The sequence below is a fragment of the Schistocerca nitens genome, chromosome 6, assembly GCF_023898315.1.
Source record: "Schistocerca nitens isolate TAMUIC-IGC-003100 chromosome 6, iqSchNite1.1, whole genome shotgun sequence".
In the NCBI taxonomy this organism is placed as follows: domain Eukaryota; kingdom Metazoa; phylum Arthropoda; class Insecta; order Orthoptera; family Acrididae; genus Schistocerca; species Schistocerca nitens.
The window spans coordinates 149,163,722-149,408,903 of NC_064619.1; the positions used below are offsets into that span (position 1 = coordinate 149,163,722).

General features: G+C 40.7%; 1 protein-coding gene across 1 annotated transcript; it reads right to left on the bottom strand.

Annotated features, from left to right (window-relative positions):
* Window positions 1–81,949: 81,949 nt before the first annotated feature.
* On the bottom strand, window positions 81,950–228,332 carry LOC126262949 (cysteine desulfurase, mitochondrial-like). Its single transcript, XM_049959890.1, has 10 exons — window positions 228,058–228,332; window positions 227,618–227,673; window positions 227,422–227,538; window positions 186,797–186,934; window positions 186,513–186,705; window positions 117,484–117,618; window positions 95,915–96,072; window positions 93,779–93,917; window positions 93,218–93,440; window positions 81,950–82,838 (listed from the first exon to the last, which is right to left on the bottom strand). Exons 1-10 carry the CDS (start codon window positions 228,197–228,199, stop codon window positions 82,775–82,777), a joined length of 1,365 nt encoding a protein of 454 aa, XP_049815847.1. The 5' UTR covers window positions 228,200–228,332; the 3' UTR covers window positions 81,950–82,774.
* Between the last annotated feature and the right edge of the window lie 16,850 nt (window positions 228,333–245,182).

A 245,182-nucleotide genomic window follows, 5' to 3' on the forward strand; every position in this document is an offset into this window, starting at 1 on the left:
AGGGAAAATATAGCACATGTGATAATAATACTGTGAATAATGATACAATTAGTGAGGAAGGTCAGGATGTTGATGAAATCTAAATTTTCGTAGTGTATAATGATGAACAACAGATAGCCATACATGAGGAGCTAAATACTGAATGGATGGGGAAAGATGGGTGTGATTTTTATGCTGATGACTGGGTTAATTTTGCAAAGTTGCACCAGCAGTTGATACCAGAGACCTGGGAGGAAGAAAAATATAGAGTTGCTAGAAAGCTAGGGGGGTTGAGTGTAGGAAACTCTGGAATTAGAGAGGCCTTTGATTTAATATTTTCAGGGGATAAGGATATTAAACCTTTTAGTGAAGAGCAGGTGTGCACTAAAGAATGCATACATGAGACTTGTTGGCTGAAACAGAATTGAAGCATGATTTTATTGAAAAGGTACAGCCGATAATAATTGTTGGTGTGGCAGGGGTCTGTGAAAGTGGTTCGGTGGATACTGGATGTTCTGTGTCTCGGGTGGCTGAGAGCTTTCATGATCATATTAAGAACAGGGAAACAGTGGAATTTCCAGTCACAGGGGTGAGAATTAAAAATGCTGCAGGAACTTTCAGTAAACCAGTGAAAAAGGAAGTAATTCTAGATGTAGACATTGGAGGTGAAGTGTTTAGTCACTCATTTTTGGTAGTCCCAAATTTAAGTATGAATCTGGGGTTGGGGATAGATGTCTGGGGAAATATGAGGCATATGTAGAATATAAGCACCATATGATGGAACTGAATACTGTTGAGCTAAGAACGATGGTTAAATTCAAAAATGCACTCTATGCTGAAGAATTGGTGGCTAGTTTGCATGTAGCAGTGTCCTTAATGAGTCCACCCCCTGTAGCTGAGTGGTCAGCGCAATGGATTGTCAATCCTAAGGATCCAGGTTTGATTCCTGGCTGGGTCGGAGATTTTCTCTGCTCAGGGAGTGGGTGTTGTGTTGTCCTGACCATCATCATTTCATCCCCATCGACATGCAAGTCGCCAAAGTGGCGTCAAATCGAAAGACTTGCACCCGGTGAACAGTCTACCCAACAGGAGGCCCTAGTCACACGACATTTTTTAGTACTTAATGGATGAGATGGAGGTTGAGAACAAGATAAGGAGTAAAGTAGTGGAACAAGGGCGATTTTTGAGGATGAGAAGGCAGAATGGTATCAGTTATCGGGTAAAAACAAAGATGTGTTTCCTGAAAAACCAGGGAAGGTGACTAATGTCAAGTATTCACTCAAAGTGAATGCGCATGAACCCATTAAGGTTAGGCAATACCCTAATAGCATTCGCAGAGAGGGAGGCAGTTAGAGTATAATTTTGCACGTGTATGTTAGCTACTATTTTTTTCTTTTTGCAAGGGACTTCTTGATTTGTGCTATTTACATATGTGTTTAGTTTTAAGAATTTTCTGGATGGCCTGGTAGTTTTCATGTTTATCTTGGTAAAAGTATAGTGGTACTTGAAGTAGTAGGGCAGCTGGTTGACACATCTAATCCTCTCATAATGACTAGTGATACAGGCAACAACAGTTCTAGTCACTGTGCAGCACTTATGTGTACATCATGATAGCATGTGAATGTGAGAGGGGGACATTGAGTGGCATTTTTCTGTGTTTATAATGATACGAATATTGATTCAATTTTTCATTAGTGGTGATTGTGATTTGGTCACACACACACATTTTTTTTTTTTTTGGATGCGGGTGGAGATAGTTCAGTATGGGATTGATGCGATTGACGGTTCTGGTCCCATATTTTCTTAGTTTCACTTTCGTTAGAAAAACTTTGTGTCAGTGTTGTGCAGCTGCAAAAATTTTGGCCATTTCTGTTCTTGGATAGAACAAACGGCTGCGATCAAAGAAAAGTCTGTAACCAGCATGTATTTCTTGGTTACACTACCATCTGTGTGTCTGTGTCAGGTTTTGCCCTGAAATTTGGTTTTAACTGTGTCAAGTCTGGAGAACAGAGATGTTCTTGGTACCCAGACACCTATGCTGATAGGAAACTGATTGGGTGAATTTTGTTTGTTCCAGGTAGAATTGGGTTAGCTGACTGGCAGGAGAACTTGAGAAATGGTGCTTGAGGTCCAAGCTGTAGCACTGCTGCAGGTTATGGGCACACCACAGAAGACAACAAAAGGTGTAGTGCTTACTGTATGTGTTGCATAAGAAATATAGTGCACCAACATAAAAAAAAAGATTGAAGAAAAGAAAGACAGTGTTTAGAGGACTTTAAGAAACATTGTTGGTCCACTTTTGATTTGTTTATATTTTGTTACTCACAACCTTTGGCCAGTCATATCAGCATCATGGAAATGCTGATGAATAAATGTATTTAGCGTATGATTAGTTAAGTTAGGGTAGGAAGTGCTGCTGCATAAAATAATATAGAGACTTGTTAATTTCAATTTTTCTGCTATCATATGTAGAGTTTATTTTTGTGTATTATTTCATTTCTGAGGGCACAGATTGTGTTTGGTGCTACTTGTGACACTATGCACTGCGTTTATGGAACATCAAGTGGGGGTAATTGTGAGCATACAAGCTATGGGGTGAGATTAGAGCGGCAGTTTCCTGCCGCAGAGCACGTGGCTTGCAGTTGGTATGGGGCTGTGGTGAGCGGCTAGCATTTATGTGGCCTTGGAAAAACCCAAGCACTTGGCAGGGGTACATTTGGCCATGTTTTCGTGCTTGGAGGAATTTATATTCCAGAGAAAAATTGATAAAAATGTAACTAAGAGTGACACGGAGGTGTGAGTTGGCACTCATGGACAGAAAAATATGTAAAGCTAAATTATCTAGACGTGTCATAAAAATATATAATAGTTTAAATGTTATTGCTCTCTTAAAAATTGTAAATTTTTGAAAGTTCAAAAGCTAATACTTCGGCAATCTCATTCCTTGGGCACCTGATGAGAACTCCAGAAAACAGAATTAGTAAAAAAATAATACAAAAATTGTGGAATAGCAAGAGCGACATTAAATGGATCACAGAAATTAAGGAAGATATAAAAGAACTCCAAATTACAGTAGATGACCTAAAAAACAAGACAGATAAAATCAGAATACTGCAAGACCCGCAAACCAGACTACAAATGAAAATCAATTAAAGGAGTACAGTAAGAGTGGTCTCAGATGAAGAAAGAAAGAAAATATCTGAAAGAATGAAGAAATATTGGGCAGACAGAAGAGCAAAACACCTTTCATATTAGAATAGACTCTAATAATTATATTACCTAAATATCATATTAAGTTATTGTTGAACCAAATTGTATCCCTGTGTAACAACTTGTTTACAACTTTGTATTTTTGACTAGAGTGGTCCAATGAAGGCCATAAAATAAATAATAATAATAAATAAATAATAAACTTCGGATATGCTTTGGCCAATTAATGTAAACAAAGTATCTACGGATGGAGATAGTAGAGCTGCATGGAGCAATCATAGCCGATTTAGCAGAATCTGTACCATTTTTGAATGAGAGGTCAGAATATGGGATTCGACAGAGAGAAACTGTGTTTTTGGTAAGAAATAACTTTAAAGAGACTAAACTAGCGGCAGCATTGCAAAGTTTAATGAGGTAGATGAGTAAAGAAATATGTATTTTTATTTGTTTATTTATGTTTAGTGTCAAAAATATTGGACAAGCAAAATCACACCACAAGAACATTATTTGTGAAAAAACAGTGGAAGATACAAAGTTTGGACTTTAAATTGTTATTTCCCAGAAAATTTCCATATTTTTCAATATATCATATGTGTTTTTGTGTTTAGTTTTAGAATATTCGTAATTTTTGTCAAACATTCTTTTGAGTTAGGCAGTCCTTTCAGGTGTGGATAGGGTGGCCATCTTTGAGGACAGTAGAGTTTGAGCAATGCTAAGAGCCAGACTTGCCACCCATCTGGGGGTAGTAGTGAGTTGGTAGCTATGTTCGGGGACAAGTATGCATGTAGCGACATTCGAAAACAATCAGGTGCATTATAGTGGATTGGACAGCACACAGCAGTGTATTTATGAACTGTGAACAGACTGTCATATGTCGTGATCGCAACATATGAATATTATAGTGAACTGTTGTAGCATCAGTTATTAATGGCCACCCATAATACAAGCCTGTCAGACTGCATTTTAAGTGTTTACTCAATATATTGAAGACTATTCATGTAAAAATAGAAATAAACTACTTGTTCAAATTATAAATCGACATGAATGACTCAATATTTTCAAATTTCACTGCAATACCTGCCTGCATTGTTTTGTTATATTTTATTTCATCTTAAAAATTGAGTCTATGACAGGTGTGACCTGGCATCCTATGATGAAAAACAACCCAAACATTGAGACCAGAAACATCTCTGGGCCTCTCAATCAAGCTGAGTGTAACAAATATTCAAACTCAATGTGTAGTGTCCAGTAGCATCGAAAGTACACATCAAAAAGACAGACCCTAATAGCATTTGCACAGCCAAGTGCTAGACCACAAAGAACCATAGATACATTAACTCGCCTGTTCTAAGTTTGCAATAAACCTGTCTGAGAACCTCCACGGTTTGGTTCAGGACTGTTCCGCAACACCTTAACCAATTGAAGTTGTGACAAACTGGCAATACTTCTATTGACATCGTACTGCTCATGATGGACCTAGGATACGCTACTTCCTGAATCAAGAAATCAACACACTGGTTCTGAACCCTAGGTAGCACAGACTAACAGAAAGTGCATTATTTTAAAGCCACACACTTTGCAGCAGCCATATGGTGGCAAGAATGCACCCCTCCCCCACACCATCTTCTGGAGTCAGCTATTTGTGCCCTGTTGCCACAGTTCCTTACTGTCTCTAACAAAATGCTACTCACTCCTACATCAAAAATGCACCAGCCGCATTACCATGTGCTCTCTTGAATCAATAACATCTTGCTTAGAACTTTCTCAATCATTACTGAATAACAATCCACCCCTCCAACTCTCATCCCTGTGCTTAACATTCTCTACACTGATACTATACAATCTAAGCCATAAAGGGAATATGGGTTGTCAGTAAATGTTACCCATGACCAGTCTTCTGGCCACGTGCTCTCTAGAATGATAGCCATTCACTTTCCAGGATATCTTCACATGAGGTAAGCATGGCCATCTGTACACTGTCCACATAATCAGCCAGTGTGTCATCAGTGGCCTGCACTTTATAAAAATATTCATTGGTCAGATCCTACCACATATATGTCCCCAAATACTTGCCTAGAATCCTTTCAAGAAGGACAGTAAGAGATCCATCATCCTGCAATACTTTGGCTATTAACCTTGTCAGCCACCCCTCTACTAACAGAAAAATGATTTGATGTAATCCATCCAGAAACCAGAAAACTTTGGATTTGTCTTGCAATAGGATTGTCAACCAAAATACCTCTTTGATATGATTGATATTCTTAATGGACAGAACATGAACACCCTTAATCACCAGAAGCAGAGGGTTAGGAAATTTGCTTAATGGATTCCATCGATCGACGTTTCTATTCAAACCTGTGTGCAAATTTCATATTAAAAAAATATATAATATAATTAATTAAACAAATTGATTTTTTCTCCCTTTTATCAGTTTGATTCCTTATAGATTTTTAAGGGAATGCAATGTCCTTCACTTTTAACTTACATCGATTCCTGTATAATTAGTTCTCATTCTTGACCGTGTGTACAATATTGATTCTTAATCGGACTTCCTCTTCAGATGCAGGTAGCTAGTGACATGAAGTCACACTTCATATTTTCATAAAAAATTATTATTCAGATAATACAATGTCTACTACACCCTTCTCACGAGAATACGTCTTCTTGCCGCGAGATCTAATGACAGAGTGTTTCTAATAATTGTCAAAAAAAAAAAAAAAAAAAAAAAAAAAATGAAAAAGGTTTCCATCATTTGTCTTTCGCCTTCCAGCATAGCAAAATATCTCTTTGCCAATTGCTTTATCATAGCATGTTGGGGGTTTTCCTGTATGTACCAATACACCTGCATGCACCCCCAAATCTTGACTTTCTCCCACTTTACTCTCCTGATCCTTAAGAGAGGATGATGTCACTTTGTCAAAATAGTTTCATTTTGGAGGGCTTGTCTATCTGATAGCATTTAGGGTCCATATAAACAACATATATCACTAACCAGAGCGTGCAGACACAACATCTGATCTCAGTTGGGGGAGGTACCTTCTAACAAATCAACACCCTCTCTAACCACACCAAGTAAAGAAGTACAGGTGGCGCATGTTGTCTTCACTTCCCCAACTGTTTGTGTTGTGATGGTTGATAACTTGCCCAACATTGCATTCTTCTTGCAGGGTGTCTCTTCTAAGGTACTTCAAACCCAACACAGTTTTGGTTTCCATGGTAAGGAAGCGGCAAATGCACAGAAAGATGTTACAATTCACTGATAAACAAACTATCACCAACTACTAATTTATCCTAATTCTTCTGTACTAAGGAATGCACTCACCCAGCACAAGCATGCTCTGCAACCGTTTGAAACCGATGGTAGAAGATTAACTTTAGAGCAGATTTGCTTGGATACAAATTTTCTTAAGTGGAAAGCCACTAAGCTTTTATTAAAAACAACTTTTCACATTTATTAACACAAAAGTTACAACACATAAGTTTTTTCATTCATTGATACTTGAACAGATACATTGTTTGCAATATCTTTAGTCACCAAACAGTAAAAAGAAAAAAACACACTTCTTCGTCCTCTTTTTAAATGGATTTTAAAATCTCAATGGGCTCTATCCAACTAATAATTTAACCAATAAAATTTATTTATTTTAACAACAATAAACTTTCACAGGGCTCTTGCCCCAAGTAGATGGACACACCCAATGATCTTCTGCCCAGATGAAGAATTAATAACAACTCAAGTATAGCCCCACAAGATCAGTCAGTTAATATTCTATGGAAGACCAAAAATTCATAGCCGCCAAGAACATTTAAGTTAGAAGGCATTAAAACACCTTTAACAGGATCTCCCCTTAAATCGATGAAAGTTAGTCTTACATTGAATAAGAATGTTCAAAGTTTTATGAGGCCCTTGCTCAGACCGTTACTTATTCAATGGACTTATGCCCACAGAAGCAGTTAACATAAACATGGGCTATAACCCTCACTAGGTTTAAGGAACTGACATACTAAATTTCTTTTTCAAGATTGTAGTAGTAGGCAGTGACATTTATACACAGGCCTCATCTGTGAGGGCCAGCAGACAAATTGTATGCGCCCATTAAATACTTTAAGGCAGAAACTTTTATAAAATAACTATAATCAGAGTAACTTAAGAGAATCACTTGTAAATAAAAATACAATTTACAAAAAAATCACTGTGTCAATAAAACAGTGTCATAAAAGTATGAGGGAATATGGAATAGTTGTGGGTAAACAACTAGAATTCTCTCAGATACAGATTTATTCACAATTAGCTTCTACACAGATACAAGTCCGGAGGCTAACTGCCGTTAGCGTCCAACATCCTGCCCAAAGCCCTCTCCTCAAAGATAGCACACTTACGCACTGAACAAATATCGATATTTATGGCGCTCTACGCCACATAGCCCCCCCCCCCCACACACACACAGTATGGAGTACGTCCCTGTGAATGGGGGGGGGGGGGGGGGGTGAGAAGTTAGGAAGGTAATGTACAGTTCTTCTGCATCAGGCGGAAGCGGTCGACTGATAGGAGACCGGGGGGTGAAAGCCGGTACGTCAACGGCGAAGTCTGCAAGCGACGCAGGTGGCTGAAGACGACGTCCTGTCCTGGAGTGGAGGTGTAGCACTTCGTCAGCCGGCAGGCGGAGAATCACCTTGCCAGAAGGCCTAACAAAGGCACGCAAATTGCCACATGCAGCACTTCTGCTCAATTTAAAGCGGCACACCACACGAGATTCTGCACTTCCTCCCTCAACATTGTCACACGCGAGTACCACACACACCGTATCACCATCTACGACAACAGATAATTTATGTGTCATCAGGGTGCACATGTGTTGTGAATTCTTGGGTGGCACCTGTACGAGCAATGGTAGGGAGGCAGGGAGGTGTGGGAAAGCCATGGCAGGGGGAAGCATCTGCTAAGAGGGGGGTAGCAGGTGCACTGGACTGCGCAGGAGACAACCTCGGGCGATCAGCTCACAGACGAGGGAGCATGACTGAAGGCAACAAGGAGCCAGTGTGGATTGAACGGCATGACAAAGAGCTGTCACATGAAGATGGTAACACAATGGTAGAATCCGAGTGGTTGGCAGTTCGACTGCGAGGGCTGTGAGGAGTGAAGCCCCGAAAAGATTGGCCACTCGAATTAGATGAACGCGGAGAAGGAGCAGTGCTCGGCAGAGAAGCACGCTGTGGAGAATCAATACCTGAATGCATGGTATGGGAAGATGGATGGCCGCTCGAAGCAGGAGTGGGAGAAATAGGGGCAGAATCAGGGAGGTTCACCTGAGGCTCAATGAAAGCTGGTTTCACTTGGTTGAGTGAGACCGTGGTTACAGAGTCTTTTATGAGGAGATCCATGTTATTCTCAGAGCGTTTGATGACCTTGTAAGGACCTGTGTAGTGCGACTGAAGCGGGGCTTTGACTGAGTCGTCTCTGAGAAACACTTACTCACAAGAGTCTAGCGTGCGCGGTACATACATGCGCGGAGGTGTATGAGCAGCCGGAGGTGGCGGCTGAATTTTACTGCAGTGCAAGCGCACCCGCTCGAGAAGTGAAGGGAGTTCAGAGGGCCATGGAAGTGGGGTGGGAGTGACTAATACTCCAGGCAAAACCAGAGGTTGGCCATACACAAACTCGGCTACGGAACCCTTGAGGTCTTCCTTGAAAGTCGCACGAAGGCCAAGAAGCACGAAGGGCAGTGGCTCTGTCCATAGTGAGTCATGGCAACGCAGGGGAGACTTTAAGGTGCGATGCCATCGCTCGACAAGCCCATTGCTTTGCGGGTGGTATGCAGAAGTATGAATTTTGACAATACCACACATTTTACATAAGTCAGAGAAAATTGAAGACTCGAATTGTCGCCCCTGGTCAGTGGTGAGGTAAACAGGTGAGCCAAATCTAGAGATCCACGAATCTAAGAATGCTCGACTTACTGTCTCAGAGGTAATGTTCAGAATAGGCACAGCCTCAGCCCACCGAGTCATCCTGTCAATAACTTTAAACAAGTAACAGAAACACTTGGAGGGGGGCAAAGGGCGTACGAGGTCGACATAACATGGTGAAACCGGCCTGGTGGTTGGGCAAAACAGCCAAGGGGTGGGGAAGTGTGCCTGGTAACTTTGTTCTGTTGACACAACATTCATGCCCTTGCCCAAGACTGACAGTCGCGGCGCATGTCTCTCCAGACAAACCGTTTAGCTACCAGACGGGTGTAAGCTTTGACACCGGGGTGTGCTAATGTGTGTAGTTTGTCAAAGACCTGGCGTTGAAGGGGCTTAGGAATGAATGCCGCAATGTACCAGTCGATTCATCACACCACATTAAGTCAGGTATGCCAGGGAAAGTAGAGCGTACCGGTTGGAGAATGGAGCTGTGATCCGAAATTAACTGCATGGTATCGGGGTCTGCTGATTGCAACCGAGGTATGTCCGTTAAGTCAATTAAGGTTGTGACAGCACCAACAAGTGAGAGAAAATCAGCAACCACATTGTCCGCTCCTCGGATGTAGCGAATGTCATTTGTAAATTGCAAGATGTAATTGATGTGACGAAAGCGTCGTGGGGGCGGATCAGCCGCAGGGTTTTTTATGGCAGGAACCAACGGCTTGTGATCAGTGAGCACATAGAAATCTCGTCCCTCAACATCAGTTCTGAAGTGTCTTATGGCCTCGTAAACTGCAAGTAATTCTCTGTCGAATGCTGAGTATTTCTTCTGCGCGTTGTTTAGCTTTTTTGAGAAAAACTGCAGGAGGGTTGTAACATCGTTGTATGTCTGACTCAGTACTGCGCTGATAGCATTGTCACTAGTGTCAGTAGTGATAAACATTGTGGCGTCCGCATGTGGGTGAGCAATAGTGACAGCGGAGGCCAACAGCTGTTTGAGTTCGTTAAATGCCTTGTCCATGTCTGGTGTCCATGGTACCTGTCGGGTGCCAGAAGTTTGTGGGCCAGCGAGAGCATCTGTGAGAAGAGCCTGCACCGCAGAAGCGGCTGGCAAATGTTTTCGGTAATCATTAACTATTCCAATGAACCTGTGTAATTCCCTATAGGTATGAGGGCGTAGCATCTCGAGAACAGGCTTGATCGTGTCCTGCGGTGGTGTCAGACCATCCGATGACACAACATAACTTAGGAATGTGACAGATGACTGGTGCAATTGAGTCTTCTTATTGTTCAGTTCAGTACCAGCGGCTGTTAAAATATCTGTCACGACTTGAACACGCTCCTCACTCTGTTCCAAAGTAGGAGCAAAAACCAATATGTCGTCCATGTATACGAAACAAAAGTCTAGATGGGATAAAGTTTGATTGATGAAACGCTGCCATGTTTGGGGGGCGTTTTTCAACCCAAACGGCATAAATTTGTATTGGATCAGCCCAAAGGGAGTGGTTATGGCAGTCTTTTCAATATCCTCCAAAGCCATAGTAATCTGATGAAATGCGTGCTTACAGTCCAAAACAGAGAAGTAATTTGCACCTGCGATCGCATGATTGAAGTCTGCAATGTGTGGGACCGGATATTTATCAATGATGGTGCGGGCATTTAAATGCCTATAGTCTCCGACCATACGCCAAGTAACATCTTTCTTGTGGTCAAACAGGATAGGACTAGCCCAGCAACCGGAAGAAGGTCCAATTATTCCCTTTTGTAATAGATCATCCAATTGTTCTTTTGCAATTTTCATAAATTCCGGCTTGAGGCGGCGTGGGAGTTGCAATATGGGCGGCCCATCGGTTAGACATAACCGATGAACTGTGCCATTATTGACTACTGCAATACGTGGCGCGGCACGACAGTCAGATGTCCGTGAAGCGGAGCAGGCAGTGGCGGACGGGCAAAGCTGTGGCGCTGAGGGCACGGAAGTACGGGTGTGCCAACCACTCGTAGGCTGCGTAAAGGCCGCATGCGTGTTAACATGGGTGAGGTTGGTACACTGGTTCTTGGTAGCGGGCCGTGCCACTACGAGCTCTGTAGGTACGGGTGGGCGTGGCCGAACAGCAGATGGCCGTAGTTCATTGCCACGAGCTTGGCAGGTTAATTGTCCATTCGGAACGCAAGGAGCATGAGCACTCGGGCATACACTATCATTACAAAAGGGGGTGCTGACACAGTTTACAGAGATCACAACACTGTCGTTAACGTGCGTGGGCACGGGAACACCAGATTGGCATGGACTGACCTTGTCTGTAGCCAACAAGTCGTCTGCTTGTAGTGCCATGAGGCGTTGTTGTGTGGAGGCCAACTCGTGGTGTATGTTGCGGATATGCAGCAGCATTTCCGTACGTTCCATCTGCAACTTCGAAGACTTGGCGCACTCCAAAAGCCACTTGTTTGTCCAAGATTGCAGCTCCAAGGATAGGTTTACACACTTCTTAGCACAGCACACATGTTTGGTGTTAGCCGAACTGTCACTCGGCGGAGCGAAAGGAATATGTTTGTTAAGGGGGGAGGGGGGGGGGGGGGGGGGGGGGTAAAACACAGGCTTTTGCACAAAATCTAGTGACAACTGATAGTGCTTGAGGAAATCAATTCTGAGAACAGGTTCTTCAATTGTTGACACTAGAAACGTCCACTCCAGCTTGCACTCAGGCGAATGTTTCACTGTATACTAAGTGGAACCCGAACACTGTAGGGTAGATAAGTTCACTGCACAAAGTACTGTTTTGTGTGGTTGCACTTTATTGGTTGCTAGGCAAACCGGCAGCAAAGAGACGTCTGCGCCAGTGTCTACCAGAAAACATACACCTGATCGTAAATCACGAACATAGACTTGACCACACTTACTGTTCTTGTCTGAAACGGAGTGCGACGTGGGATGGTGCCCATTGTTTACATTGCAGGAGTTGGCTCCGTAGCCTACCTGCGGTTGGAGTTTGGGTAAGAACATGGTGACTGGCATTTGCGAGCTTGCTCCCTGAATCTTGTGTGGAAGAAACAGTAAGTTTGGGCAGGCCTATGCTCCTGTGGGTAGTTGCTAGGTGACGGAATATGTGCCCCAGAGTCTTCCACAGAGGCCGATGCACTTTTGTTGCAGGGAGTTGAAGGTGCAGGCAGGGTGGCTAGTTTAACAAACTTGTTATTAGCAGCACCAGACAAGGGCGTGGCGTCAGAAAGCGTCTTAGTGCAGTCACGTCCAGAATGCAGTGCACGGAGCTCACGTTGCCTGGCGGAGTATGCTCTGTCGGCGGTGCGTAAACGTTCATTTACTGGCCTATCTTCATACGCATAGATTGCAGTCTGGACTGGCAAAGGCAGCTTTTCAGTCCAGATTTCTGCGAGCGTGTCATCAGGCATAACTTGCTCATCGACGAGAAGATGGATGCACCGCCACAGCTGGGACAGAGACCTGTCGCCGAGACACTCTTCGTAGATGAGCTGTCACACATTTTCTCTCCTGGTTTTAGAGACGCGCTCCGGTATCGTCTGTTTCACCACAGCATACTTCCCTGCTAGGGGGGTGCTTTGACCAGACCGTAAATTAAATCGACGCGGTTGTGAAGATGGTTCATGAGGCAGGCGAAGCGTGCGTCGTCGTCCAAAGCACAGACATTGAATGTTTGCTCAACCAGGTTAAACCAGAACTCCGGGTGAGTGGGTTTGAAGTCTGGTAGATTCGGCACTGCAGTCACTGCGGAGGTGCGCCTATTACTTCGGACGGAAGTAGAGCATGCAGAAGATAGTGAGTCTGAATTATTGGTGTCCCATAATGTATGCGGGAATCGCGAAATTCACTTGACACCTGCAGTGGGGGGCGGGGGGGGGGGGGGGGGGGGGTTGGCTGAGAAGCGACGGATGCTCGAACGGTGTGAGGATCCTAGTCAAAATGTGTATTCTCATTGACATGGTAGCTCGGAGAGAAGCCAAAAGTACTTAAGTACGCCGGTGAATGTCCGTTATGCACACAGTATTCACCCGACCGTGAGTGGTGGGGCTGGTTGTAGATGTCAGAGTAATTACTGGCCAGCACAGAATTGTTGACTTGATTAGAAGCAACACAAGGATCCCACACACGTCCACTAGGATGCACACTCGGTGTGATATTTGTTGTTTGGCGAGCATTGAACACCTGTTGACTAGCTGGCGCGAAAGGATAGACACGTGGTGGGAACTGATTCGAGTTTGAATTTACTACTGGATTTTCCAAAGTAGCAAAACCTCGCTCGACGCCACGAACTGTATTGAATTGTGCGTTCGACACAGGAGTAGGAATGTTCCGACCAACACTCTGTGGAGAACACGTGGGAAGGTCTAGGCTAACAAAGCCAGAGTCCACGACCGTTGGCGGTTGGAAGAAACTGGCGGCACTCGATGGATTCCACTGCATGTTCTGGCTGAAGGATTCCGAAGATTCTTGCGGCATGTCCACTACGACGGCAGGAGTGCTGGAGAGATGTTGCTGAAATCCGGGCGGCGGTGAGTGCTGAAAGGCCATTGTCTGGAGCTGAACAAAGGCCCTCGGGATCGCGGAGAAACCCGACGCGGTAGGCACGTAAATAACCTTCGGGTGGTAACTTGGACGCGTATTACAATAAAAACGGGGTCACCAGTGAGGGATTATGAATAGTTGTGGGTAAACAACTAGAATTCTCTCAGATACAGATTTATTCACAATTAGCTTCTACACAGATACAAGTGCGGAGGCTAACTACCGTTAGCATCCAACATCCTGCCCAAAGTCCTCTCCTCAAAGATAGCACACTTATGCACTGAACAAATATCGATATTTATGGTGCTCTATGCCACAAGTACAATACATTTGCTACCAGAAATACAAATGGATTGTGCATGGCACCATTCCTTGTTCCAGCACTGTTTCAATTACACTGGGTTAGTGCTGATATTCCTATTTTTGGTTGCCAATGGGGCTGCCTACCAGTGCATCTATTCTCTGCACTAATAATAGTGAAGAACACGATAATAAACAGGCGTCTATAACAAAGACCCATGATTAGTTTATGCTTCATGCCAGACGCATCCAAATTAAATAACCTTTGTACCTCAAACTTGAATTAATAACAGTTTTCATTTACTGAACAGAGTTGTGAAAAAGACAGCTTGCTTTGATACCTTGTTATACTAGAAGTAGAGTTTGCAGATCAGTGCTGAGAGCAGCATGCAAGTGAGGCCCACCTTTCTAACAGACTTTATTCTATCTGCTGGGATTCAGACCCAGAGAATATAAGGTGAATGTCACTGACATTGTACAACACAGTTCATAGCTTTACAGAGAACAGCACTGCTAGACAGAGCACAAAAGATGCTCACCATTCATTCTACTGCAGACAGACAAGATTAGAGTACAGTCTTGTAAAATTGCTTGTCCCACAAGTAGTACGTGAAGGCAATGCCATCCGCTATCACTCTGCTGTTCCCCAGTATACACTCCAGTCAGCCACGGCTGCAAGAATGCCACTGCCCAGTCCAGCCAAAGTGGAAAATAGTCACTCACTTTAGGATCACAATGTCACCAATCAGCCCTCATGTCAACTGGACACAAAACCGAAGTTGTTACTGTCCTTCCTGCACACTGCTTAGAAGTCTTTTTTTTTCCCCTGTGCGACATACTCCATAGGCCAGAGTCACAATAAATATCTCTGTGCCAGATTTGCAGTCATGGAGAATAATCGATATTCTCATATCAGTTGCCACACACAGATTCATTCATTTGTGAACATAAATTTATGCAAAAAAGAATAAATGTGTGGATTTAATTAATTTATCTCAGTGATTATGGGTTGTCAGCTAATTCATAATAGCATTTGGACAGAGCTTCAGCTTCATTGTATTTGTTTAATACCCATGGAAAACTACCACTTTGTGTACTGAAGAATCAGCTTAAAAACAATGTCCATTACATTGCCTTTCCAGCATTGTCCATTGAAAATTTCAACATTGATGTGATTCAAATGGTTTAGAGTTTCATAAAATATGTTGCTCCATAAACAGCTGACATAGAGCATGACCTGTATTAAAAACTACGAAGGTGAAAAATGTCTCTCTTTTAGTAAAACCATAATCTCTAATAGACATGAGCAAAGAGAGTAGTAAGTTAGACAAATTCTGTTAGTTATCAATTCTTACTTAATTAACCATGCAGCATGCCAGATGAGAAGCCATAATACCTTAGCTAAGTTTCTTTATAGACTACAGAATTTGTTATGAATCAGATTGAGCTTCTTTGGGGATATGTGAAACACACAGCATTTTCTAATTATATTTCTTCAATTCCAGAATTCAGTCTCTACTGTTTTCCTCCCAGTGTGTTGTGAGTGACCACAACATTTGAAATACATATGTCACTGGACATTTTATATTCGGAGTTTCCACTGGAAGATAATGACACTTTTGCAGGAATGTACACAAAATATGTAAGTCTGTTAATGATGAATTCTTGTTGCAACTCAGAGACCTTATGATGCCGAAATAAGATTCATGTAGAGCCCGATTTAATTTTTCTGTCAAGACATAGCTGGAAACTCTTTTCCACACATATTCAAATATTAATAACATACTTTCAATAGTTACTCTGAGGGAGAGAAGGTTCTTCTGGAAGCAAAGGTAATTCTTTTATCACCTTGTAGCAAGCAGAATATGTCTGGGGTCTTTTACTGTTGGTAGCAGGTTGGGTAAGGTCGGTAAGCTATTGTGTACCCAATGAGCTGAATGTTTATTAAGTGATAATGTGGCATGTAGTTTTTGTAGACTAAGACAATGCAGGGCATTAGTAAGCTACTTCGAAAGTATGTACTCACTGAACAATCGTATAAACATCTATTGCCAAACTGTGATTTTAAAATATATGAAATTGCAAATAGTCTTGAGTGAAGTGTTTAAATGTCAGGAGTTTGTTCAGATGATTAATATGTTGCACAGAATAATGTGTTTGAATATAATATATGCCATGAAAGGCCATCATTCTTAATAATTTGTTTTTTGAGACAAATAATAAACTGAAAGTGAATCTTATTTCTGTGGGCAGGGTATGTTTATATCCTAGGGGACAATACCTTCAGTCTTTCTGTTTAATAATTCACAAATAGTTTGTTCAATATTTAGTCACTGATTGTCCATAAGGCTGGCCTATAATCTATTGAAATTTTTCTTAAGGTCACAGGACAATGGTTTACAACCAGACCTCTATATGAGGAACTGAGCCACTAAACTGAATTATGATTTTGAATTTGGCCTAGAGTTATCAGGAACAACGAACTATTTATCTGATGAATAATTTAACTCCATTTATTGGTTACCATAAACCGTATGGTGCAGTTTCAGTTGTTTGATATATTCATCATCATCATCATCATCATCATTTAAGACTGATTATGCCTTTCAGCGTTCAGTCTGGAGCATAGTCCCCCTTATAAAATTCCTCCATGATCCCGTATTCAGTGCTAACATTGATGCCTCTTCTTATGTTAAGCCTATTACTTCAAAATCATTCTTAACCGAATCCAGGTATCTTCTCCTTGGTCTACCCCGACTCCTCCTACCCTCTACTGCTGAACCCATGAGTCTCTTGGGTAACCTTGCTTCTCCCATGCGTGTAACATGACCCCACCATCTAAGCCTGTTCGCCCTGACTGCTACATCTATAGAGTTCATTCCCAGTTTTTCTTTGATTTCCTCATTGTGGACACCCTCCTGCCATTGTTCCCATCTACTAGTACCTGCAATCATCCTAGCTACTTTCATATCCGTAACCTCAACCTTATTGATAAGGTAATCTGAATCCACCCATCTTTCGCTCCCATACAACTAAGTTGGCCGAAAGATTGAACGGTGCACAGATAACTTAGTCTTGGTGCTGACTTCCTTCTTGCAGAAGAGAGTAGATCGTAGCTGAGCGCTCACAAATTTGGTATATTTAGTGATCAAAACATCTGTAGGACAGGAAAGTTACAATATGCTAGTTGATAGTCATAAAAGTGTCTGTAAGATATTCAAATTCACTAAAACCCAGAACTTAATCAGCATGGTGTTTCCCGATGTTTAGAATTAATTTTGCTACAGCAAACAACAGTATAATTTTTGGTATTGTAATCATGTGCCTTTTCATGGATGGTGGTTTCTGGAATAAATCTAGTGTCATTGAATGGCTTCCGTCCAGTAAATTTCTGTGACCTGTCTCTGACTTTTATCACATTTTTACACTGGAAAAGTTGTATTTATATTTTGTAATTGGAAGATTACAGATAAGTTAGAAGATGTAAAACCAAAGTTATTCATCTACAAGCTAAATATTAAATACCTCTGCAGCAAAGGGGGAAAGAGGCAGATGAATGGTAGAACATTAGAGACCTATAGTAACACTGTATATTTCCTGTTTGTAATGTATGGTCAGCAGAGGAGATCCCTGCAGATTGGAAAAAGGTAATCATATGCCCAATTGTTTAAAAAGGCAGTGTCACAAAAGTGCATAATTATCAAGGGAGCTCACTGCTGGAGGTAGGACATAAAGTGTAGATCACTCTATACTGTTGTTGTTGTTGTGGTCTTCAGTCCTGAGACTGGTTTGGTGCAGCTCTCCATGCTACTCTATCCTGTGCAAGCTTCTTCATCTCCCAGTACCTACTGCAACCTACATCCTTCTGAATCTGCTTAGTGTATTCATCTCTTGGTCTCCCCCTACGATTTTTACCCTCCACGCTGCCCTCCAATACTAAATTGGTGATCCCTTGATGCCTCAGAACATGTCCTACCAACCGATCCCTTCTTCTGGTCAAGTTGTGCCACAAACTCCTCTTCTCCCCAATCCTATTCAGTACCTCCTCATTAGTTATGTGATCTACCCATCTAATCTTCAGCATTCTTCTGTAGCACCACATTTCGAAAGCTTCTATTCTCTTCTTGCCCAAACTATTTACTGTCCATGTTTCACTTCCATACATGGCTACACTCCATACAAATACTTTCAGAAATGACTTCCTGACACTTAAATCTATACTCGATGTTAACAAATTTCTCTTCTTCAGAAACGCTTTCCTTGCCATTGCCAGTCTACATTTTATATCCTCTCTACTTCGACCATCATCAGTTATTTTGCTCCCCAAATAGCAAAACTCCTTTACTACTTTAAGTGTCTCATTTCCTAATCTAATACCCTCAACATCACCCGACTTAATTCGACTACATTCCATTATCCTTGTTTTGCTTTTGTTGATGTTCATCTTATATCCTCCCTTCAAGACACCATCCATTCCGTTCAACTGCTCTTCCAAGTCCTTTGCTGTCTCTGACAGAATTACAATGTCATCGGCGAACCTCAAAGTTTTTTATTTCTTCTCCATGGATTTTAATACCTACTCCGAATTTTTCTTTTGTTTCCTTTACTGCTTGCTCAATATACAGATTGAATAACATCGGGGAGAGGCTACAACCCTGTCTTACTCCCTTCCCAACCACTGCTTCCCTCTCATGTCCCTCGACTCTTATAACTGCCATCTATACTAAGTCAACTAAAACCATTGCTTGGAGGGATTGTAGGTACATACCAGTGTGGATTTACCTCTGGGCTTTCAACCAGCAACCACATCTTTATATTTAGACAAATGATGGAGAAGTTTAATGAATTCAATAAAGACCTACCTACACCTTATATTCATTGACTTCCAGCAGCCTATGACAGAATCAATCAGACCACACTCTGGAACATAATGCAGGAGTTCAGAATACCAGTGAAGTACATTAGGCTGATTGCAGCTTGTTACAAAAGATCGAGTTTCCAAGATGGTTGGCACCCTTCACAGTTAAGAATGGGTTGAGACAGGGTGATCCTCTCTCACCAGTTCTGTTCAACACAATGCTGGAAAAAGTGAGAGTGCAGTTGGCTGTAAAAGAATGATGGAGTTGGTTGGAAGTGATATGTTCCTTGCATTTGCAGATGATGTGATTGTGGGCGAAACTCTGAATGAGGTGACAGTTGATACCTCTTGATTTATGCTAGAAGTGAGCAAACTAGGGTTATTGGTTGATGATGAGAAAATAAGGTATATGATTATTTCTCATTGACAAAATGATATGAATGCCATCAGTATAGACATTTACAATTTTGAGAGTTTGAAAATTCAAGTACCAGGGGTCAATATTGTCGAATAAAAGTGAGATAGAGAAGGGAATTTACAAAGAATAGTAAGTGCAAACCAGGTGTATTGCAGCTTATACCACGTGTACATGTCAAGCATCGTATCCCAGGAAAGCAAGATACAGCTATACATGTCACCAGTGCGACCTGTATGGTTGTATGGTTGTGAGACATGGGCAAGTACACAGACAATGGAAGAGTTCATTCACACATTGGAGAAGAAGATTTTAAGGAAATATTATGACCCAGTATACAATGCAGAAACTGCAAGATGGGAAAGAAGGCACAATGAAGATCTGTATCAGCAGGTTTAGAAAGCTGATATTGGGAGAGTGATTGCAAGAAGAAGACTACAGTGAGCAGGACATGATATATGAGCAGAGGGCACTATCCCTAATAGAGTATTTGTGCACCAGCCAACTGGTAGACATACAAGAAGTTGTCCATGAACAAGGTGGAGATTCAGGACATTAGTGACCCTGGAAGAAGCAGATCCAACAGCCAGCACAGAAAATGTCTGACACAGAAGTAAGCGAGTAAATATGTGGAATAAATTTCTGTGATGTTACAACTATTTCTAATGATTCGTGGACATGATGTGTTAATCAATTCATTGTGTTCTCTGTATGGCTTATACTTGTATATTTTTGCCTTTTGCCATGGGCCTAAATGGCCTGTGTATGTCCAAGAAATGATGATGATGATTATGATAATGATGATAATTTGTAGTAAATAGATGGTTTATTTATTTGAATGTTAGGTATCCTCATTTTACAGCTGTCATCATGAGCTAACAGGTTATGTGTTGTGGGCATTTGTAGTGTGTCTCTAGCTCTTGTTACTGCTGTAATAAACAATTTCTTATGCAAATGTTAATAACCTAATTCATAACTATGGCACAAACATGGTGATAATTTTATAGGAATCATCTCTTAATTGCTATTACGAAGCTGTCTTTAGATTTTTTTGTAACTCTTATGGAAGCAATTTTAGTGTTTTTGGTGAATATATATATTTTATTTCTAGTCACAGACAGAACCTCACCTACTTAGCATCCATAGCCTCATTTTGGTTTAGTTTCACCCCTCTCCCCCATGTGGAAATCCACACAGCATCTGTTTAGTGGCTGTCAGTTATCCACCTACCCTGTCACCTCGCTTACTGCGGCCCCTATGACTGTTCAACAGTTCTTACTTACCGGTCTGGCCCAGACACTATGCTGCCAATTTGCCAGCCACATATTGAGCATCTAAACCTTCCATACTGTACAAGGGACCTCCAGGCACTGAACATGAGCAATTTTTATTATTTTAATTTTACAGAGTCCACTTATTTTGCCCTTTGCCTTTCAGCTGATGTTACAACAACTGACTGGTTCAAGCCGGAATAGGCCAAATTGCCATCAGCAAAGCCACCTTGCCAATCAAATCACATTGCCAGATCACTTAACTGGTGGGACTGAAGGCTCTCAGAGCCACAACCAAAAAATATCTCTCTTCTCTTCTGAGTGACTGCCTACAGCAGACGCTAAATGGCTTAGTTCCTTCATCTTTGAATATTCCTTTCTCCTTCAAGATAGGTCTGGGGCTACTGACGTTATCTTCTCTTTTCCTCCTGGCAATCCTTGCCATTTAATCTCGAAGTGCAAATAAATCAATAAATCAATACAGGTGCTTTTTTCTTTTTTTTTTTAAAAAAAAAAAAAAAGCCTGTGCACCATGTATTAATTACAAGCCCACTACACCTCAAATGACATGTACAAACAGGTATCAGAATTGGGATACCGAATTCACCCTGTTTTCAGTTTTGAGGTGCTGCAAGCAAATTACTAAGCCATGAGTGGCTGTGTGAAACTGTTATGTGGGGCTACCAGACTGCAAGCTGTGACACAATGGATGACTGCTTAATGCATTCAGTTTGGGCTACTTGCCCCAGCCTACCCAGCGCCACTGCTGCTACAACTGTATGAGGTCAACAGACCTTTCCCGTTGCTTCTGATCCATTTGCAAAAGGCCATGTCGCAGGTATGACAAGCCAGCACTACCCGGATGCCGGGTATCACTGCCAGATCACTACCCAACACTGCCATACTGTTTGTCAATCAACAAATGTAAGATGTAAGTCATGAGCTTCGCTTTTAGGGAGAAGACATCATCAGTGGCCAGTGCTGCCTGAGACAGATCTGAAAGCTACTGCTGAAGACTTTTTTTTCCATGTGTGTAGTTTAAATCAATGTGCACCATCAAGTCACAGGGCAGCTAGAGATGAGTTCTCACAAGCAAGCAAGACTTGAGCGACACCAGGTGGAGAATGATTATCTACAAAGGTGGCTTAATGAAGCATTAGTAAATCCGACACCACAAAGCAGTACTATACTGTGCCTGCAACTAGCCTCATATCCTCATTTTCAGGGTTCCCATAGATGGTTCCACCTTGGGCAGTAACTGATGTTGCAATGAGTTTGCTAGTTACCACCATCATGTGCAAATCAGGCGAAAATGTCCACACTTGCATACAAAATATAACAGATGTAGGGAAACTGTCCTTATGGAGTAACGGAGTGTTGGTATGAGTTGCCAACCTAGAATTTGCAAGGAAAGCCACGTGCTTATGTAAATTCTATGGAAGAACTCAGAAATACTAAGACATTTGACTTCCTTTCAAAAGGGCAAGTGTATAGATATGGAGATAAGTATAGTATTAGCTATTATAGGACCAACTTTTCAAAATGGTTCAAATGGCACTGAGCTCTATGGGACTTAGCAGCTGAGGTCATCAGCCCCCTAGAACTTAGAAGTACTTAAACCTAACTAACCTAAGGACATCACACACATCCATGCCCGAGGCAGGATTCGGACCTGTGACCGTAGCGGTCGCACGGTTCCAGACTGTGGCGCCTAGAACTGCTTGGCCACTCCAGCTGGCAACTTTTCATCCTTCACCGCTTAGTGATCCCTAGTCTGGAAGAAAGTATAATTCTCGCTATGGATTGGATAGTGAAATATGAAGTTGGTTTTGGATGGAGTGCTAAATAATTGTTTACTTTGGAACCTAAAAATAATACTTACGTGGAAACTAATTTCTGTCTTTTAAGCTGTGGGAAAAGTTGTAACTATTTGCAAAACATTGTGATCCAAGGTGAGTACGAGATGTCATATGAAGATTTAAATTTACATGAGACTGATGATCTGGTTTTTGAAAGTGTAGTAGATTGTAAAGTGACGGAAGCTAAAACTCTCAATGACCAACAAAAGGAACAACATAGGAATTTGTTATTGGAGTTCAGAAATGTGTTCAGTGAAAGACCAGGGAAAGTGAAAAGCTATCAGTGCATGCTTTACCTTAGAAATCATCAACCATTCTTTCTGAAGACATATAGTATATCATTTTCAAAAAGAAAAGATGTGGAGAAAGAAATTCAGAAAATGGAAATGTGGGGAGTAATTGAGAGAAGTAGGAGTGCTTACAATAATCCTTTGGTTGTGATAAGTAAGAGAAATGGTGGTGTGAGAATTGTTTTGTGCTCTAGACATCTTAATAGGATTCTTATCAGAGAGAATGACCATCCTGAGAACATGGACAAGCTGGTACACAAATTTGATTATGTAAAATTCATGAGTAGTTTGGACTTGATCTCTGGATTTCACCATAGTCACTTGAAATTAATTCTAGAAAGTATACTGCATTTTTGAATGGCGGTATCTTCAATACTGTGTGGTGCCATTTGGGCTAAATGTATCTGTAGCTGAATTCATAAGAGCACTAGAATCTGTCTTGGGAAGTGAAGTGAGTTCAAAACTAATTGTGTACTTCAATGACATTTTGGTCACTGAAAATACTTGGGAACAACATTTGGATCTGTTAAGAGATGTGTTTTCAAAATTGGAATAAGGAGGTATGACTTTGAAAATAAGTAAGTGTAAATTTGGCGTTAAAGAAATTCAATTTTTAGGACATGTTATATCTGAGAAAGGAATTTCATCTGATAAAGAGAAACTTGATGTTATTGCTAATTTTCTTCCTCCTCATAACAAGAAGCAGTTTAAATCATTTTTTGGGTTAACTGGATTCTATAGAAAATTTTGTAGCAGCCAAGCTTTGAATCCTTCACACGTGAGTGAACTTTTGAGGAAGAATACTGTTCGGGATTGGAATCAGGAATGTCAGGATGCTTTCAATGAGATTGTGGCATAGAGCGCCATAAATATTGATATTTGTTCAGTGTGTAAGTGTACAATCACTGAGGAGAGGGCTTTGGGCAGGATGATGGACGCTCATGGTAGTTAGCCTCCGGACTAGTATCTGTGTAGGAGCTAGGTGCGAATGAGTCTGTATCTGAGAGAATTCTAGTTGTTTACCTACAACTATTCCATATTCTCTCACAGGTGACCCCGTTTTTTGTGTAATACGCGTCCGAGTTACCGCCCAAAGGTTATTTACGCGCCTACCGCGTCGGGTTTCTCCGCGATCGCGAGGGCCTTTGTTCAGCTCCAGACAATGGCCTTTCAGCACTCACCGCCGCCCGGATTTCAGCAACATCTCTCCAGCACTCCTGCCATCATAGTGGACATGCTGCAAGAATCTTCAGAATCCTTCAGCCAGAACATGCAGTGGAATTCATCGAGTGCCGCCAGTTTCTTCCAACCGCCAACGGTTGTGGACTCTGGCTTTGTTAGCCTAGACCTTCCCACGTGTTCTCCACAGAGTGTTGGTTGGAACATTCCTACTCCTGTGTCGAACGCACAATTCAATACAGTTCATGGCATCGAGCGAGGTTTTGCTACTTTGGAAAATCCAGTAGTAAATTCAAACTCGAATCAGTTCCCGCCACGTGTGTATCCTTCCGCACCGGCTAGTCAACAGGTGTTCAATGCTCGCCAAACAGCAAGCATCACACCGAGTGTGCATCCTAGTGGACGTGTGTAGGATCCTTGTGTTGCTCCTAATCAAGTCAACAATTCTGTGCTGGCCAGTAATTACTCCAACATCTACAACCAGCCCCACCACTCACGGTCGAGTGAATACTGTGTGCATAACGGACATTCACCGGTGTACGTAAGTACTTGTGGCTTCCCTCTGAGCTACCACGTCAATGAGAATGCACATTTTGACTACAATACTCACATCGTTCGAGCGTCCGTCCCTTCTCAGCTGCCACCCCGGCGTCAAGTGAATTTCGCGATTCCCGCATTATGGGATGCCAATAATTCTGACTCGCTATCGTCTGCATGCTCTACTTCCGTCTGAAGTAATAGGCGCACCTCTGCAGTGACTGCAGTGCTGAGTCTGCGAAACTACCAGACTTCAAACCCACTCACCCGGAGTTCTGGTTTAACCTGGTTGAGCAAACATTCAATGTCTGTGCTTTGGACGACGACGCACGCTTCGCTTGCCTCATGAACCATCTTCACGACCACGTCGATTTAATTCATGATCTGGTCAAAGCACCCCCCCCCCCCCCCCCCCCAGCAGGGAAGTATGCTGTGGCGAAACAGACGATACTGGAGCGCATCTCTAAAACCAGGAGAGAAAATGTGCGACAGTTCATCTACGAAGAGCGTCTCGGCGACAGGTCTCCGTCCCAGCTGTGGTGGTGCATCCGTCTTCTCATTGATGAGCAAGCTATGCCTGATGACACGCTCGCAGAAATCTGGACTGAAAAGCTGCCTTTGCCAGTCCAGACTGCAATCTCTGCGTATGAAGATAGGCCAGTAAATGAACGTTTACGCACCGCCGACAGAGCATACTCCGCCAGGAAACGTTAGCTCTGTGCACTGCATTCTGGACGTGACCGCACTAAGACACTTTCTGACGCCACGCCCTTGTCTGGTGCTGCTAATAAAGTTTGTTAAACTAGCTGCCCCGCCTGCACCTTCAACTCCCCGCAACGAAAGTGTATCGGCCTCTGTGGAAGACTCTGGGGCACATATTCCGTCACCTAGCAACTACCCACAGGAGCACAGGCCTCCCAAACTTACTGTTTCTTCCACACGAGATTCAGGGAGCAAGCTCGCAAATGCCAGTCACCGTGTTCTTACCCAAACTCCAACCGCAGGTAGGCTATGGTGACAACTCCTGCGATGTAAACAATGGGCACCATCCCACGTTGCACTCCGTTTCGGACAACAACAGTAAGTGTGGTCGAGTCTATGTTCGCGATTTACGATCAGGTGTATGTTTTCTGGTAGACACTGGCACAGACATCTCTTTGCTGCCGGTTTGCCTAGCAACCAATAAAGTGCAACCACACAAAACAGTACTTCGTGCAGTGAACTTGTCTACCCTGCAGTGTTCGGGTTCCACTTTGTATACAGTGAAAATATTGCCCGAGGCAAGCTGGAGTGGACGTTTCTAGTGTCAACAATTGAAGAACCTATTCTCGGAATTGATTTCCTCAAGCACTATCAGTTGTCACTAGATTTTGTGCAAAATACTGTGTTTTACCCCCCCCCCCCCCCCCCCCCCCTTAACAAAGATATTCCTTTCGCTCCGCCGAGTGACAGTTCGGCTAACACCAAACATGTGTGCTGTGCTAAGAAGTGTGTAAACCTATCCTTGGAGCTGCGGTCTTGGACAAACAAGTGGCTAGTGGAGTGCGCCAAGTCTTCGAAGTTGCGGATGGAACGTACGGAAATGTTGCTGCATCTCCGCAACATACACCACGAGTTGGCCTCCACACAACAATGCCTCACGGCACTACAAGCAGACGACTTTTTGGCTACAGACAAGGTCAGTCCATGCCAATCTGGTGTTCCCGTGCCCGCGCACGTTAACGACAGTGTTGTGATCTCTGTAAACTGTGTCAGCACCCCCTTTTGTAATGATAGTGTATGCCCGAGTGCTCATGCTCCTTGCGTTCCGAATGGACAATTAACCTGCCAAGCTCGTGGCAATGAACTACGGCAATCTGCTGATCGGCCACGCCCACCCGTGCCTACAGCGCTCGTAGCGGCACGGCCCGCTACCAAGAACCAGTGACCCAACCTCGCCCGTGTTAACACGCGTGCGGCCATTACGCAGCCTACGAGCGGTTGGCACACCTGTACTTCCGTGCCCTCAGCGCCACAGCTTTGCCCGTCCGCCACTGCCTGCTCCACTTCACGGACATCTGACTGTCGTGCCGCGCCACGTATTGCAGTAGTCACTAATGGCACAGTTCATCGGTTATGTCTAACCGATGGGCCGCCCATATCGCAACGCTCACACCGCCTCAAGCCGGAATTTATGAAAATTGCAAACAGTTAATTATTACCAAAAACATTTGCCAGCCGCTTCTGCGGTGCAGGCTCCTCTCACAGATGCTCTCGCTGGCCCACAAACTTCTGGCACCCGACAGGTACCATGGACACCAGACATGGACAAGGCATTTAACGAACTCAAACAGCTGTTGGCCTCCGCTGTCACTATTGCTCACCCATGTGCGGACGCCTCAATGTTTATCACTACTGACGCTAGTGACAATGCTATTGGTGCAGTACTGAGTCAGACATACTACGATGTTACGACCCCCCTGCAGTTTTTCTCAAAAAAGCTAAACAACGCGCAGAAGAAATACTCAGCATTTGACAGAGAATTACTTGCAGTTTACGAGGCCATAAGACACTTCAGAACTGATGTTGAGGGACGAGATTTCTATGTGCTCACTGATCACAAGCCGTTGGTTCTTGCCATAAAAAATCCTGCGGCTGATCCGCCCCCACGATGCTTTCGTCACATCGATTACATCTTGCAATTTACAAATGACATTCGCTACATCCGAGGAGCAGACAATGTGGTTGCTGATTTTCTCTCATGTGTTGGTGCTGTCACAACCTTAATTGACTTAACAGACCTACCTCGGTTGCAATCAGCAGACCCCGATACCATGCAGTTAATTTCGGACCACAGCTCCTCTCTCCAACCGGTACGCTCTACTTTCCCTGGCATATCTGACTTAGTGTGGTGTGATGAATCGACTGGTACATTGCGGCATTCATTCCTAAGCCCCTTCAACGCCAGGTCTTTGACAAACTACACACATTAGCACACCCTGGTGTCAAAGCTTCCACCCGTCTGGTAGCTAAACGGTTTGTCTGGAGAGACATGCGCCGCGACTGTCAGTCTTAGGCAAGGGCATGCATGTTGTGTCAACAGAACAAAGTTTCCAGGCACACTTCCCCACCCCTTGGCTGTTTTGCCCAACCGCCAGGCCGGTTTCACCATGTTATGTCAACCTCGTAGGCCCTTTGCCCCCCTCCAAGGGTTTCCATTACTTGTTTACAGCTATTGACAGGATGACTCGGTGGGCTGAGGCTGTGCCTATTCCGAACATTTCCTCTGAGACAGTAAGTCGAGCATTCTTAGATTCATGGATCTCTAGATTTGGCTCACCTGTTTACCTCACCACTGACCAGGGGCGACAATTCGAGTCTTCAGTTTTCTCTGACTTATGTAAAATGTGTGGTATTGTCAAAATTCATACTTCTGCATACCACCCGCAAAGCAATGGGCTTGTCGAGCGATGGCATCGCACCTTAAAGTCTCCCCTGCGTTGCCATGACTCACTATGGACAGAGCCACTGCCCTTCGTGCTTCTTGGCCTTCGTGCGACTTTCAAGGAAGACCTCAAGGGTTCCGTAGCCGAGTTTGTGTATGGCCAACCTCTGGTTTTGCCTGGAGTATTAGTCACTCCCACCCCACTTCCACGGCCCTCTGAACTCCCTTCACTTCTCGAGCGGGTGCGCTTGCACTGCATCAAAATTCAGCCGCCACCTCCGGCTGCTCATACACCTAGCCCGTGTACGTACCGCGCACGCTAGACTCTTGTGAGTACATGTTTCTCAGAGACGACTCAGTCAAAGCCCCGCTTCAGTCGTCCTACACAGGTCCTTACAAGGCCATCAAACGCTCTGAGAATAACATGGATCTCCTCATAAAAGACTCTGTAACCACGGTCTCACTCAACCGAGTGAAACCAGCTTTCATTGAGCCTCAGGTGAACCTCCCTGATTCTGCACCTATTTCTCCCACTCCTGCTTCGAGCGGCCATCCATCTTCCCATACCATGCATTCGGGTATTGATTCTCCACAGCGTGCTTCTCTGCCGAGCACTGCTCCTTCTCCGCGTTCATCTAATTCGAGTGGCCAATCTTTTCGGGGCTTCACTCCTCACAGCCCTCGCAGTCGAACTGCCAACCACTCGGATTCTACCATTGTGTTACCATCTTCATGTGACAGCTCTTTGTCATGCCGCTCAATCCACACTGGCTCCTTGTTGCCTTCGGTCACGCTCCCTCGTCTGTGAGCTGATCGCCCGAGGTTGTCTCCTGCGCAGTCCAGTGCACCTGCCACCCCCCCTCTTAGCAGATGCTTCCCCCTGCCATGGCTTTCCCACACCTCCCTGCCTACCTACCATTGCTCGTACAGGTGCCACCCAAGAATTCACAACACATGTGCACCCTCCTGATGACATACATAAATTATCTGTTGTCGTAGATGGTGATACGGTGTGTGTGGTACTCGCGTGTGACAATGTTGAGGGAGGAAGTGCAGAATCTCATGTGGTGCGCCGCTTTAAATTGAACAGATGTGCTGCGTGTGGCAATTTGCGTGCCTTTGTTAGGCCTTCTGGCAAGGTGATTCTCCGCCTGCCGGCTGATGAAGTGCTACACTTCCACTCCAGGACGGGACGTCGTCTTCAGCCGCCAGCGTCGCTTGCAGACTTCGCCATTGACGTACCGGGTTTAACCCCCCGGTCTCCTACCAGTCGACCGCTTCCACCTGATGCAGAAGAACTGTACATTACCTTCCTAACTTCTCACCCCCCCACCCCCCCCCCCCCCACCCCCATTCACAGGGACGTACTCCGTACTGTGCGGTGGGGGGGGGGGGGGGGCTATGCGGCGTAGAGTGCCATAAATATCGATATTTGTTCAGTGCGTAAGTGTGCTATCTTTGAGGAGAGGGCTTTGGGCAGGATGTTGGACGCTAACGGCAGTTAGCCTCCGGACTAGTATCTGTGTAGGAGCTAAGTGTGAATAAATCTGTATCTGAGAGAATTCTAGTTGTTTACCTACAACTATTCCATATTCCCTCAAGATCGAAGGTCAGCTGTGTCAAAGTCAGATATTGTTCAGACTGGATTTGTCCCTTCCTTTTTGTATTATGACAGACAGTAGTGATGTTGGTTTGGGTGGTCATTTATTTCAGGAGGTTGAAATTGAAAGTGTTATTGAACATAGATCACTTCATTTGCTAGTAGACTATTGCTGAAGCATGAAAAGACACACACTGTAACTGAGAAAAAACTCTTGACTGTACATTTGGCATTCAACAAGTTCAAAAATTATTTACTAACTCACAAAGTCAATATCTGTACTGATGACAGAACATAATGTTATCTCCAGGAGTGTAAGCTGTACCATAACAGAATTTCTTGGGCCTTGGTTTCACAGCAGTTCAATTACGAAATCAGATACATTAAGAGCACAGACAATGTACTTGCTGATGCTTTATGTTGGCTACCTTTAGGGAGTGACTCATCTAACAACTTTGGAGAAGGAGAGAAAAAGTTCAAACTTTTGCTCTCGAGAGGTGTGAAAGAGGAAAAAGAGATGCTGAAAATTTGCAAAGACATCTGCAGGTGTCAAAATCATGATCAAAACTGGAAAATGGTTAAGAGCATGTTGGGTAAGAAACGGGGAGAAAAGATGGAACAATATTACAAGGTACATAAGGGTATTTCATTCAGGAGACATAAGACTGACTCAGATGATTGGAAATTATGGTGGCCAGAACAATGTATTGATACTTTAATTATTTATACACATGGGAGATTTGGTCATTGTGTTTCAACTAAATGTACACAAAAGATCCAGGAAAATATCTATTCTTATAACATAGTAAGGAGAGTCAAGAAGAAGAATGCCAGCTGTGGCAGATGTTAAACAGTGAAGGTAAGTAACCAAACAAGTAGAGGTCAAATGCAAAACATACTGCTTAATAGTAATCTAGACTTTGTGTCTGTGGACATCTATGGACCTTTGCATAAGCCTAAGAATGAATTTGTTATGTTTTTTTGGTGGTTGATATATTTTCAAAGTTCATAACCTGTTTCCTCTTAAGAAAGTTACCGGTAAGCAATCATCTCTAAGTTCGAAAACAAATTTTTTCATTAGATGGTATTCCTATTTGTTGATCATGCAAAAGTAAGGCTTATTCTAACCTCTGTGTACCATCTGTCGAGTAATCCTGCAGAAAGATAGATGAGAGAAATTTGGAAGACTGTTTAGAACATGCTGTAGTAAGAATCTTACCAGTTGAATAGGTTAAGTCAGTGATTTTGAGGATATTATGAGCAGCTTACGACATTCTTCAACAGGTTCTTCACCATTTGAAATCATGTTTAACCGAAGACCAGCTAACTTTATTTCTGAAAATGTTAAGTTTCCACCAAGTAAAATTCTTTTACCGCAAGAGAGAGATGAGTGTGTCAGGGAGACGATGAAAAAGCCGGGGGATAGGAGAAAGCAGAAACTTGATGGTAAAGGCAGATTTTCGAAGTTTGAAGTAGGAGATCTTGTGTTGGTGAAAGCCAAAAAGAAATCTAAAGTGTTGACACCTGAGTTCTTTGATATTCATACAGGACCGTTTGAAATTCTTGACAATCCACATCTTAATGCATACAGACTTGAGTATCCTAAATCTAAGACATTGTTTGGATTATGCAATGTCACTTAACTGAAAGCATATAGATATGATCCATAAGTATCTATTTTTTTCTTTCTTCTTTGTTAGGAATGTAGTATGTAAGATGTGATTTCTAAAGCTCTGTCTTGTCTATTGACTGAGTTTAGGTATATGCCACACTATATTTACAGGTTCATACAACTATATAATTCTGACATGTAATAGATGTATGCTTTATATTTTGATACACATATGCCATGTCACTAAATGGGTAGATCCTTTTACAATTTTGAAATGTGACATGCTATTAAATATCTTGTAATAATTTTCTGATTTTAGAATGATGTTAGTGTTACCTATTATTATTATTCTTATGTACTCTGCAGAAAGGGATTTGATTCAACTGTCAAGAACTCTTTTGGGTAAAGTCATGGGTGTTTTTGTAACTTGAGTGAAGACTCATTTTCTTCTTGTTCACTGTAAATATTAGGAATTGTATCTTGAAATTTCGTATGTGCAAACCAAACTCATGTATAAGTTAAATACAGAAGTCTTATCGGTACATCATGGACTATGGTCCATACCTCATTTTGTAGACATTTGTCAGATGCTGCATCAGCGCAGTCCAACTTGTCTTGCTTGTGTACATAATTTCTTTTTATCTGCTAATTGCCAAGTGAATGTTACTTTGAGATATTTTTAGGATTTATGTGTATCTTACCTTACTAGTTCAGTTTTTCATTGCATTTAGCTCTCTTTATTTACTATAAGGGTGAACACTTTTAATCCATTCTGATGTAATCCTAAATACTTAATTTTTTTTCAGTATAGATAGGCAAAACATGTGCCGTGTGATGTGAGGGAGGTGCTGAACAGCATACTTAGTAGATAAAACAATGTTTCAGGATTCAATGTGAAAGCTAGACAGGAAGTTACCTATCCGTTGGAGCATGTGGTGAGAAATCTAGGGAGGAAACTGAAATATGTGGGTGGATTCATTCCGACACTCCTGTATGGCTGCATCGTTGTTGGTCCTGTCGACTTTCAAGAAATCATAGGTGCTGGGTAATGTACTCAAGCATCTGTCAACTACACCAGTCTTGTGACTGAAATTTGTAAATTGTTAGCCAAGAAATTATCCAATATGCAAAGTTCTTGTATTTATATAAATTTCAAGGAACTATTTGTTTTGAAAAGAAGTCACTGCTGTGGGCAGCGTTATTCCACATAAATGTATGTTTTTCCAAGTAGGGGGCTTAACCTCCCAATACCATGTGTAACTTTCAATCATGTTTGACTTGGGTGTAATGCTGAGCAACGTTGATGTTCTATGACTGATGATTTGTTATGTTCAACACAGAAATGTGAAAACATAAAAATTTCAGAAGTATGTTCTATGAATATGTTCTATGAACCATGTTGTAAATAATTATCAGAATCTGGTAAAACTTAGGTACTGTTAGGTTAGTAATCATATTATTTCAATGAATTTTCTTGTCTCAGCACTCAATACGTTTTTTTTTTTTTTCCTCTCGATTGTAATCTTCTAGGTTTCTATATATGTAGGTTATCAAATAGTGTAGAAGACATTTACATTTGTGATTATTAATTGTGTATAGACTGTATAACAAGATGTATACATTTCTGATTTCACCCACTGATTTTGGTCCTCATGCTACTAGATTATGTCATCATTCCAAGCTATTAATGACTCTGAGTGTGCAACTATTGATTGAGGCTAGTTGCTTCCTCTAATTATCATTTACATGTGATTGAACTTATTGATATATGATTATGAACTTTATTCATTTTTTGTGTCAAAACATTTCTGCTAGTGTGTAACTGGTGTGGTTTGGATTCACGGGTCAGTTCCCACATCGTGAGCATAGGCCCCAACATTTTTTCATTATTTTCTCTTTTCATGAGGCAGCATATCCTTACATACTGTGGTTTATGTGGCTGATTGATTTTCTGCTATACTCCTACTTGCGATTGAGTATATTCTTCTGGTCAGTACCCGTTGTGGGTTTTTCGAGTCATCTCACTCGTCATACACTTAAGCTCTGAATTCTTTCTTCTCTTTTGATGAATTTGAAGGTGTGACTTTATAGATGGAAAGTTGCAATTTTTAATTCTAGTACTTTACATTACCTCTGCACTTGTTTCTATAGTTTAGTGTTGTAATGTTGTAGTTTTGACTTTGTATCATTTGTCTTGGGACAGAATGTTCCACAGATCTGAAAATTTGAATGCCATGTCTTCATATATGTATAGATTATCACTTGTAGAGTAGATATTTTTCTTATGTTTTCTGTAATATATATTGCACTAAATTGTACATGCTTCTTAAGTTATTGATTTGAAGCAGTGTTTCTGGCATAACTTCATTCTTAATTATCAGCATGTTAAAAGAGACCTGTAAAACTGGTGTAATCAATATTCTTGTAGTTAATATGTTATGTATCAGGTACTTCTATACATCTGAATTCCACTTTACAATCGTTAATATGCTTACACTAGTGGTATTTACTATGTTTGTAGGAACTATGTTTCACTTTTGTATTATGTTCACTTACATTAGATTGTTATGGTAACACTTTTCTATAATACTTTATTATTCATTTTTACATACCGTTAACATTAACAGACACTTAACCCTCATTCGTTGCAATGCTGAAAGAGACTTACAAATTAAACTAGATTAGAGCATTCTGTATGACACTAGATATGTTAGAACAACTTCATGTGAAGTTTGTCCATACTTTTGTGAACAGTCACCATATGTTAATTTTGCCATTTCACTACTCAGGTTTCACACTTATTTGGACTATATACAAATTGTAAGCAAGGAGAACTCTGTTTGTTGTAATCAGAAATTTGTCAGATGCTGTATATTTCCTTCTATAACTTTTGGAGATTTTTGTAAGCTAACCTATACTTATGTTCATAGGGAAGTGATGATCATAAATCCTAAAATTTCCTTGTGATTTGGAATTTAACTTTGACAATCTGTATTCTATCTTTTGTCATCATTTTGCACACCATTTAGCAATAGCTAACCTTATTATAGGTCACAAAATATTGTAAACACATTGTTTCCATATTATGTAAGGAGGATGTTGTAACAGGACACCTACCTCCAGCGTTACTTTTTCTCAACACTAGTTGTCAATACCTGTAATATTTTTCGAATTTTGAATAGGTCAGTATTATTTCAGTTGCTTTTCTGAAAATTTTCATATAATTTTATACACAGTATGTTATATTTCAAGCTAAACTTTATGAAAAGGAATTACTTAATATTGATGTTATAATCAACAAGTACTAGTTCTGTATGTACAGTTGAAATTACTTTTTTTTAGAAACATTTGAAATTATGAATTATTTACACACTTAAAATTTCTGTTATTAATTACACAATCCTGTACTGTTCACTATGTTTATTTCTGGATTCATTTATGAAATAATAATCAAAATTAATCATGTATTGAAACTAGTAGGAATTCATTTGTTAAGAAAAATTGTATACCCTTTGGATTATTGTTATTTCTGCAGAATGTGAGTGTCATACTCATAAGCTTGCCACTGATGTGATTGGACATATTTTTGTATAACAGGTGCGAACGTAATTTCAGCTTTGTTAATATGAAAAATCAAAATAGTGCATGATATACTAAAACGTGAGAAAATATATTTACAAAAAAAATTCTGCAACAACAATCTTCCAATTTACGTAGTTCAAACCAACCATGAGGACCTGAGGTTAGATTTTCAGCTTCAAGAATCAGACCCCTAGACAAGAACAATGGAGTCATCTCAACATGACAAGCTAGGTGAACTTGAAAGTTTATTGTAATCTTCGCTCCTCTCAAATCTTCATGAAAGACTTTGCTTATTAATTACTTGGACTGGGTATTGTTTAATGTGGGCAATAGATGGAAGAAGGAAGGAGGGTGGAGATTTCAGTAACCAGTAGAAGTGTTTAAACTCAGAAGAGTGTTCCTGGAGTCACTCGGTAGCAATTCTGGATGTGTGGGGTATCACTTTGGCATGCTGGAATTGCCCAAGTCCATCGGAATACACAATGGACATGAATGGATGCAGGTGATCAGACAGGATGCTTATGTATGTGTCACCTATCAGAGTCGTATCTTGACGTATCAAGAGGTCCCTTATCAGTCAAACTGCACATGTCCAACACCATTACAGAGCCTCCACCAGCTCAAACAGTCCCCTGCTGACATGCACAGTCCATAGATTCATGAGGTTTTCTCCATACCCATACACGTCCAACTGCTCAATACAATTTAAAATGAGACTGATCCAACTAGACAACATGTTTCCAGTCATCAACAGTCCAATGTCAGTGTTGATCGGCCCAGGCAAGGCTTAAAGCTTTGTGTCATGCAGTCATCTAGGGTACACGAGTGGGTCTTCTGGTCCAAAAGCCCATATCAATGTGTTTCGTTGAATGGTTCACACACTGACACTTATTGACAGTCCAGAAGTAAAATCTGCAGCAATTTGTGGAAGGGTTGCACTTCTGTCATGTTGAATGATTCTCTTCAGTTGTTGTTGGTCCCATTCTTGCAGGATCTTTTTCCAGCTGCAGCGATGTCACAGATTTGATGTTTTACCAGATTCCTGATATTCACGGTACACTTGTGTAATGATCATAGGGGGAAAATCCCCACTTCATCACTACCTCAGAGATACTGTGTCCAATCACTCATGCACTGACTATAACACCATGTTCAAACTCACTTAAATCTTGATAACCTACCATTGTAGCATCAGTAACCAATGTAACAATGCGCCAGACACTTGTTGTCTCTTGTAGGTGTTGCCAACCACCGTATTCTGCCTGTTTACATATCTCTATATTTGAATACACAAGCCTACACCAGTTTCTTTGGTACTTCAGAGTATATGTGATTAATGGGTTGTAGGGACGTAAGGTGGAAGGAATTCTTAATGTTAGTGTATATCTTGTATGGACTATAAACTATGGTACTGATGACTGTCTGCTATAGTATTCCACAAAGTCAATGTACAGTGTCATGACCAATAATTTCCACTACCTTTGGTAGTTCAGCAGAATTACTTTCTTGCTACCTAATTTAAAATTACTGCATCAGTGTTCTCTAAGAAGGGCGACATTTGTATATAAAGCTAGATCTTTCACTGTGTAGATTATTTATTCTACCGTTTTAATAGTATTAAGTATTTAGCTGTAAGAAGTTTTTATTTGTCTGTCTTTCCTCATACATTTGTACTATATGAAATCAGAGCTTGGAGCATGGGGGAAATGCCTTCATTACTGATCAGTTTGACATACGTAATATAACTTGACAATATTATGAAAAGAGAAGATTCTGAGTTATAGGTAGGCACAACAAAAAGATGGCAAACATGTAAGCTTTCAGCCAGAAAGGCCTTCATCTGCATTAGACAAAACACACACACACACACACACACTTACTTTCAACTGAATCAAATTCTCTACCAGGGTTTCAACTATTGTTGTGCGTTGTGCCCTGTAATGAGGAATGTCCTACCCACTATCCTTCCCACCCCTCCACCGTCCATCCCTACAAAACCCCTGCTCCCAACCCCTTGCCTCATGGTTCATATCTCTGGAATACACTAGATGCAAGACCTCTCCCATACATCCACCCACCACCAACTACTCCAGTCCCATCAAAGGCAGGGATATACATGAAACAAGTCATTTGATCTACAAACTATGCTGCAACCTCTGTGCTGCATTCTACGTAGGCATGACAACCAACAAGCCATCTGTCCACATTAATGGCCACCAACAAGCCATCTGTCCACATGAATTGCCACTGACATACTGTGGCCAAGAGCTGGACCACCCAGTAGGTGAGCACACTACACAAACAATGTTGTTCATTTTAGTGATTGCTTCACAGTCTGTGCCATCTGGATGATTCCTACCAACAGCAGCTTTTCTACAGTGTGCACATGGGATATCTCCCTGCAATATATGCTATATTCCCATAAACCTCTAGGCCTCAACCTTCATTATTCATTGCCCTACATCCACCTTTCCAGTTTCCTGTTCTCATTCCACCACTACACAGCCCCCTATTCCACCAACACACCTACTGTCTTTTTACTTCTCTTCTTTTTCACTGTAATTAAAGTCCACTAAAGGGACTAATAAAACAAGTGCATTGATGAAAGGAGTACCGGAACATTATTCAGAGTACTTTCTGAGTGGAGTTCCTGCACATCTACGTAGGGCAGGGGATATTTATCAGTTTCTGTGACTTTGTTGATGACACTCATGTCAGCATACAGGTGATAGGATTTCTCACCCTAACTGATATTTTGGGAACAACTGCATTGGTGAGATCCAGGGGCTGAAGATGGGTTGCTGTTGCTGAATATTCTCTTCCAGACTGAGTACAAGTGATACAGAATTTAACAGGGTTTCTGTGCTATCAGCCTGGCATTGCTGGTCAGAATTTTGTGTTGTGTTAAGTCAGCAGCCAACAAATATTGCCTCTCCTCAAACAACCACACAAATTCTTCTAATAATGGATACAAAGGCTTCATTCTAATTATGAAAAGTGTGACAACTTATCCAACAAGTAATTTTTAAGGGGTTAAATGATTGTATAAATGTCTTTTATGGGCAATGATTTCTGTTTCTTATGCTGCTGAAATTGCTTTCTTCTGTCAGAGGTAACTCATCATCAAATATCTCCTCTTTGTTGGTCAGTATAGTTCCATGTAGTATTGCAACATATTTTACTCCCAAGTTTTCTAAGCAAACTGGGCCATATATTTTCTGCCCTAAAAAGCCTTGTTTCAGAAGTACCTGAAATATATCAGGAATGTAATTCTGAGAGAAATGGTCAACAAGAAAGACAGTTCCTTTTGCTCTCAGATTTTGACTACAGCCAGAACATCTTTCCAGTACTGCCACATAAAATACCAAAGAACCCACAAGAATAACACCCACCATAAAACCAAAAGGATGAAAGAATGGTACACACCACAATTAAACAATTTTAGAACAGTTATGCTCATGTATAGTAACAGGTCTCACCATAGTGAAGCAGATAAAAATATCTAAAAACTAGCCAGAAAACACTATAGGCCTGAAATCAAGATGGCAAAATGCAAAGCCAATCACACATTCATACTCAATTCCAAGCAGCATGGAAAGTCATTAAAACAGAAATAAACTGCCAAAAGAAAGAAAACTGTATACAAATTCATCCACACATATTGAATGCACATTTTGCCAATCCTGTCTCTGACATTAAGATATAGGAAAATGTGAGAAAAGCATCAGCACTGCTGCCTACAATACACAGAAAACTGAGTAATAAATTTGAATGGACATTAGTAACTCCTAGGTAGGTCAGTGAATCAATAGCCAAGCTCAGTAACTCCAGAGCTGAAGACTGCTATGGTTTATCTAATTATGTTATAAAAATATAAGAGAAGAAATAATAATCCCTTAACAAGGGTAATAAATAAGATATTAAATGAAGGTGTTTACGCAGATTGTTTAAAAATTTCTGTTATCATACCTTTGTATAAGAAAGACGACAAAGATTTACCTGACAATTACCAACCCATCTCGCTAGTTCCCATAATTTCGAAAATAATAGAGTACTGTATCCACCAGCAAATGAGCCAGTATTTTGAATTGAATAAACTGCTATGTTCCACACAGTAGTGGTTCAGAACTGGTCTCTCAACTGTGAAGGCAGCAGGAAACATTGTCACTAAAGTATACAACTCCTTTGGGAATAAAAGCATAATTAGGGCAAGACTGTTGAACTTAAGAAAGCATTTGATACTGTATCCCACAATATTATTATAAGAAAGCTACAGTATTATGGAATAGGGGAGAGTGCTCTCCAGCTATTACAATCTTACTTATGCAATAGGAAACAAACAGTGGTTATAAATGAAAAAAGATCCAGTTTCTTGTGAGTTACCAAACGAGTACCACAGGGCTCCATACTTGGACCTTTTCTTTTTTTAGTCTACATAAATGATTTGCCTTTTTCATTACCTTGTGACACAGCACTGTATGCAGACGATACAATGCTAATTACTCAGGGAAACAACTTGGATGAATTACAGAATAATGTAACAGTAGCAATGGACAGATGCACCAGCTGGTTTCAGGCAAATTCATTACAGATAAACAATAATAAGGCAGAAGATATTGTATTTAATTTGAATGCCCTCAAACATGAAAACAAATCTGTAAAACTACTAGGGTTCCATATCGACCAAAAACTTAACTGGGAAACTCACACAGGCATGCTATCCAAAAAACTGTCACATGTAATCTTCTTGTTACATAAACTGAGAGGCTCTGTTAGTAGAACACTCCTACCATATGCATACTTTGTCTTCTTCCACTCTCATCTCACTTATTGGATTATACTATGGGGAAACCCCCCAATTTCAAAGACTGTGTTTAAATGGCAAAAAAAAGCAATCAGATGTCTTGTAGGACTACCACCCAGAGACTCATTTTAAAGAATTAAATCTAATGACAGTCCCTGGCTTGTATATTTATAGTTTCCTGATTTATCCCAAGGAAAATTTAAATAACTTTGCCCTTAGGATGGCAATGCATTCACATAATACAAGAAATGGACATACAATTGACATCCTGTTTGCCCCACTATCAAAGATTCACTGCAGTTATAAGTATCTAGCACCCACATTTTTCAACAAATTACCCAAAAGTGCACATTCTATGCCCATGGATAAATTTAAAGTAAAATTAGCAAAATGGATAAAAAGTAAAGTATTTATACAGTTCAAGAATTTCAAGAGAGTGCAATAAATGATATTGACTCTTGATGGTAGTTTTGTGAAAGGAGTATATATTGCAAAATTAGAAATATAATATTATGCAGGCAATTTGTCTTGTCAAATAAATGTATATATAGATGTATACAATGTATCTGTAACTTTTATTATATGACATCAATTACATGTAAAATGTTTAAAGGTGAATAAATATGAATGAATGCATGTTACAGGGGCATTGGCTTTTAACATATATGAATACTAATAGAGGAAAACAACTACAAAGTGATATTACCTTAAAAATAAATGGAAAATTAGTCTCCAGTGGGAAAGAAACAGCAGAGGAATTCAATAACTACTTTACAGAAACAGTAGAAATCCTGGCTAACCATCTTAAAAATAGCTGTCCCTTCCAACTAGAACCAAACTTATGCTCTGAGACTCTATTTTTAAGGCCTACATCTGAAATTGAAATAGAAAAGACACTTCATAGCAAAATTAAAAAAAAAAAAAAGTCATCTGCTGGACAAGATCAAATTCCATGCTTCCTCCTCCATAATTGCAGTAACTTTATCAGTAAACCCCTGGCCCACATAATAAACTTCTCATTCCTGAATGGTGCATTTCCTGGTATGCTCAAAATTGCAAAAATTATACCCGTCCACAAAAAAGGAAGCAAAGAGGATCCCACTAATTATCGACACATTGCACTGCTTTCAACTTTTAGTAAAGTATTTGAATATATAATGACCACCAGAATCATGTCCTTCCTAGACAAAGAAAATATCCTGTCACTTGCTCAGTTCGGCTTACAAAGTAAGAAAGCTACAACTGATGCAATACAAGAATTTCTAGATCATGCACTGGAGCTTGTGGACAAAAAACTCCCAGCCATAGGTATCTTCCTAGATCTAACAAAGGCCTTCGATATGGTTAATCATAGTATACTTTTGCTAAAGATGCATTCCTATGGAATAAGAGGAAATGCCTATGACTGGTTTAAAAGCTATCTGGAAGATTGACAGCAGTATGTCGAATTAAATGAAACTAAGCTCTCAGATACAGCTAGCACTGTACATTCCTCCATAGATACCATAAAGCAAGGCGTTCCCCAAGGCTCCATCCTGGGCCCCTTGCTGTTCTTACTTTACATAAATGACCTTCCTCACAACCTACCAGACACAAAAACCCTTTTGTTTGCTGATGACACCTCTGTACTCATTTCTGCGCCCGAACAAATTCTCCAATCTAATATAGATAGGACCACAGATCAAATAAGTCGATGGCTTCTTAATGCAAAAAAGACAATTGGAATAACCTTCCACATTGCCCAAAACAGAAATCCATTACTACCAACTATATCACTGGAAAAAAATAATGTTAAACTTGAAAATGAAATAAAATTTTTGGGGGTCACTATTACTGATATGCTCACATGGAAAAGACACATTGAGGTTACCAGCACAAAACTTAGTAAAGTAAGCTTCATGATTAGATCAATAAGGAATGTCACTAACACAAGTACCCTAACCACAATGTACCATGCACTCTTTCACTCTGTACTTAACTACGGAATCTTCTGGGGCCAAAATTCTGAATCAATTAAGATATTCAAACTGCAAAAGAAGGTAGTCAGAACAATTATGTTCAAAAAACAAAGAGACACTTGTAAACCATTATTTAAGAAACTAAATATTCTGCCCCTCCCATGCCAATACATACCAGAATTATTATTCTTTACCAAAAAAAGTATCAACAAAGTTAGCAAAATTATGGATTACCACGATTATGACACAAGATCAAAAACCTCTCTAAGAATACTTCCCCACTCAACAAAAGTGTACAGTGATGGTGTCAAGTATATGGGAATAAAATTATATAACCATCTTCCAACTTTTATACAAGAAATCCAAGAAAGAAAGAAATTCAAACAGACGGTGAAATCTCTTTTAATAAAAGCCTGCTTTTATACCATCCAGGAATATTTGGAATCAAAATTGTCTTAATGCATGATAATGTATCAAAGCTGAATGTTATTAAGTCAATTTTGTCACATCATGTAACAATTCTCTGTAAAGCTGTAACTTTAAGTAACATAATTTGTAGGTAATGTAAAATAATCATTCTTCTGTGTTCTTGTTTACTGTTTTAGACTCCTGTAAACTGTATATTTGTATTGACTTATCCCATATCAGTTGTACAAGCCATTGTACTGATTTGATCTACAGGACAAATAAATAATAAAAATAAATAAAATATATAAAATAAACATCAAAGCCCTCTGTGCAGTAGGTTGTGGAGAAATAGGCCTTTTTCTTGGGTTTCACATGTCTTTGTGGAGTTGCCACTGCCACAATGTGTGAGTTGACTTGCTGAACAGAACATTGTGTGACCTGTAGTCAGACACACCCTGATAATGGCTTAGAAATCAAAATCCTGCCATTGCTTCCTTAATGTTTTGAGTTTCCCACCAATTTGTAATTTGGCATATCATTTTCCCATGCACTTTATTGCTAGAGCGCCAATCCACAGTGAGATGGCTTTAACACCCACTTATCACCAGTGTTTAAGAACACTGAATTCACTTAAGCACATGTTGTTGTTGTGGTCTTCAGTCGTGAGACTGGTTTGATGCAGCTCTCCATGCTACTCTATCCTGTGCAAGCTTCTTCATCTCCCAGTGCCTACCGCTACCTACATCCTTCTGAATCTGCTTAGTGTATTGATCTCTTGGTCTCCCTCTACGATTTTTACCCTCCACGCTGCCCTCCAATGCTAAATTTGTAATCCCTTGATGCCTCAAAACATGTCCTACCAACCGATCCCTTCTTCTAGTCAAGTTGTGCCACAAACTTCTCTTCTCCCCAATCCTATTCAATACCTCCTCATTAGTTACGTGATCTACCCACCTTATCTTCAGCATTCTTCTGTAGCACCACATTTCAAAAGCTTCTATTCTCTTCTTGTCCAAACTGGTTATCGTCCATGTTTCACATCCATATATGGCTACACTCCATACAAATACTTTCAAAAACGACTTCCTGACACTTAAATCTATACTCGATGTTAACAAATTTCTCTTCTTCAGAAACGATTTCCTTGCCATTGCCAGTCTACATTTTATATCCTCTCTACTTCGACCATCATCAGTTATTTTTCTCCCCAAATAGCAAAACTCCTTTACTACTTTAAGTGTCTCATTTCCTAATCTAATCCCCTCAGCATCACCCGATTTAATTTGACTACATTCCATTATCCTCGTTTTGCTTTTGTTGATGTTCATCTTATATCCTCCTTTCAAGACACTGTCCATTCCATTCAACTGCTCTTCCAAGTCTTTTGCTGTCTCTGACAGAATTACAATGTCATTGGCGAACCTCAAAGTTTTTACTTCTTCTCCATGAATTTTAATACCTACTCCGAATTTTTCTTTTGTTTCCTTTACTGCTTGCTCAATATACAGATTGAATAACATCGGGGAGAGGCTACAACCCTTAAGCACATGAGTTGATCAAAATTCTACTTTTCTCCTTTGCATTTTTCCTAGTACAATCAGACTTGCCATCTCTTATAAAACATGGAATGTAACAGGGTTAACAGTTCTTACTGGGAGTGGAGTAGGATGGCTGCAGCTCCCCCCATCAATTTCCCTTATTAGATCTTATTTCCTCTCTGAGTCAGAAAACCACTTTGGCGATAATTTACTCTACTCCATGACCAAGACCATTTACTCCTAGAAGTCCAATTTCTTTGCAGTTTGGACAACAAGGGGCTCTAGGTCTATTGGGAGTGTGACATGTCAGTGATTTGCTTCATTGGTGAACACACAATGCAAATTATTACCTAGTGAAGGAATGAAGAGAAATTGCACTGCTTCCTCTCACAGTAGTGCTAAATGGACTGCTCCATGTAAGGAAGATGGAGATGCCCTCTTGACATCAATGCCAATTTGCCCATTGATGACACAAATAAATATATCCACTGTGCACACTTCAGCTTCCTCTACTAGTTCTTTATTAGTGTTACATCCCCCCCCCAAGGTGTATGTCTGACAGGAAATCATTCTAAATCATTTTGATTCTATTGGCAAATGCCTCAAAAACCTACCCTCCCCCCCTTCTTTGTATGAGCATGGATAATTTATCATGGTAATAATTGATCCTTCTCTCATCTTAGTCCCGTTCCACTAATGCTTTCACTAAGGTTTCAAACCTACCTGCACTATTCAGAGTATCGTCTGATTCCATATAAGTGTTTGTGCTTCCTGACAATTTCAGTCATGCCACATTTAACAGAAAACCATCTGGCCAAGAACTGATGCAGGCAGTGCCATGGGTACTTTGCAGTCACATTTTCATTAGAGCTCCCTGAGAATGAAGGAATAAAGATAACAGCCAGAAAGCTACTCACATAGCAGATGGTAAGAAAGCTGTACTGCCTTTACCTACCTTAGGGTTGTCTAGAGTGACCTGAACATTAGAGTCTGATCTCTGCACAGCCACCTGTACTCTTAGCTGATCAAACTGCTCTACTAACTCCCTATTTTTATTTTTGAGCTTATGTACTTTTTTTCTGCAAAGCCCCAATAGAGTTACCGCTACCACTCTTTCTGGGAGCACATAGAGGCATGGTTACAAACAAAGGGACCTAGAATTTAATAGTTAACAACAGTGCAATCAAAGCAAAAGTGAGAAACGGTACCTACAAGCAAAATATTTCTCTGATCTCAGTGCTGCTACAATTGCATATTCATTCACTGGAAGATCAGTGACAGGAGGCTAGCAACACTCACATTAGTTGTGGTGTGTGGAGACAATGGCACATTGCAGTGAAAGAGGATACAGGACCCATGATCCTCAGAGAGAAGATATCACAGCAAGTGTGAAAATGAGGCAAAGGTGCGGCTGCTGTAATGACAAGCCAATGATGACCCTCACACTGACATACAAAATCTCATGGAGACGACAGCAGGAAAAGGCAGTTGCAACAAAGGCTGCCTGGCAGCGGGTGGCAAGGCAGCAGTGACTAGAGTCAAGTTGGGGAGAGGAAAGGCTGGCATAGGCAGTGAGGGGGCCTGCTTCAAACAGGGACTCAACACAGCTGGAGGCAACAGTGGCCAGCATGAGTTCACTCACTCACAGTGCACATAGTTGTGTCAGGTGACCAACATCAGTGGAGTGTGCTGGGTGGCACAAACAAATACCAAACCCCACAGCACCATCTGACAAGAGCAAGATGTGAATACAGGGCCATGCAGAAATTTAATGGCTTCCATCCACTGACAACACTCTCATAGTACCTAGCTGTGAAAAGGCAACATAATTACTGGTTCAAATGGTGGGCCTTATCCCACTGCACTGACATCAGATGTCCTCGATAGGAGAGGTTAGGCTAATGAGTGAGTATCCATGGAGAATAAGTTTTAAAGAGTAGAGAAACCTGTTCAAAATATGGTGTCATATTTATTTTTCCTTTCAGGGATACAGAAGGTACACCTGGGGAAGATGTCAGATGTGTGGTGGGCCCACATGGGAGCAGGCTCTGATGGGTTTCCTGTCCTCATACCATTCTCAGCCATTGAGTGGCACTTCGCCTGTGGAACTGCTGTGTGGATACCAGCAAATAATACTGCTGCATTTGCTGTGGTTAGCCTGTCCCCCACACCTGAAGTGCAGAAGAAAAATAATGTCATATTTTAAAAAAATTGTAATCAATAACATTTTTTGTACGGTAACCCAAAATTCCATTTGTTCTTGTAGGTCATCAAAAACAGTAAACTCTAACCTAGCCATATTTTCAAAGCATTAAGAACTTTTCCGAATAACAGTTTGTCCTTACACTCATCTATAAGTAGTCAGACATGACCGAGAATAGTCAGCTCATATCTTCTGGTGAACCTTCCGGGATGTAAGGTCGTGGTCCATGAAACTCTTCAGCTCCTAACGTTTTGTCCAGAGCTGCGCTGGACATCTTCAGATGGTGCTGTGGGGTTTGGTATTTGTTTGTGCCACCCAGCACACTCCACTGATGTTGGTCACCTGACACAACCATGTACACTGTGAGAGAGTGAACCTTACATCCCAGAAGGTTCACCAGAAGATATGTCATCCGGTCGTGAAAGCCTTCATACTATGAGTCAGCTCATAATTTGAAAACAGACAGTTAATATCTATGTCAGACATCAAGAATCAAGATTTTTTATTCATCATTGATCATTTTACAATGCAATAGGCTTCTTCAAAGATATAATTGCCATTTGACTGTACAATAGGTTTTATTTCACAATCTAGATGTCAGCCTTAGGCCAGTATCAAGTGTTATAACTGCAACAGATTAAAGCACAATAAAAGTACAAGTATCAGAAAAATAGCAGGGCAAACAGTTAAATTAATGGATGGACTGCATGATTTGCTCTCTTAGTTACATATAAAAAATCATTAGGTTGAATAGAACACAAGTCATCAAAACACGTATCTTTGGTTATATAAACCAATTTTGTCAAAAGTAAATGTGAGAACACTTGTGTAATAGGCTAATTTACTGTCAATTAGCATGACTTCTGCATTTGACATGGTTGTAGGATAAAATAGATGACAAAATTACAGGTTTTAAATTTTGCTACACTGTGTCTAAGCAGCCAATGACGTAAACATAAGGGAAACGATCACCAAAGACCGTCATTAAGGCATCACAGTTTGCACCACGTGATCCGTGGTATGTCATGAAAACAGGTATTGGGACTCATTATCATACAAGATGGCTAAATTATCTCTGAAGTGGGCAGAAAATGCCAGAGTTTACGTAATATGGCATGAAGAGCCAACTTCCCAATATACATGTAAATATGCGACTCACACTATTGTAATTCAAGACACATGGAAGACAGTCTTCAATTTCAATTTACTGCTCATAATATGTAATTTTATATGCATGTGCATTTACAGCTAAGTATAAAGTTATTACAATTACAATTTTTTAAATTTACATTATTTCTTGTTACATTATAATCCATGTTAAATTCAAGTTATAAGGGCATTTTTAGATAAGCCGCTGCTTGACTTATGACGTTTGCCTGCTTCATTTCTTTGTTGATGGTCTTCGGTGTCGACGTACTGCATTGTGATACTGGATGAAAAAATAGGGGGTGGAAGTGCAATACTGATCACTGTAAATGATGTAGCCAACAGGTGCACAGTTGCATTTCACAGTTATTTACTTTCACTGTTCACAAACCCCCAATATTACACAATTATATGGCCAGTGCACTACTGTTTAATTTTTGATAAGCCCCATTAATAGGTTGCACGCGAAAATCTACATACTGCTACAATAGTTTCCTGTTGAACATCTACGAGCAGTAAAAGCCTGACCACACAGTTCACTGTTGTTGTAGAATAATAAGGTACTTATGGAACAGACACTGTCATTGTTTTAACACATGGCCTATTGCTGCAACACTTATTTCTCAGTTAAGTGGATGTGCATTTATGTTGATCTAACCAATACGGGTTCCATGTCTGAAACTGGGCCATGGACTGACTGTCTTGGGACCAAAAATTGGGCCCTTATATATCCTCACGATAATAAGCACTGAAACTACATTTTTTTCAATTTTCAATTTACAGAAATTACAATTAAAATGTAATTCCTTCAATTGACTGCATGCACTGAAAAATTCCGTCTTTTTAACAGTTTCTTCTACTACAATAGTTAGGTCAAATTATTTATTTAAATGATGAAATTAGCAGATATTGTTACACAAACAATACTTTTGAAAAAACTGTTAATTAATTTGGAAATATTAAGGGTTGACTTTGCTAACATGTTTTCGAATAGAGCTAAATAGATACTTTAAGATTACTAGCGTTTCGTCTTCCAAATATTTATAATTAGTACAGAATTTAAGTTATGAAACAGTTACTGATTTCACCCTATAACTAAAGATACTAACTAGGAATAGTAAAAATAATTTAGAAAAGCAAATACATACATAAAACTAAGCACAAAATTAGATTTGGTGTTATATTCTTTAAAACTGAGGGCCAACCTTTCTCTTTTATGATTATACTCATGTATGTAAATGGTAATTAGTTAAAAGTGAAAAAATGCATTTTAAGAAGACAGATGGCAAAACAAGATGGAAAGTAAAAAATATCCCAGCTTGCTTTGTTACAGACTCACTTTTTAAAAGTATCCCCTGTCAATATCTTACCTTCATTTGGTGACATGTTATTAAAAGCAGCTCCTTTGACATAGGGGCTTTTTGCTGTTAAAGTTAATCTTCTGTTAACCAAAAGATAGTCTTTTCTATGCCTTGTTTCAAAGTTGTGAATATCCATGTTTTATTTTGTGATCTTAGTGTCTTCTTTCACTATCATCATAGTTTCTAGTATACACATGGCATAATCTTTGAGAATATTGTGTCTAATGAATAGGAGTTTGCAAGAAGTTCCTGTTTTTACTTTTGCTGTGATCCTCAAGGTTTGCTTATGCACTATGGAAACCCTTTTCATATTAGTTTGGCATGTCCCACCCCACAGTATTATCCCATAAGACAAGAAAGGGTACACTAATCCACAACATACAGTCCTTAGGGTTTCAGAATTAAGAATAGTGGTAATCTTCCAAATACATATAGACTGGGTGTTATTTTTTTACAGGCATAATCAGCTTGCTGTTTCCATGACAGTCGATCATCTATGCATAAACCCAAGAATATACTACTTGTACAAGTTTTTGGCGTATCTGTACTGGTTTTTGGTAGAATTTCATCAGTCACAGTATTTTGCCTGTTTGGACCACTTGGTTCAAAATGAATAATATTAGTTTTTGTATGTTTACTTTAAGGTTATCAAAATATCCACTGGTGTACTGCTGGTCTACAGTGTCCAACGGGCACAATATTTCGGCGATCATACATGTCGCCATCATCAGGTGAACTGACGGACTGAGCTCCTGTGAATGTGCCAGCACAGAGATCCGTACGCTATGGCTGCTCAGAGGGAACTGGGTTCAGTCGCAGCAGCAGCCGATTTAAATACCCTCCGCCTGCGGCGCGCTCCTTCCGCTGACCACGCACCGCGCCACGGTCGCGCGGTGGAACAGATTGCGACGGCGTCTGAGATGACATCAGAGTGATGGCTCTGTCCGCCGTGGTTGTCACAACTACACGTTTGCTCGACTTACTCTTGATTAATCCTATCCCTGGTTCCCAAGCCTTGCTAAGATTATAGCCACAGTCACGGTTTATGAGGTCATCATTGGTGCGAATTTCGATGGCCTCTCTAACAACACTGTCCCAGTATCTCGACGGCTGTACCAGAATCCTCGAGCGTTCATACTCCATACCGTGATTTTCCAACAAACAATGTTCAGCGACCGCCGACTTGCTCGGATACATCAGTTGAGTGTGCCTCTGGTGTTCACCGCATTGATCCTCGACGGTACGCATCATCTGACCAATATACGACTTGCTACATTGACACAGAATCTGGTAGACGCCGGCCTTTCTCAAATCGAGGTCATCTTTGGTGCTCCCCACCAGTGCACGAGTTTTATTCAGAGGACAGTTCCGACCCAGTGTTTCTTCAAAATGCGAGCGATTTTCCCTGAAAGTGCGTCTGTATATGGAATAAACACAGTGCCTACCTCCTCCCTCGTGATTTTGTCCATCTCCACAGGTTGTGCTGTAGTGGTTGGGCGGAGAGCACGTTGAATCTGCCACTCTGAGTACCCATTTTTTCGAAATACAGTTCTCAGATGTTCCAAGTCCTGGGGTAGACTCTGTGCATCAGAGATAGTGCGCGCCCTATGTACTAGAGTTTTAAGTACCCCATTCCTCTGTGAAGGGTTGTGGCAGCTGTCTGCATGCAAATACAGATCAGTGTGCGTTGTCTTCCAATACACCCCATGACCTAGGGTGCCGTCAGCCCTTCTATTGACCAAGATGTCAAGGAAAGCTAATTTACCCTCCGTTTCAGTCTCCATAGTAAAATTGATGTTGGGGTGTATGGAGTTTAGATGTGTAAGGAAGTCAAGGAGTTTATCCATACCATGTGGCCTGATGACGGTGTCGTCCACGTAACGGAAAAAGCAAGTAGGTTTCCATTCGGATGACAACAGGGATTCCTCCTAGAAGTTCTCCATGTACAAATTCGCTACCACCGGTCGCAGAAATTGTTAGTGCTGTTGAACAGGTTGCAGCTCGACTTCAGCCGGAATCAGCTGAGGAAATACGTCATGAACCTTGTCGTGCGTTGACAAAATCCAAGCCGATGAAGTCAAATATTACCAGTAAAGAGAGGGCGACCATTCGTGATCTGAGGGAGCACTCTGAAATTGTTTCTTACTGGCTGACAAAGGCAATGCTACAGTTGTTGTCTCCCATAAGGACTACACTGATAAGATGCAGAGCCTGCTAAATGACGATTCCTACCGGAAGATCAGTGTTGACCCTACGAAGAAGGTGGAGAACAAGACGAGGTCGCTTCTCAAGGATGCAGATTTACTGGAGGGTTGTTTGTTGCGGTCTTCAGTCCTGAGACTGGTTTTGATGCAGCTCTCCATGCTACTCTATCCTGTGCAAGCTCCTTCATCTCCCAGTATGTACTGCAGCCTACATCCTTCTGAATCTGCTTTGCGTATTCATCTCTTGGTCTCCCTCTACGATTTTTACCCTCCACTCTGCCCTCCAATACTAAATTGGTGATCCATTGATGCCTCAGAACATGTCCTACCAACCGATCCTTTCTTCTAGTCAAGTTGTGCCACAAACTCCTCTTCTCCCCAATTCTATTCAATACTTCCTCATTAGTTATGCGATCTATCCATCTAATTTTCAGCATTCTTCTGTAGCACCACATTTCAAAAGCTTCTATTCTCTTCTTGTCCAAACTATTTATCGTCCATGTTTCACTTCCGTACATGGCTACACTCCATACAAATACTTTCAGAAACGACTTCCTGACACTTAAATCTATACTTGATGTTAACAAATTTCTCTTCTTCAGAAATGCTTTCCTTGCCATTGCCAGTCTACATTTTTTATCCTCTCTACTTCGACCATCATCAGTTATTTTGATCCCCAAATAGCAAAACTCCTTTACTACTTTAGGTATCTCATTTCCCAATCTAAATCCCTCAGCATCACCCGACTTAATTCGACTACATTCCATTATCCTCGTTTTGCTTTTGTTGATGTTCATCTTATATCCTCCTTTCAAGACACTGTCCATTCCATTCAACTGCTCTTCTAAGACCTTTACTGTCTCTGACAGAATTACAATGTCATCGGTGAACCTCAAAGTTTTTATTTCTTCTCCATGGATTTTAATACCTACTCTGAATTTTTCTTTTACTGCTTGCTCAATATACAGATTGAACAACATCGGGGAGAGGCTAAAACCCTGTCTCACTCCCTTCCCAACCACTGCTTCCCTTTCATGTCCCTCGACTCTAATAACTGCCATCTGGTTTCTGTACAAATTGTAAATAGCCTTTCGCTCCCTGTATTTCACCCCTGCCACATTTAGAATTTGAAAGAGAGTATTCCAGTCAACATTGTCAAAAGCTTTCTCTAAGTCTACAAATGCTAGAAACGTAGGTTTGCCTTTCCTTAATCTTTCTTCTAAGATAAGTCGTAAGGTCAGTATTGCCTCACGTGTTCCAGTGTTTCTACGGAATCCAAACTGATCTTCCCCGAGGTCGGCTTCTACCAGATTTTCCATTCGTCTGTAAAGAATTCGCGTTAGTATTTTGCAGCCGTGACTTATTAAACTGATAGTTCGGTAATTTTCACATCTGTCAACGCCTGCTTTCTTTGGAATTGGAATTATTATATTCCTCTTGAAGTCTGTGGGTATTTCGCCTGTCGCGTACATTTTGCTCACCAGATGGTAGAGTTTTGTCAGGACTGTCTCTCCTAAGGCTGTCAGTAGTTCTAATGGGATGTTGTCTACTCCCGGGGCCTTGTTTCAACTTACGTCTTTCAGTGCTCTATCAAACTCTTCACACAGTATGATATCTCCCATTTCATCTTCATCTACATCCTCTTCCATTTCTATAACATTGCCCTCAAGTACATCGCCCTTGTATAGACCCTCTATATACTCCTTCCACCTTTCTGCTTTCCTTTCATTGCCTAGAACTGGGTTTCCATCTGAGCTCTTGACATTCATACAAGTGGTTCTCCTTTCTCCAAAGGTCTCTTTAATTTTCCTGTAGGCAGTATCTATCTTCCCCTCGTGAGATAAGCCTCTACATCCTTACATTTGTCCTCTAGCCATGCCTGTTTGGCCATTTTGCACTTCCTGTCGATCTCATTTTTGAGACCTTTGTATTCCTTTTTGCCTGCTTCATTTACTGCATTTTTATATTTTCTCCTTTCGTCAATTAAATTCAATATTTCTTCTGTTACCCAAGGATTTCTACTAGCCCTCGTCTTTTTACCTACTCAACCCTCTGCTGCCTTCACTACTTCATCCCTCAAAGCTACCCATTCTTCTTCTACTGTATATCTTTCCCCCATTCTTGTCAATTGTTCCCTTATGCTCTCCCTGAAACTCTGTACAACCTCTGGTTCTTTCAGTTTATCCAGGTCCCATCTCCTTAAATTCCCACCTTTTTGCAGTTTCTTCAGTTTTAATCTGCAGTTCATAACCAATAGATTATGGTCAGAGTCCACATCTGCCCCTGGAAATGTCTTACAATTTAAAACCTGGTTCCTAAATCTCTGTCTTACCATTATATAATCGATCTGAAACCTTTTAGTATCTCCAGGGTGCTTCCATGTATACAACCTTCTTTCATGATTCTTGAACCAAGTGTTAGCTATGATTAAGATGTGCTCTGTGCAAAATTCTATCAGGCGGCTTCCTCTTTCATTTCTTAGCCCCAATCCATATTCACCTACTATGTTTCCTTCTCTTCCTTTTCCTACTGTCGAATTCCAGTCACCCATGACTATTAAATTTTCGTCTCCCTTCACTATCTGAATAATTTCTTTTATGTCATCATACATTTCTTCAATTTCTTCGTCATCTGCAGAGCTAGTAGGCATATAGACTTGTACTACTGTCGTAGGTGTGGGCTTCGTGTCTATCTTGGCCACAACAATGCGTTCACTGTGCTGTTTGTAGTAGCTTACCCGCATTCCTATTGCTTTATTCATTATTAAACCTACTCCTGCATTACCCCTATTTGATTTTGTATTTATAACCCTGAATTCACCTGACCAAAAGTCTTGTTCCTCCTGCCACCGAACTTCACTAATTCCCACTATATCCAACTTTAACCTATCCATTTCCCTTTTTAAATTTTCTAACCTACCTGCCCGATTAAGGGATCTGACATTCCACGCTCCGATCCATAGAATGCCAGTTTTCTTTCTCCTGATAACGACGTCCTCTTGAGTAGTCCCCGCCCGGAGATCCGAATGGGGGACTATTTTACCTCTGGAATATTTTATCCAAGACGCCATCATCATTTATCCATACAGTAAAGCTGCATGCCCTCGGGAAAAAATTACGGCCATAATTTCCCCTTGCTTTCAGCCGTTCACAGTACCAGCACAGCAAGGCCGTTTTGGTTAGTGTTACAAGGCCAGATCAGTCAATCATCCAGACTGTTGCCCCTGCAACTACTGAAAAGGCTGCTGCCCCTCTTCAGGAATCATACGTTTGTCGGGCCTCTCAACAGATACCCCTCCATTGTGGTTGCACCTACGGTACGGCTATCTGTGTCGCTGAGGCACGCAAGCCTCCCCACCAACGGCAAGGTCTTGGGTCATGGGGGGGGGGGGGAGGGGAAGGGGGGGGGGGTTTCGCTAAAAATTGTTACCCCAATGTCCGGTACCGCCTAGACTATATGGACTCCTGAAGGTTCACAAAGAGGGGGTACCATTATGCCCCATTGTCAGCAACATCAGGGTCACCTACATATTTGTTGGCCAAATACCTGACGGGAATATTAAGTCCTTATGTGGGTAAATGCCCTCACCACATCCGCAATTCTGTGGATTTTGTTAAACGCCTTGATATCTTCAGGTTTGATAAGTCAGATATCATGGTGAGTTTTGACGTCGTTTCCTTGTTTACGAGGGCACCCCTGCGAAAGTCACTACAATTGATTAGTCAGAAGTTTGACGAGAAGGCCACTGAACTTTTTAGGCATGTCTTGACTTCCACATATTTTCTTTTTAATGGAGAATGCTATGGACAAATGGAGGGAGTCGCCATGGGTAGCCCACTCTCATCGGTGGTAGCGAATTTGTACATGAAGAACTTCGAGGAGGAAGTCCTGTTGTCATCCGAATGGGAACCTACTTGCTTTTTCCCTTACGTGGATGACACGTTCGTCATCTGACCACATGGTATGGATAAACTCCTTGACTTCCTTACACATCTAAACTCCATACACCCCAACATCAAATTTACTATGGAGACTGAAACGGAGGGTAAATTAGCTTTCCTTGACATCTTGGTCAATAGAAGGGCTGACGGCATCCTAGGTCATGGGGTGTATTGGAAGACAATGCACACTGATCTGTATTTGCACGCAGACAGCTGCCACAACCCTTCACAGAGGAATGGGGTACTTAAAACTCTAGTACATAGGGCGCGCACTATCTCTGACGCAGAGAGTCTACCACAGGAATTGGAACATCTGAGAACTGTATTTTGAAAAAAATGGGTACTCAGGGTGGCAGATTCAACGTGCTCTCCGCCCAACCACTACAGCACAACCTGCAGAGATGGATGAAATCACGAGGGAGGAGGTAGGCACTGCGTTTATTCCATATACAGGCATACTCTCGGGGAAAATCGCCCGCATTTTGAAGAAACACCGGGTTGGAACTGTGTTTTTTCCTCTGAATGCAACTCGTGCACTGGTGGGGAGCGCCAAAGATACCTCAGTTTGAGAAAGGCCGGCATGTACCAGATTCCGTGTCAATGTAGCAAGTCGTATATTGGTCAGATGATGGGTACCGTTGAGGATCAATGCCGTGAACACCAGAGGCACACTCGACTGATGTATCCGAGCAAGTCGGCGGTCGCTGAACATTGTTTGTCGGAAAATCACGGTATGGAGTATGAACGCTCAAGGATTCTGGTACAGACGTCAAGATACTGGGACAGTGTTGTTAGAGAGGCCATCGAAATTCGCACCAATGATGACCTCATAAACCGTGACTGTGGCCATAATCTTAGCAAGGCTTCGGAACCAGCGATAGGATTAATCAAGAGTAAGTCGAGCAAACGTGTAGTTGCGACGACCACGGCGGACAGAGCCATCACTCTGACATCATCTCAGATGCCGTCGCAATCTGTTCCACCGCGTGACCGTGGTGCGGGGCGTGGTCAGCGGAAGGAGCGCGCCGCGGGCGGAGGATATTTAAATCGTGCACTGCCGCAACTGAACCCAGTTCCCTCTGAGCAGCCATAGCGTACAGATCTCCATGCCGGGACGTTCACAGGAGCTCAGTCCGTCAGTTTACCTGATGATGGTGACATGTATGATCGCCGAAATATTGTGCCCATTGGACACTGTAGACCGGCAGTACACCCATGGATATTTTGATTATCAAATACACCGGGAAAAAATCAAGAATTACTTTTAGGTTGTCTCTTTCAAAGTGGGCTCTTGACTTTTCAATAAAGTTATGTACCTCTTCAGCTAGGCTGGGCTTACTGTCTGCACAGCAGACACCATATGTATTGTCTGCATATGTAGTGACCAATTGCTTATTGCCAAGAGAACCTGGGAAATCATTTACATAGCATATGAATAGGACTGAATCTAAAATGGAGCCCTGAGGAATACCAAAATGCATATTTCTATATTTGACCTTCTCCTCTCCAGTATTTCTCCATTACTGTATATAATAACTGTGCACTGCTGTCTACCCTTTAAATATGTTTCTAGCAATTGTGTGAGTTTTTCAGTGACACCACTCTTTGCAATTTTTGATACGAGTATGTCATGATGTACACCCTATCAAAATCCCATGAGAGGTCCAGGAGTGCTCCTGCTGCTTGGGATTTTTCAAGTACATAATGGACAAATTGTACTGCTGCTGATGTGGTACTTTGGCCTCTTCTGAAACCATGCTGGAAATCACTTATTATGTCAGCATTGTTGTAATGTTAAAGGATTTTTAATTATTTTCTCTATCAGTTTGCTGAAAGCTGAGATTAGGACAATGGGTCTGTAGTTCTGTACAGGCTTTATTTCCCTGCTTTCTATGTATTGGTTTAACTACAGCCAGTTTCAGCTTCCCAGGGAACACACCATCTTTGAGTACACAGTTTATTAGATAAACTAGTGGTTTCATTAGTCCGTGTTTGCATTTCTTCAATAGACATGGAGAAATTTTATCTAATCATGCTGATTTTTTGCTTCTGGGGCTATTAATAAGCTGCAGAATGTCATATGTACAGGGTTATTACAAATGATTGAAGCGATTTCACAGCTCTACAATAACTTTATTATTTGAGATATTTTCACAATGCTTTGCACACACATACAAAAACTCAAAAAGTTTTTTTAGGCATTCACAAATGTTCGATATGTGCCCCTTTAGTGATTCGGCAGACATCAAGCCGATAATCTAGTTCCTCCACACTCAGCGCAGCATGTCCCCATTAATGAGTTCTGGCACGTTTCTTGGTAGAGGAGGTTTAAACACTGAATCTTTCACATAACCCCACAGAAAGAAATCGCATCAGGTTAAGTCCCTGCTTGCTTTATTCGTCGACTTCCGCGGGCTACGCGTGAAACTTGCCCGCACGCGTTCAACCATTTCTTCGCTCACTGCAGGCCGACCCATTGATTTCCCCTTACAGAGGCATCCAGAAGCTAAAACTGCGCATACCATCGCCGAATGGAGTTAGCAGTTGGTGGATCTTTGTTGAACTTCGTCCTGAAGTGTCGTTGCACTGTTATGACTGACTGATGTGAGTGCATTTCAAGCACGACATACGCTTTCTCGGCTCCTGTCGCCATTTTGTCTCACTGCGCTCTCGAGCGCTCTGGCGGCAGAAACCTGAAGTGCGGCTTCAGCCGAACAAAACTTTATGAGTTTTTCTACGTATCTGTAGTGTGTCATGACCATATGTCAATGAATGCAGCTACAGTGAATTTATGAAATCGCTTCAATCATTTGTAATAGCCCTGTACTTCCTGGGCTTAGTGTACTGCAATTCTGTTTGTTACTGGACTCAAATGTTTGCTGTATATCTTGTTTCATAGAGACATCATTTTCAACAGTATCTATGAAGTAATTATTAAAAATATTGCTGACTAGAAGGGGATCAGAGATATCACCATTATTCACATTTAATTGTATATTATTAATTTTAGCTTCTGTTTCATTGTTTCTGATTTTATTTACAACTGACCAGAACTTCAGCCCAAGCTTTGTGCTTCTCAACTGCTGAATATGCCTGCCCGGTATGGTGCAGATCCGCCCATGCAAAAAAGGTAGATATTAGCTTGAATGAAACATGCAGTATAGTGACAGGCTGTATGAAACCTACCCCCATAGAAAATCTTTACAGGGCTGCAGGTTTTACAAACCCTGACTCACATAAGAAGGCCCATGAACATACCGAGAAGCTAAAACAAACCTTTGATGCTTATCACTCAATATTTGGCCTAGAGTGTGGCCCCAGCAGACTCAAATCCAGACGCCGTTTCCTAAGTTGCGCCTTAGCTGAGCCCCCCATCTACTATCCACTAAGAGAGGACCCACCAAGTGGCGTTTCTTGTGATTGGAAAACCTGGAGAATGCTTAACCGCATCAGAACTGGGGTGGCACCTGTGAAATCTAATCTGATCAAATGGGGTCTGTTGGATGAAAATGATGACAAATACGACTGCGGCACTCGACAGGACATGGAACATCTCCTACAATGCCCAGCCTGCCCGCACAGATGCACCCTCGATGATCTATGGCTGGCTAAAGAAGAAGCATTGGACATTGCCCAATATTGGGCAAACAAATTGTAGTTTCCGGACACGAAAAAGTAAAAAGTAAAGTAAGTACAACTGACCAGCAAGTCTTTCAAACATTATCTGAACCTCATATCTGTTGGCTTATCTTTTCTGATTTTAATCTTCTGACTTCTTTGTGGTACTTATATATGTACTGCTTGAAGAGTTCTTTATGTAACTCTGAATTAGTCAATCTGTGTAAGCTATAAATGTTTTCCATTTTTTTCTTTATCATTTATTTTAAAGTCTAATGGCACAGGTTTTGATTTCGAAGGTTGATTCTTCTGGAAACTCATTTTTTTAATGCCATGGCTCTATTTAAGTCCTCAATCAGAATTTCTGTGAACATGTTCCATTTACTGTTGACCCCAATGGTAGCCATAACTGATTCCTATAATTCCCGGCTTAAACTATGTCTTAGTATAGCAATGTTGTTTACAAATAGTATTTGCCTGGGGACGTAAATTTTTCTTGTTGTTGTTGTTGTTGTTGTGGTCTTCAGTCCTGAGACTGGTTTGATGCAGCTCTCCATGCTACTCTATCCTGTGCAAGCTTCTTCATCTCCCAGTACCTACTGCAACCTACATCCTTCTGAATCTGCTTAGTGTATTGATCTCTTGGTCTCCCTCTACGATTTTTACCCTCCACGCTGCCCTCCAATGCTAAATTTGTGATCCCTTGATGCCTCAAAACATGTCCTACCAACCGATCCCTTCTTCTAGTCAAGTTGTGCCACAAACTTCTCTTCTCCCCAATCCTATTCAATACCTCCTCATTAGTTACGTGATCTACCCACCTTATCTTCAGCATTCTTCTGTAGCACCACATTTCGAAAGCTTCTATTCTCTTCTTGTCCAAACTGGTTATCGTCCATGTTTCACTTCCATACATGGCTACACTCCATACAAATACTTTCAGAAACGACTTCCTGACACTTAAATCTATACTCGATGTTAACAAATTTCTCTTCTTCAGAAACGATTTCCTTGCCATTGCCAGTCTACATTTTATATCCTCTCTACTTCGACCATCATCAGTTATTTTACTCCCTAAATAACAAAACTCCTTTACTACTTTAAGTGTCTCATTTCCTAATCTAATGCCCTGAGCATCACCCGATTTAATTTGACTACATTCCGTTATCCTCGTTTTGCTTTTGTTGATGTTCATCTTATATCCTCCTGTCAAGACACTGTCCATTCCGTTCAACTGCTCTTCCAAGTCCTTTGCTGTCTCTGACAGAATTACAATGTCATCGGCGAACCTCAAAGTTTTTACTTCTTCTCCATGAATTTTAATACCTATACCGAATTTTTCTTTTGTTTCCTTTACTGCTTGCTCAATATACAGATTGAATAACATCGGGGAGAGGCTACAACCCTGTCTCACTCCTTTCCCAACCATTGCTTCCCTTTCATGCCCCTCGACTCTAATAATAACTGCCATCTGGTTTCTGTACAAATTGTAAATAGCCTTTCGCTCCCTGTATTTTACCCCCGCCACCTTCAGAATTTGAAAGAGAGTATTCCAGTTAACGTTGTCAAAAGCTTTCTCTAAGTCTACAAATGCTAGAAACGTAGGTTTGCCTTTTCTTAATCTTTCTTCTAAGATAAGTCTTAAGGTTAGTATTGCCTCACGTGTTCCAACATTTCTACGGAATCCAAACTGATCTTCCCCGAGGTCCGCTTCTACCAGTTTTTCCATTCGTCTGTAAAGAATTCGCGTTAGTATTTTGCAGCTGTGACTTATTAAACTGATAGTTCGGTAATTTTCACATCTGTCAACACCTGCTTTCTTTGGTATTGGAATTATTATATTCTTCTTGAAGTCTGTGGGTATTTCGCCTGTCTCATACATCTTGCTCACCAGATGGTAGAGTTTTGTCATGACTGGCTCTCCCAAGGCCATCAGTAGTTCTAATGGAATGTTGTCTACTCCCGGGGCCTTGTTTCAACTCAGGTCTTTCAGTGCTCTGTCAAACTCTTCACGCAGTATCTTATCTCCCATTTCATCTTCATCTACATTCTCTTCCATTTCCATAATACTGTCCTCAAGTACATCGCCCTTGTATAAACCCTCTATATACTCCTTCCACCTTTCTGCCTTCCCTTCTTTGCTTAGAACTGGGTTGCCATCTGAGCTCTTGATATTCATACAAGTGGTTCTCTTCTCTCCAAAGGTCTCTTCAATTTTCCTGTAGGCAGTATCTATCTTACCCCTAGTGAGACAGGCCTCTACATCCTTACATTTGTCCTCTAGCCATCCCTGCTTAGCCATTTTGCACTTTCTGTCGATCTCATTTTTGAGACGTTTGTATTCTCTTTTGCCTACTTCATTTACTGCATTTTTATATTTTCTCCTTTCATCAATTAAATTCAATATTTCTTCTGTTACCCAAGGATTTCTATTAACCCTCGTCTTTTTACCTACTTGATCCTCTGCTGCCTTCACTACTTCATCCCTCATAGCTACCCATTCTTCTTCTACTGTATTTCTTTCCCCCATTCCTGTCAATTGTTCCCTTATGCTCTCCTTGAAACTCTCTACAACCTCTGGTTCTTTCAGTTTATCCAGGTCCCATCTCCTTAAATTCCCACCTTTTTGCAGTTTCTTCAGTTTCAATCTGCAGTTCATAACCAATAGATTGTGGTCAGAATCCACATCTGCCCCTGGAAATGTTTTACAATTTAAAACCTGGTTCCTAAATCTCTGTCTTACCATTATATAATCTATCTGATACCTATTTTCTTGGTAGTGAAATATTTAATACATGATAAATTATAAAATACATTGTTATTAATTACAACCGTGTTTAATAATTGGTCATTTACATAAAATAAATGGTCACAAACATAGTTGAAATTTAAAACCCTTTACATAAAAGCATCAGTGACTGTTATAAAAGACCAAGTGTACAATGCTACAAAATGGGGAAAAAATTGGGGTTGGGGGTGGGTGTATAGTGAATGGGGGGATGGTGTATGTTAGGATTAACAGAAATAGATCAGAGGTATTATAGACATAAGGGGGGCAAGTTATTCATGTGGGAGGGTAGGAAAGATGGGGTAGTCAGATTAAGTCGATGAAGTGATGAAGAGGGGGGGGGCGGGGGGAGGGGCGGCGGCAAGGGGAGAAAAGGAGGAGGAACTGCCAATGTACACAATGTTTACAGTGTTATCTATACATACACTTGTAGTGCAATTTTATTTACACAGGTGTTTAAAAGGAATGTTAGGCCTCTTACCATATGAAAGTTAATAGCTGTAGTAAGTGTATTAAATATTAAAAACCTAAAATATTCAGGACAGTTCTTCATTATAAATATAGAAATGTAGTACATAACACCAGTTGTTCCATTATTTTAAATTGTATGAAACTATAAAGAACAATCTTCACTTTTTAGATAAAGGTTCGTAGAGAAGTAATGTTCTATTATTAAAAAGACTGAACAACAGGCCAGATTGAATTGTGGAAGGGGAACAACATCTGAAAGAAACTTGTTGTCTGGTGTGGGAGGGGTAGACTGAGAGGGAAGGGGGTAGTGTGAAACAGGAGGAGGAAAAGTAATGTTTACAATGTACACATTGTTCACCATATTTACACTTATACTACAAAATAATTTGCACAACTGTTTAGAAGGAACAATAACTCACATTGTATGAAGGCTAACATCTGTAGTATCTATATTGAACATTGAAAAGATAAGATGTACAGGACAGTTTTCCATTATAAATATAGTAATGTACAACAAAACACCAGTTGCTCCATTATTTCAAAAAACAATACAGTCTAATGAAGAATCTTCATTTATAAATAAAGCAAGCAAGGGGTGGTGGGATATTGATGATACGGAAGAGAATGTAAGGTGGGGTAGTCTTATTAAGTAGGTAAAGTTAAGAGGGAGGGGGCATCAATGTTATAATCTTTACAGTGTTACCCATATATGCACTTATACTGCAGTATTATTTATACAAACATTTAGAAATAATGTTAAACCTCACATTGTATGAATGTTAACAACTGTAGTAAGTGCAATAAATGTTAAAACATAAAATGTACAAGTTAAAATCAAAATCAAACAATGGAAAATCCAGGATGGAATGTAATGATACCAGAGAAAGAGAGTTGCTCCTCGCCATATAGCGGAGATGCAGATTCGCAATAGACACAGCAAAAAGATTCACACAATTATAGCTTTCGGCCATTAAGGCCTTTGTCAGCAGTGGACACACACACACACACACACACACACACACATGTAAATGCAAGTTGCACACGTCTGTAGTCTCAGAGAGCTGAAACCACACCGCGAGCAGCAGCACCAGTGCGCATGATGGGAGTGGCGACCACCAAGAAGATGCTTAAAAGTGAGGAGGTTTGTTAGGGAGGGGCGCTGCTTAAATCGCTGCTGCGCCCATCGGCAGTCATGAACAGCGACTGCAGTGTCCTTGGTCCACCATGGTACCAGTCAATGACGAGGGGGCCTTGTGGATAGGGGGACAGAAGTGTCAGCAGCATGAAGAAGAGTGGCAGAGATGCCTTGCATGACTACATGATGGAATTCGAGAGGGAGGTATCAAAGGGTACACAGACATATATAATGGTCAATTGGCCCTGTGGAATGCCCAACGTGGGGGCCTGTCTGCCTGGCGACAGCAGGGGAACAATAGTGCCACTGGGAAGTGGTCACTGTCACAAAGGTCATCATGGGATGACCAATGTAGAGAATCCACGAGGGCAGGGGAGAAAATCACGAGATTGATAGCAGAGAAGGTGCCATGAGCAGCACTGAAGTGGGTAGGGGAACCATCGTTGAGGAGACACAAATCGAAGTCCGTGAGAAGTTGGTCGATTAGGATACCCTGAACCATTGATGTAACACTCCCCCACAGTGGATGGTGGGCACTGAAATCCTCAAGGAGGAGAAATGGGGGCAGGAGTTGCTGAAGTAAGGTAGGTTAGTGCAACATAAGCAAATGGCCTACCTGCAGGGAGGTAGACATTGCACATGTTGATTGCCAGAGTCGTTTGCACTCTAACCACTATCACTTCCAAGGTAGGGGGATCCAGTCACTAAGGACATCGGAGCGAACCAGAGTGCAGACCCCACCAGATGCTATCCCAGGGCCAGCATGGTTCTGACAGAATGCCCGATAACCACATAAAGTGGGAGAGTGGTCATCACAGATTGGAGAACAAGACAGAACGCTGAATAAGAGGAGACAATACGTTGTATTTCTGGTAGGTGAAAATAGTGGCCATTGCAGTTCTGCTGGACGATCATGTGGTGTGAGTCCAAGGTAGGCAGGAAGGAGCCGAGGAGGAGGTCAGGTCACTTGGTCAGTAGTTGTCACCGACAAGGATGGGGTGACATCCATAAATAATATGTCAGACTCAGATTGCGAGAGGGGAGTTGGCACCTCTTGGGGCACCAGAGACACTTTCACTTGGGATTTATGTTTCTTCTTCTTCTCTTTCTCAGGTGGAGGAGGACAGGACACAGGAGGAGTACAGGCATCTGCAAGATTGGGAACCAAAAGAGAGCGGGCGACCTTGGGGCCCACAGATGGTGCATCTCGTGGCCGAGTGGTGGTAACAGTCTTCTGGCCTGAGAGATGCCGAGGAGAGAGTTTCCAGGAGGGAGCCCAATCACCAGCAAATGCCGAAGAAGGGGGGACCTTCTTTGGCCGGGGTGGGGGAGGGAGGTTGACTCCCTGACAGGAGAGTGTGGAAACGGCAGGGGAGGTGGAGGGGAGAGTAGGGTGGGGCTGGGGTAAGGACAAGAGAGTAGGAGGAGGAGGAGGAAGAGGAGGAGGAGAAAAGGAAGTAACAGAGGCAAAAGTTGAAGATAGTGACACCGGATAGAGTCTCTCATACTTTTGGCGAGCCTCGGTGTAAGACAGGTGATCCAGGGACTTATATTCTTATATCTTCTTTTCTCTCTTGTAAGCAGGGCAATCCGGTGAGTGAAGGGAGTGGTGGTCAGCACAATTAACACACACAGGTGGCGGAACACAAGGGGTTCCTTCATGGACGGGTTGGCCACAGTCACCACACGAAGGGTACACCATACAGCAGGAAGACATATGCCCTTGTACAAAAACAGATCTGCTATGCTTTATCTTTCCTGTCACCCACCACCTCCCAAGTCCCACCATCAGCCCACAGAGGAGCATTCCCCTTGTGACTCAGTACCAGCCAGGACTAGAGCAACTGAATTACAATCTCTCATCATGCTCTGAAATGAGACTGTCCTACCCACTATCCTTCCCACCCCTACCATAGAGGTTTTTCAGCATCCATCGAACCTGCACAATATCCTTGTCAATTTCCAAACGACCCCTGCTCCCACCTCGTTGCCTCAAGGCTCATATCACTTTAATACAGCTAGATGCAAAATCTGTCCCATACATCCTCCCACCATCTCCTACTCCAATCTTGTCACAAACACCACCTATCACATCAAAGACAGGGCTACCTGTGACACTAGTCATGTGATCTATAAGCTAAGCTGCAACCACTATGCTGCATTCTACATGGGAATAACTACCAACAAGCTGTCTGTCTGCATGAGTGGCTACTGACAAACTGTAGCCAAGAAACAACAGAACCACCCTGTTGCTGAGCATGCCACCCAACACGATGTTCTTCATTTCATGACTGCTTCACAGCCTGTGCTGCTAGGATCCTTCCCACCAACACCAACTTTTCTGACTTGCCCAGGTGGGAGTTGTCCCTACAGTATATACTACATTCCCGTAACCCTCCTGGCCTCAAACTCTGGTGATAACTGTTCTTACCCATCTCACCCCTTCCCTGTTCCCATATCAATACTACACAGACCTGTACTCCGAAAATGCAGCCAGTCTTTATACTTCTCTCCTTTTCCGCTAATCCCCCCTCCCCCACCCTCCATCTAACCACCCAACTGTATCTAGCTGCCCTACCCTCTCTCTACCTCATCACTGCATGCTCCTACTAGCAACACTTTACATCTGCCACCCCTACCCTGCTATCCCTCCCCCTCCCCCTCCCCACTCCAGTCTTCACCTTGCCCCTCACCCGGTTGTGTCTCCCATCATATGCTGCTGCTCACAGTCTGGCTTCAGCTGCCTGAGATTATGATTGTGTGTGTGTGTGTGTGTGTGTTGTCTATTTTCAAAAAAGGCCTTGTTGGCCGAAAGCTCACTTTCCGACAGTCTTTTTATTGTGCCTACCTGCGACTTAGCATCTCCATTTCATAATATTGTAAACTTCAAGACAATGTTACGGAAAGGAAAGAGGAAGGGGATGAGGCCACAATAAGAAGTATGATACTGTGAGGAGAATTTGACAGAACACAGAAAGACCTGAGTTGATAGAAGGTACCTGGAATAAATGATATTCCTTCATAATTATTAAGATAGTTGGATGAAGTAACCACAACAAATTTGTCCCGTCTTGTGTTCACGATATGTGAGACAAGTTAAGTACTCTCAAAGTTCAACAAGAGCGTAATAAGTAATTCCAATATCAAAACAAGTATGTGTGAGTATAAAGAAACTGTAATTTAGTAACTCATGACTGTAAAATACTACCAAAAATTATGGACAGGTAGATGGAATGACTAATAGAAACCAATCTGTGGGAGATCAGTTTGGATTCCTAATGAATGTAGGGCCACACCATGTAATACTGACCCTATGACTTATCTTGGAAGATGTGTTGAAGAAAAGCAAACATATATTTATAGATTTAGAATAAGTTTCTGGCAATGTTGACAGGAATACAGTCTTTCAAATTTTAAAGTTTTCTGGCACAAAATACAATGAACCAAAGGTTATCTACAACTTTTATAGAAACAAGATTGCAATGACAGAGTCAAAGGAGATGAAAGGCAAGCAATAGTTACAAAGATTGTAGCCTACAGAGATCTGAAACAGAGTAGGTACGAGTCCAACATTGCAGACTGCATAAACTAGAAATTGAGGCACTGCTGTTACTTCAGTGTTATATCAGTTATATTCATTCCCACTGTGATCACTTCAAACTCGTCAACTCATTCATTCTTGCACGAGTCCAAGTCTAGCCGTAACATAATATGGAAGTTTAATGCACAATCTTGCTGTGTTGTGTAGCACTGACAGGGTGAAAATGACAGAACCTAATGAAGCTGTGGTTTCTGAAACTGTAGAGGATGTGGACCTAAAACTATGTGATGGACTGTGCTCCGGAAGAAAGAGCATCACTTCTGGAAAAAGTTTGACACTGATTTGTATGCTGCAGATGGAAAACATACAAGATTTGCACAGTGTAAACAAAATGATAGAATTCTTGTTGATTCTACTTCCATTATCAGGTGTTCCATCAAAAGAAAACTGGACACAGGTTATTATCACTCTTGTGTCACTGTAACCAAAAAGCATGCTACCTGTGATTCAGTGGAACTCATGTTGCAAAGATATTAGACCTTTCAGTATGGTTCAGGCCTCCAGTTTCAAAAAAAGTGGTCCAAGTACTCATATCTGTAGGAGCTGAATTCGGCTGTGGCTTTGATGTGGAGGTTATTATATCCAATTACAGTTATGAGTACATCAATTGCAATTGCAGACAATTTTAAAAAGACACTGTTTCCATAGGCTACTGCTGCTATTACCAGTAAAAGAACCTCTTTCCAAACTGATACGTGAATGGAGGATACACATAAAATAAGATACACCACAGTGACTGTATTCACTACTTGTGAAATGTGGCATGTGGAGAACAGAGCACTGTTTACTGCCCCACTTCCTGATGAAAAAACAGCAGTTAATATTTCATCGGAGCGTGTTGACTGTTTTGAGTACTTGACAATTTCTGAGGGTTTAACGAAGTCAGTACCTTTCACAACAGGTCAAGGTTCTAATGTAATGGTAGCCTGAAAGATGTCACAAGACTTCCTTGCTCTTGTCATGGTCTTAGCACTTTGTTCAAACACTTTTAAGTCAGAGTTTTCAACATTGCAGCTGGAACAACTCATGTAGGAGAGACAGTAAACTTGTGTAAAGCACTAGTGGCATACTGTAAGAAAGTTGGTTTTTCAAAGATATTCACAGAATCACTGAAATAAGAGATAGCAGTCCAATGGAATAATTTGTCAAAAACGCCACTTTCAGTATGTGATACTTTGATCATGGTTACGGAATTTCTTCCACAAAAAAGAGTTAAGTAGACTTCAGGATGTAGATGAACACTCCTCAAATGAGCTTGTCACATTCCGCAAGCCATTCAAAGAAGACAGCAATGATTTAAAATGAGACAACTATCCAACTCCCCATTTAGTAGTTCTCTGGGAATGGAAACTTCTGGATGAGCACTTGACCACTAATGTGTTATATAGTGATGCTGTGGTAATACTTAAATTAAGATGTGAAAGTTACATGGATGAGAGAAATGTTAAGATTAAACTCCACTTGTACCACAAGATCACAACATTTTTGTGTCCCCCATATTGTGATATTTTGATGCGGAGCACTGAAGACAGAGATAATGTTTTCAGAGAGTTGGTGCTCTGTAACCAAACATTTCAGGTGAGTGAACAACTATATACACTTAATATTCTTTGCTCATCAAATATGATTATGAGTGAGTGTTGCTACAAATTGCGACATCCATTCTATCTAGTTACTCATGGTTTATATCCAAGTACTTCAGGCACCTCTCTATTCAAGGGTGGCACTGCTCGGCTAAAAGCTACTGATGTGGCTATCACCTGTGACTCCAAGTACCTCATCTCATACACTACAGTTGGGAGATACACTCTTGATGAGAATCATCTCAGTGGATCCCTACCAGTGCTGATCACCACCAGTCATGAGAATCATCCCTCGGTGGATCTTGGCCAGTGTAGACCACCAGCAACCAAGTGGTCCTATCTCTCAGTACACCCCAAGTGCTGCCAATCTCCCCTGATCCTGAGTGCCAATCTCCCCTGCTCGTGAGGAATTGCCACTCGGCAGACCCCGAGCAACACTGACCTGCACTGCTGGTGGGGATTTACCTCTCAGCAGATCCTGTGACAAGATGGTCTGGTCACACTGCTAGATACCTGTTTGCAGTGAGGCTGTCACTACAACCTTGCCTTGTCCATCACTGCTGCCCTGGCCAGAGGCTGCCCTCCAATGGCCACACCCACTGCAGTTCTTGCTTTTGGATGGGAGCCTGCAGCTACGAGCAGCCTGCTTCCTGAGGGTAGCTCAATGTCCAGGCCTCCACCACACGTTGGCCTTCCGAGGGTAGCCACCTGCTGTGCCCTTGATACAGCTCCAAAAGTGTCTGCCATGGCCTTGCCGTTGCATCATGCTGGGCACCTGCCTCACCCTCCATGCTGCCTCCTGTCAAGTGCAAGTCATGCCTGTGCTGCAGCCTTCTACATATTATGGCTGCTGCATTTGAACCACGATAATGAGCTCACATCTCTCTACATTGAAACAGCTCTGCCCTTTACCCACTCTCCCACTCTGATGTCTGCCAGACTGTTTCCCAGTTTTGTGTGCCTCATGACTGTGCATCTTTCCTTTCTGTGCCTTACCCATGCACAGGTTTTCCATTTTCCTTTCAGTGCCATTTCTTTGATATTTTAAATCCAGTTCTTCCTTGTTCACCAACAGCACCAACACCTCAAACGGGTTGTTTTCTCCAGCACGTCTGTGCCACAGATTCACTGTCTGCCCTTCCTGCCCCTTGTATCCTCATGCCAAGGTGTCAATTGCCTTCAGGTTTCTCCTCTCCAGTTTCTCCTTTTTGGCACCTGTATCGCACCCACCACCCACGTCTCCCTCGCTGCCCTCCTGTGCATTCCCCTTCTTGCCATTTTTTGGGTGGTTCCTCCATTTTTAGCTGGCTCCAGCAACAGCTTTCCCAGATGTCTTCAATGAATTTTTAATAGGGGAATGGTATTGCAGCGATACCAGTCTCATGGCCACTGCCACTATTCATACCATATATACATAAAGCCATGGGCAGTGTGTTGCCAACCTAAAGGCACCATCCACCATAGCAAACCACATGTGGCTGAACATCTATCTGTAATAATGTTGGCAGATCAAAACAGCAACACATTGCTGTGTACACATGCCAGACTCCAGTGGGCTCCACGAGAGGCACCAGCACCAAGCGTGTTGCTGCAAGTATGCCACTACATTGCCTCCACATGACACATGACTCCTCATAGAAATCATTCCACCAAACTATTTAAGATGCTGCATGACCATTAGCTGACAGCATTCATTCATGCACCGCGATCATTTCCAGCTGTAGCCTACAGCCCCTCTGTTGTTAGCGCTCATAAGCAGCAGTTTCAGCAGAGCCCAGTATTCCAAAGGGATGTTTACCATGTGCAGCCTAGGACTCCAAACATCAGTGCTGAACTCCACCGATTGTGTAATACCACCTCAGCGGATCCTGACCTCTGCTGGTGATGAGGCCTCACATCTTGGTGGACCCTACAAGTGGCACCAACCTGGACACTGTCTAGGACACCGACTGGTCACCAACCATGGACACTGAGCTAGACATCAATTTGGAGACTTTAGCATTCTATCTGAATGGGCTTTTATTTCTATTCTCACATCAGAATTGTGAATTGTTCATTTGTTTGTTTACGAATAAATATCTTTCTATCATTAAACCTTGGAAGCCGACTTCATTATGCAATGTACTTGCCACCATGTTAGGACCAATTAAACTCAACCAAAGACCAATATTGAACCTTGCCTAACTCAATTCTCACCTCCATCCAACCGTGATCCACCTCCACTGTCCCAAAACCACCCCCTGTAAACTTTCCAGAATTTCTTAACCTCGAACTCTGCCTCAACATGCAAACTAATCTTACATCCGCAGAAAGAACCACAGTCCACCATCTAAAAACTGATCCTGATATTATAACCCTACCTGCAGACAAATGCTCCACCACTGTCATTGTGAACCACAAGGATTATCTGGCAGAAGGACTCCACCAGCTGTCAGATACTTCCACCTACAAACCTTGTCACAGTGACCCCATTCCAGTAATCCAGCAGGTTCTCCAGTCATTACTCAAATCCTTAGGCCCATCCCCGAGTCCATCTGTCTGCTCAACCCTACCACTCCCTGCACTCCTACCTTCTACATGCTTCCTAAAGTCCATAAACCTAATCACCCAGGGCACCCCATTGTGGCCAGTTACTGTGCCCCCATTGAGAGAAACTCTGCTCATGTAGACCAACACCATCAACGTATTACCCGGAACCTACCCTCCTATATAAAAGATACCAACCATTTCGTCCACCGACTCTCCACAGTTCCTGTCCCTTTACCACATGGTGCCCTGCTTGTCACTATTGATGCCACCTCCCTGTACACTAACATCCCTAATGTTCATGGCCTTACCACTATTGAACACTACCTTTCCCAACGCCGGATGGATTCCAGACTACCAACTTCCTTCCTAGTTGCCTTACCCACAATTAATTCTCCTTTGCAGCCATTACCTGCAAACAAATCTGGGCTATGGCTATGGGCACCCACATGGCACCACATCCTCCCACCACCACCTATTCCAGTCCGGTCATTAACATCACCTATACCGTCAAAGGCAGGGCTACCTGTGAAACCAGTCAGTGATCTACAAGCTAAGCTGCATCCACTGTGCTGCATTCTATGTAGGCATGACAACCAACAAGCTGTCTGTCCCCATGAATGGCCACCGAGAAATTGGGGCCAAGAAACAAGTGGATCCCTCTGTTGCTGAACATGTTGCCAAACATCATATCCTTCATTTCAATGGCTGGTTCACAGCATGTGCCATATGGATCCTTCCCACCAACACCAGCTTTTCTGAATTGCACAGGTGGGAACTCTCCCTGCAATACATGCTACATTCCCGTAACCCTCCTGGCCTCAATCTTTGTTAATCACTGTCCTCACCTATCCAGCCCCTTCCCTGTTCCCATTCCAGCACTAACACAGCCACCATTCCACCACCACACCCAGTCTTTTTATTTCCCTCCTTTTCTGCTACTCCCCCTCCCCTCTTCTCCCCACCACTCCTCTGCCCTCACACTAACCTGCAGCACTTCACTGTCCTCTCCCTCCCGCTCCAGCCTCCTCCTTAGCCCCACCGAGTCTCCATTCCCATCATGCAATGGTGCTGCTGCTCACAGTGTGGTTTCAGTTGCCTGAGATATAATATTGTTAAAAGACTAAGAAAGTTCTCAAATTTCCACATGTTGTTTTCTGCACGGTCCAGTCACATTAATGTGAGCACCACCCAAGTTTGATGTCAACATGCAATGACCACTCACATATGCATGTGGCAGCACTAACAATAGAAGGTACATAACGCATATAGGGAGTATGTGGGAAACAGTGCAGTTACTGTTGTAATGCGGAAATGGAACGATTTATCTGATGCACAAAACGGTATGATCATTGGCTTTCGGGCCAACAGTGGAAGCATTTCTGAAACATCTAAGTTTGTGAACTGTTCACATGCAACAGTGGTTAAAGTACACCATACATGAAAATGGTGCTATCCAAAACAGGCACCGAGGCAACTGTAATGCATCATGGGCTGTAGATTACGAGGGAGAATTACGGCTGTGGATATGTGTATCAGCAAATACACATATGGTTGTTGCAACTGACAACCCAGATGAAACAAGAGGGTATTAACAGTTTCTCGTCAAGGACCATCCAGTGAACATTGCTGCTTATGGGCCTCTGCAGCAAGCACCTGGTTCATGCACCCATGCTGACTGCTGGTCATTGGGAATGAAGGCTGGAATTTGTGCACCAACATTGCAACTGAATGCTCACCGAGTGGTGACATTTGGACTTTTCAGACAAAGCACATTTTATGCTCCATTGGACAAGTTAAACGTCTGAAAGCAAATACCTTGCAACAATTGTCAGAAGGGTCCAGGCCGGAGGTGGGAAAGTTATGGTCTGGTAATTGTTTATGTGGCATTCCCTGGGTGATCTCGTCATTCTGGAAGGGATAACAGACCACCATAAGTACACATCTATCCTTGGGGACCATGTCCACACCTACATGCAGTTTGTTATCCCTGGCACAATGGCATCTATCAGCAGGACAATGCAACATGCTGCACAGCTCACAGTGTATGTGTGTGGTTTGAAGAACACCAGTGTGAGTTTACTGTACTCCCATGGTGCCAGACTCCACAGATTTAAGCCCAGTTGAGAACCTCTGGGAAATAATGTGACCTAAAAATTTGATTTCTGATCGGGCAATTTGGGACTTTTGAAGATTTGCAATCACTCCAAATTCTCTGAAGTTCTGAAATATACGCTGTATAAGGTGAAGATGCTCTTCCCAAGTTTTTGTGGCAATGAGGAGATCATCAACGTAAATTGTAACTTGATCAACTAAGCCATCTCCTAACACATGATCCAAAGCGGATATGAATACACCTGAACTAACGTTCAATCCAAAGGGCATAACTCGGAATTGGTAAGAATGTCCTGCAAAGATGAATGCAGTATATTTTCTAGATTCTTTATGTAGTTTCACCTGCCAATACAACATTTTTAGGACAATGCTGGTCAGATATCTCACATCGTAAAATTTCTGTAAGTGTTCATCTATGGCTTCAGTACAAGTTCTGACTGGTACAATAATTTTGTTTATATTCCTACCGTCAAGAACTAATCGTACAATATTATCAGTCTTGGGTATAGTTAGCAAGGGACTACTATAAGGTGAATCGGATGGTTCAATCACCTTCCACGCTAACATTTTTCTAATTTCAGTTTTTACAGCCTCCCTTCTCGAAAATGGTATCGAATAGGTGGTGCGACAGAAAGTGAGATGGGGTATAACCTCCATCCTGTATTGAAAGTCTTGAATTATTCCAGGTCTCATCGAAGAAACAGATCTGAAGTCAAAAAGGATTTCAAATAATTCTCGTCTCTCTTCATGTGTCAAATTGGTGGATTCTGCCGCTTTAGCTGTAATTTCGTCTCTGTCTGGTAAGTAATCTGCTCCATCTGGCCCTTGTATGTCACAGTCAGAACTGTTCCAGCCGTTGTGTATTGGTGTGCATTTTCTGATAAGTTTATGTATTCTAAAAATGTTTCCCGAGGAATAATTATGTACTTTCTCATGTGTGAGTCTGATAGTGATTACTTGTTCATTTACATAGAGTGCATCTGTGTGTGTGAACTAATAGCTCCTGTAATGCAACATCCTTGTACAGGTAATGTGTATGGCTGTTATCTGTTTGAAAAAACATAGTGAGATTGCATTTACGTTTGCACCAGCATCCAGTATTGCTATAGTTACATATCCTGCTAGTGTGATTTCGGTTGTCACCTGAATTTGGTCATCTTCTTGTCGGCCTAAGTTTGTTATGTTATTCTCGTGTAATAACTCGTCACGAATGTCAGTACTGTCATTGTAACGTAGTACTAGCTAGCACTGTATTCAGGTCTTCGTCAAACCCAGATAACCCTGACGTCCTTCTGGAACGACGACGTCACTCATTGTTGAAATTATTTATCTTTCTAATAATGCATTGTTGCAACGGACTGTGACGCATTGTTATATGAAGTAGGCAGAGTCAGTTGCGAGCTGCGACAGTCAGTTTGACGCTGTCTTACATAGTGAGTGAGAAACTGTGTCTTGAAAATATGGCTGATTTTACCATGGACGAACTGACTGACCTTGTCATCGATGGGTATGTCTATTCTTTCATATTGCGTCAATAATCTGAAACTTGTCATATAATATCTTAAAGAATTAACCTATATTATTTATGGGTTCATATTACGTTTGAAAGTTTTCGTCAGTTGTAATTCAATAATGTTTTCAACCGTCCTTCCAGAAGGACGTCAGGGTAATATGTTGGCATTTTGTATTCACAGAAAACGATGTACACTGATGGAACTTTTGGACATGCTAGAATCAAAATATGAGGAAATACCTAATACTGGTGTGAATGTAACATTACACCCTCCTCTAAATTCAACTGATGACGTAACAGATGAAGATTCGGATGCTGAAGAAAATGCGAGTGTAGATAAATTACCAGCAAGTCAACTCAATGCTACTGCGCTTTGTGATTTGGCCATTTATACCAATGGTAATGCTGGAATGCAACAAGGAAACAATCCTTTACCTCTGCTGTTGTTCCAGGACCCTCCAGCAGTACAAAAACAGCAACAATAACAACAACAACCACAAACAAACCAGCAAGGCTATCGAAGAATAAAGTTCTAAACATCAAGGAAATATAACTGGAAAAGTGATGAAATAGTTAATCCAACAACTGTATGCCCTCTAATGTTCACAGTTGCAATGAAGAAAGGGTGAACACCGCTTGAATATTTCCAACAGTTTTTTGATAACGAAGTGCTTCAAATGATGGTCGCTTACACAAATTAGTACGCAGCCAAGAGAAATAGACTAGGTGATTGTTCAGAAGATGAGATATTGGTGTTTATTGCAATACTTCTGCTAAATGGATATGTAACAGTGTCACGCAGAAAAATGTACTGGCAATCAGATAAAGACAGTCACAACGACCTCTTAACAAGTGCCATGTACAGATATCGATTTGACTTTATCTTTTCCAATTTACACGTATGCAACAATGACAATTTAGATAAATCAGACCGTTTTGGGAAAATCTGCCCATTACTGTGTATGCTGAATGATAGATTCAAACAATTTGCACCTCACATGCGGCATCATTCTGTCGATGAATCGATGGTCCCATACTTCGGAAGTCACGGGTGCAAATTATTCATAAAAGGGAAACCAGTCCGATGCGGATTCAAATTTCGGTGTGGAGGCACAAGTGTTGGATATATTATTTGGCTCGAACCCTACCAAGGAGCTGGCACGTGTAGTAAGGATTATAAAACGAAAGATATGGGGTACAGTGTGGTAATGACTTATGTTGACCAGTTACTTCTACATGTTCCATATTGAATATACTTTGATAACCTCTTTACAAGCGTTGAACTACTACATGACCCTAAAGAGAGGAGCGTGGTAGCAACAGGAACAATAAGACAAAACAGTGTTAAGAATTGTACTCTGTCACCTGTAGATAAAAAGATACAAGAAAATAGAGGATCATATGAAGTTTGTTCTGACTCAGCATCCGGGATTTCCATTGTACGTTGGAATGACAACAATGTTGTTACTGTAGCCACCAACTTTGACAGAGTGCAACCTCTATGCTTTGTAGCAAGATTTTCCAGGGAACAAAAGAAAAGGATTAGCGTGCCTCAACCTAACTTATTACACTCCTACAATACTCATATGGGAGGCATAGATCGAGCTGACCAAAATGTATCCCTATATAGATGCTCTATAACAGGGGAAAAGTGGTATTTCCCGATCATTGCACATTTCATAGACATTGGAGAGCAAAATGCCTGGGATCTTTACAAGCACAACGAAGAACCCATAGATCACCTGACATTTCGTCGTCGAATTGTCACTGCACTTCTTGAAAGTAACAAAAGAGTCACTACCAGCAGAGGATGTCCTAGTACGAGGACAAAACTAGATTCTAGATGTGATGGAAGAGAATATTATGTTGCTGAATTACCAATGGACGAGATAACAAAAAAGAAGAATCAGCTGAAATGTCGAAGTTGCCACAAAAAAACTATTACTCTTTGAGTAAAATGTGATGAACCGCTTCATGTTTGTTGCTTTTTGTGTTATCATACTAGTGCATAAAATGTGTGTATAGGTTATTTTCTTTGTTTTTTTGTATTTATTAGCTGTTTTAGCCCATAATTCAAATTTATTCATGTTTATTTGAAAGTATAAAACCAAAACAAGATAATTGTGCAATGTCATATGCTTTATAAACATGTTCCCTTATTGTCCTGACGTCCTTCTGGAAGGACGCCCATTTTTGGAAATTCTAAATAAAAATAAATACTCAAAATTGTTTTTACTTTCTTCCTTACAACCTTGTGAATGAATGTAGAAAAGATATAAATCAATTTTGAAAAACAAATAATTCAGGACTATCTGGGTTAATGTAGTTACTCCCTTCCTGCCGTACAGCACCTTGGTAAGATGCTGTGATTAGTTTTCCGTTGTTGAATAGTTGGTAGTACAACCATTGTTATTCCTATCAGGTTGTACACTCATTTCAGTTAATTGCGGTGAATAAAACTAAGTGTTGTGAATTACTCGGGTATCAAACTATGGTGGTTCATTTACTGGATTGAAAGTTGGAAGATTGTGAGCTTGAGTGAAAAATACCGGTGAGATTCAAATTGCGTCTGACATTCTCTTTCAGTATTTGTTGTTTGTTTGAGCCGATGTTTCAAATTGCAGATTATTTGGCTTGAATTTTCGCTGAATATTATTTGGGTTTGTATGTTGGTAGTATACATTCGCGTTCCGCACGCCAGGATTCCATTCTTGCGCTTTCTGTGGGAATCCGCGCTGCCAACTTTTGTTGCCGTATTCATTGCCACACGCAGTGTGCTGTGGGTTGATGTCGTAGTTAAAATTATTTGCCTCATTTGTCGGGTGATATCTCGCTCGGTAGTAGTTCTTATTACCTTTAAATTGGCCATTTCCATTCTGCTTGCCATAATACTGATCATGTCCGTTAAAATGCCCTTTTTTATCTGAAATATGTGTACCATTGTGGTTACTCGTACTTGAGGAATTCCACCTGTTGTTACGCGATTTCTGCTTATTGGTTGATCTCTGTTCCTCATGTATAAGGTCAAATGAGTCTAATGTAGAAAGAACTGTCTCTTCGTCATCACCATTGACGTTCACAAATTTTTCTTGAATTGAATGAAAACTATGGAGAATGCATTTCTTTTCCTGTAGTTTAGTGAACTTCATACACTTACAATGGATAGATGGCAATGACAATGAAGTTCACCTCCTTTTCCAAAAACAAGATATTTCTATTCTTCACTTTCAGAAAATTTGTACATATAAATGTTTTGCAACTCTTACACATACTTCACTCGGTTTTATCAGTAAAATATCAATTTTCATTAAATGTAACAAGACGTTCTGAGCGACGGTCTAGCTACACGTCTCTTACCACAAGATACAGATTAAGTGGATATGTGTGTGTGTGTGTGTGTGTGTGTGTGTGTGTGTGTGCGCGCGTGCGCGAGTGTATACCCGTCCTTTTTTCCCCCCTAAGGTAAGTCTTTCCGCTCCCGGGATTGGAATGACTCCTTACACTCTCCCTTAAAACCCACATCCTTTCGTCTTTCCCTCTTCTTCCCTCTTTCCTGATGAGGTAACAGTTTGTTGCGAAAGCTTGAATTTTGTGTGTATGTTTGTACAGACACACAAACAAACACAAACATACACACAAAATTCAAGCTTTCGCAACAAACTGTTGCCTCATCAGGAAAGAGGGAAGGAGAGGGAAAGACGAAAGGATGTGGGTTTTAAGGGAGAGGGTAAGGAGTCATTCCAATCCCGGGAGCGGAAAGACTTACCTTAGGGGGAAAAAAGGACGGGTATACACTAGCGCGCACACACACACACACACACACACACACACATATCCATCCACACATATACAGACACAAGCAGACATATTTAAAGACAAAGAGTTTGGGCAGAGATGTCAGTCGAGGCAGAAGTGCAGAGGCAAAGATGTTGTTGAATGACAGGTGAGGTATGAGTGGCGGCAACTTGAAATTAGCGGAGATTGAGGCATGGTGGATAACGGGAAGAGAGGATATATTGAAGAGCAAGTTCCCATCTCCGGAGTTCGGTGGATAACGGGAAGAGAGGATATATTGAAGAGCAAGTTCCCATCTCCGGAGTTCGGATAGGTTGGTGTTAGTGGGAACTATCCAGATAACCCGGACGGTGTAACACTGTGCCAAGATGTGCTGGCCGTGCACCAAGGCATGTTTAGCCACAGGGTGATCCTCATTACCAACAAACACTGTCTGCCTGTGTCCATTCATGCGAATGGACAGTTTGTTGCTGGTCATTTCCACATAGAATGCATCACAGTGTAGGCAGGTCAGTTGGTAGATCAACAAGCAACAGTACCTCCATTACGACAGCTGCCACCCATTCCACATCAAACGGTCCCTTCCCTACAGTCTAGGTCTTCGTGGCAAACGAATCTGCTCCAGTCCGGAATCCCTGAAGCATTACACCAACAACCTGACAACAGCTTTCGCATCCCACAACTACCCTCCCGACCTGGTACAGAAGCAAATAACCAGAGCCACTTCCTCATCCTCTCAAACCCAGAACCTCCCACAGAAGAACCACAAAAGCGCCCCACTTGTGACAGGATACTTTCCGGGACTGGATCAGATTCTGAATGTGGCTCTCCAGCAGGGATACGACTTCCTCAAATCCTGCCCTGAAATGAGATCCATCCTACATGAAATCCTCCCCACTCCACCAAGAGTGTCTTTCCGCCGTCCACCTAACCTTCGTAACCTCTTAGTTCATCCGTATGAAATCCCCAAACCACCTTCCCTATCCTCTGGCTCCTACCCTTGTAACCGCCCCCGGTGTAAAACCTGTCCCATGCACCCTACCACCACCACCTGCTCCAGTCCTGTAACCCGGAAGGTGTACACGATCAAAGGCAGAGGCACGTGTGAAAGCACCCACGTGATCTACCAACTGACCTGCCTACACTGTGATGCATTCTATGTAGGAATGACCAGCAACAAACTGTCCATTCGCATGAATGGACACAGGCAGACAGTGTTTGTTGGTAATGAGGATCACCCTGTGGCTAAACATGCCTTGGTGCACGGCCAGCACATCTTGGCACAGTGTTACACCGTCCGGGTTATCTGGATACTTCCCACTAACACCAACCTATCCGAACTCCGGAGATGGGAACTTGCTCTTCAATATATCCTCTCTTCCCGTTATCCACCAGGCCTAAATCTCCGCTAATTTCAAGTTGCCGCCACTCATACCTCACCTGTCATTCAACAACATCTTTGCCTCTGCACTTCTGCCTCGACTGACATCTCTGCCCAAACTCTTTGTCTTTAAATATGTCTGCTTGTGTCTGTATATGTGTGGATGGATATGTGTGTGTGTGTGTGTGTGCTAGTGTATACCCGTCCTTTTTTCCCCCTAAGGTAAGTCTTTCCGCTCCCGGGATTGGAATGACTCCTTACCCTCTCCCTTAAAACCCACATCCTTTCGTCTTTCCCTCTCCTTCCCTCTTTCCTGATGAGGCAACAGTTTGTTGCAAAAGCTTGAATTTTGTGTGTATGTTTGTGTGTCTATCGACGTGCCAGCGCTTTCATTTGGTAAGTCACATCATCTTTGTTTTTAGATACATTTTTCCTACGTGGAATGTTTCCCTATATATATATAAGCAAGCACACCTCATGCACACATTACTGTTATCTCCGGAAGCTTGGATTAGAAAGAAATTGTCAAGCAGCATGAAAGCAGAAATCTGGAGAGGGCAGGGAAGGGGACAGGGCAACAGTGAGGGGGGAAAGAGGAGCATTGTCTGGTGGAGCTTACTGGGACTAGACTGCCGACAGACACAACGTCGCAGAAAAGGAGAGGAGCGGGGAAGGGGAAAGAGGGGCTGGAGCATTAGCAGAGATCAGTACACAATGAGGGTGGAGACGAGAATAAGGAGGAGGTGATAGGATACATGGGGTGGAAACTGTTGGATGGAGGGTGTGGGGACACTAGGTTACCATAGGCTGAGGGCGGGATAATTCTGGGAGCACAGAATGTGTTGTAAGGACAACTCCTATCTGCGCAGTTCAGAAAAGCTGATGTTGAAAGGGACAATCCATATGGCTCGGGCAGTGAAGCAGCCATTAAAATCCAGCATGTTATGTTCAGCTGCACGGGGTGGTCTACTTTGCTCTTGGTCAAAGTTTGACAATAGACTGTTGGTAGTCATACCAAAATAAAAAAGCTGTGCAATGATTGCAGCAGAGCTAGTATAAGGCATAGCTGCTTTCACAGGTGGCTCGGCTCTGATGGGGTAGGATAAGACTGAAAGGACTAGAACAGGAACTGCTAGTGCTGGGTGGGTGACCTGGCAGGTCTCTGTACCTGGGTCTTCCACATGGATATGATCCCTGCGCCAAGAGTTGGGATTGGGAGTGGCCCAGGAATGGACTAGGGTGTTATGGAGGTTGGATGGGTATCAGAACACTGCTTTAGGAGAGATGGGAAGGATCCTTGGTAGGATGTCCTTTATTTCAGGGCATAATGATAGGTAATCAAAGACCTGGCGTAGGACGTGGTTCAGATGTTCCACTCCAGGGTGGTACTGAGTGACAAAGCGAGCATTCCTCTGTAGCTGGTTCTTTATGTGGTGGGAGGATTTGGGTGTGGGGAAAATGGGACAGAAGATCTGCTTGCGGACTAGGTCTGGGGCATACTGCCTGTCTGAGAAGGCATCAATGATACCCTCAGCATACTAGGCATGGGAGTTCTTGTCACTGTAGGTAAGTTGCCCCCAGGCGGCCAGGCTATGTGGGGGGGACTTCTTGCTGTGGGAGGGATCACAACTGTTGAAATGCATTTACTGTTGGTGGTGGTTGGTGGCTTTAATGTGGAAAATTAGTATATTCTTACATTTCATCTTAACAGACCCATCTGATGTGTGATAATATGTCTACCCAGCACAACTGTTTTGTTTTCTTCATACTCTGAATGTTCTCATAAAATTTCTGGACAGTTCTGCTTAATTCAATGTATTCTCACTCGTATTTGTCAGTTTCCTCATTTCCTATGAAATTTTGTTTTGTTAATTTTTATTAGTTGCGGCAATATTTGTGGTTATTTCCATTATTTAAAAAAGTATAATTTCTCAAATTTACATTTTCTTCATTTTATAGAGGCTTAAACCTGTTTGTTAATTTCATCTGGTATTTTGTTAAACAACTATAGCAATTTTGTTTCCATCCAGATGAATTCTAATGAGTAGTCACTAAATGACTAAGAGTTTCATTTCACAGGACTTAAATTGTAGAGATTTTGGTGCCAACTTCAGTTTTTAATAGCAAACACAGTAAATTCATTATATCCATTGTGTAATACAGTAATTTCCACAGACCTGAATCAGACAAATTTTACATTGTATCACTTTCAAAACGACAATATGTAACTTCTGAGAAGCTACTTAGGACTTTTCTGTTTTGAATATCAAACAGATTTCAGTCTTTATGCAGAAGTTTGTTAGCTTGTATTCAAATATGGCAATCTATCCTGTTGGTTGTCGATAAAACAAAATGTTGCACCACTGCACATACAAGTATATAAGGAAACTAAAGAGCTCAACAAGGGAAAGAAGTAACAATGGCAAAAATATTCTCTATCTTTATTGTCTTTTCTTAAATTAAATTATATACTGAAACAAATATTTTGATGATAATCATTTACAAAATCAACAAAACTTTTGTTAACATGCACAAGATTACAGTTGTGGTCTGTTTTTTTACTATTATTATTTTTATTATTGTTATTTGAAATAACTATATAGGCACTAATTCTTAATATGCTTTGTTTGAAAAAGAAAATTACCCAGTAATTAGAACCTGATTTGTGCTCCATTTTATACTACACACCAACAGTATTCTGTATGAATTTCTGGGTTGTTTACTTAAAGCGGTACTGTCACTTCTGCCAATATTACCCCAGTAATAGCCAAGCAACATACCAGAGAAAAATAACGCTGTATGCCAAGATAAATTTCCAAATAAAACTTTATTCCACTAATATCAAACAGTTAAAAAATTATGGACATCTCTGTATACCAAAAGCATGAACTACTGAAGTCCTGTTCATATTCAGTAAATCTTAAGCACATGCCACCAAGAACTTTTGTGCAAGTGAACCATCCCTTATGCCCTAAATGACTACGTATAATATTAATGTTTGGCATGTCACACTATGAGTAAAAAGTAGTAAATCTTACATTATCCAAACAACATTCTATCATAGGGACTAAAGAACACCAAGGATGGAAATGTAAGGCAGAGGTAAATTAATTTATGGCTTTCAAAGAGACAACATATCATTTCTGACCCTGGATGTCTCGAATGTAGCCTGCAAACTAACTGCTTAACTTGTCTTTCACATACATGTGGTACTCCATGGTCCAAAAGCTTGTAAGAGCATATGGCGCCACACTGTTTTTATTTACTATTGTTCTGGCATTATAAAGTTTGTCATCACTCTCTCTCTCTCTCTCTCTCTCTCTCTCTCTCTCTCTCTGGGGCAGTTAAATGAAAGTGAGGCAAATGCCAAAACAGTAAGAAAATTGTTTAATTTGAAAAACAATTGCCACAACTGTTAATATCTTTATCTCACTGTGAGGCAAGATGGTCAATTATGCCTTCATGGAAAAATGTTTGCGACTGCCTATGGAACCACAATTGTACCCACGAATGCGTGTCGAAGAAGAAGAAGAAGAAGAACACAAATGTCTTTCTTCAGGGTTCCAAAACATGGAAATTGCAGTAGAGATTGGCACTGTATGGAGGATGCGAACTTCCCTGAAACATCCTCCATATAGTCCTGATCTCTCCCAATGTGATTTCCATATTAGTGGAGCCCTGACAACAGACATTCGTGTCCACTGATTTGCTTCAGACAAAGAGGTTCATTGTTTAGGTACAATCATGGTCCTGTAGGCAACTGCAAACATTTTTCCATGAATAAACTGGCTGTCTTGTCTCACAGTGGGACAAATGTATTTAAAATTATGGCAGTTACTTTTGAAACAATAACATTTTACTTACTTTTTTCCATCTGCCTCATTTTCATTTGCCTGCCCTACATCCATCAACATTAAGTGTACATGGAATGGCAAAATATGGGCAAATACGTGTTGCCTCTACAACAGAACAGTAGGAACAATTGAACGACTTGCAGTTTTAATACATTAAATAATGAATTACACAGATACATAATTTACAAAATTTCATAAATTTTTATTTTTCACACAGCACCTCCGTACAGCTGCACAGAAATGCTTGCGAAGTTCCTTAGCGCTTTTAATGTTGAGACCACTTTATCTGCTTTAGATCCACACCTTCCTGAACCATTTCCCACAGAGGGCTGAAAAGAAGACAGTTTGATACATTATATGCATTTGTAAAAGTGGCATCAATTAATTAGTCAGAATGTTCGCATGATTGAGCCATACATCTGGATCTAGTCATATACAGGGTGCACATAAAGTCCGGGAACACTTTCAATTATTTATTGCACAAGAACTAAACACTGTACAGATGTCATACATATTGCATTTTGAAGGGAAATTCTGAAAGTTTTTTTACAAACATTCCATATGCGAACCACGGGTGACCCGGCAGACATCAATATGGTAATCAAATGTATGTCATACATGATCCACATTCATTTCACTCACACTGGAACGTCTGCTTCTCTTTGCCGGGCACAAGCAACCCATCGTAACGAATTTGTTGTGAGAGTGGTAAATGGCCTTCCTTGTTAGTGGCTTCTTGCCATACTTTGCTCTAAACATCCGCTGAACAGCTGTAACACACTATTTTCATCCAACTCCAACACACAGAAAGCTCGATCCGCACCTGAACTCGCCATGTTTGCAACTAGTGCTGACTATCTACAAATTACGAAACTACGCTGTGGCAATATACACGAAAAAGAAACTTTCAGGGTTTCTCTTCAAAATGACATATGTATGATATCTGTACAATGTTTGGTTCTAGTGCAATAAATAATTGAAACAGTTCTCGGACTTCATGTACACCCTGTACTTGTCTGCACCCTGCACTCATGCACAGGGATTCCTCATTGTCCACACACACACACACACACACACACACACACACACACACTGTGTTTTTACTTTGCACTCTCATATGCACACCCGAGTGCCTTCCTCATTTACACTATCAAAAAACTTACAATATGCATATTAATATGACATACATGTGCCTGTGAAAAAGACACTTTATTTTTGCATGGCATTACTACATAATATTTATATTAAAAATTATGGTAAAGTAAGGATCCTTTCAGTGAGGAAACAATTTATTTACTGTCATCAAGCAATCTGGGTATCAGAAATGAGTGGTTACATTGCTCCCAACTATGAAAAACTTTCAATACAACAGCATGCTGTACGAACAGACCAACACCCAGGTTTTCAGTTGCAGAACTATCAGAAATATACCACAGATACTCCCACTTTTGAAACAAATCCAAATACCATGGTATTGTATTAGTAAAAACAACAAACATGAAGGAAGTATAAAAGCGAGCAAAACAAACGACAGCAATACATTACACTTTGTAACACTTTTGCATCTTTTCAATGCGAAATGGCTGTTGATTCTTGAATGTTCACAGTAATACAATGACAGGCTAAGATGTGATTTAATGGAACATTCCAATTAATTATTACAAGAGATAAATCAGCAATCTGATTTGGTAATGTGCGTATATATCTCATCCCAGTTCACTTGATGCATATTAAATCATTTAAGAAGCTTTCTTTACTGCAGTGTAATAAACAAAAGCTTAAGTTTACTGCTGAGGCGAGCTTTAATTTTGGACAAGTGTACAACAGACATTCTCTGCAAATTAGTTTCCAAAACTGGAAGTTTAATGGTTTCTCGGCTTTCTTGCACTTCACGATCAGCTTAACCTTATTTTCACTACTTCAATCCCTTTTTCTAGTGCAATGGAAACTTAAGTAAGTATAATGGAAGGTGTAATGAAGAGAGCTGAAAATGAACACACACGTGCACACAACAAGTCCGAAGTATATACAGGACCTTGGCATACATAATCCCATAATACAGGAATAATGCATAGTGAACTTATAGTATATCAAGTGACAGCTGTATCAGGGAATTTTGAAGGTGGAAGTGTAGACAATTCCCCCTCCCCCTCCATCTTCCAACCATTCTACCATTTTGCATATTTGTTTTAAGTAAGATAAAGATGGAGGAGGAGGAGGAGGAGGAGGGGGGGAGACAGAGAGAGAGAGAGAGAGAGAGGGGGGACAGAGAGAGAGAGAGAGAGAGAGAGGGGGGGGGGGAGAGAGGGGGGGGAGAGAGGGGGGGAGGGGGAGAGAGAGAGAGAGAGAGAGAGAGAGAGAGAGAGAGAGAGAAATTCCATACAAAGTGTGTGTAATTAACAATGCTCAAAGACGAACAACTGAAGCATGGCAGGCATTTAAAAAAAAAAAAGAAAAAGGTAATGTTTCCAGCTCTTGGAATTCCAAATTTCACGAGGACGAAGAGAAAGAAGTGAAGCACTGGGAAAAACGTGGAAGGTGCACATGTGCTGTAGAGACAAGAAAGTGAACACACAATCCCAGATATTCATGGTCCTCGTAAAGAATCAGAAATAGCAATCAACTAACACGACATTCATCATAATCAAGAATGTCTAACAACTCTACTCTGTTTATTTCAATTTCAGCAACACAAACTATGAAATAAGATGAATGTAAATCACTGAGTTGTTACACTTACTGCCACTAGAAAAGATGTTGGCATTCTCCTATCACACAACACATAAAAATTCTTTTACAATTTTATCTGAAATTGAAGCCTACATTAAAATGGTCATACAATACTGTAACAGTTATCGTATGGTTTGCTCACAAAGCAATTTTAATTCCATAAGATTAATCTGTGGCAGCATAATGTAAAGAGCAGACTGCCCAAGTATTATAGCACTAATGTAATGAACAGACAAGCACATTATGACAGACAAGCACATTATGACAGACAAGCACATTATGACAGACAAGCACATTATGACAGACAAGCACATCAAATTCACTAGCAATAAATTTATATACAGGGTGAGTCACTAACTATTGCCAGCAAGAATAATTCCAAAAGTATGATAGGAGCTGAAAAGTTTGTGGGACAAATGTAGCATGGGATAACGGGGGCCATAATATGACTATGACAGTTTTTTGTTGCTGGGTGGGGTCACATTAGAGATACGAAGGTCAACCTTTTTTTTTTTTTTTTTTTTTAATGGGATGCTATAGTTTGGTACTTATGTTCTGATAGCGGCTGTCAAGATGAATCCAATGATGCGTAACAGTAAGGTCTTTGAAGGTCAACAAAGGTCACAAATGTGACATGAATGTCCATTTACAGAAGGTGTTCGAAGTGATGACCATTGGTATCAATGCAGTGCTGCAATCTTATCACCATGGATTGAGTGGTATTTCTTATCACATCGGCACTTATCGAACCACATGCTCTGACAATTCTCTCTCAGCTATCTTCAGGTGTAGTTGGAACATCTTTATAAATAATGTCTTTTACGAATCCCCAGAAGGAAAAATCTAGAAGCATCAAGTCTGGCGAACGAGCCGGCCATGACTCATCTCCTCTGCATCCAATCCAACGATTTGGGAATTGGCACATTTTTCGCTGGTGGCTAGAAATGAGTTGCAGAGACAGACACCCATCGTGTTGATAACACATTCTGTTCCTTGTTCCTAAAGGTATTTCTTCCAATAACAGACCTAATGTTTCTTGCAAGAATGTGGTGTACTACCTACCATTAAGATTTCCTTCAATGAAACAGGGGCCTGTAATTCTGTCCTCCAGAATCCCACACCATACATTCACCGACCACAGTTTTTGGTGTGCAACTTGCCACAGCCAACGTCGATTTTCAGTTGCTCAATAATGCATGTTATGCAAATTAACATTTCCATGGTTCATGAATGTAGCCTCATCAGTAAATAAACAAATTAATAAACGCGCCACCCCTCTGAATCTGAAGTTGAGCCCATTGGCAGAATTGAATGTGACGCATACAATCTGTACCAGTTAACTCTTGGTGGAGACTGATATGGTAAGGATGATATTTATACCAATGCAAAACACAAACAACACTACTCTGGCTCATGCCAGATTCCCTTGCAATTTGATGGGAACTAACACAAGGATCTCGAACCACAGTGCCAAGAGTACCAATTTCCGTTTCCTCGTTACCAAATTTCCTTTGTCAGATATGTTTCCGATGCATTAAAGATCCAGCTGTTCTCAATTTATCATACACATATTTAAATGTACGATGTGTAGGGTGAGTACTTTGAGGATATCGTTCAGTGTATAGGTCTCTAGCTCTCACCGAATTTCGTTGCCATTCTCCGTAAATGAGAAGCACACTGACTTGTTCTTTGACGGAATACATCATTCACATTAACTTGATTCGACTATACTAGTCTTATCGTTCCTATTAGTGTTGTATTGCAAAACTGTCAAATTGTGTTTACATGCCAATGGCACATTAGATGGATCCACCGCATTCGATGAATATTTACTATGTGCACAATATAAGAGAAAGAATTGTCAGAGCATGTGCTTCGATAAATGCCGAAGTGATCAGGAATACCACTCTACCCATGATAAGAAGATTGCAGCACTGCATTGATACCAATGGTCATCACTTCGAACATCTTCTGTAAATGGATGTTCGTGCCACCTTTTTGACCTTCGCTGACCTTCAAAGACCTTACTGTTACGCATCATTGTATTCGCCTCGATAGCTGCTATAAGAAAGTAAGTACCAAACTATAGCATCCCATTTAAAAAAACAAAGTTGACCTTCATATCTCTGATGCGACCCTACCTAGCAACAAAAAAACAACGTCATATCATATCATGGCCCCCGTTGTCCCATGCAACATTTGTCTCACAAACTTTTCAGCTACTATCATACTTTCAGAGTTATTCTAGGTGGCATTAGTTAGTGTGAAAGTGTCACAGTACTCAGCAGAATATATAATTTCACACAGGTGATGGAGGGATAATAGGGTGGCCTGAATATTCTAGAGTAGCTCCTCTTCAGTGTGTATTCATTGGATGAAGTGAAGAACACTGCAAATAGTAGCAGACAAAATAGTTTATTATGTAGTCACACCTAACTTGTTTGAGAGCTGTGAACATCATGTATGTCTGTAGCAAAACCTACAAATTTTGATAGTGATAAATCTTAAAACTTTATCTTGGAAAACAGCAAAATGGCCATCTAATGCCCTTACTGGGAGCCCTCATTCTACTTAAGTGAAAACTCCTGGTGCTTAAATATTCTACCAGTTACAACACTGGAAAGGAACCTTGATGGTTACTGGTGTCCGCCATCAACAGTTTTTTTACCTCAGACCCCAATACTCACCTGGCTACCATGTGACTGATGAATATTCATTTGAAGGGCTTCACTAGCTTAGGTTCAGAGAATAAAAATAAGGATTGTCTTACAAGCCCCTGTGGTAAATTCTGATACTCAAGCTGGTCTACACATGACACAAAAACATCCAACTAGGACTAGACATACACTTTGAAAAACTGTAGCATTCATAATCTGTATGCATTTCTGATTTTTTCATTGAGACACTTTGGACATATTAAAGCGTTCACCTTTCTTATTTTGATGTTCATCTAATGAAGTTACTATTTAAGCCTTCCACCAAACATGAGGCCCAATAACATAGGTGACACGTTATTATGAAGGATGGTGGCATTAAACCATAGCTGTGGTAGATAAATGTTGCAATGGACACTGCTGAAATTGACAAACACGTTTTATCTAGTCAAAACATAAAATTTGTCTTTGTTTTCTGCTTGCCCACTCTCAGAAGCATCAACTATAATTCATGAGTTGAGACTAACAAGCTGGACGAGGACAGTAAATAAAAAAAAATCTTCAAGCAAGGAATGCTTTATTGGGGTCATCACCACACCTCTGAAGGACTCAAATTTGCATGTCTCTTATTCAGTAACAGAACACTCACGCTTCAATGAAGAAATACAATGAGATGACAACTATGCAGTGATACATACCACTCTAGAATAGTGAAGTGTATCACTGCATCTTCTTACTGACAAATGATACTTGCATTGCAAACGAAAAGTATCAAATCTTCAGGTACAGGTATTGTGTAGAGTTGAGATTTTTAATTGCATGTGGTGAGCCATATCAAGGGACAACATATGTCTTTAATTAGGGACAGCAATTGCAGCAACTTCACGAGAGGAAATACCTGCTCGGATGTGAACATTTTTCCATGGATCGTCGGCTGCCTTGAGGATGCACAAACTTGTAAAGGTTTATATTAGTGTGCGCGCATGCGTGAGAGAGAGAGAGAGAGAGAGAGAGAGAGAGAGAGAGAGAGGGGGGGGGGGGGGGGAGCTCAATATATGTGTTGTTAATTCAACTTGGACTTCATACGTTACTTTGTTGAAATTTAACATGTGGTGTAGCTTTCCTTATTTGCACGCAAGATTTGGCAAACAAGTAGTCTGATTAACCTTAGAAGATGTCATGGTCAGGAATAAAAGATAAAATTGTGCTAATTAAAGTGGAATGTCAACAAACTTCATTTGTGGTAGTTGTAACAAGACATGGGTCAAGTTTATTGTTGGAAGCGAAGAAGACACAAACTTTACAAGAGATTAATAAATACAAATAGTGATACAAGCAAGAAATATTAAACAAAATTTGATGAGGAAGATTACTGGAGAAAAAAAACATATTCTACTTGAAGAATGATTTATCACATTAGCTCAACTCAGGGGAGTCACTTTGTGTTACATTGCAACTGATAACTACCTTATTGCTAAATTTCAGTTACTATGGGGCACTTATCTAATTCTTGGAAGCTAAATCTTAAATGCTTGTTGTGAAGCAGTATTACCTGCTAATTTACCCTATAACCTTCTCCTTACCATAAGTAAACTCAAATTTCTCCTCATGAGCAGATATGGAAATAGAAGCTGACTAACAAAGGAATATATCAGGAGTTGATGACCCAACTGCAAATAAGTGATTAGAGATGGAGCACAAGCCCAGAAAGTATAAAAAGGAAATACGAAGTCTCCTAGTCAAAGGAACTGCCACTCACCTTAGGTCTGTTTGAAATCAGTGTAGAAAGATAACTGCTGCTGACAGTGACACCAAATTTGTTTTTGATGTGGGGGAATTGTCATGGGGGAGGGAGGGCAGGGGGAATTGAAAATTCTACCAATAGGTGGCACTGTAAACACCTTAACATAAATGGGGTCTGGTACAGACAAAAGAAATTGCAACACAATAGTTATGGTGTGAGTTGCGCATTATATCATTGGTTTTTAGGTGTCCTATGGTCAAAACTGCATAAAAAAGCAAAATGGCATTGTTTTTAATTGTCCTGGGGCCAAAACTGTATAAAAAGCAAAATACATTCAGTTTTCTAATTGTCATGATACTGGCATACGACATGTTCAAAAATGCTGTCCACCATTTTCTGCCACAAGATCAAATCAACATACAGCATATTCCTCAACAGATTGGAAGATCTCAGGGGATGTCACATACATAATGTGTTGCACAAAGTGTGTCTTCAATTCATCTACATTTGTAATTGGAGCACTGAACACATCATATTTCACATAACCCACAGCCAGGAGTCATAAGATTAATATCAGGTGAGTTGGATGGCCAGGCTGTAGGGAAATAACAGATGATAATCTTCGCATTTCTGAAGTGCCTCTGCAGCAGCTGCTTGACTAGCTGTGCAGTGTGTGGAGGATCGGCATCTTTCCTAAAAATGATCCTCTCCACACATACACACAGCTGATGGGTTGGAATGATGTTAGCGTGGAGTGGGGGGGGGGGGGGGGCACACAGTGAGTGCAGATTCCCCATTGCCCTTATTCTGCAATTCTGTGTATTCTTTGCCCTTTGAGATGGAACTGGGCTTTTTATGTCCAGAAAATGTTCCATGACCATTCACTGTCCATATCCATGTGAGCAAGAAATTCCAGAGCGAACATTTGTCTTGCAGACAGGTCAACAGGAAGCAACTCCTGAACATGGGTGATTTTTTATGGATAGGAATGATGGATGTTTCATCGGATTTTATGCCCTGCACTTGCAGGCAGGCCTTACATTCAGGCACTTCACCGCGAGCTGCATGTTTGCACACTACTGCTCGACCCCTGCTGTACTGTGGCCACACCTTTGACAGATGTTGATTCAATTGCTTTCCTCTCACTGCCACATTGTGCTTCAAAAGAATCTGTCTTTCTGAATTTTGTAATCATTTTCTCCAGACCCTTAGCAGACATCAGACCAATGCCTTTTCTCATACCCTTGGGTGTCCGAAACTTCTGCATGGCTCCTGGCGCACAGTCACCATTCCTGTAAAAGAGCTTCACCAACAGTGCACGACTCTCCTTGCAGACAGTCATGTTAGGCATCTCTGACACAAACTGAGAAACAGCCATGTCCCACACATCTATTGGTGTGTATATTTTGATGCTTACAGCCCCATCTAAGTATCAAATTTTCTTTATTTTTCCTCCCACGACATTCCCCCGTGCATCAGTAATATGTTGTTCAAATCTGACATTGTTCTGAGCAGTGATTCTCTTTCTAGAGAGTTTTGAAACTGGAACTTTATTATGGGTGCCCTTTATTATAAACATCCTAAAATAAAAATTGTAAAAATGGCAAAAAGTCACATAGCCAATTTGTGAGTTTTTGTACTTAAGGAACTCAAAGAAAGCAAACTTGATGGACAGTTAAAGAAAGCAAATCAGAGGTAAAATGCCCTGCAATGCTTTTGATGAACTAGCTAGAGTCTTCAAATCTCATCATGTGATGAATCTGAAATAGAAAGTCTACAATGAGTTCATACTACGTGTTTTGATGGTGAGAAAGGGACAGAAAAACCACTCAATTGAGCGTCCAACTGAAATGGATGTCAACAAGCCATTCACCCAAGCAAATGGCTGTTACCAATGAAATTATCTGGACCAATGATGTACCTGCTGGATTCCACAACCTAATGGAATGTGTGTTGGTGATAGGAAACATGCAAGAGTAACATAGAGACTTATGGTTAAAGACTGTATTGCAAGGAGAAATCTGGAGAAGCTCTTGACTGAACAGTGAAATTATTACTGTTGACAACAATTATGAAAATAATTGTTGATAATAATAATAATAATTAATAATAACAATGTTTGTAATATTTCATATTGACCATTTCTGTCAAATTGAAGGAGGCTGTCCAAGCCAACACATTCTATAGCAATGTATTTCTATGTCTTTTCAGTTTCTTGTACCACTGAAGGTTGAACCAAGAATGGAAGTACTTTCTGTTATTTATTTCATTTAGAACAATGACTGAGGCATTTCAATCATTTATCATAAGCTTGGTCTTCCTCTTATTAATGTTCAATCTGTGGAACTGCCTTTACTCCTTTAATTCTGTTGATGAACCATTATATTTCTCATGATGTTCAAGAAGGAAGTGTTTGCACAGATTTGTCTGCCAGTTAGTCCCTATGAAAACTCATTTCTAAAATATCTTTTCATTAAGACTGCTGTACAAAAATAAAAAGTTCAAAAAGGAATATTATTTCTACTGTCTCTTATACTTATTGTGTGTCAGTGTCATGGAAAATTAAATCTGCTAATCTGGCAAGATGCAGTTGTCCAAGTTTGACATCGTATCCACTAGTCCATAGTAGTACACAGTGGCAAATGGCAAGACAATGTTTCTGATGTGACATCACTGTCATCTACAGTTGTTGCTGATAAATACAAATTGCCACCTCTGGGCTAATTTGGTAAAGGAACTGACATGGGGAGAAAGTGGGTTAAGGGCAATGCCATTGGGATTAAAGGATCAACTGTATGTTGGACGAAGAGTTCTCAACTAGAATGCAATTAAGAAAAAATGGTGATAGGAAATAGAAATACTGTAAGGCTGGACCAGGATGTTTCATAGGAATGCTTGTTGTTAGAGTAACCCTGTGGATAATGTGAGATGATTTTAGGGGAGATATCCTTCATTTCTGGGTGTGACAAGAGGTAATTTAAGCCCTTGTAGATGGTGAAGTTCAGTTCACTGAAGATGTCCCATCCAAGGTAAGAAAGAATTTAAAAGACTGACATTTTAACGTAATAGGATGGTAGTTACTGAAGCGGAGGTATCATAGGTGACCGATGAGTAGGATGAGGACAGAGATTTTTATGGAACTGTCAGAGCTGATGTTGCTCTAAAGAGGAACAGTTAAACAGATTTTTAAAAGTGTTAACAGTATGGAGGACTAAGTACAGAATCTTTCTGCAATGTCTTCAGATCATGGAGTGAGTCTGAACTAAGAGGTTTGGGATCTTGGGTGGCTAGTAATGATTTGTATCACAATATAAATAATTTTTGTATTTAAAGGCACTATTAGAAAATGATGATAATGTGTGCACCTACAATGTGATATCAATTTGTTGTTTCCATACTGCTGTCCTACGATATTTGGCACTTTATGGTATGCATACGATAAAGTGCATAGCAACACACTTAACATTACAGTTATGTTTGATTTTTCACATCACAAGGTTTCCTTTATAAATGTATTGTGATGTTATAAATAACGAAATTAGAACAAGACAAACAAATTTTCTCAATGAAAATTGGATACCTCATCTCCCGTAATCTGGTAACATGTTTAATTGTTAGGTCTGCTGTATAATCAGTCTCTTCCATTGATGTAAAACGGCCAAAGCCAAATCGAATGGATGAGTGAGCCAGATCTTCATCTGCACCAATGGCACGCAAGACGTAGGATGGTTCAAGGGAGGCTGACGTACACGCACTACCACTAGACAGTGCAACATCTTTCAGAGCCATTAACAGCGACTCTCCTTGAACATAAATAAATAAACACACATTAAAAATCATGGAAAGCATTATCATTATAATTATTTTACTGATTCAAGCACACAATGTAGGCTGTCCTAACTCCCCAAAGGCACAATTAAGTGCTCATCAATCAATGTCAATCCAATAGTGAACAGCCAGCATATGCCTTCAAGGAAAACATAATTTAAAGAATGAATTCAAAGTTAATAAACTGTAAAATCAAACTTCACTCATAGAACATAGTAAAAGTAATTTCCCAAGGGTATGACAGATAATTTGGAAACCTTCTTTATGAACCAATAAATTTTATAAATAACATTAAATGGTTTATTTTGCATACCTTCAACATAAGCAAATGACAAGTTAACACATCCAGGATAAGAACTGACAGGATCCCCATTCCGAACAACATGGGTCAGATTATTAAAAATTTTGTCCAACAGACGTTGTGATAACATCGTGATCCATTTGTGGTCATACTGGAAACATAGCCAACCAACAACATAAATCATTCTAAGATCAACAAGTACACAAGGCACACACAGAACTAATAGTGACTAAGCACACACCACACCAGAAATGATGGCCAAACCAAAACACACTAAAAGAGAAAAATTAGACCAAAATAATGTGCACCAGGGGTGTGAAAGACAGGAGGCCCGGATTGGGGAGAGAGGTGGTTGGGGGTAGGGTGAGGGGCAGTGTTGGAGAGAGGCAGGGGGAAAGTGTGTTGGTGAGGGGCAGGGGGAAAGTGTGTTGGTGAGGGGCAGGGGGAAAGTGTGTTGGTGAGGGGCAGGGGGAAAGTGTGTTGGAGAGGGGCAGGGGGAAAGTGTGGGGAGGGGGGGGGGGGTGAGACAGAGCATTGTGTAGACACAAGTTGTGGGGAGTGAGAGAGGATGAGGCAGGGGGGACCGCCAATAGGTACCCATCACTGTCTGGTCTTAATTTGTACTAGATTATTTGTCTTACATTCCTCTCCACAAACTTCCTGTGCCATTTTCTATTTAAATTCTGCATTAAGTTTTCTCTGTGCGTACATCAGTGTGATCTTTTACCTTTAAAAACATGTATACACATATTTTTAAATTGTTTTCCTTTTTATTATTGCTACCACCACCAATCAATCACTTCAGCCTCTTCATTTCAGAAATATTAATTTCTGAATATTTCCTAAAAATTCCTTCTCTTCATGTATATTTACATTTTGTTACTTTATTACAAGAAATGTCACTGAACTTCAGCTTTCAATTTGGACTGTTAATTATAAATTGCTCAATACAATATTCCCCTTGAATTTAATTTCTGGTTGTTAATCTGTTCCTGTTTTCCACTCATTTTCTGTAACTGTATCTTTTGAGCAGAGTGTATAATTCCTTCAGCACATATGTATGTATCTTCTCTTTTGGTGTCTCAGTGCTCTTACACACAACATTCCACAAGCTGGAGGTGCAACATATGCCACTTGGCATTATTTCATTTAGTGTATACAGGACAAATGAGAATAATCTGAATGCTACTGTTAAAGATTGATTGCTCGGGTTGAATGGTTCCATCTCAGCCTACAAATCAGCAGTTTCAATCAGCCTTCTACATTGGTATAAATACCACCAAGTTATAAGTTAGGATGAATAGGCATAAACAGATGATATATACTGGCAACCCACAATAACCCATTGCAGTGCATGCACTACAGCATGACAGTTGTTACTTCGGTGCCTGTTTCGCCACATGTGAAATTTGGATTCTCCCTCCTGACACCGGTTTCTCAGAATTCCACATCTGGGAACTGGCTTTACATGTGCTTGGTTCTTACCTCCCACCTGGACTAAATTTATGTTAATTTCTGTGGTCTCAGAATTTGCTTTCAGTAACAAGTATTTTTATTCCCTCATTTTTATTTTCCTCTACTTTTCCCCATTCCCTCATCTACTTCCATGTACAATGCACTCAGCTTTACACACTTAATTATTACTTAATAAAGTTCCTTCAATAATCTCCAACTTGCTAACTACCCTATCTTACACCCATTAGTTTTCAGGTTTTCAAATCTCATCCAGTGCATGCACCATAATGTATCTTTTCCTCTTTTCCTGTACAATAAGTCTCCCCAGACCTGGAGTTCTGGGTAACTTTTAATGATTTCCATCTGCCAAATGTCATCAGTCCTCATCCTCCATCCCTCTTCCTTCCCCTCCAACACTACTTCTGCCAGGAGGAGGATCCAGTGGTCTGAAAGATCAGATGTTTCCACTTCTTTTATGTGTTTTCTCCTGCCACTACTTGATGAGTATCTCTTCATATTGTAGATTAATTGCTGTGTAGTAGAGTGACTTAAGTGATAAACTTACATGTTTATTTGCCTGTTACACTCTTATTGAGACAACAGAATTACATTGTACACTTTTACTTTAAATAAACTGCTGCAAAATTTATTGTGCATGTATTAGTCTGTAATGGCAGCATGTAATATAATTACATCCATTTCCCTCATGGCAACTTCACAAGCTGCACCAAGACCCACAGCTAATAGAGCAGGAACAGTGCCACTACGTATGCCCCGCTCTTGACCACCTCCACTCTGTAAAGGTTCTATTCGCACTCTTGGTCGGCGACGAATGTACAGAGCACCTACACCTGGAACCCAAAAGTAAAACAAAAACTGAATGATTATTTTGTAAGGAGTAGAACTAAGTCTAATTCATTTACAAACATAATATTTTAATAATTGCTATGATCCAGCATGTAGTTACAGAATCCAAAACAAAATATACACTATTGTGTACCTGTCTTGCATGTCCCTGAACTCTCATTGAAACTCTAAACCAGTTTGGTAGTAATGCAATACGAGTTAGTTTTTTAAATTGCAGCAGTACTGTTAGGAATAGATCAGAAGACTGGTTTATATTCAACCCTTCCAAATCAGTGAAAACAACAAGGAAACGTTGCAGGCCTGACTGTTTCATTCTAGCTGTCTCCAAAAGTTACAATGCTTTGGAGACCATGGATAAAAGCATTCAGATAATCCAAGAACTCTGGAAGCAGTTTGGTAGTACAGCACATAAGATGCAATTTAAGAACAGAAAGAAAACTTTTGGGAAGACCAAGGTCTTAATGCTGGGTAGTAGTCAAGGGAGGGAAATGTCAGAAATGGTAATTACTCTCCGAAAGTGATTACTAAGTACACAGGAGTTTAAGCTAAATGCAAATTTCAAAATTTCAACAATGTCATCCTGTGTGTGTGTGTGTGTGTGTGTGTGTGTGTGTGTGTGTAGGGGGGGGGGGGGGATGCTCATGTGTGCTGGCATGTTCATGAATAATTTCTGAGGTTGAACATGACGAAGCTGCTTTGTAGGCATCTTTCCCATAATTTCCCTTTTCCCTAAGTTTCAACAAGGAAGAAAGAAGATCAGGGTTTAATAAGCTGCCAGTGTCATGTTTCCTTACTTTTCCCCCCCTCAACAACACTCATCCCAACCGCAATTAATTCCAAGGTTGAGTTTTATTTTTAAGAAGTTTGTATAATGCTAAAGATTCAAGTGATGCAGTTTTGATCTCCATTCCCAAGAGAGAGAAAATTTTCCTGCCATGTCAGATGAATAATAAGTAATAGTATGTGTCAGGATGTGTTGTCGATTCAGCATTACTACTGAGAACTGTAAAATTGTAAGCAGCGCTCCGAAAAGGTTTGTCAAAAACTGTCACTGAACAAAGTGTCCATTGGGAACAAGTGGAGCTCCTCTTAATACTTTCTTGAATGTCTTCATTGTTGAGGTGTTGATTATGATCATGTGGAAACTGGTTCTGGTCATTAGCCCTGTACGAGACATTTTTTCCAAAATTTTAACTGTCAGAGAAGTCTCGCTGTCTCTATATGCCATCCAAGACTCGATTATTTTTTAACTCTGCTTTTAATTTCATTCTGTTAGTTTCAGAACAGTTTAAGAACTGAGTTGTACATCATATTAACCTAGCACTGAACTCACCTCTTCTCATTTAAGTCTGAGGGCATTAATAGGAAACAGCAGCTTTATATAAGTCCAAATACTTTCAACTGACACTGCTTCATTTACAGCTGTTCTTCAGTCTATTGTGTGACACATGTACTGGTACTTTACAATGGCCTGTAGAATTGTATTTGGCCACGAAATGTTTCTTTTTATGTGTAAATAAATTTAAGCCCCAAAACTAAAATAATTTATGTAAACCTAGATAAGAAACACTGTATTGTAGTATTAATTCCATGTATTGCCTTTAAATTGTCTTATAATGTAAAACTGTAATTAATTCTTAAATGTGAAAGAGCAACTGTATTTTTTAATTGGCAAATAATGCATCAGATACAGCGCAAAAGGCGTCAACCATCAAATTTTATGTGATCAGCCATGCCTCTAACATTTTTCCACTGAAGAGGCTACCAGAACAAAAAGAGACTGAGGAAAAATTACAGTAAAGTTGCCTTCAGATGTCTGCTTGTATATAAACATGAGTTCTCTCTCTCTCTCTCTCTCTCTCTCTCTCTCTCTCTCTCTCGAAACGATTGCTCTCTCGAATGATTTTGTACCAAACAGTTATACTTGAAAGATATTTTCAAGGAGTGCTGTTGTTGTAGTCTTCAGTCCAGAGACTGGTTTGATGCAGCTCTGCATTCTACTCTATCCTGTGCAAGCTTCTTCATTTCCAAGTAACTACTGCAACCTACATCCTTCTGAATCTGCTTAGTGTATTCATCTCTTGGTCTCCCTCTACAATTTTTACCCTTCACACTGCCCTCCAATACTGAAGTGGTGATCCCTTGATGCCTCAGGGCAGGTCCTACCAACCAATTCCTTCTTATAGTCAAGTTGCGCCACTAATTCCTCTTCTTCCCAATTCTATTCAGTACCTCCTCATTACTTACGTGATCTACCCACCTAATCTTCAGCATTCTCCTGTAGCACTACATTTCGAAAGCTTCTATTCTCTTCTTGTCTGAACTATTTATCGTCCACATCCATACATGGCTACACTCCATACAACTACTTTCAGAAAAGACTTTCTGACACTTAAATCTATACTTGATGTTAACAAATTTCTCTTCTTCAGAAACGCTTTTCTTGCCATTGCCAGTCTAAATTTTATACCCTCCCTACTTCAACCATCATTAGTTATTTTGCTCCCCAAATAGCAAAACTCCTTTACTACTTTAAGTGTCTCATTTCCTAATCTAATTCCCTCAGCATCACCAGATTTAATTTGACTACATTCCATTATCCTCGTTTTGCTTTTGTTGATATTCATCTTATAGCCTCCTTTCAAGACACTGTCCATTCCGTTCAACTGCTCTTCCAGGTCGATTGCTGGCTCTGACAGAATTACAATGTCATCGGCAAACCTCAAAGTTTTTATTTCTTCTCCGTAGATTTTAATTCCTACTTCAAATTATTCTTTTGTTTCCTTTACTGCTTGCTCAGTATACAGATTGAATAACATCTGGGACAGGCTACAACTCTGTATCACTCCCTTCCCAACCACTGCTTCCCTTTCTTGCCCCTCTTCTCTTATAACTGCCATCTGGTTTCTGTACAAATTGTAAATAGCCTTTCGCTCCCTGTATTTGACCCCTACCACCTTCAGAATTTGAAAGAGAGTAGTCCAGTCAACATTATCAAAAGCTTTCTCGAAGCCTACAAATGCTAGAAACATGGGTTTGCCTTTTCTTAATCTATCTTCTAAGGTAAGTCATAGGGTCAGTATTGCCTCGAGTGTTCCAACATTTCTACTGAATCCAAACTGATCTTCCCCTACGTCAGCTTCCACCAATTTTTCCATTCGCCTGTCAAAAATTAATGTCAGTATTTTGCAGCCATGACTTATTAAACTGTTAGTTCAGTAATTTTCACACCTGTCAACACCTGCTTCTTTGGGATTGGAATTATTATATTGTTCTTGAAGTCTGAGGGTATTTCCCCCGTGTCATACATCTTGCTCACTAAACAGTAGAGTTTTGTCAGGGCTGGCTCTCCCAAGGCTATCTGTAGTTCTAATAGAGTGTTAACTATTCATTCATATAAATGTACTGTCAATATATGAATAACTGTTATTGTTTACCAATGTTTCATTTCAACAACATTAACCTTCCCTGCCAATTTTTCCATATTTCAGCTATGAGAACTGCAAGACTGCCAAAATATCATTTGCTGGCTGCTGCCAAACATCACTGATGTTCGGATTTGTAACAGCCGCTCGTGCATTCCTGAGATTTGTTAAGCCGATCTGTAAACACAGTTTCCAGGCAGCACTTCTGTGCATAACGCACAATATTAATGATCAGCATATGACCAACAAACGATGTGCGCAGTCAGTCCACTCCACGGTATCAAAGCAAGTTAAACAAAATATTGAATTATTAATTTTCCCTCTCTTAGTGGTAAATTTATCTGTGCCATGTGATAACTTAAACTTTCTTTTCATTTCTCTTTCTTTCCTTGGCAGCTTCTTTTAATTAGTGGTACTCCAGTTAATTTCCTGTTATCATATTTTTTTTTTCAATTACCACTAAAGAGTGCCACACAAAATAGAGAGAACTTTTCATTTTTGAAAATAATCAATCTACCATTAACATATGTCTCATTACGTTTCCAGTTTTCTCCAAAGAGCAACTTACTCATTGTCCCTGTGGCCTGTTTTGAGGGAGAGGGGGAAGGGTCCTGCGGAGTCAGTTTGTTTATAGGACTATAAGACGATGGTTGGTCAGTAAGATAGGTCATACATATTCAGATTAGTTTTATTTTGTCTGTCAACTAGACGCCACTTTAAGATGTCAATAAATCATTTTTTGTTTTGTTTTCTGCATCTCCTCATCCCAAATAGCTCCAACACAAAAAGAGGAAGCAATTCATAGCACAGGCCCAAAGGTACACATTTACCATTTAATACATCACGCTGTTTACATATTTTGTCTCCTGAGGAAATAATGTGTGTTCAAGTAAGTACACTAAAGAAGTGTACATCACAAGGAAGAAAGGCAAAAAAAAACTGATAGTAAGGTAGGAAATGACAAACTCTAATACCAGTGTCAAATGCTAAAACTACTGCTTAAAATTCCAACATGAAAATCAAGTTCTATGTTAGTGGCAAAGTGAAATAAGGCCACTTTGTAGAATATTTATTGCTATAGTACCATTAGGTATCATATGCCAGAAGTGGCTAGAGTTGGAAGTAAGTAAAACTGCTTACTTCAAAGTCATTCAAGTACAAAGAAAGTTAGCCACTTCAAAAATGAACATTCTTTCTCCCAGGCTACAGATCAGAATACACTAGAGCATGAGAAAGTGAGGAAAATAGCTGATTAAAATTGTCAGTCTTTTGAATTTTCATGCCTACATTTGGAAAGAATGGCAGAAAGAGAGAAAACGCAGTTTAGGCATACTGACATTGAACGGGGACAGGGCTAGGAACAAACAAACTCACTGGCTGATCCTATCAAAACAAGAGTTAATAACATTTGACACACAGCACTGGTAACCACCGTAGCTTGAAGTTTCAAACTCCACACTCAAAATTACTATTAAAATTATTATAAAGATAAATAGCATAACAAATTTTCATTTTACATATGGAGAAAATACCCTATTTACTCGAATCGAAGCCGCACCTGAAAAATTAGACTCGAAATGAAGGAAAAAAAATTTTCCTGAATCTAAGCCGCACCTGAAATTTGAGACTCTAAATTCAAGGGAGAGAAAAGTTTTAGGCCGCACCTCCAAATAGAAACAAAGTTGGTCCATTGTAATATGAGACACAATTTAGGTCGAATGAATGATAATACAGCTACAATAGTTTGGTTCGAGTCATAGGCTTAGCAGTTAACCTTTACCAGGTAGCCATTGCTATGCGTCAGGCGCTCCGTCCGTATTTGTATGGGTACCCTTCCTTTTTCAAGCGCTTTGTCTGGTTTGAATCGATTGCTTATTTTTCTTTGATCTGATAAGTGCTGTTTTCTTTGTTATAGGTGTTTACGTCACTCTAAGCTGAAAATGCGTTATTGTACTGTGTCATGCATTGTTTGTCACATTCTGATAATGTGTGTTTACGACCTGTCGCCGCTCACGGCATGGCTTGCTTTTGTGCGCGCTACTGCCGCTTATGATAAAAAAAAAAAAAGAGGAATTTTCTCATTAGCGAAACAATGGCAAGAGACTGCTATTTGTTGTTACTTACACTGCTGCTTTCTTTGATAATGATCAACAAGAACCAAATAATAGACTGTGTATGATAGATGTTCTGAACGAGAATTTAGCTAAAATTTTTCGCCGTTTGAAAATCTTTGCAGACGCTTCTTTTGTACATTACATTCTGCACAGAAATTAGAGTCATCTTAGATTTAAAAATCTTGTCAATTGCCTTGCTTCATTTCTGACTGTATCACTATTAGTCATAAGAATAATACGAATATAAACATGACATGATATGTATATTCTTCCGCATTTGCTGTTGTCTCACACTAGTTTCGTAGTTTAGTAGGCAGACAGGATTTAAATGAGATAGCAGCAAAAACGAAAGAATACATGGAAAAATGTTTATATTTGTATTATTCTTATGGTGAAGAGAATACAGCATGTGATTCACAATTCATAAAAGTTCCTATTAGCAACCATCTCTTCTCACAGGTAGGAAAAAATTCAGAACGTACAGTTGGCCATATTGACAAACATCCCAAACAGTCTTGCAAGTCGCATTTTCATAGTACATTGAAATGCTGCTACATTCGAAGATGAACAATACGGAATTTGTATTTACTTTGTTGGATAATGTATGAAAATGCAGTGGTCGAAACTCGGGGCAGAGAAAAAAGCTCGTCTTCCACCTTTTTTAAAATTTATTTACTGACTCAGAGGTTTTGGCGCCAGTTTTTATCTTTGTGCCTGCAAAGCATGCCTGTGTAGCGTTACATATATTCGATGGCAGAAGTTAGTTGTAGCGGCACCTACCAACATTTTTCGAAACTTCCGCTTACTTTGCACTCGATTCTAAGCCGCAGGCGGTTTTTTGGATTACAAAAACCGGAAAAAAAGTGCGGCTTAGATTTGAGTAAATACGGTATTAGTGGCACCACTGAACTTGATCCTGTTGTGCTCAACAACATGTAGACCACAGGGTGCGCAATTTTGTTCTTGGCCACAGTTTGGTGGTGGTGATTCATTCTGGTGGACAGCTGATTTGTGATTATGTCCATGTAAAAAGCTGTGCAGTGACTGCAGCAGAGCTGGTGTATGACATGGCTGCTTTCATAGGTGGCCTTACCTCGCCTCGAATAGGACAGGATAAGCCTGTGAGAGGGCTAGAGTAGGATGTGCTGTGTGGGTGAATGGGAAGATCTTGCATCTGGGTCTTCCACAGGGATATGATACCTGTGGCAAGGGGTGGTTGGTGGGAGTGACATAGGAATCGACCGCAATGTTGTGTATGTTGGCTTGGTGACACAAAACCACTTCACGCAGTGTGAGAAGGATCTTGGATAGGACATGTTAATAGATAATCGAAGCCCTGGTGATGGATACGGTTCAGCCGTTCCAGTCCAGGGTGATACTGGGTCGCATTAATAAAAACAAGAAGATTCTCCAGAGTAGATACTCAGAGCAAAAGCACACTCACCAAGAAAGTTCTCAATTTCATATGAATAAAAATTAGGAAGCATAATCTCTGACCTGGAAGTACTTTCCCCTCTATCTCTCCTCCTTATAGAGTAAGTTCTCAAGATTAGAAAGTAGCCTTCGTGAATATTATAAAAGATTATCCAACTATCATCAGCAAATCACAAACTCTGGCCACAAGAAGGGAGAAGGTGAATAGTATTAAGGAAATACAACACCGTTACAGGGCTAGTTTTGGGAAATAAATTTCAAACGGGCAGATTATGAAAAAACTGCACAATATGAAATCACGCATCAAGTCTAAGATGGGCAACATTAAAATCTCCCTAAAAAATTGGGAACAGATTGTTTTGAAGTTTTTGGACAGAGATGAGTGCAACCCAACTATCCACAGAATTCCTGGTAAGTCCCATTCATCTTTTTTTTTATGTGCTTAATGTTTTGAAATTGTAAATCAGAAAAATACTCATTTTTAATGTGTGAAAATGAAACAATGTTTGATAAAACTCATCTAATATTTAAACACTTTTCTGTGAAAGTATCACAGTGTACCATGCATGAAACTGGACAAACCTCTCCCACATTTCTGCATAAACCTGCTTTCTGTATATACTAACTAAAAATTGAATCATGCCACACACTATTATTATTTCTTTTATCTTTATTAGGAGCTTGTGCAGTACGTGCTTCCACCTTTATCATCTCTTCCCCAGGGAGTTCGGAGGTAATTGACAGAGACTGCACATTCTTCGAACCAGAATCAATTTTGCAGCTACCACAAATTGTTGCAGCAGACCATACAGATCTGATAAGCCCCGAAGTTGTCATACCTGCTCAATCACCTGTTTTGGGGAATGAGAGAATGTTTAAATGGCAGAGATTGAGCACGGAAGCTGATGTGATGGTGAATTTGTCCAACTCAGAGCTGCAAAGGCTAGTACTATTGTACCATTTAGATATACTAAAGAGAAAGCAGCAGAAATTGATGCATGAAGAAAAAAATAAATACAACAAATTGCGTAATGTCATATTACAGCACCGATTTTTATTAATAAAAACATGTTTTCTTAAGTGAATGTTCGTTTACATTCCTCATTTACCAAATTCCATATCCTCTTACAGAAATTATTCAGTACAAATTTCTTTTCAACAAAACACTATGAGTAACATAATCCAATTTGAAAAGTTAAAAAATGTATGCACTTATTTACTGTTGCGTCAGGCAAATAGGTTCACCACATCCTTGAAACAATTTTTGGGAAAGTAAAACAAAAAGAGAGACTTGTTCCTATTTCAAATGGTGTATGCTAGACAGTTTGTGCACTTATTTACTACAGTATCTGAAAATTTTTTTCCAGTTTGAATTGTTACATGTTAAACAATTTTTGTTGAAAATAAAATCGATGATAGAGAATTAAGAAAAACACTAAATTGCATTTTATTATGTAACATCAGAGCACTGGTTTTTTTTATATTTTCATCAGGAAAAAACTACTGTAATTACAAAAAATACACAAATTAGGTTTAATTATGCAATGTTTTGACAGACTCCCATACACTATAGCTGATGTATCACATTAACAATTTCCCGTCTTCTATTTGTTCCACATACACATACGTTCGCTGCTTCCTCTTCTCCCAATACTGGAAGGTGGTTTTCATTATCACGAGGTGCCTCAAAATCCTCAATCCCCTATATGTTTTTCTATGTTGTGCAAAACAAAACAGGTGTGGGTGTGTGTGTGTGTGTGTGTGTGTGTGTGTGTGTGTGTGTGTGTGTGTGTGTGTGTGTGTGTGTCGGGGCCACAGTGCGAGGTCATCAGTCCCTTGTTCCCATGAAAATAATTACACAAGGGAAAGAAGAAAAGAAAGGAGACATCAGCACAATAACAGGAGAAAGGAAGAGCCAGAAGGACAACCAACACTACTATGGACAAAACAGGAAAAGAAAACCACATAGAGAAGCAAGAAACAGGTAGAAGGCGTAAAAACAATAGAGCAAATGATCGTGGCTGGCTGACCACAAGAATAAAAAGGAAAAGCCAGCCACTCTGTGACACATTAAAACATCCACCCTCAAAGCATTAGAGTGGAGAACATAGAGGGACAAAGAACATGCACTAAAACTTATACAGAAAGATAAAACCCACCGCCACATATAAAACGTAAAACAAAATTACCCGATGAGGTGATGTCAGCTAAAATTAATGGCAACGAGTCCGGTAACTGAAGAGTCCGTCACAGGCCAGCCAAAGAAGGACAGCTCACCAAGATACGGGCCACTGTCAGCCAGGTGCCGCACCGTCACTGAGGTGGGTCATCACAGCGCAGGAGGTAGCCGTGTGTCACCCAAGGATGATGATTGGTTTGTAGGGCGCTCAACTGCGCAGTTATCAGCGCCCGTACAAATTCCCAACCTTTTCTCAGCCCAATCTCGCCACTTTCATGAATGATGATGAAATGACGAGGACAACACAAACACCCAGTCATCTCGAGGCAGGTGAAAATCCCTGACCCCGCCGGGAATCGAACCCAGGACCCTGTGCTCGGGAAGCGAGAACGCGACCGCGAGACCACGAGCTGCGGACTGTCACCCAAGGGTGGCCAATGTGGAGCTGGCAGAGAACCACAAAGTCGCTGTGAGAGGCCCGCATGGAGGACTGCCACACATTTGTGGTCTCCTTAATGGCATGCAGTTTGTTGTGTGTGCTGAGGTTATGCTATTCTGTCTCCCAAAGCTGCAAAACCTTGCGGCATAGTATTAAATGCAAGTCAGTTGCAGAGAAGCCGATGTCCTTAAGCGGTTTCCGTGTAGCTTGTTTGGCCAGCCTGTCGGTAAGTTCGTTGCCAGGGATTCCAATGTGACTTGGGGTCCAGACAAACACCACTGAACAACCGGACCATTCCAGGGCATATAAGGACTCCTGGATGGTCACTACCACAGGATGATGAGGGTAGCACTTGTTGACAGCTTGTAAGCTGCTCAAGGAGGCAGTACACAGAAGAAATGACTGTCCACGGCATGAACGGATGTGCTTAATAGCACAGGATATAGCCACTAGCTCGGCAGTGAAAACACTGCAGCCATCAGGCAAGGAATGCTGTTCAATATGTCCTTCATCGACATACGCAAAGCCGACGTGACAATCAGCCATCAAGCCGTCAGTGTAAACCACTTTGTGGCCTCAGTACATGTCAAGAATCAAGAGGAAGTGGCAGCGAAGAGCCGCTGGCTTAACTGAGTCCTTAGGGCAATGCAAAAAGTCCAGGCGAAGCCGGGGCCTACACGTACACTATGGAGGTGTATGTGAATGGATCTCAAGTATAGGTGGTAAAGGCAAGGACTCAGTTTGGAAAGAAGGGACCAGACACGAACTGCAACTGGAACCCCTGACCTGGGCCGCAGATGCGGGAGATGAAGCGCCAAGGGTGGGAAAAGGAGACAGTGATTCAGATGCACAGGAGAACTACAAACGAGTGCAACGTAACTGGCGAGCAGCTGTGCATGCCTAACCTGCAATGGAGGGACACCAGCCTCCACAAGGACAATGGTCACTGGACTCGTCCTAAAAGCTCCTGTCGCTAGGCGAACACCACAGTGGTGCACTGGGTCGACTAAATGCAATGCTGAGGGCACCACCGAACCATAAACCAGACTCCCATAGTCAAGGCAGGATTGAACAAGGGCTCGGTAGAGCTGTAACAGCATAGAGCTATCTGCCCCCAGTTGGTGCTACTCAGGCAGCGGAGGGCATTGAGGTGTTGGCAGCACTTCTGCTTAAGCTGATGAAGGTGAGGAAGCCAAGTCAATGAGGTGGCGAAAACCGGTCCTAAGAATCGATGTGTCTGCACTACAGTGAGTTGATCATCATTGAGGTAAAGTTCTGGTTCTGGATGAATGGTATGATGCCGACAGAAGTGCATAACACACGACATTGTGGCTGAAAACTGGAAACCATGGGCTAGAGCCAATGACTGCCTTGTGGATGGCTCCCTGTAGGCGCCGCTCAGCAACACCAGTTTTGGTGGAGCAGTATGAAATGCAGAAGTCATATGCATACAAAGGAGGTGAGACGGACGGCCCTACAGCTGCTGCTTGACCATTAATGGCCACTAAAAATGGAGAGACACTCAATACGGAGCCCTGTGGGACCCCGTTCTCCTGGATATGGCGAGGGGGAACTATGGGAGGCACCAACTTGGACACAGAAAATACAAAACAACAGTAATTTATGGGTAAAAATCGGGAGCGGGCCTCAAAGACACCACTCGTATAATGTGGAGGGATATGATGTCACCAGGTCGTGTCAAACACTTTTCGTAAATCAAAAAAGACGGCAACCAGGTGTGGCGTCTGGAAAAGGCTGTTTGGATGGCAGACTTGAGGGATACAAGATTATCAGCGGTACAGCGACCCTGGCGGAAGCCGCCCTGACATGGGAGCCAGTAGACCACATGACTCCAGGACCCAACCCAACCGCTGACATACCATACATTCCAGCAGCTTACAAAGAATGTTGGTGAGGCTGATGCACCGTTAGCTATCCATGTCAAGCGGGATTTTAGCGGGTTTGATCACCGGAATGATGGTGCTCTCCCACCATTGCGATGGAAAGACCCCATCGCACCAGATCCGATTGAAGATGACAAGGAGATGTCGCTTGTAGTCAGATGAGAGATGTTTAATCATCTGACTGTGGATCCGATCTGGCCCAGGAGCTGTGTTGGGGCAATGTGCAAGGGCACTGAGAAGCTCCACTCTGTAAATGGGGCACTACAGGATTCACTGTGGCATGCAGTAAACGAGAGGAGTTTCCCTTCCAGTCGTCATTTGGGAGTGTGAAAGGCTGGCGGGGTAAAACTCCGACACAGAGGCTCGAGCATAGCGCTCAGCAAAGTGCTCGGCAATCGTGTTTGCATTGGTAGATAACACGCCATTTATGTTAACACCGGGAACACCTGTTGGGGTCCGGTACCCGAAAACACGTTTGATCTTTGTCCAGACTTGGGAAGGTGACGTATGGCACCCAATGGTCGAGACATATCTTTCCCAACACTCCTACTTCCGTCATTTGATAAGTTGGCGAACGGAACCTTTTAAAGGCTATGAGGTGCTCCAGGGAAGGGTGCTCCTTATGACGCTGTAGAGCTTACCAATGCTGCTTAATTGTTTCAGCGACTTCCAGCAACCACCAAGGGACTGCCTGTTGCCGGGGGGACCCTAAAGAGCGAGGGATCATGTTTTCTGCCACAGAAACGATTGTTATAGTCACCTGTTCAACCATCACATCTATGTTACCATGTGGGGGAGATACAATGGTGACAGCAGAGGTGGAAGTTTCCCAGTCCGCTTTGTTTAAAGCCCATGTGGGCAGGCGTCTGTGGGCCTGATGCTGGGGCAGTGACAGGAAGATGGGGAAGTGGTCACTACCACATAGATCGTCATGTGCTCTCCAGTAGATAGACGGGAGAAGTCCTGGGCTGCAAATTGATAAATCAATGGTCAAGTAACTACCATGAGCCACAATGAAATGTGTGGCAGCCGCAGTATTTAAGAGGCATTTCTGCCTCACACAGTAAGCATGGTGCCACCCCACAAATGGTTATGGGCGTTAATATCTCCCAAAAGTAGAAAGGTTCAGGGTACTGCACCATCTGGAGGGAGATACACATTGCAGACAGTTATTTCCTGTGTCATCCTTATTCTGACAGCCACAGCCTCAAGAGGAGTTTGAAGGGGCACATGTTCACTACAGACTGAGTTTTTGACATAAACGCCAACACCACCTCACACTCTATTAGAGTCGCTACAGTTCCTGTGGTACCCCTTTATAGCTACGGAGGGCAGGGGTCCACATTGCCGGGAACCAGGTTTCCTGGAGGGCAATGCAGAAAGCAAGTGTTGCTGTAGCTCAGCCAGGTGGTGGAAAAAATCGCCGCAATTCCACTGGAGGATTATGTGATTGTGAGACTGGAAAGGCATGGAACATTCAATGAGGCAGTTTATGCTTCAGGGTCACCTGCTGCCACCAACGTTTTGCCTGAGCAGTCTATAACCACTGCATCTGGGGTCCAGCAAGATCTAGGTCCTCAGCAGATGCCAGAATCTCCACTTCATCTGCAAACTTAGAGCTTGTAGGTAGCGGTGGTGTGGGTGCCACCACAATTCCCTTGGTCTTGGAAACCTACTTTTTGGATTTCTCTCGCTGCTCCTTGGGTTCCCCTGGCTGGGAGGACTTCACTTATTCTGTCTCCGGGACTGAAAGTGAGCGTGAAGCCCTACAACCAGCTGCTTTTGGGCTCTTCAGCCACTGGTGGGTGTCATCTTTCCCACTAGCAGAAACCTGGGAAGGGAGTAATCCAAGGGACCCCTTCCTAGCGAGATGAGCCAAAGAAGACTTACACTTCTCTGACTCAGAAGTGGAGACTGATATCCCCGATGGTTGGGGCGGGTGTTGCTCCTGAAGTAGGTGGTGCGGGAGGGAAATGCCCCCACAGTCAAGGGGGCAGGTGTAGTCTTCTGGTTCTGAGAGGTGACAGAAATGCAAGTAACTGATGAGGTGACAACTGTTCTTGTAGTGGCGGCACGAGAGGACATCATAGCCACAGGATGTAGGCCATCTTATTTCCTCTTAGCCTCAGTGTAGCTAAGTCTGTGCAGGGTCTTATTTTCCATGATCTTCCTCTCTTTCTGTAAAATCCTGCAGTCTGGCGAGCAAGGTGAATGACGCTCTCCACAGTTGACACAGATGGAAGGCGGCACACATGGAGTATTGGGATGTGATGGATGTCCAAAATCCCGACAGGTGATGCTGGAAGTACAGAGGAAAGACATATGGCCAAACTTCCAGCACTTAAAGCACTGCATCGGGGGAGGGACATATGGCTTGACATCACAGCGGTAGACCATCACCTTGACCTTCTCGAGCAATGTGTCACCCTCGATGTCCAAGATGAAGTCATCAGTGGCAACCTGATTATCCCTCGGACCCCAATGGATGCGCCGGACGAAATGAACACCTCACCATTCTAAATAGGTGCACAGCTCGTCGTCAAACTGCAAAAGAAGGTCCCTGTGGAATATAGTACCCTGGACCATATTTAAGCTCTTATGGGGCATTATGGTAACAGATACATCCCCCAACTTGTCACAAGCGAATAATGCCCGTGACTGAGCAGAGGATGCTGTTTTTATCAAGACTGATACAGAGCGCATTTTGGACAAGCCCTCCACCTCCCCAAACTTGTTCTCCAAATGCTCCACAAAAAACTGAGGCTTCATGGATTTGAAAGATTCCCCATAAACTCTCGTACATACGAGGTACCGGGGCTTAGCGTGGCGTTCCTCCCATGGTGTGGCCAGAGAGGGGAACGATTTGGGTTTATATTTCTTAGCACTGAAGTTGGACTTTGCCCGCTTATAGACTGCTGGTGGCATACCACCAGCAAGAGATGACGTACCGCACTTCATGGCGTGTCATTCGCCCTGATACCGCCCACTCCGACCAGCGGCCCTCCCCATGGGCGCCACCCAGCCTCAGCAAGGGCCACTCGGCAGGATGGCCACTGCCAGGAGTCCCGATGCCCCAGGGAGATGGGCATCTACTCCATGGCATACGTGGGGAGTTAACAGCGCAGGCATCAGCAGAGGGATCCCTGTGTTGTCAGGGGGCTACAACCAACAGGGTACATGATGGCCCCACCACAACGGACTGGCTACAGTGTTGGATATGAGGTGCTAAGAAATGCATGGTCATCGTCGGCACAGAAAGCAACCCTGCATAGTGCAAGGTAGAAAACACACCCAGGAAGGTATCCCCGCCCAAGAGATGGAGAGTGAGCAGGACTGAGATGCGACAATGAGAAAGTGGGCTAAAAATCGCAATGCATGATGGACACGATACACCATGTAAGGCGCCCTTCCCCAATTGGCTCACTCTTCAGGAAAATTTAGAAAGATGGAGGTCAATCCCGACAGGGAACCATCATACAAAGGCCGAAATGTGAGAGACTCCTTTTAGTCACCTCTTACGACAGGATGGAATACTTCGGGCCTATTCTAACCCCCAGGCCCACAGGTGGTTTGAAACGGCGTCATTAACCACGGTGCAATACCATATCCTTCATCTCCTAAAATTAAGGCATTGCACTGGTTCTCTCACAATATATGGTAAACATCTGAGTTTGTCCATATCCTAGCATCATGTACAGACCCAGGCCATGAAGCATCAACACTCAAACATTTCACTGTTATCACTCTTCACCTGCACATTTATAGGTGAAAAGCCCTTTCAATTAACATATTTTTCTCCATGTGCAGAAGATTTCATTATAGTTATGTGAGTAGAGTCTAGGGCCCCTACCGCACATGGAAACTTATATCTCAACTGCCATTTAACTTTGGCTGCTTCTAGTTCATTAACATTTCTCAGAAATTGGATCCATTAACATTTCTCAGAAATCAGATCCACAAGGGTGCTTTTCTGTTAACCTGTCGCAGAACATAAGAAAATGTTAGAGATACTGTTGTATGGTGTATTCCCAATTCTTCTCCTATGCCAATCTGAAAGTCTGGATCTGCTAAATAACGCAAAAACATATTCATTCGAAAGGGAGCCTTCTCTTCTTGGGAAGAAAGTGATTTGTCAGCCAAATAATGTTTTCACTGTTAAATCTATATAAACTTCTACAGTTCCTTTCTTCTGGGTTCCTTCATACTACGTATATCTTTTTTTGCCTTTAAAGAAACATAAATTCTGCCATTTTCACTAAAAACACTCGGTAATGCTTAACCACAGCACAACTTACTCAGCTCGAAGTATGCTACGGAGCTCACTCACAAAAACAGAGAATGTTCTCCACTTTTGAGAAACTTTTGCTGGTTTTATTCATATGAAGTTGGAGAATATTCTTTGCTTTGAGCAACTTCCCCCACCCTTCAACCCACACTGAGAACATACTCAGGTGAAGTATATTCTCAGACTCGCTTTATTCATGTCAACCAGAGAACTTTCTCCGAACTTCTGAGTATAAAGTTTATTCTCTATTTTATTCATACGGCCCATTGGGTAATGAGGGGATCGCTCCTTTGCAGCTGATTCTTGGGGTTGATGTGAGGATTAGAGGTGTGTGAGGACATGGCACAGGAAATCTCTCTGCAGACTAGCCTAATGCGTGTCTGCAGTGACATTTGTGAGGCCTTTAGCATACTGGGCAAGAGAATACTTTATACTGCATACACGTTATCTACTGGTGAACAGGCTGTATGTGAGCAATTTTTTGCTGTAGAAAGGGTGACTGCTGTCCAAAAGCAGGTAATGTTGGTCGTTAGTGGGCTTGGTACAGACAGAGGTGTGGAGGTCAATGTCCAGAAAGGTAGCATGTTAGGTTGCAGAGGACCAAGTGAAGGAAATGGGAGAGAAGGTGTTGAGGTTGTGGAGGAATGAGGAAAGGGTGTCTTGGCCATGAGCCCATACCATGAATATATCATGTATGGACCTGAATCAGACAACAGGTTTGGGATGCTAGAAAGGTTTCTTCTGGATGGCCCAAAACAAGTTGGCGTCACAGTCTATGATGAGAAAGCAGTAGGTGAGTAGGAAAAGGAAAAGAAAATTCACCATGGACACTTTATCAGCAAAACGACAAGCTTCATGAAAAGAGTACAATGAAACAATGTTTCCTGGATCAGTTGACAGTCTGCGACCATGCTGCTGGCTTGCAATTTGGACGAATGGGAACAATATGCAGGGCGAGGGACCTAAGCTAGGTCACCCATAATGTATGCTGAAGCGGCAAATGTACCGAGGCAAGATTTTTGCTGCATTGCAAGAGAGAATTTCGTTAATTTTCTGATGTATGCAAGTAATTTTTAAGATTTTTAGATGCTGGATTAAGATACCAATTTTGGGTTATGATACCAGTTTTGTTTTTAATAAAACTACATACTTTTTTTGCGGTGTTCCAAACAGAATTTGAAGAGGACGTCTCTCACGCAACGTGTGTAGAACTTTATCAGATAGGAACAAGATAGTGCTACTAACCATTCTCCTACAAATAACTGACCTGTATTAACAAGTGATTCTTGAAAAGTATGTACCACACATTGACAGACCACGGTCACTGTTTATAAACTTACCATAGGTGGCATGGATTTTTAACTGACCAGTAGTGCATACTGTGAAGACTGATTTCCCCAGGATTTGTAAATGATGATTCACCCATAAACATCTAATATGGAAACATCTCATCACTTTGTAGCTTTCATGTGCACCATTCGAAGAAATGTGATCAGTTTTGCAAGTTACTGAAATGAAGCTGTTGATGGAGTGAAATGTGGAAAGGTAATATTGCATTGGAACAGTGTGATTGTAATTAAAGTTCCAGTTTCAAAATGCTGTACAAAAAGAATCCTGCTCAGAATGAATGATGTCAAATTGGAATAGAATAATATCGAAGGGGAAAACATTACTGGGGGGGGGGGGGGGGGGTTGAAAATTTTGCCACTAGACAGCCCTGTAAGTGACAGAAAATGCACGATAAAATATTTGGAGGACACAACTGTGCCTCAGTATGTGTCTTGAGATGCCTGGCATGACTGTCTCAGTGCAGGATCACACATTGCTGGTAAAGCCCTTTTACAAGAATGGTGACTACGCAAGTAGCTTGGTATATGTTCTGGACACTCAAGGGTACGAAAAAAGGTGTTTGTCTGACGTCTGCTAACAATCTGGAGATAACTCAAAAAGATAGGTTCTTTTGAAGTTCAGTGTGGCAGAGGGATGAAAACAACTGATCCATTGGCAGTGGAAGATGCAGCCACAGCATTGCAGGAGGGGTTCAGCGGTGTGTGAAAAAACCCCAACTTTGGACATGACTCTGAGCACAGTGCAGTAAATTCTACGAAACATTTCATTTCACACTGGTATCCATATAAAATTATGTACTCATTTTCAGGAGTTGCTTCATACTGACCAGCCAATAGGAAAACATTTGCTCTAAAATTTATTGCTCACATGGAAGTGGACAATGAATGGCTATCAAACATTCTGTGGACACGTGAAGCCCATTTTCATCTCCAAGGACATGTCCTGTCAGAATTGCAGAATACGGTCAATGAAAATCTGATTGAACTTCAATTGATACTGCTTCATTCTGCAAAGTTTGCTGCGTGGTGATGATTGATGGCATCTTTTATCATAAGGCCATATTTTTTTAGGGGAGATGGGTCCTGCTGGTCCTGTTACCTGTGCTGTCATTGGTAAACAACATGATAGGGTGATGCAGACGCATTTTGGAAATGCTAGAATAATCAGCCATCAATTCCCTGCAGCCTGGTCGCACACTCCACCTCACATTAATCCGTGTGACTTCTGGTTGCATGACTATCTGAAGGATGCTGTGTTCACTGCTCCCATTACAAACATAGCTGCGTTGAATGCACACATTGGGCAACACATTCTGAACATGACCCCTGAGACATTCTGTTTGTTGTAGAATGTGCTATTTCTCGATTTCAATTTGTGGCAGAAAATGGTGGACACCATGTTGAATATGTCTTACAGTCGTATCATGATAATTAAAAGAAAATTTTATTGGTACTTTCTATGCAGTTTTTGGCCTCAGGACAATTAAAAACCGATTTTTCCCATTCAGTATTTTAGAACTTTTCCATTGTTTTTAGGCTTACCTAACAGTGCCACAAATGTTGATTGCCAAATTGCTACAGTCAAGAACAACGTGCAGTACAGTTGGCTTAATGTGCAGCTCACACCGGAGCTATCATATTGCGATTCATCTGTCATTTGTAGTTAAAGCAATTTATGTTACACTGTTCACAGTGCCATCCATTATGAAAATTAACTTTTTTTTAAATGTTTTCCCCTTCTTATATAATATTCCACTCAAATTTGGCATCATTCTGAACAGTAGTTTTTTTTTACAGCATTCTGAAACTGGAACTTTATAATCATCCTGTAGTTTCAGAACACTACCTTCGCTGAGCCCACTCACATTGTTATAACCTTTAATCACCATTAATTGTGTGGATATTCAAACACACTCACTTAGAAACAATAGCTGGTTACATAACAACAACTCAGTATCTCTTATTCGACTGCTGTGCCATGACGTGCGGCCGACACCGTTCGTAGCTAAGTGGCGCTCCCGCGCTCAGCCGAGTTGCGGAGCGCCTCTATTGCCATTTGCGCGTACTGTCGTGGCGGCACTGTAAATGTCGTGGCACTGTCACAACACACATTGATGCTACTTATACTAACAAGTGGAGCGTGTATTTGCAAGGCTAAAATGTTAGTTGAATTTCTCTCATCAGTTGCTGTTCTTTTTTGTTGGTGTATTTTATTCTTCGTAATTCCAGAGTCTTCGAATTTTTATGTTTGCAAGGACAGACCATGAGGGCTTGGCACAACTGTGGTTCTTTTAAGCACAAAATCACACAACAGCTCAAACATTTAAACAAAATACATATTAACTTTTATGATTGTAAAATACATTGTCAAGACTGAATAATTCTATGAGATGCTGTCTTATTGTTACAATGCAGAGCACAGAGTGAAAGGCTTCAAGTGCATAGCTAAACACACAAACTCTACCTGAATTGTGTACACTGACAGAAAAATATTGCAACACTAACAAAAAATTAATATAGAATAATGAGATTTTGGAAATAAATCTGGCTAGGTAAAATATTTAAGTAATTAAAATTGCAATATCATAGGTTAATGTGAGTGTAAGATAAGCCATTGCAAGTGTGAAATGCTGGTACATTAATAACCGGTGAAATCACCATAATGTTGTGTGCAAGCATGCAAATGTGCATGTATTGTGTTGTACAGGTGCTCGATGTTAGTTTACAGGATGGAGTGCCATTCCAGCTACACCTTGTCAGTTAATAAAGGGATGGTTAATAATGGTTGTGAATGACACTGGAGTTGTCATCTGATGGTGTCCCATGAGTTCGACTGGAGACAGATCCGGTGATTCAGCAGGCCAAGGTAACACGTCAACATTCTGTAGGGCACGTTAGGTTAAAACAGTGGTATTTGGGTGAGTGTTATCCTGTGGGGATACACTCACTGGAATGCTGTTCAAGAATGGACAGCACAATGGGTTGGCTTGAATCACCATACTGAAACACAGATTTGCAGTCAGTGTGCATGGGATAGCCATGTCATAGCTGTCATACAAAATCACACCCCTGACCAAAACTCGAGGTGTAGGTCCAGTGAGTCTAGCACTTAAGACAGGTTGGTTGCAGGCCCTCAACTGGCCTCCTCCTAACCAACTCAATGCCATCACTATCAACACGCCGAACCACCTTTCATCAGAAAAACACAACAGACCTCCATCTTGCCCTCTAATCAGCTGAGGTCACAAATGCCATTGGTTTGGGGTCAGTGAAAAGCATGCTACAGGGCATCTGGATTGAAGTAACCAATTTGTAACAGTTCTCTGTGTCACAGTGTTGTCACCTGCTGCTCAAATTTCTGCTGCAGATGCAGTATAATGCACTAGAACCGTACGTCAAACACGATGGCCTCCCCTCTCACTTATGCCTGGTCTTCTTGCAACCATACATTCTCGTGACCACTGCTGCCAGCAATAATGTTCAGTGGCTACGTTCCTGCCAGGTCTTTCTGCAATATCGCAGAAGGAACAACCAGCTTCTATTACACAACTTCGTTCAAACTCAGTGAGGTGGTGTTAGTCAAGATGCCTCTAAGGTGACAAAGATGCCACTAACATCAATTCACCACATCCACTCTCAAAAGGTAACTACCACTCACAACTGTTTCAGCATTTATTTAAAGAAAAACCTGATTTGTAACCTCGGTAGGACAGTAGTTCGCAATTCTATTATCTTCTTAAAATTTCATCAAGTTCTACATTTGTTATGTCACTTGAATCTTCTTTGACAGCTCCCTCCAATCTCAAAGAAAAAGTTCACAATTCCATTTTTAAAAAATCAGTACCATAATTCGGCTGCTAATTTTAAAAATAACTTTTGTGTGTTAGAAAATTTCTCACTTTGTCCACTATAGCTTAGCAACAATCACACTTTGATATATTTAGTCATTTTGAATGTATTTGGGATGGCCTGTCTTAGCTGCCTCACCTTGTAACCCTGTATATGCTATTACTTTGGAAAGCACAAGTCTGATTCAACCGTGATTTATTCTGTGTGAATCTAATGTGTATGAGTGCAGCCTATTACCTTAAAGATGTCTTAATGTAACGTGACATAGAGTGAACTTTTCTTTAAGTATAAGCCTTCGCTGTTTTAGCACTTGACAAAATTTGGAAAACATTATGCAGTAATTATATACACATTTGGATATGGTTTTGGACTAATTTACATTTCTCACATAAACTAACACAGTTATTCATACAATACCTTTTGGTCCATATATTTTGTGACCACTAATAGACATGAGATCTATATTCATTGCATTGACATCAATGGGAATTTTTCCTGTTGCCTGAGCAGCGTCAGTATGGAAAAATACATTCTTTGCTTTACATAGTGCTCCTGAAACAAGAAAACACAAGTACAATAAAATAAACAGAAATGTCATTGTTGGCAAAGAAGTTAACAGCTGAGCCAACAAGTATCACAAACTTTTTATTCATCAGATGCATACTACCCACACATCATGCCTGATGTGCAGGATGGCCTACTTATCAGTGGCTAAAAAAACCTTTTTGCCCAGCCTCTGTTCTTAAAGGGGAACATTGCATTCTGGCACCCTGGCAACTGGACCCATAAAATTTTGTGCTAGAAATAGATATTAATCTTTAAAAAAAAGATTTATATTAAGTACAAATTAAGAAGAAATTGATTTTTAAAGCGAATATTTTTCAATGATTATCAAATGATTAAAGAATTACACGCAAGAAAGATATGTAAGAAGATATAATTTGTTATTGAATGATAATTAAATTTTGTGCTAGAAATAGATATTAATCTTTAAAAAAAGATTTATATTAAGTACAAATTAAGAAGAAATTGATTTTTAAAGCGAATATTTTTCAATGATTATCAAATGATTAAAGAATTACACGCAAGAAAGATATGTAAGAAGATATAATTTGTTATTGAATGATAATTAAATTAATAGACAACAATTATGTTGCAAAAGAATTAATGCCTGCGATTCAGAAGTCTGGCAGCAGAGACTACAGACTGTTCCATAAGACCCAAAACTATACCACAACAGAGGGCAGTAGTTGCATCAGCTGCATACCTATTAACAACAGTACAGTTCACAAAATATAGTGATCCACTCTTTTGGCAGCATCGTGAGATACCATGCTACAAAATCAGTTCTGGTGAAATGTGTTAAGTCTAATATGATTTTTTTTACTTTTTATTTATGGTGGTGGTGGTGGTATATTAAGTGTTTTGCATTAAAAAGAATTTTTTTAACAGAGCTATGCACTCAAAGACTAGTTGCAAACTTCTGTTTTCACTGTATGCTGGTACTTACATGCAGAATGGAGGAGGTACTGAAAGCTCTTGGGGAATTAAAAACTGAATTTAATACTGAATTAGGTATCAGCAATGCTAACCTGCTACGCCAATTCAGGTCTCAAAGAGCAGAGCTCACGGCTAATACAGACGATCATGGTGCTACATTCACTGAACTGAACTAGAAACTACAGTATTACTGGTGTTTATTTAAATGAAAAATTAGATAAGCAGGTTCAGAAGCTGGAAGAACATATCACAGAATTGTATACAAAAATTAGAAATAAATAATAAAAAATCTAAATTACAATCAGCCGCTTCAACTTTAAAGGGGAGTTAGGTCTGTGATTATTAAACAACGTAATTTAGTTAGGAATGAGGTTAAGAAACAATTCAGAGGTGTGACTTAGATTTTAACAGAGATTACAGATTTTACTGAATAATAATGTATTCAGGTACACCAAATCTCAGATACTACGGACAAGTTACACTTTTAGAGCAACACAAAGATTCCAACAGAGCTGCAATCTCAGGCTCTACCTTTTCAATTTTGGAGGAGTGTGTTCATGAATTAACTGAACAAAAAGTTCAAGAAAAAGCCAAGTATTCTATCAGAACACCACAATCATCAGCTGACATAAAACTAACAGAGGCACAGTTCTGAAGGTCGTGGGATAAATGGACCAAAAATGAAATACAAGATTTGTCGAAAGAGATTTAGTGATAATCGAGGGTTTCTTGTGGAATTAATATGGGAATTACATCTACAAAGTGGGATGAACTTCAAGCAATTTCCAAAATTTAAACCATAAAGGGATGTTCATCCTACTTACTTTATAATGGCGTTTTTTAAATCCTGATCCAAATGCTGTAATGGTTCTAAAAAGATCAATGTTGTCCTCAGATATTTAGAATGGAATGCTGAGAAATGGAGAACTGTTTATTTGGAAGAATTGTTTTCTTGGAGAGGTTATCAGGATAAGTTCAAGAAATATTGTTTGTCAAGTACTCATGAAATGTTAACACTTGAGTTACTAGACAGGTAGCACATTAATAGTTAGGGAAGCTGTAAGAAGTATAATGTACGGCACCTGACAACTTACAAATACTTAGACAATCCCCTAGGGAAAAATCATTTGATAGAATTGTTGGGCCACAGGTTACCCTACCACATAAGAAGTGAGCTATGGTACAGGAGGTGGTTAACTGTAAATGAACTGCTGGACTTTCATGAAAGGATCAGATATGATGAATAAAGAATGAGGGGATTGTAGTCATGAACAAATGGTCCCACTGAACAATAACAACAGAAATAAGCACCTGTTTCGTTTCCACCATAAAAATGAAACAACATACTGTGGAGCCGCTTACGTGTGGTCCTTATTTCTGGCCGGCGTAGCGTCCACGTTCGCCTCAATGGTGTTAATTTTGACTGACATAATCTTATGATTATGCGTCGTTAATGTTAATTTTTAATCTGTGACATGGCCAGAGTTTGGCTCACAAAATAATTTAATTTTTGTTCTGAAGAAGATTCCATTACTGGAATCGAAACCTAGGTAAACGAATAAAATTACCTTGCAACTGAAGGCTGAAAAAATTGTTTAATTGTTGTACATACTGTAAGGTTCAAAAACATAACAAAAATAAGACGAGTAATCCAGGAAGGTATATTGTAGGCTTCTTATAAGGTTCCAAAAGGAACAGTTCATGCCAGTAGGCAGGGTGTAATCAGATCACGCATACTTGGAGGGGGGGGGGGGGGGGGGGGGGGGATGCAGATGAAGCAGTTCAGTGTTCGCATTACTAAGATTTCGAGGGGTACAGTGAATGGACAAAGTGTTTCTATAAATACGCAAGAAGTTTTGTAAACATATTTGCTAAGTTTTGGAAGTTTTAAGTGGAAGAGACATCAATATTACATGTGTTGCCACCATTAATACCACACGGAAGTTTGAATTTTATGGTGATCTTCAACATTACTGTATACTGGAAGAAGTTATTAATTTTTGAGTTGTTAATTTCTATCGTGGCTAGACAGAATAAGTACTTTGAGACTGTGTGACATGGACTAGGAACTGTTCACTTGTGTAAAAAGTTAATAAACTGCGTTTGCATATAGTGAATTTTTATCATTTCAGAGATATGATTCAATAAAGATCTCTGTCAGAACAAGAAGCAGTGTGTAGGTCAGGTCAGGAACTTGGTAGAATTTGATAGTCATCTATATATTGCAATCAGCCGATTTGGAGTGGTGTGTGCTAAAAATGTCATGCATATTTATACCGTTATGATATGTTTTATTTAAATTGCCATATATCACACAGTATTCACTTTAAAAATATAAAAAAATTACCACTTATCCATAAAAGTATGTTGAATATTATCGCTTACACAGATTATCATAATTTTTTGAATGAATTTGATTGTGACAGTCCAAATAAAATATATTTTTTAAAAAATATTATAAATTTGACCGATTCCGTATATCCAACGCTGTGCTTCAATTTAAGAAGGCTAACTACAGATCATAGAATCTACACACATTTCTGAGTAATGTGACATGAGGGATATGAAATTTGTGTTATTAATTAGAAAGATGATAATTATTTATTCAAAGAGAACATTACAGGATTTACGTGTCTACAGTATGACTTAGCATTTGTGTTTAGGAAAACATTCCCCATGCATCCCCTTATTACATCTATTACAAACAGTTCTTGACCTTTTCCTTCCCTCACTAGTACACACAGCATCTTGACTCTTTCTTCCCTGGAAGTTTTCTCAAACCCAGAGAACCACGAGGATCATCAGTTGCATTTTTTTCTGCAGCCATTCATCTGCCAAGGCTTCAATTATCATTACAGTATATACGTATCTGGAAACAGCCTTCCTTCCTTTATTATGCTCATTGAATAATATGTAAGAGTTCAGCACCATTGTTGACATTATGTTAAAAGCTACCTTCTTCCACTAACGAAGAGTTCGCCTCTCATCCAAATACGCATACAGCATCATGTCGGATGTGTCTATTCCACCAATATACTGGTTGTACTGGTGTATTATTTCTTTTTTTCTCTCGGTACGCACGCACATGCTAGTACCAGACCTAACTTACGATAAATCTTTTCCCCAATTCCAAAGTTCTTTCTAAACTTCTCTGGCAAATATTTCCTGTTTTTTCTTACAGTGCCAGAAATGTATGTACCTAATTTATAAAGACTTTTTACAAGAGGTACTGACATGTAAAAGTTGTCCACAAAGATATGATATCCTTTGTTCAAATATTAGCCCAAACGCAGTAACTTCTGGGCAACACAGTACCCTAAGCCATGTCTTGCAATTTCAGCCTTATCTTCTTGGCTTTTGGCACCTCTGTAAGTATAAAACCCAAGACAATAGTGTGTTACAGAGTCACACAGCATCCAGAATTTGATTCCCCAACGGTGGTGGTGTTTGTTTGGCAAATACTGTAATAGGAAAGTGTGACATTTAGTGCCAACTAGACTCTCATCAATACTAAGTTGTTCATGAGGTGGGTAATGATATCTAACTATATTATTAGCATGATCTACCAATGGCTGGTACCTGATACATGGGTCATAATCAGGATGGCCTGGTGCTGGACATTTCTCACTATCCACAAGATGAAAGAATTTCATAAGATGCCTAAATCGGTGGGCAGAAAACATTTTACCAAACCATGGAAATGCCTGTGACGGTTTTGTGCTCCAGTATGAGAGCATTGTGGGCCTTTTATTGAGTCCCTTGTTTAGTAAGCAATCAATAAAACCTCTTACCTCGGTACTTGTCGCATTTTTCCATTTCTTATACGGTTTGGACAATGTAGAATGTTTGGTTATAAACTGTTCAGCTGAGTGATTTGTTTCAGTTACAATAAGATGCAGCAACATTGTAGTAAAGAATACATTGAAATATTCTATCACAGGAGATCCTGCTGGCGGCATATGTTTTGGTCCTGGCAGCTCTTGAAATAGATGTGGTAATGGCTGTAGTGTTTAAGGTGCAAGTACTTCAGTGTATTGTACATCTTCCATTTTGTCTTCACTTTCGTTCACAATATTGTCAAGTACATCACTGTCACTTTCTGAACTGTTGCTATTTTCGCTAAAACACTCTGTATCACTAGTACATTCTAAAAGTTCACAAATTTCTTCACAGTAAGTCCTCTGCTGTGGCCTAGTGTAGGTCGCATTTTTCACAAAAAGCGAAGAAAATAAACACACTGTAAATTCTTATCATGAAGAAAACCACACAGAAACAATGATAAATAAGAGTACTACGCAAAAACACGAATGTAGAATGCAATAACAGAATGTAAACATGTACTGCAAAAAATGTCAATAAACAAATGATGCAAAAGCGGAATAATCGAACGCTAGTATTTCACCGAAACGATGCTCAATTGTCGATAGCTATTGATCTACACATAGCTCAAGGCAAAGAGCATCTGTAATCAGCACGCGAACACCATCTAGTGCCCGAAGCTGTAAGCTAAATAAGATGAAGCAGGGTACCGACAAATCGGCACCCTGACAGTATTAGCGTCAGTAGGGGGTAACGATAGATCGTTACCTTGACATTTAAAAATACCGTATTTAATTCAAATAACAGAAACAGCGTTATGTAGGCAGATTCGCTGATGGACACCTTGTGTGTCCAAGCTCATAAAATAATGTGTGTTCTGCAGCAGGAGGCAGGTTCCAGGATGTAACAATAGAAAAATATGCCCACAGTTAGAAAAACGGGTAGCCCCCCCACATGACTAATTTCTACATGTGAGTGGTTACTGGAAGGAGAGAACAGTAAAAACAAAGAACAAAAAATAAAACCTACTGTGTCTAGTAACAGTTTTGGGATGGAAGTGGATTTCCATTTAGATTCAGGCGCAAGATATTTTTAATATTGCAGCAATTTATGTTAGTGATAAGGAATAAGCATGCGTGTCCAATACTATCTGTATATTTATGCTGTGAATACAACAGGCAGTAAAGGCCAACCAATGAAGGAAGAAATGAGATTACTGATAGCATCTGACACTTTTTAACAAACGTTACTAGTAGTACCACCTCTTAACTTAAGTGCACATCTCGATACAGATTGGCTACTTGAAAATAAAGAGACATTACATTTTAATAAGAATTGGGAATTGGGCCACAACTAGTCTGGAACATTGAAATGGCTGGCACCAATGTAACAAAACTATCTGATTGTGAGTGAGGTGCCTTTGTTATGATGATCATGCACTACGAAGGAAGAAAACATTCAGAGTGCAAGAGCACTTACTCAGTACACCAACACTGCTAAATATGTCTGCCACCATTTCTGAATTAAGCAAAGTTGAGACACTTAGCTACGCAATCACTAGCTGGTCTGGTTTCTTCATAAATAGTACTTGCACCAGACCACCTTTCTCAGACGTTCTCAGACAGTTTCTAGGTGTGTAAGTGTTGCTGAGCTACGCCGCCAGCAACAGCCCCTGACTCTGAGACAAATGCCATTGGCAGTACACGGCGACGCATCTACGCTGACATATGCTTCAGAAGCTAAAGGCATATGCCTGAGCAGAAGATTGTATACAAACTACTGTCATGTTCACACCACTGAGTCACCTACTGTGCGACTACCTACAGAGGATGTCCACCGCCCATGTGGGACATGTGTTCAAGTCCAGACTGTTAGCTTCCTGACTACCGTTTCACCGAACTCTGGTCCTGCCCAAGGCAGGCACACACCTTCAACATTGATCATACTGGGGGGTTCAGTTCAAGTACTGTCCTTCCCTGTGCTGTATTCTGCAGTCCGAGGTGGAAAAGTGGCCTGGACATAGGTGCCACTTATCAGCCGCACCATGCAGTCCCTGTTAGCTACTGCTGTTCTGCTGAAATCAGTGTGTGATGCTGCCTATGCATGTCATTGCCCAAGTGGTCCTGCTGAGGGCAGCTTCAGCTTCTGTGGCTCACTACATAATCTCGGGTCAATGCCCTCCATTACAGCAGCAAATACACCTCTGTGCCTAGCTAACAAGAATAAAAGTCCAATTCATTCAGGGCTGTCTAACTAACAGTTCACAGCTCAATTCCAATCACTACTACCAATCTCAACCCATGTCCACATGAAGGATGTGGTGCTTCATCCTAACCTTCATACAGCCATTTCCACCATCACGGTTTGAATCACCTCCCAACACCAACAAGCTGGTGTCAGAGTTCAGGACACTTGAGCTGTGAAATCATTGCAGCTTTCACTTGTGGTTATAACGATACAAGATTGGTGAGTGGACTTTTTGGGTGACGTTATGTCATTCTAGTGTATAGCCATGGTAGATAGGATTGAGGAGCATAAGAACTTGCGGGTACAGTTTCAGAGGGACTTGTGCACCTATAACATTTTAAAAGAAACTGTACAGAGAACTAATTACAGCCAGTAAAATGTCAGGTCACAAATTGCCATGTATGAAGACGTACAAGCTATGTGTGCTACCAGCCAATATTACGGACATAAGATACATCATTGCTCAGTCTTGATAGGCAACAATTCATCACAAGAATTAATGTTATTTTTCTTGTACCTCTGTTCAAGTGTTTGTCATTGTTTTGTTGATGTGTGGTGTACTTTAAGTAAGCTTTATTTTAAGACAGAGGCTGCACAAATGCCAGAGACATGAACAGTGACAACAAAAGTAGCAGTTGAAACTTTGCTGAAATAGATGATCGAACTACAGGAGAAGAATGTTGAGTTACAGAGGCAGGTAGACACTTTAATGTGAATAATGAGTGTAGATAAGGTGAAGTAGCTGGGATGGTAGAGGCAAAAGCTTCATTCAGTGTACCTGTTCCTTCTGTGAATCTCACTGCAACTACAGTATAACCCCACTTTTACGTCCCCAGAATTAATATTTTCCTGCTGTTTATGACATTTTTTTATTGTTCCCATCAAATTTCCTATGCCCACAATGTTAATTTGCACCTAATTTTGTGTCAACATATTTATAACTTTCCCACGATTTACGCATTACGAAAAAATGTTTGTGGAGAAAAAATTACGCTGGCATGACGATGGCTGTTTAGTAGTGTTTACAAATATTATGTGATTAAGTTTCCAGACACCAGGGCACTCTACTCAGTGGATTTGAACCATTAAACGTGTAAAAGTTGGAACAATTTGTGCCAATCTCCCGCCGCTGCCAAGCTCTACTTGGCGTGGTGGCTGATGAGAGTAACTACATTCGTTCAAGTTTAGATATCATGAATAATCACAGCCATTCCCAAACTGTCCCTACTGTGCAAACGCAGTTTCATGACTGTTGTGATCACCGTGACACCTCTGTAGAATCATATTTAGCGTGTTTCGGCGTATGACCACTTGGAGTTCTAGTTGACACTGTCATTCACATTTTGTTGCTCAAATGTTTTTAGTTTAAACACAGCACTGGTTATAAATGTTATTCATCCTGAGCAAAACATGTTTCAAGAATTTATTCTTGTCAAACGCAATATTTAAGTACATATTTTTTGTGACGTTACACAAACAATGTGAGTGATAGTTAGCGAGTGTGTATGGTTTTCTATGTAACTGATGAGGCACAGTACCTGATAACCTCAAAAAGACAACTACAGTGCAAGAGACACAGAATAACACATATTAAAACACCATATAAAATACTTATTTACATATTTTCACTTGACAACAAGCAAAAATTCTCGAAATGCATCATGCTAAGCATGAAAAAATATGTTAACTAGTGCAGTATTTCATTATTTAAATAATGAATGACAGCTGCAGGCTTTCAAAAACATCAACTGTGACATACGAAACTGAGTCAAATGTTTCTACTTCCCAGATAGTTATCAGTTCCAGTTACATCAGCGGTTTTTATTAGATAATAGACCTTCATTAGATAATAAAGAAGTCCCTGACAAGTCTTTTGATGCCTGTTAAGTACATATATTGTGCGTAAAGTGCAAGGGGGCATCCTATACGTAACTTTTACAGCTTAAAATGTTATTTCCCACATTTTACATTTTCCTGCATTTTACACCACGCTTTTGAAGTCCCTTGAAAAGTAACAGCGGAGTTTCACTGCAGCCTTGCGGTTCCTTTTTCGTGTAAACCAATTGAGAATGCATCAACTGACAATCTGGTAGCTGCACTGCTGTCATGGATAACTGATCAGACTAAGCATATTTGCACACGAGTAAGGTAGAGTCAGCAAGCAAGGCAAAGACGGAATATGGTGTGCACATTTGAACAACTTAAGTATGGACTAACAGTATTACTGCAAGCAGAATAGTGCTAGATTTTTCAGAGAACAACTTAATAGGATGTCCCAGAAACAATACAAGTTGGTGGAGGCATGTTTAGGTAGGATAAGGAAAATCAATGCGCAAGTGTATGAGTTAACACAGAATACATTTTTGAGAGGATTCCACTCAATATGTTGAGAGAGTACGGGTGGAGATCCAAAAGGATTTGTCTGCTGCCATTAAGGTCTCTACACAACTAAAGGAAGTAAACATAGTGACTTGTAAACAGGACTAACATTGTTTTTTCCTCAGAAGTGATTTACGATGCATGTGGACATGTGGGCCACATTCAGAAACACCACCACCAAATGCAATGCTGTGAATAACAGATGGTGAGGCATTGGGCACAAGATTGTCAGAGAGAAAACGGGGATGGGTTGATGGAAAGGGTTTGTTTAGCATCAATGGGAATTCAACTGCTGGACGGCATTCCCAGTCAAGCATAATGCTATGATGGTTTATGCAGAGGAGTAGTAGTTCTAGTAAATGGAACAGAACAGAACAGAACAGAACCAAGGTTTTTAGTGGACACAGGGATGCATGCATTGGTTACTAGTCTGCACCTTCTGGATATGAAAAGATTGAATTCTCCGTAATATAGATTACGTGGAGTGAGGTTAATGATGTGGCATCGTTTAAGATCAATGTTGTTTTATTTCTGTATTGGAACAAGGAATTTTCGGGAATATATGGAGATATTGTGTCATGTTGACGGACATACTGTGCCATTTTAGAGCTGGATTTTCTGAATAAGCATCACGCAAAAATCAATCTTTTTGCAGCACTCTACCGAACTCAGTGGGACAGCATTCTAGGTGGAAACAAGTGCCGCAAATGCTATATTATTGCAAGGTTCATCAGTCATGAAGGTGGAGCCGAGTGAACTGCAGAAATGTTCATTAAAGCTCAGTTCGCATAATAAAAATACTGAGAAGTAAGGGAAACCCACCTGGATGTGAATGGGAATCGACTTGGTGAACAATATTGTTTTGCGTTATAGAGTGGTTGGAACACAACGACAAATTTGATACTTCACACCTACCATTTTCCATAGCTGTGTACAGTTCTTTAGAACATGGCAACACTGGGCCGTCACTGTATAGGGTGGTATTTATTAGAAAATGCCATCACTTTTTGAAGTGATTAAGCCTAAAGTTGGGAAAAATGGAAAGTTGATGAAGGAGATAACGAAGATGTTATAAAATGTATAGAAACTGGTGGGAAAAAAATGAATATGAAAGCACTCTAGTGGCAAGAGCAAGTATGATGGCATATTGGTAAACTTCCCAAATACAGACTCAGCCAACGTGTTATGCTAGTGAACCCCTACACACCAATGGGCTACACTGAAGTTACAGTTACTGACAAGAACTTCCATTCTCAATGTAGAACGCATTAAGCCATTTAGGGGTATTTTGCACATTTTGCCGCAAGTGCCAGTACTGCTACCAGTAAGGTACGTTAAAGCTAAGAAGGAAAGGATAGAAATGGAAACTGATGAGCAAAAGTGTCTTGGAGTGTCTTATGCACTGATATCATGCCAACACACACCACTGGGGTCAGACATGTCAAGTAGTTTCATGGATAAAATATACAATAATTATCTCACTGTCTTGCGGTAGAGGGGTTATATTGCATTTTGTTAAGTTCTTGTAATTAATGTTTAGTTTCTCAGTGAACAATTCAGTGTTGATTTAGTAGTGAGTTTTATATGCCCAGCATTGCGAGAGGCTGAGGCAGAGTAATACGAACTCCTTTCCCCCTCAGGTGATATTACCATTGAGAACATCCAGAATGAATATGGTAATTCTGATGACACTGCACCTCTATGGCGGAGTAGCAGACACATTACAGAACCAACAACTCAAATCAGAAGTGTCATTTCTCAGACAGGAGGATGCCATGTTAACTAGCCACCAGCAGACATTGAAGTCAGCTTACAGTACACGAGAACTAAGAAATGAGATATGAAAATTGAAAGAAACTTACACTGGGCTGCAACTTGAAACTGACAGGTAAGAAATATTAGGGAAGATACAGGGAGAGTATCACGAGTTGCGACTCTCAGCATGAGCAGTTAAGGAATCAGTTGCGTCAAGTGACGGATCTCGCCAAACGTAGACTTTTGCAGTGCAAGAGGGGATGGTTAAATGCAGGCGGAAAGTTATTGAAGATGGTGTGTGGTACAGCAGATACTGACAATATCCAGGAATTAAAAGCATGCTGGTACAGATGCAGGGAGTAGCAGAACCTTACAGAGCAACTGCGGAATGACATACTACGCCCTGGGAAAATTTTGAGTCAGGTGTATTGAATAACACTAAAGTGATGCGAAAATTAACTTCAGAGCGGACAAGATACATGTATGTGACTATGGGAACAACTAATAAAGATTTGGATGAAGTACAGACTCAACTCAATTTACTGGTTAGGAAAGTGATTGTTGCATGACTGCAACAATATCTGGCAGACAGCTTAGGTAAGGTAAGGGTAGAGGTGACAGCACTGCAGGTGGCAGCAGATAATATGGTACATGGGCAATTAAGTCCTACATTGCTACCTCCATGACAGTTCCTACATGGCCTGTGACAAGTGCAGCACAATTAATGGCAGAACTGCAGCACATAGTAGAATCTACAGAATTGAGTTTATCATTGTTTTATCATATGTCAACAGTTGAGGTCAATACCAATAGAGCTAGGCTTCCTGTATTGGTTTGTTTCCCAGCAGCAAGTGCTGATGCACATGACCAGTGCTTCATGACCTACTCCCACCCAGTGACATGGGAAACAACAGGCAAACTACTGGCATTATTCGATTCTTTCTGCAAAAACATAAAATTCACAATAGAACATGAGGACAACAAAAGCATAAATTTCCTGGACCTTAAAATCACCAACCATCAATAAAAACATAAGTTCAGCATACACAGAAAACACACATACACAGACATAACACTGGACAACTCATCATGCCATTCCACCAAACAGAAACATGCTGCATTTAGGTCCATGCTACACAGAGTACACCCTCAAGAATGAGATAGATACAATAAAGAGCATTGCCATAAACAATGGCTACACAGCCAAAAAAATTGACAATTTAGACAGACAAACACACAAAAGCAAGACAAAGAACGACAACACTATGACAGAAGAGAAAATATTCGCCAGTATCCCATACCTGGGCCCCATATCACAAAAAATAGCTAACCATTTCAAAAAAACAAATGTAACAGTTTCATTCTCAACTAATAATAAATTAGGAAACTTACTCATCCATAATATAAAATCAAATACACAAACATACAACAACAGTAGAGTATAAAAAAGTATCATGCCCCAGTTGGCCTGCCTACTATGTAAGGAAAACAGGCAGGAACTTCAAAACCCGTTTTCAAGAACATGTAAATGCTTTCAAGCTCAACCACTCTGAAAAATCAGCCATGCACAACATATGTTGGAAACGAAACATGTCAACAACAACCTAGAAAACAATTTGGCAGTATTACTTAATGAAGCCAATGGTAAGACCCTAAATGTGTTAAGAGCAACTGGAGATATACCTCCACAAAATCAGAAAACCAGAATCGATGTTAAATGAACAAACAGATTTCGCAAGCCAAGGCTATTTCAGTAATGTTAAAAATCTGTTCTAAAGTTATTTCCTGCATTTGTCAACTGTTTCCTGCATATGTCAATTGTTTAATAGTTATATCTTTAGCACTATGAAAAATTCATCTTTGACCACACAATGTACAAAAACATCTGTGAAGTGTTTACAAACATGTGCTTGCGAATGTGCCTCGTGAATGAAGTGATATGTTTGAAAAAAGAAAAAACTTAGGCTGTTACTAAAATGTTAAAAACGCTTTCTTGGATTATTGGTAAGTATACACTATTCTTCTTTTCCACTATTTCACACACATTTTCCGCGTCTGATTTACGAAGTTCGTAACCTAACATCAAACCTTTTTGTGACAGGAATATGCATTTCATCTCATTCAAGAGAACAAATAAATCATGTATTAACACGAATTACATCTGAAGATGGATCCACAGGGTCCGAAATGCATTGCGTACTTAATAAAACATGAAAAATTGTGACTGAAGGCTTTTTTAATTCATACCTAGAGTGTATTGAGTGCAGTCATATTTGGAGCTGCAAAATTATGGATAAAATGGAATCGGCCATCCTACTTTTAACACATGTTCGGTGGAAACACTACAGAACAGATGTATTTTTAAAATTGTTATTAAAATGTCTGGAAAATGTATCAACTGTAACCATGACAAGATGAATATAAACAATGGCTAGAGCCACAACAAACGCTCACAAAGAAAAGTGTAAGGGATGTGTAAAGGATATTGGTATAGCAATGTTGGGAGAAGCGATATTAAAAGCCCATATGAAAGGTAAGTGTTATTTCATGTTATACATAACTCAGTTAGAATGACTTGGCTTGGTGTGCTTAAATTACGCATGTTATACATTAAATTGTGAATGAGTTGTTAATACACATCCTCTGCACCTCCTCAGATAATAATTGTTCTTTCGTATTTGAGGAAGCAAGCATTTAAATTTATTGGAAACATGAGGTATAAATGAAACAAACTATTAATGATAAAACAAATGGTAAGAGATTAGTGTGCAAATCACAACTGCTCAAAATTGTGAAAATTTAATGGAAAGATGAGGTACCTTACAGTCAAAAAAATAACAATAAAAGTAACAATGGTAAAGGTACATTACTTGGGCACTGCACTCAACGGCATGATACACCCACAAATTTTATCGAAAAACTCGTAAATTCACAATTGCTTTCATCATTTAGGAGACAAAAGGTGTAGAATTCTCATATCAAGATGATTTCAGCTTACTAGTGTGAATAGTGGACCAAATTGTTCAATATGGTATATGCTGGATTGTTTCTCAGCAGCTATCAAGACTCAATGAGGATGGAGCTGGATCACATGATGGGAGAGTTGCACCACTAGCAGATCGAACGCTACACAATGCAAACAAAACATTACAGGGCCCATCTAGCAGACTATACAGAAAACATGATGTTAATTACCTTTATATGATGCACATTTATTTTATTCTTGACCTCAATACAGTATTGGTATTGAGTGCAACTATTGTCAGTAAAGAAGAGGTGCTTAAAAGTCCTTCATTTTTATTTTGTAAATTCAGTACGAACCTTGATTACGGCAGGTCAACTGGTACGTGGTTTATGGTCCTTGTGGCTTGGTATATAAAACACATCCACTTAAAATATGGCGTACAGAAACCTGTGCACCAAAAGCACTGCATAGCGTTGGGTATTCCTGCTGAAGGAGGAATCCATGCAGCAGAGAGCACTGTGCTATCCAGAGGCACATTAAAATTACTTGCTCCCACTGTCGTGGCCGGAAGGAGGAACACCACAGTCGTGTCGTCGGTTTCACAGGCCTCAGCTTGTTCTCCAAACCTAACCACTCCTCCTCCCGCATGCAAGATGATGTGTCTCAATAGTGTCCCAATAGTGAGGTAACTGCACAGACAGGGGCAGGACATTCAGAAATTGTAACTTCCAAACAGGCATCTTTCTGCTGCATCTGCTGCTATGTTATCCTGAATGCCCATGTGTCCTGGTACCCAGCAGAAACACACATCCTTTGCCTGCTCAGGTCTGTCCCCCAAGACCTGTGGCTGAGGCATTCTAAAATATTCAATGGCTTCAAAATTTTGGCCTTAATAGCCTTCAGAGGATGTCAAGGGTTGAACAATACCTCCGAATCCCACAATGGGAGCAAATAAGTATGTCCCATGATACTAGGACCCAAATCAGATGACAGTTGACCACGTAGTCTATTGTCTTTCCCATGCAGTTGGTGAGAGCCACTTTATGGTAACTTACTGGGCAACATGTGGTCCTTCCCTGGTTTCAGAAGAGGCACTAAAATCACCTCCCTCCACGAGTTGGAGAAGTCCCCAGTAAACCACACCATATTAAAAAAGGACAAGACAATTTCCTCTGCACCCTGGTGAAGGCACTATAACATGCAGAACAGGATTCAATCCTTACCCGGGGCAATCTCCTTAATCTGGGGCAGGGCACACTCAAGCTTCCACATGGGAAAAGGTGCAATTGCCATCCTTGGTGTTGGTAGAATTAAAATTCCAACCACCCCTCTCCACCAAAGCCTGATGGTGGAAGAAAGCTGGATCTTGGTTTGCAGAGGCAGTGACTGAAGCACAGAAATCTGCTGCGGCTATGTCCTCAGGTGTAGATTTCAACACCCTTACCGCAGTACAGCAGTTACAAATTGTCTAGCACATTTGCCAGATATCCTTTGAACGGCTTCCCATACCTTCGATGAGCTAGTGGAATGATTGATTGAAACACTTGCCAAGAATTCCCCTGATTGTCTGTCATGCCCTTGCCCTTACAATTCAGAAGGCTACAATTTTGCTAGCAGAAGGTTGACATTTAAATCATCGCAACGTCATGCATCTCTCCCAGATGGTGGAGTGACATTCATTGTTCCACCATGGGACATGGCATTTCCGAGGTCAGTCTGAAGATTTGGGGATAGATGCATCAGCAGCATAGTGGATCACATTAGTAATGTGTTCCACCCAGTCCTGGACACTATCCTGACTTTCAAAAACAGTTATCTGACTGTAAAGCACCCAGTTTACTCTGTTAAGCATCCATTATGGCGGTTTCAGCTCTGTCTGAGAGGTGGATCCAGATAGGGAAGTGGTCAATGGAATGCAATTCAGCAACCACCGCCCAATGAGCAGCATCAACAAGGGCAGGGGAATAGAAATCAAGGTCTATGGCCAAGAATTACATCATGACAGTGCTAAAGTGTGTGTTATCACCAGCTTTAATAAGGCTTTCTACAACCCAACCCCTGGGGCATGTCTTTGGAGATCCTCATAGCACATTGTGTGCATTAAAACCTCTTACAGATAGGCAAACGGTGGATGGAGTTGTAAAATCAGGTCAGAAAGAGCCACTCTATCCAAACTTCCGTTGCCACAGGTGCACTTGCTAGACCATTTCTTAGTATTAGGATCCGTAGCTGACATCTGGGTGAGAACACAGACAGTTACAGGTTTTTTGTGAGTGCTGCAGCAAATGAAGTGGAAAATGTTGGGAGTTGAAGTGATTTGTACATCTTCTTCACTTCAGGGTAAGGAAAGTGCTTAGTCACCTTTAACTTCTGAATTTTCTTTTGCTTCTCATGCACCAAACATACACTGTTTCAAGCTGGATGTGGACCTGAACAATTGACACAAATGCTAGGGGAGGCACATTAACTCCATAAGGGTGGCCAGCCATACCATGTGCAGCTCGTCCATTACATGCCCGAATTACTGACACTTACCTCATATGGTTGGAAAGTACAGTCTGACTTCCAGTCTTAAAAATCCAGCTTTAATATAATCTGGCACAGCTGGCATATCAGCTTTCAGTGTAAATAAGTCTGATTTTACCAGTTTTCCATCCACACAATACTTTACTTGTTTCACCTCAATTACCTCTTCATAAGCCAATTTCTCCTGTAGCTCTGAAGTGTCAATATGCATGACGTCACTGCATGTGACCATCCTTGACTCGTTAAGGGTGCGGTGCTGTTCAACTGCAACAGGATACTCACCCAAAAATTTGGACTTCAAAAGCTTGTTAACTTGCTGTGATGTTGCTGTTTCAACCAGCAACGTGCCGTTATGCAACCAGTTGACAGGATTCCAGTCACACCATCAGGGCGTTTCTGCATGCTGAAGGGCAATACCTTCTCAAATGTACCATCTTCTCTCTTTATCACAAAAAACACATTTTGACATGCTGGGCGTGCCCAGTTACGATACAATAACTTTATAGGAAGATTGCTCAGGAAAGTTATCATTCTGTGCTTGGTCTGAACAACGGAACGACCCAACAGACGGTCAGGAGCAAGTGCATGAGAAGTTGTGGATGCCATAGTGACCTCATGAGCAGGTGCACCTGGACAGAGACCGACTTGCCTCATTAAGCCTTATACAACTGAGGCATGGCAGGTCCCCCAGAGGTTGAGACATGGCAGGTCCCCAGAGGTTGCCCGCTAATGGCTGTTCCACCTCAACAGCCATGTATCTCATCAACGTGCAGCACACCTTAAGACAGAGCCTTTTACAGGGGTTTTTACCAAACGACTAATAGGAATAACAGGTAAGAAAGATTACATATTATCTTCTCTGTGCACCCAAGAAAATGAAATTTCGACAAAAATTTTGGCCAGACCGCTACACTAGTAAAAAGGGCCAGTTGTATTGTCCCCGGCTAGCAGCCGCCTAAGTTCTATTCTGGGAGTAGCGTGGAAAACGCGTTGTACGAACAGGTAATAACACCTAACCGGACAATAAATGCGGGATAACTAAACCAGTGATTGTGGCAGGATTAGTGAAGTTAACCGGAGAATAAGTTTTGACACTGGCAGGAACAGTTACAGAATTAGTGATGACAAGATTGATTGTTAGAACGAGGAAGGAGAAGAAACTAGGACATCACACAAATTATGGAAGAATATGACGATTCCAAATTTATATAAAATTTCGTACTACTACTTTTCAGTCTCATGCTTGAGAAACTGAAGCATTTGAATGAAATGTGAATGTCCTAACGTAAAGCTTTTTGCTTGGTAGTAGGCCTAATAGGCATTTGACACTGGTACTTCATGAATTATATTGTGTCGTGTTATAAAGATGACCATTTGTGCCAAAACAGCCTCGCTTATTTTGTGTGTGTTACAACTCCTGCAATATTAGACATGCCTATTTTCTTTTATCTAGCAGACAGTGACAAAATAAATGTAATCAGATCGAGAAACCACACCTGTCTTAGGTACTATTTGTATTAACAACTTTTTCAGTATTACACAATGACATTTCGTTTTTTTCATGTAGCAAAACATATCAAGAGCTCAGATGGAAACCCAGTTCTAAGCAAAGAAGGGAAGGCAGAAAGGTGGAAGGAGTATATAGAGGGTTTATACAAGGGAGATGTACTTGAGGACAATATTATGGAAATGGAAGAGGATGTAGATGAAGACGAAATGGGAGATAAGATACTGCGTGAAGAGTTTGACAGAGCACTGAAAGACCTGAGTCGAAACAAGGCCCCGGGAGTAGACAACATTCCACTAGAACTACTGATGGCCTCGGGAGAGCCAGTCATGACAAAACTCTACCATCTGGTGAGCAAGATGTATGAGACAGGCGAAATACCCTCGGACTTCAAGAAGAATATAATAATTCCAATCCCAAAGAAAGCAGGTGTTGACAGATGTGAAAATTACCGAACTATCAGTTTAATAAGTCACAGCTGCAAAATACTAACGCGAATTCTTTACAGACGAATGGAAAAACTGGTAGAAGCCGACCTCGGAGAAGATCAGTTTGGATTCCGTAGAAATGTTGGAACACGTGGGGCAATACTGACCTTACGACTTATCTTGGAAGAAAGATTAAGAAAAGGCAAACCTACGTTTCTGGCATTTGTAGACTTAGAGAAAGCTTTTCACAATGTTGACTGGAATACTCTCTTTCAAATTCTGAAGGTGGCAGGGGTAAAATACAGGGAGCGAAAGGCTATTTACAATTTGTACAGAAACCAGATGGCAGTTATAAGAGTCGAGGGGCATGAAAGGGAAGCAGTGGTTGGGAAAGGAGTGAGACAGGGTTGTAGCCTCTCCCCGATGTTATTCAATCTGTATATTGAGCAAGCAGTAAAGGAAACAAAGGAAAAATTCGGTGTAGGTATTAAAATTCATGGAGAAGAAGTAAAAACTTTGAGGTTCGCCGATGACATTGTAATTCTGTCAGAGACAGCAAAGGACTTGGAAGAGCAGTTGAACGGAATGGACAGTGTCTTGAAAGGAGGATATAAGATGAACATCAACAAAAGCAAAACGAGGATAATGGAATGTAGTCAAATTAAGTCGGGTGATGCTGAGGGAATTAGATTAGGAAATGAGATACTTAAAGTAGTAAAGGAGTTTTGCTATTTAGGGAGTAAAATAACCGATGATGGTCGAAGTAGAGAGGACATAAAATGTAGGCTGGCAATGGCAAGGAAAGCGTTTCTGAAGAAGAGAAATTTGTTAACATCGAGTATAGATTTAGGTGTCAGGAAGTCGTTTCTGAAAGTATTTGTATGGAGTGTAGCCATGTATGGAAGTGAGACATGGACGATAACTAGTTTGGACAAGAAGAGAATAGAAGCTTTCGAAATGTGGTGCTACAGAAGAATGCTGAAGATAAGGTGGGTAGATCACGTAACTAATGAGGAGGTATTGAATAGGATTGGGGAGAAGAGAAGTTTGTGGCACAACTTGACTAGAAGAAGGGATCGGTTGGTAGGACATGTTTTGAGGCATCAAGGGATCACAAATTTAGCATTGGAGGGCAGCGTGGAGGGTAAAAATCGTAGAGGGAGACCAAGAGATCAATACACTAAGCAGATTCAGAAGGATGTAGGTTGCAGTAGGTACTGGGAGATGAAGAAGCTTGCACAGGATAGAGTAGCATGGAGAGCTGCATCAAACCAGTCTCAGGACTGAAGACCACAACAACAACAACAACAACAACAACAGCAAAACATTTGATGAACTTTGATGAAGTAATAGATTCTTTCGCAGAAAGGAAAACACCCCACGTAAGAGGTAACAAGATTAGAGAGAAAAAAAATGCTAGGATGTAAGGACTGAATAAATGTGCACTGTCTTGCTTGTCTCTTGCCCTTACTGGTTTTATGTATCTTATATTTAATTTTATGTCACACAAAACAGCAAGTTATTAGCTAATAGGCAATGAAGAGTGCAAGTTTTCTGAAGAGTACTTGTTCTCCCAATTACAAATAATCCCATATAGTATTAATTGCGAGTTTTTGAAAAATGAGGGGCAGGATGTCAAATCGGCTGACTGGGAGCAGGAGAGGCACCACAGAGCATTTTAAATTTCCACTGCCCAGAATATAGTTTGATGGCATCCATTACATAATATACATGTTTGAATTCCACAGACCGAAATACAGTGACGTGCTACAGAAGAATGATGAGTGAAGAGGTGTGGCACTGCACTTTGGCACACTTAAGAGCAAATAACATGTCTTACATTTCCTCAAATACATATGTTTTATGTATCAGACTCTTCAGAAGGATGTGCACTAAAAAATAAATGTATTTTTGAAAAGTCAATTTTTTAAAATTTTTGGCATCCTACCTCAAATGCTTGAGGGAGGAAGGGGGGGGGGGGGAGGGGGGGGGGCACGACACTATCTAGTACTGCCAGTTTGGAAATATCATAGATCTGTAGTTGATGCACAGAGCAGTCTGAGTTGTATTGGGGAGGTGGGGAGTCCCCATGTCACCTGTGTTCACGATTAGTGGTTCTGCTATTTCCTCTTCATTTATTGCCCTCACGTTGAAGGATACAAAACAGATTACTGTGACTGGGAGCTATCAAATGAATTAAAAAACATTCACATAATTATGGAAGGCTAAAATATATTATTAGTTTCAAATTTTATTTTATTTACACCCTTCTACAGTCAAGCATTAACTACCTTGCAGAACAATGAAGTTATTTTTTTCGGTTTGCCATAGAAGTTTGGCTTTTATTAATATTTTCCACTGAGGCAGTCAATTTCTTTGAAACAAAGTGTTTAATTCCACACTATTGGCTAATTTCAACTGTTCGCTGCATTTCAAATGCATGTTTTTATCTTCTAGCACATATGGCATTATGCATGCCATAATAAAGAACCAAACGTGATATAATACTGTACTGATACTCCAAGAAAATTTACATCTGAATCTGGACACACGAATGTGCACTTTAAGCTGAATTATTTTATGATGGTTCACGAAATTCTGATGCTCTTGAAGTATCCTCCGACATCTTGCTTCTTTCATGACATTATGTAAGATCTTTCAATGTTTTACACGTACAAACATACGAGCCTCCTGCGTCGTCATAGCTGATCAAGGGCAATGACTCCTGTTATCTGGCAGTCTCTGCCAACTGCTGAAACAACCCTATTTCCAACAGGTCGCACGAAAATATTGCGAATAGTTATTTGAAAAGCATTACTTTCAAAGTAAATTTCCTTTTATGCAAGATGAACTATGTGTGAAAATGTACAATGAATTTTTCAAACCACAGACCATTTGACTCATTTAAAAATCAACTCTGAGGATGACCAATTAGAAGAATTTCGAGCGCAGAAGATCAGACATTTGTCATTATTAAAAATTTTACTGGCACATTTATGCGATGTATCTTACATGCAAAAAAGGACAACATTATATGTAAAAGCTTAGCTTCTCTTGCAGCTTATTAATCTTCGAGACTACTATTATATGTGAAAGCTTTGCATTTCTTGTAGCAACACTATGTATATTAATTTAAACCATTAACTTTTCTTATTTGTGTGTTCATGCTACTTAACAGTGATCTTGCTATTGGCTGACTACATCATGTGTCCTATGCTGTCATCGGCTGGCGAGATCACGTGACATGACTGGCTTCAAAAGCGCATTGCAATCTTGATTTCAATGCTTCGGAAAGTAACATGCGGTGTTTGGCGGGATTTGAATTTATACCTTCATAATATGAAAATATGCAGCATACATGTTGTTGCTTTCCAAAACATGTCTTTTCCCCCAAGTTTCGTTTTCTAAAGTGCCGGAAAATTCTACACAGATGGTGTATAAAACCATAACCTTTCAAAGGATTGAGCAGTTTTATAGTGCCGAGGAGAAGTATACAGTCAAAAGGAAAAAGTGTAATTCCCCCCCCCCCCCTGGAGAAAGTATATTTTTAACTGGGACATCAGGGAAAAATTCAAGAATTTTTTTTCCGTGTCCACGTATACACCCTGTAAGATGTTACCGATTTTTTGAGACTGCTTTAGAGTTTTCATAAATTGTAGATCTCAATTTTAGAAGACAATTTAATCAACTGGAACCACACATTGCTTATTTAACAGATTTGTTTACTGAATTTAATGACGTTAACTTGAAGTTAAAAGGCAACAGTCCAGATTTGATAGCCCTCAGGGGCTCAGCATTTGCTAGCGAGCACGGGCTTGGTGACCCTGATTTCCTGAGCTGGGGATTGGTAAGTGCACTGGATGCTGGGTACTTTGTGAAACAGGGTTTCTTTCCTCAATAATATTAATTTTCCCACCCCCCTCCCCCTCCCCAATCCAGGACTGTTGCGCTTGTGTGAATCTGGCAGCTTGGGCGCATCAGCAAAATTTTCCCAGGTGGCATCTGGCTGCTTGCTGCTACTGCTTATACAGCCACACTTCTGTAGCCATAGCGGGAGAAGATATTACTCAGACACGACTCAACTGTGCATGCGCACGAGCCCGTGCACAATTGCTCAGACGAATGTGATGTAAACAGCTGTGACATCACGCTCATGGAGGCAATTTGTTGTTATGAAGCATTGCATAGTCTTCCTAAAGCCTCTGACACAGGTTGCTGTTGGCAGACGCTTGTATGAGCAAGTTCTGTTTTCGTTTTCTTTTCTCTCATTCATGTTTTATTGCTGCAGTATTATTCTGCAGTAGCTGGATACAGTAACATCCTTCATTAGAGTATTGGTTCATACAAGTCAAAATAAAACAATGAAAAATTCAAAAAAATTCCCATGTTTTTTCCGTATGAAAAAATTCCTGAGTTTTTCCCAGACCTCCCGGTTGTCCAGCCTTTATACAACCTGTCTTGTCAAATATAGGCCTTTTGACTGCCAGGGCACTTCCAAATGAAATGATAATCGACAAAGTTCTTGTCATTTTATTCACATTACTATGCAAATAACCTAGAACTTAACGTGATACTATGATTTTTGTTTTCCGTGTTAATAATAACCTGAAGGAGTTTACACAATCTACTATTCAGAATTTTAGCAACTAAACACTTTCGATGGATGATGCAATTTTTTGCATACTATCTTGGGTACATTCTGTTTTAAGTGGCTTATAAGTCCATGATAGCACACAAACATGGCAGGTGTTCCACCTGCTGCCGCTGGCAGTATATTTGATAAACTGATCACTTTTTGCATGAAATAATCTTCCAAAATACTAAAGACTGATTCATGTTTAGTGTCTGTTGTCACAGTTCTCATGAAGAGCAATTCTTCACGGATTTCTTGGTCCACAACTAAACTGCCTTATGGCAATCATAATGTTCCATTGCCAGATAAAGTTGAATCATCCAAATATATGGAGAAATAGGTTGTATGCAGCTAATTACAAAAGATTTTTTCAATGCCGTAACTTATTTCATCAATACATCTCTGAAATGTATATCATAAGCAGATTTGTCTACAAAAGTTTTGGAAGCTAACTGTTTCTAACAGTATAAGGTTTTTCAGATTTGACGATAAGCAATGAGATATTGTGAGAAGCCTGCAAACCACCATATTTTTGTGACATTGAAGCTAACATAACAGTCACCTGTGGGTCTCTTTTGAATTTTTTCTTTAAGTACTTGAAAGTATCTCAAATCTTTACCTGTTTTATCAGGGTGACACCTTCTCAGATGATCCTCTAGCTTGGATGGTTCTTAGAGTCATTGCTTAACAATTTGCTGCTTGAAAGGCACATAGGTAATTGTCCAACAATGATGGTATACACCAAACTTCAAATAATGAACACTGAACTGTCTACATTTCTTTTTAGGTTCGGCCATGTTTAGTATCAATTATCTGTGGACAAAAAGTAAGCTATTTATGTAAATATGATAAGAAACCAATCAAAATCAACCCTCTCAACCTTAAGTCATGATCGTGCAACTCTCTGCAATCGAAGGAATTACATAAAGGAGATTTTATTTAAAAAATAATTTAGATATTTTTCTCTAGCACTCCCAAACAACATGACACTGATTGACTACCTTGTAGTGTACTTAAGTTATAGTCTGTTCACAAAGACATGACCAAGCGCTCCATCCACAGAAGGCAGTCAACTTCGGCCCTCTCATGTTTTATGTCCATCCGCTGCCAATCTCAATGATGTCACACAAAACCTTGCATATGCAGGTGCTGCAAAGTGGTTGTTGTGCCACTCTTTACGAGTGACAAAATTATTCCTGACTCACCATCAACAGTGCCATATACTTATTCCATTCCTCAGGAAGAGCAAGCGGTAGAACTTTACAGAGTGGGGCTAGAAAAATAATGATGTCACTGAATTTTGCAATCAGTGGAGTAAAAAGAAAGACTGCTCCCTTAGCCAATGAGATAAACAGTGACGTAAACAGGAGCACGCTTCAGCTCTGTGAGAAGAATCCAGAATTTTGTTGCATCCTGTCTAAATATGATCCACTCTCACAGACCCCACCTTACATCTTACACACCACCTACTTCTTTTTCAGACATGTACCCCTTGCAGGTTGAAGCTGACCCCTACAGGGCAATATAGACCTTTTTGGGAATCACAACCACATACCAATAAGTAATAAATTTTCGATAAAGGAAGAGAGAAAAAGAATATTAGTAATAGTATCACTGAACACAACCTAATTGCATATAATAATCCATTATTGGTTGGGGGGGGGGGGGGGGGAACAAAAAAAAATAAATAAATAAATAAAATAAAATAAAAAATAAAAAAAACACAGCAGGAGCTGTTTGGTTGCTTTTAGACATATGAACTTTAAATAAACGTATTGGAACTGAGCACAACAGACCCATCAGTATAGAAAAGCTATTATAAAGGTTTGAGGAAACGGAATTCTTTACTTCAAAGCATCTAACAACCGGATACTGACAAGTACCACTACATGAAAAGTCTAGGTCTTATATGGCACTCCTATATGGAGGAAAATTCTATCAGTTTAAAATGCTACCTTCTGGGTTAAACACATCTGTATCTATTTTTTTATTCATGCTTTCTGTACGCCTTTAGGTAGTGAATGTGTGTGTGTGTGTGTGTGTGTGTGTGTGTGTGTGTGTGTGTGTAGATGATTTATTACTAGTTTCCAAGATGTTGGAAGACCATTGTACATTATTGACAACTTTAAAAAAGCTAAAAGACAAAGGAATGACAATTAAGCTACCTAAGTCTCATTTTGCAAGAGAATAATTAAAGTTTCTGGGTCATATTGTATGTATAAACAGGATCCAGCCTGATACGGAAAGAATTCAAGCCATAAAAGAATGCCCCGAAGCACAAAATCTGAAATAACTGCTTTTGTTATAGCCACATTTTATACACATTTTATAAGGACATCAATGAAAGATCAACAGTTACCGAGTTTGCTGAAACAATGATCTACATGGATTAGGAATGAAAGAACACCTGAAGCTTTTAATATTATCAAATAAGTACCATTAGATGTCAAAATTTTAAATCATACTTGGATGAATCAAGCATGAATGCATTGGAATATGATTTGGGCTGTGAACTGCTTCAGGGAGAATGGGGTCCTGAAAAAATAGGACAGAGTACTACAGCCTTTGACAGTCGAAGGCTTAATGAACATGACATACATTATCCTGCTAATGAAAAAGAGTTATTATCTATTATTTAGAGTTCACAAAAAATTCAAACTCTAATTGTGTCTGTATATGTGTGGATGGATATGTGTGTGTGTGCGCGCGCGAGTTTATACCTGTCCTTTTTTCCCCCTAAGGTAAGTCTTTCCGCTCCCGGGATTGGAATGACTCCTTACCCTCTCCCTTAAAACCCACATCCTTTCATCTTTCCCTCTCCTTCCCTCTTTCCTGATGAGGCAACAGTTTGTTGCGAAAGCTTGAATTTTGTGTGTTTGTTTGCGTTAGTTTGTGTGTCTATCGACGTGTCAGCGCTTTCGTTTGGTAAGTCACATCATCTTTGTTTATATATATATATATATATATATATATATATATATATATATATATATATATATATATATATATCTAAAAACAAAGATGATGTGACTTACCAAATGAAAGTGCTGGCAGGTCGACAGACACACAAACAAACACAAACATACACACAAAATTCAAGCTTTCGCAACAAACTGTTGCCTCATCAGGAAAGAGGGAAGGAGAGGGAAAGACGAAAGGATGTGGGTTTTAAGGGAGAGGGTAAGGAGTCATTCCAATCCCGGGAGCGGAAAGACTTACCTTAGGGGGAAAAAAGGACGGGTAACGGGTATACACTCGCGCACACACACATATCCATCCACACACACACACACACACACACACACACACACACACACATATATATATATATATATATATATATATAAGGAAACATTCCACGTGGGAAAAATATATCTAAAAACAAAGATGACGTGACTTACCGAATGAAAGCGCTGGCAGGTCGATAGATACACTTCCTTATACACTTCCTTATACACAAATATTCCGCACGTCCAGGGCCTCGCTGCGATGGAGCATGTAGCGGGACTTTGAATTTCGCCGCGCTACATTCGTCCCCTCAGATATAAATATCCCGTCGCAGCAGTATGAGCGCTCGACGGCAGAGAGAAAATACCGAAATTGTAACCTTTTTTGTTTTTCTATCCGTTTTCAATTGTCTCTTGATAGCAGTAGCTTAAGGCAGACGTGAGCTGATTAAGACGAATAAACTTATTAATGTGTAGACATTGTGGAAGTTATTATGAAATTCGGAGGATGGAGAGAAGCAACTAAAATAAATTGTATTTAAGAGCAAGACGGTTTTGTGCACATTATAAATTCCTGGACAATGAAACTTACTGCAAGATTTCGGAGCCGACTTTTCACCCAGAAATGAAGGAGACGCCGCAAGAAAGAAGACAAGTTAACCTGGTAAAGGATGATTTATCTACGCCACTTCCCCCTGTCAGTTACATTCTGTTATTCTCTGTTCCTTTTCAAAAATTTTGTAGTGGAAATTGGTTTAACTTTTGCTCAAAAACGCCACAAGGACCACCCCAACAATAGATTTTCTGTGATACGAAGTCCGATCTGCATTTCTTTCTTTCTTTCTTTCCCTTTTTTCACGGTCTCTCTTTTCCCATTTATTTTTTTATTAACCACTACAACTGGCTCCCGCGACAGGACGCAATTTTCGGATGTGTCGTTTTTGAGCAAATTTGAAACTTTACTTTGTATTTTTTCCCAACAGAGAATAATAAAAAATCCTGAAGTTTAAATGGTAACGAAAACACCAACTTTATTGTACCTAAGCAAATGATTATACAACAATATTGTAAAGAATTTTCGTAACTAATTCAATCTGTTTTTCTTTTCATGGCATATATTGATGCAAAAACCGTTATTTTGAGACCTTTTGGTGATTATCCGATGGAGATGTATTAAGAAAATCCATATTTGGACGAATACGATTTACGCAGAAGTGATTGACCAGCCGCTGCAGGACAGAAAATTTAATGGTGAGTCACACAATTATGTTTCATTCAAACATTCAATAGCCAACTGCAGAATCCATTTTTCCCTTTCCACGCATCCTGTAGTTTTCTTCTAGATTTTTCCAAAATTATCTATCTCTATTGTAGTTTGTGGTAATTATAGTATTGTTGTAGCTGCATATGAAGATCGTAAATTTGACCGCCAAACAGTCATTTGTTACGAAAAATTTTGTCCGCCCTGCTGCATCTTTCTCAACCATTGTTTGCAATAGAGCAATCATTTACATTGACGAGAAAATATTCAACCCAAATTTGAGTCAAATCTTTATTAATCAGACTTGTATTATTCCCTTTTTGACTTACTATTATACATCCTATTACAATGGAACGCGGTAAGGTAGAGATAGTTTCGGCAGATGAGTTAAGTGAAGTAGATTCATCTTTCAACCAACAAGAAAGTCCGCGTTTCCCTCCATGGACGAGTTCACAGATCAATGCAATGATTTTGCCTCAAACTCGCAACATTTGTGATAATACACAGATGGCGACTTTAAATGACGAAATGTGTAATGGACGCGAGACTAGACCGTCAGCGCCATTGTTAACATCAATGTCAGAACCGAATATGAGACAAATTCAGCAATGTGACACAAAACGGACACAGGAGACTGACAAACTGGACCGACTATTCGAGTTATTTGCAGACATGAAACGAGACGTTAGTCAGAAAATTGACGCAAAACTGGACGCACTTGGTCAGGACTTTAAACAAAGGCTAGATAAAAGCGACGAAAAATTTGACGTATTAAACCGTACTATGACCGAAAATTTTGAACGAACGACAAAACAGATGACAGAATTAAATAACACCACTCAAAAGCTCAGCCAGCGATTTGAGACACTGTCCGATCGAGTCACTAAACAGGAAGAAACTTTGGTTACATTCACACACGAAACAAAAAACAACATCAACCGATGTGAGAATCAGTTAACTCAAATAGTTAATGTGCAGCAGGAAGTGAACACTCGTGTGGAAGAGTTAGCTCAGGCCCACACTTCAGCTAGCTCCACCCAAGAAAAGCTGACTGAAGAAGTGGGAAATATTACCCAACAGCTCACAATGGTAGTTCTTGAACAAACCCACCTCAAAGAAAAGATAGAAAAATTAGAAGACCGAGCGGACCTCGCGTCACTAAACAACGACACCAACATTGCCGAAAGAATTGTACATGAATGTAAATTGTGTGACGACTATCTGGACAAAAAACTTGAAACAATTACACAGGACATACTTTCAAAAACAAAGACACATGTTAAAGACGGGCCAAAAACTACAGAAGACGAAGTGACAAAATTACGAGACAATGGTGTGCCGTGTTTGGCGATTGGTGCAAACGCATCGCTAGGAAACGACAAAACAGCTAAAACCATGGCTAATGACACAGACAGAACACCTATTGTGGAATCACCTATTTCCAATCAAAATTACAATGTGCCGCCTTCTTTTCCACCAAACGAGCAATATTACGACACGACACCTAGAGTAGCAAGTGACACAAACTACGTCAATACAGTTATGCCAACCGGCATGGCCGATGACACGTTTGTAAGACATGGGCATTTCCAGACATTTTCCAGTGAGGACAAGCACAAAGTCCACCCTATTGTGTTTATTAGATCATTTGACGGTGTTTTTCCACGTAGTTGGTCAGAAGTCGATAAAATCAGATACGTCACCAATCTCATGAGAGGACGAGCAGCTAAGTGGGGTGCCGCTATGAAACGGCGGTGCCTTACGTTTGATCAGTTCGAACAAGCCTTCTTGGACGAATTCTGGTCCGAAAATGAGCAACAGAGTCTAAGGAGAGAAGTGTGCAACCCGGAGACCTATGACCCTAAAAAAGAGACATTAAGACAATACTTTGAGAGGTACCTAGACAAGACACTGTACTGGTCCAAACCAGCCGACTTGCCAGCTATAATTGACACTTTAAAGAGCCACTTACCCTTTCCATACAGAGACAGATTAATAGGAGTACCGGAGAATGACGTTAAGACTTTCTTAAACTTCTTAGATCAAATGGACGTAGTTTACAGAGGCGATTCACGCCATTCAAATTTTATTCATATTAGTAACCAAAATCAGCACCCACCCCAAAGGAACCGTAGTGACGGTGGTTGGTGGAACCATCCGTCCGCGCCGCGACACAATACGATGCCAGCGCGCGAAACATATTCAAATGGAAACGTGTATGACAGTAGGAACAACCGCAGATATTCGTGGAATAATAATAATAATTATCACCCATATCAAAATGGTAACTACAAGCAAAATGAAAATTACAGACAGTACAACAACAACAACAATAGGAGACGTGAGAATAACCGGTACAACCCGGGCTACTTTGACAGGAACGTGACATATAACAGACATAATTACCACCAAAACATTAGCAATCCCAACAATCACCGACAGAATATGTGGAACACACAAAATTCACGCATGACAAATCATAACCCTCCACGGAATCCGCCCCCGTTCCCTAGTACAGTTATGCACTCCCCGCCACGAAGTAGCAATAACAATTGCGGCGCGCCATCAGCTGACGCGTGGGCGCCAACCGGCCGGAATGTAAACATAGTGGAGCTGGTCAATGAACCCGGCCAAACACAGCAGACGACGGAAAACAGTCGCCGACCGAGCTAAGCGCTCGTGCTTCGGTCGTGAGGTGTTGTAAGAGCGCAATGGCTGAGACGGTTTGTTTCCTCAGGTACGATGACAAAATGACAGCAGAACAGGAATTAACCGACGAGATAAACATTAAATCAGGCAGTTGTGTAAAAGAATTCATACAAGCTACGGCATGGGTTAAGTTTAACGAATATGATGTACAAATTTTATTCGATACTGGTGGTGCTGCTGCAAGTGTGATGTCAACCGCATTCTATAATGAATTGAAACAAATTATAAACATACCTACATTACCTGTACAGAATTGCCACGTGGTTAGTGCCACAGGTACTAAATCTAAGAACATACGCATGCAAGCCCTTGTTAACTTCACATTTTCCAATACACAGTTCAAGTGTAATTTTCTGATTGTAGACAAGCTTATCGTACACTGCATCCTAGGGATGGATTTCTTGAATGAACACAAAGCAATCATAGATTTAAGTAATGGCATATGTCAATTATCCGTAGGAGAACAACTAATTAATGTTGAACTTAACAAGACGATTGAACCACGACAAAAACATTACGAAGTAAGTCAATTTCAATTGATATATCCTACCATAGTTAGTGTATGTAATTTAACACCTGAAGATTCAGACTATCAGGAGACTGAGCAGGATTTATTGTATCAGAAATGTGTCGAATCTGACTATTTAACGAAACAACAGCAAGAAGAATTGTACAAATTATTATGTGATTATGCACAAGTTTTCAGTGAGAGGCCTGGTGTAATCAAAGGTTATAGCTATAAAATGGATGTTAAGCCACATAAAACTTATTGTAGGACACATTATAATATTCCATGGGCGAAGAAACCTGCAGTTTTACGTGAAATCGAGCGTATGTTGACCTGGGGTGTCATAGAAAAATCACATTCCCCTTATTGCAGTCCTATCCTGGCGGTAGGCAAGCAAGATGGAAATGTCAGATTGGTGCTAGACGCACGTGAAATCAACAAAATTATTATACCCGTTAACACAAGACCCGTCAACTTGGATGAACAGTTGCTAAAATTTTATAATGTACAATACCTAACTAATATTGACCTCCGCTCATCGTACTGGCAGGTGTCCCTTCACAATGACAGTCGTAAATACACTGCTTTCCTTTGTGAAGGACGCAGTTATCAGTTTTGTGTGTTGCCTTTTGGTTTGCGCGTAAGCGCGGGCGTGTTCATCGAGGCGCTTGACGCCGTTCTCGGCCCGTGTTTGTTGTCACGCGTCACGGCGTACGTCGATGATATTGTCGTGGCAACAAATACGTGGAACATATTGATCTGTTACAGCAAATTTTATTTAAATTTTCACAAGCTGGAGTCACAGTAAATCTTTCTAAGTCCAAAGTAGGAAGGCGTGAAATCAAGTTTTTAGGCCATATTGTCTCGCCGGAAGGTATTCGTCCCGATTCTAAGAAGATTGATGCTATTCGTAATTTCCCTCCTCCACAAAACCGCAAACAGTTGAAAGCATTCTTAGGTTTATCTTCTTTCTTTCGGAAGTTTGTTTCAAAACAGCTTCTGAACAGCTCTCACCTGCTAACTTTACTGAAAAAGAACGCAATTTGGAGATGGACAGAGTTTTGCCAAGCTGATTTTCAGGCTATTAAAGATGCATTGGTGAACGCACCCCTCCTCTGCCACCCTGACATGACGTCAGATTTCTGCCTAGCCACGGATTCGTCATCATACGGCCTTTGAGCTTTTCTATTTCAAATTCAATCCGAATCAAGACAATCTGTCATCAAACCGATAAGTTTTGCGAGCCGCACGCTCACTGAGTGCGAGAGGTCGTACTCGGTGACGGAACGGGAGGCTCTTGCCATTATTTGGGCATTCCGTAAGTTTCGCTACTTTCTTTGGGGTAAACATACTCGCATATACACAGACCACCAAGCCCTTTCTTTCTTACTATCATGCAAATTGCTTCATTCACGGCTCACCCGGTGGTGCCTTTCACTCCAAGAATACAGCTTCGAAATTATTTACATTAAAGGTAAATCAAACGTAGTAGCCGATGCCCTGTCCCGTTTGCCCCAAGGCATACAGGATTTTTCGGAACTTTCCGAGCAAACATCAGACTTTAACATCTTACTTATGTATGATGGTACATACGCCCCATACTACCGCAATATGTGCAAGAACTTTGCTTCACTTCAGGACAGCGACCCCAGGTGGTCAAATATCAAAAAGAAATTACGTACAGATCCTTCTTCACATTTACAAAAATATTACACGATACACAAAAATGTACTTTTTCATAGGCGTACCCCAGACTCGCACCATTGGTGTGTTTGTCTACCCGACGCGCATGTTGACGATTTTATTCTGTTCACACACAAAACTTGGGGACACTACGGAGTCACCAAATGCACTGATAAAATAGTACAGTACTGTTACTTTCCCAATCTGCGTCGGAGAGTGTTGCAAATTGTTCGTAAATGTATCATCTGCCAAAAAGCAAAATTTTCCAACCGATCATCTTTGAATGAATTACATCCTATTGTACCAACCCGACCTTTGGAGATAGTATCGTTGGATATCGCCGGACCTTATCCCAGAGCTCGTGGAGGTGTGAAATACATCGTTGCTGTATTTGATGTCTTCTCAAAATACTTAAAATTGTTTGCTATCCGCACTGTCAACGCATCTGCTATTACTAGACGTTTGACTAACAGTTACTTTACAAGGTTTGGCAAACCCCACAGCATTATCACGGATAACGCACCCTATTTTACGGGAAGAAAATGGAAATCTTTTGTTGCCACACATAACATCAAACATATTCTTACATCAGCATTTCACCCAGAAGGGAACCCTGTAGAAAGGATTTTTAGAGAGTTTGGTCAATTTATGAGAATACATTCACCTCGTAAACACACAAAGTGGATCGAATTTTTAGCACCCTTTGAGCAGATAGTAAACAACTTGCCTCATGCCTCAACAGGATACCCACCACAGGAATTATTATTAAACAAACCTGAACAGAACAAGTGGGCTATGCCCATTCCAAAGCTAACCGCATCCACAACACACACACCTTTGGAAGAGAAAGTAAGACAGGCATACACTACGTTGTGCAATAAAGCCGGGATCAGGAAAGAGAAGTATGACAGATATGTTACAAATACAGAAACCTATCAGGTTGATGACTTTGTTCTTTTGCGTTCACATCCCAAGTCTACAAAGTTAAAACAACTGAACAGAAAATGGCAGCTATTATATTCAGGTCCTTTCAGAATAGCAAGCATACCTCACCCAGGTTGTTACTCCCTAGAATACCCGCTATCTCACAAGCCGAGGGGGCTGCATCCCCACAGACATTTGAAACCCTTTGTGCACTAAAACAACATAATATAATGATAACTAAGTTGAACATGAGCAAGTTGCTGTGAAAACGAGATCATAAATATTTGTATTGAATACACGACACATTAAGTTATTCAGCCTAAGAACACAAACATTCATTTATGGAAATTATATACTGCAGTTACACTTGTATACATAATTATGAAGAGAATGTAAACCCAGGTGAGAAAAGATATTCATGTAGGAATGAGATCTACACAGGTTACATTTGTTGTTAATTGTAAATTATAAGGTGAATCAACCACTAGTTAGTTATTTCAAGGCACTACAATGAGATCAGTAATGACATAGGTATGTAGCAGAATGAATGAGGATGTAAGAATGAATGAGTTAATATTTAAGTTAATATAAGAAGGTAAGTTACTGTGAAGTTGTTGATGGAGACAAGAGATTATTTGAGGAAAATATTATTGGAGTTTTATGAGAATGGAAGTGCCAAATGGCCCCACGTATGTGATATATTAATGTTTGATGAGGAATATGTTTAATGTATAAGAATATATATATTATGATGAATATGTGAGTAAGGAATGAGTGAGAATGTTTTGGTAATATTGTGCTACATGGAGAAGTGAGTAAACAGTCTACATCTTTAAGATTACATAAGAATTTCAGTTTGAGAGAATACATTTGTGATGAGTTAAAACACGTGAGTACAAGGCGTTAAAGGTGAATCTCTTTACAGTGCCCTCGAAAATGAACGAATGCAAGAAAAGCAGAGTGAACATAATGATGATTACAGCTGTGGAAAGAAGTTTAATAAGAATGTAACTTGGAAACACGTTAGCCTTAATTTATTGCAGAAGTGTAACTTGGTAACCTTTCGTTAAGTTTTGTTAAGCCAGTGTGTGGAAGAAAACATTTCTAGTTAGTGCTCAGATAAGGAGAATGATATTTTAAGGAACTTAAGTTGAAATACAGTTTTTACACAGCCCTCATGTGAATACATTTGTATAGAAAAAAATTTTTTTTACACAAGACAGAAAACCCTGAGGAAGCAAAAGATAGAGTTATTAAGGCCGTTTTGCGATTCGTACAACACCTCCACTTTTTCAGGCAATGCAAGGTAAGTAAAAAGGAGCAGTGGCCACCCGTGCAGCCGACATCGAGCAACGGACACTGAGAAAGAGACATTTTACTGTCAATTATAATACTATGTTCTTTATTTATGTTTTATACAAAGAAATGATATATATACACCACATACATGATGTTTAACCTTCACTAAAGTAGAAGAAAGTTCATGGTTGAACTCTTGAGAGGAAATTTGGTATGTTATTATATAATACACATTATGAGAGAGACAATCTCTGAGAGATATATTTTCCATTTGTATAGACGGTATCCACAAGAAGTGGAGATATCGAGGAAGTACTGAGCAGATATGTGATTTACTCATGCAAGGATTTGTTAAGGTATAATACACTTAGTCATATGAACAGTCAGAACACAAACAGAGAATCTGTCATGACGTTACACTACACAGACTTGACGTAAGGACACTTACATTTACCCATGATTTGGTAAATTGTAAGTACCTCCTTTCACACACCCCTTGCAGGTGATGCAAACGTTATAATGTATTATGTTCTCTTTTTTTATGTATTAGCTGTAGGATTTGGTAGTTTATAGGTAGTGAATAGTTTCTTCCAGTCTTTCTTTCTTTCTTTCTCCATTATCCTACCACCTCCTGCAGCTGGGTGTTGTTTGTTTATGGAATGTAAGAATATATTGTGTGACAGTAAACTTTCAGGTATGAATTAAAAGAAATGAAGAAAATTGAGAATGGCATTACAAGCCTGGTCAACCACTAGCCAAGATATGGAATTAAAAAAAAAAAAAAAAAAAAAAAAATAATAATAATAATAAATGAAGGAAAGCCCGTGCTTTTAAATATTAAGTCTTATATCCCTTGGCACACCCAAACCTGAATAAAAAATTAATACCCCAATAAAAGAAAGCCAATGGGACTTAGTATAATTTTTTTTTAGTATAGATATTTCACATGCATATTCTTGTAAATTTATATGTATTTGTATATGTATAAAAACTTTGCATATTGTCAACATATTTTGAAATGTGACCACGGAATGTAAGCTTTCAGAATTAACGATGTAAACATGCTTGGACAAAGTGAACTGTTAAAATGTAAATATGGCAAAAAAGTGTTACAAACTGTGTTAAACAGTGAACGTTATAAACGACGAATTTTGTGTTGTTTATGAAACTTATGTTGCATAAACCAAATAACTGTTTGTAAATCGATATAAACTGCAATTTACTTCGACGATAATGAGGATTTTCACACTGCAAATGAACGTTTGTTGGCAAGTGTAAACAATGTGGTGAAACACCTACCTTTGCGAACATCGACGCCGTTGTTCCTGGCCGGCCTTCAGATGCTTTGGAGACTATAAACTCAGCACCTGTCGTAGGCGATGTGGAGGCTAAAAACTACATCGACCATATATGCCCCGGGAACAATAGTCATGAAAACGCACAAGGACCTGGAGTGTTGTGTCGTAACAGAAGACATAGACATTGCTTCAGATCACGCACACGCTCAATCTTATGGTGTCACCGGACTTAACACGCCATTTATGCTGGAATAACAACTTGTAATGAACACTTTGTGAAAGTGAATACTGTTCAAGACTGTCATAACACAGCAATTTTGAAACTGCCGCACGCGAAATTCAGTGATGCTACTGCACGTGCGCAAAGACTACGTGCTGCCAGAGATGCATTGGGAAACCAACGCTGGGAGCACACAACATTAACTGCGCTGGCGAGCAGCTTTTTCAAACAAACTGTATGTAAATATATTTATTAATTGTGTACAAAGGATCCAAACTGTAATAATTGTATTTAGTATATAGATTTAGAAAGTAAGATAATCCCCTATGAATGCACGTGGCCTTTCCTAAGAAAATATGTATAATTGACATTTAGGTATATCTATTCTATTGTTTGCTAGCCTGCCACGCTAAATGTTTTAGCGTGACAGTCGAGGGGGCGATGTAGCGGGACTTTGAATTTCGCCGCGCTACATTCGTCCCCTCAGATATAAATATCCCGTCGCAGCAGTATGAGCGCTCGACGGCAGAGAGAAAATACCGAAATTGTAACCTTTTTTGTTTTTCTATCCGTTTTCAATTGTCTCTTGATAGCAGTAGCTTAAGGCAGACGTGAGCTGATTAAGACGAATAAACTTATTAATGTGTAGACATTGTGGAAGTTATTATGAAATTCGGAGGATGGAGAGAAGCAACTAAAATAAATTGTATTTAAGAGCAAGACGGTTTTGTGCACATTATAAATTCCTGGACAATGAAACTTACTGCAAGATTTCGGAGCCGACTTTTCACCCAGAAATGAAGGACACGCCGCAAGAAAGAAGACAAGTTAACCTGGTAAAGGATGATTTATCTACGCCACTTCCCCCTGTCAGTTACATTCTGTTATTCTCTGTTCCTTTTCAAAAATTTTGTAGTGGAAATTGGTTTAACTTTTGCTCAAAAACGCCACAAGGACCACCCCAACAATAGATTTTCTGTGATACGAAGTCCGATCTGCATTTCTTTCTTTCTTTCTTTCCCTTTTTTCACGGTCTCTCTTTTCCCATTTATTTTTTTATTAACCACTACAAGCACTTCCTTTCACGCCGATCACCTGCCACCCTACCTAAAACCTCTTTCCTCATCACCTTAGCCAGCTTCATCCTGACCCACAACTTCTTCACTTTTGAAGGCCAGACATACCAACAATTAAAGGGAACAGCCATGGGTACCAGGATGGCCCCCTCGTACGCCAACCTATTCATGGGTCGCTTAGAGGAAGCCTTCTTGGTTACCCAGGCCTGCCAACCCAAAGTTTGGTACAGATTTATTGATGACATCTTCATGATCTGGACTCACAGTGAAGAAGAACTTCAGAATTTCCTCTCCAACCTCAACTCCTTTGGTTCCATCAGATTCAGATGATACTACTCCAAATCCCATTCCACTTTCCTTGACATTGACCTCCACCTGTCCAATGGCCAGCTTCACACGTCCGTCCACATCAAACCCACGAACAAGCAACAGTACCTGCATTATGACAGCTGCCACCCATTCCACATCAAACGGTCCCTTCCCTACAGCCTAGGTCTTCATGGCAAATGAATCTGCTCCAGTCCGGAATCCCTGAACCATTACACCAACAACCTGAAAACAGCTTTCGCATCTCGCAACTACCCTCCCGACCTGGTACAGAAGCAAGTAACCAGAGCCACTTCCTCATCCCCTTGAACCCAGAATCCCCCACAGAAGAACCTCAAAAGTGCCCCACTTGTGACAGGATACTTTCCGGGACTGGACCAGACTCTGAATGTGGCTCTCCAGCAGGGATACGACTTCCTCAAATCCTGCCCTGAAATGAGATCCATCCTTCATGAAATCCTCCCCACTCCACCAAGAGTGTCTTTCCGCCGTCCACCTAACCTTCGTAACCTGTTAGTTCATCCCTATGAAATCCCCAAACCACCTTCCCTACCATGTGGCTCCTATCCTTGTAACCGCCCCCGGTGTAAAACCTGTCCCATGCACCCTCCCACCACCATCTACTCCAGTCCTGTAACCCGGAAGGTGTACACGATCAAAGGCAGAGCCACATGTGAAAGCACCCACGTGATTTACCAACTGACCTGCCTACACTGTGATGCATTCTATGTGGGAATGACCAGCAACAAACTGTCCATTCGCATGAATGGACACAGGCAGACAGTGTTTGTTGGTAATGAGGATCACCCTGTGGCTAAACATGCCTTGGTGCACGGCCAGCACATCTTGGCACAGTGTTACACCGTCCGGGTTATCTGGATACTTCCCACCAACACCAACCTATCCGAACTCCGGAGATGGGAACTTGCTCTTCAATATATCCTCTCTTCCCGTTACCCACCAGGCCTCAATCTCCGCTAATTTCAAGTTGCCGCCACTCATACCTCACCTGTCATTCAACATCATCTTTGCCTCTTCACTTCCGCCTCGACTGACATCTCTGCCCAAACTTTAAATATGTCTGCTTGTGTCTGTATATGTGTGGATGGATATGTGTGTGTGTGTGCGAGTGTATACCTGTCCTTTTTTCCCCCTAAGGTCTTTCCGCTCCCGGGATTGGAATGACTCCTTACCCTCTCCCTTAAAACCCACATCCTTTCGTCTTTCCCTCTCCTTCCCCTCTTTCCTGATGAGGCAACAGTTTGTTGCGAAAGCTTGTGTTTGTTTGTGTATCTATCGACCTGCCAGCGCTGAGAGAGAGGGGGGGGGGGGGGGGGGGTAAATGACAATGTGGTCCATTGGAAGTTGTGTATTCCTAAATTACCAGTACAAGATCTGATTTGGTTTTCATATGAAGGCTATGGACATTTTTGTATTTGGAAGTGTATTCAACATATAATCAAATTTTTCTATTTTAGCAACTTAAGTAGAGGGCAAAGATAACTTGAAGAGCATGGGAATTTTGTCAAATGGTGAAGGAAGATAACAAAATGCTAACTTATAAAATGTATTCAGTATACCAATAGCTTTATACGATCCAACAGCAGTAAATTTATGTGGACCCTTACCCAAAGGTAGAGATGGAGTATTGTATATATTTGTTGCAGTTGAATGCTGATTGACGCACACTGTTCAGCCAGAACTTTATGATCACCAACCTACTATTGATATAAACTCGTTTAGGTGATAACATTGTCACCTGGTGAGAAACGACTGTTAGTAAGACACACATACACACCAGATATGCAACAGTGAGCGTGCTGTCTGTGTATAGAACGGGGAAGGCGCACAATCCGAGTTTGATTGAGGGCAGATTGTAATGCTCCAGAGACTCGACACGAGTATTTTGGAAACTGCACAGCTTGTCGGGTGTTCAAGAATGCTGTTAGGTTTTGTTTTGCTTTAGTGCACAAAAAACAACTGGGGTCATATGCGCCCAAGTCAAAACTAGAGAACACGAAGATACAAAGGAGTTAAAAAACCACTATACATTTGTCCCAATGGAAATAATAGAAGGCAGCATTGCTTTGGTGGATAAAAAATAAAACACAGTCAACAGCCAACACGTCATTTGCTAAAACGGCCGATAATGCAGACGACAAACCCAAGTGGGTTTTTGCCCCTCGACTTTTACAACTGCCATCTGGTTTCTGTACAAATTGTAAATAGCCTTCTGCTCCCAGAATTTTACCCCTGCCACCTTCACAATTTGAAAGAGAGAATTCCAGTCAACATTGTCAAAAGTTTTCTCTAGGTCTACAAAAGCTGGAAATTTAGGTTTGCCTTTCCTTCACCTAGGGGTCAGTATTGCCTCGTGTGTTCCGAAATTTCTCCTGAATCCAAACTATTCTTCCCCAAGGTCAGCTTCTACATGTTTTTCCATTCTTCTGTACAGGATTCGGTTAATATTTAGTAAACCAATAGTTCGGTAATTTCCACACCTGTCAACACCTCATTTCTTTGGGATTGGAATTCTTATATTCTTGAAGTCTGAGGGTGTTTCGCCTGTCTTGTACATCTTGCTCACCAGGAAGGTACAGTTTTGTCATGGCTGGCTCTCCCAAGGCTATCAGTAGTTCTAATGGAATATTGTCTACTACTGGGCCACTGTTTCAATTTAGGTCTTGCAATGCTCTGCCAAACTCTTCACACAGTATCATATCTCCGATTTCACCTTCATCTACGTCCTCTTCCATCTCCATAATATTGCCCTCAAAAAAATCGGCCTTGTATAGACCCTCTATATACTCCTTCCACCTTTCTGCCTTCCCCTCTTTGCTTAGAACTGGTTTTCCATCTGAGCTGTTGATATTCATACAAGCAGTTCTCCTTTCTCCAAAGGTCTGTTTAATTTTGATATATGTGTCTACATCTCCTGACATTTGTCCTCTAGTCATCCCTGCTTAGCCATTTTGCACTTCCTGTCTATCTCATTTTTGAGACTTTTGTATTCCTTTTTGCCTGCTTCATTTACTGCATTTTTATATTTTCTCCTTTCATCGATTAAATTCAATATCTCATCTGCTACCCAAGCATTTCTACTAGTCTTCATCTTTTTACCTACTTGGTCCTCTGCTGCCTTCACTATTTCATCTCTCAAGGCTAACCATCCTCCTCCTACTGCATTTCTTTCCCTTGTTCTTGTCAATTGTTCCATAATGCTCTTTCTGAAACTCTCTACAACTTCTGGTTCTTTCAATTTATCCAGGTCCCATCTCCTTAAATTCCCACCTTTTCACAGTTTTAATCTAAAGTTCATAACCGATAGATTGTGGTCAGAATTCACATCTGCCCCTGGAAATGTCTTACAATTTAAAACCTGAATCCTAAACCTCTGTGTTTCCAGCATATGATCTATCTGAAATCTACCAGTGCTTCCAGGCCTCTTCGATGTAAACAACCTTCTTTCGTGATTCTTAAACCAAGTTAAGTTATGCTTTGAGCAAAATTCTACAAGGCAGCTTCCTCTTTCATTTCTTACCACCATTCCATATTCACCTACTACTTTTCCTTCTCTTCCTTTTCCTACTTTGAATTCCAGTCCCCTGTGACTATTAAATTTTCGTCTCCCTTCACTATCTGAATAATTTCTTTTATCTCATCATACATTTCTTCAATCTCCAGAGCTAGTTGGCATATATACTTGTACTGTGTGGTAAGCATGGGCTTCGTGTCTATCTTGGCTACAATAATGAGTTCACTGTGCTGTTCATATTAGCTTACCAACGTTCCTATTTTTTATTCATTATTAAATCCACTACTGCATTACCCCTACTTAATTTTGTATTTATAATCCAGTATTCACCTGGCCAGAAGTCTTGTTCTTCCTGCCACCGAACTGCACTAATTCCCAATATACCTAACTTTAATCTATCCATTTCCTTTTTAAATTTTCTAACCTACCTGCCTCATTAATGAATCTGACATTCCACACTCCGATCCGTGGAACACCAGTTGTGTTTCTCCTGATGACAATGTCCTCCTACGTAGTTCACACCCGGAGATCTGCGTGGGGGACTATCATACCTCCGGAATATTTTACCCAAGAGGACGCCATCATCATTTAACCATACTGTACAGCTGCATGCCCTCGGGAAAAATTACGGTCTGCAGTACCAGCACAGCAAGGCCACTTTGGTTAATGTGACAAGGCCAGGTCAGTCAATCATCCAGACTACTGCCCCTCCAACTACTGAAAAGGCTGCTGCCCCTCTTCAGGAACCACATGTTTGTCTGGCCTCTCAACAGATACCCCTCGTTGTGGTTGCACCTATGCTACAGCTCTCTGTATCGCTGAGGCACGCAAGCCTCCCCACCACCAGCAAGGTCCATTGTTCATGGGGGGGGGGGGATTCTTAAGTTATATCCTATAAAATTAGAAAACACAGCCACTAGAACTAAATGTCTGAGAAAGTAGTTTTTGGATACAGGCAAACCCAATAGGTTGCTCCCTGGTAATGGAACACAGTTAATAAATAATAAATAATGTTTGGCACTGGAAGGTGTAAGGCATGTTGCCATTTCACAAAGCCATTCCCAATGTAATTCCTCCAAAAGAATAATGAAAGAGATTGGAAGACATTGTGCTATTCTTTGTTCAAGTAGATTTTGGCTCAAATGATACTGAAATTCCAATCAATATCAAATGAATTACCACATTTATCTACACATCTTTCTGCAGTCGAAGTATTGAACAAGAGACTTATTGGAGAGCCATTGTTACAACTGTTTAAATGGCCTGGTTTGGTACTTTGCACTAATACTTATAATAATAATAATAATAACAACAATGTTCAGACAATTGTAGGGAAAGTATTAATTAAAAATGTGTAACACATAACCAAGGGACATGAGACAAAGGCAATAAAACTGGATTCTGAGGTATGAGATACGGTACTGGTGAAAGTGTATTATGTTAGTTCAGATTTAAAGCAGATGGGTAAATTTTTCCGGAAATATGAAGGTCCATACGAGATGAAAGATGTCCCTCATCTGAAAGTTGTATTTTCTAACACTTTAGAGGCTGACCTCGTGCATAGCTTGCTGAGGTCACATTGGTGTGTTCAAAAGTCTGCAAGCTGAGTATAGCTTGGGTGGCGATTTTCATGACCCACAAGTTCTGTCAAAAATGACTTTTACTGTTTCAAGAATTTCCGCGTAAATTCTAAAACCACTCGGCCTAGTTATTTTTTAAGTTTTATATATCCATCGTGACATCATTCACCTAAGTGGGGGAGTATATGGTGTAACATATCACTCCAACAAAGGGTTGTGTTGTGTAACACTACATCTCTAGCCGATAAACAATGGTCACAATTGTTGAAACCATTTATTAATTAAACAGTTAAGAACAGAAAACTGTTTGCAGTTTTTCTTTTCTTTTGTAATTACTACTACTTTTTTTTCATGTGACATGATGTGGACAGATGCCGCATGTCTTCAAGGTGGGATGGCATCTGCAGTACCTGTGGGGCTTTGCATTTGTTCCATGATTCAGAATCCAAGATTGGAGTAGCAACGTGCACTAACAAGTAAGGAGTGTGATGCAACAATGTCAGAACAAAAGAAGGTCACAGAAATGTCAATTCACTCACTCATTTATGCAATGTCAGAGTTGAATATACAAACTCAAACTGAACATACGTGCAACATTTCTCTACATTAAGTATTCACTCTGTCCTCAATATTAACTAGTTTGAGCAGTTTGGGTCCGATAATTACTAGGAGGCCTAAGACATCACTGAGCCTCTCCTCAATTTTAACCAGTTTGATACATTACAGAGAAGACATTCACAACAATCTTATATAAATCCTTCTCTCTGGCACCAGTTTTAATCGTATGATTCTCTCTTTCTATAGTTGGTAAGTTGAAGTATCCCTTATTATAATGGCACTATCAGGATATTCTCAAAGTTGTTTATAATATTTTGCCACTACAGTTTCTAATGCAGATGATACAAACAAGCTTTTGATTACCACATCTGATCCATTTTGCATGCTTAACTTTGCTCACATTATTTCGCATTTGGAAGCTGCAATCACTATAGCAGATACTGTAATAGTTCTTTATGACGATAAGTATAATACACCACCAGCGGCGTCTTGCCTGTAAGTGTGATATATATTCCCACCGGAATTCAATATTTCACTGCTATTCACATCCAGCTCAATCAGTAAGAAGACCAAAATTACCTATTAATTTGCTCAGAGATCATGCTGGTGCTGAAGCAGATGATGACAGAGAGAATGGTGAAATTCAGTCTTCTGAAACTGATTCATCACGGGAAAATCATAATATGATTCCTCCTTTCAATCATCATAGAATACTGAAAAAACCAGATACTGAGTCATCAGTGAATATAAAACCAACTGAAACTGCTAAAGAGTGGAAACACAACTGGACCAAATGTAACATCAATGAGATTCCTCAGAGATTATGTGAAAGAACTTCTAGGTTGCTGGGGTAACAAAGGGTACCTAGCGATTGGAAAACAGTAGAAGTCATTCCACTTCTCAAGAAAAGTTGTTGGACAGATGGGCACAATTATAGGCCTATCCCATTGATGTCAACCTGTTGTAGAATTATGGAATGTGTTTTATGTTTTCACATTATGATGTTTTTGGAGAATCAAAATCTTTTCTATAAAAATTAACATGGATCTGCAAACAGAGACCTTGTAGAACTTAAATCAGTCTGTTCATCCTTGAGATCCAGAGTGCAGTGGACACTGAGGACTGTGTTGGTGCAGTGTTAATTGACTTCTGGAATTTCAATACATTTACAACCTGCCATTTAGTGCAAAAAAATATATGATCTTAACAATTATTGAAACAGATTCGTGATGGTGTTCCCGACTTCCTTGGAGACTGCACACATCACACTGTTCTCAACAGAACAAATTTGACATATGAAAAGATAATTTTGGGAGTACTCTAAAGTAGTGCCATAGGACCATTACTGTAAAATTTATGTTAATGAACTAGTGGATAACATTGGTGGCGTCATGAAGCTATTTTCACAGATGCTGCTGCTCTGTGTGTGTGAGAGAGTGAGCGAGCGAGAGAGAGAGGGGGAGGGGGGGGGTTGTAGCACCAGAAGACCATGAGGGAAGACCTGCAGAGGATCGACAATTAATGCAGGGACTTGCAGTCCATCCTGAATGTAAATATACGTAACACACTATGCATAAGTATCTAAAGAGATATAGATCACTATTGCTGACAAACCACTCTAAACACTTATCCACTTATCATAAAATATAGAAGAATAACCATCCAGAGCAATGAATGTGGAATGATTACATAACACAAATAGCATGAGAAGCAGATACCAGGCTAAGATTTATTGAAGAAACTTAATGGAATGTAATTCATTCACAAAAGAAGTGGCTTGCAAAATACTTGTTTGACTGATTGAGTATTGCTTATCATTTTGGGGACCCAGTATCATTTATCAAACAGAAGAGCATTAGAGATGTTCAACCAATTCTGGTGGCAGTCACTACAAGTGAGAGAGAAAGCACATTGCAGAGAGAGGTTTTCTGTTGAAATTTAAAGTAACTTCCAAAACTAGTCAGAAAGCATATTAATTTCTTTAAATGAAACAACAAGTTTACTGTTACCAGTCACCATTTTATTTTTTCCACGACGCGTTTCAAAGGTTTAAACCTCCATCATCGGGTGGATTTACATTAGTTAGTATCACATATGTGTGTATGTTGTGTTACGATTTTGGAGGAACTTGTGGCACTGCCTAGTGGAGAAACAAGACACTATTTCAGAATATGGTTTTGGATAACTTTTGACAAAAAATTAAACTGATATCTGATGGTAAACTTTAATAAGTAAACTAGAGTACCTCCAGTGGTCACAGGTTCCTTTTTCTGTCGTAACACTTCACTTCACTTCACATGTATACTGCCACATTTGTAAACAAATATGGCATCTGGAATCAGCTGGGTCCTTCTCCACTAGGCAGTGCCACAAGTGCCTCCAAAATCGTAACACAACATACACACATATGTAATACTAACTAATGTAAATCCACCCGATGATGGAGGTTTAAACCTTTGAAACGCGTCGTGGAAAAAATAAAACGGTGACTGGTAACAGTAAACTTGTTGTTTCATTTAATGTCAGTAACAGTCACGGTAAAGCCTAACCTAAAAAATGTTCGCATTTAAAAAAATATTAATTTCTCCCAAGCACTTTCCATGAAATGAGCGCCCTGACAAGAACACAGAAACACAACTTTTACACAGCTTTAATTGACAATCCTTCTTCCAACACGCTATTTGTTAATGGAACAGGGAAGGTGGGAAAAAAATAGTGATGTAGAAATACCCTCCAACACATGCAATAAGGTGCTTGCAATAGTGTAGATGCAGATGTATGAAGTATATTTGCATATAAAAAAACTGTGACAATTTCACACTTTTGCTGAGTTGTTCACTAACCACACAATTAATTATAATTGCAGTACTAAACATTTAATGTTAGATAAGTAGCAAATAAATACATTGTGTACAAAAACAGCACTGAGCTGTGCTGGCTCCAGACTTACCAAGCCTTGCACTAACCAAAGAACAACTCATACTATCAAACACAAATAGTGTATTTAGGGTTGGACCAAAGACGCCGCGATGACAACACATTCTTTTTAGGTTCCATCCCTCAGTCTGTAAATAAGAAATCCTTATAGGTTCACTTTGTTGTCTGTCCGTCTGTCTGTCTGTCTGTCTGTCTCTCCATGTGACTTAAGAACCCTTTTTCTCAGGAACAAGTAGATTTACAAACTCAAGTCAATGCAATCAAAAGGTAGGGCCATTTATGTCACATATTCTGATACTCTAAAACTACACGATCAAGAGCAGTAGGGGGGCTTCCTCTTGAGTAAGAATTATGAAATTTGGCAAGTAGTAAGGTTTCACACTACACAGAAAGGAAAAAAATTTATAACAGTTAATTTGTAATTAGATCACTTAATCTGTAATTATATCACACACAAAAAATACTTTTTTTATTTGTTATATGAATCCAAACAAAAACATTCTCAAAAGTCTTTGAATCCCTGGGACCAATACCTTGCCAGTATCAATCTCAATAACAGGCAAAAACCAACAATATACTCAATTCCTGGAATGGATAAACTAAGTTCGTACAGAACCCCAGTGCAAAAGTCCTACTCACACCTATCAATTTTTTTCCCCATTTTGTTACTTACTTTCAAATTTTTCCTATTTAATTATGATATTTTATTTATCCTTAGCACTCTCTTATATTGCATAAATTGATATCTTTCTTACTTCACTATTCCAGTTAAAAAAAAAAGATAGATTGCAACATAATGTAAATAAAGCTTTCAGCCACAGAATTCATCATCAAAACAGAAACACTCCATTCACATACACAAGCACACTTCATGTACAGATAATGGCCAACTCCGCAAGCCTGTGCCGGGATGTAACTATCACGTGGGATGCAAGCAGCAATCTGGAGAGAGCGGGGAAGGGAAGGGGATAGCAGTGTACAGAGGGGGGGAAGAGACGAACACTGTCTGGCGGAGTGTGCAGGGACTAGAATGCAAACAGGTGCAGTGTCAGAAGGTTGCGGGGCAGGGAGGTAGGGGGGGGAAAAAAAAGGAGCAAAAAAGAAAAGAAGAGGGGACAAATTGGCAGGTGCATTGAGAGAGGGTGGCAAACAAAGAGGGTGAGAGATGAGAATGGGGAGGAGACGACACGACAAAGGATGGAAACTGCTGAGTGGAGGGTGTGGGGACAGCATGATACCGTAGGTTGAGGCCGGAATAATTACGGGAGCAGAGAATGTGTAGTAAGAATAGTTACCATCTGCGCAGTTCAGAAAAGCTGGCGGTGGAGGGGAGGTCCAGATGGCTCAGGCAGTGAAGTAGCCACTGAAATCAAGTGTGTTACATTCAGCTGCATGTTGTGCCACAATGTGATCTACTTTATTCTTAACCACAGTTTGCTGGTGGTTGTTCATCTTGGTGGACAGCTGGTTGGTTGTCATACCAATATAAAAAGGCAACAATTGCAGCAGAGCTGGTAAATGATATGGGTGCTTTCACAGGTGGCTCGACCTCACAGATGGCCTGACCCCTGATGGAGTAGGATAAACCTGTGACAGGAGAGGAGTAGGAAGTGCTGGATGGGTGTACTGGGCAGGTTTTGCACTTGAGTCTTCCACAGCAATATGAGGCTTAGGGATGGACTAGGATGTTGTGGAGGTTGGGTGGGCAATGGAACACCACTTTAGGAGTGGTGGGAAGGAACTCTGATAGGATGTCCCTCATTTCGGGGCATGATGATAGATAATGAAAGCCCTGGTGAAGGATGTGGTTCAGTTGTTCCAGTCTGGGGCAGAATTGAGTGACGAAGAGGGCATGCCACTGTAGCTGGTTCTTGGGTGTGGAGGGAGGATTGGGGGTGTGAGGAAGGAAATGTTTGCAGGTTAGATCTGGGGGATAGTGCCTGTCCATGACAGCCTTGGTGAGATCCTCAATATACTAAAAAAAGAAGTTCTTGTCACTGCAGATACACCATCCCTGGGTGGCCAGGCTGCAGGGGAAGGATTTTTTGGTGTGAAAGAGATGACAGCTGTTGAAATGCAGGTACTGTTAGTGGTCGGTGAGTTTAATGTGAACAGAGGTGCAGATGGAGCCATAAGAGAGGGTCTAGGAAGACTGCTCACTAGGTTGAGATGGACCAGGTGAAGCGGGATGGGAGAGCAGGTGTTGTGGCAGTGAAGGAATGAAGATAGGTTATTTTGGCCCTGAGTCCAGGTAATGAAGATATAATTAATGAACTGGAACCATACTAGGGATCTGGCATTTTGAGAGGGTAAGAAGGTCTCTTCTACATGGCCCATAAACATACTGGCATAGGAGGGCGCCATGTGGGTGCTCATGGCTGTGCCGCAGATTTGTCTGTATATCATCCCTTCAAAGGAGAAGAAGTTGTGGATCAGGATGAAGTTAGTAAGGTGCAAGAGGAATGAGATAGTGGGTTTGGAGTCTGAAGGACATTGGGAAAGGTAGTGTCCAATATCGGTAAGACCATGGGCACAAGGGATGTTGGTGTATAGGGAGGTGACGTCAATAGTGACAAGTAGGGATCCAAGGAATAAAGGGATAGGGATGGCAGAGAGTTGGTGAAGGAAGTGGCTGGTATCTTTGACATGGGAGGCTAGATCATGGGCAATTGATTGGAGGTGTTGGTCAAAGAGTGCCAAAATTCTTTAAATGGGAGCACAATAACCGGTCACAATGGGGTATCCAAGATAGTTGGGTCTGTGGAATTTGCGGAGCATGTAGAAAGTGGGTGCGCAGGGTGTCATATGGGATGAGGAGAAAAATGGATTCCAGGGAGATGTTCTGGGAAGTGCCCAAGGCTTCTAGCAGGGATTGGAGGTTGTGTTAGACTTCTGGGATGGGATCCATCTGGCAGGGTCTATAGGTAAAGGAGTCAGATAACTGGTGGAGGCCTTCAGCCAGGTAGTCACTGCAATTCTAATGGCACTGGTGGAAACTTTGTCTGCAGGTAGGATGATTAGGTCAGGTTTTGACACTGTGTATGGCTGTCCTTACTTCTACTGAGAAGTTGGTTTTCTGGAAAAAAAGGACCTGGAGAAGGATGGTAAAGCAAAGTTGGAGATAATGAATTCCTGGAAGGTGACCAGTGGGTGGTGAGGTGGGATGCGGAGAGGGTCATGACTGGATGGTGGTATGAACTGGAAGAAGCATGGTTCAACGTTGGAATTAAGTTGGCTTTGGTTGGAGGGACGAGGGGCAAAGAAGTGCTTCAATTTCAAGGAACAGGAGAAGACAAGCCCAACATCAATAAATTTTAAGTGTAGGGCTAAAGGTGAGGCCTTTGGATAGGAGAAACTTCTGTGGAGCTGAGTGTTTTGTGGAAAGGATAACAACAGTATCATGGGAATGTTTTGGCTCTGGATTTGGTGGAGAGTTGGTAGGGAGGTTGGGGGAATGTGGCAAGTTGAAACAGTCAGGTAGGCACGATTTAGGTGCCATGAGTATGGACAAGGAAGAACACTGGGGGTTGGGTAGCGGTTGGATAGTGGTGCCTTGAGGCAGCAGTAGGATGTCAGCAGTGCAAGGGATTCAACTTCACAGATGTAATGTATGGAGTAGGGATTGCACAGTAGTAGTACCTCGCACAGGAATCAAATGAGGGTCTGAAATGCCTGTGCCATGGAGATGTATTTTTGCAGTACCAGGTTTTTGAGGGCCAGTGATTGACAGAATCTGAAATGGTGACGGTCGATGTGAAAGGAGGAGTGGGATCCAGACAAAGGAAGTTTTATGGTTAGGTCATTAGGGGGGTTTCCCTGGTTTCCCCCATGAACCATGGACCTTGCCGTTGGTGGGGAGGCTTGCGTGCCTCAGCGATACAGATGGCCATACCGTAGGTGCAACCACAACGGAGCGGTATCTGTTGAGAGGCCAGACAAACATGTGGTTCCTGAAGAGGGGCAGAAGCCTTTTCAGTAGTTGCAGGGGCAACAGTCTGGATGATTGACTGATCTGGCCTTGTAACACTAACCAAAATGGCCTTGCTGTGCAGGTACTGCGCACGGCTGAAAGCAAGGGGAAATTACAGCAGTAATTTTTCCTGAGGGCAAACAGCTTTACTGTATAGTTAAATGATGATGGCATCCTCTTCGGTAAAATATTCCGGAGGTAAAACAGTCCCCCATTCGAATCTCCAGGCGGGGACTACTCAAGAGGATGTCGTTATCAGGAGAAAGAAAACTGGTGTTCTACAGATCAGGGCGTGGAATACCAGTTCCCTTACTCGGGCAGGTAGGTTAGAAAATTTAAAAAGGAAAATGGATAGGTTAAAGTTAGATATAGTGGGAATTAGTGCAGTTCGGTGGCAGGAGGAACAAGACGTCTGGTCAGGTGAATACAGGGTTATAAATACAAAATCAAATAGGGGTGATGCAGGAATAGGTTTAATAATGAATAAAAAAAATAGGCGTGCAGGTAAGCTACTACAAACAGCATAGCGATCGCATTATTGTGGCCAAGATAGACACGAAGCCCATGCCTACTACACTAGTACAAGTTTATATACCAACTAGCTCTGCAGATGATGATGAAATTGATGAAATGATGATAAGATAAAAGAAATTATTCAGGTAGTGAAGGGAGACGAAAATTTAATAGTCATGGGTGACTGGAATTCGTCAGTAGGAAAAGGGAGAGAAGGAAACATAGTAGGTGAATATGGATTGGGGGGAAGAAATGAAAGAGGAAGCCGCCTTGTAGAATTTTGCTCAGAGCATAACTTAATCATAGCTAACACTTGGTCGAAGAATCATAAAAGAAGGTTGTATACATGGAAGAATCCTCGAAATACTAGAAGGTATCAGATAGATTGTATAATGGTAAGACAGAGATTTAGGAACCATGTTTTAAATTGTAAGACATTTCCAGGGGCAGTTGTGGACTCTGACCACAATCTATTGGTCATGAACTGTAGATTAAAACTGAATAAACTGCAAAAAGGTGGGAATTTAAGGAGATGGGACCTGGATAAACTGACTAAACCAGATGTTGTACAGAGTTTCAGGGAGAGCATAAGGGAACAATTGACAGGAATGGGGGAAAGAAATACAGTAGAAGAAGAATGGGTAGCTTTGAGGGATGAAGTAGTGAAGGCAGCAGAGGATCAATTAAGTAAAAAGACGAGGGCTAGTAGCAATCCTTGGGTAACAGAAGAAATATTTAATTTAATTGATGGAAGGAGAAAATATAAAAATGCAGTAAATGAAACAGGCAAAAAGGAATACAATTGTCTCAAAAATGAGATCGACAGGAAGTGCAAAATGGCTAAGCAGGGATGGCTAGAGGACAAATGTAAGGATGTAGAGGCTTATCTCACTAGGGGTAAGACAGATACTGCATACAGGAAAATTAAAGAGACCTTTGGAAAAAAGAGAACCACTTGTATGAATATCAAGAGCTCAGATGGAAAGCCAATTCTAAGCAAAGAAGGGAAAGCAGAAAGATGGAAAGAATATATAGAGTGTCTGTACAAGGGCAATGTATTTTAGGGCAATATTATGGAAATGGAAGAGGACATAGAAGATGAAATGGGAGATATGATACTGCATGAAGAGTTTGACAGAGCAGTGAAAGACCTACGTCGAAACAAGGCCCTGGGAGTAGACAACATCCCATTAGAACTACTGATAGTCTTGGGATAGCCAGTCCTGACAAAACTCTACCAGCTTGTGGGTAAGAGGTATGAGACAGGGGAAATATCATCAGACTTCAAGAAGAATACCATAATTCCAATCCCAAAGAAAGCAGGTGTTGACAGGTGTGAAAATTACCGAACTATCAGTTTAATAAGTCACAGCTACAAAATACTAACACGAATTCTTTACAGACGAATGGAAAAACTGGTAGAAGCCGGCCTCGGGGAAGATCAGTTTGGATTCCGTAGAAATGTTGGAACATGTGAGGCAATACTGACCCTACGACTTATCTTAGAAGCTAGATTAAGGAAAGGCAAACCTACGTTTCTTGCATTTGTAGACTTAGAGAAAGCTTTTGACACTGTTGACTGCAATACTGTCTTTCAAATTCTTAAGGTGGCAGGGGTAAAATACAGGGAGCGAAAGGCTATTTACAATTTGTACAGAAACCAGATGGCAGTTATAAGAGTCAAGGGGCATGAAAGGGAAGCAGTGGTTGGGAAAGGAGTGAGACAGGGTTGTAGCCTCTGACCGATGTTATTCAATATGTATATTGAGCAAGCAGTAAAGGAAACAAAAGAAAAATTCGGAGTAGGTATTAAAACCCATGGAGAAGAAATAAAAACTCAGAGGTTCGACGATGACATTGTAACTCTGTCAGAGACAGCAAAGGACTTGGAAGAGCAGCTGAACGGAATGGACAGTGTCTTGAAAGGAGGGTATAAGGTGAACATCAACAAAAGCAAAACGAGGATAATGGAATGTAGTTGAATTAAGTTGGGTGATGCTGAGGGAATTAGATTAGGAAATGAGACACTTAAAGTAGTAAAGGAATTTTGACATTTGGGGAGCAAAATAACTGATGATGGTCGAAGTAGAGAGGATATAAAATGTAGGCTGGCAATTGCAGGGAAAGCATTTCTGAAGAAGAGAAATTTGTTAAGTTCTCTAAATTTTCTCAATAGTGTTCATCAAGAAGAGCACCTTCAGTCTAGTGATTTACATTTTAGTTTTCGAAGTATCCAGCCATTAATTTGGCGGGAGTCAATAAGAATGCTTCCACTAACTTGACTAGGCAACAGACAGAGAGAACATGATAATCATTGAATATCTTCAGCTATTTGATGACGGTTACCACCGATTTTGGTATTGGATAATGTGACTGCCTAGCCTCACGAGTATAGATTTAAGTGTCAGGAAGTCGTTTCTAAAAGTATTTGTATGGAGTGTAGCCATGTATGGAAGTGAAACCATGGACGATAAATAGTTTGGACAAGAAGAGAATAGAAGCTTTCGAAATGTGGTGCTACAGAAGAATGCTGAAGATTAGATGGGTAGATCACGTAACTAATGAGGAGGTACTGAATAGAATTGGGGAGAAGAGGAGTTTGTGGAACAACTTGACAAGTGGAAGGGACCAGTTGGTAGGACATGTTCTGAGGCATCAAGGGATCGCCAAATTTAGCATCGGAGGGTAAAAATCGTAGAGGGAGACCAAGAGATGAATACACTAAGCAGATTAGAAGGATGTAGGTTGCAGTAAGTACTGGGAGATGAAGAAGCTTGCACAGGATAGAGTAGCACGGAGAGCTGCATCAAACCAGTCTCAGGACTGAAGACCACAACAACCACCATGGTTTAGGCAGCATTTGAGAGATAGGATGTAGGACTGGGTTTTAGCCAGGGAAAGGGGCAGTTTTCTGAACTGGTGCACAAAAAATTGAGCAGGGGTCAATTGTGGCACAATTGGCTATCTTTTTGTACATTGCTGATATTCCTACCTGTAGTTTCGAGCGTTGAATTTTGAGCTATCATGTGGAGAATTTTTGAAGTCATGGAAGTATTAGGTTTTCAGAATGCAATAAATGATTCATGTATGTGAGGAATCACCTTTCCATCTCATGACCTGAAAATATTTGAGAAAATACTCGAGAACAGGTTATGGAAAATAAATGAAACAGAACCCCAGAAAAAGCAATATGGAATCAGAAAATGCCATCCAACTAAAGAACTCATATTTGCACTTAGAATGCTGCTAGAAGAACACTGGGAGAACTTAAGACTTGCATTTTAAGATCTTGAAAAAGCATTTGATAATGTTCCATGGTAGACCACATGGGAAAACCTAAGAAAGAAAAATGTACCCACAAGGCTAATTCAGAAAGCTAACATGCTTTTGAAAGTTGCGTACTGATAGCAAATAGTAATTGTGACTGGTTCCAAACAACTAAAGGAGTTGAACAAGACATTGCCCTTTTCCCACTGTCATGGATGAAATTATGAATTAAATGAAGCAGAACAACAAGGACGTCAACGCATTTGCATTTTCAAATGATGTAGTACCACAAAGAAAGTAGTACCAGAGAGACTGGCTATTTGTAATGATCATTTAAAACCACACAGCTTAACAATAAACAAACAAAAAAAGATTGCAATGTCAATCAGCAGGCAGAACAAGAAAGGAAAAATAAGGCTGGAAGATACAAAGTAGACCAGTGAAAATACCTTGGATGCATCATTTCAAGCAGTAACAGGACACAGCAGGTAATGAATAATTGAACTCAAAACTCAATTTTAACACTTTATCCCCAAAACAACTTATGGCTATAGAAACCTGCACAACAACCAACCAAACAGGTTAACAACAAACATCAAGATTCAGAAATGAAGTTCTTACAATGTATGGTCCAAAAAACTAGGAAGGATAAGGTAAGGAAAAAAAGAAGGATTTAGCTGGAGTGTACACATCCTTGAAAGAAAAAGTGACAAGGGACCACCTGAGATGGTATATCCATGTCTAACAAGTGGATGAAGGAAGGATAGCGAAACAATGGCTACACACAGATGTGATTAGTGGAAGACCAGCAGGAAAAACAAACAATGGAAAACCCATGACTCAATAATGACAATATTATCAGAAGGATAGATTGCTACTTGCCATATATAGAGGAGACTGAGTCACACACAGACACCAAAAAAAGCTGTTATACATCTGACGTTTCAGCCAAAAGACCTACTTCTAAGTTAGAAAAAACACACACATTCACACAAGCACAACTCACATAAACATGTTCACTTCTCTATCTGCTGTGGCCGGAATGCCTACAGCAGCAGTGCTTGATGGGAGAAGCAATCTGTGGGTGGTGAGAGTAAGGTGAAGACTTGGGTGGAGGTGAGATATAGCAAGGTAGCGGTGGGGGAATGTGTATTGCTGTTAGTGGGTGCATGCAGAGACATGGTGGGGACAGGGTAGGGCTGTCAGGAAGTTTGAGTGGGGGGGGGGGGGGAGGGGGGGAGTGTAAACGGAGAGAAGCTGGGGAGGGGAAACAGATTAGTTGGTGTGTTAGTGAAATAGAAGGCTGTGGAGTGCTGGAGTAAGAACAGGGAAGGGGATGGGAGGGGGGGTGGAGGTGAAGGGTAGGGTCAAGTGAAGGTTGAGGCCAGGTAGGGTTTGGGAACTTAGGATATATTGCAGTTCCCACCTGCACAATTAGGAAAGATCCAGATGGCTCAGGCTGTAAAGTAGTAATTTATTAAAGCAATTGTGTTGGGCAGCATGTTCAGCAACTGGGTGGCCCAGATGCAGAGGCCTCTTGGCCACAGTTTGTTGGTGGTCGGTCATGCAGCAGACAGCTTGTCCGTTGTAATGCCTATGTAGAAAGCAGCTCAGTAGTTGCAGCTTAGTTTGTAGATCATTTCTTTGATGGGACAGATGATGCCTGTGATCAGAATGGAGGTCTGGGGGAACGTACGGGACAGGTCTTGCATCTAGGTCTATTTCAGAGATATGAGCCCTGAGGCAAAAGATTGGGAGCAAAGAAGGAGTAGGGATGGACAAGGATATTGTGACTGTTTGGTGGGCAGCGGGACACCGCTGTGAGAGGGGGTGGGAAAGATAGTGGACAAAATATTCCTCATTTCAGGGGACAACAAGAGATAGTTGAAACCCTTGCAGAGAATGTGATTCAGTTGCTCCAGTTCTGGGTGATACTGAGTCATGTACTGTACAAGCATGGGGGACGGAGGGTTAGTTTCAGTTTGTGAAGGCCTCATGACTTGGGGTATTTTTGGAGAGGGACTGCTCGTCACTGCAGATGTGACAGCCATGGGTGGCTGACTTCTCTGTATGGAACGGGTGGGAGCTGTTGAGGTGGAGATATTGATGGAAGTATAGACATTTCTGAGGTGGAGGTAAACATTGAGGTGATGGCTTGTTGGGCTGATGAGGACCCGGTTAAGTGAATGGGGGAGAAAATGTTAAGGTTCTGGAGGAATATGGCTAGGGTGTCTTTACCTTCAGTCCAAATCATGAAAATGTCTTCTATGAATCTGAACCAGATGAGGGGTTTGGGGTTCTCGGTGGTTAGGAAGGATCCATCTAGACGGTGATGAACAGACTGGCACAGCATGGTGCCACATGGGCATGCACTGCTTTACTACGGATTTGTTTGTAGGTGATGCCTGCAAAACTGAAGTAATTATGCATGAGGATATAGATGTTCATGATGACCACAATGGAGGTTATAGGTTTGGAGTTAGATGCCGGAAAAGATAAATGTTCAATAGCAGCAAAGCCATGGGCATTAGTGATATTAGTGTAAAGGGTGATGGCATCAATAGTGATGAGCAGGTTACCACATGGTGAAGGAATAGGAACTGTGGAGTGTTGTTGGAAGAAATAGGTGGTGTCAGGCTATGCACTTGCACCTGCTAGTAGGCATTTGCTATCAGAGAGGTTTCAAGGGGTTGTCAGCCTGCAAGCGCCTAGAACTCTCGTCATAGTTTGTGTCATTACAGTTACATTTTTAAAGTGCTCAACAAAGGTAGGTATATGGCACAGAGGGTGATGCCAAACTGGGGGGGGGGGGTCTTAGACCATTTGCTGTTTTGTTCACATATGTCAATGTCACAGCCCTCTGTGATCGTGCCACAGGAGGGTTCAAAACAGGAGAGCTGAAAAAGCACAAGCATCCGTTGCTGTTTTGGATCACAATAAAATTCCAACAAATGATTTTGAATCATCAATAGTGGTTCTACCCTGTACTTCAGATAAAAAACTAGGGCTGCTCTGCACTCCTGAGGGGTGCGACCACATTCAATAGGGTTTCTCTCCCATTAGGTCCTTAGAGAAGGGCTGAACTGTCAAGGACAATTCCACTGTAAAATCACTGAAGAGGTGCTCATGTGGTCAGCGAAGATGAAGGCGTTACATGTTGATAGGCAGAGTTTTCCAATGTATTCTGATTGGTTGTGTAGTGCCCCCAGAATTTTACAAAAGTCTGGAGACACTTATGTTCCAGCCGTTTCGAACACGCGTTTTTCTAAAGCAGGATGTAAGGATGAGGATGGGATACTGCACCCATTTATTGTTTGTGCAGGCAAAACTGGAAGGGAGATAATTCGTCGGCGCTGGCAAGTGTTCAGCACGACCTGCCAAGAATAAACAAATAGGGCCCGGAAGCTCCGTGGCCAGCTGCAAAGAGTAATGTAGCATTCTATTGTTAAAAAACAAATTGAGAGACTCGAAATATTGACTGTTTATTAGACGTTGAAATGCTGTTGGGAGCACGTGGACTGGACATGGATAGTCAGCCACGATAAAAGCTTATGTATTTATTGTGTTCAAAAATGTGTAATTAACTGATTCTGGGCGCCCGGTAATGTGTGGGCTTACATCATAAAGTTTAGCTATTTTTTGTAGAAAGTGGAAATAAATATGTTCTGGTGCATTGAATGATATTCCAAGAGAGTGAATATTTCCCCTTCCTAGCAGTGAAATCTTCAGAGAAGCGTCCGGTGCTAGCAGAAGACATCGGCGCTGCAAGAAAGCAGAACCAGCATTCTTCAACAAGTAAGTCCACGAAAATGCTTAAGCTGTATCGAGAGAGCTTAACATTACACTGCGCCACCGCAAGAACATGGCGACCATAAAGAAAGGACCATAGGGGGGGGGGGGGGGGGGAAATCCAGTTGGGAGTTGCCATAGCAACTGATAACAGCGAGGCTGAAGAGCGATTCCACGATACTTATCCAGAAATATCGTGTTGATAAATGGTGAAATCAAGAAAATCGCACAACGCTGCAGTTAGTCTCAAATCGCCGATGCCACCGTCTGCAAACGCTGACGCCACCGCACACCTACGCCGACGCTGCCGTCCATCGACGCTGACGCCGCCGTACACCGGTACCGACGCCGGCTTCCACCGACACCAGGTGAGCGACTACTGACCTTTGCTTGTTTGTGAAGTGTGGGGGGTTTTGGAAATAAGTGAGTGTACTTTTAATGGTAACTAGATTAAAGCCAAAACAAAACACAATGGAAAAAGAACATCAATCCATAGAGTCTGTCAGGGCTATGGGAATTGAAAAACAGGGGCCACATTTAGGCAAATTAATGAGATTTATCAAAGCGCAGTTTGAATCACAGAGCACAAAACAGGACGAACTGAAGGCAGAATTAAACTCTAAGTTAGATTTGCAAAACACAAAACTAGAGGCTCAAATTAATATCTTAAGTAATCAGATGCAACAATGGAAAAAAATTATTGAAAAAAGAATTGTCCGATTCCATGAGTGAACAGACAAATATTTTATTTAAGGATTTAGAACAAAGAAATGAAGCTCATCTAAAAGGGTTTGTTCAAAAATTAGAATATGATGTAGACTGTAAATGCAGTAATTTGGAAATGCAATTTAACGAAAAATACGACTCTTTGAAAAATGTATGTAATGTTACATTTGATGTGGTCGAACGAGAATTAACATTGCTAAAAACCAATGTCCAGAAACAAGGTAAGTTGCTCCCCCCTAGTACAGGCGCAAATTCCAGGGGTCAAATCACGGGTGTAAACCGTAGAACAGAACTCCGAAGAAAAGTTGATGACTGCAGAGCTTATAAATTTGAACGGCTTAGAAGAACAAGTAGAAGAATTAATAGGACGAAAGGTTGAAGAGAAACTAAGTGATGATATCTCTTCGCCTATATTAACTTCCGATTTAGATAACACCAAGAAAGACTTAGAAACTTTGAGGAAAGAATTCATGCTTATGCAAGAGAAACTAGAGAAAGGCACAGTTTCCCAAAATATTATATTAAATAACGACATGATAACTGATTTGCAATGGGGATCATATTCAGGCTTGTCGAGACAGTTTCCTAAATTCAAACCAGATGGGGAGGTACACCCCACCCATGTCTTAAAACAGTTTAACCAAGCCATACCTAAAAGTTGGGAGGATGCTAAGAAAATAGAGTTTGCGATAGGTTATTTGGAGGGTGAAGCCTCAGAATGAGGCACAGTAAATATTGAAAACTTCACATCCTGGGAAGATTTTCAGTGAACGTTTAAGGAAAAATATTGGTCTTCAAGTGCACAAGAGAAGTTTATCTCAGATTTGTGGGATCCTAAATACTATAGTAATGCCTGGGGTATAATGCGCAAGTATTTTGACTGGCATTTGACAAGGGCAAAATATTTAGATCGACCGATGGAAGAAGAGGGATTAGTTAGAATTTTAATAAGACGTATACCTACTTATGCTAGAAAGGATATTCTATGCAGTGGGTGGAAAACGGTGGAGGAACTGTTATCCTTTGTAGGTGCACTTTATCCAATCAATAAAGACAGGAACAAGAACTTGCATGAGCAAGAAAATCCAAGTTTTAGGAGGAATAATATGAATCATAATAATCAGTCTAAGCATTATGAATCCAATCTTGCCCGAGTCCACTGACCTAGCAGGAATGTAAATAGAGGGGGTTGCTCACGAGGACCGTTAACGTCCAACCTCGGTCCGGTAACTATGCAGGAATTCGTGTCCAGCAACAGCTGTGGAACAGGCGTAACGCAGTTCCATCATTTGGAAATCGTCTCGTGGTTGCTACCCATGAGGAAAACGTGGAGCGATCTGGACCCAGGGCCGGGGCCCAGGTTGTCGAAATACATTGAGAGGCCTAAATAAGAGGGTACAGGTTTCCTTTATGCATAAAGTACCTACCAAGGAGTGGCTACTGCTGGAGGAAACGAACAAAATAACTATTCCGCCACAACCTATTATAACAGGAGAGATAGAAAACCACAAAGTACACATATTCATCGATTCTAGTAGTGAAGTAGCACTTATTTCTAAGGAATACTTTAATACATTAAAAACTAAAAGTAATTTACCTGTTTTCCCAGTAACTGGGGTATACATAGTTGGTATAACTGGAAAGAAGAGCAAGGTTGTTAAATACTAAACCTTGGCACACTGCCGTATAAGTGATATGACGTTTTGATAATCTTTGCTAGTAGTGGAAGACATAAATAGAGACGTATTGTTTGGTTTAGACTGGTTAACCGATTTTAATGTTATACTAAATTTCAACGAGACCTGTATTTATGTGGGGAACCCAAGAATAAACATTGCATTAAGTTTGTGACGGACAGCGATGTGTATAAACAAACATCTGAACACCAAAGATTATAATTAACCACGTCAGCTCAGTTGTCTCCAGAGATAGAGTTACCTAATACTGCATGTCCACTAGACAACTTTCACAAAAAGGTAAGTGAATATGAAGTGTTAAACATTTAACAGCAAACAGATTTAGTGAGAATTTTGTCTAAATACCATTCAGTATTTTCAGAGAATCCGGGTACCATTAGCGATTATGTTTGCAAATTTAAGATTAAGGACCAGACTCCATTTTTTTGCAAACCATACCCTATACCTTTAAGTCTTAAAGAAGCGGTTAGGGAGGAGATTAATAAAATTACTGATCAAGATATAATAGAAAGGAATAGGAGTGTCTATAATACTCCCTTAGTACTAGTGAAAAAAGCTACAGGTGGAGTGAGATTGGTGCTAGGTGCACACACTCTCAACCGTCATATTGAAACCGAAAGAGACCGTCAGGTTAATATAGATGAATTATTAACTAAATTTAAGGATGCCCAGTATTTTAGCTCCGTTGATCTGACAGTTGGGTACTGGCAAATCCGGTTACGTCCTGATTCAAAAAAGTATACTGCTTTTTTGCTCGACGGAAAATCTCACTCACCACTTTAATGTACTACCTTCTGGACTAAATATATCAATATCGGTATTTATAAGAGCATTTGATAAGGCAACTGGACGAGAGTTATTGAATGAACTAGTTATTTATGTGGGTGACATCTTGATTATTTCACCTACTTGGGAAGAACATTGTAGGACATCGAAAAAAAACTTTGGAGCGATTTGAGGAAAAGGGTATCACCTTAAAGTTAAGCAAATCTCACTTTGCGAGGCAGGAATTAAAGTTTTTAGGACACATCGTGGGAGTAAAAGGCCTCAATCAGACCCCAAGAGAATCGAGGCTATTAAAAACTGTCAATCTCCTCGAAACATTAAACAACTAAAAGGGTTTCTGGGAATGGCAGGTTATTATTAATGCTATGTGCAAAGCCAAGAAATGAACGACCCTAGACTATTAAGCTTATTACGTAAAGGTACATCATGGAATTGGGACCAAGGGACCCAAGAAGCCTTTGATAAACTAAAAAAAGCTTTAGAAAATGGGCCTATCTTACAACATCCCATAATGAATTAACCTTTTAAGATAGCAACTGATGCCTCAGATTACAGTATTGCAGCAGAATTATTCGAAGGGGAATGGGGAACAGAAACCTATGATCATAGATCTATAGCGTTTATTAGTCGAAGCTTAAATAAGCATGAACGAAATTATACTGCTACGGAGAAAGAATTGCTAGCGATAGTGTGGAGTATACAAAAGTTCCAAACTTTGATATGGGGTTCGGAAATCTACATTTACAGGGTGTTACAAAAAGGTACGGCCAAACTTTCAGGAAACATTCCTCACACACAAAGAAAGAAAATATGTTATGTGGACACGTGTCCGGAAACACTTACTTTCCATGTTCGAGCTCATTTTATTACTTCTCTTCAAATTACATTAATCATGGAATGGAAACACACAGCAACAGAACGTACCAGCGTGACTTCAAACACTTTGTTACAGGAAATGTTCAAAATGTCCTCCGTTAGCGAGATACATGCATCCACCCCCCGTCGCATGGAATCCCTGATGCGCTGATGCAGCCCTGGAGAATGGCGTATTGTATCACAGCCATCCACAATACGAGCACGAAGAGTCTCTACATTTGGTACCGGGGTTGCGTAGACAAGAGCTTTCAAATGCCCCCGTAAATGAAAGTCAAGAGGGTTGAGGTCAGGAGAGCGTGGAGGTCATGGAATTGGTCCGCCTCTACCAATTCATCGGTCACCGAATCTGTTGTTGAGAAGCATACGAACACTTCGACTGAAATGTGCAGGAGCTCCATCGTGCATGAACCACATGTTGTGTCGTACTTGTAAAGGCACATGTTCTAGCAGCACAGGTAGAGTATCCCGTATGAAATCATGGCGGTGAATCGAAGAAGTACAGTACATACTGACGAAACTAAAGTGAGCTCTAACATGGAAATTAAGCATTTCCGGACACATGTCCACATAACATCTTTTCTTTATTTGTGTGTGAGGAATGTTTCCCGAAAGTTTGGCCGTACCTTTTTGTAACACCCTGTATACTGACCACCACTAATGAGTACTAGATTATTACACAGTAGACTAATGAGGTGGATGTTGTTTTTACAAGAATATGATATTAAAATACAATATATAAAAGGATCAGAGAATATAGTACCCGATGCTTTGTCGCGACTACCTCAAAACATGAAAGATCTACAACGTACAGAAGGACCTGGGGTAGTTTTCACGATCAATTTTATAACAACAGAATATCCAACAAAGGAAGTACACGAGTTGGCTCAAACGATAACGGAAAATATTAAACATTACCGTTATTTTACAGAGATCTATGCCATGCGTATAAGAGTGTCATTACCAGTAAACAAAAGGGAACAGTGGAAGGTAACAAATCACAACTTGTTCTGGAGAAACAGCGAAGAGTCAAGCTACTGGCAGCTGTGTATATTACAAATAGCAGAGTCTAAATTAATACAGTACATTCATAGTGGATATGGTCACTTTGGAGTGAAAAAGTGTATAGCTAAAATGAATAAGTTTTGTTATTATAAGCGATTAGGACGTAAGGTAACTGGTACTATTAAGACATGTAACACCTGTCCGAAAGCTAAGGAGAATAATATCCATGTAAAGTATAAGATGTATCCGATTATTCCTAAAGCATTACATGACCTCACAGCTGCCGATTTTTTTGGACCCATACCCAAAGGGAAGGGAGGCGTGGCTTATATATTAGTACTTATAGAATGTTGGTCGAAATATGTAAGACTGTATCCTATTTGGAAGGCTAATGCCCAAATCCTGATCAAGTGTTTGCAAGAATATTTTATAGCTACAAGTAAATCGAGGTGTTTTCTTTCTGATAATGGACCTCAGTTTACCAGCCATGAAGTTAAGGAATTTTTAGCCTGGGAAAATATACGACACATTTTAATATACAACTATAATACATCTTCAAGCCCTTGTGAAAGAGTAATGAAAGAGATTGGTAGGTTGTGCCGCACTTATTGCCACGACACTCGTACCTCATGGGCGGAAAGAATCAAAGATTTTGAGCTTATTCTAAACGAACTACCGCATTTGTCTACAGGAATGACGCCCGCACAAGCCATTGGCAAGCCATTTATAGGAGAACCTCTAATTAAGTGTTTTACATGGCCGGAGCAAAAAGCTACTGATCACCAAGCAATTCAGGAAAGAGTTGGTAGAAACTTACATAGGAGTGCACAACAAAGGGTAGATAAATACAATGCAACCGCAACTGACCCAGAATACCACGTAGATGACTTAGTATTAGTAAAACAACACATTCGAAGTTCAGCACTAAAAAAAGAAACAATTTTTTTCTGAAATACATAGGACCTTATCGTATTCAATCAATAGTACACCAAAAAACCCTATATTTAGTAGACCATGTGACGGGAGAGGAAAAGGGAATGTATAATGTTAAGGATATAAAACGATATGTACAAAACCCCCAGGGACATTGACGTTCTGTGTCAACAGGCGGAGTGACATCCGCCGGTTCCCGAGTTGGGTTCGGTGTTACTTCCACATTAGTTTTCCTACACCGAACTCCCTTCAAATCTTCGACTATCCTGTAATCTATTTATAGCCCTTAAGCTATCCTATCACATTAGTATTAAAAGAGACCAATTATGACTACACGATCATGACTAATTTAAGGAGTCATAATAAACAGTAACCTCTAATCATGAGATAAAACTAACAGGGTAACATTCTAACAGGAGATATAATATGATGGTACTGTTTAGGAAGAATGATACCTAGATGACAAACTGAACATGTGTATGAAATATAGAGTGAAGTGACTAACTGAATAACTCTTTGATTATAATGCATATAATTTCTATTTTTATAGAATGTTTTATATTTTTTTATAAAGTGTGATGTGATTGGGGAGGGTTTATATCTAATTTTGAAAGGGGTGGGTAGCATAGGCACAGACACGACCTACACATCACGCCCTTCATACAACCCTCGCAAACAAGTGTGACTGGTTCTTCATCACTTGCCGTTCCATAGGAGTTGCTAAGATCTTTTCTTCAGGGACTTCAAAGGTGACGGTGAGAATGTCCGTTCTGCAGGAGATGCCAAACATCATACCTCCTCCGGCTTCTCACTTAAGTACCGGTGAAGTGGGCATCCTGGGGAACGGGGGTGGGAACGGTTTCCTGTCTTTGGGGCTGTCTTCTTTCTTTCTTCGATCTTAGCAACCAATTCTTTTATTTCCTTTCTTACTTCTCTTAAGGGTACCAATCTATCTTTCCCTCTGTCCACATTCATATACTTCTATCACTGAAGTCCTTCTCTTTTCCATGATTTCTATAAATCTTCAACTAAGAACCTTAGTGGGCCGAAGAATCAGGACGCACAATCACACTTCCACACTCAAACAATTAAATACAAAGACGCAGACAAGTAATACACAGGGAGATGTAACAACCGTCACAGATAAGGGGGGGAAGTAGTGCTCAGGAAGGGCTCGAGCACATGTGCTAAGTAATGACGGTTGCACATCTCAAGTGAAATGGTATAGTAAGCTTAAGCTAAAGGAACAAGGGGGGACGAAGTGTATATCCACCTGTGTTCGTAGCTATAGTAGTACAAAGTAATATGAATGGAGATAAAAAGAAATAGATATTAAGCCAGAGGTATCGAGTCAAATAAGTTTCTGATGAATAATAGGATTGTGCAGACCGAATAATCCAAAGAAAAGAAATAAAGTTACAACCATGGACGAAACATATTTAGTTATTAAGGCTGTATAAGTGAGCTGTAAGCAATGAACAGGCGAAGAATTTAAGCAGGTAGGCTGAAGGACTCAGGAGGAGGAAAGGAGAGGTAGATAGAAATTTTACCAGGAAATTTTAAATAAAATAGTCTGCAGAGGAGTACGAAAGAGGCAAGACTGAGTCATTGTTAGAGAAGATAGGGAGGGGGCATCCGATATAGATGAAATGAGAGAAAGAGAGGCAGGTAGGCAGACCCAGAGGTGGCTGACCCATACTGTGCGGGCAGGGGCACCAAAAAGGGGATTGACCAGTACCGTAGTTTAGTATAAATGGAACGGGCGTACCTACCTAAGGACGAGGAAAAAGATGTTTTCATAGTATCAACCCTTACGTAGATTGGAACCCAAAGGGAAGGGGTGTTATAGTGACCTGAGAGTGTAGTGGAAAGTTTCTCCTGGTAAATTTGAATTCTAAAATTTTTTAAATAGAAAAGACAAGTCCTGTGCGAGGAGATAGAAAAAAGAGAAAACCCCCAGTACAACAAATTTTTTTCAGACCCAGAAAACCGGTGGTTATCATTGCAACAGCTTCTTTTAAAAAAAAAAGAGTAAATGCTCTACTCAGAATAACGCCTGAACTTTGAAACTGGCTAATTGGAGGGATTTATTTTGGCTCAATCCTGGAAGCAAGAGTAGATAAATCTATTGGAAATAGCTAATACTTGTTTTACTATTAGTTTACCATACTACTATGTCTATGAAAGATATTACCAACAGCTTAATGAAATACCGGAGATGGAAGATAGCTTTTGTACCTAATGTTTTTATGTAGTACAAAATAAGAAGATAAGTGTTAAGAAAAAAATAATTAAAATATATTTTGTGTGCAAAATAACGAGTGTTCGAGCTAAGGGGAGGGATCTGTAGTGACGTCCCCCCCCAAGCATTTTACGAAAGCCTGTAGACACTTGCGTTCCAGTCGTTCCGAACACGCGTTATTTTAAAGCAGGGCGTAAGGATGAGCATGGGATACTGCACCCATTTATTGTTTTTTGTGCAGGTGAAACTGGCAAGTGTTTAGCGCGACCTGCCAAGAATAAGCAAATATGGCCCGGCAGCTCCATGGCCGGCTGCAAAGAGTAGTGTAGCATTATATTGTTAAAAAACAAATGGAGAGACTCGAAATAATGACTGTTTATTAGATGTTGAAATGCTGTTGAGAGTACGTGGACTGGACGTGGATAGTCAGCCATGACAAAAGCTTATGTATTAATTGTGTTCTAAAATGTGTAATTAACTGATTCTGGGTGCTCGGTAATGTGTGGGCTTACATTATAAAGTTAAGTTGTTTTTTTGTACCAAGTGGAAATAAATATGTTCTGGTGCATTGAATGATATTCCAAGAGTAGCGTATTTTTTAAATAAGAAGAGAGAGAGAGCGAGAGAGTGAATATTTTCCCTTCCTAGCAGTGAAATCTTCAGAGAAGCGTCCGGTGCTAGCAGAAGACAGCGGTGCTGCAAGAAAGCAGAACCAGCATTCTTCAACAAGTAAGTCCACGAAAACGCTTAAGCTCTATAGAGAGTGCTTAACATTACACCAGGCCACCGCAGTTGGCATTGTGTCCACAGATTCTTCTGCTGTCAAGGAGAGTTCCAGTTCCATCAGAATTGAAGAACTATCTTTGCTTTGCTCTTCGACTTTTTCTTTTTTTCTCTCTCTTTTGATCCTGACATAATTTGTCATCACATCGACTGAATGTACATTCGCTAATATTTTACTCTCACCTCAGTATGAGAAACAGTCCATCATTTCATATTCATGTATTCCTTTTTCTTTTTAAATACTGAGCAAATCAGTGAATGTTGAGGATGGTGTTTTGTACAATTTACAGACAAAGGTGGTTATTGACAAGTGATCTTCCACAGTTTCCACATTTTGGGTCTGCCAAGCAGTGGCATGACATGTTCATTTTTTGGGTGGTGGAACACAAAGCTTCACATCACACATGTATACCATAACTTTAACCTTTCCTGGAAGGACATTTCCTTCAGAAGCTGATATGAAAGCATCTGTATCCATCCAATTATCTTATGGACATTTTTGTACACATCACACACAATGTACACTTTGGCACTATAGATTAGAATGTATCTCCTTGTCTGTCTGGAATGTAAGATCTCTGTGGGAGAACTCCTCATATCGTATTCAAAGTTTTATGTGAAATAATGATCACTGGCATGTGACCCAGTCTTTCCCATGTTCAAGTGTTTGATATTCTGCAACAGAGGAGGCTTTAATAGTGATCCATTTCACATCTTTTCCAATGTGCTTACTTCTTCAAATTTATCTTCTATTTCTTCCATAAAAGAAAATGATTTTGTTACTCTGAAAGGATCTCCATCTGTTCCAGCTGCAGTAAAAGTCATCTGGTGTGATAACTGCTGCCAGGAGTTCTCATCCTCCAAGATGGTGGGCATCTACAACTTGACGTGCATGAGGAGCTAGCAGTTCAGCCATCAAAAGTATGATCTCATGCGTTTTCAGAGGACTCTACAGAAAGGGTACATAATGACCTCACGATGTTGGGTTGGCTTATAAACACAGATAGTCTATGTAGTTACTGTGCACAGATGGTCTTTTATGCTGTAGGCAGGTGCCACTATTTAAAGCATCTGTCCCCAACACTACAGGAAAAAATTTGGAAAAATGGATAACAAACCCAGAAGAGGACCAAAAATTATTCCAGCCAAAAAATCTGATGTAAAGTAAATGGGTCAAGACGTAAAACAAAGGAAGTAGAACCAAGAAAAAAGAGCCGGTGAACATCAAGGACTCCTACCATGAGTTACAGAGTCAGAGTCATGAGGACAATCGGAGGTGGCAGTCTGCAGCACAAGAACTGAAATAGGTGCTGTCAGTTCTTATGACCCCATGCTCACCACTCCAATAGTTATGAAGCAGTCGTGAGGTCCCAGAAGAGTAAATCTAGATGATACATGGTTGCAATGAGCAGTCTTGCTTGTGCCCGTTGTTGGGGGAAATAGAGACCATATAAGTAGTATCTTTGCCAGTGGACTCCATGTGCACATCAATATCGTTGGAGGTTGAGGATACAAGAATCTATCTTATATTCCTTTTCCTACTGCTTGACAATAAACAATCCTTCATCTAGAAATTTCAAAACTTAATCATCTTTTGTCTCTGTAAATAATATTATTGTTACTTTTTCCAGTGCTGACAACACTCTGTCATTCTCCTTCAGATGCAGTATGACCAATAAGCACAAAGCTTTGTTTTGCAAGAAATATCAGCAAATATAAACAAAGTTTTCGAGGGCGATGAGCCATAGCCATGCAATACTTTGTAATAGAGTGAAGGGCCGTTTGACTGTGTTGTTATATTTATCTTTTGTACCACCCAGATTTTGGCTTTTATGGCATTATCAAGTAATTTGCTAAAGGGTGTTTGACCATTATTAAGCCGTGGCTTAAAAAATATAATAATACACTGTCAAATAACAATTTACTCTTTTAAAAAATGCAAATTAATTATTAAACATCACCTATTTCCTTGATCGGTTGTCTCACTCCAATTTCATTATTCACACTCATCACTGACACAATAACAGTGTCTGGCCTTATGGCCGCTTCTAAGTCAGCCAGTGATATAATACCATTAGGTCCTACAGGAAGGAAAGTGACATCAAAACCTTCCGCTTCCAAAGCTCTGCAAGAATCCAGTACACATTTATGTTCCTAAAAACAAAACAAAAAATGATTCAGAACTTAAAAAGAAACTAATGGTTTTGAAGAGCACATGGAAAGTCTGTTACATATAAGAACTTACTGTCTGTGTTGTAATAACATGTTTCTTTTTGCTTTTATAAAATCTTGCAACACCTTTAATAGCAATATTATTTGACTCAGTCGCACCAGATGTAAAGACAATCTCTTTGGGGTCACATTTAATCAGATCTGCTATTTGCTGTAAGAAAAATGTATGATTATTCATTTCATTATACAATAACAAACATAGAAACTCAATATATTGTTGCTCATTTGACTGCAAAAACTGTTAAGATAATCATCTTGAGTTTAGTGCTTCCAACTATTCTACATTTAACTGCACAAACAAAAGAGTGCCATGTTGAACTATGAATACACAACTTCTGGGAAAATGGCATTATTATTACTATTACTGTGGAATTCAAAGAACTAAACAGCTTGTTATCAACGGCCTCCCCCTGCCCCCTCCATCAGGATGTTCAGGTAAAATAATGATGGATGAAATGAGAAAAGAAAATAGCCTGTTCCAGAGCCTTTGACATCACTGATGTGGCCAAAATTTGTGACACAGTATTTTAAATGAGGTATTTACATGAGAAATAAAATCCAAATAACTCAAAACAGTAGGAAGTTAAGAGGAGCCAAAAGTGAAAAAAAGGGAAGTATGGCAATGTGTATACGGGCTAAGCTTGGAGCCCCTGAAACAAATGCCTTGCAGCTTGCACACCATCCATTTCTGCCATACTCGATAAGATGGGTCACCATGATCATTGTCTATAAGGGTGTGAAAAAAGAAACACTTCAAGGAATAAATAATTTTATTAGCTTACACATTGAAAAAAAATTAAAAATGTTTGTAACATGCAATGGTGCAGGGGCAAAACACAGCCAGACACAGTGAGAGGCACCTGACCTACCAACAACACCCCCCTCCCCCTACCCCACTCAGTTGCATGTGTGAACACATGATGGATTTGAATCTAGCGCATGTAGTGCTCTTGCATGAACCGAACTTGAATCTTTGTATGATGCGTGAATTTTTTCCAACCAATCAATGCATCCATTGCTGACAAGCAGCATTTTAGTGATGTAGTGTGTAGTGCTCACAGCAGTTTTTCATTGCAAGGGAAATGATGAAACAACTGGAGCACTGCTACTGCATGAAATTTTGCCAGAAACTGGGCACAGTCAGGAGGAAACCATTGGGCAGATTGAAACGGCTTTCAGTGACAATGATATGGGCATCACACACATTAAAGATCAGTACAACTGGTATAAAGATGGCTGCACATCAGTAGCGAGCAAGCCACGCTCCAGTCAGCCATCAACGTGCTGAAATGACAAGGTCATCGCCAAAGTGAACACTGTTGTAATCCAGTACCATCGTTTGACTAACAGAGAAACTGCAGAGAAGGTGGGTACCAGTACTTTTTTCGGCACTATCCATTGAGACCGAAGATTTGGCACAAAGAGAGTGTCGGCAAAATTCGTGAAGAAGCTGCTGATAATGAAGCAAAAGCAACTTCGTTTTAAGGTCTCACAGGACACACTGGACTCCACGAGCAGTGACCTCGACTTCATGAACACCATAATCATTGGTGACGAGTCCTGCAAAAATGGGCATGACACAGAAAGCAAATTCCAGTCATCATAGTGGAAGCATTCGTCATCACCCAGACCAAAGAAGGCCCGCCAAACATGCAGCAACGTCAAAGTGATGGTGACTACTTTTTTTACTCCTGTATTGTGGTACACCATGAGTAAGCACCACAAGTTCAAACACTCACCAAACAGTACTACAGGGATATCCTCCATCACCTAACTGATGCTGTGCGGCACAAGAGACTGGACTTGCGGTTAACAGGAAATTGGCACCACCATCACAACAATGCTCCAGCACGTTCCTTGCACTAAATTCAGACATTTTTGGCAAAAAAAAAGACATTCCTGTGCTTCAACAGGTTCCCCACTCACCTGATTTAGCCCTCTGTGGCTTCTCACTGTTCCCCAAACTCAAGAGGCCATTGAAAAGAACACGAGTTCAAACAAGAGGGGACATTTGGCAGTAATGACAGCTGAGCTAAACTCCATTCAGAAAGAGGCTACTTCAGTGTGCTTGCAACAATCGCAAAACTGCTGGGAGAAATGTTTGGAGTCCCAAGGGAACTACTTTGAGGGTGATCAGATGTCAAATGCTCCAGGTAAGCCAGATCCCCCCCCCAATTACCACGGGTAGGGAAGTCTTACTTATTGCCTCCTATTATAGTAGTATGCACATAAGAAGGAAGCTGTGTGAAGCAATTCTGCATCCGCATGCGCTCACACACACACACACACACACACACACACACACACACACACACACAGGGAGGGAGGGAGGGATGGAGGGAGGGGGGTACTTTGTAGTAGAGGTGGCAAAAAATAACGTAACTGATAGAAATAACTGGTTACTAAGAAGTAACAGTTACTGCAATAACCGTTCCTCTGATACAGGCAGTTATTCCAATAACTGTCTAGTGTCAACAGTGCCTCACGCCATCTGTTGACCAAAGATCGTACTACGCTTTCCCGTCAACTCATCGGAGATATGGTTACGAACGAAGGAGAGGGACAGACCATTTGGAACGTGTTCTACAGACCACGGGAATAACTGTGAGACTGCGCACTATCTGTTGATAAGAACTGTGTACTATATCGTGTGCCTTCGTTACTTTTAGCACAAACAATTAAATAAAGTTAATGTCCGAGCGGTGGCTGATAGGAGCTGCAGTACAGGCATTAACAAGTATGGTGGTTCCCTTGAGCCACCGCCTTATATGTCAATTTAGCTTGAACGGGTAGTATAAAGAGAGTTACCATAAGGAATTCGAGCGACTATGGAAATAACTGTCAGAGATCGGTATTTTCCTCTGGCAGTTATCGTTATTGGCTCACAGTTCTCGTTCTCTGGCAGTTATCGGGCTACCATTACAGGTAACCTGGCAGTTGGTAACGGAATAATTGTGTGTCTGTGTTCCTGACACAGTGACTCCAGTCTTAGACGCCGGTGATGTTTCCAGAGACAATAGTTACTGAAGCGAATGACAAATAACATGTCAGAAAGTATAGCATAATACAGTTGAATATAATAATTATTATCCTCATCATTTGTCAGGAGATTGTCAAAATATGTGAATATATTACAGTAACTGCTAATATTTACAGAACTGATGCACTGTCAGAATAAAACACAGTTACACACTTTTAACAAATTTATCACACACAGAATACCCGATCTTGACTGTTGCGACCAAGTGCTGTCAAAACCGAAATATAGCAGAATTTTTACCTAAGCTGGTCTATCGGTCTCTGTTGTCTCTGTTATGATATTCATCTACAGACTAGGAGGAGGGGGACAATGGAAGCGTCCAATTCCACCCGTCTGCTTTGACGCAAAGGTGTTGTGGTGTGCGAATGTCATTACGGCACGGTGTTTATGAGTTGGTTTTTGTGTGTGTGTGTGTGTGTGTGTGTGTGTGTGTGTGTGTGTGTGTGTGAAGGGAGGGGGGGGCAGGGGGGGCGGGCTGGCCGATCTAGTTTGCAGTGCCGGAATTTGCTGATGGTAATTAATTTTTTTATTCTACTTGTGAATAGAATAGAATAGAATAGAATAGATTTACTTTCATTCCAATTGATCCGTAGTGAGGAGGTCCTCCAGGATGTGGAACATGTCAGAAAAACAACAATACATGACAAATATTTACAATTAAAACAAATAAGCTAATGTACCATTCCACAGGTCCCAAGTGGAATGATCGTCATTTTTTAATGAACACTAAGAGTAATTTTACAAATACTAATGCACTGAATTTAAAATAAAAAAGTTTTTTATTTATTTATAAGGTAATACAACTACTGTAATACTTATTTACAATGAATAGATTACTGCACTGAAATGGTGCAGAAGTTAGATTATACTAACACACACACACACACACACACACACACAAATTTTCAATGAACACATTACTGCACTGAAATTGTGCAGAAGTTATATTGTACTTATATACAAATCAGTTGGTTTTACTAAGAAATTCATCAATGGAGTAGAAGGAGTTGGCCACCAATAAATCCTTTAGGCTTCTCTTAAACTGAATTTCATTGGTTGTTAAGATTTTTATGGCTGCTGGCAAGTTATTGAAAATGTGTGTTCCTGAATAATGCACACCTTTTTGTACAAGACTAAGTGACTTTAAATCCTTGTGAAGATTATTCTTATTTCTAGTATTGATTCCATGAATTGAGCTGTTGGTTTGAAAAAGTGATATATTTTGTGTATTTATGGAGTATTGAATGTGATTTAATTTATGTTTGATTTGCGGATTTTTGGGATTGTGGTTTTATTTTTCGCAGTTGTAGGAATTGGTTTTTTGGCATCCGTAGTTGTGGTTCATGGTGTGGGTTCCTGTAGTCACGTCCTAGCTCATGAACCACGGGCAACGTATGAGTGGCCAAGTAAGTGGTCCCGACAGTCGGGATACCAGTTACTTTGGAATAAGGGGCATCTCGGACATATTCTGAGTCGTGGTCACCTTTGTGCTCATACGGCAAAGACTACCAAATCCACCGGTTAGTCCCTCAGCCGTTAGGGGTAAAACCCAATGGGACTCGGGGCAAGTGAGGCTAGCAACCTGCTTACCTGGTACTTTAAATATGATGCTGGCAACAATCAGAGCAAAATGCCTCGGACCTTTGGAGGTGACGGAATCCCACCTCTAACTGACAAACCAGGGACTCCTAAGATACGACTTGGCAAACAAATGGTAATGAGATGGGGAGCTATTAATACCAATGGGGGCTACTCTGGGAAGAAGGTAGAGCTGGCAGAGGCTGCAAGTAAGATGGGGCTGGACGTTTTAGCTGTTGGTGACATTCGGGTAAGGGGTGAGAAAGAAGAGCAAGTGGGAGAATACAAGGTCTACCTGTCAGGGGTCAAAGCAGGAATAGCACATTGGGGTGTAGGGCTTTACATCAGGAAAGAAATGGAACCCAGCGTAGTTGCAATAAGGTATGTAAACGAACGACTGATGTGGATAGATTTGACAGTGTCTAGCAAGAAAATTAGGATTGTGTCAGTATATTCGCATTGTAAAGGGACAGATCAAGATAAGATGGATAGTTTTTATGAGGCACTCAGTGATGTAGTTGTTAGAGTAAAGGACAAGGACAGTGTTCTGCTCATGGGTGATTGTAACGCCAGGATTGGAAATCGAACAGAAGGGTATGAAAAGGTTATGGGTAAATTTGGAGAGGATATGGAGGCCAACAGGAACGGCGAACAACTCTTGGATTTCTGTGCCAGTATGGGCTTAGTAATCACAAACTCCTTTTTTAAACATAAGAACATTCACCGGTATACTTGGGAAGGCAGGGGAACCAGATCTGTCATTGACTATATAACAACAGATCAGGAATTCAGGAAGGCTGTGAGGGACACACGTGTATTCAGGGGATTCTTTGATGACACTGATCATTATTTAATCTGCAGTGAAATTGGGATTGTGAGGCTGAAAGTGCAGGAGGTCAGGTCCATATGTAGGAGGATAAGAGTGGAGAAACTTCAGGATAAGGAAATCAGGCACAAGTACATAACAGCGATCTCAGAAAGGTACCAGTTAGTTGAATGTAGTCAATTACAGTCATTGGAAAAGGAATGGACAAGGTACAGAGACACAGTACTAGAAGTGGCTAAAGAATGTCTTTGAACAGTAGTGTGTAAATGTAGGATGAAGCAAGCAGCTTGGTGGAATGACACAGTCAAGGCAGCCTGTAAAAGGAAAAAGAAGGCGTATCAAAAATGGCTACATACTAGAACTCAGGTAGACAGAGAAAGTTATGTTGAAGAATGAAACAAAGCCAATCAGATAATTGCAGCATCCAAGTAGAAATCTTGGGAAGACTTTGGAAACAGGTTGGAGACTATGGGTCAAGCTGCTGGAAAACCATTCTGGAGTGTAATTATCAATCTTCGAAAGGGAGGTAAGAAGGAAATGACAAGTATTTTGAACAGGTCAGGAAAACTGCTGGTGAATCCTGTGGATGCCTTGGGCAGATGGAGGGAATATTTTCAAGAGTTGCTCAATGTAGGTGAAAATAAGATCAGTAATGTTTCAGATTTCGAGGTAGAATGGGATAGGAATGATGATGTAAATAGGATCACATTTGAGGAAGTGGTGAAAATGGTCAATAGATTGCAGTGCAATAAAGCAGCTGGGGTGGATGAAATTAAGACGGAAGTCATCAAATACAGTGGAATGTCAGGTCTTAAATGGCTACACAGGATAATTGAAATGGCCTGGGAGTCGGGACAGGTTCCATCAGACTGGACAAAAGCAGTAATCACACCAATCTTTAAACATGGAAACAGAAAAGATTGTAACAACTACAGAGGTATCTCTTTAATCAGCGTTGTGGGTAAAATCTTCTCAGGTATTGTTGAAAAGGAAAGTGCGAATATTAGTTGAGGACCAATTGGATGAAAATCAGTGTGGGTTTAGGCCTCTTAGAGGTTGTCAGGACCAGATCTTTAGCTTACGGCAAATAATGAAGAAGTGTTATGAGTGGAACAGGGAATTGTATCTATGCTTTATACATCTAGAAAAGGCATATGACCGGGTTCCTAGGAGGAAGTTATTGTCTGTTCTACGAGATTATGGAATAGGAGGCAAACTTTTGCAAGCAATTAAAGGTCTTTACATAGATAGTCAGGCAGCAGTTAGAGTTGACGGTAAATTGAGTTCATGGTTCAGAGTAGTTTCAGGTGTAAGACAAGGCTGCAACCTGTCTCCACTGTTGTTCATATTATTTATGGATCATATGTTGAAAACAATAGACTGGCTGGGTGAGATTAAGATATGTGAACACAAAATAAGCAGTCTTGCATATGCGGATGACTTAGTTGTGATGGCAGATTCGACTGAAAGTTTGCAAAGTAATATTTCAGAGCTAGATCAGAAATGTAAGGACAATGGTATGAAGATTATCATCTCCAAAACGAAAGTAATGTCAGTGGGAAAGAAATATAAATGGATTGAGTGCCAAATAGGAGGAACAAAGTTAGAACAGGTGGACGGTTTCAAGTACTTAGGATGCATATTCTCACAGGATGGCAACATAGTGAAAGAACTGGAAGCGAGGTGTAGCAAAGCTAATGCAGTGAGCGCTCAGCTACGATCTACTCTCTTCTGCAAGAAGGAAGTCAGCACCAAGACTAAGTTATCTGTGCACCGGTCAATCTTTCGACCAACTTTGTTGTATGGGAGCGAAAGATGGGTGGATTCAGGTTACCTTATCAACAAGGTTGAGGTTACGGATATGAAAGTAGCTAGGATGATTGCAGGTATTAGTAGATGGGAACAATGGCAGGAGGGTGTCCACAATGAGGAAATCAAAGAAAAACTGGGAATGAACTCTATAGATGTAGCAGTCAGGGCGAACAGGCTTAGATGGTGGGGTCATGTTACACGCATGGGAGAAGCAAGGTTACCCAAGAGACTCATGGGTACAGCAGTAGAGGGTAGGAGGAGTCGGGGCAGACCAAGGAGAAGGTACCTGGATTCGGTTAAGAATGATTTTGAAGTAATAGGTTTAACATCAGAAGAGGCACCAATGTTAGCACTGAATAGGAGATCATGGAGGAATTTTATAAGGGGGCTATGCTCCAGACTGAACGCTGAAAGGCATAATCAGTCTTAAATGATGATGATGATGATGAGTTGTGGTGGACCTATATAGGTCACCAGAAATGACCGATTCCCATTTTCATAGTTGTAGGTGTTGATGTTTTGGTATCGTCATCTGCGGTTGACCTATGTAGGTCAAGGGAATGTCTGATTTCAATTTTTGTACTTTTAGTTGTGGGTATTGGTGTTTTGGTATGGTCACCTATGGTTGACCTATATTGTTCAAAGGAAGTGTCAGATTCCTGCAGATTTTTGTTGGTGTAGCAGAATGCTGTATTTATTTATTTATTTTTACTAGTTTGTCCTCACCCTAAAACCCCCAATTTCCCGCAGTTGTCCCGTTGGTTTGACTGTATTCTTTGTGGAATATGTTATGTTATGTTTATGTTATGTTAAATGTAAGGATGTAGAGGCTTATCTCACTAGGGGTTAGATAGATACTGCCTACAGGAAAATTAAAGAGACCTTTGGAGATAAGAGAACGACTTGTATGAATATCAAGAGCTCAGATGGAAACCCAGTTCTAAGCAAAGAAGGGAAAGCAGAAAGGTGGAAGGAGTATATAGAGGGTCTATACAAGGGCGATGTACTCGAGGACAATATTATGGAAATGGAAGAGGATGTAGATGAAGATGAAATGGGAGACACGATACTGCGTGAAGAGTTTGACAGAGCACAGAAAGACCTGAGTCGAAACAAGGCCCCCGGAGTAGACAACATTCCATTGGAACTACTGACGGCCTTGGGAGAGCCAGTCCTGACAAAACTCTACCATCTGGTGAGCAAGATGTATGAAACAGGCGAAATACCCTCAGACTTCAAGGAGAATATAATAATTCCAATCCCAAAGAAAGCAGGTGTTGACAGATGTGAAAATTACTGAACTATCAGTTTAATAAGTCACAGCTGCAAAATACTAACACGAATTCTTTACAGACGAATGGAAAAACTAGTAGAAGCCAACCTCGGGGAAGATCAGTTTGGATTCCGTAGAAACACTGGAACACGTGAGGCAATACTGACCTTACGACTTATCTTAGAAGAAAGATTAAGGAAAGGCAAACCTACGTTTCTAGCATTTGTAGACTTAGAGAAAGCTTTTGACAATGTTGACTGGAATACTCTCTTTCAAATTCTAAAGGTGGCAGGGGTAAAATACAGGGAGCGAAAGGCTATTTACAATTTGTACAGAAACCAGATGGCAGTTACAAGAGTCGAGGGGCATGAAAGGGAAGCAGCGGTTGGGAAGGGAGTGGGACAGGGTTGTAGCCTCTCCCCGATGTTATTCAATCTGTATATTGAGCAAGCAGTGAAGGAAACAAAAGAAAATTTTGGAGTAGGTATTAAAATCCAGGGAGAAGAAATAAAAACTTTGAGGTTCGCCGATGACATTGTAATTCTGTCAGAGACAGCAAAGGACTTGGAATGGACAGTGTCTTGAAAGGAGGATATAAGATGAACATCAACAAAAGCAAAACAAGGATAATGGAATGTAGTCTAATTATGTCGGGTGATGCTGAGGGAATTAGATTAGAAACTAGACACTTAAAGTAGTAAAGGAGTTTTGCTATTTGGGGAGCAAAATAACTGATGATGGTCGAAGTAGAGAGGATATAAAATGTAGACTGGCAATGGCAAGGAAAGCGTTTCTGAAGAAGAGAAATTTGTTAACATCGAGTACAGATTTAAGTGTCAGGAAGTCATTTCTGAAAGTATTTGTATGGAGTGCAGCCATGTATGGAAGTGAAACATGGACGATAAATAGTTTGGACAAGAAGAGAATAGAAGCTTTCGAAATGTGGTGCTACAGAAGAATGCTGAAGATTAGATGGGTAGATCACATAACTAATGAGGAAGTATTGAATAGGATTGGGGAGAAGAGAAGTTTGTGGCACAACTTGACCAGAAGACAGGATCGGTTGGTAGGACATGTTCTGAGGCATCAAGGGATCACCAATTTAGTATTGGAGGGCAGCGTGGAGGGTAAAAATCGTAGAGGGAGACCAAGAGATGAATACACTAAGCAGATTCAGAAGGATGTAGGTTGCAGTAGGTACTGGGAGATGATGAAGCTTGCACAGGATAGAGTAGCATGGAGAGCTGCATCAAACCAGTCTCAGGACTGAAGACCACAACAACAACAACAACAACAACAACAACAACATGTTATGTTATGTTATGTGGTTTATTCATCTCATTACATACAATTTTCAAATCATTTGATTTGATGTACAGGAGACATGTCAACGTTTACAAAAGAAACTTTTTTCACTTTTTTTAAGAGAAATACAAAAGTTTACATTATATTTTACATTTCTAAGTTACAGCTACACATGTACATAAAATAATACATGTAATACAATCCCTGTGTTCAGATTGTGAAGCTGTCCTCAATGAATTCATCGACAGAATACCAACACTTTTCCACCAGAAGAGTAAAGGGCAATCTTTTCAGTGAACCAATCTCCATTTTAAATATTTTACTGCCTTTTATTTTATTGAAAATTTTTAACCCCATATACTCTGGTATTTGGGCATAAAGTTAAACGATGTGTTGGAAGTTTGAAGTTATCTCTGTGGCGAGTGCTGTAGTTGTGGTCAAAACGGAAAGTGTCTAGTGTATGTTGATTTCTATATAGGAACACCACCATCTCATATATGTAAAGTGAGGGGATGGATAGTATTGTTAAATTTTTTAACAGTGGTCGACAGGATTCCCGTTTTTTCAACACACGTTTCTAATTACTTTCTTTTGTAATACTAGGAGCCTAGTGACATTTCCTGAATTTCCCCAGAAGATTATGCCGTAACGAATAACTGACTCGAAGTAGCAGTGATAAACTATCTTTCTGGTATCCATGTTTGTGGCACCTGACAAAATACACACTGCAAATGCTAAGTTGTTCAGTTTATTTACTAAGTAATCTATGTGTACCTTCCAATTTAAATTTTTGTCAAGATTTAGGCCTAAGAACTTCACGTGGTTTGCTTCTGTGATATCCCGACCATTGCAAGTTATCTTTATTTCATTCCTTTTTACTGATTTTGCTTCAAATTGCATCACTTTGGTTTTAGTTACATTTAGTTTTAGTCCATTTTGATAGAACCAAGATTCAAGTTTTTCTAAAGTATTTTTGGTTTTTTCTGGAATATTTTCAGATACCTCATTTTCAATTAGAACTGATGTATCATCAGCAAATGAGACTGAATGAAAATCAATAGCAAGTGGTAGGTCATTTACATAAAAAGAAACAGATAGGGACCCAATATCGAACCTTGTGGGACTCCTTGGAGGAACTGTTTTCCAGTCCGATGAATAATTGGTTCCATTTGAAGTTAAAATTACTCTTTGTTTCCTACCTGACAGGTAAGAGCTAAACCATTTTAAAGCAGTGTCTCTGATTCCATACATCTGTGATTTGTGGAGGAGTAATGCATGGTTCACTGAATCAAAAGCTTTAGTCAGATCACAGAATATACCTGTGACCATTCTACCTTTATCTAACATGGAGCATAGTTTTTGGATAAACTCATTTATAGCATTCACAGTGCTTTTACCCTGTTTGAATCCGAACTGGTTTTAAAAAATTATATCATTTACAGTAAGAAAGTTATTAATTTGTTTTGCTGCAATCTTTTCAAACACTTTAGAGAAGACCAGCAAGAGAGAGAGAGAGAGGGCGGTAATTCCCCATATCTTCTGTCGATCCTTTCTTGAATAGAGGTTTGATCTCACCATATTTCAATACCTCTGGAAAGCATCCCTGTTCAAAGATTGATTTATAATAGTTGACGGTGGTTGGGAAATAATATCGTACACATACTCGATTACAGATGTTGTTATTTCATCCCACCCATGTGAGGTTTTGTTTTTTAGAGACAATATTTCCTTTTCCACATCCCTTTGGGTGATTTTTTCAAATTGTTTAAAATATGTGTTCTGGCTGTTTTCCAAATTTGTGATGCCCTGATAGAATGTCATATCCACATCCGATCTTACTACATTTAGGAAGAATTCATTGAAACAACTTGACATTTGAACAGGGTTTACTGTAATTTCATTTTCATGTATAATTTTCAAAATCTCATGAATTTTTACTTTGGCTCCTAGTTCAGACTGAACAACTGACCACACTGCTTTTTTTTATTTCTGGGTTCTTGTATGAATTTATTATTTGCCATTTTTTTAGCTGCCACTACAACTTTCCTAAATACAGCTTTATACTGTTTGACATAAATAACAAAATCTGGATTTCTGTTTTATTTTAACTCATTGTGGAGCTCTCTCTTTCTGGCACTAGAGATTTTTATCCCTGTTGTAATCCATTTGAGTTTACCATTTACTTTCTTTTGCTTATATCTACGAGGAAATGATTCATTAAATACCTCTAAGAAACAATTTAAGAATTTGTCATAGTTTATCGAGCTTGAACTATTGTAGTCTACAGGCCAGCTTATTATACTTAATTTCCTGCGGAAAAAATCCATTTTACTTTTACTGAGATCCCTTTTTATACACACTTCTGGAGGCTTTAGGTTATTTGCTTTTGGAAGCTCAATAAACAGAGCTGAGTGATCTGAAATACCCAAGTCTAAGCAGTATTTGTGCTTATTTCCACTGTCAAATTTGTAGTTAGTAATAATATTATCAATGCAGGTCACTGATCTGCTGTTTTCCCTAGTGCCTTCGGAAAAATTTAGCTTGAAACCAGATTTCTGAATTAAGTCACAAAATTTTGAGGAATCATTGCTTTCAACTAAGACATTTAAGTTAATGTATTATTTATATGTATCTTCATGTTTGTTGCAACGTGTATGTAGTGACGTCATAGACACACTTAAAACACCTACTTCCGGCATATTGATGACATCCTGGGTCAAAGCAGACAGGTGGAATCAGACACTTCTGTATCAAAAAGTCTTTCAAACACACTGTAAACCGTGCTTTATCTGAAACCAAGTTTTTAATGGTTGCTGACTTGCTGGCAGTTAATTGAAAATGTTCCTGAATATTGGACCCCTTTTGGACCAAGGTAAGTGATTTTAGGCCTTTATGTAGATTGCTGTTCCTATTTCTAGTACTGATATTATGTATTGAGTTATTGGTTGGAAATACTTGTAACAAATTTTATTAAGGAATAAATATACTAGGAAGCCGTGGTTAGAATACAAAGTTCCTTGAACACGTTCCTACATGATGTTCCTGAATTTATACCACAAATGATTTTTATTACACGCTTTTACATGTGAAAAACTTTTGCTATGTTTGATGAGTTACCACAGAAAATGCTCCCTTATGAAATAATAGAGTGAAAACATGTAAGCTTTTCTATATCTATGTCTCCTACATCTAACATCTTCTCACTGTAAATACAGACTTGTTTAGGTGCTTCATCAAATCTGCGGTATGCCCTTCCCAACTGAATTTATTATCGAGTTGTAGTCCCCTTTTCGATCTGCATGTCTTCATATGTTATAAACATGCTGTAGCTGGAGAAATCTAGCAGTTTCCAAATCTCACATAAAACTTGGATTAGTGTACTCACAATTTCCCCAATAGGACTATTTTTTACAGGACAGGAGTAAATCAATCTGTCACATTACGTATATTTTTTGTTGTATTACAAGGCTGTACACTTATTCTATTAAGTGAGCAGCACAAGAAATTAAGCTTCGAATTTAACCTACAGTATTCAGTTTAGATATTACTTCATACTTAAAAATGCACTTTGTTAACATTTTACTTAAACAGTACTGTGGCGAAGTGCCACGTACTTTCTGTTGCAGCTGCGAAGATAATATTTCTAATAGCGACCGATAACCTACAAACATATAATATGAAACACTAATAATCATTCTAACATCAACTAAAATGTAACCGGAGTTAATTAGCTAAGGTTATGACACGATTCATACAACATTCCTGCCATTTCACACTACTCGCCGTTATACTGATAACTAAACTGATGGATCCCACTAAGTTGTTATTCAACTGTAGCCCCGTCAGAGTATTCGGTATTCGCTAGCGAAAAATAACTTGACAGTTATTAATAATGGTTAAAAATAACGGTTATCAAAGAATAACTGGAACTGTAATAATGGTTACTCCAGAATAACCGATTGGCCCACCTCTACTTTGTAGTGTCAGCAGTCTGTCCCATGCCACACATGCCAGCTGTTGCCGACCCCAGAAACTGACAATGTTGAGATAGTGCTACAAACTGGTCTATTATTTCAGCTTATGACTCTTTCTAGTAGAATTTAAATTCTCCAGGAACTATCACTGTTGCTTCTTAACATAATACTCCTTGTGTTTGCTTTAAGACACCAATAGTGGACACTACAGCAACTAATTACCCTCACCATATCCACAATAACAAGAAAATCAGTGTTAAATGTTACACACGCACCCCAAAGCACCTGCTATGGGCTCACATAGAAGAATGATGCTATTGGCTGGAGCATCACATGCTATATTTCTCCTTACAACTGTGCACTACCCTATCTCACACCTTCTGATGTGCACACCACTTTAGCCACAGGGGTATACTAATTGAGGATATGTGCTGCCATTGAAGAGTTACCATAGCCACGCTGGGATGTGTCTTCTTACAATAAGATGAACTCATGGATCAGTCTGAAGTGGACAATACATAGTACAATAAAATTGCTTATTTCTGAGGCTTGTAAAGAAATAAATGGCTACCAGCTGACAGATTGGCCAGGTGGCGATGGCCAATCTTTCTTTCTGTTTGGATGGGGAGTGGGGGAGCAGATTTAGGTTCAGGAAAGCAGAAAAGTGAGAAGATAATAGGAATTTCTTTACTAGTAGTTTTGTTCCAGCTGAGAGTGTAGTTCTATATCACTTTCGATTTTTCTTGTTTGTCATTGTGAGGTTTTGGTTTCTGTTAGGATTTTCCTGTCGACTTTTGGGACAGAAAATAACATTTCTTCTCTACAGCCTGCAGCCTGTGGGTCATGCAGCCATCGGTTGGTGTTAGGCTGTTGATCTGTCATTCTTAGCAGGTGCCCTTCTGGTGATGCCAGAAGAAAACAAGACATTTCTGGCTGTCCTGGTCCTGTGGTTAACATTGGTATATTGAGTTTTGGAACTGAGAAAGATGGTGTCATTTCCCCCAACTGGATGAAAGGCTTTGATATTTAGCTATAGCTGCAATTTTTGGGTACTAGTCATCTCTGCTGTGAAATTAGTTTCTATGTTTACAAAGTTTGATGCCATTTTGTTAGGATAGAGTCTTCAACTTTTTCCAAGCATCTTTATATGAAACATCTTGATATGATAGGTGGTCAAGCATTTCATTTCATAGTCCTGGATTTTCTTCTCCTCCTCAAACAACTTAACATGTCAGCGAATGAAGTGATACTATACTGGGTAGTTTACACATGTAATAGGTCGTCCACTAGGAGTGTCTTGAAGTGATGCCCTTTCACACTTCACATAAGTAGGTCCATTAGAACAGTAGGAGGGCATTAATTCAAAGCTCAGACACCTAAAGTCTTTCACTGGTGGGGAAAAATAGTATTATCCTAACTTTATTGGTAAAACTTTTACATCTACAGCCACAATAAATTCACCATTGTCTATTGTATTATCCTTAAGAACTCTGTGAAAGCAAAAACCAAAAAGTACTACACACTGCTCTAGATTAGTATGCATTTCTTTGTTTCTAACAATAGTATTGATGGAAATCCTCTTGAGTATGTTGTGAGAAGCGATGTTGACTGGTATATCTCTACATCTGTCACACACGCAAAGTGCCTGTTATTGGATAGCAGTCAAACTTTTGACCAACAAAGATCTATTTCTCATCATATCTATTGCAGAAACTTCACTGAACCTATCCTGGAAATATATATATAATTGTAACATGATGGTCCATTCCAATAACTGGGCAAATTATACCTTCATTGCTTTCTGTCAGTTGTTCCATGGCATTGCTGCAGATGAGAACGCTATGGCATTGTAAGTATCTGCATCCTTTCTGATTAGACAGCTTTATTGCAATTGCCACTGATGTAGGTGAATCTGATCCACATCACTGTCTATTGTTTGTCTTAATATCACACTCCAATTTGAGACTGTCTCCCTGTGTGCCATCCCACCACAGCAAAGGCTACCTGGTAAAGTATCCATTGCCTGGAGCCTCATTACCCTAAACTGGACAGGTACATATTCCTCGGCATACATAGGGAGTTTGCAGATTGTGCTTCGCAATGAAACACATACAAAAAGCAGAGTTCAGCTGCAAAGGTTTGGGAGTAATATCATCAATATCATTGAATGAATAGGTTACACCCATTGCTGTAATAAAGAAATCAAGCAGAGCTAGAAGAATACATGACCATTTTAAGGCTACTATCCAACACCCAGCCACATACATACACCTGCCGCTTGCCTTTTATTTATTATCATGTCATAAAAGTACAAAGTATATAATCAACAAAAAGAAATAAACTGTTGACATCAGTTTATACATTGGCTGACCAGAGATTGGCCATGCCGAATCAATTTGGTGTCGCCCTCATCAGGTCTCTCATGGTGCATGTAGCTGGAGATGAACACACCATTGTAGATGGTTATTAGTCTGTACAGCATCACACTTGAAAAAAACTGACTCCACAGGAAGGCCCCACTTCTACAGGATGAGTTAACTGGCAGAATTAGTGTGTGGGTAATACATCTCAAAGACCGAACTATCAAAGTTATTGGCCTTCTCATGGGACACTGCCTTATTGTAGTGCTGACTGGGCAGTCAGAGAGGTTTGCGAGAGGCTGAAGGCTATGGTGGCAGCAGAGCAGTTACTGGCAGGCTCACCCAAGCTGAACAGTTCTCACTGTCTCACCCTGATGAAGCATGTCCCACAACACAACATCGCTTCCCACGCCATTTCCATAGTCATTTTTCTCAGAGCAGGGTGTTACACGATCTATGCTGAGGGGAGTGAGGCATTAAAAATGATGTGTCATGAACAGAGCCTCAGGGATGAAAACCAGGTGAACTCCATGAGTAGTCAGCCTTACACCGGCATGCAGCTCCACTATGGTTGACCTAATTCAACCCCAATACCTGTGGGACCAAAATGTAGAAAGTAGAAACAAATTTAAAAACTGATGGACTTGATAACTAAAAAAACCCAAACATCACATGATAAACCAATGAAAGCTGTTTCTGTAACTGGACTGGGTGACAGACAAGTTCAAGAAGTGGACACTGTCAGTGGAAAGTTGGAGCAGATAAAGATTAAAGCCTTGTCTGGGGCTCAGAGGTGGAAACTTCTACAATAAGCAAGAGAAGAAGGCAAAGAATGGCTTCCTGAATACAAATGGAGGGAATTAAAAGATCTTGAAACTAAGCCATCCAAAAAAGATAAATTGTCTCAGAGTGAAACAGATTCCTTCTGCAGTACTTCCAAGACACAGCATAAGAGAATGAGGGAGGAATCAACTACACCCACTTCACAGGATAATTGAAACCCAGAAAAAGTGGAGGCAGGAAACTTTCAGAACTACAGTCTCAATTTTTAGGACTGTGAAAATTCAACAGAGATATCCACTTGGTAATATTATACCATACCAGGATGGCACCCTTTCAAAAGACTGGAGAAATCCAAGTCCAGGCCCCAAGTTTAAAAGGGACTCTCTGGACGAAGGTGCTCTAATCTGTATCTGTGGGGGGATGGAAACTGTAGATTGGCTAAAGGAGATGGTACCCAAGACATCTCCATGGGAGGATGCAAAGCTGATGGTCAGAATGGCAGAGGAACTCATCAATACCATAAAGATATCAATCTGGGTACCCCACTACTCAAGGATGTTCCCCCAAAGACACTATTCGAGAAAGTATGGGTGCAGAACCAGAAACTCTCAACAGAGGACTGGATAATTGTGTTGTACCTGATGGCCAAACTCTCATCGTGGATGTTGGTGAGACATCCTTGAAGGAAATACATGAGCAAGACCTAAAACTCTAATCAGATACCTCACATATTACTGTCACATTGATCCCAGGCATCGGAAGTGACAACAGTGACAAGGCAGTAGCTGGAAGTGAGTAAGGGGGCAACTGCCATCTTCACTCACATTCGGAGAAGATGCCATCTTCACTCACATTCGGAGAAGACAGGAGGTGAATGTGGCCCTGATCCAGGAAACCTATTTATATTAAGTGGCTGGTGGTATCAAGCCTCACAGGAACTGGAAGTAAGCTGATTTACACCAAAAAGCTAAAAACCTTCAGAACATGGACTTATGTTAAGAATGGGATTTCGCACATTCCAATGGCAAACTTCTGTTCAGGGACTTTGTGACCATGAAGAGGTACCAGCATGAGGAAAGAAGGATGACAGAATTTCTACTGGCCTCAGCTTACTTTCTAAAAGAGAGCAGAACTCTCCCTTCCCAGGAAGCGTGGAGACTGGTAGATAGCTGCTTGCAGCTGAATGGACAGCTATTGGATGGCTGTGATGCCAATGCCCGCAACCTGGTGTGAGGAGCAGTGACACCAACAGCAGGGGTGAGTACCTACTTTAAACCTCTAGAGATCTTAACCAGGGTTAAGGAATATAGCTTCAGGAATAGAAGAAGGCAAGAAATTATTGACAAATTTTGGATCCACCTTAATGCTTAATTATGTCACGCAATGGCTTGTGGCAATGAAGCCATCCTCACTTAACCACATGTGTATAAAGTTTGGGGTCAAAATGACAGACTAAGGCTTGCAGGAATCCCAGGAAAACAAACTAGGAATCATATAGGAATTACCTAAACTGATGCTTATCTGAAATTAAAACTCTGATAAGAAATTAAGTAGACTCAGAGGATATGGCAGATTAAGTGACAGCTGCTATCATGACCTCATACTTTGAAACCCGTCCAATCACCAAGACATGCAGAAACAGTAATTTAATTAGTTGGAATAATAATTCTGAATTGCAAAGGAAGCAGGTAAGAAGAATGTTCACCTTTGAGAGTGGGACAGACAATGGGTAAACTATCAGGAGGTCTTTGTCAAATACAGTGTTGCTATTAGGCAAGCAAAACAACCTTCCTGGAAGGTATGCTGTGAGAAAGTGGAAGATACAGCAAAACTTCATATCTTCACAAAAGTACCAATAAATCCAGTAGGCACACCAAGGAGAGAATGGTGGGTATATAAGGAAATCACATGAGATGCCAGATGTGCTTCTCAAGACTAATTTCCCTCAAGATGCTCTGCCAACAATACAGACCAAGGTACTAGAATAGGTAACCAATGGGAGAACTGGGAATCTGCCAGTGAAGTGTTGACTTCAGAAAAAAATCCAGTGGGTGGTGAGAACACTTCAAAACATTCAAGTCACCAAGCCCTGATGGAATTCGTCCAGCTCTACAGCAACAAGCAAACGCAGGAGAGGAATAAAAGACTCCTACGCAGACTATTTAGAGTCAGTCTAGCAGCAGGAGTCATTCTTAATGCCTGGAGGACAGTGACGGTTATTTTCATTCTGAAGCCAGGGTGAATTGATCACACAATTCAGTCTGCCCTCCTTACTTTTAAATACAACAGAAAACTGGTAAATGTGCAAGTTATGGTTAACTGAGGTTCCTCTCAATAAAAGCCAACACACGTATCAAGCTGGTTTATCAAGGTGAAACAATATTTCATCAAGTTGTAGGGGCGATAGAAAAAGCTCTACACTCTCAGGAAATTGCTCTCTGCGTCTTCCTGGATAATGAGGGGGCTTCAATCCAAGGTTAGAGCTGTAGAACAGCCTGGCATTAAGACCACTGTATGTAGTTGATTAAGACCATGCTGAGTAGATGAAAGGTACAAGCCACCACAATGGATGTGAAAATGGTGATCAACACCACCAGATGGTGTCCGCAAGGTGGGGTTTGTCCCCATTACTGTGGAACCTAGGGGTAAACAAACTCATTAAGGAGTTAAATGCTAGAGGTTATTTTTCCGAGGAGATGCATATGATTTACTCATAGTAATGCTTCACAAATTTGCAAGTACTGCTAGAAAAGTGGCACAATATATAAAACTATTGTAGAAAACAGGATCTCAGTGTCACTCCCAGGAAAAATGTTGCAGTACTATTTACAAGGAAGCAAACTGGAAGCATACTCTTTGATAAAATACTACCAGTAGTGAAATGCCTAAGGGTAACTCTGGATACAAAAATAACACAGACCTCTCACATATGGAATATAAGCTTCACGGAAAAAGGTGCTCTCATGTGCACTTCAAGGACTTGTGGGAAAAACTGGGGTCCAAGCCCAGGAGCACGTACTGGATACATCACTGTAATAAGATTTATAAATTTATGGGGCTACAGTATGGTGGAATAAAGTACAACAAAAGCTGGCTGCTAAGGAGCTTGAGAGCATGCAGATATTGGCTTTCTAGCCATAACATGAGGAATTAGCAGCATACCCAGAGCAGGGATGGAGATCATTCTGCAAATGCCCCCATTACATCTTTGGGTTCCAGTGGAGACAGAGGTGGGCATCAAGATAAAAACTGAAAACCTTTAGGATAGCCAGAATCCCACACTAATATAACACACATGGTAAACATAAGGAATGTTCAGGAAAATAACAACTGACTATACAACAGCTTCCAACTGCTTAAACAAATCTTTCAATGTATAAGGGGCAGTCAAATGAAAATGAACACCAGCCACAATGGGACCATGGAATGGCTCCATTCAAAAACAACCGTCACACGTATGACATTTATCCTACTGGGAGGTGAGATGAACAATTCCCATTTTGTAGAATGCAGTCAGCTGTTGACAGATCAACAACCGCACATTCTTGCACTTCCTTGTCTATCTGAAACCGATGGCCATGTAAGACTTTCTTCAGGTCACTAAAGATGTGAAAATCACATGGTGGAAGATCCAGGCTCTTTGGACAATTTTGTAGTGTTTCCCAACCAAATTGCTGAAGCATAGTCTTCATCTGATTGGTAATGTGGGGCAGGCGTTATCGTGCAACAGGACGATTCCATCTGACAGCATATTAGGCATTTTGACTTTATGGTGCATCACTGTTTCCTCAAAGTTTTTTCATGGCGCTACACATTGATTGTAGTTCCACACTCTAGGAACTTGAAGAGCAGAGGGTGCCAGTAGTCGAGGAAGGTCATCACGATATTGCTCAAACTTGTGTGCACAGCTTTGGATTTCTTTGGCGAGGGAGATGTGAGATGTTTCCCTGTTGGCTTTACCATTTTTCCTTGGGATGTCAGAATGAAGTCTGACAGAATCATACTGTTGCACAATAACACCTGCCCCCATACTGCCAACTTGACAAAGGCTATGCTTCAGCAAGTTGGTTGGGTAACACTGCAACATCCTCTGTACAGCCTGGATCTTTCACCGCGTGATATTCAAACCTTTGGCGACCTGTAAAAAGACTTGCCGGACATTAGTTTTGATCGGACAAGGAAGTGCAAGAGTGGGTGCAGTTGTGGACCCATCAGCGCCCAAGTGAATTCTACGAAACGGGAATTGATTATCTCATCTCCAAGGGGATAAATGTCTTAGTGCATATGACAATTGCTTTTGAATGGAACCACTCTATGGTCCAGGAGGCAGTAAGTAGAATACTGGAATAAAATTCAAAAACAAAAACATGCTAAGCTAAAGACACTGAAATCATATTCTAAGAGAAGTTCTGTAATCTTACGCTCGAACATTAGGCAGATTAAACTCTGAATAGGTTTAATGACTGGCCATGGTAACTTCAGGAAATACAGAACCTGCACACACAGTGGGAGTGAAGAAACTCGTAAGTGCCGACTATGTGATGTGGGATATGAACCTGCACCACATTTAGTCTCCCACTATTAAGCACTGAAGACCAAAAGACAGAAAATATTTGTGTCACTAATTCCTGAAAATATTGTGTCTAACAAAGACCTCGTAAAAGGTCTCCTACAACTATTCACAGGTACTGGCTGGCTTTGCGAGAATGACAGGGGGAGAGACCGCACAACAAACTTTGTTTTGGCATGGGCAATAAGGAGTTACAATCACTATTGTTCCGGCTCCCTTATCAAATCGCATTATTTATGGATGCAGAAACACAGCACAATCTGGTCACTAACAAGCCTTTTTATTTGTATCATTATAATGTCATTTTTGTTTGTGACACTGCATTCAGAAAGACAAAAATATAATTTTATTTGGCATTATCTGTACCACTTCAGGCAGGGGGGCTTACCTTCATAGTCTCGGATGTTACTGAATATAGCACATGTTAAAATTCGGGAGTAAGTAAGAAAAACATATTTTTTTGTTTACTCCAAAAAAATTCCTGCCCCGAGATACAAGCCTCCAAAGATGACACAGGAACACCATTTTGAAGATGCAAATTTCAGATTTTTTTTTAAAATGCTGTATCTCTGTAACAGTTCTAGATATTTTGTTAGAGTTTTTTTTATTATGAAAGATAACTGCTTTATGATTACAATGGTATCCTCCGTTTGGACATATCCGTCAAAGTTCTTTTACTGTTGCCTTTTGATTTTTTTTATAATTTAAAGAAAAATTTTTTTTCAAAAATGCCAACCCAGAAAAGTTGGATATTTTTCTGTTGATTAGTACCATGTAGTACTATATTCTCTGTAAAGGAAAGCTTCCACTTTTAAGTTGGACATGTTTTATTTTTAATATATTTTTTTATCTTCACTGAAGTTATTTCTTATTAATTTCTTTGTTACAATGTTTATTTCTATTGACTTTGTTGCAGTTACTTCTCGTCACTTTCTTTGTTGCAGATATTTCTTTACACTTTCATTGTTGCAGATATTTCTTACACTTTGTTATAGTTTCTTGTCAATTTCTATGTTGTGGTTGTTCATTGCAGGTTTCTGTATTGTAGTTGTTCAGTTCTAATTTGTTTACTGAAGAGGCTTCTGAGACCATCCAGTGAATTCTGTGTAGAGATGGGCAAACTGAAACACTTAACTGTTTCGAAACAAATGAAACAGTACAATGTAATGTTTCGAAATGCTGTTTCGAAACAGTTTGTGTCTTATAATTGTATAGGCTGTCACATTATATAATCTTGAGTGCCTACTGTATAAATATTGTCATAAAAACAAATGAGGTGCGAGACCGCCAATCATATCGCAGAAAGTGTGAAACTTTCACTTAGGCGTCTTTGCAGTTCCATATTTCGTGTAGCAGCAAATGCACTGCTTTCGTGTCATGTGACTTTCATATTTTCCAATCGGCCGAGGTCAGACTTAATATGTTTGACATAACAGATTTTGCCAAACTCGTTTCCCTCTATTCTAGTGCATAATTTTGATAGGTTTTATGAGTGATAATCTGTTATGTGCTCTTGAAAAGGCATATCATGAGATATAATTTATTGAGATAACATCCTGGAAGCGAGGCACTGAATTAACATTTATGAGTATGCCACTCACACTTTTACTACCCGCAGATAAATTTTCCATTGTTTGTCACACAGAGCAGGATGCAAAGTGACTGATGCACACAGATCAAAAAATTACCGTAACAGACTGGAGGATATAGCGCAATGGTCAAGTATGGCAGTTTCTCATCAAACATTCACAAGTTAGCTGGATACATCTCATAGTAAGTACACTTGATAGAATAGGAAAACATGTCAAGGTAACTGAAATGCAGAGATTCGTATGTTTCTTTGAAGTATAAAAATCCAGACGAAAATTTAAAGCAGTTCCTACAGTGTAATGCCTTTGTGATACCTGTATCATGGCAAATCTGCCTCTACACCACTTATAGTTCTTGCTAAAGAAGTTTGTTTGAGGTACAGGTACATGGAGTTCCCTCAAGTAGTCACAGCAAGCAGATGTATTACCATTTTATTATATACTTGCCCAGGAAATCAGAGACGAAATTACGTTGTTGTAGAAATGCAATTTTTATCACAGTATCTGAACGCCAAAAATAAAAGTATCGTACAATTGTTGATTTTCCTGAGAATTTTTTATCATACACAAGTATCAAGATGCCTATAGTGTAATAACCAAACACAGCACATTTACAAAAATATACACACAAACATATACATACACAAATCAGATAATTATTCTCAAACACATAAATGAATAAATAACATACTAAAACAAATTAAACTCACTGAATGGTGAGCAAAAACGTGTCTTCTGTGTGCAACAAATTTGAGAAAAATGTTCTTGTAAGGTAGCTACATACACAGTTTAGTGGACTAAACAAAATACAATCAAATATAAATTCAGTGCACTCTGTCCAGAGAAGAACAAAATCAACTGAAATTTTCCTGTTTCATTTCTGAGTAGATCTGCTGTGACTATTCTAAGTTGTAGTTTAGAAATATCATTTTTGATACTTTTTCGCTTGAAAGACGGGATCGTCTGTCTGTTATTGTTTGCCCCTGCTTTGAAAATATGCGCTCACATGGAACAGAGGTGGCCATAATACAAAGACGTCGTTTCATTATTTCAAACAGTGTAGGAAACAACACATGATTTTCTTTCCACCACAGCAATGGATCTTGTGATCTGTGTATCAGTGGCATCTTCATATACACTCCTGGAAATTGAAATAAGAACACCGTGAATTCATTGTCCCAGGAAGGAGAAACTTTATTGACTCATTCCTGGGGTCAGATACATCACATGATCACACTGACAGAACCACAGGCACATAGACACAGGCAACAGAGCATGCACAATGTCGGCACTAGTACAGTGTATATCCACCTTTCGCAGCAATGCAGGCTGCTATTCTCCCATGGATACGATTGTAGAGATGCTGGATGTAGTCCTGTGGAACGGCTTGCCATGCCATTTCCACCTGGCGCCTCAGTTGGACCAGCGTTCGTGCTGGACGTGCAGACCGCGTGAGACGACACTTCATCCAGTCCCAAACATGCTCAATGGGGGACAGATCCGGAGATCTTGCTGGCCAGGGTAGTTGACTTACACCTTCTAGAGCACGTTGGGTGGCACGGGATACATGCGGACGTGCATTGTCCTGTTGGAACAGCAAGTTCCCTTGCCGGTCTAGGAATGGTAGAACGATGGGTTCGATGACGGTTTGGATGTACCGTGCACTATTCAGTGTCCCCTCGACGATCACCAGTGGTGTACGGCCAGTGTAGGAGATCGCTCCCCACACCATGATGCTGGGTGTTGGCCCTGTGTGCCTCGGTCGTATGCAGTCCTGATTGTGGCGCTCACCTGCACGGCGCCAAACACGCATACGACCATCATTGGCACCAAGGCAGAAGCGACTCTCATCGCTGAAGACGACACGTCTCTATTCGTCCCTCCATTCACGCCTGTCGCGACACCACTGGAGGCAGGCTGCATGATGTTGGGGCGTGAGCGGAAGACGGCCTAACGGTGTGCGGGACCGTAGCCCAGCTTCATGGAGACGGTTGCGAATGGTCCTCGCCGATACCCCAGGAGCAACAGTGTCCCTAATTTGCTGGGAAGTGGCGGTGCGGTCCCCTACGGCACTGCGTAGGATCCTACGGTCTTGGCGTGCATCCGTGCGTCGCTGCGGTCCGGTCCCAGGTCGACGGGCACGTGCACCTTCCGCTGACCACTGGCGACAACATCGATGTACTGTGGAGACCTCACGCCCCACGTGTTGAGCAGTTCGGCGGTACGTCCACCCGGCCTCCCGCATGCCCACTATACGCCCTCGCTCAAAGTCCGTCAACTGCACATACGGTTCACGTCCACGCTGTCGCGGCATGCTACCAGTGTTAAAGACTGCGATGGAGCTCCGTATGCCACGGCAAACTGGCTGACACTGACGGCGGCGGTGCACAAATGCTGCGCAGCTAGCGCCATTCGACGGCCAACACCGCGGTTCCTGGTGTGTCCGCTGTGCCGTGCGTGTGACCATTGCTTGTACAGCCCTCTCGCAGTGTCCGGAGCAAGTATGGTGGGTCTGACACACCGGTGTCAATGTGTTCTTTTTCCATTTCCAGGAGTGTATTTATCAAGCTCGACTATACTTGCAGCACGTGGATTGTCTACACTTTGGATCAAGCCACCTACAGCTAGGTCAAAATCTTGCCAAATGTTGCCACTGCTAGAAGTGAATGTGCTCACCTCAACTGGTTTGGCTGGTGGCGGATTTTCTGTAGAACACCGAGTGGGTTTCTGTCGTATTGCACAGCACTTGTTAATTATGGCATCTTTTGTTTCTTTTAATCAATGCCCAGTTTTTGGAAAACCATGCTCCTTGAAGCGAGGATCCAGTAATGTTGCCTCACAAGCAATTGCTTTATCTGCAAACTTTTGAACGAGGCGGGTACAGATTCCGTCCTCAAGTTTGGCAATTACTGTATTAGTGGCTTCATTGCTGTGATCTGAGTTTTTTAGTCTCAGACAATGACTTTGTAAACCTCTGCTTAATAAGACAACTTTTGACAAGGTTACATTTCTTTCACTGCTAATTTCTGTTGTGACTTGTTCAAAAGGAGATAGTATTTCACAAGATTTTTCAATAACTAACCAGTCTTCATTGGACAGTTTTGTTTGTGAATCCACACTGAGGATGGCAAGGGTGCTTTGCAAAGGCTCTCTGATTTTCAAGAGCCTGTCAACAAACATTTCATATGTGGAATTCCATCTTGTAGGGCAATCTCGTTTCGGTGTTAAAATAGGAACGCCCATTTGCTTCTGAATATTGTGTAATTTCTCAAGTGCTTGAGGACTTCTTTTGAAAAATTCCACTATTGACTTCACCTTTGCCCTTGTGTCTGTAATTGGTTCAAGGCTTGCTTGCACGATTAAATTCAGTGTATCTGCAAAACAAGGTACATGCCACCATTTGCACATCATCACTGCCTTCACCATATTAGGTGCGCTATCTGTAGTGCAAGCTACAATTTTATTGGTGATACCCCAAGTTGAAGTCACATTTTGTAATTCATTGGAAATGTTTTCTGCTGTATGCTTGTCATGGAATTTAAAACGAGATAACAAATATGACTTCAGATTGCAGTTTTCATCAATGAAGTGAGCAGTCACTGCAATATAATTCTCATTTTTCACAGATGTCCATCCATCAGTTGTAATGCAGATGTAGGATGCAGCTTGCACTGCAGATCTTACTCGCACTAGTGTGCTGTCGAACACTTGAGAGAGTAAACTGTGGGAGAGTGTTTTTCTACTTGGTGGTACATAGTTTTCATTTAATAAATAAGTCATTTTTCTAAACTCTACACTCCCAACTACATTAAATGGAAGGTATTCTTTAACAACAAGTCTTAAAATCTGTTCGTCTATTTTGGCTCGTTTGGATGAAGGCACTGGTCTTGATGCAAATCCAGTAATCTTTCTTTGTTTACCACACCTACCCAGAACTGAACTGGTGGAAGTGCTGGGTATTTCTTGCACAGATTGTTCATCTTGACGCACAGGCACTGGAATGGCAGATTCCTGAACAGTTGCTGTGGAAACTGAACTGGTTTCGTGACTGCCCAGATTCATAAAGACTGATTTCGAACGAGTTTCACTTAAATTAACTGTTGGATGCTTATGTAGCAAGTGTCTGTTTAAGGAAGAAGTTGAGCTACTTTTAAACGACAACACTGCCGAGCACAAGTTACATTTAATTTTCTCAGGATTTATCTTCATAAAATAATCCCACACCGGACTTCGTAACGCCATAGCTGAAGACAGAAGAACTAACATGAACTGTACTGGAGGCGGGAAAAAATTGCAGAAACAATGGATACGCTACTGGGATTCCCACATTTCGTTAGTATGGATAATATATACCCGGCCTGCTAATATCCATACACACAAAAGAAATCATTGTGGAGAATAGGCACATTGACTATAGACTCACAAATAAAGCCACATAATTCGAATAAATGACAAAATATAAGAGAAAAAAATTTATGTCCCTTAAGGTGTTTTGAATCATTACTATAAATCCACCATGCTTCTCAGCCCTTCCCGTTCACCATTACATCATCAATGATCCGTCAATCATATTGATTTTCAAGTGCATCCAATTTACGTTTGTGTCTAAAAATTGCCACTCTACGCTTTTTCTAATTCAAAATGTTGTAGGTTTACTTGAGTTTTTTAATATGATTACTGTACATCAAACGATAAGCATATGTTATAGGAGATGTGTAATTTAACTGAATGTTTTTCGCACTTTTATTATTTTGAATGCCAATAGTGTGCTTTATTTTATTGTTTGTTAGTGTTTATAAAGTATATATTACGCCATTTCGGAATACAGCAATCAATTAGAAACGAAGCTTTATTTTCGGAAATCTTAAGCTTCATGCTGTTGTGTGTCAAAAGGATTTCGACACTCTTGAAAGAGTTCGATGAAGTAGTATATTAAACGTATTTCCGTATCTGTGCCGTGCCCGAATCTCGTCCGAGACAAAGCGAAATGAAACATCACTGTTTCGATACAGTTAGTCCGTTCCAAGCACAAGTGGACTGAAACAGCGTTATTTTGAAACAACGATACAGTTTCTGTGGCTGGCTCGAGATCGAATCAGGTAACCGAAATGAAACATCACTGTTTCGAAACAGTTAGTCCGTTCCAAGCACAAGTGGACTGAAACAGCGTTATTTTGAAACAACGATACAGTTTCTGTGGCTGGCTCGAGATCAAATCAGGTAACCGAAATGAAACATCACTGTTTCGATACAGTTAGCCCGTTCCAAGCACAAGTGGACTGAAACAGCGTTATTTTGATACAACGATACAGTTTCTGTGGCTGGCTCGAGATCGAATCAGGTCCCGTTATCCGACACAGAGCGGAATGAAACACCCCTGTTTCAAAACAGTGAAACATAGCCGTTTCGAAACAATGAAACAGTTCCACGTATCGATACACTGTTCCGAAACATAGAAACAGTAGCCAAGTCTAATTCTGTGTTTTCATGAGGAATTTGCCAGTTAACACAGTTGCAGAGTGTTTTGTGGAAAGGACTATCTGTAATGTCTTCTGACTGGGGCCACAGGAAAGTGAAGTGTGCTGACTATTTGCATATCCATAAAAGAGTGATACGTAAGGCAAAAGACTCTCTTCAGGTTGGGAATACATATTCTCATTTGAAGACTCTGTTTCAAAGTGAAGATGTTTCCAAGGATGACAGAACAACAACAATGATAGTATCTGAACAAGGTGAAGCTTCCCATAGTGCAGCTGATGCAGATTTTGCATCAATAGAGGAAGAATTAAATACCCTGAATCAGTCACCTACAGAGTTAGGTGTCAGTCTTGTTAAGAAACCGTGGTCAGTGAAGTTGAGTCATAAGCTCTATACACCAAGAACGCACAGAGAAATACACAAGAACAAAATTGACCACACTCTTCAAAGTAGAAATTCCATCTTCAGAAGAAAATGAACCAAAGCACTCTTGCAGGAATTTTTCACAAATATCAATTAAGCTGTAGAATATTGTACATCCTACAGTGAAAAGGTGCACTTTTTAACTATCATTCCAGAGACATTTTCAAAGAAAACAATTTTGAACCACATTCCATCAATATCAAAGTACATGGTAGACAAATCAAGAAATATGAGGTGTGTAAAAGGAGTCTTTGTAAGACCAAATCCCTATTACGATCATCCTGTAGAAGCAGCTCAAGTTCAAACAGTGCAGTCATTTTATGTGGAAGATAAATGGGACTGTTCTCGCCAAAGTGCCAACAAAAAAAGACACTATAACTGTAACAGCAGAAGGTCAAAAAGTTGTGAAAATGAAGAGGTACACGACTCGCAGTATTAAAGAAACTTTTGCAATTTATAAGAGCAACTATACAACTTCACATACTGGAAGATCAAAATTTTATGCACTACAACCTAAGTCGTAGCACCAAGAGATGTCTGTGTGTGTACTGCAAGAATTTTGAACTTTGTGTGGTAACTCTGAAGAACTTACTGGAGCATATGACACCTTGGTTGGGCGTGTGAAGTCATTAGTAGTCTGTGACGTAAAGCGAGAGACTTGTTTGTTTCAAGAATGTGGTGACTGCCCTGGAAGGGGAGGACTGTTTTTACAGACATAGCCTGGAAGACATAGCATATAACTCTGCATGAATTACGTATGTGACATGGGAGAAGAATAATCTAATTAAGAAAACTGTTGCCTTTGACATTGCATTGATGAACTTGGTAAATGGTCTGTGAAAGCAGTAACACACTAGGATCTGAAGAAATTTCCGAGATTTATGTCCGAAATACTCCTCTGTGATATAGACAATGGGGAGATTGAGTCAATAATTAGATCACTGAAGACTAAGGACTCTCATGGTTATGATGGAGTGTCTAGCAGAATGTTAAAGTACTATGCTGCACATGTTAGCCCTGTATTTAGCCATATTTGCAATTTTTCCTTTAGGAATGGTCAGTTTCCTGAGCGATTAAAGTATTAAATAGTAAAGCTGCTTTATAAAAAGTTTTGCATGACATTTACTTAAATCAGTGATCAATTCAAATATTTAAGTGTCAATGATGTTTTTACATTTTGTACAGATTAGTATTGCCAACTCTGATTGTACATTCCTTAACTACAATGACCAACTAACATACCATGAAATTCATAGAACACTTAGGATGAGGGTTTTGGAGAAAATAACTTCTACATAACTAACAAATTTCAGACCCTTTCATGTTAATGTATAAATATTTTGTCAGTTTAAGAATTACAAGCATTAGTGTTACAGCTGAAAGTTAGCAGTCCTTCCACTTTATCATTTCTCATGATATTCAACATCCTGTGAAAATTCCTATTTTCAAAATTAATTTTTAAATTTGCAAAAAGTTACAAATTGCTCAGAAATATGCATGTCTTAATCGCGTCTCACAGTATTGGGAACAAAATAGTGATTGAAAATAAATTCAGGTCTCTACCACTTTTGATTTCTTTACTACAATTTTTCAGTTTTCCCTTTTGTTACGGCATTTTCACCAATACTCTCATTTAGAGGGGTCTGTAGTGTTTTAACGAAACATCAGAATATCAAAATAGAGTGGTTTTGGAGGGATGTCGGTGGAACTCCAGCAAACTCTGAAATAGTGATGCGACAAGTTAACTCTTGATCTGTATGATTTGAGATGAAATCATCCTTGCATCTATCAGTGTCAAAATTGAGTCTAACTGTGAAGTTATCAAAACACATGTAACAGGTTCAGGTGAACTCAAATTACCTATCTGATATTCCTACCAGCCACATAAATCACTCGTGACAGTTTCAGAATCTTTCACAGAAAGTAGTGAGGATCATGCAGTATTAGTTGGAGGTGATTTTAACCTACCAAGTATAGACTGGGATGTCTATGGCTTCATTACAGATGGTATGGACAAGCAGTCTTGTGAAGTACATTTGGACACATTTATCGAAAACTGTCTTGAGCAGTTTGACAGCCCACACACTATGGAAATATTTTAGACCTTGTAGCTTCAAACAGGCCTGGCCTTATTGGCGGTATCAGTATAGAGACGTATTAGTGATCATGATATCGTAGCGATTATGTGTACAAAATTAACCAAATCATATATCTAAAAAAAAGATAATATGACTTACCAAACGAAAGCGCTGGCACGTCGATAGACACACAAACAAACACAAACATACACACAAAATTCTAGCTTTCGCAACCAACGGTTGCCTCGTCAGGAAAGAGGGAAGGAGAGGGAAAGACGAAAGGATTTGGGTTTTAAGGGAGAGGGTAAGGAGTCATTCCAATCCCGGGAGCGGAAAGACTTACCTTAGGGGGAAAAAAGGACGGGTATACACTCGCACACACACACATATCCATCCACACATGTACAGACACAAGCAGACATATACAGAGGCAAAGAGTTTGGGCAGAGATGTCAGTCGAGGCGGAAGTGCAGAGGCAAAGATGTTGTTGAATGACAGGTGAGGTATGAGTGGCGGCAACTTGAAATTAGCGGAGATTGAGGCCTGGTGGATAACGGGAAGAGAGGATATATTGAAGAGCAAGTTCCAATCTCCGGAGTTCGGATAGGTTGGTGTTAGTGGGAAGTATCCAGATAACCCAGACGGTGTAACACTGTGCCAAGATGTGCTGGCCGTGCACCAAGGCATGTTTAGCCACAGGGTGACCCTCATTACCAACAAACACTGTCTGCCTGTGTCCATTCATGTGAATGGACAGTTTGTTGCTGGTCATTCCCACATAGAATGCATCACAGTGTAGGCAGGTCAGTTGGTAGATCACGTGGGTGCTTTCACACGTGGCTCTGCCTTTGATCGTGTACACCTTCCAGGTTACAGGACTGGAGTAGGTGGTGGTGGGAGGGTGCATGGGACAGGTTTTACACCGGGGGCAGTTACAAGGGTAGGAGCCAGAGGGTAGGGAAGGTGGTTTGGGGATTTCATAGGGATGAACTAAGAGGTTACAAAGGTTAGAAGGACGGCGGAAAGACACTCTTGGTGGAGTGGGGAGGATTTCATGAAGGATGGATCTCATTTCAGTGCAGGATTTCAGGAAGTCGTATCCCTGCTGGAGAGCCACATTCAGAGTCTGATCCAGTCCCGGAAAGTATCCTGTCACAAGTGGGGCACTTTTGTGGTTCTTCTGTGGGGGGTTCTGGGTTTGAGAGGATGAGGAAGTGGCTCTGGTTATTTGCTTCTGTACCAGGTCGGGAGGGTAGTTGCAGGATGCGAAAGCTGTTGTCAGGTTGTTGGTGTAATGGTTCAGGGATTCCGGACTGCAGCAGATTCGTTTGCCACGAAGACCTAGGCTGTAGGGAAGGGGCTGTTTGATGTGGAATGGGTGGCAGCTGTCATAATGGAGGTACTGTTGCTTGTTGGTGGGTTTGATGTGAACGGACGTGTGAAGCTGGTCATTGGACAGGTGGAGGTCAACATCAAGGAAAGTGGAATGGGATTTGGAGTAGGATCATGTGAATCTGATGGAACCAAAGGAGTTGAGGTTGGAGAGGAAATTCTGGAGTTCTTCTTCACTGTGAGTCCAGATCATGAAGATGTCATCAATAAATCTGTACCAAACTTTGGATTGGCAGGCCTGGGTAACCAAGAAGGCTTCCTCTAAGCGACCCATGAATAGGTTGGCGTACGAAGGGGCCATCCTGGTACCCATGGCTGTTCCCTTTAATTGTTGGTATGTCTGGTCTTCAAAAGTGAAGAAGTTGTGGGTCAGGATGAAGCTGGTTAAGGTAATGAGGAAAGAGGTTTTAGGTAGGGTGGCAGGTGATCGGCGTGAAAGGAAGTGCTCCATCGCAGCGAGGCCCTGGACGTGTGGGATATTTGTGTATAAGGAAGTGGCATCAATGGTAACAAGGATGGTTTCCGGGGGTAACGGATTGTGTAAGGATTCCAGGCATTCGAGAAAGTGGTTGGTGTCTTTGATGAAGGATGGGAGACTGCATATAATGGGTTGAAGGTGTTGATCTACGTAGGCAGAGATACATTCTGTGGGGGCTTGGTAACCAGCTACAATGGGGCGGCCGGGATGATTGGGTTTGTGAATTCTAGGAAGAAGGTAGAAGGTAGGGGTGCGGGGTGTCGGTGGGGTCAGGAGGTTGATGGAGTCAGGTGAAACGTTTTGTAGGGGGCCTAAGGTTCTGAGGATTCCTTGAAGCTCCGCCTGGACATCAGGAATGGGATTACCTTGGAAAACTTTGTATGTGGTGTTGTCTGAAAGCTGACGCAGTCCCTCAGCCGCATACTCCCGATGATCAAGTACCACGGTCATGGAACCCTTGTCCGCCGGAAGAATGACGATGGACCGGTCAGCCTTCAATCACGGATAGCCTGGGTTTCAGCAGTGGTGATGTTGGGTGTAGGATTAAGGTTTTTTAGAGAGGCAAGGCTGGAAGTCAGAAATTCCTGGAAGGTTTGGAGAGGGTGATTTTGAGGAAGAGGAGCTGGGTCCCGCTGTGACGGAGGACGGAACTGTTCCAGGCAGGGTTCAATTTGGATAGTGTCTTGGGGAGTTGGATCATTAGGGGTAGGATTAGGATCATTTTTCTTCGTGGTAAAGTGATACTTCCAGCAGAGAGTACGAGTGTAGGACAGTAAATATTTGACGAGGGCTGTTTGGTAGAATCTTGGAGTGGGGCTGAAGGTGAGGCCTTTGGATAGGACAGAGGTTTCGGATTGGGAGAGAGGTTTGGAGGAAAGGTTAGCTACTGAATTAGGGTGTTGTGGTACCAGATTGTGTTGATTGGAATTTTGAGGTTTTGGAGGGAGTGGAGCTGGAAGTGGGAGATTGAGTAGATGGGAGAGACTGGGTTTATGTGCAATGAGAGGAGGTTGAGGTTTGCTGGAAAGGTTGTGAAGGGTGAGTGAGTTGCCTTTCCGGAGGTGGGAAACCAGGAGATTGGATAGTTTTTTGAGGTGGAGGGTGGCATGCTGTTCTAATTTGCGGTTGGCCTGTAGGAGGATGCTCTGAATAGCCGGTGTGGATGTGGGAGAGGAAAGATTGAGGACTTTTATTAAGGATAGGAGTTGACGGGTGTGTTCATTGGCTGAGTTGATGTGTAGGTGAAGGATTAGGTGGGTGAGGGCAATGGATTGTTCAGTTTGGAACTGGTATAGGGACTGATGGAAAGAAGGGTTGCAGCCAGAGATGGGAACTTTAAGTGTGAGGCCTTTGGGGGTAATGCCAAATGTCAGACAAGCCTGAGAAAATAAAATATGCGAGCGTAATCTGGCTAGGGTGAAGGCATGTTTGCGGAGGGAATGTAAATAAAACTTAATGGGTTCGTAGTGGGGGTGTTGTGAGGGTGACATTGTGGAAAGTGTAACATGAGGTTGAAATGAAAATGAAAATAACTGGAGAAAGTAACTGGAGATCTGTTGTGAAAAAAGGCGAAAAAGTGTTGGTTAAAGCTGGGCTATGTTGATCCTGTGTCAAATCAATCAAGAAGATTAGAGGAATAATTCTGCTAGAAAGAGCAGTTACCATCATTACACTTAGACAAACAACTGACTTTGAGTAGTTCCCATACGATGGGAGTAGAGAAATCATGGACAAACTTTAAACAGATTGTAAATCATGCCCTGGAGAAGGATGTGACAAGTAAATGGATTAAGAACTGAATAGACCCACTATGATTTAATAACAAAATTCATAAATTGCTGAGGAAGCAGAGACTACTGAACTCTTGGTTCAACAAAAGAACAAGCAAATGACAAAAGGCTAAAGGTAGTAGAAATTCATATGTCTGTAAGGGCAAGCATTCAACTACCGCCGTTGTACCTTAGCAAAAGAGCTTGCCAACAGCCCCTAGAAAATTCTACTGCCACGTAAAATTGCTTAACAAGTCAAAGGGTTACAAACATACCATCATTTGACTTTTGTATGCATTCTCATATGAAGATAAGAGGCATCTGGGGTAGGCAGTCACCAGGTAGAGAATCCCAATTTAGTTTTACAGACAGTACTCTATGGCATTGGCTCCTAATGAATCTCTTGCTGGGCACTTAATCCTAAGTGACTGGAGAAAGAGCAGGTGTCTTCTATATATAAGTAAAGTAAAAGAATAGTTCCACAAAATTACTGATAAATGACCTGAACATCGGTTTGGTGCAGAATTTCTGGATATATTCTCAGCTTGGATATAAGTAAATTCCTTGAGACAGAGGAGCTTGTATCCACAAATTAGCATGGATTTAGAAGCCATCTCTCATCCTAAACTCAAGATTGCCCTTCTCTCACATGATACGAGGTGTGATTGGAAAGTTTTAAGAATGGATCTGTTACTGCTTACGCATTTGGCAGACAGGTACACGGAGGGTGAAGAGTGAGTCATTGCCTTGTCCTCAAACGCCTTCTGACAGGAAACTGTGTTTCCTTTATTCAGTTCATTGTGGCAGCTGGTTGAGTGCAGGTCTGTTAGGGCTTGTTGCTAGATTCTGTCTGCGTGAAAATGGACATAAAAACGGAGCAACGAGTTTGAGTGAAATTTTGTTTCTAAACTCATGAAATCAGGTTTGAGACATACAAACTATTAAAAACAGCTTTTGGAGATAATTGTATGAGCCAATCAAATGTTTTTGTCTGTTTCAACAGTTCGTAACTTAATGCGCTCTGATCGTAGACTTACAATTAGGGAGATAGCTGATGAACTTAATTTAAGTTTCTATGCAGTTCAGTCAATTTTAACTGAAGATCTGAACATGCATCGAGTGTCCGCAAAATTCATTCTAAAAGTGTTTTCAAGTGACCAGAGACAATACCGACTTGAAGTGTGCCAAGAACTGATTAATCGGACTAAAAATGACCCAGATTTGTTAAACAGGGTTTACAGGTGAAGAATTGTGGTTATATGGATATGATCCTGAAACCAAAGTGCAGTCTTCGCAGTGGAAGACTCCAGGTTCACCACGATCGAAAAAAGCACGGCAAAGTCGGTCAAAGGGGGGAGGCGATGTTGGTAATTTTTTTCGATTTTACGAGCATTGTGCATCATGAATTTACCCCTGGAGGACAGACAATTAACCAGGAATACTTCAAATGTGTCCTTAAGCGTTTGAGCGAAAAGGTGCTGAAGAAAAAGCCTGCACTGTGGAAAGACAGGAATTGGGTGCCACACCATGACAATGCTCCAGCTCATCGTGTCCTCTCCATCGTTGAAATTTTTACCAAATTCGAAATTCCTGTGCTTCCACAACCACAATATTCCCCTGATTTGGCCCCTGTGGACTTCTACCTGCTTCCAAAACTGAAATTTCACTGAAAGAGAAGTGATTTGACTCGACTGAAGACATCCAGGTTCCAAAAGTGGTAACACTATTGGAGTCGGCTTGTTCAGTCAGAAGGGGACTATTTTGAAGGAGATGCATCACAGTAACATGTAAGTACCACAATTGTACAATTACAAGCCAATTCTTAAAACTTTCCAATCACACCTCATATCCTGCAAAGAGCAACAGGCAGATCCCATAATCCTATATTTCTGGAAAGCATCTGATCTGGGGCCCCACTGCAGACTGTTAACGAATGTATAAGTATACAGTACACTGTCCTTGACAGAGAGTGTTCATCAGATCAGGAGTCATGTCAGAAGTACCCTAGGAAACTGACAGGACCACTCTTATTCTCTATATACTAAATGATGTGACGGATAGGGTGAATGGCAATCTGTGAATGTTTGCTGATGACGCTGTGCTGTATGGAAAGGTTTCATCACTGAGTGACTGTAGGATAATACAAAATGTCTTAAGACAAAATTTCTAGTTGGTGTGATGAATGGCAGTCTGCTCTAAATGTAATAAGCTGTAAGTTAATGCAAATGAGTAGGTAAAACAATCAAATAACATTTGACTACAGCATTAGTAGTATATTGCTTGACACAGACACATCGGTTAAATACCTAGGTGTAATGTTGCAAAGTGACAGGAAAAGAGTGTGTAAGGATGGTATTAGGGAAGGCAAATGGTTTACTTGAGATTATTGGGAGAATTTTAGGAAAGTGCAGTTCATCTGTAAAGGACACTGCATATAGAACATAACTGCATCCCATTCTTGAACACAGTTCAAGTGTTTGGAATTCGCGGCCAGTTGGATTAAAAGAGGGCACTGAAGCAATTTACAGATGGGCTGCAAGACTTGTTACTGGTAGGTTTGAACACCACGTGAGTATTATGGAGATGCTTTGTTAACTCAAGTGGAACTCCCTGGAGGGAAGATGATGATCTTTTCATGGAGGTCTATTGAGATAATTTAGAGAACCATACTAAGAAGCTGACTGCAGAACAATTCTACTGCTGCCCATGTAAATTTTGTGTAAGGACCATGCAGACCAAGGCCATGCACCAAATGGTGGCTTGCAAACTATGTATGTAGATGTACTTACCCCACCCAGGTGAGTAATTTTTTTTTTACTCCCACATTATGCACATTCTACCAGGACTTTCCTTACAAACCTCAAACTGTAGTATACAGATTACACTCATGAATCAAACTTATTACAAGGTCCATCATTTGGGATGTGTGAGAACAAAACGCATCGAATTAGCAAGGTTTAATGCGCTGCAAATCAGCAAAATTTTGGTATCGTAATAAGATGGGCCCACAGTAGGATGGAGGGTTCATATAAGCACAATCAATGTGGGGTCAATCAAGGGCTGCTGATTCCCTACAAGAAGTAGAGTTGTGGTCTCCTTTATTGCTGTAAGTTAGTTGCTGGTAGCCAGAGCACACTATTCCCTATTACAAGCTCCACAAATAAAGATACAGTGTTGTCTGTTGACAAGAGTAAAAATCTAGAATAGGGTCAGTGGTGTACTTACATGTTACATGCACAAGTGTTGTCAGCACTTGCAATGAGATATGATGGGAGCAAAGGAAGCTGTGCCTGCAGTCTGTGTTACGCAGCCAACGAGAAAGCAGCAGGCAGACGACGTGCATCAAAGTAATACATTCAGAAGAAAGAGTGAAACATTGCTGTAAACGAGGATTATAAATTTAAATGCTCCTTGTTTGAGTCACAGCTATTTAAACTGTGCTACTATCTGCAAACTAAGGCGAGTGTCACAAGCTATGATACATTTGAAAAAGCAGCGAAAATTTCTCTGCTCTTCATTGCTACACAATTGATCTGTGTGAGCACACTGTGTAAGTGGATCAGTGTTTTTTAATCAAATCTGGAAGGAAGTAGGTGGAGCAATGCTTTTAGTTAAATGATGGGACAAGGTAGGTGGATCAATGTTTATTAATATATCAAACATCTGACTTATGAACAAACACTGATCCCCTTGCCATCTCCCTCAATTTAATTAAGAAGCATTGATCCCTTAGTCAGTGTGCTCAAGCAGATCAATTGTGTAGTAACTATACCACCACATTTGATACATTTTCAATTCTATGCAATTAATCCACGAGAGGTGCACCACAAGGTGATGTTGCAGTGCAGAACTATATAACTTCACAGCACTTGCTGCCATAATAAAAAAATATTTTTTCTTCAAACTCACCAATACACTGAAAAACGGCAAACAAGACAATGGTTTCAATTTCAGTACTAGATATATGTCATCTCTCTTCTCATCTCTCACTGGTTATGTAAAAGTATTATCCCACTGGCTACACAAAACTGACACATTGCCAACCTATGAGAAGCACACAATCCGCTGTAGAGTGAAAATTTCATTCTAGAAACATCCCCAAGGCTGTGGCTAAGCCATGTCTCCGCAATATCCTTTCTTCCAAGAGTGCTAGTTCTACAAGTTTAGCAGGAGAGCTTCTGTGAAGTTTGGAAAGTAGGAGACGAGGTACTGGCGGAATTAAAGCTGTGAGGACGGGGCGTGAGTCGTGCACAGGTAGCTCAGTTGGTAGAGCACTTGCCCGCGAAAGGCAAAGGTCCCGAGTCCGAATCTCGGTCCGGCACACAGTTTTAATCTGACAGGAAGTTTCATATCAGCGCACAATCCGCTGTAAAATGAAAATTTCATTCTTGAGTATGTGATCTTTGAGGAGGAGATCTGGACACGGCTGTTCAGCCTGAGCCAAGGTAAGTGCACCACATTTGTTTTATTAGGAGAAAATTGAAAATCAAGGGTAAGAGCCCAGGACTGAGCTCGCCTTACAGAACCTTGCAATCAATGCCCCTCACAATTTTACAGGGTGTAATAAACACCAAAGTTACCAACATAAAAATGAAGGGAGACAAGTGTCAGTTTCAGAAAAGCCGCTTATCACAATTAAGAAGGAAACAACACTCAACACAAATTCCACATCATCTTTTATATGAAGGGTACAACAGGAGGTGCCAACTGGACTTGAGGGCATAAATATCACTGATTGTAATAAAACTTAAACAGAAGTGGATGTGCCGTATAGACAGACAGATTGATAGTAGGTGAACCATGGAAGACATAAAGAACAAACTGAAGCATTAACAGATGGTAAGTAGATGGTATTAGAAAACATACCAAAGCAACACAGATGTTTATTGCTGGACACCACAAAACATGGAAAAGTCTGAAAGATTACTTGTAATGAATGTCATGTGTCCGATTGCGACAACGATAACTTTTTAATTTTGTATATCAATGTCATGTCACTTTTTGTTGCACAATGGAACAAAAAATCACCCTTAGGCTACTTATTACTGGCTTGTCATCAAAGCCTCTGATGGCTGTCCCAGTATTAGAGTGTATCTGTGAAAATTACATAATGTAAAACTGAAATATAGTTTCCGATATGGCAACTCTACAACATGTAGGTATCTATTCCACACATACATGGGAGAATTTATATAAATCTAAGTTATCCGCATCTTTAGCGTGGCCCATGGACTTGGCTAGGTTGAAAGTTGACATTTTGACTGAGCTGGCAACACCAATGAATGTGAATACAGAATCTTAGTTGTGGTACATATTGTTCAGTAGCATGCCCCAAGACCTACATTAGGTTAGAAGGTGACAGTCTGGTTGCATTTTGCCAAACTGGTATTAAAGGCTTCAGTTAAAACTTGCTTTCAACATACATCATTTGAGAGAGAAACATTCGCAACACTTGACTGAATGTAAAATTAGTACAAAACTCACAACATGAGCATATTAAACTTTGTGTACTTTTAGACTTTTACTAGGAGCAAATCAACTGAAAAAGGTATTAACATATTTAATACATCAAAATGACACACTTTTTCAGCAACAGATATTATAATATCAGAACTTTACACACAGTACACACACAACCTACCATTCATTCAGTGAAATTTTCTAAGTATTTCAGTGATCACAAATTCTATATCACTCACACAGCAAGGCCACAGAGTTCATCTAAATTTTAATTTTATCAGTCATATGTATGGATGACTTTCAGATTGACATTTCCGACCATTCCAGGCACCAAACTATAAAGGATTAATGTAACAAATACTGATGCGTAGGCAAGTAGATATTAATATTCTTACTAAATCTTTTTGAGAATTATATTCCTCACTTCATTAATACCAAGAATATACTCACTTTGCGAGCTTTTTCTACTGCAGCTTCTGCTTCCCAACCGTAATAATGAGTTCGTGAATGTGGATTCCCGTAATAGCATGTCATATACGGCAGCATTGCATCTAACACTCGCGGATCCTACAAGAAACAATAAAATCAAAATTAATGTTTTTTTAAACATTTCTTAGCGACCCACACATGAATAAGATATACTCACCATTGGTGTTGTAGCTTGTGCGTCCAGATAAAGAGGGCGTTTGGCAGGAGCAAGTTCTTCGCAGAAAATCACAAAATGCTAGTTAGTACTTCAAAGGGCGACTCACGTAAACACAATGTGTTAAGTACAAATGCATTTGTGTACACATTTTGTTTCACAATTTCTAAATGCAGGAGAGTAACGAAAACAACCGAACATGAATTAAAACTTTCGGCTAAAAAATTACTAACATACGTTTATCACTTTCGAATGATGTAATCCGAATGTTACAAAAGCATATTCTAGAAGAGTAACATAAAATGACGAACAACCTTTACCAATACAATAACAATTCAAACTAACAAATTGTATTTTGGCGCATCTTAAGAATTGTGGTAAACAACAATTTGGCACTTGTGTGCTGGAGTGTTACAATATAATCACAAACAATCCACAATTACCTTTTCTGCTTGCAGCTGTCAGAGTCCTACTAACTTGCAAAATTGAATTCCCGCATCGTACATCTTTCAGGAATGCTTGTCGTATATCACAGGAAAATACCGCTAACAGGGGTATGTTAGTTACATTTCGAAGTCCAATCATTTTCAACGTGATATGAATCGATCACAGAGTCATTATTCGCAAGAAATTTTGTATGTTTATGTTACTGACGCAATATTCTGATCTTGCGTACAACTCGCTCTCTCAACCTTGTCACGCGATAACCAAAATATTCGCAAAGATCCTACACTAGAGGTGGCAAAAAAATAACATAACTGATAGAAATAACTGGTTACTAAGAAGTAACAGTTACTGCAATAACCGTACCTCTGATACAGGCAGTTATTTCAATAACTGTCTAGTGTCAACAGTGCCTCACGCCATCTGTTGACCAAAGATCGTGCTACGCTTTCCCGTCAACTTGTAGCGATGCTGCCGCGCGCTAATTCTAGCTCGCCGGTGTGTGTGCGTGCTGTGCGCGTGTGTCAGTGCAGTGGTGTGCGACGTTTGTGTAGTTCCGCGCCCAGCCTCTAGAGGCGCTTTGTTTTCTAGCTTTTATATACGTTCTGTTTATTATTATTATTACCTGTGGAAAACCTCCCGTATCCTCATGTTCCTTAAACCTGGCAAACCGCCGTCCGCCGTCTCCTCCTACCGTCCCATCAGCCTTACCTCGGTCTTCAGCAAGGTCCTGGAATGTATCCTCACCCACCGCTTCCACCAGCATCTCCGCCAGCACCGCCTCCTTCCCGTTACCCAGTGTGGCTTTCGGCCGTCCCTCTCTTCCGACGACCTTCTCCTTCACCTCACTCATCTCCTTTCCGAACAGCTTAAGGGGATACGGAATCGGATTTTGGGTTAAAAAATCGAATTTTTTTTTATTGGCGTATTATATTCTGCCATGTTTCCTCTTTAAAATGACGTATCATACATAGCTCTACTACAATTATAACTATTTTATTTTTATATATTTGTGAGATCGGGTATTGCGCTTTAGTTATACACGTCTCTCGTGGCTGACCATGAACTTTTTGGCAGTACCTTTAAAGTGACATGAATTCAAATATCCCGGTTTCCAGCGACTATTTATACACTAGTTGCCCGAAAATGTTTCTCTCTGGTTTCCTCAAGTTACTCTTTGACTTTGTGGCGGGACTGTTTTGTAAACAGTGTGATATAAGAAAGTAGTTGTTGTTGAGTTATTTCGTATTTAGTGCTTCATTTTTCGCAGTGAAAATGCCTAGAGCTAAAGCAAAAGTATTTAAAAAGCGTGTGAACTGGCAAAAGAAAAGAAATAATGATTCATTAGCAAAGCAAAGCAGTTCATCATCATCACTGTTGGAAAATGTGAATCCACTTATTACTGATTTGCCGAACGAACTTACACCAAATGAAAACAGTGCTTCTCATAAAAAACTAAGAGATTTGGAAGGGAAATATAATTTACTTGATAGAGGGAATGAAGTTTTTGAACTCATTGATACGAATATATTGTGTGAAGCTCTTGAAAACAGTTTGTGCTGCAAAAAATGTCATGGAAACGTTTCTCTGAAAGTAGAATCCCATGTTGGCCTGGCTGCCCAGTTTAATTTAATATGCAGTGTTTGTAAATACAGCTGTAAGTTTCCAAGTTCGGTTTCAGTAACTGTAAATAATGGATACAAGAAAACTGAACTTTATAGTGTAAATATTAGGTTAGTTTATGGATTGCGAGCAATTGGTAAGGGCAAAGCAGCTGGTGATATGCTATGTGGTGTTCTAAATCTTCCAAGTGCACCTTCAAAGTTTGAAGCTTACAATTATGTACTAGGATCTGCAGTTGAAGATGTAGCACAGAAGTCAATGCAGGTTGCTGTGGAAGAAGCAGTGGAAGAAAATGACGGCAGTCGTGACCTCACAGTGGCGTTTGATGGCACGTGGCAGAAAAGGGGCCACACCTCCAACAATGGTGTTGTAACAGCAACTAGTGTTGATACTGGCAAGGTTATTGATGTTGCAATAATGTCTAAATACTGTAGGTGCACAGGCAGGCTGAAAAATGAACACAGTGATGACTGTATTGCTAATTATTATGGTAGTAGTGGTGGCATGGAGGTTGCTGGGGTGAAGAAAATTTTTCATCGCTCTTCACAGTGGTATAATGTTCGCTATGTCAAATATCTGGGAGATGGTGACTCTAAAGCATTCAAAGAAGTTTTGGAAAGCAAACCATATGGGAACAGTGTAAATATAAGCAAACTTGAATGTATAGGACATGTGCAGAAGAGAATGGGTGCCAGGCTGAGAAGGTTAAAATCAGTTATGAAAGGGAAAAAACTAGATGATGGGAAAACCTTGGATGGCAGAGGAAGATTGACTGATTCCATAATAGACCACATTCAGAACTGCTATGGCCTTGCAATCAGGCAAAATACAGGCAATCTTGAAGAAATGAGGAGAGCTATATGGGCTTTATATTTCCACACCGCATCCACGGATGAGCATCCACAACATGGTTTGTGCCCCAAAGGTGAAAACAGCTGGTGTAAATACAATAGGGGACTAACAACAGGAGAGAAATACATTCACCACCACAGTCTACCATCAGCCATCATGGCAGAAATAAAGCCCATTTTCAGAGATCTGGCTGACAGAAGTCTTCTGATGAAATGTCTTCACGGAAAAACGCAGAACCCCAACGAGTGCTTGAATAGTGTGATATGGCATCGTCTCCCAAAAACAGTGTTTGTCGGAATTAATACACTACATTTTGGTGTGTATGATGCTGTGGCAACCTTCAATCTTGGAAATATAACTAAATGCCAGGTCCTTCAAAAGTTGGGTATGTGTGTTGGTTCCCGTACGGTACGTGCTATGTTCTTTTTAGATCAGCACAGACTAAGGCATGCTGATAATATAATCAAGACATTAGTGAAAAAAGCAAGACAGGTGCAGAGGGGTGCCAAAAGAAGACTTGAAGATGATTATGAAGACTGTGAAGGGGGTATTAGCTACGGATCAGGAATGTTTTAATCTTCTTTCTCCGTTTCCCGTAAGTTTACCTTTTTACTTCATCTAGGAACATTATCTCAGGTACTGGTCAACCTAGAAGTCTGAAATTTTTATGACGTAGTGACATAGGTCCCTATTACATACTGAAACAACGATTTTTTAATTACTTGATTTACAAAAGACTTAGGGGTGATAGTCTAGTAAAAAGCGATGGAAAAAATTTACTTAAAAATAAATGTACAATATCTCTGTAAGAAAATACTTTGACAATAAACTGTTGTTTCAGTATTGTTGTAACATATGAATGCACATACAGTAAAATTTTTACCTCTCTGTCTCCAGTAGTTTGTGAGAAAATGTTCCCTATAGTAGGCATATATTAACATTGCGGGGATAGGTGATTCCGTATCCCCTTAATTCCTGTCGCTCCGCAATCTTCCTCTCCCTGGACCTCGAACGTGCCTATGACCACGTATGGCATTCCGGTCTCCTCTTCAAGCTCCAAACCTTCGCCCTTCCCGTTAACTACGTCCGTCTGATCGGCTCCTTTCTCTCCCGCCGTCCTTCCTATGTCACTGTCCATAACACAGATTCCTACACCTTTTTCCCCTCTGCCGGTGTGCCCCAAGGCTCCGTCCTCTCCCTCCTTCTGTACCTTTTGTACACGGCGGACATGCCGCCGCCGTCAGCCCCCGTCCACCTTCTCCAGTTTGCCGATGACACCGCCTTCCTTGCCCTTGCCCCCACCCTACAGCGTTCCCAACACCTTCTCCAATCCCATCTTGACCGGTTCACCGCTTGGTGCAACCAGTGGTTGCTCAAGGTCAATCCCTCCAAAACCCAGGCGATCATTGTAGGCAAAACCACCCCTTCCTTCCGCCTCCTTGATTTCTACATCACCATCTATGGCCGTCCTATCGCCCTCACTCCCACCCTTATGTACCTTGGCGTCACCCTCGACCGTCGCCTCTCCTGGACTCCCCACCTCCGGACAATCCAAGCCAAGGCACGCTCCCGACTCAGTCTCCTCAAGCTCCTCTCCGGCCGCACGTGGGGTCTGGACCCCTCCACCATCCTCCACACTTATAAATCCCTCATCCGCCCTATCCTTTGTTATGCCCATCCAGCTTGGCTCTCCGCCCCCCCTTCCTTTTATAAATCCCTCCAAATCCTTGAACGCCATGCTCTCCGCCTCGCCTATCGCATCCGTCTCCCCTCCCCTACACGGATCCTGTACGATCTCATCCCCTTCCCCCACCTCCTCCTTTTCCTTGAAAGGATACGGATCCTGTACACCTCCCGCAAACTCGATCCTCCTCACCCGCTCGTCTCCCCAATCCTCTCCCACCCCCGCCCGCTGCCGCGCCTGTATGCCCACGTCCCACCTGGTCTCCATCTCTCCACCCTCCTTACCCTCTCCCAAGGTGGCTTCCGCCAGCTCCCCCTCCCTGATGATGTCCTCCTCCCCTCCATCTACCGCTCCTATCAACTTTGACCCTGCCCCATCCCCCACTTCCGGTGTCCTTTCCTTTAGGCACCCTCCCTCCCTCCCTTCTCTTCCCTTCTGTTTCCTTTTCCCCCGTCCCCTCCCTCCACCCCTCTTCCCCACGGGCTTCCCCTCCCCCTTCCTCCCTCCCCCCTTTCTCCCCTGCCCGTGGCATCTCTGCTCTCTCCCTCTCCCGCTCCCCTTCCTCCTCCTCCTCTGTTGGCAGGTCCCCGGACTCGCACACGCATAGTGAACATTCGCGCGCTGGAGATCATCGCCATCAGTGTCTAGTGTGTGTGCTTCGTTTTGTGTTTCGTGCAGTTCCAACTCAACTGTTCACATGTGCCGTCGCTGTTCTCCGTGTTTTGTGTGCCGTGTCAACAAGTGTTAGTGTTTTTATCGTCCAACGTGAACGGCTTCTTGTTTCTTGTTTTTTGTATCTCCATTTTTGCCCGCTGTTTTTTTTTGTATTGACTGTATCACCTCTATGTCATGTTCTTGTTCCACTTAAGGCTGAAGAGCAGCGTACTGTGCTGCTGCCAGCCCGCCTGTATAGGTGATAAAAATTACAATAAAGGAAAAAAAATATTATTATTATTCCTTGTTTTTTGAGTTAGTTAGTAGTTCCGTGCCTCCTGACTTGTGTGGACGAGTACTGTCGGACAGCCACCAGTTTAGCTGAACCCGACAAACTCATCGGAGATCTGGTTACGAACGAAGGAGAGGGATAGACCATTTGGAATGCGTTCTATAGGCCATGGGAATAACTGCGAGACTGCGCACTATCTGTTGATAAGAACTGTGTACTATATCGTGTGCCTTCGTTACTTTTAGCACAAACAATTAAATAAAGTTAATGTCCGAGCGGTGGCTGATAGGAGCTGCAGTGCGGGCATTAACAAGTATGGTCGTTCACTAGAGCCACCGCCTTATATGTCAAATTAGCTTGAACAGGTTGTATAAAGAGAGTTACCATAAGGAATTCGAGCGACTATGGAAATAACTGTCAGAGATCGGTATTTTCCTCTGGCAGTTATCTTTAACGTGCGTCTCGCGGGCCCCGAGGAATCGCTTCATGACGTCATCAGAAAGGCTAAAAGCGTGACAGCGCTGCCTGGTGACTAGACCTGTAAACAACTCTGTTGACTTAAGTGACGTCACACGTTGGCTACAGTGTTTATACAGACTTGCCTTAAGCTGTTGTTTTGGAATGTCAAATCAATCCAGAGTGTTTGAATGAAGCTTAAGTTAATAGAATAAAATGTAGAAAGAAGGTTTAAATGTGAATCAAAGTTACACATTAGAGTCGTGCATGATTGATTGAAGCCAACTGATTACAAATTATTGGTCGAAAGGCAGAGTGATTTATAGCATAACACATATTACGCATTGCGGACAATGTGTCTAAATGTTTTTAACGCATTAACTGCATCTTACTAATGTAGGCTAACTACCACTGAGACGTTTGCAGCACGAATTTGTCTTTGAACCCATACCAGCAGTAGCAAATGCGGAAAAACGAATCAAACATGGTAAACAGAACTATCCTTGAATTTGAGGAGCAGTATTTTGTCATTTACACAAATCAACAAAAGAAAGTATCCCAGTACAAAGTCCTGGGTACCCTGTATTGCCTATCAGTAATGTTAGATCTGTGTGTGCCACTCACCATCCTTATGAGTGAAAACTGATTTGTGTTAAATAAGGTTTTATTAAACTGTGAACAATTATCAGCATAATTACCAGCCGTTTTCCCTTAGTATTTACTATCTCTCTCTACAAGCAACTGATAGAGATTAACTAAAACAAATCTGTAATTTCAGATGGAGGTCTGTCTATATCTAAAATTATGTTTCCTTTCCCATCTATAGCTTATTGCAGAAAGTTCAGTAACATCTTCAACACGTAGGAATTACATCTTTGAGCACCAATTATTGCCACTTTTTGCAACATTACCACAAGGTTTGATATCCCTACTGAAAGATGAGCAGAAATTCTTTGTTAATGGGTGCATAATAAGATTCTTTTTTGGTATACAAATGCTCAGTAATAACTGGAACATCTGGTTTATTAAAACATGCTACTATGTCCAAATCATTGTGCTTATTTCCTAGGCTCGTAAAGTTTTGGAGGATGATCTTGGTTTGCAGGTTGCATTGTATCCACATATTTATTTATTTATTTATTTTTTGTAATCATAAATATCCCCATTAAGCAAATCAGATGTGCTTGTCAAACTGGGAAGAGGAAACAAAAAGACCACACATGTACAAAATAATAATAAAAGGAAAGATTCCAAAAGAGTTCCTGACAGCAAAATGTAAAACTTAATTGTTTTTGGACATATTACTTCTTATATCCTTCATTCAAAAACTTAAGAAGGCTGTTAGTTTAGTGTCTTCAAGGCATAATGCTGTTTCATTGAGCATCACAACAATCAAGTCTGACATAGTAGTGTACTATGATACTACCTATGAAGAAATTGATGCACTGGATGTGAAGTGCACAGTTTAGTCTACTCAGCAGAAGATGGCCCTGCACTGTTCTATACCATCATGAATATACCTATACATCAGTGATATATTCATCACTGACAGAAAATTGAATAATCACATTTTTGCTTCAAGTTTCTGAAATGGCAGTTGATGAGATCATATCTGAAGAGAGAGCTATCAACCCACACTTTCAGCATGAGGTAGGACTAGCAATTACCAGAATTCTGAAATGTGGATCTTGTAAACCTAGAGTTGCTCTAGGAAAACAAGTAAGATGTGACACGTGTTCCAGATCAAAGATGAGAAAATAAAAGGTTGCTGTATTAGTTATAGCACACAAATATGCAGTGAATAAGAAGTGTGAAATGACTGTGTTCACCGGCCGCGGTGGCCGAGCGGTTCTAGGCGCTACAGTCTGGAACCGCGCAACCACTACGGTCGCAGTTTCGAATCCCGCCTTGGGCATGGATGTGTGTGATGTCCTTAGGTTAGTTACGTTTACGTAGTTCTAAGTTCTAGGGGACTGATGACCTCAGAAGTTAAATCCCATAGTGCTCAGAGCCATTTGAACCAACCATTTTTTGACTGTGTTCAAAACTATGTAGACTTGTTTAATTCCTGGTTTAAGTAATTCACATTATTTCATTGCTGTTTCCTGCTGTCATCCATTAATACCTCAATGTCAACAAACACTTTGTTACTTTAAAACCGTCAACATGTTCACTGTGGCTGACACAAAGGTCAATAAGAGCTACTAACACTGTGCTTTCAAGTGTCATCCGCAGTGAATGTGCAAAACAAGAACATTTTTGCAATTTAATTGAAAGTCCTAATTCAGCTTCCTTTTTCAGGCATGTTTATTTTTAAATATTAAAACTGATGAGAGTTTCATTACTAGACCACTAATTTTGAAATCTGGATGACATCGTCCCAGCACTGTAACAAAATGTGCACCATACACAACAGGTTCAATGCAATCTCTCCTCTCCACAAATTTGCACCTCAGGTGTGTTGTATGTCATATAATACTACAGTTAATTTTCCATATATCTGAGCAAAACCAGTTCTTGCGTGTCCAAGTTTATCTCATCTAGGCCTTGCACCTTTCCCTTAACTTTAGTGTGCTTTACAATAAAATTTGTATGAAAAGTTTTCTGTGTAAATTACCTATTCTACACCTACAGCTAATGCTTGTATAACCCAGTGTGCCATTCAGGTGGTTTACTTGTGTGTCAATATAATTGTCAGGTTTGGTATGAAAGGGTTTCTTGAAATATATTCCCACATATATTTTTTAGTATCTATTCTCAGTTGCAAAATATATTATGCACTGTCAGTGCCATTTCAATGCAAAAATTTTAAATCATGCTGGGGAATATACCAATAACACAGTTCCAGCATACCTCAGAAATTTGATTTTAGTTGCTTCAACCAATGAGAATTACGGACCAAGTCTTGCACTGCCCTGTTTTGTGTATTAACCCGTTGGCTGGCATGAATGTGCCGGTGGTCACAGCAGACTGCTCTGCTGGGGCCAGCAGTGATATGGTAACAACCAGGTATCAGCAATTTTACACTTATCTTACTGAGGAAAAATATTTACTTATATTTGATATTCTTTGCCATTTCCAGACTATTTTTGGGTGTGCAGTATTTTTATTTAAATGTCTTACAAAACCAAACGATTAAATGACTACAAAGTTATTCATGAATTCATTTTTAGATACATATTTAACTGTGTAAAGGATAATTCCTGATACAGTAATTAGCATTATAGCAGTTCTTTTTAGCCACGACTGTACAGATGCATATACTTCACATTCAAAGTTCCTAAATGCCTGCTTAACACACTGACTACCATGCTGCTCACAGCAGAGCAGGACACTTAATGCTGTATGCCTAACCTGGTGGTGAAACATCCATTACTAGTCATGTCAGGGTCAAGAAATGCAGAAGATAATCTCTCAGGGATTACTATAATCTAAAAACATAAAATTATAACTAAAAAGGCCATTTCCAGTTATCTCTACCAAGCAAATTATGCTTTCAGTCAGTGATTTCTTTTGCCATAAATGACTAGTGAACGCACATGCCAAAGGATGGTAAATATTCATATTTTGCATCTGAGAAGCAGCAAAGCCATTAGAAACAGGTATGCATATAGTTCAATTTATGTTGAAATTATCACCTGGGTATTTTAATCAAATTTGGTTTACTATAAGCAACACACACACACACTCTGAATTAATTTCTTTATTAACAACGCTCGGATTTCCACATCACCATAGAGGTACCAAGCTTGATGCGTTACTCTTTTTTTTACATGGCGAGTTTCCCCAGTAGGCCTATAAACCATGAAAGAGACAAAAAGCTACTTCTCGCTGTCTTCTCTTCTTTGGATTTTCACTTCAGAAACTGAAACATCCATTACAAAAACAGATTACATCACTGACAAATCTGGATTCAGTCACTGCAATTCATACCTATTTTACTGTAAAAAATACTGACTATGATGAATGATGTAATTTCGAACATTCAAAAGTTTTCAAATGTGCATGTTACTGACGTTAGAACAAAGGCATTAGCATGTCATGTTCAAAGAATATCCGCGTTTCGAAAACAACCAGCGATATTGGCTAGGGTGAGAGACGACGTCATGTCATGATGTGACGTCATGATTCCTCGGGGCCCGCGCGTCTCGCGGGCCGTGTTGGCGGGCCCCGAGGAATCGCTTCATGACGTCATCAGAAAGGCTGAAAGCGTGACAGCGCTGCCTGGTGACTAGACCTGTAAACAACTCTATCGACGTAAGTGACGTCACAATTTGGCCACACCGTTTATACAGGCTTACCTGCAGCTGTTATTTTGGAACGTCAAATCAATCCAGATAATTTGAATGAAGCTTCCGTTAACAGAATTAAATGTAGAAAGAAGGTTTAAATGCGAATAATCTGGATTATGGTGACATAATAATCCGCAGCGTTGTCAAAGTTACATATTAGAGTCTTACATCATTTATTGAAGCCAACTGATTACAAATTATTGGTCGAAAGGCAGAGTGATTTATAGCATAACACATATTACGCATTGAGGTCACTGTGTTTAAATGTTTTTAACGCATTAACTGCAGCTTACTAATGTAGGCTAACTACCACTGAGACGTTTGCAGCACGAATTTGTCTTTGAACCCATACCAGCAGGCAGTAGCAAATGCAGAAAAACGAAGCAAATATGGTAAAGGATACCTAGTGGAACCCTCATTGCATTTTTCCAGTTTGTGTACGATATCTGTACGTAATATGCATCAAAACACGTCGGATGATTGTTCATTTTCTAATTATATTTTTTGGGGATGACCTAGTAGTTTTATCTTTTATTATGAGAAATGCGTTAAATGTGAGGAAATGCATTTAAATACGCCGCAAACAAATATTAGGCGAAGCCACATGTCTGTCTGTTACCATAACCTTTATTTCTCATTCCCTGTGTTCCACAACCGTCGACGAAATTATCGGTTTTCAACCTAATGTAGACCTCAGACTATGCTACAAATAAAGTTATTACTCCAGCCAAGGGGAAAGGAGGGGGAGGGGGTGAAATCCAGTATATTGTTGTAGCCCAGATATGTGCTCTTGCCCGGTGTGTGTTACCGGTATGCATAAATTTTGATCGTTGTTTTTCTGTAAACAAAGAGCTATATGCCAATCACATCTTCCTGTATGTAGTTTCTCAAAAATCCAGTTTATGTGATCTTAAGATAAAAAGAGCTCAATGAGGGAATATTAATAGATCTAAGCAATACTGACATCTCCAAATTGTAAGACTGATATAGATGTAAGTCACTGATTGTCAGTGTGTATCAGGTGGACAAAACATTTGAAGTAAATCACGAAGCTTTAGGTTAGTTCAACTATTACTTCTTAATGTAGTAGGCAGTCACAATTTTCTTCCGTATTTTGATGTATATACATAATACACAAGCAACCAAATGGTACCTGGTGGAGGATACCTTGTACCACTACAAATCCTTTTCTTTCCTGTTCCACTCGCAAACGGAGATAGGGAAGAAAGGCTGTCTACCATCCGAGCCCTGATTTCTCATGCCTTCTAAATTTTCTCAATAGTGTTATACAAAAAGAATGTTGTTTTCCCTTCAGGGAATCTCACACGACAAGAGTTTGCCAAGCACCTTCATTATACTCACACATAGTTTGAAATCTATATAGCATCCAGCCTCTGAGTTGCTTCAGTGTGTTGCTTAAATCTGACCTGGATCTCAAACATTGGAGCAGTACTCATGAATGTGTCACGCAAGTGTTCTATATGGGTTGTGTAAGTAATCTTCCCCTCATTTCCAGTCACAAAACATATTCATCTTCCCAGAGGAAGGAAGTAATGACCCTGAAAGCTAGAAATGGTTTTTTTTAATTCAAGTGCTGTTTTTCTCTCATACTTCATACAAAGCATTTCATAATTTTACAATGAGTACTGTCAGCCGTACATATAATGGTAACATTAAAATCCTGTTAATTTGAACCTTAGTGTTAACTAGTATGTGCATCAGTGAGTCAAAAAATTACGTTTAATTATAATTATAGAAGGAGAGGCTCATAAAATAATTTTTTTGCTTTGTATTTTTTTAGTACCTTAGGATTTTCAGTTTTCTGCCTGATGTCTAGCAGCAACCTGTTAAAGACTTCTGATCAGAATGTGAAATTCCATTCTGATTCGTAGGCAGGGACGCATAGTCTACATGGACATTGTTTTTACTTTCAGTATTTTGCAAGTTCATTTCACTGAACAGAGTAAAATTACCCCTATTATGAACAACAAATACTATTAGGGAGTAAATATGTTGACATGTAAGTGAAAGACTCTGAAGGGCCCTGAAGACTTCTGTAAGAAGCTGAGCTATCGATTTTACACAATAATTTTACTCACATGGATAAAAAGTTCTGTTAACTTACCACATCAGATTTGAATAAAATTGCAAGCTTTTCATAACAGCCTCCATTACCGTCACCAGTAATGGTACTGGTATGTAATGTTATAGTGTACTGTAGCAGCACATTAAAAGTGTTTCAATTGAATTGATTCTGCATTATTTCTCTTCCCCATGTTCTTGACATTAATGCTACCAAGTTGTGTTCTTGTACGGTAATTAGTTTCCATGTTATAACATGTTAACTATAGAAAGTTTAACTGTAACCAAGCAGTAACTTTCCTTTTTTTTTTTTTTTTTTTTTTTTTTTTTTTTTTTTTTTTTTTTGCAAACATTATAGCATTTTTTACATTTTTTACAAGTTTAGTACAGTCATATATACATATGTGATTACATATACATGGTACATATGTACCATTGCACCTAATAAGGCACAACATTGGGTGTTACATCGTACCTATTACAAACATTCAGATTTTACACAATTTTTATATATATATATATATATATATATATATATATATATATATATATATATATATATATATATATATAGAGGGAAACATTCCACGTGGGAAAAATATATCTAAAAACACAGATGATGTGACTTACCGAACGAAAGTGCTGGCAGGTCGATAGACACACAAGCAAACACAAACATACACATGAAATTCAAGCTTTCGCAACAAACTGTTGCCTCATCAGGAAAGAGGGAAGGAGAGGGAAAGACGAAAGGATGTGGGTTTTAAGGGAGAGGGTAAGGAGTCATTCCAATCCCGGGAGTGGAAAGACTTACCTTAGGGGGAAAAAAGGGGTATACACTCGCACACACACACATATCCATCCACACATACACACAAAATTCTAGCTTTCACAACCAACGGTTGCTTCGTCAGGAAAGAGGGAAGGAGAGGGAAAGACGAAAGGATGTGGGTTTTAAGGGAGAGGGTAAGGAGTCATTCCAATCCCAGGAGCGGAAAGACTTACCTTAGGGGGAAAAAAGGACGGGTATACACTCGCACACACACACATATCCATCCACACATATACAGACACAAGCAGACATATTCAAAGACAAAGAGTTTGGGCAGAGATGTCAGTCGAGGCGGAAGTGCAGAGGCAAAGATGTTGTTGAATGACAGGTGAGGTATGAGTGGCGGCAACTTGAAATTAGCAGAGGTTGAGGCCTGGTGGGTAACGGGAAGAGAGGATATATTGAAGAGCAAGTTCCCATCTCCGGAGTTCAGGTAGGTTGGTGTTAGTGGGAAGTATCCAGATAACCCGGACGGTGTAACACTGTGCCAAGATGTGCTGGCTGTGCAGCAAGGCATGTTTAGCCACAGGGTGATCCTCATTACCAACAAACACTGTCTGCCTGTGTCCATTCATGTGAATGGACAGTTTGTTGCTGGTCATTCCCACATAGAATGCATCACAGTGTAGGCAGGTCAGTTGGTAAATCACGTGGGTGCTTTCACACGTGGCTCTGCCTTTGATCGTGTACACCTTCCGGGTTACAGGACTGGAGTAGGTGGTGGTGGGAGGGTGCATGGAACAGGTTTTACACCGGGGGCGGTTACAAGGGTAGGAGCCAGAGGGTAGGGAAGGTGGTTTGGGGATTTCATAGGGATGAACTAACAGGTTACGAAGGTTAGGTGGACGGCGGAAAGACACTCTTGGTGGAGTGGGGAGGATTGAATGAGGGTGAAATGAGATCCATCCTTGGTCTGCTTGTGTCTGTGTATGTGCAGATGGATATGTGTGTGTGTGCGAGTGTATACCTGTCCTTTTTTCCCCCTAAGGTAAGTCTTTCTGCTCCCGGGATTGGAATGACTCCCTACCCTCTCCCTTAAAACCCACATCCTTTCATCTTTCCCTCTCCTTCCCTCTTTCCTGACAAAGCAAACATTGTTTGCGAAAGCTTGAATTTTGTGTGTATGTATGTGTGTTTGTTTGTGTATCTATCGACCTGCCAGTGCTTTCGTATGGTAAGTCACATCATCAAGAAATATTTCATTTTCACTTTGAATAAGTTCCCTTTGTGGCGCCTTATAGAGCTCGGTAATCTGTTGTACCATATTTGACCACTAATGCATGGACTATGGTCTGTTGTTTTTAATTTTGTTCTCTGTCTGTAGTAGCAGTCTTTATTTCTTGTATTATAGGCATGCATATCAGAGCACTTCGTTTTGATGTGTCACAAAAAATATAATTAATTTGTAAAGATACGGTGAGTAGGCTGTGAGGTATTTATGATGAACAAAGATTTCCCTGCATGAATCTCTATACCCTAATCCATGGATAATTCTGATTGCTCTTTTCTGTAGGGTTAATATTCTGTTCATATGTATGTCGGCAGCACAACCCTATATCTCTATCCCGTAATTAATCTGTGCAAAAATGGTTCCATAATAAATTGTTTTTAAAGTCTGATGTGGGACTACTTTTGATAACTGGCTGATTAGATGTAATGAACTGCTGATTTTATTGCATAAAAATTTGATATGGTTTACCCATCTTAGATTTTCATCTAGGTGAATACCTAGAAATCTGCAGCCTTCTGTGTCCACTACTTCAATTCCACCTATGTTACTGATACAGCTTTGGTGTGAGTTTGTAAGTTTATGACAATATCAGTTCCAGTGCACAACTGAATTTCAAAATCTTGTGGGGTGAAAATCCATTACTGCTGCTATCTTGTGCTGACAATGAGAAGACTTTCATAGAAATTCTGAATTATTTCATTTGTAATACAGTTTCATAGTTTTTGTAGTTGCTCGTGATCTTTACACTTGCATACAGAACTATCCTTGAATTTGGGGAGCAGTATTTTGTCATTTACATACATCAACAAAAGAAAGTATCCCAGTACGAAGTCCTGGGTACCCTGTATTACATATCAGTAATGTTAGACCTGTGTTTGCCACTCGCCATCCTTAAGAGTGAAAACTGATTTGTGTTAAATAAGGTCTTATTAAACTGTGAACAATTATCAGCATAATTATCCAGCCATTTTCCCAGAGTATTTACTATCTCTCTCTACAAGCAATTGATAGAGATTAGCTAAAAAAAAAATCTGTGCTTTCAGATGGAGGTCTGTCTATATCTAAAATTATGTTTCCTTTCCCATCTATAGCTTGTCGCAGAAAGTTCAGTAACACCTTCAACATGTAAGGAATTACATCTTTGAGCACCAATTATTGCCACTTTTTTGCAAAATCACCATAAGGTTTGATATCCCTACTGAAAGATGAGCATAAATTCTTTGTTAATGGGTGCATAATAAGATTCTTTTTTGGTATACCAGTGCTCAGTAATAACTGAAACATCTGGTTTATTAAAACAAGCTATTATGTCCAAATCATTATGCTTATTTCCTATACTCGTAAAGTTTTGGAGGATGATCTTTGTTTGCAGGTTGCATTGTCACCACATATTCTTTTTTCTTTTTTGTTTGTAACCATAAATATCCTCATCAAGCAAATTAAATATGTTTGTCAAACTGGGAAGAGGGCACAAAAAGGCCACACATGTACAAAATAATAATAAAAGGAAAGATTCCAAACGAGCTCCTGACAGCAAAATGTAAAACTTAATTGTTTTTGGATATATTACTTACTTATATCCTTCATTCAAAAACTTAAGAAGGCTGTTAGTTTAGTGTCCTCAAGGCATAATGCTGTTTCATTGAGCATCGAAACAATCAAGCCTGAGGTAGTAGTGTACTATGATACTACCTATGAAGAAAGTGATGCACTGGATGTGAAGTGCACAGTTTAGTCTACCCAGCAGGTGTTCCAGAAGATGGCCCTGCACTGTTCTATACCATCACGAATATTTGTGTGGTATATACATTAGTGATATATTCATCACTGACAGAAAATTTAATAATCACATTTTTGCTTCAAGTTTCTGAAATGGCAGTTTATGAGATCATATCTGAAGAGACAGTTATCAACCCACACTTTCAGCATGAGGTAGGACTAGGAATTACCAGAATTCTGAAATGTGGATCTTGTAAACCTAGAGTTACCCTAGGAAAACAAGTAAGATGTGACACGTGTCCCAGATCAAAGATGAGAAAATAAAAGGTTGCTGTATTAGTTATAGCACACAAATATGCAGTGACTAAGAAGTGTGAAATGACTGTGTTCAAAGCTATGTAGATTTGTTTAATACCTGGTTTAAGTAATTCACATTATTTCATTACTGTGTTTCCTGCTGTTTTCCATTAATACCAGAATGTCAACAACTATTTTCTTCCTTTAAAATCTTCAGCATGTTCACTGTGGCTGACACAAAGGTCAGTAAGAGCTACTGACCATGAGCTTTTAAGTGTCAGCCGCAGTGAATGTGCAAAACAAGAAAATTTTTGCAATTTAATTGAAAGTCCTAATTCAGCTTCCTTTTTCAGGTGCATTTATTTTTAAGTATTCAAACGGATGAGGCTTTCATTTCTAGATGCCTAATTTTGAAATCTTGATGACATCATCCCAGCACTGCAACAAAATGTGCACTGAACACAACAGGTTCAATGCAATCTCTCCTCTCCACAGATTTGCACCTCAGATATCTTATAGGTCATACATAAGTTTCTCTCATCTAGGCATTGCATATTTCCCTCAACTTTAGTGTGCTTTACAATAAAAAGTTTGTTTGAAAAGTTTTCTGTGTAAATTACCTATTCCACACCTACAGCTAATGCTTGTATAACCCACTGTGCCATTCAGGTGGGTTTACTTGCGTATCAATATAATTGTCAGGTTTGGTTTGAAATGGTTTCTTTAAATATGTTGTTGTGGTCTTCAGTCCTGAGACTGGTTTGATGCAGCTCTCCGTGCTACTCTATCCTGTGCAAGCTTCTTCATCTCCCAGTACCTACTGCAACCTACATCCTTCTGAATCTGCTTAGTGTATTCATCTCTTGGTCTCCCCCTACGATTTTTACCCTCCACGCTGCCCTCCAATACTAAATTGGTGATCCCTTGATGCCTCAAAACATGTCCTACCAACCGATCCCTTCTTCTGGTCAAGTTGTGCCACAAACTCCTCTTCTCCCCAATCCTATTCAGTACCTCCTCATTAGTTATGTGATCTACCCATCTAATCTTCAGCATTCTTCTGTAGCACCACATTTCGAAAGCTTCTATTCTCTTCTTGTCCAAACTATT

Bases quoted from the DNA above. Each gene is read 5' to 3' on its own strand.
- LOC126262949 (XM_049959890.1), bottom strand. From the start codon at position 228,199: ATGATTGGACTTCGAAATGTAACTAACATACCCCTGTTAGCGGTATTT. The intron at 227,674-228,057 runs GTAATTGTGGAT...TTTTCTGCGAAG, and splicing joins GACAGCTGCAAGCAGAAAAG to AACTTGCTCCTGCCAAACGC. The intron at 186,706-186,796 runs GTAAGTTCTTAT...TTTTGTTTTTAG, and splicing joins ATGTTATTACAACACAGACA to GAACATAAATGTGTACTGGA.